General features: G+C 40.3%; 6 protein-coding genes across 14 annotated transcripts; 5 read left to right on the plus strand and 1 right to left on the minus strand.

Moving 5' to 3' along the window:
* The first annotated feature begins 10,018 nt into the window (after window positions 1-10,018).
* Window positions 10,019-25,767, plus strand: LOC127438775 (myotubularin-related protein 8-like). 2 transcript variants are annotated; one of them, XM_051694626.1, is made up of 14 exons: window positions 10,019-10,155; window positions 12,357-12,479; window positions 13,664-13,826; window positions 14,267-14,424; window positions 15,398-15,526; window positions 16,063-16,197; window positions 19,885-20,017; window positions 20,172-20,281; window positions 20,674-20,799; window positions 22,867-22,916; window positions 23,244-23,444; window positions 23,654-23,782; window positions 24,119-24,245; window positions 24,323-25,767. In XM_051694626.1, exons 1-14 carry the CDS (start codon window positions 10,132-10,134, stop codon window positions 24,614-24,616), a joined length of 1,902 nt encoding a protein of 633 aa, XP_051550586.1. In that variant the 5' UTR covers window positions 10,019-10,131; the 3' UTR covers window positions 24,617-25,767. The 2 variants fall into 2 exon arrangements, with proteins under 2 accessions (XP_051550586.1, XP_051550593.1); XM_051694633.1 differs by lacking the exon at window positions 12,357-12,479 and having other exon boundaries at window positions 10,030-10,155.
* Window positions 25,768-26,620: 853 nt separating this feature from the next.
* Window positions 26,621-31,842, plus strand: LOC127438915 (ankyrin repeat and SOCS box protein 12-like). The gene is made up of 4 exons (XM_051694823.1): window positions 26,621-26,737; window positions 29,904-30,100; window positions 30,209-30,781; window positions 30,950-31,842. The coding sequence occupies exons 2-4, from the start codon at window positions 29,911-29,913 to the stop codon at window positions 31,102-31,104; spliced, it is 918 nt and encodes a 305-aa protein (XP_051550783.1). The 5' UTR covers window positions 26,621-26,737; window positions 29,904-29,910; the 3' UTR covers window positions 31,105-31,842.
* A 325-nt stretch (window positions 31,843-32,167) lies between these two features.
* Window positions 32,168-40,925, plus strand: LOC127438734 (APC membrane recruitment protein 1-like). The gene is made up of 2 exons (XM_051694559.1): window positions 32,168-32,265; window positions 34,345-40,925. Exon 2 carries the CDS (start codon window positions 34,457-34,459, stop codon window positions 37,292-37,294), a length of 2,838 nt encoding a protein of 945 aa, XP_051550519.1. The 5' UTR covers window positions 32,168-32,265; window positions 34,345-34,456; the 3' UTR covers window positions 37,295-40,925.
* Window positions 40,926-60,101: 19,176 nt separating this feature from the next.
* On the plus strand, window positions 60,102-102,137 carry LOC127438815 (rho guanine nucleotide exchange factor 9-like). Of its 3 annotated transcripts, none has more exons than XM_051694692.1 (11): window positions 60,102-60,273; window positions 79,836-80,015; window positions 80,748-80,831; window positions 88,790-89,005; window positions 90,393-90,572; window positions 90,675-90,907; window positions 93,320-93,449; window positions 93,883-94,014; window positions 94,535-94,778; window positions 95,179-95,247; window positions 100,602-102,137. In XM_051694692.1, exons 1-11 carry the CDS (start codon window positions 60,265-60,267, stop codon window positions 100,772-100,774), a joined length of 1,650 nt encoding a protein of 549 aa, XP_051550652.1. In that variant the 5' UTR covers window positions 60,102-60,264; the 3' UTR covers window positions 100,775-102,137. The 3 variants fall into 3 exon arrangements, with proteins under 3 accessions (XP_051550652.1, XP_051550668.1, XP_051550659.1); XM_051694708.1 differs by lacking the exon at window positions 100,602-102,137 and adding an exon at window positions 96,451-99,463; XM_051694699.1 differs by lacking the exon at window positions 80,748-80,831.
* Window positions 102,138-102,270: 133 nt separating this feature from the next.
* On the minus strand, window positions 102,271-152,238 carry LOC127438811 (GRB2-associated-binding protein 3-like). The gene is made up of 10 exons (XM_051694678.1): window positions 151,489-152,238; window positions 138,130-138,433; window positions 118,277-118,481; window positions 116,001-116,404; window positions 113,691-113,749; window positions 113,279-113,510; window positions 111,625-111,715; window positions 111,183-111,267; window positions 105,408-105,497; window positions 102,271-104,823 (listed from the first exon to the last, which is right to left on the minus strand). Exons 1-10 carry the CDS (start codon window positions 151,558-151,560, stop codon window positions 104,707-104,709), a joined length of 1,659 nt encoding a protein of 552 aa, XP_051550638.1. The 5' UTR covers window positions 151,561-152,238; the 3' UTR covers window positions 102,271-104,706.
* Window positions 152,239-152,555: 317 nt separating this feature from the next.
* On the plus strand, window positions 152,556-201,689 carry LOC127438697 (SWI/SNF-related matrix-associated actin-dependent regulator of chromatin subfamily A member 5). 6 transcript variants are annotated; one of them, XM_051694493.1, is made up of 25 exons: window positions 152,556-152,721; window positions 154,830-154,913; window positions 156,222-156,388; window positions 156,528-156,628; window positions 157,240-157,340; window positions 158,226-158,405; window positions 158,961-159,116; window positions 159,270-159,401; window positions 159,586-159,654; window positions 159,905-160,014; window positions 161,560-161,786; window positions 172,374-172,495; window positions 174,960-175,112; window positions 175,258-175,390; window positions 180,481-180,626; window positions 181,174-181,302; window positions 191,096-191,206; window positions 193,819-193,932; window positions 195,464-195,586; window positions 195,675-195,807; window positions 195,947-196,065; window positions 196,356-196,430; window positions 196,541-196,678; window positions 198,900-199,010; window positions 201,009-201,689. In XM_051694493.1, the coding sequence occupies exons 1-25, from the start codon at window positions 152,665-152,667 to the stop codon at window positions 201,066-201,068; spliced, it is 3,051 nt and encodes a 1,016-aa protein (XP_051550453.1). In that variant the 5' UTR covers window positions 152,556-152,664; the 3' UTR covers window positions 201,069-201,689. The 6 variants fall into 6 exon arrangements, with proteins under 6 accessions (XP_051550453.1, XP_051550462.1, XP_051550443.1 ...); XM_051694483.1 differs by lacking the exon at window positions 152,556-152,721 and adding an exon at window positions 152,756-153,038; XM_051694502.1 differs by lacking the exons at window positions 152,556-152,721; window positions 195,675-195,807; window positions 195,947-196,065 and adding an exon at window positions 152,750-153,038.
* Window positions 201,690-288,358: the final 86,669 nt, after the last annotated feature.

Consider the following 288,358-nt stretch of genomic DNA (forward strand, 5'->3'; position numbering starts at 1 on the left):
TTACATGTCACAGCGCTAGACGGACGACCCCTGGGCTCCGGCAAGATTCAGCAGATAACTCAACCCATTCATCTCCAAGTTGGACTCTTTCATCATGAGGAAATTCAGTTCCTGGTCACTCACTCTCCAAAAAACCCGATTGTTCTTGGCTTACCATGGCTGAGACTTCACAACCCTGAGATTTCCTGGAGAGATGGACAAATTACTCGTTAGAGTACCTCCTGTTTCCAGTCTTGCCTCAATCTCCCTGAACCCATCTCTCTCCCTCCGGTATGTACCACGACTATCCTCCCAGAAAAGGAGATGTCGACCCTGCCACAATGTTATTCGGATCTCCGGGAGGCATTCAGTAAAGCTAAAGCTACCCAACTTCCTCCTCACCATTCCTGTGACTGTGCTATTGACCTTTTGCCAGGCTCCTCTCCTCCACTTGGTCGAATGTACCCCTTATCTGAGCCAGAGACTAAAGCTATGGAAGAATACATAGCAGAAACCCTAGAGGACCCTCCACCTCTCCAGCTTCGGCGGCTTTCTTCTTCGTAGGAAAGAAGGACGGGGGTCTTCATCCATGCATTGACTATCGAGGCCTGAACTCTGTCACCATCAAGTATCACTACCCCCTTCCTCTGATACCACCTACACTAGAGCAGTTAAGAAACGCCAAAATCTACACTAAGCTGGATCTTTGTGATGCCTACAATTTGATCCGCATCCGGGAGGGGGCTGAATGGAAAACGGCCTTCTCTACACACACTGGCCTCTATGAATATCAGGTGATGCCTTTTGGACTTTCCAATAGTCCTTCTACATCGATGACATCCTTATATTCTCGTCTTCCCTCGATGAACACATTCAACATGTCAGAGTGGTACTCAACCGTCTTATTCAACATCAGCTTTACGCCAAGATGGAGAAATGTAAGTTCCACCAGTCCACCATCTCCTTCCTGGGGTATATCATCTCACCTGAGGGGGTTGCCATGGACTCTTCCAAAGTACAAGCGGTACTGCAGTGGCCCTTACCGATGTCTATTAAGGAACTACAATGTTTCCTCGGCTTTGTCAAATTCTACCGATGTTTCATTCGAGGTTTCAGCTCCGTAGCTGCCCCACTCACCTCTCTGCTCTGTGGTAAAGCTCAAAAATTAAACTGGACACCTTCTGCCCGTCAAGCCTTTGATGATCTCAAGCGTTGCTTCACTACTGCCCCTATTCTCCATTATCCTGATCCCTCTGGACCCTTCATGCTAGAAGTATATGCTTCTGACTCTGGAGTAGGTGCGGTACTCTCCCAGCGACAAGGATCTCCTGCTAAACTCCATCCCTGTGCATTCTACTCACGCAAGTTATCTTCGGCCGAGAGGAACTACAATGTCAGCAATTGAGAACTCTTGGCCATGAAAATGGCTTTCGAGGAGTGGAGACACTGGCTAGAGGGAGCTCACCATCCATTTCTGGTGATTACGGATCATTGTAACCTAGAATATATTCAATCGGCCAAGCACCTAAATCCTGGCCAAACCCGATGGTCTCTCTTCTTCTCCAGATTCGATTTTACCATCACCTTTCGACCTGGGTCTAAGAACACCAAGGCCGACGCTCTGTCCCACATTTATGATTCCTCCAGTGACAAAAACCTGTGACTTCCATCATCCCACCTATTCTCATTGTTGCTCCCGTACAGTGGGATATCATGGCTGATATTACCCAAGCTCAGAACCAAGAACCCACTCCCGCTGACTGCCCTCCTGGCAAAGTCTTTGTCCCCAGTTCCTTATGGAACAGGGTTCTTCAGTGGGTTCAGGACTCGGCCTGCTCGGGACATCCAGGTGCTCAAGCTACATGCAGGTTAGTGCAAAACCAGTTTTGGTGGGAAAACCTAGCCACTGAAGTAGCTGACTATGTTAAAAACTGCAATGTGTGTGCCACCACTAAATCTCTTTGACAGCTCCCGTCTGGTCTCCTTCAGCCTCTTCCTGCCCCTCGACATCCTTGTTCCCATATCGCAGTGGACTTTGTCACGGATCTACCCAACTCGCAGGGTTTCACTACCATCCTAACCGTGGTGGATCGATTCTCTAAAGCCTGTAGAGTCATCCCTCTGCCCAAACTTCCTTCGTCCATGGAATGTGCAGAGAGCCTGTTTCATTACGTCTTCCGCCTTTATGGCCTTCCTGAGGACATTGTCTCCGTCCGTGGTCCCCAGTTCACCTCCCGAGTCTGGTCCGCATTCTTCAAATTACTCAACATCAACATGAGTCTAACATCTGGTTATCACCCTTAATCTACTGGTCAAGTCGAACAGCTAAACCAGGACCTGGATAAATTCTTCCGAGCCTACTGTCAAGTCAACCAACACGACTGGAACCGTTTTCTACCCTGGGCTGAATATGCTCAGAACTCTCTGTTCAAACCTGCCACTGGAACCACACTGTTCAAATGCATCTTAGGGTTTCAACCACCACTCTTTCCCTGGTCCGGGGAACCTTCCAATGTTCCCGCTGTCGACGACTGGATGCAATGCAGGGAGGCTATCTGGGACCAAGCTCATGTCCACCTACTACATGCCATTCGTCGACAAAGTGAACAAGCCAATCTCCATCGCCGCCCAGGTCCCAACTATGCTCCTGGACAATGGGTCTGGCTATCAACCCGAGATCTTCATCTAGGACTCCCATGCAAGAAACTAAGTCCCAGGTATGTTGGCCTTTTCAAAATTCTCCGTCAAATTAACCCTGTATCATTTAAACTTCAGCTCCCTGCTAACTACCATATTTCCCCTACATTTAATGTTTCCCTGCTCAAACCTGTGGCACCTCCGAGAAAGGAAGGTTCTCAAGACCCTCAGAGACCCCTTCCATTCCTCATTGATGGAAAAGAAACCTTTCGGGTACACAAGCTCCTGGACTCTCGACGCCGGGGTCAGACACTTCAATATTTGGTGGACTGGGAAGGCTACGGTCCAAAGGAACGTTCCTGGACTAATTCTGAGGACATTCTGGACCCTAATCTCATCACTGAGTTTCACCACAATTTCCCTCATCGACCCGCTCCTGGAGGTCGAGGTAGACCCCGACGTAGACAACCTCCTCACATCAGGAGCCGTCTCTGTTACACCGCAGCGCCTGCCATTTCCCCCGAACGCCACCAGAGGTCGCCATCACCTGAGCTTTAACATTTCACGAACTACATTTCCCATAATCCTCCAGTCAGACTGATTATTCTTCTACCTGTATCACATTTAACCCTGTCTATTTAAGTTCCCAATTTCCATGCATTCAACGCGAAGACTTGTTTGCCTAGTCAACAATTCTGAGCATTATTGCTATCATTGATTACCCTGTGTTTGAGTCCTGCCTGTTCTCCGAATTCCCCAGTCTTCTTGTGAGTGTTTTAGATTTACTGCCTGTTTATTGGATTACCCCTCTGCCTAACGGACTTAATTTGTTTGCCTTTCTGGACTGCCTATCTGTGTACCGATCCCTTGCCTGCCTTTGTTTTTACTCTTTATTTTCTTATTAAACTGCACATGGATCTTAACACTACTGCCCCGGCGTCTTCACTACAATGCCAGTCAGAACCCAATTTTTTATATATTTGTCCCCCGAATTTATAACTTCCCCATCACCCAAAATACAAAGTCTGGGGCAATGTAAAATTTGAGTGTCCAGAATGTCACAAATAATTCTGAACCTTTAACCAAAAATCCTGGATCTTAACACATCCCCAAAAAACATGGATAGTGTCTTTAACTTCTGATTGGCATTGCCAGCAGGTGGGTGTGTCTTTAAGACCAAACCTATATAATCTAGAAAGGGTCCAGTAAAATCTTTGTAAAATCTTAAATTGCATAAGGCGAACCCTTGCATCTCTAGATGCAGACTTGACATTTTTCAGAATCTTAGTCCACACTCCATCTTCCAATACCACGTTCAAATGTTTCTCCCGTAATCTCTTAATAGAAGTTAAAACTCCATCCCCCAGACTCTGAATCAGCAGGGAGTAATACATTGATGCCTCATGACCTTTTCCAAAAGCAGTAATCACCTCTCCATATCTGCCATTTTAGGGGGGGTGTGTGCCACTCTCAAAAACAGTACAGAGCATGTGGCGCAGCTGTAAATACCTATAAAACTGAGATCTGGGAATCCCAAAATGATGACCCAAATTCTCAAAAGATCTCAACACTCTCATACAGGTCGCCGAGTGTAGTAACCCCCCTCACAATCCACTCTGACCAACAGAAAGGGGACTTGTGGATACATAATTTTGGGTTAAGCCATATGCTCGAGGCGACATTTAAATAAATGTCCGAATTGAATACTCTGGCCACTCTTGTCCAAATCATGTGGAAATGTGAGATAACGGGGTGTGACTTAACTTCTCCGGTTAGTTTGATAGAAATGCTTTGCAATAGTGAAATAGGGGCAAGAACTTCCTGTTCAATAGAAAACCAGGGAGGGGCTCTTTCAGGTGGAAGCAACCAGTGAGCCAGATGCCTGAGACCGAACACATAATAATAAAACAAATTCTTTGGTAGGCCTAGCCCACCTTTGTCAATCGGCCTATGTGATTTGTTGAAATGTAGTCTGGGACGTTTACCATTCCAAATGAAGGCAAATGATACCATTCGCTATGTTATCAAATTGCTTGAAACAAGAGAGGGGGACATCTACAGGGAGAGATTGTAGCAGGTAGTTGAATTTTGGAATACAGTTCATTTTAATAACATTAACCTTCCCAATCATAGATAAATGTAATGAAGCCCATATGTCCACATCGCTCAAAAATCTTTAAATTAAAGGGTCAAAATTAACTCTAACTAAATCAGACAAATTTGTTGGGAATAAAATACCCAAATACTTAATGCCCTGTTTGGGCCACTGGAAGGCACCCGGCTGGAAGGCTGTTACCGGGCAGTACGCTGTAAGAGCCAAAGCTTCGGATTTAGACCAACTGACTTTATATCCTGAGAGCTTGGAAAAGGAATTAATAATTCTGTGGAGGCAAGGCATAGATCTAGTGGGGTCAGAGACAAGTAATAAAATATCATTTGCGTAAAGCAAAAGCTTATGCGCCACTCCTCCCGCCATCACCCCTGGAAAATCATCCTCCTTTCTTATCGCGGCTGCTAATGGTTCCAGAGCAAGACAGCACAATAATGGGGAAAGAGAGCAACCCTGTCGAGTGCCCCTATCCAGAGAAAAATTATCTGAAATTAATCCATTTGTTTGTACCGCTGCTACAGGGTGTATATAAAGTAACTTAATCCATCCAATAAAAGTACTCCCGAACCCATTAATTTCCAAAATCTTAAAAAGATAATCCAATTCTACCATATCAAATGCCTTTTCGGCGTCAAGTGAGATGGCAGTGACCGGAGACTGATCATTCGCTACTGACCACATGATATTAATGAAACGCCTAATGTTATCAGAAGAGCTACGGCCCCGAATAAACCCCACCTGACCTATATATATAAGAGATGTCATAACTTTACTTAATCGGTTAGCCAAAATTTTTGACAATTTTTTTTACATCTAGCTGGATCAGGGAAATTAGATGGTAACTTTTACACTCGCTTGAATATTTGTCCTTTTTAAGAATCAGACTGATCCAGGCTTGTGTCATGGTTGGCGGAAGCTTTCCGTTCTTTAATGATTCTGTATAAACTTCTAACAAATGTGGAGCCAATTCTGTAGCATAAGATCTGAAAAATTCAGCGGCAAAACCATCTGGCCCCGTAGCATTGCCTGTAGGTAAGGCCTTAATTACCTCATCAATCTCTTCCAAGGTTATCTCAGAATCAAGAGAGTTTTTTTGCTCAGTTGTCAATTTAGTTAGTTCTAATGGTTCCACAAAGTTTCTAATATCCTCATCAGTAGACGAAGACGTGGAACTATAGAGATCAAGATAGATTTCTTTAAAAACATTATTAATATCAATGGCCGTGGTAAAAATTTAACCTCCAGCAGAATTCACTGAGGGAATGGTAGAAAAAGACTCTCTCTGTTTTATATATCTAGCCAAAAGCTTCCCTGCTTTGTCCCCCGATTCAAAGTATAACTGTCTTGCCCTAAATAACCAAAACTCCACTTTCCACGACAAAATAGTGTTATATCTGTATTTCAAACGTGTCAATTCTCTGAGGCCATCAGACGACATTCGGCGCTTCACCTCTGCCTCAGCACTTTTAATATTCCCTTCCAATTCCACTAGTTCTCGTGCTTTGGATTTTTTGATGAATGAGGCATACTGTATGATCCGACCCTTAAGAACAGCCTTAAGTGCCTCCCAAGCCATGCCCACAGAGGATACTGAGGACCAGTTGGTCTCCATATAGACATTGATTTCAGTCTTTAACATTTGTTGGAAATCAGGATTTTGCAAAAGGGATACATTAAAGTGGCAACTATATAATCTCTTTTTCTCCATATTTTGCAACACCTCCAAACAAACCAGGGCGTGATCCGAGACCAAAATGTTTCCAATTGAGCAATTGACAACAAATGAAATTAGGGATTTAAATATAAAAAAAAAAAATCTATTCTAGAATAAATTTTATGAACTGATGAAAAAAATGTATAATCCCTACTAGATGGGTTCAAGAGTCTCCAAATATCTGTAAGACCAAGATTTGTACACATCCTATGAAGCATCAGTGTTGCTCTAGGGGGCTTACACACTTTTGCTTCACTATGATCAAGGACTGAGTCCATCAAAAGATTAAAGTCTCCTCCCAATATTATATCATGAGGGGTGCCAGTGGCTTGCAACATCCCTTCAAGATCTATAAAAAAAACCCTGATCATCAGCGTTAGGTGAGTAAATATTAGCCAAATTCAACCTTTGCCCCTGAACTTCTCCTAAAACAATAATTACTCTTCCTATTTTATCTTTAATCTGTTTGAGAAATTTGAATTGTAGATGTTTATTTATCAGTATAATGACTCCCTTGCTCTTACTTGAGCCAGCACTAAAGAAAACATGTCCACCCCATATCTTCCCAAATGTTTTAGCTTCCTGCAGAGAAAGGTGCGTTTCTTGAAGGAACACTATACCATATTTCTTACGTTTAAGAAAATAAATAACTTTCCTTCTTTTTATGGGGTGCCCCAACCCATTCACATTCCATGTGGAGAGAGATAACCCATTTATACTAACATTTTACATTTTGATATAAAATAAAAAATAGATTGTGTGTCAAAAAAAAAAAAAAATTATAAAGACCACATTCCAACAATAGTGCAACAATCAAACCCGAACTTCCCCCAGAACCAAACAAACAGAAAAAAGAAAAACGTGCGCATTAACCCCGTGCAGGACAGCGCCAACTGGTGTCCATCCCTCTAAACTCAAACAGTCCATGCACGCCTTTGCCAACGTTGCCGTTGGATTGCTCAAGTCCGGTGTTTCTATACAAATTTTGTGAGACAGAGTTACACAACAAAAGATAATTTATAAAACAAACTCCAGCCAATAGGCAGAATAAGCTCAAAGAACGTGCAGATTCATCCACAAAACAGTCCTGAAGGAGTGTTACTCCACAAAACAAACTCCAGCCGCTAGGTGGAACCAGCACAAAAAGAAACAAAAAAGGCACTCAGTTTCCTTGAACAGTCAAGTGAATGTTCAGTGAGTCGGTCCATTCAGCAACAACGTCAGTACCACAAAATAACTTATTCACTCCATTTACTTTATGAAGGACGTCGCTTGCTGGGGACATGTGAATGTTTTACGGCCATCCTTAGCATCTATTCTCAATTTGGCCGGGAACATCAGTGCAAAAGCGACCTTCCAAGAGTTTCTTACATTCCTTGAATCGATCACGTTTCTCTTGTCGAATTCGCAATGTCTGGGAACATGAAAATGTTGTGGTTCTTCCAAAAAAGCCTTCCTTTACTCCTTGCCTCGCATAACACAAATTCTTTATCGGATGATCTCAGACATTTGTCTCCCTCAGCGGACTGCTGAGCCGGAACCCTGTAAGCTCGCTCGATTTCCAGCTTATGGCCTGTTATGTCAAGCAGATCCGAAAAGAGCCCGTCCAGGAATTTCACCATATCCTGACCCTCTTCGGCTTCAGGAATTCTGACGATTCGGACATTATTCCACTGGCTACGGTTCTCCATGTCCTCCAATTTCTCCCAGACACGCTCCAAATGCACCTTGGTCGCTAGTGGATTAGCAGCTAATTCCCTCTCCGATGACTCCAGATAAACGATCCATTTCCCACTCTTGTAACCACCTCAGAGAACTTCGTCTCCATGGCAGTGATCGATCGACTTATTACAGCAAGATCTTCCTGGTCAGCAACGACGTTCATCAGCACTGCCGACATTTTCAACATTTCTTGCCGAATTTCCCTCATTTCTCTGACCAAATCGACTCCCAGTCTTGGGGCCTTCAGCTTGAGCACGTAAGGGGTATCAGCTTGAGCACGTAAGTGTCTTTTAATGTCTCCAGAGCCTGAGGTTTTTGAATTCTTTGACATATTGTCCTCCTAGACCAGTTATGGAACAGAGTGTATCGAATCTCACCGGTTTATAGTGTTAAAACTAGCAAAGTGCGCAGAGCTCACCGTTCATACGTCCGAACCTCGCATGGTGTCACGTGACTCCAGAAAAAAGTCATTTTTGATCAAATCTAGACAGGCCTCATTTCCAGCAACCATCACTCCAACACCTTATCTTTTAGTAATCATGCTAAATTGCTAATTTGGTACTAGAAAATCACCTGCCATTATATCAAACACAGTTGAAAGCTATTTGGTTCATTAAATGAAGCTTAACATTGTCTTTGTGTTTGTTTTTGAGTTGCCACAGTATGCAATAGACTGGCATGTCTTAAGGTCAATATTAGGTCAAAAATGGCAAAAAAGAAACAGCTTTCTCTAGAAACTCATCAGTCATCATTGTTTTGAGGAATGAAGGCTATACAATGCTTGAAATTGCCAAAAAAAACTGATGAATTCATACAAGGTTTACACTACAGTCTTCAAAGACAAAGGACAATTGGCTCTAACAAGGACAGAAAGAGATGTGGAAGGCCCAGATGTACAACTAAACAAGAGGATAAGTACATCAGAGTCTCTAGTTTGAGAAATAGACACCTCACATATCCTCAGCTGAGAGCTTCATTGAATTCTACCCGCTCAACCAGTTTCATGTACAACAGTAAAGAGAAGACTCAGGGGTGCAGGCCTTATGGGAAGAATAGCAAAGAAAAAGACACTTTTGAAACAGAAAAACAAAAAGAAATGGTTAGAGTGGGCAAAGAAACACAGACATTGGACAACAGATAATTGGAAAAAAGTGTTATGGATCTTAACCCCATTGAGCTTTTGTGGTATCAGCTAGACTGTAAGGTGCAAGACAGCCACATCTATGGCAAGTGCTACAGGAAGCGTGGGGTGAAATGTCACCTGAGTATCTGGACAAACTGACAGCTAAAATGCCAAGGATCTGCAAAGCTGTCATTGCTGCACGTGGAGGATTTTTTGACGAGAACTCTTTGAAGTAGTTTAAGAAGTTCTGAATTTGTTTTTTATTTTTTTAAATTGTAATAGTAATTTTTCACTTTATTAATGTCCTGACTATACATTGTTATCAGTTGAATGCCACTTTGGTGAATAAAAGTACCAATTTCTTTCCATAAGAGCAAAATCTGTACATTATTCCAAACTTTTGACCGCCAGTGTAAGTTTCTAAATAGTTTCAAAACAATCTTGCATTAATACAACGGTAAAATTTAATACCAATTTTTTACAGTTTAAAATGTAAAATGTTGAGGGTTATTGTACTGTTCAACCATGTATATTTTTTTCTTTCATACTAAAAAATGCAGACTTTACTAACTGTGCTTTTTTAATTGCAGAACATTTACAAAGTAAAAAGAAAAAATATCAAGTCGTCAGGGAAATAAAATTAAAATAAACGATTTAGAGAAACAGTAAAACAAGTAAACGACCAAAATCACCTCACGTTTTGGAGTCTCGCGATATTTGGTCCAGTGATCGTAGTCCTCGTACCAGAGAGGAGCGTAGTAACATAGTACAATTTCCTGTAAAACATGATAACTGTATATGCAACGAAAGTTTAACTTGGACAGATGGTGATAACCGAGCGAGAAGATGGAGCACATAATAACGCCAAAGGTAGGGCTTTTTCAAAAAGTTTGCAGAGTTTGTGCCAGACTCTCAAAGATAGATTTGATGGGCAATTCCAAACTCTAGAAAAGTGTGCACACATGCAGGAGGCAGCGTTTAAATGTATTATGTGTCGGATAAAGCCAGTCGGAGCAGTCAGGTTTTAATATGTCTTCACTTTGTGGACTCTTAAATTCATATTCAGAAATGTTGAGAAATTCATGTTTAGTTCTGCTCACACAGTCATCTCACAAGAGTGAGGCTGAATTGAGTTCAATAATACTTTAGGGTTCACGACAAAAACATGAATATTTATCTAAAAATCTACATCGACGTTTTGAACCTGACAAAAAGTGGAGGACTTTTATAAAGCCTGGCCAAATATGAGACAGGCTATTAGCCTACCTGTGTAGTGTGTATGAAATATGATTACCCTGTCACATAACGCTATAAAGATATACGATAGCTGCAAACAACGTTAAAGAGGGGTGAATGTTACTGATTTTGGTATTGTGTGTGTGGTGTGTGTGTGTGTGTGTGTGTGTGTGTGTGTGTGTGTGTGAGTGAGTGAGTGAGTGATGCAGAAGGGTCATCTCTGAGAATGTGTGTGCGCCTGTGTGTGATGCATAGAGGGGTCAACTTTGAGGATGTAGGATTTTGAATCAGCAATTCTGCAGATACACTGGACCAGACCGGCTCTGTCCACTCAAGGACACCCATTGATGATACCCAAGGGTTATGAATTTGAGCATCAAACTGATCTAAATTCAACCTAATCTACCGTGGTCCGTGGTCAGGCCTGCGTTTAGTATCATGCAGAAAAACAGAATTTCGCATTCAGCTATGTAATCCTGTTAACATCATGATCTCTTCTCGTGCTTCCTTATGTTTTAAAGGGATAGTTCACCACAAAAGGAAAATTGTCTAATAAATTACTCACCATGCCATCCCAGATGTTTATGACTTACTTTCTTCAGCAGAACACAGATGAAGATTTTAAGAAGAATATCTCAGCTCTGTAGGTCCACACAATGGAAGTGAATAGTGGCCAGAAGTTTGAATCTCCAAAAATCACAGAAAGCCAGCATAAAAGTAATCTATAAGACTCCAGTGGTTTTAAAGCTATATCTTCTGAAGTGATATGATAGGTGTGGGTGAGAAACAGATCACTACTTAAGTCCTTATTTACTATAAATCTCCACTTTCACTTTCACATTCTTCTTTTTTTGGCGATTCGTATTCTTTGTGCATACCACCACCTATTGGTTGAGGCCGGTCAGAGGTGGAGATTTATAGTAAAAAATAACTTAAATTAGCAATATGATAGGTTTGGGTGAGAAACAGATCAATACTCAAGTCCTTTTTTATCTACAAATATCCACTTTCATTTCCACATTCTTTTGTTTTTTGTGATTTGTATTCTCTGTGCATATTACCAGCTACTGGTTGGGGCTGGTCAAAGGTGGAGATTTATAGTAAAAAAAAAAAAAAAAGCCTAAAACACACCTATCATATCGCTTCAGAAGATATGGATTTAACCACTGGAGTCTTATAGATTACTTTTATGCTGGCTTTATGTGATTTTTGGAGATTCAAAGTTCTGGCCACCTTTGCATGGTATGGATCTACAGAGCTGCGATATTCTTCTAAAAATCTTAATTTGTGTCCTGCTGAAGAAAGTAAGTCACACATCTGGGATGGCATGAGGGTGAGTAAATGATGAGAGAATTTACATTTTTTAGTGAACTATCCCTTTATGAATCCTAAAGAACTGACAAGATTGTAGCATAGTTCATAGAGTGAGAATAAAAGAATCTCAGACTTTTAAACAAGCAGAATGCGTTGGACTTTGACTCTAGCAAAAACTCATCTTTAGTGCTGACGTAGCATCATCTGTCATAATGATGTTTCATTGCTTGTTACTCAGTAACCAAAAAGACAAAAGTGCAGAGACACAGGCTGTACTGTCACTGGAATAACAGGATGTGCTGACAGTGTTTTAAGTTTAGTCTTAAGAGGTTCTGTAGGATTGTGTTACACATGGCCTGGATGATGGGTTCTGCTCCCTGAGGGTGCACAAACATCCAAACCCACAGACTTTATTGTGTCAGATTAACCCCTGCAGTCTTTTACTAGTGCTTTCTTTGTTAATCGAAGACAATTGAGCCAAATGTCACTGCACTAATGCAATTCTCATTGGAATTTTGCAGGTGGAGTATGTGAAACTACAGAACAGGTACCCAAAAAAGAAGTCTCCACTTGGAACTCTTTACCTGACTGCTACTCACCTTATCTATGTGGAACAAACCAACAACACGCGCGAAGAAACATGGGTAATGTAGGCGAATGGAAATGGATGGCATGATTATGCAGCTGCAAATCTAGCTGTTGGTATAACCAACGAGAACATAATGGATCACAATATGTCAAGGTCTTCCACTTATAGCTATAATTTGTTTAGTATCCTAGCTTAATTTGCAGACTTAACTGTAAGGCGTTTTGTAGGTTGATTTCAGCTAAAAGTGTAAGACTGGCTCTGTGGCACTATTGAAACATTGCTCTGTTTGTTTGAGCGGCCCATCTAACCTGACACAGAAACATTGGCTCAACCAGTGGTGTCTGTTTGTAAAACCAAAGTGAGGCATGGAGAAGTTTTCTGGAATTGTTAAAAAATTTATTTATTTATTTATTTTTATTTTTTTTGCAATTCTGTTCGGTGATGCTAGTAGCACAGAAATTGCTCACTTCAGCCTTAAAGGAATAGTTCACCCAAAGCTGAACATTCTCTCATCATTTACTCACCCTCATGCCATCCCAAATGTGTATGACTTTCTTTTGCAGAACACAAACAAAGATTTTTAGAAGAATATCTTTGCTCGATTTTGGGTGAGAACAGATCAAAACATAACCCCTTTTTCACTATAAATGTTGACATCAGCTGTCTCCTTGGTGATCATGATTGCAATCTAGTGCTTTGGGCATGCGTCAAGCACTTGGAAGTGTAATCGAGTTTGAAATCATGATTGTGCCTAGAGACTGCAATGACAAGATGTACATTGAAAAAGGAATTATATTTTGGTCTGTTCTCACCCAAAACTGATTAGATTAGTTCAGAAAACATGGATTAAACCATGGGAGTCTCATGGATTACTTTTAATTGCCTTTATGTGCTTTTTGGAGCTTCAAAATTTTGGTCACACATTGGTCTTTTTGGTCTTTTGCATTTGATGGGCCAACAGAGCTGAGATATTCTTCTAAAAATCTTCAATTGGGTTCTGCAGAAGAAAGAAAGTCATACACATCTGGGATGGTATGAGGGTTGGTAAATGATGAGAGAATTTTCATTTTTAGGTAAACTGTTCCTTTAAATAACATACCTGGAAAGACTTGCTGTAAACCTTCATTCTTTCATTAAATGGCATCATTGTAACATATATGTCATCTGTTGTTGGGTCTGTTAGTACACATCTAGATACATCTGATAACAGTGGTTGTATCAAACCTGTGTGTTTCAAAGGTGCTACATCATCACATTGCATCTGTAGAGAAGCTTCCACTAACCTCATCCGGATGTCCACTCCTGATCCGCTGTAAAACCTTCCAGCAGCTTCATCTGATGTTTCAAAGAGAGAGAGAGTGTCAGGATGTCTACCAGTCACTGCTGCACCTCTCTCAACCAGGTACACACAAACTGATAATTTACTGTGTTGGTGAATAAAGTGTTCAGGAGAATCAAAGCTTTGTTTTTTTTATTTTTTTTTTATTGAATGGCGATAACAATTCTATTACAGACAGATTTGAGCAATTGTTAGCATTTACTCACTCTCATCTTGTTCTGAACCCATCTGACTGACTTTCTTCTGTAATACCAAAGTACTGTAAATGTTACACAGAATGACTGCCTCGGTCATCATTAATTTTTTATTGCATCTTTCTTCCTTACAATGAAAGTGAATGGTGACTGAGGCTGTCATTTCGCCTAACATCTTACTCTCTGTCTATCCCACTGATCATCCTGTTATTTTTATATTGAAAAATTCAGTTAGATATCTGCAGAGCGACACCATTGCATACCTGTATGCCCACAGATTTAAATAACTGTGCTTTTGTGTCATTTCAGTCAAAGAGGAGGAATTGTATGCGTTTCTCTATAATCCGCACCAAAGCCAGGAGGACAGGCTGCGGGGTTGGGAACTCATCGATGTGGCGAATGATTTCATCAGGATGGGCCTCTCCAATGAATACTGGGAGATCAGCCACCTCAACAGGAACTATGAGGTAGCATCTTTCTGTGACACGACAAATTTGTAAACAAACTTCCTGTTTAGAACCATTTCACAACAGCCAAAATCTTAAAGAAATAGTTTCAGATGCCTCAGTCACCCTCCACTTTCATTGTATCGTAAAAAGATGCAGTGATCTGGAATGGTGACTTAGATTAACCCTAATTAATTAATCCCTAGCATCTCTTTTTGTATTCTACGGAAGGTCATAAGGTTTGAAACGACATGAGGATGAGTAATAACAGAATTTTGATTTTTGGTGAACTGTCCCTTTAAAAAAAATGTCCTTGATATTTTAACATATAAGACGTCATTGTACTATGAAAACATACTGTACGTTTCAGAACTCAAAACTTACTCCTCACTGCAAAAAGAGCATTTGTTGAAACCAAGCTGCCAAAATGACTGGTTCTCTACTTCCTCCACATTGTGATGTCACACTGTGGTAGGCATTTGCATTTGACCGCCTCCACAACAACACATCAACACCTATTTTACCTTATTACTTCCGTAGCCCCGCCCAGCAGCAGTGAGCAGTGAGATGGCAATGAGAGAGCAGATCAGTCATTAGCAGAGAGCCAATCAGAACAGTGGGCGTTTACTGTCAAGTCTTAAAGGAGAAGCAGCACCAAAACCAAGCGTTTCTGACAGAGGGTCAGAAAGAGGGTGGAAAATTATCATATTTTACAAATGTATGACTATTTTTTTATTTAATTTTTTTGCAAAAAACTTTACCAATATTATAAGTGAACCTCAAGGAACATACACGTATTAAAATAATATAAAAGGCATGTCATGACCCCTTTAAATCAACTAACGATCATGAAAAACATGGTTAATAAAAATGTTTTAATAAGACACAAAAAGGCACATTTTTTTTATTTGAAGAGCTGCTTGGTTTTTATTTGTATGTTTCTTGGCATTTCCATGGGTCTTTTTTATTTTTATTTTCTTTGTCTTTTACACAGATCTGTAGCACTTATCCATCTGTCCTAGGACTCCCCAAAAGTGTCAACCTGGCTATTGTAACAGGCAGTGCCAAATTTAGGAGCCGAGGCAGACTGCCTGCTCTGTCTTACTATCACAAAGATACAAAGGTATACACACACAGAAGAAAAATGTTGATAATATAAATAAGTGTTTTATTCAGTATTGCAAAGTATTAATAAAAATAGCTAAATCGAAATAAAATTGAGTATTTCATGAATATTTCTGGGTGCTATGTATTTATTGTGCTTTTTAGCCTATTGCCTTGATCTTAGAAACATTTTATAACAAACTCTATTAGGATCAACTGTAAGCGAGTCATGTCTTGTGTGTTTTGAGTGAGAGGTCCGTATGTGATGCAAGTGATTGATTGTTTGAGAGTTGCTGCTTATGTATTGTATAGCGTTCCAAATCAGTTACTTATGAGATTCCATTTTAGTTATGCTGCTTTAAATGGTAGCTGTGTATGTAGATCATAGGCTGAAAGGCTGCTCACTAGGTTTTGGAACAGAGGTAATTTCACACAGTCTGACAATTAACTACATATTGTTATGATGGATACATTTAGCAGTAGATTTTTGCATGAATGTAAATGAGCTGTGTGCTTAAGGCTAACATTTGTTTTTTTGCATCTCTTATTACTCAGGCTGCGATCTGTCGCTGCAGTCAGCCATTGTCTGGTCTGAACTCTCGCTGCGTGGAAGATGAGCAGATGCTTCAGGCCATCAGCCAAGCGAACCCCAACTGCCCTTTTATATATGTAGTGGACACACGGCCTAAGGTGCGACCTTTAACCTTAACCTTTCTATATACATAAGAGGACACAAGTCTAGGGTGGATGAAAATGTTCGTCCTTAAACTTTCAACCCTAACTGCTCTGTAGTAGACGCATGGGGATGGTGGGATCTGTAATCTTTCATCTTTGACATCTGAATCCAACTACTCTTCTATTTGTGTAGTTTGTGTACAACTACAGGATCTGATACCTTAACCATGAAATTCAAGTCATAAAGGTCTGTCTGTACTTAGCACAGTGCAGTTATGCACTATACTGTACACTGTAGTCCATACTTGTTGTCTATATATTGTTTGTGTTCACTAACTATTGTGAATATTGTATACCAGTGTTTCCCAACCTTTTTGTCTAAGGTACCCCCACTGCCACATCAGTAACACTCAAGTACCCCTTGATTGACACCAATATTACATTATATTTTACTGTATATCATTAAGCAAGATCATGGATATTATTATTTTATACTGTGGTTGAAAAACAGACTCACCAAGTAACTCATTACTGAGTTACCATGCAGTTGTATGTAATTTGAGAAAAATGCTTAATAATTACTGTTATTACAATTTGCTGAATGTATAAAAGCTTTAGCTTTACAAAATAAATCATAAGATTGATTTGACAGCCCAAATATTTTAAATGTAAATCATTATTTCTGTTTTATTGGTTTAAACCCCTTAAACTCTGGTGCTTTTTATGGCTGCCACCTGCAATTTTTCACCAAATTTAAAAGCTCACCTTACACAGAAACAGTGGACAAATTGCAAATATCTGGTCTCGTTTTATAGAAAACATTTTATATTTTAAACTAAAAAAAGATTCAAATAATTAATAAATAATATTATTATGTATGGTTAGTATATGTTTATAATCTTAAATCTTAAAAGAAAGAAAAAAAAAAGGAAAAAAAATCTGTTTTTTCTGTTGTCCTAAATTTATAAGTATCAAATTCTGGTTCTGTTTGCTCAATCTCCCTGCAAAAAGTTTTATTTCATTCCACTAGATGGCAGTGAGTACTTGGAATTTTTTTTTTCTCTATCACCTTCCATCACAATATGCAGATTTGAATCCATCACATGGTGCTCTAATGCAGAAAAGCACTCAGACCATAGACATCCAGTCCATTTTGAATTGCAAGCATGTTCCCCACTGTTATGTTTCGTTGAATATCCCGGCCTCTGAATGGATTAGAAACTCAATCCAGGGGTCGTTGGAAAGCTGAGAACATTTCATCATCAATAGTTGAGAACCTATTTTGCAGATGATTTGTTTATCATGCTTTTTCTGCTGGACTGCAAATTTTGTTCTGGACATCTGAGATATACAGTTGAAATCCGAAGTTTACATACACCTTAGCCAAATACATTTCAACTCAGTTTTTCACAATTCATGATGTTTAAATGTAGAAAACATTCCCTGTCTTAAGTCAGTTAGGATCACTACTTTATTTTAAGAATGTGAAATGTAAGAATAATAGTAGAGAATGATTTATTTCAGCTTTTATTACTTTCATCACATTCCCAGTAGGTCAGAAGTTTACATGCACTTTGTTAGTATTTGGTAGCATTGCCTTTAAATTGTTTAACTTGGATCAAACGTTTTGGGTAGCCTTCCACTAGCTTCTCACCATAAGTTGCTGGAATTGTGGCCCATTTCTCCAGACAGAAGTGGTGTAACTGAGTCTGGTTTTTAGGCCTCCTTGCTCGCACATGCTTTTTCAGTTCTGCCTACAAATTTTCTATCTGATTGAGGTCAGGGCTTTGTGATGACCACTCCAATACCTTGACTTTGTTGTCCTTAAGCCATTTTGCCACAACTTTGATGGTATGCTTGGGGTTATTGTCCACTTGGAAGACCCATTTGTGACCCAGCTTTTACTTCTTGACTGATGTCTTGAGATGTTGCTTCAATATATCCATATGATTTTCTTTCCTCATGATGCCATCTATTTTGTGAAGCGCACCAGTCCCTCCTGCAGCAAAGTACTCCCAGAACATGATGCATGCTTCACGGTTGGGATGGTGTTCTTTGGCTTGCAAGCTTCACCCTTTTTCTTCCAAACATAACAATGGTCATTATGGCCAAATAGTTCAATTTTTCTTTAAAAAAGTAAGATCTTTGTCCCCATGTGCACTTGCAAACTGTAGTCTGGATTTTTTGTGGCGGTTTTGGAGCAGTGGCTTCTTCCTTGCTGAGCAGCCTTTCAGGTTATGTCTATATAGGACTCGTTTTACTGTGGATATAGATACTTGTCTACCTGTTTCCTCCAGCATCTTCACAAGGTCCTTTGCTGTTGTTCTGGGATTGATTCGCACTTTTCGCACCAAACTATGTTCATCTCCAGGAGACAGAATGCATCTCCTTCTTGAGCGGTATGATGGCTGCATGGTCCCATGGTGTTTATACTTGCGTACTATTGTTTGTACAGATGAACGTGGTACCTTCAGGTGTTTGGAAATTGCTCCCAAGGATGATCCAGACGTGGAGGTCCACACATTTTTTTTCTGAGGTCTTGGCTGATTTCTTTTGATTTTACCATGATGTCAAGCAAAGAGGCACTGAGTTTGAAGGTAGGCATTAAAATACATCCACAGATACACCTCCAATTCAGTACACCTCCTATCAGAAGCTAATTGTCTAAAGGCTTGACATAATTTTCTGGAATTTTCCAAGCTGCTTAAAGGCACAGTTAACTTAGTGTTTGTAAACTTCTGACCCACTGGAATTGTGATATAGTCAATTAAAAGTGAAACAATCTGTCTGTAAACAATTGTTGGAAAAATTACTCATATCATGCACAAAGTAGATGTCCTAAACGACTTGCCAAAACTATAGTTTGCTAATATTAAATCTGTGGAGTGGCTAACAAATTTGTTTTAATGTCTTCAACCTATGTGTATGTAAACTTCAGACTACAGCTGTATAACATTTGATTGTTTATCCAAACGTGCTCACAGACAAGTAAAAAATGGCTCATTTTGATGAAAACAGCCTAAGTAAAAGCTGATATGGTGTTTGTGGCTACTTGGGGCTTACAGAAGCAGTGATCGAAGCAGACATGAGACATTTAACTTTGTTGTCTTACAGAGATCATATTTCACTTTGCGATTCTTTTGATAATCATTTGAACTGCACATACAGTCACATTCCTGTGAATGAGAGCTTTAATTTGATATATGACTTACCTGTTTAATTTCTATGTGAAAAACGTTTATATGCATACTCGTATTCCGACATCACCTCTAGGTGCCACTCATTTGCGACGCAAAGTTTTTAAGGCTTTTTTATTTTATGTAACAAATGCAAAAATAATGGTATTCTAAAAAAAGTACTGATTCTAAGCTTTCAAATGGTGCCACATTTGAGTGACTTATGTATCCAGGGACTTTTACAATTCAAGCGTAAACTTATCACATTCTTCTGACTCCGCCATATAGTTTAAGAGGTTCAAAGCAATATTGGAATTGCTCCACTGTGTATTTACCTCCCTGGTTGTGAATCACTGGTGTAAAAACTGTTCTGTTTATTGTTGTCTGTGTTTCACTAATGTAACTGGAGAAACAACAATTCATTCCTTTTCCTGTTCTGTATAACAGCAATGACAATAAACCTTGACTTGACCTGACCTTCTGGAGATCCAGCTATGCATGTGACATTTATATGTGTCTTTGTCAGTTAAATGCAATGGCTAACCGTGCAGCTGGTAAAGGCTATGAAAATGAGGGCAACTACTCCAGTGTCAGATTCCACTTCCAAGGGATTGAAAACATCCACGTCATGAGAAGCAGCCTGCAGAAACTGCTGGAGGGTGAGAGGACACACTTTTTAAGTAGGATTTGAAGAATGAGCTGTACATAAGCTGATGAATGATTGTAACTTTGTGCTCAGGTGTGAGTGTTGGTTGCACCTTTTTATTTTTGTACTATGTGAGGTTATGTTTGGTTGTGTCTATGTGCTTCCAGTGTGTTCTCTGAAGTCCCCATCCATGAGTGACTATCTGACAGGGCTGGAGAACTCGGGCTGGCTGAGGCACATCAAATCTGTGATGGATGCGGGTGTGTTCCTCGCCAAGGTACTGATTTCCATCCCGTTACTGCATAGGAGAGACACAGAGACTGGTTATCATGAGTTATAACTGATATTCTCTGCTCAATAGTTTTGTATTCATACTTTGAAAAAACGTGGGGATGAAGTTGGCATAATCTGAGAAAACCCTTTGGAGACATCCTCATTTGGAAAAACGGTTCATAATTATATATATATATATATATATATATATATATATATATATATATATATATATGTATATGTGTGCTTTTTGCATTATTCTACAAGTGCACAAAGTTTGCTTTTAGGGGTAGTGTTAGGATTTGCTTATAGTAATTGTAAATAGCTTAATATAAAAACAGTGGAAGTCTATGGTATGTCTTGTATTTAGCTGAACGTGTTAACTGTGTGTTATAGGCTGTTTCTGAGGAGAGGGCAAGTGTGTTAGTGCATTGTTCAGATGGTTGGGACAGAACCACGCAGGTATGCTCTCTGGCTTGCATTCTGCTGGACCCATACTACAGAACCCTCAAAGGATTCCTGGTAATGACCCTGTAACCTATAACACAATACTCCAACTTAAAGTGCACACTCACATTTACGTCAGTGTTAGACAGGTCATGGGCTCACAAATATAGTCACCAAATATTCCTATTTAATTTGGAATTTTTCATATAATTTAAATGGTCAAATTTTTTAAGTCCTGTATCCTCCTCCACGTTTCCATTATTCTGATAATAAAATATACAAGCTACAGCTTTGCCTTTAATTCATTAACAATTAGGGCTGTGAATTGATAAATTTTTTTTTTGACTAATTAATTGCAGTTTTCGGAGATTAATCGCAATTATGGTGCATGGTATATAAAAACAAACTAAAATATTAAAATATAATCATAAATACATTTATTTTTTACCTTGTCTCAAAGAACTAGCAAGAAATTGGTTTATCATCGTTTATTTTTATTATTTATTTAAAATTTAAGATGTTCTGGTGATAATTCGACAAATTTTTACAGGTATTAATCTTTCATTCAAGTATATCAGTGGACATGCTGTAATATAAAGTTGGGCAAAATCTATCATTTTCAAGTGTTATTGGCAAGATAAACTTAAGTGAACATTATTAGACACTATACATTCAGATATAAAACAAATTGAATGTTGAAGTTTAATTTGCTAAAGTTTAAAATCTCAAAACTGTTATTTTATTTGTCTGCTGATCGCGTGGTTTCACTTTTGACACTAGTTTAGATGAGCATTCTCGGGCTTGCCTGTATCACTCCAACACCTTACTCACCACTTGCGAGAGAAGTCTCCATTCGCCGTATAGTAAATCCTCTCCTGTGTACATTATGCCCGGGACATGTGTCACGTGTAATGAGAAAGTGTGCACTGCTCTGCACAATCAGTTTCTGTGCTATGATGTACAGTCTAGTCAAGCATGTGGGGACCTGGGTAGCTCAGCAAGTATTGACGCTGACTACCACCCCTGGAGTCGCGAGTTCGAATCCAGGACGTGCTGAGTGACTCCAGCCAGGTCTTCTAAGCAGCCAATTTGGCTCGGTTGCTAGGGAGGGTAGAGTCACATGGGGTAACCTTCTTGTGGTCACGATTAGTGGTTCTCACTCTCAATGGGGCGTGTGGTAAATTGTGCATGGATCGCGGAGAATAGCATGAGTCTCCACATGCTGAGAGTCTCCGCGGTGTCATGCACAGGGAGCCACATGATAAGATGCGCAGATTGACTGTCTCAGAAACGAGGCAACTGAGACTTGTCCTCCGCCACCCGGATTGAGGTGAGTAACCATTAGGACCTAGTAAGTAGTTGGAATCGGGCATGCCAAATTGGGGAGAAAAGAGGATAAAAAAAATAAAAAAAGCATGTACCTCCTGGAAATTTATATATGCCAATTTTAGCCACAGGAAGTGGGAAAAAAAAAACAAAAAAAAATGGATGCTGCATTAATTGCTGCATTAATTGCGTTATATATATATGAAAATTCTCTCAACATTTACTCACCCTCATCCCATCCCAGATGTGGATGACCTTCTTTCTTCAGAAGAAAACAAACAAAGAAAAATATCTCATCTCTGTAGGTCCATACAATGCAAGGGAATGGTGACCAAAACTTTGAAGCTCCAAAAAGCACATAAATGTAGAATAAAAGTAATCCATACGACTCCAGTGGTTAAATTAATGTCTTCTATAGCAATGCGATCGAATTGCTTGAGAAACAGAAGTCCTTTTCACTTTAATTGTTTACTTCCGGTCGCTCTCCAATGCACGTCCATGAGGAGATCCAGTCCACGCTACCTCTTGATAACCACTTTTATTCTGCCTTTGTGTGCTTTTTGGTCACCATTCCCTTGCATTGTATGGACCTACAGAGCTGAGATACTTTTCTAAAAATCTTTGTTTTCTTCTGAAGAAAGTCATACACATCTAGAATTGCTTGAGGGTAAGTAAATGAGAATTTTTATTTTGGGGTGAACTAACCCTTAAATCACAGAAATGCTAACATGCTAAATTTCTCAGATCTATTAATATTTGTTCTTTAATCAAATGTAGAAGTATTTTTCAGACATTTTGTTATTTTTACTTTTACAGGTTTTGATAGAAAAGGATTGGATCTCTTTTGGTCATAAATTCAGTCACAGGTATGAATCTTTACTGCCATTGGATCTCTTAATAATGGTACTTAACCCTCAAAATAACATAACAGCTTTTAATAACAGTAAATAAACAAAGCATTAAACATATTCAAAAGTTTAAATTAATGTTCCCATTTAACTTGACCTAAAATATCTGACAATTATCTTTTGATGCAATTTTTCTGTCCATCATAAAAGCCATTATAATGATGTTAGTTGCTTAAAAATATGGAAGACTTTACAAATAGTGATGAGTGACTCTAATCACTGTTGCTGATGCCAGGTCAAATGTCAGCAGTTTACTGTTACATTATTTTTCATTTGTTGCTTTAGGTGTGGCCATCTGGACAACGATCCAAAGGAAGTGTCTCCCGTGTTTACTCAGTTCCTGGAGAGTGTGTGGCAGCTATCAGAACAGTTCCCCTGCACGTTTGAGTTCAACGAAAGTTACCTCATAGAAATCCACAACCAGGTCTATGCCTGCCAGTACGGAAACTTTATCGGCAATTGTCAGAAAGAGAGGCTGGAAATGAAGTGAGGAAAAACTTCAAGCACACACACATTTAGAAATGACAATCATCTATTTAAGTAAAGTCAACATGAAATGTGCATGCTTCACCATTAAAAGCGAATGTTATTCATTGGCAATGAAATTGTTACCCACACTCTCTTTAAGTTTGTTTAATTCCAATTATATATATAAATATAAATACATTGCTTCAATGTTCTGTGTGGGATTTTAGGTTGCATGAAAAGACCTTTTCCTTGTGGCCGCACCTTCTGGAGAACCAGCATCAGTATCGAAACCCCTTGTACCGGCATTCATTAAAGAGCACAGTTCTTAGACCCAGCACTTTACCACTGCACTTCAAGTACGGATCAATTCTCAAACACATACACAGATAAACCAGCTTTGGCACTATTTTGTAGCTTGAACAAATGGGCGTGAATTGACACATTTACACTATACTGTACACAAAAACAATGCAGTGTACAATTAAAGGATGACAAGTTCCACAGCGGTGCAATGAACTTTTTCAATTTGTGTCAAATACTGCAAGTGAGACCGGAATAATTAGATTATATAATGTGTGGTGTTTACTGATTAGTGCTACACCAAAAGCAGCAAAGAACTGTTAATAACAGATGATCAACACAAAGTGTTAATGAAGAGATATGTTCAATGTGTATATGTGTTTGTGTCCCAGGTTCTGGTGTGGGATGTATAACCACTATGACAAAGGCATGCACCCAAGACAGTCTGTTCTAGAACAGCTACTGTCCCTCACTCAGAAGCAGGTAGAAGGAGAGAGGTCCATGACTGATCTCCAAAGAGTAAGTTGGGTTGTGGGTGTTGTAGTTTTTGCTGGTGTGTAAAGAAATTTGACATTTATGCTGTCATCCATTTACAGCAGCTGGCAGTTGCCGATGGGGTTATCCCTGATCTATCTGGACCAATGAACACACCTGCAGAAAAGCACAGCGAAAGTGAGAGGACACCCACCACTCCTGTTATCCAATCCAGCAGAAGCTGCACTCCTTTGACTAATGGTGCTGCGGAGGAGGTGGGGCCAGATTCAGAACATTGCAAAGAGAAAGAAGGGGTGGAGCCAGCAGCCACCAAACATGATCTGACCTCTTCAAAGGACAAACCTGTTTCTGTGGAAACCGAACATTCCAAAGAGGAGGTGCAGGAATCCTCTTGAGTCTCCATAGAAACAGAACAGACATTTTAACTGAAAACCCCAAAGAACAAATGTCCAGAGTATTAGGTAGTCTCATACAGCACTGTCACCAAAGCAGAGGCCTCTATATAGGACCAAAACTAAAAAGAATAAGAGCTAAAATGAAACAAACAGCTGCTGCTCACCACACAACAATTTGCGATTTGTCTGTTGTTAGAGCTTTTAAGCAGTAGGCACATAATTTTGCCTTATATTTGTTCACTTGAACATTCATGAAACGTTGGATCAGTTCTTGAATTTGGGTTTGTTTTCTAGTGTGTAAGGCATTCAGATGGACTGTTTGAGTCAAAGCCATATGTTTTGACTATACACTTATGTGATTAGAAATCACCTTATTAGTAGACCTTGTTTTTGCTTAAATGCAATTCTGATCAAATCCAACCTTTCTCCCTATTGTGTGCCATAGACTGCCCATTTCAGTTGGATGTGTTTTTTTTTTTATATGTCTGTTTTAATTTCACTGTTCAGATAAAAATGTAATAATTTTCTTAACAATTTTTTTTTTTTTTTTTTTTTTTTACATGTGCATTTGAAGAGTTTGAACCCTGATGCTAATTGATTCAGACACATGAGCAGCTGATCTGAAATTTAGGTAGAACACTCTAAAAGAAATGGATCAAATTGACTCACTATATGCACCATATGCACTATATGCCTGTACTGAAAAAAGGGAAACAGCATGCTTACTGAGTGCTGCAAATTGAATGCACTTTGCTAGACTAGATAGTACTTTTGACCAAGCTTTTGATTACATAGTTCTATATTTTTGCAGAATACGTTTTCTTTTAAAGCCTTTTTTAATAAAGGACTGAATGTGTAATGGAAATGTAGTATTGACATTGAGCCCCAACTGCTATGAGTCTCAAGAGTGTTGCACATTCTCTAAAAATGATTTTGGTTTTGTGTGAACTGCAAGATCAACACAAATTTAAAATGCATCCTTCATGAGAAGTCATATGGTGATTTGTTTCATTTATTTATTTTTTTATTGATTAAATGCAACCCAATAGTGCAAAGGGAAATTAAATTGAGCCAGGGGAGATGTTACCACTGAAAAGTACTGAAATGATGCCAATCTGTGGATACGTTACATATTAATATATATATATATATATATATATATATATATATATATATATATATATATATATATATATAAAACATTTTTTTTTTTTTTTTGCTTTTGTTTGTGTCAAATTTTATACACTTGTTCTGACTGTGCACTGTTTTGTACCACTCTTCTGCTTTACAGCATTGAATTTGAATGGAGGTTTTCATTAAAGAAATATACCTTTAAGTAGAGCTATGCATTATATTTTGGTAGCATTACCTTTACATTATGAAACACTGAACCCAATCTTAACACACAATTTAAACTTAATCCAACCTACACTGTTTACAGGTTTGTCACTCAGAGGAAGCATAGGTCTCTACGGAACAATAATGGGCGTTTTTCAATCTGTGGGTGTTTTCAAATCGGGATGGGCGATTTTCAGCTATCCAATGAAAGTAGGGAATCTCAATATAGTAATCAGTGGGCGTGTCCAAACAGGATGGACGCTTCTAAACTATCCAATGAAAGTAGGGGATCTCAAAGTAATAATCAGTGGGCGTGTCCAAACAGGATGGACTCTCTGAATACCCAATGAAAGTAGAGATTCTCACTGCAGTAAGCAAATCGTGTAAAGCGTTTGAAAAACGCCCACTGATTGGAAACGCCTATTTTTGTTCTGCAGAGACACACATCTGTAGATTTCTGCAGAACAGTAATGGGTGTTTTCAAATCTGTGGGCGTTTTCAAACCGTGATGGGCGTTTCTAAAATATTCAATGAAAGTAGTGAATCTCAGTGTAGAAATCAGTGGGCGTTTTCAAACCAGGATGGGCGCTTCTAAACTAACCACTGAAAGTAGGGAATCTCAACGATTTGAAAACACCCACTGATTGGGAAAAGCCCATTACTGTTCTGCAGAGCTATAAGTCTCATTAAAGCCCAGTGAAGTGAGTAGGCGCACAGCGCCCCTTCTGGCCGCTCGCAGAACATCTTTCGCTCCTGACTATTCGAGTGGTCGTCTGTCTTGGGGTGAGTGTTCTTGACCCAAAAATACACTTTAAATAAATGTTATGTGCTCTTATTCTATGTTTTTATTTATTTGTATCGCTAAAATGTGTGTTTGTTAGAAAGCAGCGCGATGAGAGCGAGTCTCCGCTCCAGTTCTGCTTTATTTACAAATACTGGAGTTAAGTCCTTCAACCTATAATAGCTGTAGAGTCATTTTTCTTATATATGATATATCTTTATTAGCTGGCGTTATTCAATCATTAAATATACTGAGTCTAGGTTTACTGTTATTTGTGGGCTTTAACTCGTTTCTTAGCCGACTAGCTAGCAGCGCTTGCTAGTGCATTGAAGCTATAAAATAAAAGGCATAACTTTAATAAAATTAAACATTCTTTCAAGCTCGTTTTGAAATCTGCTACATAGGTTTGTCACATACAATCATAATTCTCTCTATAATCTTAATAATATGAATTTCCTCATATTAGGGTTTGTTATTGTGGAGTAGTGAACTGAAAGTGCATCATTCTTCATTTAATGAAAAAGTAACTGCAACTCATCGTGGACACACTGTGGCTGTGTGTCAAAAACCTAGTGAGTTGCCTACATAGACTTAGCATTTTTGGCATTAAAGTTACAGAGAATTATTAACAAACTTTTCAAAGTCATATAGTTAATAATTAGGCAAATGCTAATACTACTACCGTTCCATTGTAAGATTCCCATGTCTATCTTGCTCCTTATCAAACTCTTAGTATTATGTCCCTTTACAGTAAGTCAAAATCCTCTCACTAGTAAACCTGACTGCTGATGATCAGAACACTTTCACACTCTCTGACCTGGTGCCTTGAGATTGTAATAGTATTGTCTATATGTTAATATGCTAAATACACAACTCATGTAAAATAATGTATATAACTACTTATATATATGTAAACTAATATTAATTTTAGTTTTACTTAAAATATGCTTTACTTGCAAACACAAAGTTATTCAGTACTTTCCTTGAGGCACAGTGTGCACTGTGTAAGATCTTTTGCTATATATTTTCATCACATGTTTCACCTGCTTGCTTGATGGTGTTTTGAACCCAGCTTTGCCAAGAAACACTCCCTTTAGCAGCCTCCCTCCGCTCTTTCTCTTTCATCTTTTTTGTGAAAGTGTGGTACTGTAAACAGTGTGCAGCACACAATTTGAACATGTACAATATGCACAATATAATGTGGTGCCTGATATGCTGACCTGGTATTATTTAACATTATGCAGTTAAATTCCAAGGTTACTTAAGTGTTATCACTTTTATAGGATATAAAAGGACTGATGGCTTTATATAAGTTCGTATACTTTAATACACCGTAAATTGTAGAAAACAGCTTGCTTCATGTATTCAGTTTAAGGCTCACTTCATTCTTTATCATATACTGTATATTATAACTTTATGATTTAGCTGTTCAGCAATTGTAGTAATTGGACAGACCACATTTAAGTTTGAATAACAACAAAAAGAAAGAAAAGTATAATTGTTTTAGGAACTTGAGTTAGCTCTGTGATCTGATTGTTCACCTTATGAACTAATGCACATTTTTAACTAGGGATGCACCGATACTACTTTTTCTTTTCCGATCCAATTCCGATATCGGAAATCTCAGTATCGGCCGACACCGATCCCAAGCTGATACCAGTGTTGTTGTTTTTTTTTTTTGCATAATCAGTTTAGAATATCTTTACATTATTGTGTGGAACTAATTGGGAGTACTCTTTAATATGTAAAGAAACACAAACCTCTAACTACACATTATTTATAAATGTATAGCTTATTAAGAAACACTTTATTTTTAACTAGTATACTAGATAATGTAGCAGCAAAATTAACAGTAATTCCAGTCTTCAAGTCTTCAGTAGAAAAGAAACCAGTGTTTTATTTTTGCCTTTTTCTTTTTTTTTTTTTTTTTTCCAAAAGTGTTTCTACTTGCATCTGGACTTTAAAAGATTCAGATCTCTCTTTTGTTCAATTTAGTTATAAGATATCAGCTCACTTTTCATTCACAAATTTATTTTTTGCAACCCATTCAACTTAAATATTGTTATAAATTGTAAACAAATACTAATGATGACAATAATAATAATAATAAGAATAATAAATTGTTGTTATTATTATTGACTTTTAAATACAACCGTAATATATTTAAATTGTGCACTTTTTAAACCCTTATGCTTTTATTTTGACATTCTAAAATCTCCAGGAAGTCCTGTATGTGTCTGTTTGTAGGAAAGTTCACAGTAGTTTAATTTGATTCTTATTCAGATTCTGGTAAAATGCACCTCCGGTGCCGTTCTAAATGCATATTATAAGTGAACCAAGCTATTGAGCATCTACATCTGAGATGCTGTTCTTGAGTAGTGCTCAAATACTTCGCACCGCTGTGAAGGCTAAAAATAGCCACGAGTACATCACCAGCCTGTGCCTGAGTTTGTGTCAGAGCAGCACCATTCACTAACGTGCTGGCGCTGCGCATACTATATATTTACTTATTAAACACAGCCTTTTGTGATTCACAGAGCATCTTCAGGTGGCTTTGAATAAAATGCACGAGTCATATGAACTGCTTTAATGGTGTTTTTATGCTGCTTTTATGTCATTTTTGGAGCTTGACATTAACGAACATGACTAACACACAGTATCGGATTTGGATCGGCTCGTCGGACCGATACCCGATCCGTCTAAAAGCTTCAGTATCGGAGCCGATACCGATCCAGGTATCGGATCGGTCCATCCCTATTTATAATGCATTTGGGCCCGCTCAAGCAATGCCAATACTAATTAATGAGCATTTTTGATGTTTCTCGACCCGCTCAAGTGTCAAGCGCCCCTCCCCTGTTACTCCTGATCTGCTGCCTTGCAAAACAAGAGACGCAACGGAACAGTCGAAGACTGTCATCTAGCGCATGTTTACATAAAAAAACAATAAAAAAAAATTACGCAGAGAGTGTTTTACTATTCATCATGTCTTAATCGCTTTGACGCTGTGGATAAAAAGCGTCTGCAAAGTGAATATTTGCAAATATAATTTCTTTCTCCAGAGGGGCACCTCAGCTCAGGAGGGCAAAGGGGCAGGCTTGGGCCGCTGAGCCACTCCGATGTGCAAGTCCCTGATGTGCATACACTTTACTATATCTTTTTCTTCTGCAGCGCTCCTATGCTCCAGCTGCGGCCGGTGGAGGAGGATGAATCAGCTGCTGAAAATTTGGAGTTGAACCAAGCTGTGGCTGATGAAGACCACTTCCTGTTGGCTGAGCTGCTGTCACAAGAACGCTACAGGAAGTGCATTAACCAGCAGAGTGGTTGGGGCATCCCAGGTACCCCGTTACGCATGGCAGCATCTAAAGGTACAAGTAATGTCCCTATATGTACCCTCTAATGTCCTTCTGCAGATTTCTTCAGACTTTATTGTCTGCGGTAAAACAGTGCAGCTGTTTTTTTTTTTTTTCATGCAGGTCACCTGAAGTGCCTGCAGTTGCTCCTGGCACATGGGGCAGAGGTGGACCGTCTGGATGTGAAGGCCCAGACTCGTCTGCACACAGCAGTAAAAAGAGGTTACTTGAGCTGTGTGCTCGCCCTGCTCCGTGCTGGGGCTAACCCTAATGGAAGTCACTTGAACAACAGCTCACCTGTGCTCACCGCCGCTCGGGAGGGAGATCCAGAGATCCTCCGCCAGCTTCTTCAGCATGGGGCAGAGGTCAATGCGAGGTCTAAGGTGACATTGTGGGCTTCAGGGGTTGCGGTGTGCAGCGGACCACTATACCTGTCAGCCATATATGGACACCTGGACTGCTTTAAAATGTTACTGTTGTACGGGGCGGATCCGAACTATAACAGTCCGGAAGAGAAGGTAATCGGCAAGGCCACGCAGCAGAAGACAGTCCTGGAATTGTGCTTGAGACACGGCTGTGGCGTCGAATATATTCAGCTGCTCTTAGACTTTGGGGCCAATGTCTACCTGCCTACTCTCATTATAGAGAAGAGCACCAAACAGAATGAAGCTGTTGAACTACTGCTGAGAGAGCGAGGTGAGAAAAAGGGAATGTGAGATGAGGAGGGAAGAATATAATTTGTGTTTGAAATTCTTCAATCTCAGCCTGATGATTTTGCAGGATGGCATGTGTATGTTGTAAATATGCTGTGAATTGTTTTTTAAAATTCTCCTTACCTTGTTTTCCTCCCTCTCTTTCTCACAGGGTGTCCAAAGCCTTTGGTGTCTCAGTGTAGGTTGGCCATCCGTAGACACCTGATACAGGTGAACAGGATTCAGTCTATAGGTGCCCTTGAGATTCCACCCAGGCTCATCAACTATCTCAAATACAAGCCAATTAACAGCGCACTGGTTCACTGACAAGCCAGTGCACACTAAGCTGTGCCTTTTGTAAAGGACAGACTGAAGACATGTGATTTGACGCACTGCTAACAGCCCCAGTTTACGTCAACGAAGTGTATTAAACTGGAACACCTTCATGCATTAATTTGCTTGAATGCCGTTCAAATTAGACCGCAATGTGTAACCGTATCTAGAGTGTTGTCATAAATTAGAGTTTAGCCTTTAAAATATTATTTTATTATTTTTCATTCTAAATTCAACCATTGTAAAATGAGTTTTTTACATGCTCAATTGATTTTGTAGATCACATACTGTGATGAACATGGAGCTTTTATCACATCATGCCATAACCTGATGTATTTTGATAACAGTAACAGCATGATGAAATATAAACTTCTTGTTAACTCTCTTATTAATCGTAATATATTTAATCTCTGCTGTGATGTATTTGTCTCTGTAAATACCTATGTGGAGCAGATGTGCTCTTTCAACAGCTTTTCATAAAACCAGCAAGGTGATGGAACAAAATGGAGTTCGTTCTCTTCCTTCTGCAGGTAAAAGGTTTGAGTTTCTTCATAATGAGCATGTTTCCCAGAGCAACAGCAAGATATAGTAATCAACAAAATGTGGTACCTTGCTAGTTCAGAAATGATATACACATTATTTTCTACAGGGGTATTTTGTTTAAATGACAAAGTTTAAATTATGTGCAACATCTGGCTTTGTGCAAAAAAAAAAAAAACAATTTCTTCATAAAATTGAACTGCAGAACTTTACTATATTTGCCGTGGTATGTTTTATATTTATTCTCAACAAAATCTACATTTTTGGGGGAATTTGAGGTGCATACATAATTTCTGCCACAGTTATTGTTATTTCAATCCATAAACTATGATTATTGTATTTTATGTATTGTTGTAGTGTAGAAAATTTGAAAGCACTTTCATTTAGATGAATGGATTAATAATTCTAATTGATAACTTTTAATTGACACGTTGGAACAAATAATACCAGTCCAGTGCCATACTACTACATTTCCCAAAATGCACGTGGGAAGGAAACTCCGCCAGCCGCTCCAGCGCTCAATGATCAAATGAATCAGTCAAGAGAGCTCCTGCAGCGCTGCTCGAGGAGAGAGCGGATCACTGCACGTTTGGTCAGAAAAGATGATAAAATAATGTAAGTCTCGCATATGTTAACACTTCCGTGTATTATTTTGTGTTTATTCGAAACGGGCGTGAATGAGCTCACGGAAACCGCTGTATCCGCATGTCAGTTACATAAATGTGTGTGAAGAAACTGGTTAGCGTCAGCGCTAGTGCGCGTTCAGGCGCAGTGATGGTGTCCAGATGGGAACACAGCGTGCAGCCTGTTGATATGTTATTTTTTATAATTGGTAGTAGGCCCAATACAACACTGGGTCCAGTTGGTCCTCTGGTTCTTGTTTGTTTTAAATGCATGAAATGTGTCTGTGTTTTCATTTGTTTATGCTGTACATATATGAGTGAATGATCAGGCCCGTAGCGTTCCGTCAGCTTTTGTTTTGATCGCAGATCTAACCATGCGGAGCTAACGCGTTTGTGTTTACGCAAATAACTCAACACTTCGCTGTCACATTGAGTTGTTGTTGTTGTAAATGATCCTTTTTGCTTCAGTATTTATATGAAAACGCAGGACAAACTCTGAGTCTGTCACGATCTGTTGCAAGATGCACACCAGTTTCCAAGGAAACTACCTAAATAAAGACTGTAAGCGTACAGGGCTGCGTTTCCCGTAAGCTTAGTAGATCGTAGAAACCATGGGCGCCAATGGTCTCTACGATCAACTACAGCTTGCGATGCTTTTGGGAAACGCAGCCCAGGGCGTGTGTTTAATGAAGTCCTGAGCACGTTAAGTATTTTCATTCTAACCTGTGATCGTGTTGTACCAACAACTTATGCTCTTATAAATTGACACTATAAAATAGCAGGATGTCTCTACACAGTCGAGTTAAGCATGCTCTGTGCCTGCTCAAAATTCAATGTAAAGACGCAAAAGCCGGACTACTGTAAATTGCGCATGCTCTGACCCACCACAGCCCCTAGTATCAAAGGCAGTTCTGATGCTGCTTTGGTTATGTGTAAATGAAATGCAGCATCAGTAGCCTTAAAGGTGCACTGCATAGAAACTTTGTTAATGTCATCTTGGACTTACAGTGACAACTAGTGGGCTGGATGCAGCATAATTCAAAATCAATAGTTTTCAGTTACAGATACCATTGTTGAAATTCGCTATTCACAATCAGCCATGATTAATCGAAGAGTGATAGTGTGCAATATCAAGCTGGTTATGTGATTCTAAAATGGCAGCCCCCATGAGGGCACCCCTCCACCATGTAGAATAAAACAGCTTTTAGAACGTTACTGATATGACTAGTCCTAATCTCATGTGAGTGGTCATGACTTTATGCATACGTTTCTAAATTACAATTCTTTTCTTTAAGAGTAAAACTTTTTAATGGGGAAAATGAGTGCATCTTTTAACTTTGTTGTTGTAATGATAGAGAATATACATCATAATTTAGTCTCATATTTAAAATTATAACTTCATATTTTCATTAATTGCATATTTCTATACTCATAATTTATATTTAAAAAAATCATCTCTTTACATTATTGATACATTTGTAACTGCTGTGTAAATGCATTAATGCCTGCTCTGAGAAGCATTAAACAGTGTGTAAATACAACTAAATGCCACTTGTGTCACCTTTGCAGTGTAAAGATGGCTTAAGAGGTGTTTAAGGTATCTACCAAATGAAACTTATGTTATGTGTGTCATTTATAAAACTGATATTTCCGGTCCTAGATGCTATTTGGTCAGTACAATGTTCTAGCCTGGTTCCAGCCATGCTGAACTGCACAAATAGTAACAACTATGGTGTGAAACACCTGTGCACTGTGCATATCACTATGCAGCACACGCAGAATAATTGTGTTATTGTTTACATGTTAGGGTACATGCTTTTATATGTTTTGTTTACATGTTCTGTCTGATAGTGGAAGGATTACACTTAATTGATTTAATTGATATAAATAAATATATTTGAATAAATTTGTCCATATTATGTAATAACCATATTCTAAGAGCAATGCAAGGCACTCAAGGATGTGCCAAGCAATGTCATTATTACATTCACAATATATCACAGCCTTTCATTCTTTTTTGCATTCTTTTTTGTTGTTTCTAATGGTGTCCTAATTTCTGTTTCTTTCACAGGTGTAACATGTCTGATAAACACGGTCCCAGTCAGTTCCAACCTGCCCTACAGGGTGGATTATTTACGACAAACATGCTCCATTAGCCACAGTCCACAGACACATCTGTCACCATGGAGACTTCCACAGGAAGTGAGGCTGTTGGTGCAACAGGGGGGCAACAATCAGACTCTGTTTCCCATGATGCTCCACAACCTCAGTCACCACCTTCAGTGAAAATACGCAAGACTGGTTTCAAGTTTTTTGGTGTTCGAAAGAGCTTCTGTGTCCTGCCAAGCTTTTTTGGTGGCCGTGGCAGAAGTCAAGGAAAGGGCTCATCCAAAACAGGCGTAACAAAAAGCCAAACATATGATGGGGTGAGCAGAGCATGCTGGGAAGATCTGGAAAGAGGCAGCGCTGAAGTGGCCTCAGGGGACTTCGAGTTCTGCAGCTCTAGTGACCCTTTGAAAACACAGGAGGATCACGGGAAGTCCCAATCACTTCCGCGGCAGCGAAGAGGCCTTCGGGGTTTCTTTAGCAGCATAAGAAGACACAGAAAGAGCAAAAATGTTGAACTGGAAAAGCATGAGACACTTGAAATGTCCTTAAGCCTCTGTGCCAGAACAGTGCCTGGTGCCCTGTTGAGCATCAGTGATAGTAGCGATAACTATGGCGACAGTCAGGGCGAAAAGTTGGTACCAGATGTGCCTAACCAAACTGCAGGCAGTGGGTGTGTAATGTCATTGGCCGCCACTGCCGTTGAATGTACAAAAGATGTAACTTTAGTGCCTGAGAAAAGCAGAGGAGAGATGGATAAAAGAAAGCAAGTAGAAGAAGAGGAGAATTGGAAAGAGAAGCAAAACGAGAGGCAGAAAGGAATGACTACATATCATCAACCTTTGCCTGCTGAGTCTGAACTAGACCATTTGGCTGAGCAGAATATGGACATACCAGATAGGGAGCTGCCTGCTGTATCCTGCTCATCTGACAGTGTGAACTTAATGTTTGGTGATGTTTCATCATTGAAGAGCTTTGATTCGCTGACAGGTTGTGGAGACATCATTGCAGACCAGGATGATGTCAGCGTTGCGGAAAGCACAGTGTCTGGTGAGAGAGGCGGCCGAAATGCTGGAAAGCGGAGCTCGTGTTTTGTCACGTATCAAGGTGGAGGGGAGGAGATGGCAACACCTGGAGAGATGGAAGGAGATTACTTACAGAGCTTATGGGAATCAGAAGCTAGTAATGAAGTTTGCTACGTCACCTCAGACAGGGGCTCAGACAGCCCTTCGCTCACTCCTGATCAGCAAATCAGCTCCATTCGTGCAAACATCATCAGCAGCCCATTGGATGTCACAGAAACGGCCCTGAGCCCCACTAACCTTTTGAGCCCTCAGAGTGATCGTCAAGAGTCTGTACCGAACAGCGACGAGGGATACTATGACTCCACCACACCAGGAATGGAGGAGGAGAATAGAGATCGTCCACATCAGGAAAGGCTTCCACGGGACAGCTACAGTGGCGATGCCCTTTATGAACTTTTTGAGCCTGACGATCGCCTGCTCAGCCCTACTATTCCTCCTGCAACCTTGCAGGGTAATAAGAGTCCAACCAACCCTCTGTACGCCCTGGCATCCACTGCCATAGAGACAGGTGCTATGGAGACAGAGGAGGAGCGTCTGAGCAAGATTCAGCATGCCCTTCTGTGCTGTGAGCTTCAGAATCTCAGAAGCCCATCCAAAGACCAGCTTCTGTTCCATGATGACTGCTTCTATGATGATTCAGGTCCTACCACAGGCAATGGTAAGACGGCTTTAGAGGAAGTTATTAATCAGCGCTATCCTCGATCACCACCAAGATCCCAGGCAGAACCAGTGAAAGAACCAGTGCCTCAAAGCAGGGGTCAGATCCAGGGTAGTCCATTGTTTGCACCCCATGCTGATTCAGGGCTTAGCCCAAATGTCCCAAATGTTCCAGAGCTACCCAGATTGAATAAATCCAAGGATCAAAGCGCCTTTCTGCCTACCAGAGGCTGCAGCCAATCCCAGGAAGAGCTGATGGTCTGTTTTTCCCAAGCATTGGTAGATTTTACAAAGAACGCCCGGCTTTACCATAACTCCACAGAGAGTCTCGATGGCTCTGAGTCAAGTTCTCCTTTTGGCTCAAGTCTGAACGCCCTGCCTGCCATTGTCACATTCGATGTGGTCGACATGGAGAATGAGGGTGAATGTGAGCAGCAGACCGAGCTTGTTGAGGAAGAGGAATCCCCTTATGAGCCCTGTGAAGATGATGGCTGTTACCTGCAGCAGGATGCCTTTGCCGAGTGTGACCAGCATACCATTGATGCCTACGAACAGAGTCTGTTGCTTAGTAACGTATGGGGCATCACCAGCCTTCCACGGCACCTCAGTTTGGGTCGGCCATATCCCCCAGTCCCTGCCCCATTAGCACTAAATCGACGCAGTCGCTCTCTTGATACGGACAGTCTGGAGTTTCAGACTAGTGAGATTTACACCTATGACTCAAAGCATAGGACTGGAGAATGCAGTGACATGGCGTTATCACGCCAACCCCACAGGGTAACTGTGGATGGATTGAGGCGGGGTTGTGGGCGGGACTTTGACTCTGCCCAGCAAAGGAGTTCCTCATCTCAGCAAGAGCTGAATTTGCCACATGTGAGCCAATCCGTTATTAGACCTTCACATCTCCCTTTACAGAGAAACTGTCGTAATCGTAACCTTGCTGGCGTCTCCAGAGAGGATGGTGAGGGGGAGATATTGTTTGGTGGAGGGGATGCGCTTTACCCCTGCAGTTACCCCCCAACAAGCACGCAATGGAAGAATCGACCTGTTGGGGTCACTCAGGGTGTGCCCCACCTTTGCTCTGACCAGTCCGCTGATCTGAGAGAAATTACAATAAAGAACAGGAGTGGGGAGAGTGAGGGGACTTTACCACTAGACCCCCCCAAACCATAAATAACATACAAATAACTCTTCTGCTCAAAATAAAAAAAATAATGCAGTTAGAAAATTCTCGTCACTAAAGACGATGCTGGATGTTTACTGACACTGAATTTTATCACACACTTGCACCATACACTCTCACTGTAGGTACTGTTACTGCTGGATAAGCTATGGTATTCCTTTGTGATGTACTGTGTATTGTTTTAAGCTGCATTTTAGCTTCTGTGAGTTTAAGAGGAAGTGTTTACCTGCTGTCTATATATTGAAACCATATTGCTTTGCATATGTTGCCAGTGACCCAGGTATTGCCAGGTATTTTTTTCGGTATGTTTTAATTATGTTTGTAAAAAGACCACAATCCTATGAATGAATTATTTTAGCACAAGAATGAAAAAAATTTCATTCATTAGAATACTGAGGAGGACCTATTTAAAGGTATAGTTCACCCAGAAATGAAATTTCAGTCATTATTTACTTATACTTATGTTGTTCCAAACCTCTATGTCTTAATTGCTCCGTTGGAACGCAGAAGCAGATATTAGGCAGTGTGTTAGTCTCAGTCACCTTCATAGCATTTTTTTCATACAATGAAAGTGAATGGTGACTGAGACGGTCATTCTGCCTAACTTCTACTTTTGTGTTCTATGGAAGAAAGTCATAAGGGTTACTGAATGATGACAGAATTTCCATTTTTGGATGAACTATAAAGACCTGGGTATACTTTATTTGTCTGCATTCTGGATCGGATCGTGCCCGGTCGACCGGGTTGACTTTCAAAGTATACTTTTTTTCACCTTTTTACAAACACATTCGACAGATGCACACTACGACTGCTTTGTGATAATCTTTTAAAGACAGTCAATGACAGGCGCATATGCCAATGATGCATATAGACGAGCACTATCTGCTAACCTAGAAAATCAGGGCCCCATGCGGACAGTCTGTGCAGACTGTGCTGCTGACGAAATTTACATCACTTCAGACAGTACGTTTTCCGATCAGCAAACGGATAACTGATGTATACTTTGGCTTTATCTTTAAAACATCAAACTTTTTTCTTAAGCAATAGATTTTTTCTTGCAATTGGAAAGATGCTCTGTTACAAGATTTTAATGTTTACATCTTGGTCTCTTTTATGATGCTAGTCACACATTTGTTTTCTTATTTAATATTGCCTTTTTTTTTTTGTCATATCACAGACAAACACTACAATCTATCAAGTCACAGTATTTGGTGGCATGGCCAAACATTTTTACCCAAACCCCCAGTAATCATGTGTCGACTATTTACATAAGACTTGGACAGGACAGCAGAGACATTAAAGGGATAGTTCACCCAAAAATGAAAATTCTGTCATCATTTACTTGCATGCTGTTTAAAACCTGACATGACATTTTTCTTTGGTGGAACACAAAAGGAGATTTTTTGGAAGAATTTTAGCCTCAGTCACCATTCACTTTTGTTGTATGGAGAATAAAATGCATTGACAGTAATTGTGACTGAAGTTAACATTCTGCCTAACATCTCCTTTTGTGTTTCACGGAAGAAAGGAAGTCATAAGGGCTTGAAACAACATGAGGGTGAGTGAATGATGACAGAATTTTCATTTTTGGGCAAATTAACCATTTAAGGTTTTGTGTTCCTCCAATTTGAATTATTTGGGGGTCAATTTGCTGAAATATTTAGCCATTGTTTCATTTCCTTTTTTTTGCTGCTAAACAGTATGTGTTTAGTTGGATGTTCAGTTGAAGTCAGAAGTTTACATACGTTTACATGGTTGAAGTCATTTAAACTAATTTTTTAACCACTCCACAGATTTCATATTAGCAAACTATAGTTTTGGCAAGTCGTTTGAACATCTACTTTGTGCATGATATGAGTAATTTTTCCAACAGTTGTTTACAGACAGAATGTTTAACATTTAATTGAATATATCACAAATCCAGAGGGTCAGAAGTTACATACACTGTTAACTGTGCCTTTAAGCAGCTTGGAATATTCCAGAAAAAGATGTCAAGCCTTTAGGCAATTAGCTTTTGATAGGCTAATTTGAGTCAGTTGGAGGTGTACATGTAGATGTATTTTAAGGCCCACCTTCAAACTCAGTGCCTCTTTGCTTGACATCATGGGAAAATCAAAAGAAATCAGCCAGTAGCTCAGAAAAAAAACTGTGGACCTCCACTAGTTTGGTTCGTCCTTGGAAGCAATTTCCAAAGGCCTGAAGGTACCACGCTCATCTGTACAAACAATAGTACGCAAGTATAAACGGCATGGGACCATGCAGCCATCATACCGCTCAGGAAGGAGACGCATTCTGTCTCCTAGAGATGAACGTAGTTTAATGCAAAAAGTGCAAATCAATCCCAGAACAACAGCAAAGGACCTTGTGAAGATGCTGGAGGAAACGGGTAGACAAGTATCTATATCCACAGTAAAACGAGTCCTATATCAAAATAATCTGAAAGGCTGCTCAGCAGGGAATAGGCCACTGCTTCAAAACCACCATAAAAAAGCCAGACTACAGTTTGCAAGTGCACATGGGGACAAAAATTGAACTGTTTGGCCATAATGACTATCGTTATGTTTGGAAGAAAAAGGGTGAGGCTTGCAAACCGAAGAACACCATCCCAACTGTGAAGCATGGGGGTGGTAGCATCATGTTGTGGGGGTGCTTTGCTGCAGGAGGGACTGGTGCACTTCACAAAATAGATGGCATCATGAGGAAGGAAAATTATGTGGATATATTGAAGCAACATCTCAAGACATCAGCCAGGAAGTTAAAGCTGGGTCACAAATGGGTCTTCCAAATGGACAGTGACCCCAAGCATACCTCCAAAGTTGTGGCAAAATGGTTTAAGGACAACAAAGTCAAGGTATTGGAGTAGCCATCACAAAGCCCTGACCTCAGTCCGGTAGACAATTTGTGGGCAGAACTGAAAACCTGACTCAGTTACACCAATTCTGTCAGGAGGAATGGGCCAAAATTCCAGCAACTTATTGTGAGAAGCTTGTGGAAGGCTACCCAAAACGTTTGACCCAAGTTAAACAATTGAAAGGCACTGCTACCAAATACTAACAAAGTGTATTTAAACTTCTGACCCACTGGGAATGTGATGAAAGAAATAAAAGCTGAAATAAATAATTCTCTCTACTATTATTCTGACATTTCAGATTCTTAAAATAAAGGAGTGATCCTAATGGACCTTAGACAGGGAATGTTTTATGATTAAATGTGAGGAATTGTGAGTTTAAATGTATTTGGCTAAGGTGTATGTAAATTTCTGACTTCAGCTGTATGTAATGTACTCCAGTTATCAGCTATATACTGATATTTGCATATCCAGATACATTTCAGCATACAGTCTGTCAAGTCTGGCTCAATGTCTTCAGTAAATGTGATCTGTGTAGATTATAATCAAAGGGTACTATCTTGAGTCCTTTTATTGTTAATGTCAGAAAGCCTTTAATGATGATAAGTGATTGTTTTTCATTGTTGTACTTGAGTCATGATTATCTATCATCATCAGAATGCCAAAGTCAGCATTACGCACTTACCATTTTTAGTCAGTGTTTATATTTAGTTCTTAAGAATGAAACAATCTTTGGGAATCCCTGCAATTAAATCAGTGTTTGTTTGTTTTTATAGTTGACTATTCCAGTTCTTTTTCTTATGATGTTTTTGTATTTGGTAAATTTGTGATTGAAAATGAATGTCCAGACCCAGACATTTTTACTGACATGAATGAAATAACCAAAAGCATAGGAAGCAAATGCTTTTTTATCTTTTGAAAATTCTTATGTATATACACACGCAAAGAATGTTTGAATATGTCTCACTAGCCTACATTTTATTTTTATTTTTTTTTTTTTTTAAATACTTGAAAACAGGATTAAAACACATATCAACCGGATTATACCCCTTACACAATCTCGTCCCACACACTGTAGTCAAGTAGGCACATTCACACACAGGATGCAACTTTGACTCAATCATTACTTTACTGGAAATAAACCCTGAGAGATCAGTATTGCAAGTTTGTGAGTTCTTTTTTCTTTTCTTGAGTACCATCCGAAGTGGGGTTGTGTGTAATTCGGTGACTGATTTTTGCCAAGTAGGGTGTGTTCCTAGATCAAAATCATGGCACCACATTTTTAACCATTCAGATTTTAGTGATAGGGAAAGGGTTAGAGTTATATGTGTGAGAGAAATTTAGTTTTAAATGATGGGGATGAGTAATGGAAGACATCTGACCACAGTAGGACTGTGTGTGTGACCATGCTGTCCCCATCTCTCTCATAGACTAACTGGTGGAATTTAATGCAGTCTGTTTCTGCTTATGTAGAGAAAGAGTAACAGGCCAAAGAAGATTCATCTGCAATTCTTTCTCAGATGCAGTACTAACAGGAAAGACAGAATCAGTGCATTTTCTGAATTTGGTTGAAAGTGTCTCGCTCATATATTTCTCTGAGCTATATGGCATTGCCTAATTAGCAGTGCTAATGCTCTGTTTGATTGACAGGTGGTCTACGCTCTGAAGTCAAGGAGGCTCCAGTTGTCATGGAAACTGTCTCAAGCTGTCGCCGCTGCAAGTCTCACCGTTAAGAGAAGCGAAGAACAGATTAAGTGCAGGCAATTCGTGACTGACGGCAATTTATGTATCAGATTGTCTTTATGCCACCACTCCCCTCTCTTTTCTCTTTTATGTTATACTTGTCAGTATACACATGCTTCACAAATGAATGATTCAGCGATCACTTGTATGCACACGTCTCTGTAAACCAGTGTTTCCCAACATTTATTCTGCCACGGCACACTTTTTACGACTAAAAAATTCTACGGCACACCACTATCCCACATAGGCTAACCATCGTCAATATTTTTCCTTTTCAAGAACTTGTCTATGTTTTCTGTCCATCTTAGTGAACGTGTTTACTTATTACTAGCGTGTTTGAAATTCGGATATGCAAGTCACATAGGTAGGCTACGCAGTGTGAGGTCACAGGTGGCAAGAGCGCTAAATGGGTAATGAAAAAACAACAAATTTGCTTCTTTTCTAATTTGTAGATTTGTTCTTGCAATGCCACAACAAATTACAGGGATGCAAACTCATGAGGGGCGAAAAAGGTAAGACAATCACTGGTCCACGAAAAAAAGGTTCTGGGGATATACCAGTTCCAGCTATTTTTGTGATTAAAGTTTATTCAAGTTTTCAATTGTGCAGAATTAGCTGCAAAATAAAGAGTATTTTGGTGAGGCTTGCTTCTGTTTCACAAATGTGTTCAATTTTAACTGATTAGTTCTGTGACCCCTTCTGGAAACGTCACTAGGTGGCGACAAATGAGCGTGTTATGTGCTATGAGTGAGTCAGTGAATCATTTTGAGTCGTTCATGACCGAAATCTACCAAGACACTTTATGGTGTTTAAGCATTAAAAGAACAAAGAAGATCTATAGCCTTCCTTCAGTCTGAGCATTATTTTTCACCCAAAAAGACAACAATAATAGTCTAATTATAGTGAGTTTCAGTAACGTCCTTACCTTCTCCTTTATTAAAACTTGCATGGCTACAAATCTACTGACTTCAGTATAAGAATTATAAACACAAAGCAGATCTATGGTATCATTTTCCTGCAGTAGCCTATTTAAACTGCTGAGCATGGCTTTTATCAGAAAGACAATAATAGACAAATAATAGTAATTTTGAGTTTCAATAATGTTCTTTCATCATTGTAAAGCACATTTCACATGAGTTGAGTCGAGGCGTCAACGCTCCGTTCAACACCAGCATCAAGCGCTGCATTGCCCTCCACATGATGATTTGCAGAAAGCATCGCAGAAGGGCGATTTTACGAGTTTGCCATATAAAAAAGCGGGAGTTGTGCACAATAAACATTGAAAACATGAATTTGGAAGAGAGAAAAAAAGTTTTGATAGCAGAAAGTAAAAAAAGGACTCGTGTATGTTTAGGTCTAAGTGTTTTCTTGGTGAATTTAAATTAGTTCAATAACTGGGGTCTCTGATATTCATAAACGATAAGGTAATATTTAATTAAAATATCTCATTCAATGTCTCTTCACAAATTTGGACAGTTTTTAAATATTTCTTGTTGCTTAGTACTCTCAAAGACATTATTGTTGAAGCAAAAACGTGTGTGTGAAAAACACTGGTGTGAAGTAGCGTCACTTCATAAACTTCAATGAAAGACCCTTAACACGTATAAATATCAGTCACTTTTGCACATTAATCACTGCTCTTCACAATCACAAAAGTGACCGATTATGGTTTCAAAATGGTGAATTTCTCCGAAAGGTTAGGAGTTTGGATCCCTGAAATTATTATTTTTTTCATGCATTTATTTATTTTGTGTAATTTGATAATTTTCCATGGCACACCTGACAGTCTTTCACATCTGCCTTAGTGTGGTACCATGTGTGGAGAGGCCTGAAAGACATTACTAACTTCAAGACACCATCCCTCAACCCTGTAGGGAACCAACAACTGGCTGATGACTTGAATGGGTTTTACTGTAGATTTGAGTCTACAGTACTACTCAACCTGCACATAAGATCTGTAAAGAGGAGGTGTGCCGTGTCTTTTGGAAACAAAAGACAAGGAAATTACAGGGCCCATATGGTGTTTCATCCACTTGTCTAAAATCCTGTGCTGACTATCTGGCCCCCATCTTCACACAGATCTTCAACAGATCACTGGAGCAGTGTGAAGTTCCCTGCTGCTTCAAACACTCCACTATCATCCCTGTCCCAAAGAAACCCAAGATCAAAGGACTTAATGACTGCAAACCCACTATGACTACAATTCATTAGAGAGACTGGTGTTGGTCCACCTGAAGGACATCACTGAACCCTTTCTAAATCCCCTTCAATTTGCTTATAGAGCAAACAGGTCTGTGGATGATGCAGTCAACATGGGATTGCATTATATCTGGACAGACCAGAGACATCTGCAAGGTTCCTTTTTGTGGACTTCAGTTTGGCTTTCAACACCATCATCACAGCTCTCCTATGGAATAAATTAACCCAGCTCTCTGTTCCCACATCTGTCAGTGGATCACCAGCTTTCTGACGGACAGGCAGCAGCTAGTGAGACTGGGGAAATTCACTTCTAGCACATGTATGATCAGCACTGGTGCCCTCCAGGGATGCGTGCTCTCCCCACTACTCTTCTGCCTGTATACCAACAACTGCACTGCCAAGGACCCCTCTGTCAAGCTCCTGAAGTTTGCAGATGACGCTACTGTCATCTGCCTCATCCAAGATCACAACGAGTCTGCATACAGAAGGGAGGTTGAATGGCTGGCTCACTGGTGCAGTCATAACAACCTGTAGCTCAACACACTCAAAACAGTGGAGGTGACATTCTAAACAGCACTGTGGCAGCAGTGGAGTCATTCAGGTTCCTGGGCACTACCATCTCACAGGTCCTGAAGTGGGAGACCCAGCAGAGGTTGTACTTCCTTTGCCAATTGAGGAAGTTCAACCTGCCACAGGCGCTACTAATCCAGTTCTATTCAGCAGTCATTAAGTCTGTCCTCTGCACTTCAATAACTGTCTGGTTTGGTTCAGTTACAAAATCGGACATCAGAAGACTACAAAGGACATTTCGGACTGCTGAGTGGATTATTGGTTGCCCCTTGCCCTCCCTTCAAGAACTGTACACTTCCTGAGTGAGGAAAAGGGCTGGTAAAATCACTTTGGACCCCACTCACCCAGCCCATTACCTTTTTGAACTGTTGCCTTCTGGCCGACTCTACAGAGCACTGAGCACCAGAACTGTCAGGCACAAAAACAGTTTTTTCCCTCAGGCTATCCATCTCATGAACAGTTAAAACTATACTATAATTATGTGCAATACACAGCCTAGTCAGTTATATTATTTAACATTTCCTACCTCTTCTGCATTACATTCCCTTGCACTGTATATAACAGATTTGTATTTGTACATACTATATGTATATTTTTGTCTTATTGTGTATTTCTAAAAATACTTATATTTCTATTTGCTTTTTATTTTTATTTTTTTATTATTATTATTATTTTATCATCTCTGTCTTGTTGTTGTATTTTTTATGCACTGGAAGCTTCTGTCACCAAGAATAATTCCTTGTATGTGGAAGCATACTCTTTCTGATTCTGATGTGTTGACATTTAATTAGAGAGTGTAAAATTCCAATGTGTCCATCCACATTGTGCATAGAATCTCTGTACAAAGCGCTTTCTTGTCTTGTCTTTTGCTCCATCAATCATTAAATTAATTTGGACTCCAGTAAATTTACTGGCGAGGTTTACACATGTAAAAAGCTTTCTGAAGGTCTTAAATATTAGATTTTAAAACTGCTAGGACATTGTAATATAGTAATAACTTTGAAAAACAAATATGCCAAACAAATGCAGCCTCAGCTCGGGCGTATTGAGCTCCCATCTGTCCTGTGCTATTCCGCCACTCCGCTAGGGGGCACTCTCATTATAAAATTTTGCTGTACAACTGGCATATTAATTAAATTGTTCCTCTTGTGTTCTGGTTTGGATATGAGGGTGACTAAATAGTGACAGAATTTTCATTGTTTTTAATTTAGTTTTGTTTAATAATGTGTGTGTAGGCTAATTCTACTGAAAAACATGAACGTACGAAACCTTAGTAATGTAGGTGAATTACTGTGTTGAAAGCAATTTGCTGACGTAGATGAACAACAGAAAGTCAAAATTAAAAATACTTGCTTTCAATTAAAGGCCCCTTTCCTTGTCATAGCTGAACATCACACAGGCTTTGAAGCCTATTGACTTTAACTGAGTCTATCAAGCTCTTCCAGCCTGGATCCTTCCCTTCTGTTTAGTTCCCTCATCCTGACCTCAACCAATCAGCGTTCAGCATTCCATTGCATCACAGCAGGATGCATACACAGGGTTGCTGAGCAACGGCAATATTTCATTACAGAGGGTAAAGCCGCATTATTCAGAGTTTATTTATTGCCTACTCAGCGCTTCGAAACATTCATTTTTGATTGTCATGTTGACATTATCACCAGTTTGTCTGAATTGAACAATTGGCTAGTTTACTGAATGCTCGCTCAACACCAAGTGAAAATTGTGGGGCTATATTAAAGGTCTGTTGCTTGAGGTCCACTAGTTTTGGCTTAAGATCAGAACTGTACTGCTGCCAAATTTAAATGTGACCTATTTCTATGGCTTGTGTGTGCAAGATGATGATTCTTTCACTGGCACGGAGGGCAGAGTACTGTGATGTGTCTCTGTACTCAGAAGAGAGGGTTATTACGTAAGCTTTCAGTCTCTTTCTCCCATAACAACCTTGGCACTCATCCCAGACGGCATGCACACACATGGGTATTGGTGGGTTTGTAGGGCCAATCTTGTACTGTTGCTATTATTGCAATTGTCTACCTTAGTGGTCTTCCTTTTCCCCTTCATCCTGGAACACAAAAGCACAAATTAGTGCAGAGAAAGACACATATAGAGATACTTTTTTTTTTTTTTTTGGTACTGTAGTAATACCAGGTTTTTTGGACATGTATTATGGTAATACAATGGTATTCTTTGATATGCCATGTATAATATCATGTAAATACCTTGGTACATGAATATTCAGTTCCAACGTTTCAAAGTACCATGGTATTACCTTCTGATAGCATCACTGCACCATTGTACCACCACCGTACTTTTTTAACTGATGTACTGTCCTGCTATTTAATAGAACCTATGTTTTATTCCAGGACATGTACTGTTCTGTACTTTGTTAGGAGTAAAAATCACTCTCTTTTTAAATTTATTTTTATCATGCTAATGCTGAATTCCAGACCTGCACAAATGTCATGAACCTGGAGCTCAAAACTTCAGAACCTAATTTTATCTAATGATATAGGACAGAATTTCGCTTGTGTATTCCTCACAATAAAAGCAAATAAAGCATCATGTTTTATTTACTTAGTTTGCTCTTTCCCCAGCTGATTTATTCATGACTCAAAACACATACGCCACAAAATACACTATTCTGCTGTCGCTAATCGGAATACTGCACTGAAACTTCAGTACAGCAGATGAAGACGGTGTGTGTGTGGACGGGTTTGGGTGGGTTACGAGGACATTTTTTTAGGTTACAAACTGGTAATTACAAGGGTATTATGCTATAAATGTGGTTTATGAGGACATTTCTAGTGTCCCCATAATTAAAATCACTTAGAAAATATACTAAACTGTTTTTTTGAAAATGTAAATATGCAGAAAGTTTTTTGTGAGGGGTAGGTTTAGGGGATAGAATCTATAGTTCTTACAGTATAAAAATTAATTATGTCTCTGGAGAGTCCTCATAAGGATAGCCGCACCAACATGTGTGTGTGGGTGTGTAAGATGCCTAAAGGTTAAAACTGCATGAGCAGAAGAGGGCACATTGTCTCAAAAGATTTTTTACTTTTACACACTTTATTCTCTCTCTCTCTCCAATTCTGCTTTATTGGCATGACAGTTTTCTAACAGTATTAAGAAAGCATAACAAAGTTGTTTCTGTATAGATTTTTAAATAAATATAAAAAGAAATGCAATAATACAATAAGTAAAAGTGAAAAAAGAAGAGGGAAACATGTAAATATTATATATTACATAGGGGAAAAAAAGAAAAGAGACACAAAATGACTTAAGAATTTCTTATATTGTGAATGGCAGACACATATTTAGCAGCTTGTGTGGTTATGTTGTCATCTTCTCCAAGTACATATGTGAGTTTCTCTGTATCAGAGAGTTTATTGAATGAATGATGAAAGGTTTCAAATTGGTTAAAGAATGTTTCTCTGACAGTCTGGTACTTTGGGCAAATGTCAGGTGTGGTTGCTGAGATGAGACAGGAGATGTAGGATCTATTTACAGGCTTTAATAAAAATGACAGCGAAACAACAAATGGGAACTCAAAAACAACAAACAAGAACTGACAAAGGAGGAACTAAACTAGAGGGTATTTATACATACAAGGTCTAATGAGGGAATGGAAAACAGGTGAGAACAATAAGGAACAGATGGCAGTGATGAGGGCAGTGCATAGTAGGTAACGTAGTCCAGGGGAAACACTTCAAAATAAGAGTCCTATGAAACACAAGGGAGACAGACTGCGACATAACCCCCCCCCCTTTAAGGGGCGACTTCTGGTGCCCCAAACATGGCTGAGGAGGGCAGGAAGATGACCAGTGGCCAGGGAGGAGACCCCAGGGTAAGGATTGGGTCCAGAGGCCTGGGGGGCGGTCACAGGGCCGTGACTGGGTCAGGAGGCCTGGGAGGCGGCCACAGGGCCGGGACTGGGTCAGGAGGCCTGGGGGGCGGCCACAGGGCCAGGAAAGGGTTGGGAGGCCTGGGGGGCAGCCACAGTGCCGGGACTGGGTCGGGAGGCCTGGGGGGTGGCCACAGGGCCGGGACTGGGTCGGGAGGCCTGGGGGGGCGGGCAGAGCCATGGGAGACTCGATGAAGGCAGGTGGAGCCGGGAGAGACTCGAGGGGCGGAGCCATGGAAGGTGGAGCTGTGGGAGGCTTGAGGAGAGCTGGCAGCGACTGGGGAATGACCTCCGTGGTCGTGAGCACAGGAAGCGACTGGGGAACAACCTCCATGGTCGTGAGCACGGGAAGTGACTGGGGAACAACCTCCATGGTCATGAGCACCGGCAGCGACTGGGGAACAACCTCTGTGGTCATGAGTACGGGCAGTGACTGGGGAACAACCTCCGTGGTTGTAAGCATGGGCAGCGACTGGGGAAAAACCTCCGTGATCGTGATCACGGGCAGTGACTGGGGAACAACCTCCGTGGTTGTGAGCACGGACAGCGACTGGGGAACAACCTCCGTGGTCGTGAGCACAGGCAGTGACTGGGGAACAACCTCAGTGGTCGTGAGCATGGGCAGCGACTGGGGAGAAGGTGTCCTTTTCCTTCTTTTCCAGACAACTGGGAGCATAGTTATGGGAGTGGGCGAGGCCACAGGTATTGGCTCTGGGTCGGTTGAGGCTACAGGCGTGGGTGCTGGCTCGTTGGCCGTGGAGCAAGGAGCCATGGAAGGCTTGGAGCAAGGAGCCGCGGAAGGCTTGGGGCAAGGAGCCGAAGATGCAGGTTTTGGCCCAGGTTTCCCACCATAATCCACTGTGAAAGGGGAACTGCATAGTTCCAGAGCCTTCTCAACATATTCACAGAGTGTCCAGTGAGGATCAGCCGGAGGCATCAATTCCTTCAGTGCACTATTCAGACTGGTCTGGAAGAAAACCACCAGAGAGCGGTCTGGATAGTGCACTAAATTCGCTAGTTCTAAGAACTCACAGACGTGATCCTCAACTGGACGGTCCCCTTGTTTGAGAAGCAGAATTCGGACAGCCGCTAGATCCATGTTTGGTCAGTTCTTCTGTCAGGCGTTGTTGCTGAGATGAGACAGGAGATGTAGGATCTATTTGCAGGCTTTAATATAAATGATGACAGCGAAACAACAAATGGGAACTCAAAACAACAACAAACAAGAACTGACAAAGGAGGAACTAAACTAGAGGGTATTTATACATACAAGGCCTAATGAGGGAATGGAAAACAGGTGAGAACAATAAGAACAGATGGCAGTGATGAGGGCAGTGCATACTGGGTAACGTAGTCCGGGGGAAACACTTCAAAATAAGAGTCCTATGAAACACGAGGGAGACAGACTGTGACAGCAAATAAAAAGGAAGTGTATCTCATCTTCTATTTGGTTTGTATCACACTGTCTTGTGTGGACCTGTTATGTCTTTCTCAATCTATCTCTAGATCATGGTCACTTAGTCTATATTTAGACAGAATCTTTCTTTCTTTAAATTATTTAATTGGTAAGTAATTTGTGAATTTGGTAGTTCTCTTTAGGGCTGAATAGCACTGAAGTTTGTCGTAGAGTTCAAATTCAGTTTTTAATGTTTCATCGTGATCATGTTTTAGGTTTTTGTAAATTTCTTTAACAATAAGTTTAGATTTGTAATTGGAGTGGATATCAAATTTGTTTCAGAGCGAGAATATTCAGAGGGTGTGATACAGCAGGGGTTTCATTGGCGAGGAGGGCTTTATATTTGATAGATTCTGGATCAGACAGTTTGAGGTAATGCCAGAATTGTACGACTCTTTTCTGAATTTCAATGCTTAAGGGGTACAGACCTAATTCAGCCCTACAGGCACTATTTGACGTGCTTCTATGTACACCTAAAATATTTTTTGCAAATTCCAGTTGCATTTTTTCTATTGACGTTTTATCCCAATGGTGACATTTTGTCATAGGTCCTCATATTTCACATCCATATAGTAGTATTGGTTTTATTATAGAATTATATAATCACTCTGTAAGTGAACTGGAATCGGTTTCCCTGAGATCTGGTCTTCTTCTGGAACAGCATAACTCTGGTTTTATCCAGGTTGACTGAGAGTGCCCAGTCATGACAATATTGTTCCAGCAGGGTGAGGCTCTGCTGAAGCCCCTCTGCTGTAAGTGACAGCAGCAGAAGATCATCTGCATACAGCAGACACTTCACTACAGTGTCATGTAGAGTGAGGCCAGGGAAGCTGGACCGCTCCAGAGCTTCTGCAAGATCGTTTATATAGATGTTAAATAGAGTCAGACTCAGACTGCAACCCTGTCTCAATTCACAACCCTGCTGGAAGAATACACTTCTCTGATTTCCCATTTTTACTGCACATTTACGTTTTTTTACCAATGCTGATTTGTAGGAGTTTGTAAATTAAACCAACCTGCCAAATTGAGTCAAATGCTTTTTAAATCTACAAAGCATGCAAATATTTTCCTGTTTGGTCTTGATGTTTTTGTCTATTAGGGTATAGAGAGAGTAGATGTGATCTGATGTGCATTGGTTAAAGCCAATTTGTGATTTATGTAGGATTTTGTGTTATGTAAGGAATGTTAGTATACCAGTATTTATTATACTGCAGAATAACATCCCTAGGGCACTGCCCACACAAATACTGTGATAATTATTGGGGTCAAATATATCTCCTTTTTTGTATATAGGAATGATCAGTCCTTCAGACCAAATCGCAGGGAAGATGCCAGACCATAAAACCAAATTAAATAATTTGACTAGAGCTTGAATGTTGTTGTGGCTGCTGTATTTAAGAATTTCATTACTAATGCCGTCTTGTCCAGATGCTTTCTTAATATGTTCTGTCAGAGCGATAGCAAGACAAACAGACCCAAGAGCAGAGGAACAGTTCAAAGGATTTATTTACAATAAATAGAAGTAGTCACTGAGTTGTGGATGTCGAGGATCCCAGCACCGGCTGCAGCAGCAGGAAGAGATCTCTGAGAAGAGCATGCATGTCTGCGCAAAGGGCAATCCATGAAGAGTGTGTTCGTAGAATGAGTGTGTGCATTGTGGAAGTCCGGAATAGATTTATGGAATCCTCCATTGAAGCTAAGGGAGGTGCAGAACAACACCCAGCAGGGTAGGGCGATCTAGCTCCCGACACGCGGGCAAAGACGAGGTATCCTCCTTGGAAACCCAGCTGACACAAAGCAAACTGGAAGGCAACCACACACCCGACATGCAGGCAACCAACAGATACACAAGACAGGCCCAACTAGACAGAGAGAGTGAGGTTAGTTACTTCAACAATCTAGCAAAGATACTGAGAACACGAAGGGCTTAAGAACGGAGAGAATTAGAGGGGAACCAGGTGTTGCTCGGCACGCTAATTAGTGGCATGATCAGCGTTCCCCTGGGGACAATCAATGTTCCCATGGAAACACTGATCATGCATGCTGGCCACGCCTGCGAAACATTAGGGAGAGAAAATAACAAAACATACAAAACAAACCGACAAACTCACCAGAGCCGTGACATGTTCTTTTATTTCTGACAGCGTTATATATGTATCCAAAGGGTTTTGATAGTTTTTTATTGTTTTCATGAAATCTTCAAGTTTTCCCTTTATATTTTTTTTGGGACTGTTTGAGGTCTGTTGGTTAAATGTTTTGATATAGCTTTTTAAAGTAAGATTTCCAAAGTTTGGCATTTTGGAGTGATGTTTCAGATTTGGATCTGAAATTTTTGATACAGGCTCCAAAATGTGTTTTGGTCTATTGATTGATCAATTTAATTAATTTTAACTTTAAAATAGTTCTCTCTTTTGTTGCATATGAGTCTTTTGTACTTTTTCAGGCAGTTTGAGTAAGTGAACCTTGTCATATGATTGGCTGGTTCTTTATGTTTTTTTGTTGGCAAGTTGTCTTAGTTCTTTTTCATTATCGAACTAGACAGCATTTTTTTTATTTTTTTTTATTTGTCTTAAGTTTGTTTGGTTGTCTAGTGTTAGATAAAATGGCCAATTTTTCAAATATGTATTTAATTTGGTCTGTTGCTGAATTTATTCCATTTACCTCTGGGGGGAAATTAGTAGACATGAAATCATCTAACATATGGAATATTATAGAGTTGTTCATGTTATCTTTGAGTTTTTCAATGTTTGATTGGTTCCATTTGAGTTTGATTTTCAAAGGAAATAATTGTTCATATTCTTGAGGAGGAGTCTTGGTCCATTCGTTTGATTGTTTTAAGAAGAGCACTGTTTGACAGTGATCAGAAACTGAGAGTTGAGGTCTGACTGTAAATGCATTGATGAAGTTTGGATTAATGTCTGTAATTGAATAATCAACCACACTAGCCCCCAATGTGGAGCAGTACGTAAATCTACCGAGCGAATCTCCTCTAATTCTACAATTTATGATGTAAAGCCCCAAACCTTTACACAGCTTTAACATCTGCTTTCCATTTGTGTTGACTAAACTGTCATAGCTGTTTCTTGGACTTATAATTGATGTTGACTGAGATATGATGTTGTCATATATGTGAATATCATCTACTATATTTATATAATCAATTTCTCTCCCAATTCTTGCGTTTAGGTCACCACATATCAGGACATTTCCTCTGGACTGAAAGTGTAAGATATCTTCAGCTCTCTGCAGCTCTAGAAAGTATTCTTCTTGGTAATATAGAGAGTCATGTTGTCTTTGTGCCATATTAATATTCCACCTGAAACACAGTCACATTTAATTTGAGATTTCTTTAATGAAAGGATAGTAATTTCACTGTATCCTTTCGGGCAATGTAAAGTTTCATTACTGTGACACCGTGTCTCAAGAAATATGGAGATATCTATATCTTTAACACTACTTTATAAGTGTTGGTCTACAGTCTTGTTACCAAATGTAGAAGAGTGCAGGCCTTGTGTATTCCAACAACTGATTTGAAATGATTTCATGGATAAGGCTGATATTTTATAATGTGTGTATATACATATGTATACAGTATGACTCTTGTACATTATGTCACCAGTTTAGAACAGATGATGTTGAGTAGATGTCTTATCTGGTTGAGTTCTGCCGCTGCAGGGTTTTATGGCTGTTGAACCGCTACTGCATAACTCTGGTGTTGTCCTGGAGCTCTTATGATTGTGTTTCGTCTGGTCTGGATTGGAGGAGAAGGACTTCCTGGTGGCAGGGAGCTTCTCTTGACAGTTGGGTTGCTGGTGTTTCTTGTATTTAGGGCTGTGCTTTTCAGTACACTTGCAAAGAGTTTCACTCCTTGTTTGTTAAGGTGTACATGATCATGCATATGATGAGGTCGTATGTCCTTATGGTGGGCCAGATTGACATTTGGAAGCAGTGCACATCCTCTGGACAGTTCTGCATTGTTTCCATGAATGACATGGTTTGGCACATCACTGCATGGTAGTAGTGTGGATAGAGTAATTTCTGGGAATCGTTGCATGGCTCTGATGGTCTGATGTGCTTCTCTGTGGTTGTCTGTAGCCATACTGTGGGTTTTGTCTCCTAGATCTGTTGAGGGGTGAAGCTCTTCCATCGCCGGTGATTGTTCTAGCTGCAGATTCTTTTAATATTGAAACAGAATTGAGCTGTTCTTTCAGGTCATAGATAAGTTCATCTTTGGTCAGAAGTTCTCACTTCAAGACTGACAGTTCCTCCTGCATTTCTTTCTTAATCTCTGTTTGTTGACTTCCTACTGTTGATCTTACTGTCCTCAAATCTTCTTTAGTTTGCTGAAGTTGTGGAGAGTTGTGACTTGTGTCATCTGATCTTTGTTTCTCTGTAAGTCTTCAATCTCTTGTCTTAAATTCATCATGTCAGTTGTAAGCTTCTGCATGTGGTTTTCTTTCAGGTGGGACATTATTAATTCTTTCAGTTCCACAACTTCTATCTCCAGGAGTGAGACATTTTCTTTCATTTTTGACATTGGAGATTGAGTCAAAGATGCTGCTGTTGTCATCGTGTTTTGGATGTCTTTTACGTGAGAAGAGCTGGTATTTGGATCTTTGTGGTCATCTTGTATGGGAGTTGCATTAGACAGTGCCTGTTTTTTAATCGTTTTACAAAATCTCCCGTAAATGCTTTGAGAGCAGCCTCCGATCCCTGGACCATGACAGTGTCATACTGATATGTTCAAAATTAAAAATCTCATTTCATTATTCCTTTCAATGTCTTCAAATAACAGGATCTGTCGGCCTTTGCAGATGCCTCTCTTGGTGATGAAGTTGAAGTGTTGGCAGAAAGCTGTGTGCCATAAAGGGCTGTTTTCAGTGTAAAATAACAGGTTGGTCATGACACATTCATTATAGTCAGCAAAGAGTGTGTCAGGGTTTTTCTTCATCTGCTTCTGCTTGTGAAGCTGTTTGGAATGTTCCGAGCACTTCTGAGTGTAAATAAAAGGGGTGGGGCAAACATGCTGCAGTGGCCATAGCTGATTTTAGAATGTAAACAATCAACTAAAAAAAAAAAAAAAGATTAAATAAACCCCAAATCCACTTCCACTGGCACTGTATCTAATTGTGTCTAAAATGTTTTCTTTCTGTTCTTCTTTTTAGAGAAATATGAATTAACACTGTCTGCTCCTTTTGAAATGAAGATCTTTGACTGTTTCTTCTCTTCTCAGTTTTTCTTCATTTGTTGTTGTTGTCTGTCTGGATGAGTGTTGTTAAGGTGTTGTTTGTCTTTTCCTTCTTTGAAACTCCTCTTTATTCTGTGTTCTGCCCTTTAGAGATGTTCACCCTGTGACTTGCATTCAGACTCCAGTCTGAGAGGGTATCAGTGAAAACAAAAACTGTTTTCTGTGTAAAATAAGCAAAAACTTTGTCTTAGATGTTTGTTTGGACATGTTTTGCCTTGATTTTCCTTGTTTGTAAATGATATCTTGATTATTTATCTGGAGCTTATCTAAAGAAGACTTTGCAGTACTGCTGGAACTCCATCTCTCTCTGTTACACACACACACACACATATATAAGCTCCCCAAACATCGAGTTCATTAGTGACAGTCCTGCTCTCACTAAACATTCTGTCCTGACTTCGTTTTAAGCTATGAATACACTCCTTATGTATGCAAGAGCTACATCATAGAAAACCTCTGGACACACATTGTGAGTTTGTGGAATGGGGTGGGAGGGTGTTAGTATTTGTGACACCCCAGAATGCTAGTTATATCATCTCTCCTGCTTTATTGCATAATATAGTAAAAAAAATATATATATGTGAAAGTCACCCAGAAAGACTCAGCCTCCAAAAACACAGCACAGCACCTCTGAACATGAACAAAACATGATTTTATCAGCTAACATGTGGCAATTTTGATAACAATTAACAATCCTAAAATCAAACAGTCTGGCACTGACCATGTTTATCAGTCTTCCTCTCCTGTGGAAATCAATATCTTCTACAAAATGCTGTGAATCAAGTAACACATATAAGAAATATTCCAGGTTCAATACAAGTTAAGCTCAATCGACAGGATTTATGGCATTATGTTGATTGCCACAAAAATTAATTTCGACTCGTCCCTACCTTTCTTTAAAAACAGCAAAAATTGAGGTTACAATGAGGCTCTTACAATGGAATTGAATGGGGCCAATTTTGGAGGGTTTAAGGGCAGAAATGTGAAGCTTATAGTTTTATAAAAACACTTACAATAATTATTCTATTAAAACATGTGTATTATTTGAGTTGTAAAGTTGTTTCAATTGTAATTTTTACAGTAATTTTAGGGTTTGTTGACATTACATAATCATGGCAACGAAGTTGTAAAATTGGCTATAACTTTACACAGAAAAGGTTAGTAAGTGATTTTTATTACACTAAAATCATGCCTATATGCATAATGTTTGTCTTGTGGCTGTACTTTTGAAACAGTGAGTATTTTAAAGTGTACGAATTGGCCCCATTTACTTCCATTATAAGTGCCTCACTATAACCTCAATTTTTGCCTTTTTCAAGGAAAAGGAGGGGCAAGTCAAAATACATTTTTGTGGTAATGCCACAAAAGCTGTCAATTGAGCTTAACTTGTATTGAACCCAGAATATTCCTTTAACTCCTTTTTTGGGGTTAAATGTATTATTTATTTATTTATTTATTTATTTGCAAAGATTAATTTTCAAAGAGACTATATATATATATATATATATATATATATATATATATATATATATATATATATATATATAAAACAAGATCATCAACCACAACAGGTCTTCTGTACAGCATCATATTTTAAAAGTAATTACAAACATTAATTAATGTATTGTACCTATAAAAATAGCCTAAATTTAAGAGGTGAGACATGTGATGGCTGATTCTGTAAGGCTGCCTTGAAACGATGTGTGTTGTGAAAAGTGCTATATAAATAAAAATGACGACTTGATTTGATACATGTTTAAAGGAAGACCCTTAAATATCCTTTAAATAGATTTTTCAGGACAATGCAAGTAAAAGTTGGTAAAATAACAGGCTACGTTAAAATTGTAAAGGACAAACACAAAAAGACGCAATACAGTACTTTATTAAACAAAATAATATGCTGTGATAACAACAATTACAATAATCCAAGTTACTTTTTGATTTTTTTATATTAACATTTTATTGATTCACAAAACAGGATTGAAGAAACTGAACACACAAATACACATAAAAAAAAAAAAAAAAAATACAGACAAGAGGAAACACTTAAGAATAGATAAAAAAATATCTACAAATCTCCCTCCACTGCCCCTCCCCGAGAAACCTCCAAAACACATTTTATTAAACACATCCATGCTACCTAGCCTTATATACGACATTCCCTCATATGCCACCACCTGCCCATCTTTGTGTGCCACTCTTGAAACGAGGGCGCTCCAGCCGACCTCCATCCCCTAAGAATAATTTGTCTGCCAATCATAACATTGGCTAGGACCCAATCTTTTATGTATTTATCCCCTATATTAATGAATGCCCCATCGCCTAAAATACAGAGTCTGAGGCTAAATGAAATTTGAGTTCCCAATATGTCACACATAAAACTGAACCCTCAACCAAAATTCTTGTATCTTAACACACCACCAAAAAACATGGGTTGTGTCCCCATCTTCTGATTGGCATCGCCAGCAGGTGGGCGTGTCTTTAAGACCAAGCCTATACAATCTAGAGGGGGTCAAATAGAATCTATGTAAAATCTTAAATTGCATAAGGTGCACCCTTGCATCTCTAGATGTAGACTTGACGTTTTTTAGAATCCTAGCCCACACTCCCTCCTCCAATACCAAGTTTAAATCTTTCTCCCATAATCAATTGGGCATTCCAAATTGGGAGAAAAAGGGGATAAAAAAATAAATAAAAATACAAATAAAAAACAGGATTATAAAGACCACATTCCAACATTAGTGTAACAATCAAACCCTGAACATTCCTTAAAAAAAAAAAAAAACAGAAAAAAGAAAAATGTGCGCATTAACCCCACGCACGACAGCACCAACTGGCATCCATCCCTCCAAACTCAAACAGTCCATGCACTCCTATGAGAACCTCTGCGACAAATGCCGTCGGATTGCTCAAGTCCGGTGTTTCTATACACATTCTGTGAGACAGAATTACACAGCAAAAGATAATCTATAAAACAAACTCCAGTCAATAGGCAGAATAAACATAGGAACATCATTTAAAAACACTATCTGAGCAAAAATGTAGGCATTGCTGTAACTGGGGTAATGAATGGTGGTTCTGAATCGTTATATCAAGGGAATTTTCAAATAAATAAATACTCAAAACTAATGAATATTTGTAAACTTTATACACTTTACTGGCAAACCACTGTACTAAACACTTTGTCAGTCCGAAGAGTAAACAAGATATCCCCCTATTCGATTTAATAAATCATGACATTAACAGAAAATGTATCCAACCAGTTAGCAAGAAAAAAACTTTACCAAACAAACAGATAACTTCAGCCGTGTAAACATCCATGCTCGAATGTTGCTGGTTGGAAACTTACTGAGATGACGTAAGACTGACCCAACTTCTGCGTAGAGACCGCAGTGTTGGGTGTAATGTGATTACAAAATAGTTGCTGTAATCTAACTACGTTTAAAAGTCAAAAGTAGTGTAAACATTTTTATTATCAGATTACAATTGCTTGTATTCAATTATCAATTAAGTTTTTGTTCATGTTGTCTTGCACTTACACTGAATCCAAGGACATGGATGCACCATCATTCAAATGCAATAGCTTTCAGTTAAAGATGCAGTTGTAGAAAATCACTTTTTAGTTAGCCATGAATAATTGAATCCACGAGTGAAAGCGTCCAATAACAGGGTAGATACTGAGATTAAATGAGTAGTATTATTCAGCTGGTCATGTGATCATAACATGGCAGTCCCCATGAGGGGACCCTCTCCATGTAGAATAAAACTGCTTTTACAATGTTACTGATAAGACTGGAGTCTTCATCTCATTCGAGTTATCATTATTATATAAATATGTTTCAAAATTGCAATTGATTTCTTTAGAAGTTAAATTATTTTAATGAGGAAAAATTACTAAGTACACCTTAAAGTACATTACTTAGTCTGTTTGTATGATTTCAAATGCATGCTGTATACATTGCATCTGATGGCTGAGGGAAATCTGGTACAGTGGATCTCTTCTCACCCATAAGATCAATGTTTTCAGTATCATACTGTATTAGCTTGCACATGATGTTTAAATGATAATAATGTGGTGAAAAATGAATGATGTCTCTGAAAATAAATTACATGTAGAAAACCAGAGACAGGTAGCCAATACAGAAAGAAAGAAAAGACTATATTTGGTCTGTACAATGCATAATTCAAAGGATAAAAAAGGATTTAGATTTTCTGATTCTGAAGCATCTGACAAGTGGTGCTTAGAAATACAGATTCACAGAACACCTGCCATTTGAATATGTTTTGCTTTGGCCAGGGACAATACAATGTTGCTCTATTCTATTAAAGTGTTTGTTTTTTGTAGCTGTTTTGTGTCTAATGATTTTCAATGGGAAGATTGAGGTGGAACACTTTTGTTATTGCTATCTTTCTGCTGGGCTGTATATTTTGTCAGCTTGGGTTAAACAGATATTGTTTGTACTGCCTGCATGCCTCCGAATGATGTAAAATAGTATGCACTTGTGCATGTGTTTTCTTTGTTTTTGCTTATTGGACATTTTCTTTGCAGTACTTAGAAGATGATGTGAGTCCCCAAGAGCAAATAGCTCACCATTATTTTGCATCCTCTGTTTTTTTGTTTTTTTTTAAATATATGATTATGTAATGTTTGTAGCCTCCTCAATAGCAGAGTGAACCCCTTCTTTTGACTGATGGTTGGCTCCTCCGTTTGTGTGTGTATGTGTGTGCAGTAAGCGCCGCCCCTGCTTCAGCTCTAGAGGCGAGAGAGAGAGAGAGAGAGAGAGAGAGAGAGAGAGAGAGAGAGAGAGAGAGAGAGAGAGAGACGCAGGCTCTTATCACGCCGTGAGAACAGAACAGTGCCGAACCGGACGCGTGTTTCTCTTCCATACACCGCGCGTTGCTCACGGGGGCGCGGATCCAGGGGCGCAGCTGGCGTCGGGGGCTCGAACCTGCGGAAAGGACACGAATCCAGGACCGGGACTGACCCTGAGGATGATGAAGGTGAGTGTGAAGCTGATGCTTCTGTGAGCGCCATTCTTCAGGCTTACAGACGGTCTCTGTTAGCGGCCAGAAAAAAAGAGAGGGGGGGGGGGGGGTAGTAAAGTCTTTTTTTTCTTCTTTTTCTTTTTTTTTTGTGATGGTGAATAGAGGTCGCGCTTAACGCGAAAGCGCGATAGTGAAATTCATTAAACGCACCAGGTTGCGTTGCTTTAAATGGATGCTCCCCTCACATCGCAACCCGTCCGCCCGCGCGGAGAGACTCACACCGTTCCAGTGCTATGGAAACGGGAGAGAACTAGCTAGCGCGCTGAAGAGGGGGATACCCAGCATCTCAGCGCCGCCTCCAGCATATCAATGACGTTGGTTTATTTTGCGCTCTCCTAAATGTGTCACGGCGTTCGTTAGTTTGACGTTAATTCACCTTATAAGAAACTGTTCACCTTTAATTTAAGTGTCATGTGCGCGCGCGCGTGTACGAGTGTGTAAAATTCGTTGTTTTCTGCGGTGCGCTGCTCGCTCGCCTCCATCGTTTCGTAGTAAATTCGCGGTTTTCTCATCTATCGATTAAGAACGACCGGAGCGCACCGGCATTCTGTAGTGAAGTACCGGAGCGCGCGTGCGTGCTTCATTTATTTTGCAGACATGATCGGTGGTGCGCAGTTTACCCGTTATGTCAAACAAGTGCGTGTATTTCGTGGACGAGACCTACACTTTAGGCCTCTGTCAAGCGTTTGAGAGAATAAAAACGTAAAAGCTGAGAAGGGATGCGATTACGTTTCAGGGGTGCCATAACGGTGGGGCTCGCGCACAACTCTCTCGCGGCCTTGTGCAGCGGCCAAAATGCGCGAATGGCCAACGAGCACGTGATAGGATAGATTCGTGTATTTTGTTTCCTTTTAAAACAGTAGGGTTTGGCTGAGGTGTGTCCATGAACGCATCTCCCTTTGGGCTGAGCTGATTACACTGAGTAGAGCTCAGGAAGACCACATTCAGAGATGCTCTGATGATCACAGGTGCCTGACGACAGGGGACACCAAGTCTTCCTATCCTGAGTACTCGCTGTGCCTCTCACTTCTTTCATTTCCTATGCACCATTCTACAGTTTTGCCTGACTATATGTTTGGCCATTTTTAGAGAAGCCACAAAAGATTTAGTGACCTGTAATCAACTTACTGACTATGAAGGAAGCTAGGAGAATTTGTGGGCTTATGGATGTATTGTTAGATCAAAAATATCCAGGCGGCTGCACCTGAATGCTCATAAATTGAGGCCGTGCCTTACTCCACACCCCATCTAACCAAGGATCAGCCTGTAAACAATTACATTTATATAGCAGACACTTTAAGACACTTTAGACTTACTAATGAGTAATAATAGCAATTAATCTTAAAGAGGTGGCTATGCAAAGCTTCAGAGTACAAGTTGTGCACTGAGTGAAGTTGCTTTTGTGACTTTCCTTACGGTTTATTTTAAACTTATCACAAATGCCTCATGTGCAGGTAGAGATGTTAGACTGTAGTGAGTGAAAGCCCATTAGAATTCAGTCATCCACTTCTGTAATATGTTTATCCGTAACTGAACCACCCCTAGATCAGAAGCATTTGGTTCCTCTCATTCAAGATGACTGTGGAATCAATGCCATCAGCTAAAACATGAATCAGCTGAATTAAAAGTGAATAAGCCACTTGAACTCATGTTGCCCAGCTCATCAGTCTTTGGTGTTTCGTGTGTTCACGCTGGAAGCACATTATTTGCAGATCTGGGGTTTTGTTGTGCGTTGGAGCAGAATGGGTTGGATGCATCCCACTGAAGTGCAGAAATCGTTGACTCTGTCTCTATGAGGAAACAATATTAGTCGTGGAAACTTCAGTGATGGTGTGACGCCTTCATCAAGCTTGTGCCATCAAAAGCCACTTTTTTTGGTTTCTGTCAGCCAACTAGCATGCAGTTACTAACAATATATTACTCAATGCATATAGCTTTTGTTGTAAGAAGTGGCAAGGTTGATGAAATTGCTTTAAATGAATGAAAATATAAAGTTTTGCAGTACCAACAACCCTGTTAATGCTTCATTAGCTGCTCTGTTTTTCTTTAAAGCAAAGTAAATTTTGTGTGTGGCTGTAATTAGTATGTGACAAGAAGCCTTTAAAGAGAAAGTTCACCCAAAATTAAAATTCTGTCATAATTTACTCATCGTTATGTCGTTTTTAAACCCATATGACTTATTTTCTTCCGTAGAACAAAAAGTGAGATATTAGGCAGAATGTATGGAAAAATACATTCAAATAGATGCAATGAAAGTGAATGGTGAATAACACTAACATTCTGTCTAACATCTCCTTTTGTGTTTCATGGAAGAAAGAAAGTTATACTAGTTTGGAACAACAGGAGTAAATAATGAAAGAATTTTCATTTTTGGATGAACTATCCCTTTAACCCACCAAACGTATTCAAGAATGTTTATGTTCTGTATTTCTTCTTCCTTTTAATAATGTTTAAAAAAACACCAGACAGAAAATTTTAACAGATTGTCATGTGGAAAGAGGTTATGTACACACGTTGCAATTATGCCTTGAAACATCAGTTAGCACCGATGTGGGATGTTGAACACGGACTGTCATTCCGTATTGCCAGGGAATTTCCATATGCATTAGCATGTACGCCACTGTCTGCAGCCATTCTCTCCCAACAGGTCTGATGCATCTGTGCACGGTGATGTTGACTTGTGAAGGGACATCTGGGAAATGGACTGCTAGAGTTTCTGTTTGGACTTAGAAAATAGTCTTGAAAATGAAATGATATCGGTGGACTTGTGTTATATGCTCTTGAAATGTGTGTACTGTTTGTGTGATGTTTTGTTGAGTCTGCATTGTTTTGTTGGCAAAATCTTTAAAACAGAAGGTTACAGATTCACTTTGCAATTTGCATACTACTCTCAAGACATGAGCAAAATCTAATCCTTTCCTCTGCAGCCATCTTAAAAAGCGCTAGAATTAGCTTGGAAACTCTAGAACTCTTATATAAATAGTGATTCTGGAATGAGTGGTCACCTGAATGGTGATGTATTGTGTTCTGGATTGTATGGAGGACATTTTAATGATTCTGATCTGATGGTGCATGCTTAGGTTTTCCAACAGTGTAAAATACAAAGAAAAAGCATCGCTTACTCACTTAATGTGCATCCTTTGCTATTCATTGTGTTACTAGAAAAGCTTCATGACTTTGTCAGGAAGTAAAACATAGAAAAAAGAAGGTTTCGGGGGCCTGGGTAGCTCAGCGAGTAAAGACACTGACTACCACCCCTGGAGTCGCGAGTTTGAATCTAGGGCGTGCTGAGTGACTCCAGCCAGGTCTCCTAAGTAACCAAATTGGCCCAGTTGCTAGGGAGGGATCGTGGTCGCTTTAATGTGGTTCTTGTTCTCGGTGGGGCGCGTGGTGAGTTGTGCGTGGATGCCGCAGAGAATAGCGTGAAGCCTCCACACGTGATACGTCTCCACGGTAACGCACTCAACAAGCCACATGATAAGATGCGCCGATTGACAGTCTCAGACGTGGAGGCAACTGAGAGTCGTCCTCCGCCACCCGGATTGAGGCAAGTCACTATGCCACCACAAGGACTTAGAGTGCATTGGGAATTGGGCATTCCAAATTGGGGACAAAAAGGGGAGAAAATCAAGAAAAATTTTCACATGTTCATTGTGTACCCATTTTCTCTGAAAGCAAAAGAAAAAATTATGTTACTATTATGTTTCCATGACGTTCCAATCCAAAAGAGGAAAATAATAGAAATGGATTATGGCAGTCAGTAGTGGGAAATATGCCAAATTTACCATCTTTCCCTCAGCAGCTGTATTTAAAACTATATTGCAGCAGTGGTGACTAGTTTTTTTTTATTTTATTTTTTTATTAATGCCAAGATAATAGAATACAAAGAATAATGTTATCACAGTCTGTGAAAAGGTTCCATTATGATTTCCCAAACTCATAAGTAGGAACTTGAAGTCTCCATCCCTTCTCAGCATTCCCTTATGGAGAGGAGCGATTCAAAATCAACAAACATACAATTCTGAAACTTATATGCATATGTTGATGCATCCAACATATCCAACCGTCCAACTGTCATCCAACCATCGTTAAAACAGTTATGAATTCACTTTATATATTACTCCTTTACATCCGAATTTACAGTACATTCAAATCCCATCCTTTGCAGCCAACTTAAATCACACTAGATTCAGTTCTGAATATCTTATATAAATAGCCATTCTGGAACATGTGGTCATCTGAGTGGTGATGTGATCAGGACTGTATGTAGGTTCCAATAGTTCTGATCTCAGATTTTGACGTGGGTTCTGGCCGTTTACATCAGCACAGTAGTTTCAGGACTTTTCCACAGATCTGGTATACCTTCACATGGAGAGACATGTGCATCCAAAAATATGACTACGTAAGTGCGGGAAAGAGCGGGAAAACCAAGAGAATGGCCAGATTTAGAAACACTGCACTGGGAGCGTAGGCTGGGAATCCACCCACCCACACACACATGCACAGTGACTTGATTTAGGCTGTATCACACACACACGCGCGAACACATATATCTTTTGCATCTTTCATGTCTGAAAGGCTTTTGTGCTTTTGCTCCAGTTGTTTGTTTTAGTAACCGTGTGGGCAGGCAATGCTGCATGGGTTTCAAGCATTTATAATCTAAATTTAGACCTCAAGAAAGTGCAAAATGTTTTATCACGATGATTCATATGAGAATGTAGAGGGAATAACAAGCTTAAGCAGCATCATACCGCTAAGCAGCTCAGACTCCAATAGTTCCTTAAAAAGTTCGGTTCATAATGTTATTTCACTGTCTGTACAGCTCATTTTGTTTCTTTTATTATCTCTATTTGCAAGATATTTTGAGAATTAATGGATATATGAGTTTGAGTGTGCATGTGTGGTTATGAGAGCTTTCTTATCCATAGCGAAGCAGTCTATTTTAATACATTCACTATTTCTCTCTCTCTCTCCACGTGTTTCTCCAGTTCCCTATCCTAGACTCCTAGCCCACTGTACTCCGATTACATAATCGTCCTCCCGAGTCAGGTGTGTGTGCGTGTGTGTCTATGGTGAGGCAGCATCCTCTGGTCTCTTAGATGGTCTGTTTTCTTTTTTCCCCTCTCATTGGAGAAGAATGCTGTGGTGGAGTTCTCTCAATTATAGGGCTGTATTGTCTGTAGCACAGCAGTGAAGATACTGAATGAACAAAACACTTCATTTGTCTTGCACCTTTCTGTCTAGACATTTTAAGCTCTTTATTTGTTGAACAAAACTCAGTAGAGCCACCTAGAGTTTGTAGAGGCACCTGGATGGAGAGATGGCAGACAGTGGAGATTTGAGTGCTGGCCTAAAGCAGATGTTCTGATGGGTGAGGTGGAGATATTACATTATTGGACATGGAGGCCTGTTACAGGTCTGTGACGAGGAGGAGGGCGTGGCCAGGCCGAGAGGATTCACGCCGGTGCTGGGTTGCCCAATCAGCCGGAGAGAGATAAAAGGAGGAGCCTAGGACACAAGAGAGAGAGAGAGAGAGAGAGAGAGAGAGAGAGTGTCCCAGGGCATGCTGAGTGACTCCAGCCAGGTCTCCTTAGCAACCAAATTGGCCCGATTGCTAGAATCACATGGGGTAACCTCCTCGTGGTCGCTATAATGTGGTTTGTTCTCGGTGGGGTGCGTGGTGAGTTAAGCGTGGATGCCACGGTGGATGGCGTGAAGCCTCCACACGCGCTATGTCTCCGTGGCAACGCGCTCAACAAGCCACGTGATAAGATGCACAGGTTGACGATCTCAGACGTGGAGGCAACTGGGAATCACTACACGACGACAAGGACTTAAAGCACACTGGGAATTGTGCATTCCAAATTGGGAGAAAAAAAAGGTCCAAATGGATCATTTGGGCTAGAAGCTAGGGTGAATGCTCCTACCGTGGAATGATCGTATTTATGAAATGAACATGCATAAACAGCACCACAATGTCATAATTGCAAGTGGCATACTCTGTATGTTCCTTGAGCCCCAACTTTCTGATTTGGGCGACGTGTCAATTAAAAAATGATGGTGGAGTGGAAGCTAATTTTAATTGTGAATGTTGACTGTACAATAGCATTAAAGCATGCAATAAATTACTACTCATTTAACTAGTTTATGAGGCAACACACTTGCAGACAAAATTACTTGTTCTATCATTTTTTTGTGGCAGTGTAAGAACAATAAAATACATAACTTTTTGTAATTTTTGTCTTTTGCTCTTCATTTTGTTACACTATCACTAAAAAGGTTCCTATCTGTGTCAAAAAGTAAAAGGGAGAACAAATCAGGAAATTACCCAACATATCAGTTTTATTTTGACCAAAATCACTTCACTGTAGTTACTACTAAAAAGACCAGTTTAACCAGCATGCAATTCCCATGCTGTTCTAAGCTGGATAGTGTTGGTATGGTGCTGGCCTAGCTGGTGGACCAGCTTAGCCATGCTTTCACCAGCAAAATGTAGATGTTGAAGCTAATTAAGCAGTTGGGTTGCTAGTCCATGCAATGCTGGACATTTCAGCAGGGAAGCAGGAACTTCCCCGAAGGAATAATGTAAATCTGTCTATAATTAACTTGCATCTATCTTAGGCTTAATTGAGAACATTAGCTGATTCATCACTTCAGAAGCGATCTACCTGAAATCTCAGGTTTGCAGGTATGACATGAAGTGTAAAATATATCCAAAGCTGGAGTGACCATATCATTCTGGGCAGAGGAGATCTAGGTCAGCTCGAACTCTTGAGAGTCAGATGAGCATATTTGGTTACCTCTATGGAATACGAAATGCCATAAGACCAAGGGTTGGTCCTGTCTGTTTGAAAGTTGGGGTCGTTTCTCAGGGGTCTACAGAAGCCTCATTATTTTAAGTAATACAGAGTGGACTAAAATGGACACCAGATGTGAACAAAACAAGACCTAGTTTGGAGGGTGGGTTTATGCAGGTCTTTTCTTTGCACCAAAGAGCCAAATTGTGATTTTAAGCCCAAAGTATAGTCAGATGCGAACAATGAGCGGCCGCGTACAGGACACTTGAAGCAAATCTCATCATCAGCATAGTGCTTGAGCACTGAACGCGTGCAACCCGATTTTTCTAACCACGTGTCTTTAAACTCGCAGAATGCACATGCTCCTGGAATTATTTGCACTAATTATTGGATCCACAAGGTGGAAACACTCACATTTGAGCCGTTGCTATTACGAAGAAGTGCTAGAAAAAGTTATAATCACCGGTAAATATCAGGAGACAGAAGGTAAAAACATCAACAGTGGATGTGCACATCAAGAACACATGTTTGAGGAGGTCAGAAGATACCTGCATTTGTATAACTTAAGTCTGAAAGACTGTAAAGACATCTTTATGGGTCTAAACTCCTGGAGAGAAAAAGTCTGGTGTTCCATGGCACTCGTAGCATGCATGCGCCAACTGCCTGTGTATGTGTGCACAATCATATGGAATATAGTTTGACAGGCTCGCGTTCAACTATACGCAGACTTTGGTAGACGAAGTACACTTCGGAGAAACTTGCTCTATCATTTTAGGTTTAGGAGCTTTACGGCCTTATTGTGTCAAACATTCTGCAAAGGTCCCATGCAGGTTTTTGGTTGCCCTGCACCCTGTACCTGAGGGTATAGCAGTGTTTATACAGTATAGTTCTTAATCAGTGGCGTAACTTGGATCTTACAGGCCCCTGTGCAAAGCACCTGTCGGCCCCCAACCGACAGTGTCCCCCTCGCTGATTTCATCGCCCATGGTCATTTTAATAGTTGCCTTTCGGCCCTCCCTCATGAGTCCCCCTCTCACCCCAGGCCCCAGTGCGGCTGCACACCCAGCAGTGCCTAGTTAAGCCACTGTTCTTAATGTTCATGTCAATCATTTCCATGTCAGCTCTGGTCAAATATCAATTTTACGGAAAACTCAATGAATTGGGTCAAAAGTTTAACAGATTCACACTCAATTAACCAGTGAGACATGATCAATTTAATGAGTGTGAGGTTTGGCTGTTGGCTAAAGGACAGGAGTGTTGTGGATGTGTGCACCAAGGCATTCACATAGAGAAAGGGTGACTGAGCAAGAGAGAAAGAGGAAGAATGTTCCTGGGTACAGTTCATTCATGCAAGAATAAAGGCAAAAGAAATTAAGAGATGCCAGATAAGCAAGCTTATACACACACACATTTGTTTTTCAATCATGGTGGGGACTTCTGCTTTTTTTGTTTTTAGACTGAGCTAATGATATCCTAACCGTACACCTAAACCCAACCCTCACAGTTTTCAATAAGACTTTATTTTGTATATTTATTACGCAGTTTTCCTTGTGGATACCTTTGGCTTGTCCCAACAATGTTGGTGATTACAGGTTTTATCTTACTATAGGCAAAACCTGACCCACACACATAGACTTGGACCTTTAATGCTAGTGTTACTGTGCTGCTGTTTTGTCTGTTAATGAGCAAATAGCCTCTTTTTGGCTCTTAGAAATACTCTTTCATCCTGCTAAGTTTATCCCCATCTAATCTGAAAATCTCAGGGGCTGTTGCATCATTTAATGTGTGTGTGTGTGATGTATAATAATTTCTGTGTGTGTTTCATTGCCTACAACTCTGATACACGAAGTGCCACCTTGTCTCAGCTGTAATGTCTCACATGAGAATAAGCTGCAGATGAATTGTGATGTTTATGACTTGTACATGATCCTCATCAGCTGTTCTTTCTCTGTTCTAGAGTGATCTGATGGTAGCTGGGACAGGATTGCAGCTTTTCCAATGCAGTTTTTCTGACTAATTTGCATAATCCTACTGCTTACTGTTGCCTTCAGAGAGAGAGAGAGAGAGAGAGAGAGAGGGAAAGAAAAAAGAGAAAGAGAAGAACATTGCAACACTGAGAGAGAGAAAGAGAGAGACATTTCTAAACTCACTAAATCATACTCAGACATAATCAGACTCAACAGCATCACTTCCTGAAATCCTAAAAATATTCCTTTGTTATCACATTGGCACATCTGTTCAACAGGACAAACACACACACACTCTCTACCCGTGCACATATTCCCACTTGCAGTGTCAGAAATGAACTTTCTTTTACTTTTTATTTTATTATTTTTTTATTAAGAGGCAATATTCGGCCCCTGAAATTTCTTAGTAAGGAGATATTTTTTTATACCTTTATGAGGATATTTGTTCTCTAACCATAGAAAACCTTTATTTATATGAAATATGAAAACGTAATTGATTAACTGAAACAAATTCTCAATTTGATCAGTTATGGTTGTTACTTATAAAATCAAATTAACAATAAATACATGCTATCTCTCAATAATTCACAAGATATCATAACACAATAAATGCGCTGCTAGAATACATTTTAAATAATTGGTTGGTCACAATGTTAGATTAGGCAGGTCTCTCCTGTCTTAAAGGCACAATAGATCGACCAGTATTTGTTGAAGTTTTGTTGGTGGACAACAACATCACTATGCTGGTTCACCAGCTAGACCAACACCAAATGAGCACTAACCAACATAAACCAGCCTAGATCAGCATTGGAACTGCATGCTTATTAAGCAGCAGGGAAACTCAAGGGGCTTTCACACTGACCGTGATTTGTCATGGCACAGCAAACGCACATAATTATTTTTCAATGCGAGTTGGCCATTTGAGGCGATTAAAGGTGATATGAGTGACAGCGACTCTTGGTGATGCAACAAAGTGATGTGACAGTGTTTCGCTTCATGCACATAAGCAGCCACACAATGCGGTGCAGACATGTGAGCTGCGTTCAGATATATAGTTAGATTTTGCAGTCGAGTAGACCTGCCTACTAGAAACCAACAGTATGACAATTTGCCTACCTCCAGCAATTAAATTCAGCTATTATATTCACTTAACAGAGCCGGTGACACAGATACAGTCACTGTGTCCCATTAGAAACATGTGCAGGACACAGCTAATGGGTCTACACACACACAAAGATACACATAGCCTCTGGTATTGATTCTGTAAAGAAGATAAGAGGAGCAGTGATGGTGGAGTGATAATACAAACCCTTAAAGTCTTGTGTGTATATGTATGTGAAAACACACACTTGTCTGTTTGTGTTAAGTAATTCAGAGCACTCTACACTTGAACAACAGACTTCAATGATGGAGTCCAGTTATCAGATCAAAGGAAACCTCTCTCATTTACCTGGATTGTGTAGCGACACTAAGATAACAACTTACCTAGTATGGAGCAAATGTAGTTGCTTATATAAATCCAAAAGACTTTGCTCTTCTGCTTCAAATTAACACATTTTGGGTTTTCTTTTTAATGCTTTAAAAAAAATTCTACGGAGTTGCCTCATAGAGAGATAGAGATAGAGGAAAGGAGAGCACAAGAGAAAGAGAGCACAGAATTGTGGGGATGAAATCTTGGAGCTGATTATGTATGAATGTTCCTGTGTAGAGAATTACTCTGCCATCATCTTGAGTCACTGTCATAGGCAATGTGAAAGTCAGCAGGAAGCAAAACTATAACGTAGCAAATCTTTACTCAAGCATGGAAGACATGGTTACTCATGCATTGCTTCTCTATAGCACTGTGACCTTGTATTTTGCTGTAGCACAGGGGTGTCAAACATACGGCCTGTGGGCCGGATCTGGCCCATCAAGGAGTTATCTCCGACCCGTGGGATGATTTTCGGAAAAAATAAATAAGTAATGTTTGAAAACAGTCAGGTTGATTTGCATGTAACTTGGGTAAGTTGTATTCATACAATTATTTTATTAGCAACAGCAGAACAGATAAACATTTAAATTTGTGGTGTAGCATGTAGCTACGTTATAGCTTGCATGATCTGTGGATTTTCTTTTAATTACACAGGACATTCAGCGCTCGCAGAATCACGCGTATCAGCGAACGCCACACATGTCTGAGGGTGACACAAGTTCCATGGCCACACATTCCCACAGTGAAGTTTCTCTCACAGAAATAATGACAACATGGACAGGTCCAAGGATGAATATTAGATAATAACCATTGCATTGTTTCCGTCCCATTGAACTATTACTAATTTTAAGCAGGCTTCAGTTTCATGGTGTTTATGTTCGGTTTCAGATGATTTATTGAGGCTAAAGCTCCATCCAAAGAGCGAGCGGTTCTCTCTTTTTCTTGTAAATATTTTTGCTTGATTCCCTTCTACTAATTGTGTGTGTATTTGTGATGTAACCCCTGGTTAATGAAATTAGTAAATTCCATGTTTTTCCTTTTGTTCAGAGTAAAACACGCACCAACCCGCCAAATGTGGAGATTTTATGCGCAGTGGTGGGTTATTTCTGTGGCGGGCGACTTTTACAAATCTTGGAGTGGCATGTGACAAGAAATGCTGTCAGACACAAAGATGCGCGTTTGAAGAAACACAATTGATTATATTTTAAAGAACAGATGAAAGAATAAAGCCGTTGATGCACGTGTCTGATTCGCTGTGTATTCAGAGGTGCTGTGCCGCCCATAAGCGCAGCGCTTCTCATGGAACATGCGCATGCGAGTGCTCACTGATTCTGTTGTTTCAGTCATCTGAAAATAGTTTGCAACTGCAAGAACAGTGTCGTCTATGAGAACGCTGCAAATTATTTCAGACCATCGCAAGAGGTGCTCTAAGTTTAGTTTGCTCGATTTCCACAGAGCAGTTCGCATTGACACGCGTTGTGAATGCAACACTGCTTTATTTCAAACATTTGTGGCTGAATACCCATACAAAGCAAATGACATGCAGCGACATTAATGAACTGTCATATGTGACATCATAATTCACTACAGCTTCAGAAGTGGTGTTTTATATACCTTTATGAATAACCAAAGGAGTTGGTAAAAAAATCTAATTGGGCATTCACAGCCACTGTGGCTGGTGGGCAATTTTTTTTATATATATATTTTTACCCCAGTTTTAGCTATGAAAACAGCATCTTTCTATTTTCCTGCTCCAAATTAGTTTTTGCTCCACCGCTGAACTACCAGCATCACTAAAGAAATTATGTTTTACCCAAATTAGGAGATTGCAGTCTGAATTGAATGTGTGACATAAAAAAGCGTGCACCGTGAAATAACACCAAAACAGCGTGCCTTTCAATTGCGTTGTGTTCGCTGGCTGAACTCAACAACAAACACAGTGACTGGTTTAGTCCGATTCATGAATAAATGACTCTTATGAGCCGGTACTTTTAAAACAATGATTCACCAGCTCACGAGTTCTCGTTTTAAATCAGTTTGATGAATCCTTCAGTGAATGAATTTACTGAATTACTCGGAGGGGCTGCATGAATATGTGATTTTCTGCAAGTTGCTCTCAGTCATGTCGAAATGTTTTGTGTACAAAGTTGATAAAATATGATAATATATGATAACATTTTGTTAAAGTTCATTAATAATTGTAATACATCAAGCTATTTAAACAAAGTTAAAGAATATATATAAATGTTGGCACTGTCAAAAAATGGTCATCGCGACTCTATAAAGTATCAGCACTATGGAGCCACATGCTTTTTTTTATTTATTTTTTATTAACATTTTTTATTGATTCCAAGACAGACAAAAATAAATGTAACCACAAAATTATGCATTAGGAATCAACTTATAACCCTTTACAACCCCCCACCCCCCCCCCCCCCACCCTGCACAAATATAAAATAACTAAATATCCACATATAAACAGACACACAAATAGAAATACATAAGTACATAAAAAAAGACAAAGTTCAACATATAAGGAAAAAAAAAAAAAAAAATGGTCTCCCTCCACTGCCCCACACTAGGACCTCTCCAAATGAGACAAATAACTGCCCCATTTTGTGCCATAACTCGACAGGTTCCCCAGCTGTCTGGAAGTCATCTCCTCAAAAGCTGCCACTTTACCCAACTCGGTGCAACACTCACGAAATGAGGGTGCATCAGTTGACTTCCAACCCCTAAGGATTAGCTGTCTGCCAATCATCACGCTGGTTAGGACCCAGCTTTTCATATATTTATCTCCTATATTCAGGACCCCTCCATCACCCAAAATACAAAGTCTGGGGCAAAATGAAAACTGAGTGTCCAGTACGTCACACACAAAATGCTGGATCCTCAACCCAAATTCCTGAATCTTATTACAACCCCAAAAAACATGGGTTGTGTCCCCATCTTCTGACTGGCATCACCAGCAGGTGGGTGAGTCTGTAAGACCAAGCCTATACAATCTAGAGGGGGTCCAGTAGAACCGATGCAAAATCTTAAATTGCATCAGAAGGATCCTTGCATCTCTAGATGCAGACCTAATGCGTTTTAGGTTCCTAGCCCACTCTCCCTCCTCCAATACCAAGTTTAAATCTTTCTCCCATAATCTCTTGAGAGAAGATGAAGCTCCATCCCCCAGACTCTGAATTAACTGGGAGTAATACACAGAAGTTCATGACCTTTCCCATAAGCAGTAATCACCATTTACAAAGTATCTGCCGCTTTAGGGGGGTGTACACCACTCCCAAAAACAGTACAGAGCAGGTGGCGCAGCTTTAAAAACCTAAAGAACTGGGATCTAGGAATCTTAAAATGTTGAACCAAATTATCAAAAGATCTCAGTACTCCACTCTCCTATAGGTCACAGAGTGTAGTAACCCCCCTCCCAATCCACTCTGAACAACAGAAAGGGGACTTTCTGCCTCGATATGCTCAAGGCAACATTTAAATAAATGTCCGAATTAAACACTCTGGACACTTTAGTCCAAACCACGTGCAAATGCGAAATAATGGGGTGTGACTTAACTTCTCCGGTTAGTTTGATCGAAAGGCTTTGCCATGGCGAAATAGGGGCAAGAACTTCTTGTTCAATAAGAAACCAGGGAGGGGCTCTCTTAGGTGGAAGCGACCACTGAGCCAAATGTCTGAGACCGAATGCATAACAATAAAACAAAATCTTGGGTAGGCCTAACCCACCTTTGTCAATTGGCCTATGTAACCTATTGAAATTGAACCTGGCACGCTTACCATTCCAAATGAAGGACTTCGCTATGCTTTCAAATTGCTTGAAATAAGAGAGGGGGACATCTATAGGGAGAGACTGTAACATTTAAAACCACCATTTTAATTACATTAACCTTCCCAATCATCGATAAGTGTAATGAAGCCCACCTGTCCACATCATTCGAAAACCTTTTTATTAAGGGATCAAAATTATCTCTGACTAAATCAGACAAATTTGCTGGGAATAAAATTCCCAAATACTTAATGCCCTGTTTGGGCCACTGGAAGGCGCCTGGTTGGAAGGCCATTACTGGACAGTATGCTGTCAAAGCCAAAGCTTCGGATTTAGACCAATTGACTTTGTATCCTGAGAACTTGGAAAAGGAATTAATAATTCTGTGGAGGTAAGGCATAGATCTAGTGGGGTTGGAGACGAATAATAAAATATCATCTGCGTAAAGCAGAAGCTTATGCGCCACACCTCCCGCAATCACCACTGGAAAATCATCCTCCTTTCTTGTCGCAGCTGCTAATGGTTCCAGGACAAGACAGAACAATAATGGAGAAAGACGGCAACCCTGCCGAGTGCCCCTATTCAGAGTAAAATAATCTGAAATTAATCCATTTGTTTGTACCGCTGCTACAGGGTGTTTATAAAGTAACTTAATCCAACCAATAAATGTACTCCCGAACCCATACATTTCCAAAATCTTAAAAAGATAATCCCATTCTACCATATCAAACGCCTTTTCGGCGTCAAGTGAGATGGCAGCGACCGGAGACTGATCATTCGCCACTGACCACATAATATTGATGTTATCAGAAGAGCTGCGGCCCCGAATAATCTATATGTAGATCTATATGTATAAGAGATGTCATAACTTTACTTAATCAGTTAGCCAGGATTTTTGACAAAATATTTACATCTAGTTGGATCAGGGAGATTGGACGGTAACTTTTACACTCACTTGGATCTTTGTCCTTTTTAAGAATCAGACTGATCCAGGCTTGTGTCATGGTTGGAGGAAGCTTTCCATTCTTTAATGATTCAGTATAAACTTCTAACAAAAGTGGAGCCAGTTCTGTAGCATAGGATATAAAATATTCTGCTGCAAAACCATCTGGCCCCGGAGCCTTGCCAGTAGGTAGGGACTTAATTACCTCGTCAAGCTCCTCCAAGGTTATCTCAGAATCAAGAGTGTTTTTTTGCTCAGTCTTCAGTTTGGGAAGATCTAATGGTTCCACAAAGTTTCTAATATCTTCATCAGTAGACGAAGACGTGGAACTATAAAGATCAAGATAGAATTCTTTAAAGGCATTATTAATATCAATGGCTGAGGACCAGTCGGTCTCCATATAAACACTGATTTCAGTCTTTAACATTTGTTGGAAATCAGGATTTTGCAAAAGGCATACATTAAGGTGACAACTATATGATTTCTTTTTCTCTATATGTGGCAACACCTCTAAACTCACCAGGGCATAAATCCGAGACTAAAATGTTCCCAATTGACAACAACAGATGAAATGAGGGATTTGGATATAAATCTATTCTAGAATAAATCTTATGGACTGATGAAAAAAATGTATAGTCTCTACCTGATGGGTTCAAATGTCTCCAAATATCTGTAAGACCAAGATTTTTACACATCCTGTGAAGCATCAGTGTTGCTCTAGGGGGCTTGCACCTTTTGCTTCACTATGATCAAGGACTGAGTCCATCAAAAGATTAAAGTCTCCTCCCAAAATTATATCATGAGGGGTGCCAGCAGCTTGCAACATCCCTTCAAGATCTATAAAAAAGCCCTTATCATCAACGTTAGGTGCGTAAATATTAGCCAAAGTCAGACTTTGCCCCTGAATATCTGCTAAAACAATAATGACTCTTCCTAATTTATCATTAAACTATTTGAGACATTTGAATTGTAAATGTTTATTTACCAATATAATGACTCCCTTGCTCTTACTTGAGCCAACACTAAAGAAAACATGTCCACCCCATATCTTCCCAAATTTTTCAGCTTCCTGCGGGGAAAGATGCGGTTCTTGAAGAAACGCTATATCATATTTCTTACGTTTAAGATAAGAAATAACCTTCCTTCTTTTTATGGGGTGCCCCAACCCATTCACATTCCATGTGGAGAGAGACAATCCACTCATATTAAGATTTGACATTTTGATATAGTAGAAAAAATAAATTGTGTGCCAAAAACAAAATTATGAAGACCACATTTCAACATTAATGCAACAATAAAACCCCAAACTTACCCCCGAACAAACTAAACAGAAAAAAGAAAAATGCGCACATTAACCCCGCGCACGAAAGCGCCAGTCCCTTTAAACTCAAAGAGTCCACGTACGCCTACGAGAGCCCCCGTGACAACTTTGCCATCGGAATGCTCAATTTTCCTCACAATTTTGTAAGGCAAAATTACATAACATCAAATATTTTGTAAAACAAACCCCAGCCAATAGGCAGAATAAAAACAAAGAACGTGTAGACTCATTCACAGAACTGTCTCAAAGGTGTGTTCCTTCACAAAACAAATTCCAGCCGATATAAAGCCGTTCAGTTTCCTCGGTCAGACAAACAAATCTTCAGTGAGCCAGCTGATGAGTGCAGCAGATGACATAATCATTCCAATGTTGCATGAAAATACTCCACAAATCATACTCCAGCCAACAGGAGGCATAAGCACAAAGAACTGACAGATACATCCATAACTGTCCATAGTGGTTTTACTCGTTGGGACAGCGCACACTTGACGACAAGCTGTCTAGATTTCAAGCTGTTTTCAAAACCGTCATAGTGTCTGGGACTAGTCTCAGCATGTCGCAGGAGTGCGCACACAATAAGACCGTTTGTTGTGAGATCCAAGACTTCTCGTCGCAGACCAGTCGCCGACTCAAAACATAAAAGGAGATGAGCTTGAGTCGTGTAGTGTCCACAAGGCATTATGCCCCTAGTCCAGTGCTATATCCAGTTGTCATACTTAAGTAAAAGTAAAGATACCTTTATAGAAAATTTACATAAGTTAAAGTAGTGCAAGAGAAAAATACTTAAGTAAAAGTATTAAAGTAACTGATATTACATTTACTTAAGTATCAAGAGTACAAGTAAATCGCATAAATTACAGAATAGCTAATTAAACCCATGGTAACTTATTTGATTGGCGTGCCATAATGGAATTTATATCAGGAGGAGTTAACTCAAGAACTGCTCTGACCAATCAGTCAGTGAGTAAATGCACTCAACTCTGTGCAAAATAACAAATTAAACAACATGCGAAAATCAAGCAAATTGGTGACTGTACAGTTTAGATTTCATGCATTTCGTGCTATTGATGAAGAATAAAGCTTGCCAGAAAATAAAACTCATTTAGCTAGTTTATATGAGGTGACAGGCTTGTGCACCAAAATAACATTGCCCAACAGTATGGTATAAGGCCATTCAAGAATGATAAAATAAGACACATCTAATGTACATGTCGTTGCATTGGTCCTAAAAAAGCTTCCTGCTTTTTCAGAAAGTGAAAAAAAATAATAATTGCAAAACAGACCCATTCTGTCCAAGGAGGACTTGAACGCGGTCTAAACCACAACATAACTGAAATAGTGTTTATATTGGCTGTGTTAAACATACATCGATCAGCCACAACATTAAAACCACTTGCCTAATATTGTATAGGTCCCCCTCGTGCCACCAAAACAGCACCAACCCGCATCTCAGAATAGCATTCTGAGATGCTATTCTTCTCACTACAATTGTACAGAGCGGTTATCTGAGTTACCGTAGACTTTATCAGTTCTAACCAGTCTGGCCATTCTCTGTTGACCTCTCTCATCAACAAGGCGTTTCCATCCGCAGAACTGCCGCTCACTGGATGTTTTTTGTTTTTGGCACCATTCGGAGTAATTCTAGAGACTGTTGTGTGTGAAAATTTTGAATCTAAAATCTAGAATTTACTCCGAATGGTGCCAAAAACAAAAAAAAAATGGAATGGTTTTGATGGAAACGCCTTGTTGATGAGAGAGGTCAACAGAGAATGGCCGGACTTGTTCGAACTGACAAAGTCTATGGTAACAGACAACCGCTCTGTACAATTGTGGTGAGAAGAACAGCATCTTATAATACTATTCTGAGATGAGGGTTGGCGCTGTTTTGGCGACATGAGGGGGGCCTACACAATATTAGGCAGTTGGTTTTAATATTGTGGCTGATCGGTGTATGTGGATAAGATACATGATTGAGAAAAAGAAGTCCATAAAAATTGGAACTTTGAAGGAGGGACTTGAGTCATATTTAGTGACCAGAACAGAGACTGGTTGGCTGGGCTCTTTTCATTTGGGCCAATAAAAAAACACCCAGAACACCCTAGCAACTGCATAGCAATGTGCTACAAACACAGAAAACAACTTGGCAACAGCATAGTAACAACCTGGTAACCAACATAACACCCTAGCAACCACATATTGTAGCATTGCTCTAAAAAACACAGAAGAGCACCTTGACGACTGCATAGCATGCCCCAGCAACCATCTAGAACACCCCAGTAACCACATACTGTAGTATCAATGTGCTAAAATGCTAAGTGAAAACTTTAGCAACCACCCAGTACACCCTATAGTTTATACAATAAATATTGTTAGACATTTTCATGAATTCTGGTAATTATTTATACACATTACACCTTGGTTAAATGTAAAAGGTAAATGCATTTGATCGATATTCATATGAACAGGTCTCCTGGAAAGGTTTGAGACTGATAGCACATTATTTCACAGGTTTCATAATGTTTAAGCCTAAACATATCAAATTAATTAGTCAAAAACAGATTCAAACTTACATGAGCAATTTCTTGTCTTCCCCAGTGGAGACAGATGGAACACTAAAATAAAACTGATCCATTCTAAGGTTAAAATGTCCTTTCTGTTTTAAAATAAAAAAACTTGGCATATATCCAGATGTACTTTCGGCATTTTAAAGAGAAGATTCAGGTGTCTGGATCACAGTAGTGGAGTGATGATATATGGTCCTGACAGAGTGTATCAGATCGTGGTCATCTGCTGTATCCTTCGCTATATAGTGCTCAGAACCTGCACGCAAAATTGACTGCGTTCAGAACAGACTTTGTGGGCACGTTTGTGCCGTGGCCAGATCTGCATAATTCCAAAATGGGCGCTAAACTATCACAGACAGCATGTGCAAATAAACAGCGCTTTTAGTGGCCGCAATTCATTCTTAGTGAATTCGCACTTGAGAGTGTGAGTGTGAATATAGCCACAGTGCTGAACTCACCAAAATCATAGCACAAACAAAAATGGTGGTAACAAGTTATTCTACATGTTGCCACAGAACATGTTTTTATCCACTTTTTTTTTTAGACCAGAGATGTGAAGCAAAGCCAATGACAAGACAGGGCAAGCCAAATGAGATGCAGCATTATGGCTGCCTCAAAATCTCAGAAGTCCTGTCAGTTTTGTTCCTGTATCCTGTGTCTTCTGTCTCTTCTCTAGTTGGTCAGTGGGGGCTCTGTAGTGAATGCCGAGGCAGTATGGGACCATGTGACCATGGCTGACCGAGAGCTGGCCTTCAAGGCAGGCGATGTCATCAAGGTGTTGGACGCCTCCAATAAGGACTGGTGGTGGGGTCAAATCGATGACGAGGAGGGCTGGTTTCCTGCCAGCTTCGTAAGGGTGAGTCCTTCTCCAACTTTAACATTTGTTTTAACATTTACCTGTCTTAATGACCCCCTGTTTAACAAACACCTGCCCAATACACTGACCTGTCAAACATACATCTGCCCAGACTTACCTGTATAACACACACCTGCAGAACCACACGTGTTTAACACAGCTGTTTTCATATCAAATGAATTGCAGTTTGATAAAGCTATTTAAATGACATGATTAAGACATGAGACATACTGGGCTGGCGAATATTAGAGAATATTAATGACAAAAAATGGATTTTTTAGCCACGGATATTTAGTTGGCACATTTTGGTAATTTACAGTTTAATTATACAATAATAAAACATTGATTTTCTGTTAAAGGAATAGTTCACCCAAAAGTTTTAATTATTTTACTCACATTCATGTTGTTCGAAATCTGTATGACTTCTTTTCCTTCTTGAAACACAAAAGAAGTTGTTAGGCAGTTATGTTAGTCTTAATCACCATTCACTTTCATTGTATCTTTTTTCCATGCAATGAAAGTGAATGGTGACCTAGGCTGTCATTCTGCCTAACATCTCCTTTTGTGTTCTATAAAAGAAAGAAAATCATCCAAGTTTGGAACAACAAAATGTTCATTTTGTGGTGAGCTCTCCCTTTAAAAACACCTTAGTCAGAAGAGTTCACATTCTTCCCTTTAACCTCCAGCTTAAAACCAAACTCTTCTTTGTGTTAATGTTGTTGTTTCTCTAAGGTGGAGTCCCACCCCCCTCAAACCAAACAGCTTTTTTATATCAACCCTGTCGCTGCATCACGCCTCACAAACGCCACGGCTAAGGTGCGTTTTTTTCAAAACCACTGCTTACCGTTTGACCGTTGAATGCATTTCATCGCTTACTGCTCACATGTTGTCGCTTTGGTTCCAACGTTTCGTTCTCGCCACAGTCGCTAAGCTTCGCTTCCATGGCAACTTATCTTCATGCCGATGACAGTGTGGGTCTGTCTGAAAATACTGAAATAAGATTTTGTCAATGTAATGACAAAATTTTTACATCTTTGAAATGGAATGAGAAAAACTATCAATATTTCCCCCTTTTCTGACAGTATTTGTTGACATCTTGTCCTTTTTCATACTGTGATTTGAACAGATGTTGGTCTGAACTTACACATATTATGTATATATAGTATAACCCTAACCAATCACAACAGTAATGGAATATAAATAGCCAGTTACCTCAGTCATTCCAGGCAGCAACTCTCCCAGCATCCCTTTTTAACTCCAACTTTTCTCTCCATAGTTTATCCAGTTTTTAGTCTATTGTTTATCCAGAGTCCCAAATTAACTCGTCAAATGCCAAATGCTAGTAAAATTGGCAATGGCAAGTAAATAAATGACCATTTGGAGTTACTTTATTAGGAACTGTAACAAAATATGTAGATTAAAATGTAAGAATAGTCTATTGTCTGACTCTTGCTGTTTTTTCTATCTGACCTAAGTGACGTAAGGGATACATATTAAAGACATACAAATGCTCTAAGAAAAAAAAAATTCATCTGTCAAAACTTGCCCATCTACTGACGATTTATACCTCAGAAGAATATTTATCATCAGAATTTTATCAAAAATGCATAAAGTTTTTTGTTTCCCCAGAACTTCATGTTGCAACACATTCTATATGTGGATTGTGGAATATTATTTGTATTAAGTGTGAAAAAAAAATTAAGAAAGAAATACGAGAAAACAAAAACACGATGGGTCTTTATGTTTTTGTGAAAGGTGCTGTTTTGCTGCAGTACTGTTTAATTATGTGAATAGCACAATTACCTGTGCTGTTTGTCTCAAATATACAACAAAACAACTAAATTTGGAAAAAGTTAATTTTGAATCCTGTTTATATCCATTTGCATGCGCTGAATCTGGAAACCCTTCCATTACAGACAGCAAGACAAACCTATCTTCCCTAATCCACGTCCCTCTTATATAGTATTTGAACAGCTGTATGTATTTTTAAGCCTTACCTTTTCAGTGATCCTTTAAAACCCAGAGTCAATTTCATGGGCAAAATGCATTAAAATTATACAAATAAACTAAAGTGGGCATGCATGCATGTTGCTAAATTATTAATGGTGTGTGAGCACAGTCATGCTTGCTAAAATGCATACACACACATATGCCACTAGCTATCTGAAGGGTGATTTCCCTGCACACTAATGATTAGATACTGTTATCATATTGTTAAAGGAACAGTTCACCCAAAAAGGAAAATTCCCTCATCATTTACTCACCCTCATGCCATCCCAGATGTATATGACTTTCTTCTGCTGAACTCAAAGATTTTTAGAGGAATATTAATCTTTGAAGGTCCATACAATGAAATTGAATGGGTACCAAAATTTTGAAGGTCCAAAAGCACATAAAGGCATCATAAAAGTAATCCATAAGGCTCCAGTGGTTTAATCCATGTCTTCAGAAGTGATATAATAAGTGTGGGTGAGAAACAGATAAATATTATGTCCTTTTTTAATATCAATTTCCACTTTCACTTTCACATTCTTCTTTTGTTTTTGGCGATTCGCATTCTTTGTTCCTTATCGAGAATTTATAGCTAAAGAGGACTTAAATATTGATCTGTTTTTGACCCACACATATCATATTGCTTCTGAAGACATTGATTTAACCACTGGAGTCGTATGGATTACTTTTATGCTGCCTTTATGTGTTTTTTGGTGCTTCAAGATTTTGGTACCCATTCACTTTCATTGTAAGGACTTACAGAGCTGAAATATTCTTATAAAAATCTATTTACATTTTTGGGTGAACTGTCCCTTTAACAATGCTTCTGGTTTGAAAGTCCACTGCAGTTGTGGCCAGTGTGGCCATCAGTTTGTTCTCTTGGAGAAATCTGACTCTTAGTGCTGAAATATGAACATAGACCCTTTTAGTGGGGGTCACGGGTTAAAGGATAAAAGGAGGTGTAGGATAGAGATGTGCTTATAAAAGGAGGAGTGTGTTGGTAGAGGTGGAATGCTTTTTAATGGGATTTTATATAACTTGGTCTTATCTTATCTTGGTACGTATAGCTTCCTAAGTGCATTTCTCAGTTCCCGTCTTTTGCATTTTTCTCTCTCTCTCTCTCTCTCCTCTAACAGTCATCTATCCCCCTTTCTCCCTGACCACACACTCACTGGCTGGTTGTGTAAGCCGCTCTCTCGGGCATGACAGGTGTGAGAAAATCTCTTCTCTGTACAGAGAATATCACCTGTGTCCACAAAGATAGGTACATATTATATACCCACTATATCAATCTGTACAACACGGCCTGTATTCTGACCCTTTGGGCATCTCTTACGCAACCCTGAGAAAGGACAAGAAGGAATAGACAGAAAGAGTGAGTATGAGAGAGAGAGAGAGCACAGTGGGTTCTGAAGGTGTTATGTCACACCAGTTGGTGGCGCTGGCCCGCAGGTCTGGCGTCTCTCTCCTGCTGAGACCTGGAGCTCTTGTGTCATCAGAAATCATTGCTCGCTGTTTACTCACAGTCCACATGCATGACACAAACTGTGCCTGCACAGGAAACACAGCAACATACAGTGGAAATGAGTGTTGTTAAATTCATCTTACATCATGGTGTTATATGACATCATCCAAATAATCTAAATTATCGCTGTCCAAACTGCAGGTCCAACCATGTGGAGTTATAGAGCCCAAATTCTGATGTACTAAGATCTAAAACATTTGAAATGTGTCACATTTTCTCTTCAATGTGACATATTCCAAGTAAAATAAGATTTCTTGATTTTATCCAGGGAATTGATTGAATCATGAAAAGTGGTTTCTATATGAAAAATGGTTGGAGGGGAGGGGTTATATTTACATTTATTCATTTGGCAGATGCTTTTATCCAAAGCAACTTACAAAAAGAGGAAGAATACAACAGAAGCGTTTCATCTTAAGGAGACAGTAGTATGAAAAGTGCTGCATTACTAAGTTTCAATTGCATCTGAAAAATACTATCCAAGATAGAGATTAGAGTGCAACAAAAATAATATGTTTATTATTATTATTATTATTATTATTATTATTATTATTATGAGTGTATGGTCCAGTGCTCATTGAAATAGTAAGCATGCAAGATGACGTCACCCAAAAATGGAAAATTGTTTCAAAGGTGGAGCAAGTTATTACGTTTTGACAAAAGATTACAGAAGATTTTTCTTCGGAATAATGTGCACTGATGAAGCATGCACCACAAAACCAGGAATGTGCATTAAGAAAATAAATAGTGTCAAGTTTAGGGATGGGAATCATAAGGAATTTGACGAATTCCTCTTAACAATTCCGGATCCTTAACGGTTCCATTAACGATTCTTTTAGTACTGTTGACTTCAATATTTAAAAATAAGAAATTCAATTCTTATTGGTTTTAGGGCCCTCAGCAGCCTGTTTCCAAACGATGAAATAAGTTCATAATTCAGCAGAACTGATTCTTGCAAAAGGTGTGTTTACACAGACTTTTTATTTAAGATATTTTATTAATGATATTAATTAAATTAATTCCCTCTAACGTGACTGGCTGATAATTTCTTCATTTGAAATGAGTTCTATAATTTAGGTTTCATAATTGAGTGTAGGCATTGATAAATCACGTTCAGTTGATAATGCATGGTCAATACTAATGCTTTTAAACCTAGGTGCATACACAATACAATGGGAAAAAAATAGAAAAAGCCTGCACACAGTCGTAAGGTCCATTTATTTATTTATTTATTTATTTATTTATGTTTTATGGACCCGGTTCTGAATAAGTAGGCCTACCGGTTTTTGGTTACCAACCCTAGTCAATTTTGATTTAATGTTGACTTGAAAATATGCTTATTTTCCAACATTCAAGCTTTTAAATTGTTTTTGTTCACTGGAAAGTCAGTTTGAAAATGTGATGATTCACAAAGATGATCCCTGTTTACGAAGCTTGGAAAGTATTTTACTTGATCTAGTTATGTGTTGGACTTTGTGACCGTTGGCTAATTCTAAACTTTCCTCATATCTAGAAATGGTACGGTTAATCTGGCCATCTGAGGCTTAAAATTACTCTGATGTAATCAATTACTAATAGTGTAAAGACACACACACAAGCTGTACCCAAGTAAAAGAGATGGAGAAATGTTGTATTTATGTAACCTACAAAGGTCAGTGTGATCTGTGGTGTGAGATGCTGACACCTTTACACAGTATGCTCTGTTCTGCTGTGTCTTGTGTTTCTCTTCACTGTTCACTGAAGTTGAGTCGTGAAGCATAAAATGAGACGTCACTTTTCATTAGAGGAGAGAAGAGAAGAACAGACAAAAAAAAACCAAAAAAATAAACCAGATTGCTCTGGGAGGAGAGGGTGAGAGAGGAAGGGAGAGACATGGCGAGAGGGGCTAAAATAGATTGGACAGAAGGAGGAAGGAAAGAGAAGATGGAAGTGTGTGTGTTTGTGTGTGTGTGTGTGTGTGGGCAGGTTTAAGTGGTTTACGAGGACTTTTTTTAGGTTACAAACTGGTAATTACAAGGGTATTATGCTATAACTGTGGTTTATGAGGACATTTCTTGTGTCCCCGTAATTCAAATCGCTTAAAAAACATACTAAACAATGTTTTATTTAATGTAAAAATGCAGAATATTTTTTGTGAGGTTTAGGTTTAGGGGTAGGGTTAGGGGAGAGAATCTATAGTTTGTACAGTATAAAAATAATTATGTCTATGGAGAGTCCTCATAATGATAGCTGCACCAACGTGTGTGTGTGTGTTTGTGCGCCCAGGTGTGCGTGTGTGTGCAACGTCTGCGTCATCAATGTTCTTGTAATTCCTCAATTTCATGAAACAAGACAGCTGTAGCCACACACACACACACACACACACACACACACACTGTTGTATACTTGGACAGCAGGATCACAAACTAAGACTTGCTTTTGATGAGGATGAGGAAGGACAGCTAGCCCAAGGCTAATGCACTGAAAAGTTCTACCAAGGCAAAGATTTCTAGGTATACAAGTATAGTTTGAGATTGTAATTAGATCTTCATCTAAGAAACTCAACCTTCAAGAGAGTAAACATCATATCTATGACTCTCTTTAGAGCTGGATACACAAAGGGAGGGAGAGACAGAGAGAGAGGACATGGTTTCAGGCTGAAAAGAATCTGTCTATTTATGAGAATCTATTTTTAATTATGTCATTTTTATTTGGGGTGACATCGGTTCAGATCAGCAAAAGTATGCGTGTGTGTACATATTTAGTTATAGTTTGGGGACAATGTCATCCCCAAAAGTGAATTAAATCTGACAAAACCTCCCTTTCGGGACATTTGGGGTAGAGTTGGGAATCGAGAACTGTTCCATTTTTTTTCGGAACCATATGATTTTCTTAAATTTCGGTTCTGTTAATGGTTCTCGAACATGCAGTTTTTGGAATGTTCAATGGAACACTGTAATAAAAGACTAACAGTATTTGCAGCAGTGGTATTCTGTGGCAGGGCTGCGCCTCTACTGAATCTACAGCGTGAAACAGCCAGCGTGACCAATGTATTCTGATTCCCGAACAAATGACTCTTATGAGCCGGTTCCTTTGAATCTACATTGCACAACATACAGCACTACCAAAGTTGTCCGATTTCCAAATTAATGACTCTGATGAGCCGGTTCTTTTGACTCTACAGCACGCAACATACAGCTCTACAACATAGTCTGATTCCCGAATAAAAGACTCCTATGAGCTGGCTCATTTAAGTGAATCAAAAACACTTACACATCAGTTGAAGCGGTTACAGAATAATCTTATTTCAGTCATGACAACTCTCGGAAAGATTTAACATGTTAATGTGGGTGACATATTGATAGGATATTGGTCTTGGCCTGCTGCTGAAGAGCAAGTACGGAGAATTGCTACTGCTAGAAAATAAACAAACATACTGAGTTAAGCATACGGACATGCTGCTGCTGTACAATTAGACAAAACGCAAGACATACTGCTTTGAGTCAGAGCTGTAGCCTAGTGGGCTGTGCTCATGACATGTGGTGCTGATGCTTCGTGGGTGACCCGAGTTCAAGTCCCGGCTCGTGAGGTCCTTTCCCGATTCTATTCCCACTCTTCTCCCTCTCATTTCCTGTCACCTCTCTACTTTCCCTATTCCAGTAAAAATCCAAAAGACCATAAAATAAAAAAAAAGACATGTTGCTCTGAGCTTGTATGAATATGCTGTTGCTGCACAAATAAGCATAAAATACAATCCCCATGTAGCAGATCTAGACAAGTGAAGCTGGAGTGGAGGTGGGTTTCAGAGGAAAAAACCCTCACAGCATGCAGCAATGACACTGGTTTGTCTGCAAAACTGAGCAATATAATTGTTAGACAAAGAGAGAGACTCGGGTTGATTGGCTACCCGATTACATGTCAAAGCAGCAATCAGCTTATCCAATGCAAGCCAATTGGCTCAATATATGTCACATGTGAGCGAGCAGATTGGCTAACAGATAACAAGCTCAGCTTGTGCCAGTCAGAGTTTCATGGCTGAATTTTGGTCATTGATGCGCAATGAATGACTTTCGTTACATGTTATTTCATATATGAAATAACAAATGAAATAAGAACTGTTACTGTTTTATGTAATGGAAAGCTTGTGAGACTTCTATTGGGCAGCGCAATTACAGACTTGGTTGCTCGTATGGTAATGTGTAGTTAAAGATACACAAAAGTTTAGTTGTAATCAGTGGAATTTAAAAAAAGAATGAACAAATAAATGTAAAATGTTATCACATTTATTTGTTTGTTTAGAATTTCTAATGAATATATTGGTAGGATCAATAATTGGATTGCATTAAAGCTTCTAAAAAAATCTGTGTAACCACAACCTTTACAAGAATTGTATTTAACTCATCTGTTCTGTCAAAATCTGAAATTAGCTCATCATTTGGCAACTGGCTGCTGAGGGTAGTAAATGTAATTAAAGTTGTAAATAATTCTTCTGCTAAAGTACTAAAAGAATTGTTAATGCAATCGTTAAGGAACCGGAATCATTAAGAGGGATCAGAACTGGAATCGTTAAGTTCCTAGCTATTCCCATCCTTAATCGGGGACAGATGCAAACACTGTTAAAATTATAATTCACTATTAAGGAATTCCACCATTTAAATAGCTAAGTGAGTGTGTGTGAATCTTGTATTAGATATACATGCGGGCTAGTCTGTGTGTGAGATCGAGAGGGAGAAAGAAAAGGGTGAGAGAGTTTGTGTGTGCATGTGTGTTCACATTAGTTGCCTCACCTGGGAAAGCAAGCGATACGTTACATAATCAGGACAAATAAAATCACATCAGGTTCTCTCAACCAAACATACACGCATTTCTGTGTTCCTAACTGTGCACATCTGTATCTTCCTCCTTCTATTCCCCTCTCCTGGCTTGTTTGTATGTGTTTGCTTCTTGGCAGCTGTGTAACAGGTCCAAATGAAGATTAATTTATCTCATTATGAAAACAGATTTTGTAAGTGTTCATAGTAATGCCTCTGTAATGGTGAAATGCATTTCAAACTAGTGGCACCAGAGGGCGCCATTATTGTGAAACTTTTTTTTTCCAGATCCCTGTAACTTCAACCCTGAAGCTTTTAAACCCTTTATGAAAGCAATCATACAAGCTGTTAACTCAGGATGCTCTGAGCCGAATGCTAATCGAATGAGAGCACAATTATTGTGATTACTTTAATTGATAATAACAGGGCTTGTGGATCAAGTCATCTTTGTCTTACTGTGTGTGTTGTAGTTATGGGTAAATCAGGAGGAAAACACAGTGGTCGAGACTGCCGAATGCTCCAGCGAGGTGCAGAACGGCCATGCGGAGGCCAGTCCGAACCCTAGCACTGATTGCCTGTGTCTGGGCCAGCCCACCCAGAACCGGGACCAGATGAGAGCCAATGTCATCAATGAGATCATGAGCACAGAACGACATTTCATCAAACACCTGAAGGATATCTGTGAGGTAATAACACACACACAGTGTAAGAAATGCGGAAGAAGTAAACTGCTGTCTGATAAAGCTGTTTAAATTGCATAAATTTCACAAGAAACATACAGACCTGGCGAGAAATTATTAAAGGCAAAGAAATCATTTTTTATGATTTGCCCTTAGAGCTCTCACGAAAATTAGATAAGGCGTTTCACGAAAATAGAGCCCAAATTATTTATGAAATCTTGGGCCCTATTTTAAGAGTGCTAGCACTAAGCGCAGCGCTATGCCATAAGTCATAAGTGCAAAGTTAGTGGGCATAGCCATGAAGTTTTAATATTTTTGTGCAAGCATGTGCTAAGTCTAGGCACAAGTGGGTTTGGCAAAATCGCAGCGCTACACACTAATGGGCTGGTTCAATTGCAATTTATTTCTTAGGTTCTTCTCCGGTTATTGAACCATCTGCATCCTATGTAGTACGTTCTCTCAAGCACCAGCAATATAAACAAAGACAGCACATTCATAAGAAATTGGTAGTGTAAATGGACTGTATGCAATGAATTAATATAATAGAAATATGGACACACTTCTTTTAAATGCTTAGAAAATGTTATTCTCGTCAGGATTTAGATGTGTGCTCTGTTAAATTATAGGGAATGTAAATATTATTAATAATACTCACTCAAACTTCTTCCACCGGCACCTTTTGCAGTGATTTAAAAATCACTCCATGACAACAGGTGGAAAATACCAATACAAGTTAGATCATAAATACAACTGTAAATATAAACTAATGATCTATAGATAGTTTAACACAAATCTCATTAATGTTTGTTTCATAAGATGGCTACAGCTCTGATCGTCAGGGACATAATTTGATGTTCCACAATATTTTCAGAGTTTGGACATTAACTTTATTACCACCTGCTGGTGGAATCTCAAAACTGCAAATGTAGGAACTGAATTTAGACTTTATGCTGAAAACAGACCTGTTTTTGAAACGTCTTAGCGCAATTACCTATTTCTCAGGAAAATAGCAAATTGCACTTTGCGGAACTTCATTAACATACAGAACACCCGCAGTCTGCATGCATACACCTATAGATAGCGCAAACACTCCCACCCATGGGCAAAGCGCTTTTCGCTGGCACGAAAATTGCACTTAGAATTAGCACTCTCATGAAAATTGGATAAGATGCAATGCACAGTCGTTGCGCTTTGTGCTAAGTTTTGCGTACTCACGAAAATAGAGCTCCTAATATATTTTCCATCACTACACCATTCTCATGATTTGACTGGGCCACCATAAAGTCTCTTTGCCATTGCTCACAACACTAAAGTCACAGCCTAAACCCAAAATTATATATCCCAAAGCTTCCATGAAATTAGTTATTTGAATACACATTTGTGTGTATTTCAGGGGTATCTGCGTCAGTGTAAAAAGAGAAGAGACATGTTTAATGACGATCAGCTGAAGGTGATCTTTGGGAATATCGAAGACATTTACAGATTCCAGTTGAGCTTCGTCAGAGACCTGGAGAAACAGTTTAACACGGAAGAACCTCATCTTAGTGAGATCGGACCCTGCTTTTTGGAACACGTATGTATGATCATAAACAAATGTACAAATACAGAAAAACACACATACGTACACACAGAATGAAGGAGAAAACTGAATTTGTAATTTTTTGTCTGTTTACAGCAAGATGGATTCTGGATTTACTCGGAATATTGTAACAACCACGTTGATGCCTGCATGGAGCTCACACGTCTCATGCGAGATGCAAGATACCAGCACTTCTTTGAAGCATGCCGATTAGTTCAGCAGATGATTGACATCGCCATTGATGGCTACCTGCTTACACCAGTCCAGAAAATCTGCAAATACCCTCTACAGCTAGCAGAGTTACTGAAATACACAGTACAAGAACACAGGTACACAGGCTATGTTCCAATCACCCCAAAGTCCCTGGGGAAGTGGACTTCACAGGGTATTTTGCCATCTTAAGTGAGATTCCAAATAGTTGGAAGCCTGTGTACTTGGTCCAAAAGACACTGCAAATAACATAGGGAACAAGTGCTCATCTATATACAGAATCTCTTCACAGTAAGTGGACAGGGAAATTTACCCACCAGTTATTGAGCACTACTACTAAAGTTTGGCTAAAATAAACGCAGCCACGGCTCGTGCATTTTAAGTCTAGGCCTTCAGTGTGATTCATGCCATTAAGAAAACACAATTTCACAATGAATAAGACACCATATGCCTATTATACATTATGTGGCAGTCAACTAATAATACCAATTGACATTTTAAAAACATGTCCACGCACGAAAGCCAGAACCAAGGAGGTCTAATACCAAGAAAAAGCTCTCTAATAATACTTGCGATTTAAATTTTGCTTGCAATAAATTTTGTTTCGTCAGGGTACACAGTTACTTTTCAAAACTTGATCCGACACTGAATGCTCAAGCAGCCTAATTTACACTTAGAAAACTCCTGATGTTGTTATAACAATGCAAAAAGCACTTACCAATGTGCTTGAAGTGAAAGTCAGTCCTCCTTTCCTATTTAATGAATCAGTCGCAATCATACAGAACATATTAGGTTTTTAAATCCATAAGGATCTCTTTCTCAACGACAATACCAGCAGTGATGACAGCCGACTCATCAGCAAGATCTCGTGCTCTTCGCTTTCAAATTACATACATCACTTAAAGCATGATTGCGTCACTCAAGGCCAGCTAGAAGGCCTGGACTGGGACATATCCTAAAGACCACACCCACCAAGAATAAATAAATCAATCTGATTGGCTGATGAATCTGACAATCTGACTTTAGATGCCTATTCGCTGCAGTGTTGAGGGATTCTGCAGAAATTCTGAAGGCCTGACGGGGTGGAGCTCAGACTCACACGCTGCTTCAGCTAAGGAGCATGGCTTCGGGCATGTGATTTGTGAAACAGTTGTCACACTTTGCTTATAAGCATCGAGGAATAAATTCTGATTGGATAAACTTTTTGTTTTTTTCTATTCGTTTGTTGATGAATTAGGAGTGGAAAGCGAAAATATATAGGCAAAAAGGTCAATGAGAAAGAAAGGATGAAAAAATATTTATATTTTAGGCATGTTACGCCAGCAGAGAAGGCTTTGCTGGCCCTGAGAAATTACCACTGAATAAACGTGGTGCAACCATTACAATGTTAAGAAAACAAATACATATTATAAATGAACCAAATCACTTTTCTTTTCATTTTAAACATTGTAACAGTCAGTATCTCTAAATGTAGGGGTTTCAAGTATCACACGTTATATTATTTATATTAGTTTAAATGGTAATACTTTATTTAAGGGTCCACAATAATGCAATAGTTATGCATGAATAAAAAAGTAAGATCTATCATATATCAAGTTTACTAAACAATAATAAGCCAGTAATTAAGGCTTATTAGTATTGGCTTTACAAAGCTGTTGCAAATAAATAATACTAAAATCTTCTTTTAAAGACAACTTTACTCCCTATTCTAAAGTGAAAGTTTAACCTACTCAAGTTATTGGTTTATTTTGCATTTGTAAGGTGGTATTCAAGTTTATTTAAAAATATTAAGAATGTAACTATGACAAATTAGTATTTTGTTTACTAAATTGCTACTAATGAATTGCTAAAATCTTAAAAGAAAGACAATTAAACTCCTTGTTCCAAAGTGAATCATTCACTTAAACAAGTTATTAATTTGGGTGACATAATTTGGTGTTTACAGGATTTGCAGTAAACGTAAAAATTTTCATAGAATTTTATTGTAATTATAACGTGTAAAATAAACCAATAACTTCCACTTTAAAATAAGGGTTCAAGTTGACTTTAATAGACATTTTTAGTATATTTTTAGTTACAGCTTTGAAAAGCCAATACTAATTAGCCTAAGTTACTGCATGTATTGTATTAATACACTTAGAAGCTTTATAGACATTTATATGTATACATTTATGATAATTTACAGGATATGACTGATACAGAAACAGTATATGATGTAATCATACCCAAAACATAACCCTGGTCAGTGTGTAGGGAGCAGTGAACACAACATAGGGACCCTGTAAATCAGAATGCAGCTCCAGAAACACACACACTTTAGTTGCCAGAGTTACACAAACATGGATAAGCACACGCCAGGTGCATCATACTGAAATACTCAGTGTGTGGGGCGAATGCCACAAAATATACAGTATGATGGTGTAAATGACAAATTCTGAAATGCCAAAGCATGAATTATCTGCTTTCCACCTATAACAGTTTTCTCTATTCTCTTCCTCCCTTTGTTTCTCTCTATTTCTATGTTCTCTCAGTGATTATCGGTATGTGGCTGCTGCGCTAGCGGTAATGAGAAATGTCACTCAGCAAATCAACGAACGTAAACGAAGGCTTGAGAACATTGACAAAATCGCCCAATGGCAGGCCTCCGTACTGGACTGGGAGGTGTGTAGTTGGCATTTTGAGACAAAGGGCACTTCCTAAATACCACCCTCATTTCCTTAGTATCCTTCTCCAACTATACTCTTTGCCACATGGACCTTTGGGTATTAGTCCATTGTTTGCAATAGTGTGGGCTTGGCAAATTGGTGCATTGAGGGCGCAGAGCAACAGCAAATGGGGCAGTTGTGAGTGCCCTCCTTTATAATAAAATGACAAATTAGACATCCTACTGCAAGTCCACATCAAATGCATTCTTTTCGAAAAGGGCCAAAGCCAGCTGAAAAAAAAAAAAAAGAATTGGTAAATATGTAATAAGTCGATAGGTTATACTGTATAGTTGATGCATTCATCTAAGTCTGGATGGTATCATACTTCTGTTAAGATTATTAATTGTTATTACCTGTGTGTGTGTGTGTGTGTGTGTGTGTGTGCGCAGGGTGAGGATATTCTGGACAGGAGCTCAGAGCTTGTGTACACTGGGGAGATGTCCTGGATATATCAACCATATGGCCGCAGCCAAACCAGAATCTTCTTCCTGTTTGATCATCAGATGGTCCTGTGCAAGAAGGTGAGAGAAAAAGTGAGGAAGAGAAGTTGGGAATATCACTGTAAAGTACCATGTTTTAACTTGGGTGTGGAAATAAAAAGAAGGGAACAGTTAAAAAATGTATGTCTCTGAAGACGGATGGAAGGATAGATTAGATAGATAGACAGACAGACAGACAGACCCCTCACCCTATCCCACACTGTGTGTGTACGGGTGTGAAAGTTTGTAGGGTGTCTTTATATTTGTGTGTCTTTTGATCATGGCCAATCAGACTTGCTGTCACATGGAATACAACCTCCTGGTGTAACATCGTTTTAAGTGTGTTGCGCTTTGTGTGTCGTAAGATGAGAGGAAAGATGGGCGGGGGGATGAGGGGAAAAAAGTGATGTTTTAGAGGTAGTTCAAGGCAGCAAAGGTTGTACATTGGAACAGAATAATTAAAAAGTCTGGCTTCATTCTATCAATAATTTGATTGGATCATCAGTACAAGGCTCATTTAGTGACTATAAACAAACTAATAAAGTCTCTCCACATTCTGCAGGATCTCATTCGCCGTGATATTCTCTACTACAAGGGCCGGATCGAAATGGATCGATATGAGGTCATCGATGCAATCGATGGCCGAGATGATGATTTTAACGTCAGCGTGAAGAACGCTTTCAAACTGGCCAATAGAGACACAGATGAGATCCATCTGTTCCTGCCCAAAAAGCTAGAGGAGAAAATCCGTTGGCTTCGGGCATTTCAAGAGGAAAGAAAGATGGTCCAGGAAGATGAGAAGATTGGTGAGAACTTTTACATCACAAATGATTCTATTACACAGGCCAACGAACAGTGTAATGACACTGCAGAATTCCATTTTTAAAGGAATCATTCCCCCCAAAATGAAAATTTCTCACACTCATGTTGTTTTAAACCCATATGACTTTCTTTCTTTTCTGGAAAACAAAAGGAGATGTTAAGAAGAATGTTAGGGACTGACAGCCTCAGTCATCATTCACTTTCATTATTTGGAAAAAAAGAGCAGCGTCAAAATTATTCAACATTTCTCTTCTTAAGTCCCACGGAAGAAAGTAATAAAGGTTTGGAATGACAGGGTGAATTAAGTCTTTAATAACACAGTGTGCTTTTAGTTGTTATAACTCGATTTCAGAACTTAATGTAAAAATATTTTTGTCTGTTTAGGGTTTGAAATCTCTCAGTATCAGAAGAGGCAAGCAGCTCTGACTGTTAGGAGAGTCACCAAACAGAAAGGTATGATATTGTGAAGCCTGTTGCCACATAACAAATCACTTTGATTACAGGTGCAAAATAAGAGATGATAATGTACGGTCATTATCACAAAATAAACCTGAGACTTGTATAACCCTAGAGGGGTTTATTTTGAGATAATGACAGACTGACTATGCATTATCTGGCATACATGCACATGAAATATTGATTTTAGTTTAAATTATTTTATTGTGTGAGAAGAAAGGGACCAAGAGGCAGAGACATCAAATAAACAAAGCTATGTAGTCATCACTTGCATAGCAGAAAGGCCCCGGCACACTCTTGGCGATATGCTTCTTTGTTCTTCACGTCAGAATAAAAAAAAGCTCAAAACAGCTGAGCAACGTAATACTGTTTGCAAACATTGAGACACTGGCCATGCTACTGTGGGAGGCGTTTAGAGGAGCATTTAAAAATGAGGTTGATTATGACTACATGTAAAACATCAACTAATATGACATTAAAATGTGTTATCAATGACTCCATGCCTCATTCTATGAGTAGAATTTACACAAGGTCAGCAAGGAAGCTGTTAAACTACTCAATGATGATTTGAAGTAATATACTGTATATCCAGTAGATAATGTGTAATTTATGGTGGCCCAGGGGTGCACAACACAACAAAATTAGCAAAGCAAATAAAAACTGAAAACAAAAAAATAAAATAAGCCACAACACAAAGATTTTAAGACACAACACAATGAAATTAAGATACAACACAAAGAAATTAAGCCACAACAAAATGAAAGTAAGCCACAACACAAGGAAATTAAGCCACAACACAATGCAATTATCAAAAACACAATTATCAGAAAAGAAGGCTTAATTTTATTGTGTTGTGGCTTATTTCCATTGTGTTATGGCTTTTCTATTGCATTGTGGCTTAATTTAGTTGTGTTGTGGTTTATTTCCATTGTGTGTGGCTTCATTATGTTGTGCTGTGGCTTTTCCATTGCGTTGTGACTACATTTTGTTGTGTTTGGTTAGTGCCCGACCGATATATCAGTTGGCCGATATTATTATCGATATTAGCCTTTCACCGATATTTCGGTATCGGTGTATATTTTACTGATATGCGGCAATATGAAAACTTTTTTTCAGAACATATAATGCAGAAAACAATGCTTTAGAATTGGTGTCATTACATTTGTCCAGCAGAGCATGCTCCGACTTTATTGTTTACAGAGCTGACGGGGGCTCTGCAGACAGGGTGGAGTTAAACTGTGTGTCGGTAAGTTGCTAACTAGTTTGTGAAATACATACTAGAAAGTTAATAAACAATGACCGTATCATTTTCCCTTCTCAATATTACTAATATAATGTTAACTCTGTCCCTGACAACTATGTCACTCATGTCTGTTTGCTGTTAGCCAGCTATAGTTTGTCAGTGCAGTCAGTAATGTAGCAGATTGAAAGGTAAACATCAGAGCATTTTTTTGCAGCTCAGCAGACAAGGATTGTGTCTGTTGAGTGTTGATTTCACACTATGTCATTACCTATTTGGTGAGACACAATGCTGGAAAGTAAAATAAACAACGTCTGTCTTTTACTCTCCATGACAACGAGCTTATAGCTAACTAGCTAATCACGTAGCTACTTTCATTGTTGCAGCTGAGTGGAAGCTAATGATTAAACATGTATTCACCAAACAGTTTTGTTCAGGATTCACAGTTTGGTGCCCCCTTCAACCGAACAATTCCAGTCGTTACATTCACAAAATGTAATATTTCAAAGTCTGTGTGGCAGGGCGGAGGGCTGATTAGCCTGAGAGGGATAAAGGCTGACCGGAGACAGCAGTGCGACAGAGAGAGAGTTACGGACAGCTGTCCGACACCTGTGTCTGTTTGTCTTTTTGGTTCAGTTTCTCATTAAATATTATTTATATTGTCAAGCCGGTTCTCGCCTCCTCCTTTCCATTGATGTGTTACACTGGTGCTGAAACTCGGGAAGGAGGAGGATGCGCCGTAGTAGAGTCCTCGCCACTACCATCAACCCAAATGGAGCAGCCATGGCCATCCGCCGGGGGACGGTGGAGCACGGCTGCCTGAAAGCGGAGGAACGGCCGCCGACCGCGGGGGAGGAGGGGCTTCTAACTGACCGCCTGGAGCAGTCAGGGCCGCTACCAGGGGCGGAGGAGACCCCTACCAGCTGCTGAAACAGGGAGCAGGGAGGGGCTCCTGGCCGACCACCTGGAGTGGGAGAACCGCTGCCAGGGGAGGGGGAGACCCCTTCCGTCCACCAAAAATGCGGCGGGGCGTTCCGTCCGCCAGGGGCCAGAGGACTGCCTCCGATCCGTCCAGGGAGGCGCGGCTGTCATCCACCAGAGGGTGGAGGAGTGGCCGAGGACCAGGCAAGGCATATCGGAGAATCGGCAAGTACATTTTTTTTCTCTCTCTCTCTCCCGCTGCTGCTTCGTGTTGGCCTTTTCCCTCTCTTTTTAAATGTTTTTGTTAATTTGGCACGATTGCCATTACGGAGTGTAGGTGGCAAATTTTTTTTTTGTTTCCCTCCCCTTGTCCCCTCCCCTGATCCAGGTAGACGGGGATGACCTGCCGGCAGACGGGCGGAAGGCACGCCCCCCCCCCCACCCCCCAGGAAAGGGGGTGGGGGGATGTACGTCATGCCGGGGGCTCCCCGGCCTGAGAGAATGGGGGAGGAATGTGGCAGGGCGGAGGGCAGGGCTGGGTCGTGCTTCTACACACCCGGCCCCTAATAAGGCTGATTAGCCCGAGAGGGATGTCCGACACCTGTGTGTGTTTGTCTTTTTGGTTCAGTTTCTCATTAAATATTATATATTGTCAAGCCGGTTCTTGCCTCCTCCTTTCCATTGATGTGTTACATTCTGGTTTTCCACTGTTGAAAGTTTCCCCTGAACTTGTATAGCAGAATATGGTAGAACACCGCTGCTTATCTTATCTAGAATTTGTTGACAATGTATTATAATAATAATGTCAAATATACTTTGATAAAAATATTTGTTTAAGAAAGCAGCCTTCTGGGGGACCTGGGTAGCTCAGTGGTAAAATACACTGGCTACCACCCCTGGAGTTCGCTAGCTCGCTAGTTCGAATCCCAGGGTGTGCTGAGTGATTCCAGCCAGGTCTCCTAAGCAACCAAATTGGCCTGGTTGCCAGGGAGGGTAGAGTCACATGGGGTAAAACTCCTCATGGTCACTATAGTGTGGTTTGTTCTCAGTGGGGCACGTGGTGAATTGAGTGTGGATGGCGTGAAGCCTCTACACGTGCTATGTCTCCGTTGTAACACACTCAACATGCCACATCTTAAGATGCAAGGGTTGACGGTCTCAGACACAGAGGCAACTGGGATTCATCCTCCACCATTTCATGGTCATTTCAAATTGGGAGAAAAAGGAAAAAAAGGAAAGCAGGCTTCTGAATACCTTTGCATAGTCATATCAGTGCAAAATTGGTGAAAAATCCACATAGAAAATGTCTGTTTTCATTCTAGCTCAAAAATTAACTATATTGGCCACCCTATCGGTAATCGGTGAATTGTCCCTCTCTAAAATCGATATCGGTATCAGTCTCATATCGGTCAGGCTCTAGTTGTGGTTACACTTTGTTGAGTTGTGGTCTGATTTTGTTGTGTTGTTGTTTAATTTCATTATGTTGTGGCTGAATTTCATTGTGTTGTGGTTTAATTTTGTTGTGTCGTGGTGTAATGTTGTTGAGTTGTGGTTACATTTCATTGTGTTGTGATTTAATTTTGTTGTGTTGTGGCTTACTTTCTTTGTGCTGTGGTTTAGTTCCATTGAGTTTTCTGCTTTTATTTGCTTTACTGATTTTGTCTGGGCCACTGTAGTAATTTGTAATGTTAACTTTTTGCATTCACGCTTTACTCGGCCATAACATGTGCTGATTACACTGTGTAATTGTCATTTATAATGAAACTGATACTACTGTATAGACAGGTGTATAAAAGTGTTAACGGGCAGAATACAGACAAAAGAATGATGATAAAAGAGGCATATCTTATTTTGGGCACATGAGTGAACCAGCATATCAAACAACAGAGTGAATGGGTACTTAAGAGTATTTAAGTAGATTTGATTCCTTTTGAAGACTAGGTAATCGAAAAAAATTGCATGACATGTTCTTAGAATATGTCTCTACTTGAACAATTGTACAGATGTAGGTAAATTTGCACCAGTTCACAAAAAACTCAGCACACCGATGTGTTCATGTTGACTTGACTGATCTTAACTGATTGAACAGGAATTAGCTGTCTGCCTCAAAGTAGGTGGAGCTCCAGGTCACACAGATCGATGATGTGGACCAATGGCAGGAAGGTGGTAAGCAGAAGTTTTCCTGAAAGTTTATGCTGGACAGCTGTCACAAACCACTGAAACAAATAAAAAAACAACTCCGTTTGGTCTTCGATTTCGTATGAAGTGTGCCGAGGCCTTAATGGTCAATCATTCAGGTTAGCGGTTGTTATACAAAAATATTTGACCACAGAATGCCATGCACAATTGACCAATCAGAATCAAGTATTACAGAGGCTTATAATAATCATTAATATTAATGGGTCCTGTAGCATATCCCATCCGAATGATGGCCACAAATGGTTTTGATTATTTATTGGCAGTTCAGCAGATCCATCAAAAGCCTACAGCATATCACAATATCACTCATAAATAACTAAAAGTTGTTTTCAAATGTACTAACCTTGTGCATCCTCAGGTTGCAGAAAAAAACTTTTTGGGAAATATTAACCAACGTGCTGATGGATTTACTCTGCAATTAAAGGAATAGTTCACCCCAAAAATGAAAATTCTGTCATCATTTACCCAAACTCATGTAATTCGAAACTTGTATGACTTTTTTTATTTCTGTGGAACACAAAAGGAGATTTTTAAAAGAATATTAGCCTCAATCACCATTTACTTTCATTGAAAAGAAAAAAAATGCAATGATACTGAATGGTGACTAACATCTGCAGAGTAGGAAGAAAGTCATACGGATTTGGAACAACATGAGGTAAGTGAATGATGGAAGAATTTTCATTTATGGGTGAACTATTAGTTTAAATCACAAACACACTTCAAAATAAGAGTCCTGTCACTGTAAAAAGTGGCAACATGCAATTGTCACTTTAAAGATAAATTACTACTTCATCTATCACTTAAAAATGGCTTTTGTTGGTGTAACCTAATGTATTCAGGTTGACTTAGTTATGTTAAATTATATTTTTTAATGAACAAAGCCACTTTATTTACATGTTACCACATGAAGCACTTTTTTTAGCTTACCTGACAAAACGTGTGCATTAGCAGTTGTCTGTATTAATCTTTGCATGTTTCACTTTTGTGACAGGTGTGGGTCGGTCAGTCCCCCCAGCGTATCCGCCTCCTTTGGACCCCATGAACCCCGGGCAGTATCTCCTCCCTGACGGTTATGGACAGGCCGACGGATATGAATATGAGCCCAAACGCAGCACATCCCCCTTCTGGCAGAACTTCAGTCGGTTAGCTCCCTTTAAAAAATAGAACACACATCCACCAGGGGTCGGAGACACTGGCCTCTGTATATCTGGAAAAGCACTATTCTACTTAAGATATATCCTGCAGACTTTAGGAGGACCAACATGACACACAAACTACAGGAGAGAGGATGAACCTCGCTTTTACCAGGGGTTTACCATGCAAATTTGTTTTACTGGGGTTACAGGGACACCTTGCCGGGCTGGTTGCACTGAATTCTGCACACTACATATTGTAATTCACTACATTTAAAAACATACATACACACACACACACACACACACACACACACACACACACACACTCGTACGAACACACAGGGAAACCACATTTTATCACTCTCCTCTTTGAGAGGTTTTAAATTATGATGTAAGGAAAGTCTCTTACAGTCTCTTTTTTTCTCTACAAACAAATCGATGGAAAGAATTTTCACCTTTTAAAGCACTAAACCACCCTAATGACTCTGCTCTCTAGCGCTGCCCTGGTGTTCCTCCGTGCACTGTGACTATTCGGGGCATTCTCTCTCACCCAATCTCTCTTTTTCTCTCATACTCCACATTATCTTGTGTTTTTTAACAGTTCAAGCCTGGTCAAACCTGAAGTTCTATTTTTCCTGGACAATTTTTTCTTGGATGGATCCTGGTTTGTTTTGCATGAAATTCCACACAGTTCATTGCAGGTATTTTTATTTGTGTAATTCTATTCGTACGGGTCGAAGTCTCAAAGAACTGTGTATCACACTCTGCAAAATGTCACGCAAGTTGCTTACACAGGAAATATGGATATCTCGACAAAGCAGCGTTGAAATTCAGAGAAACCTAGACAAGAAAATATTGGCAAAACAACAGTATGTGAAGAGTCTTCAGAATCAATCAAGCTTCAAGTCATTTTGGTTTGCTGGAGCTTTCAGAGCCCCGATAAAACTACAGTTTGCTTATCTCAGCTTTAAAGACCAGAAAAACCCATAAGAGGAACTGTTCTCCGCTCAACAGTCCTGTCGGACTGTAGACCTTGTAGCTTGTTTACGTCAGAGCTTTGATAATCCTGAGGTCTCAGTCTTTACCCTCACCACTGTTTCCTCTCTCTCATCATCAGCGCAATCTGACATCAAACCAGGAAACCTGATCAGTTGTTTACTGATAATGTGAAAACCTCTAAGCCCTGTCTTAATTTTAATCCTCCAAATGTCTGTTTTTATGAACAGAATGGATGATCCATGGAACAGGATGAACTTAATCATGCTGATCATCTTCTGAGTGACGTGCCAATTCATCTCGAACATGCCAAAATAGTCTGGTTGCCAAATTTTCCTCTAACAGGTGCATTGATATGTGCGAATGCCAACCCCATGAGCTGGTACCCCACCATGTGACTTCTCAGGCGAAAATTAAATCAGTGAAATTTGGTTATCGCTGCTAGGATTAGCATGACATAGCGTTACCGTTTTCTTTTTGTTGTTTTTGATGATCTATTTACAGTATATATATATATATATATATATATATATATATATATATATATATATATATATATAGATATATATATATATATTCCCACATGAAGGGGACTTGTGGAACATTTTATTTATGGTATATTCAGGTTTTGTCTGATAACTTTCAAAAGATAGTATTTAGTCCAATCACAATATTTAAAGTATTGCTATAAAACATTATTTATTATATTATAGTGTGATTCTTTTCATTTTTTTCCATCTTGATCCTCTTTCTATATTTTAGAGTTTCTGCTGGAGTGTTAAAGACCCTGTAGGGCATCAAAAATAAACATAAGAGGACAGTATGGAAGAAATATGCCACACATGTGTATGAAGTGCCACATATTATTATGTTACAAAGAAAAATATCGGTTAAATATTTTTGATTTGGTGATCTGATTGAAATAAGAACATTATATCATTATTTCATAATAAACTTCATTATGGATACAACAGAGTTGAACTGAATACATGCTTCATCTGGTCTTATTTGGTGCCTTCTGATTACAAAACACAGTGATGTTGGTTGCATTTTGATCATAGTCAAGGTTGCATCCTTAAATCCTACACCTACACCCACCCCTTATCTAACCATAGTATTAGGGAGTCATTGGTTCCTATCCATAAAGGCCACCCCTAAACCTATCGGTAAACATAAACATACTAGGGAGTCAGAAATCGAAAAACAACACCAGATGAATTGTCACTGGAGTGAGGAATTTAAGCCTTTATACATTCTGATTAATTAACATACAGTATATATAAAAGATGTGTGCTGTTTTTTATTCCGTATTTTCCCGTCTTTCAGAGAAAAAAATAGTTTAAAGAAGAGTCTCACTGAGTTTTTAAATTATTGAGTTTATTCAGCTGAATTGTTTTAAAGTGGTTTGTGTTCAAAATGCATCACAATAATTTACCTGCTAATGGATAGACATCCATTTATTCACACAGGTCAGTAAGGTCTCTAAATTTCAGAAACACACACACACACACACACACACTGTTTTGCTCGCACTCATTCACTCTTTCACTCTCACTCATGTATTTCATTACTTCATGAGACATAAAGCATACACTGAATAATATAAGAATTGGCGGGAAACGGATGATGTCACAGTGATTGTTTCCCATGAAATCTTTGTGCTCTTGTCAGTATGACAAAGGTAACATTTGACCACCATAAAAATGACATAACAGTGTCATTAGCATAGCATGACATGGCACTAGAATTCTACAACCCCAAATACATTCGTAATGCCTCATAAAAGTGAACCAGCCTAAGTCAACAGGAAAAACGCATAACCCTGTTAGGTCAATAATATGACAGTAGTCTTACATTAAACATTCAATATTCACTCAACATTCAATCTTAAAAAAGGAAAAGGCAGATCTATCCAGGCAGAGTTCCCTTCTACAAAAAAAGCTACTTCCTTCAAAGTTCTGATGTCTTGATTCTTGAATCTTTGTTCCAGTGTGCAATCACAGTGAGTGGTTCCAGTGGTCTACAGTGGTCCGACTCTCATGAAACATATTGTAATAGTACGAGTTCACGTTAAACGTGTTTGAAACCAGTGAAAGAGACACATACATTGTTTGTGACACTTTTCATGATTGTGCATGTCATTAATATGTAACATTCATAATATCTACATAAAACTTCATAACACCTTTGAAAATGTTTTTCTGAATTTATGAAGAGCCTATGTGACATCTGTGTCACATATATCAGTGATGTAAAACAGTGTGCCGTTATATTCAGGGAATTATTTCAAAATAGATGTCCCAGAAAGTACCATAAAAATTGCTCTGTACTGTTTTTAGTTTTCCAATTTGAGCAAATAATCCCTAATGAACAATCAGTTAATAAATTATTTGTGTTATAAATAGTCTCAGATGGAGTGTGAGTAAATTTGTGCTTTGGTAAGCAAATTTAAGCTTCGGTGAAAATGTGTTCATGTACGATTCATACTCTCAGCACTGTTTGGCTTTCATTCTCCATTCAGATTTAAAAAGACTACATACTACAAAATGTTAGTTGTAGAATCAGGTATCGTGCTAAATACTACCCCCATTTAGCCTGATATCATATCATAAAGCTAACGGATTAGCCTGATAGATTGGCATGCCTTTAACCGATTAGCCTGCAAACCTTTCATACAGTATGCGGCTTTCTTAGCAAACCTTCATAGTGAGCTTTTTATTAAGGCATTACAAATGGGGTCCAAGAGGGTTAGGATTTTGGCAGAGGGTCTTTTATTCTGGAATAATTTCCTGAATAATCTGACATTTTTTTTTCTGAAGGTTTCATATCCAACCCCTTTCTGGGTAGTATTACATTCTTTTCACAGCCGTGTAATGACCAAAGTGTACCTGAAATTGTAGGTGATGAGTACAAGTCAAGTTTTGAATCATGTAATAATTTAAATTGATCCCCCCCCAAAAGGCTTTAGGCTTTTGACTGACGAACATCCTTCCACTCCATCTTGGTGCTCTGCAAAGCCTGTGTCTTCTTCTCGTCTACCTGTACATAATCCACCCTGTACCCATCTGCCAGCAACAGCTTCTGAAAACAAATAAAACCATACCAACAAACCATCACAACATGAATTAACATGGCAGAGTGGTATCAGAGAAAATAAGCGTACTGCAGGAAGCGTGCAGGCAGATTTATGCCATGTCATGTTTAGAGCTGAGTGGTGAAGCAAAAGTGAGAGGGGCAGGAAATGTTGAGTCATTGTTTTCGCTGCCTGAAAGACTTGTTTTAAAAGAGCCACAGAACCCCTGAAGATCACAACAGAAACAAGCACACTCAAAGCCCCATGCATACTAAACAAAAGAGCAGTGCAGTATGAAGAGAGTGTGTAATGGAATCATGATGGCTAATTTGGATCACTGCAATAAGTACAACGCCATGTATTTTGGACATGGTTCCATGATAATACCATAATGTTTGGATGTGTGACATGGTAAGACCATGCTATTCTTTTAAGTACCCTCATAATATCATCTTAATACCATGGTATTTGAATATGGTAATCATAATACCATAGCATACAGTGGAGCTTTATTATTTTTACAAATAAGGTTATCAATATAATATGAGTGAAAACTGTTTGACCTCTTTTTTTTTCAGTGTTTACCACTAACCTTTTGGACAGGTGAGGGGGAGGCAGAGTTGAAGTCAAGTGACAGGTAATCTAGCTTGGAACACCTCATCCAGGGAGTAGGACCAGGGTCCTGAACAAACATGCACACACACACTTGCATGTTAATACACAAATATACAGTAGCCACAGTACACCAATGACACAAGGTGATACCATTCACACATAGGTGCACACTTTGTAAGTGATATTTTGCTGATTTTCTGAGATGAATGCTGTTTTGCATAATAAGGTGAGTAGATGGTATGCTGCTTTCCTAAAGTATTCTCACATTGCACCGTGAGAATAAAATCTAATACACTTTTTAATATGAAATATACTGTGCATTTTATCCATAAGTGAAAGTGTCCAATAACAGAACAGTTAGTGAGATTAAGTGAGTAGTGTTTGGCTTGTCATGTGATCCCAACATGGCAGCCCCCATAAGGGGACCCTCTCTATGTACTGTAAAATAAAACAGCTTTAACTAGGCAGCTGATATTACTGTACTGGTGTGTTCATCACATGAGAGTGCTCATGATTTTATATAGATGTTTCAAAATTACTCTTCATTTCTTTATTAGTAAAACTATTAGAAAAAATTCTGAGTACACCATAAAGCAATAAGCCACAAGAGGCTGTGCATTACATTAATTTTACAACAGTTAAGATGTGTTCTTTGGCACGACCTGAAGTGGATTTTACCTTACCTGTAGTAAAATCACTGTAACACATACAGTAGACTCGAGTGGATTATTGCTTTTATAAAACTGCAGCCATAGTACTATGATAAAAGACACCAATGTTCATTAAACAGTTAAATTGACAATTGATAATAATAGGAATAAACAATTCTTCCAACAAATAATATATTTTGCTGTACATACTGTACATAATGTGCGGTTACAGGTGTAGCTTTATAGTAATTTTATAATGATTTAGAACTCAGCTCATCCAATCAGAATTTAGAATTGAAAATAACAAATTTTATAATTTAAGATTTACACCTAAAGTAATGTATAGTACTTTTACTTCATAAAATGAAGACTCCAGTCATGTCAGTGGCCTAGAAGTTGGACTGCTGCAATGTTGAGATCACATGACTAGCAGAATATTACTCACTTTATCTCAGTAAAGCCTGTTTTATTGGACATTTTCGGTTGTGGAATTAATTATAGAATAAGTTCACCCAAAAATGAAAATTCTCTCATCATTTACTCACCCTCATGCCATGTCTATGACTTCCTTCTGCTGAACACAAGTGCATTTTTTTTTAAGAATATCTCATCTCTGTAGATCCATTCAATGCAAGTCAACAGGGTCCAAAACTTTAAAAACTCAAGTATTCACAGCGCTTCACTTTTTCCACATTTTGTTATGTTACAGCCTTATTCCAAAATGGATTAAATTAATTATTTTCCTCAAAATTCTACAAACAATACCCCATAATGACAATGTGAAAGAAGTTTGTTTGAAATCTTTGATCCTCCGAGCTTTTTTCACACACCGCCTGGTATATGTATGGCTATTGCCATACCAGGCGGAGATGCAGCCAGTCAGGATGCTCTCTACAGTGCAGGTGTAGAACCGTGTGAGGATGTGGCGGTTAATTTCCAAACTTCCTCAGCCGTCTCAGGAAGAAGAGGCGCTGATGAGCCTTCTTCACAACGACTTCAGTGTGGATAGACCATGTGAGTTCCTCAGTGATGTGGACACCCAGGAACTTGAAGCTGCTGACTCTCTCTACTGGTGCTCCATTGATGGTGATGGGACTGTGTTCTCTGTCTTTTCTTCTGAAGTCCACCACAAGCTCCTTTGTCTTACTGACGTTGAGGGAGAGGTTGTGCTCCTGACACCAGTGTGTCAGAGTGTGCACCTCCTCTCTGTAGGCTGTTTCATCATTGTCAGTGATCAGACCTACCACCGTCGTGTCATCAGCAAACTTAATGATGGCATTGGAGCTATGTGTTGCCACACAGTCATGTGTGTACAAGGAATACAAGAGTGGGCTGAGAACACAGCCCTGTGGGGCTCCAGTGTTGAGGGTCAGTGATGAGGAGATGTTGCTGCCTATTCTAACCACCTGGCGTCTGCTTGACAGGAAGTCCAGGATCCAGCTGCGCAGCGAGCTGTTTAAGCCCAGAGCCTGGAGTTTCTCATCTAACTTGGAGGGCACTATGGTGTTGAATGCTGAGCTGTAGTCTACAAACAACATTCTCACATAAGTGTTCTTTTTTTCCAGGTGGGAGAAAGCAGTGTGTATTGTAGATGCAATGGCATCATCAGTAGAGCGGTTGTTGTGGTAAGCAAACTGCAATGGGTCTAGAGAGAGAGGCAGCACAGAGCAGATGTAATCTCTGATTAGTCTCTCAAAGCATTTGCTGATGATGGGGGTCAGAGCAACAGGACGGCAGTCATTTAAGCAGGTTATTTTTGATTGCTTTGGAACAGGCACAATGGTGGATGTTTTAAAGCATGTGGGGACTACAGACAAAGAGAGGGAAAGGTTGAAAATGTCTGTAAAAACACCAGCCAGCTGGTTCGCGCACGCTCTGATGACGTGGCCCGGAATGCCGTCCGGGCCCGCGGCTTTGCGGATATTCACCCGTCGGAAGGATCGGGTTACATCCGCTACAGAGATGGAGAGTGAACTAACCTCTGTAGCTTCGGCCACGAGAGCTCTCTCCACGAGGGCGGTGTTATTTCCCTCAAAAGGAGCATAAAAAGTATTTAGCTCATCCGGGAGGGAGGCAGCGGTGTTCATCAAGTCCGTGATGATGTTAATTCCCTGCCACATGCTTCTAGAGTTGGTGGTGTTAAACTGTCCTTCAATCTTGTTCCTGTACTGGCGTTTTGCTGTTCGGAGGGCATAACTGGCTTGTTTATTCTCCTCCGAGTTCCCAGAATTAAAAGCGGAGGTCCGCACATTAAGTGCCGCGCGAACATCGCTATTTATCCATGGCTTCTGGTTCGGATAGATCCGTGTTGTTCTGGTTGGAACGACGTCCTCCACGCACTTTCTGATGAAATCCATTATGCTATCAGCGTAAAGCTCGATGTCGTCATCAGAAGCGGACCGGAACATCTCCCAGTCCGTGTTATCAAAATAGTCTTGTAGCATAGAGTCTGATTGGTCCAACCAGCACTGGATCATTCTGAGGGTGGGTGCTTCCTGTTTCAGTTTCTGCCTGTAAGACAGAAGCAGAATGGAAGAGTGGTCCGATTTGTCAAATGGTGGGCGGGGGAGGGATTTGTAGCCATCCCGGAAGGGAGAGTAGCAATGGTCCAAAACCCGGTCCCCTCGTGTGTTGAAACTAATGTGCTTTTGGTATTTGGTGCGACTGATTTGAGATTGGCTTTATTAAAGTCCCCGGTCACAATGAACGCGGCCTCAGGGTGCGCAGTTTCCTGCTCACTTATACTCCCATACAGTTCCTTGAGTGCCCGGTCTGTGTCGGCTTGTGGCGAGATGTACACAGCAGTGATAATGACTGCTGTGAATTCCCTCGGTAGCCAGAATGGTCGACACAGAAACACGAGAAATTCCAGATCAGGAGAGCAGAAAGACTTGATAGAATGTACGTTCCTCTGATCACACCAGGATTTGTTGATCATAAAACATACACCACCACCTCTGCTTTTACCTGAGAGGTCTTTCGCTCTGTCTGCTCGATGCACGGAGAACCCCGCGGGTTCAATAGCTGAGTCTGGAATCTCCGCAGACATCCAAGTTTCCGTAAGGCAGATAATGCAGCAGTCCCTCGTCTCTTGTTGGAAAGAGATCCGCGCTTTCAGCTCACAGAGCTTGTTATCCAGAGACTGAACATTTGCCAGTAGAATACTGGGTAGCGGGGGTCGATTTGTGCGGCGTCTTACTCTGATGAGAACGCCGGCTCTGTTTCCCCTTTTCCTCCTGCGTTTCCATGTCCGGACTGCCCAGACAAAGGGCTCCGCTTGCGTGTTTGTTAACAGCGGGTCGGCATTGAGGAATTTGAAGTCTGGTTTACGGTGTGAAATTGCTGAACCAATGTCCAAAAGTGTTTGTCTGTCGTAGACAATAAGGCAGACAACATCCAAGACAAAAAACATAAGAATTGTAAACAAAACAAACAAAACACTACCATGTTGTGTCGGAGCTCGCAAGGCAGTAGCCATACTCGACGCCATCTTGAGTCAATCGGGTTCAAGTCTGGGCTCTGGCTGGGCCACTCAAGGACATTCACAGAGTTGTCCCGGAGCCACTCCTTTGTTATCTTGGCTGTGTGCTTAGGGTCGTTGTCCTGTTGGAAGATGAACCTTCGCCCCAGTCTGAAGTCCAGAGTGCTCTGGAGCAGGTTTTCATCAAGGATGTCTCTGTACATTGCTGCATTCATCTTTCCCTTGATCCTGACTAGTCTCCCAGTTCCTGCCACTGAAAAACATCCCCACAGCATGATGCTGCCACCACCATGCTTCACTGTAGCGATGGTATTGGCCAGGTGATGAGCGGTGCTTGGTTTCCTCCAGACATGACGCTTGCCATTCAGGCCAAAGAGTTCAGTCTTTGTTTCTCATGGTCTGAGAGTCCTTCGGGTGCCTTTTTGCAAACTCCAGGCGGGCTGTCATGTGCCTTTTACTGAGGAGTGGCTTCCGTCTGGCCACTCTACCATACAGGCCTGATTGGTGGAGTGCTGCAGAGATGGTTGTTCTTCTGGAAGGTTCTCCTCTCTCCACAGAGAAATGCTGGAGCTCTGTCAGAGTGACCATCAGGTTCTTGGTCACCACCCTGACTAAGGCCCTTCTCCCCCGATCGCTCAGTTTGGCCGGGCGGCCAGCTCCAGGAAGAGTCCTGGTGGTTCCAAACTTCTTCCATTTACGGATGATGGAGGCCACTGTGCTCATTGGGACCTTCAATGTTGCAGAAATTTTTCTGTACCCTTCCCCAGATCTGTGCCTCGATACAATCCTGTCTCGGAGGTCTACAGACAATTCCTTGGACTTCATTGCTTGGTTTGTGCTCTGACATGCACTGTTAACTGTGGGACCTTAGACAGGTGTGTGCCTTTCCAAATCATGTCCAATCAACTGAATTTACCACAGGTGGACTTCAATCAAGTTGTAGAAACATCTCAAGGATGATCAGTGGAAACAGGATGCACCTGAGTTCAATTTTGAGTGTGATGGCAAAGGCTGTGAATACTTATGTCCATGTGATTTTGTTCGTTTTTTATTTTTAATATATTTGTAAAGATTTCAAACAAACTTCTTTCACGTTGTCATTATGGGGTATTGTTTGTAGAATTTTGAGGAAATTAATGAACTTAATCAATTTTGGAATAAGGCTGTAACATAACAAAATGTGGAAAAAGTGAAGCGCTGTGAATACTTTCCGGATGCACTGTAAAGGCAGCGTAAAAGTAATCCATAAAACTCCAGTGGTTAATCCATATCTTCAAAAGCCTGGACCATGTTGACTTGCATTGTATGGACCTACAGAGCTGAGATATTCTTCTAGAAATCATGAGAAGAAAGAACGTCATACACATCTGGGATGGCATGAGGGTGAGTAAATGATGAAAGAGTTTTCATTTTTGGGTGAACTACTCCTTTAATGATGGTTAAAAGAAATACACTTGCAAAAAGTTAATTTCTATAATGGAGAGGTATCGAAAACCTTTGCATTTGCATATTACTGCATACATGCTGATAGGTCTCAGTAGAAATTCCAAGACCACTGTTGGCCAGCGTACCTCTTTTATTATTAATAAGCGAGGATGAGTTAAAAAGGAAGTCATGTTACCGTCAGTGTTATGCTCCCTTCCTGTTCTGGGCCATTTAAACCCCACCCCCACCGCCTGTCCAAAGGTACACACTGAAGTGATGTGCTAAAAACAAAACAACAAAAACCGACACAAAAACGTCAACATTCAAATACAGGTATACGAACATGGAGACGTGCATCAAATACACATATACAACATTATGGGCATAACATGCATAAGCATCACAAACATTTAAACGAGAAAACACTTGTGTTGAAGGGGTTGTGAAGGGAGGAAAGGCTGATCAAGTGACACAGGAAAGAGGAGAGTCAAGGCTGATTTTAAGACACGAAGACAGAAATGAAAAGAGAATGAAAGAGACAGTAGTGGTTCAGAAGAGGAGTAGAGTGCAGAAAATCACTTTCAGGTCTTTGGTTGTTTTATTGAGTGTTTCATAGTTTAATGTTGAGCACATCTCACCTGGGTTCTGTCATGGTGCGTGTGAGGGGGACATGGAATGGACATTCAGAGATTGTGGACAAGCCTCGCAGGTCTAAGGGTGGCGGCCTTGCTGTGGGGCCAAGCAGAATGCAGAATACTCAAACTCTCTTTATCTCCTTCCTCTTATTCACACAGACACACACACACGTCAAAGCTTGACTAAGACATGTGGGTTCTATGTGTGATCATGGCATCACCCTCCTCTCTAACGTTTTATTTAAACTCTGCTCTATTTCATCCTCCTCAAATTCATTTTCTACATGCGCCACTAGGTCTTTTTTATCTGTCCTCTCATAATATCACGTTGATCGCTTCTCTATTTTATTCTGTCTGACGTAGCTAACATCTCTAATTTTATTCCAGTAAATGAATAAAGTTGCTGAGTTACAACAGTTGCCGCTAATGCAATACACAATGTCAATATCACATCGCTCTCTTGATGAACAAGTTGAAAAGCTTAGTTTCTGAACACTATTAAATGAACCCAAAACTATGACATTAAATCCTGTTTTTAAGCTACATTTGTGTCATTGGCAATACATTTGTGGTATGTGGCAAAAGGTGTTATATTTGTAGAGTTTACACTCTTGGCAGGGGCCTTTTTTTTCGACAAGGCAAGGTTGGCAGTGCCTCTGCAATAAAATTTGAATGAGAAACTAATTGACAGCACAAAAAAAATAAAAAATAAAAATGTTTTTACGAAATATGAGATCAATTAGTATGAAAAACAGACTGTCCAAAACAGTCCAACCACAACACCAGTGGATAACGTTCAGAGGGAGGCAGTGTCTGTTTTGCCTCCCTTGAGCTCACTGCATTCTCATTGAGCTCCTAAAGCTGCGAATGTGAGGTGGGTAATGGTGGAATACAGGTGAAAAGTCACGTGTGAGGAGGCAGTGCCTCAGTGTTGTGATTGGCTGAGTCAATGGGATACTGTCCGCCTATCGTGTTGACACTGGTGAGAATGGATGAACTAATTACAGAATTTTTCTGTTTTTTTTTTTTTTTTATCTTACCCACTCAGACATTCTACCATTCTACCACTCAAGTCAGATTAGGAATGAATTGAAAATGAAATTGAAATGACTTGAAATGATCTGTGTTTTTCACCTGAACAACAGCTAGTAATAAAAAAGAAAAGATACTCAAAATATACTTAAGTAAAAACATTTTTTTTTTTAATATGCTTGATTTGACTTTATCTGACATGGTTTTATTAAACAGTGTTTTAATATAAACATACAAAAATACTATGGTATTTATTGACTGTTGAAAGTGCCAAGTGTAAGATAAATGGTTCTCTGTTTGCCTTTAATCCGGAAAACATGAAAAACAATTTGACTAATAAAACCCAAACACACAGAGGGAACTTCCTCATTTTAAAAGTCCATCACACGCCACTGACTCTAAGAATGGTTTAAAATGTAGTCTGAGGGGTATAAATCCTATTTTCCATGTAAATAATTTCTTCGAATGTTACACATAACAGCTATGTCACGCACGCTGTGGAGCGCTAATACTACGAACACATAGCCTCTGGCTAAACTACATTGGGACTGTTTTTAATACCATGTGCTCTGAATGTAAATTACACTGGTATTTAAATAATTTGTTTTCATTAGAAAACATTTACCCCGCCTTCTGGGTTTCAGGTTGCGGTCGACTGGAGGGGGCTCGATGTCGGGATTCGAAGGCGAGGGTTGCTCTGCTTTGCCGCTGGTCAGTTGGGAGATAGGCAGAGTGGAGGGGCTCATGGGTATGTAGCCGTCTGAAGCAATATCAGAGCAGCTGATTGGTGGAGAGGCCATGGGCACATATGAAACCTCATAGTGGCTTTCAGTGACTGCAGTATTCAGAAATATTGGCTAGTGAGAGAGAGAGAGAGAGAGAGAGAGAGAGAGAGAGAGAGAGAGAGAGAAGACAAACAATACATTATGTTTCATCTGGTTTTTGCTACTGAATATTCAAACTAGATGTTTACTTAGGGCATCAGTTAAACTTTCTCCAGGTTCATTTGACTATTTTATATTTGAATATTTCTTTACCAGGTTGAGGCTTAGACGTTTCTTCCAGTTTCTTCCAGCATTATCAAACTCTCCTGCAACTATCAAAGTTAGAAAAGAGGCATGAAAAGAGAGCCATAAAGACACATTATGGAAAAATTATAATGATAATAAGGGCAAATGCAATTAAGACTTTTACATGTTTTAATGTCAAGGTACACTTACTTATAATTTGCATGTAAAAATGTATTGCTATTTTATCTTTTAGCAGTAAATCTGACATAAACATGTCCAGGTCACAATTCATCCAAAATCACATTATTTTACATAAATAACATTTAGCCTATAGCCTTTCAGGGCCATTAAGATATTTTGGGGGATTTGGACATTATTTTTGAGCACATTATATAACAGTACAAACTACTGTAAGGCAAACAAATTCTACCATGAAGTATAAATATTTTAAAATTAAATAACTGATCATAAATATACATGAGAATCGGTGGTGATGGTGGGTAATTGTCTTAGATTTGTCACAATGCAAAAAATCTTAATGGTCCTAAAAATAGGCTCCATTTTCTTTTAGCAAATTATAATTATTTCTTATTTATTTCTTTTGATTTTGGGGTGAAATAAGACCTGGTAATGTTCTTGACAAGTATTACTTGTGTGTGTGTGTGTGTGTGTGCGTGCGCAAAGCTCAATGAGAATACAGGTGCATCTCAATAAATTAGAATGTCGTGGAAAAGTTCATTTATTTCAGTAATTCAACTCAAATTGTGAAACTCGTGTATTAAATAAATTCAATGCACACAGACTGAAGTAGTTTAAGTCTTTGGTTCTTTTAATTGTGATGATTTTGGCTCACATTTAACAAAAACCCACCAATTCACCATCTCAAAAAATTAGAATATGGTGACATGCCAATCAGCTAATCAACTCAAAACACCTGCAAAGGTTTCCTGAGCCTTCCAAATGGTCTCTCAGTTTGGTTCACTAGGCTACACAATCATGGGGAAGACTGCTGATCTGACAGTTGTCCAGAAGACAATCATTAACACCCTTCACATGGAGGGTAAGCCACAAACATTCATTGCCAAAGAAGCTGGCTGTTCACAGAGTGCTGTATCCAAGCATGTTAACAGAAAGTTGAGTGGAAGGAAAAAGTGTGGAAGAAAAAGATGCACAACCAACCGAGAAAACCGCAGCCTTATGAGGATTGTCAAGCAAAATTGATTCAAGAATTTGGGTGAACTTCACAAGGAATGGACTGAGGCTGGGGTCAAGGCATCAAGAGCCACCACACACAGACGTGTCAAGGAATTTGGCTACAGTTGTCGTATTCCTCTTGTTAAACCACTCCTGAACCACAGACAACGTCAGAGGCGTCTTACCTGGGCTAAGGAGAAGAAGAACTGGACTGTTGCCCAGTGGTCCAAAGTCCTCTTTTCAGATGAGAGCAAGTTTTGTATTTCATTTGGAAACCAAGGTCCTAGAGTCTGGAGGAAGGGTGGAGAAGCTCATAGCCCAAGTTGCTTGAAGTCCAGTGTTAAGTTTCCACAGTCTGTGATGATTTGGGGTGCAATGTCATCTGCTGGTGTTGGTCCATTGTGTTTTTTGAAAACCGAAGTCACTGCACCCGTTTACCAAGAAATTTTGGAGCACTTCATGCTTCCTTCTGCTGAAAGATGCTAATTTCATTTTCCAGCAGGATTTGGCACCTGCCCACACTGCCAAAAGCACCAAAAGTTGGTTAAATGACCATGGTGTTGGTGTGCTTGACTGGCCAGCAAACTCACCAGACCTGAACCCCATAGAGAATCTATGGGGTATTGTCAAGAGGAAAATGAGAAACAAGAGACCAAAAAATGCAGATGAGCTGAAGGCCACTGTCAAAGAAACCTGAGCTTCCATACCACCTCAGCAGTGCCACAAACTGATCACCTCCATGCCACGCCGAATTGAGGCAGTAATTAAAGCAAAAGGAGCCCCTACCAAGTATTGAGTACATATACAGTAAATGAACATACTTTCCAGAAGGCCAACAATTCACTAAAAATGTTTTTTTTATTGGTCTTATGATGTATTCTAATTTTTTGAGATAGAGACTGGTGAGATTGGTGGGTTTTTGTTAAATGTGAGCCAAAATCATCACAATTAAAAGAACCAAAGACTTAAACTACTTCAGTCTGTGTGCACTGAATTTATTTAATACACGAGTTTCACAATTTGAGTTGAATTACTGAAATAAATGAACTTTTCCACGACATTCTAATTTATTGAGATGCACCTGTATGTGTTGTGTGCATTTGTTAGCACAGCTATGTGTTTGTATGTATGTATGCTGCTCACCTCTCCAAAAATGTTCTGTTCCCGATAGTGATGTCCTTCGAGGGTTGAGAACAGGCTGAACCTGGTTACGCCCAGTATCGTCATTGCTGTGGGGATCAGACAGGTGTGTGGGTTTGGGTGGGAGGGGAGGAGGTGTCTGTGGCTCTGATGTCACACAGAAGGGCCGGTCAAATCTGAATACGTCAGGTGGCTGCCGTAGAGAGATGGGAGAGGAGAGACAGGAGGAGAGAGAAGAGGAAAGAGAGAGCGGGCCACAGGGGGCACTGAAGGGATGCTCGGATGCCCCGCCCAAAAGGAACAGGGAAGGGGAGGAGTCAATATGTGGGGTTGGGCTAAACACATCCTCTGTGTACTCAGATGAGCTCTGCTCAAAGGAGCGTTCTGAGTTAGAGGCACTATCACACCTAGGAAAGGAAAAGGACACAGATACAGTAAACACATAAGGAATAAGGATATACACACAAACATATATCGTTATTTCACATATTACAACTTCGTTGTCATGACAACATAATGCCCGGTAAGCAATTTTATCACACTAAAATCATGTAGACAAAAATTTTATCACATTAAAATCATACAAACCTGTATGTTTGTGTCTTGTGACCGTCAATATTATTTTCATTGCTAATCAACAGGTAACACTTTACAATAAGGTTCCATTTGCTAACTTCATGAACAAACAACTAACTATATATTTTTTACAGCATTAATTAATCTCTGTTAATGTTAGTTGATAAAAGCACAATTGTTCATAGTTAGTTCATAGTGCATTAACTAAAGTTAACAAATACAACTTTTGATTTAAAAAATGTATTAGTATATGTTGAACTTAACATTAACTAAGATTAATAAATGCTTAAAAAGCATTGTTCATTGTTAGTTTATGTTAACTAATGTTGTTAACTAATGTTAACAAATAGAACTTTATTGTAAAGTGTTACCATGTTTTTATTATTACTATTAAGATTTGCTCAAGTGTCTGAAGTTATTGGTAAGGTCTGGTTTACATTTCACTGTTTTTTTTCTTCTCCCCCTTTTCTCCCCAATTTGGAATGCCCAATTTCCAGAGCACTCTCTAAATCCTCGTGGTGGCGTAGTGACTCGCCTCAATCCAGGTGTTGGAGGACAAATCTCAGTTGCCTCTGCGTCTGAGACAGTCAATCCGCGCATCTTATCACGTGGCTTGTTGAGCGCGTTACCGTGGAGACGTAACGCGTGTGGAGACCCATGCTATTCTCCGCGCCATCCACGCACCCCACCGAACGCATGAACCACACATTATAGCGACCACGAGGAGGTTACCCCATGTGACTCTACCCTCCCTAGCAACTGGGCCAATTTGGTTGCTTAGGAGACCTGGCTGAAGTCACTCAGCACGCCCTGGATTCAAACTCGCGACTCCAGGCGTGGTAGTCAGCGTCGGTACTTGCTGAGCTACCCAGGCCTCTACAATTCACTGTTTTAAAGTGAACATGAAATCAAAATTGACCCTATTGCCTTTTTTTAAATACACAATCCAGGTATTTCAGTGTGAATAATTGTGCATGATTCCAAACAATGTTTCCAAAAAAAAAAATCTTAATCTTTGATGTCACCAAGCACTCTCCCCTCCAAAGACTAGTCATGTCAAGACCACTTATTTGATCCAATCAATTACAGATGGATAAAAGGTTGCCAAACATTATTTACTCATTGAATACCCGTTTCAATGATGTCACACTACCATTTACGTAATGTTATGATATTCTGGACTTTGTTTTGAATTACATATTTGACGTTTAAAGATTATATTTAAGGTAAGTTATGTAGATCAGGAATGCAATCTTTTTTCAATTTTCAATTAATTCTAAGACTTAGAAAGCAGATTTCCAGGAAAAAAAATTTAACAAAGAAACCGGCTCTGTTACACCATTAATCAACTAGAAACCGCCTTAAAGACACCTTAGTATTCATAACATTAGTGGTACATAGCATTAGAAATCATGGTGGGCTTTTACAAAATCATTAAGTCCCTACTTTACATGCATGTCCCATAAGATTTTATTCAAATCTTATCACAGTGTGTTATGGTGCAATGACCAAGATCAAAAGATTTCACTGAAGCGAGAAGTGTGAGAGATTTTCTGTTCTCATTCTCTGTCATTTATTAAATCAGATTAAAGGAAAAGCAGATAGCCTACTGCTCTATGTAATGAATCTTATTTCCTTGCTGAGATTAACAAGTAATTGTTATTTGTATAATGTGTAATCATAAGAATTGGGGTGGGCCTTGCCTGACTATGCTCTTTGTGCCCGTCTCACACTGAGAGAGGAAGAGGTAGTCAAGTGGAGGGCTGATCTCTGATTCACTGGGCCTGTCGAGGACAGCGTGGTTGTCGACAGGAACTGTGACTTGATTGGCCACAAGAGAAACATGAGGAGAGAGGGCTGGAGAGGGCTGCTGGGAAGAGGGTGTGTGATTAAGACTGTCCATTGATTCTATCAAAGAGAGAGAGAGAGAGAGAGAGAGAGAGAGAGAGAGATTTGCTTTGATATCTTGATTTATTTGTACATTTTATATTTTACATGTTATGAAGAAAACATACAAAAAGAGATAAATAACCATACTTCATACGTGAAAGGGTAGTTTACCCAAAAATGAAAGTTCTGTCATAATTTAATCACCCTCGTGCTGTTCCAAACCCGTATGACTTTCTTTTTTTCCTTGGAACACAAAAGGAGACCTCAAGGTGTGGTCACACTAAACTTCACACTCCATTCGCACCCATTCAAACGCATCTGAACCTGGGAGGCCAGAAACGCAAGCTCATGCAAAGAAATTTCGTACAACGCGGCGTATCAAAGGTTCAAGCTTGATGAACTCTGAATCGTGAATTCGTACAACGAGAGGACGCGTGACCAATAGAAGATCGAAATGTCACACCCTTGCCTCTTGGCTCAATACAAAGAATACATATTTTAAAGCTGTGTGTTTTATTGTTGCAAGAAAGTGAGTAGACAATATATTTTTAATTTGTTTTATAAAATATTATTTGTCATTTGTAATGTATTATTTCCATACACCAGAAGCCCTCCTGCGTGACATCATATCCTGGTTCGTTGTGTTGTCTGAAAAAAATTGTATGCTCAAAGCCTAGTGTGACCACCCCTCCAGTCACCATTCACTTTCATTGCATCTTTTTTTTTTTTTTCCAAACAATGAAAGTGAATGGTAACTGAGAATAACATTGTGCCTCCTGTCCTTTTGTGTTTCATGGAAGAAAGAAAGTCATTCATGTTTGGAATAACATGAGGGTAAGTAAATGAATCTTCATTTTTGGGTGTCTTAAGTCTCTAAGCACCATTGCTTGTAATTGCCAGAAGATGGCAGGCCAATTCACCCTCTTCCAGCCCCCTCACCTACCGCAACACACACATACACAAACACACACACACACATCTCTTTTTCTCTTCCTGTTTAGACTCAACATTGCCTTAGTAGTGGGCAGAGGTTTCTAAACCTCTCAGTCCCACAGATGACTGAAGCATGTGAGGCTCACTTTACATGTGCTACAAACACATGACATGTTGCTTGATTTTTTTTGTGTAATCATTTTATTTATTTTTTAATAGCAAGCAAAAAAAAATAAATAAATAAAAAATAAAATTGGAACTTGGAACTACTGAAATTAAATCATGTAGAAAACTTTCTTTGTGGGAGTTTTCAGGGTCATATCTACTACAGTCAGTGACCTAAAAAGTATCTGGATACCTAAGCCACACTTAAATACTGTACATATAAATGTCTTTGCATTCAATATAAAATATCAAACCAACTGGCATTTGTTTTGAAATATTTTGTTGTTGTTGTTATTAACAGTTTTTACTGATTTTATCCACAAGACAGACAAACACAACATAAAATATGGAATCAATTATATACATTAAACCCCTCCCCCCGAACATAATTTGTCTGTCAACCATAACTACGGCCAAGACCCAACTTTTTAAGTTACTACCCCAAAATTAATGACCGCCCCATCACCAAAGATGCAGAGTCTGGAGCAAAATCAAAATTTAGGTCCCAACACGTCACACATAAATCTCTGAACCCTCAACCAAAATTCTTGGATCTTAACACATCCCCAAAAAACATGGGTTGTATCCCCGTCTTCTGATTGGCATCGCCAGCAGGTGGGTGTGTCTTTAAGACCAAGCCTATACAATGGGGGGGGTCCAATAGAATTGATACAAAATCTTATATTGCATCAGATGCACCCTTGAATCTCTAGATGTAGACTTGATGTTTTTTAGAATCCTAGCACACACTCCCTCCTCCAATACCAAGTTTAAATCTTTCTCCCATAATCTCTTGAGAGAAGTTGAAGTTCTGTCCCCCAGACTCTGAATTAGCAGGGAGTAATACACTGATGCCTCATGACCTTTTCCAAAAGCAGTAATCAACACTTCTAGAGTATCTGCCGATTTAGGGGGGTGTATGCTATTCCCAAATATAGTACAGAGCAGGTGGCGCAGCTGTAAATACCTAAAAAACTGAGATCTGGGAATCCTGAAATGTTGAACCATATTTTCAAAAGATCTCAACACTCCACTCTCATATAGGTCACTGAGCTTATTAACCTCACTCACAATCCACTCTGACCAGCAGAAAGGGGACTTATTAATACATAATTTTGGGTTCAGCCATATGCTCGAAGCAACATTTAAATAAATGTTCGGAAATATATATTTTTTAAAACATTTCACAAAGAGTTTGTTAGGTTTCAAATTATTGAACGATAGACATTAGACAAAAAGTGTTTGGACACTTTCTGGGCCCAGATTCATGAAACGTTCTTAAGAAGAAATTTCTTCTTAAATTGCTTTTTATTTTTCTTAAAATCTAACTTTAGGAAAAAGTTAGGAATATTCTGTATTTCCAGAAAAAAAATTCTTAAGAAAGTTCTTATCTTTTTTCTTATAATTGTTCTTAAGAAAAAAAACTTAAGAAGAATTCAAATTCTCAGAAGAAATGTTCTTAAAACTCATAGTAAATAAAATCTTTAAGTTAGAATAAGCTCAGGTAAGATGTTTAATTAATTTACTGGGTTGTTTCAAATGTGACACACTCTAACATATTGAGTCGGAAGTCGCAATGGGCCGTTTATGTAAAAATGTGACTTTAGACCAAAACATGGTTTTTACTGTTTTGTGTTTCATGTTATTTTTTTTTTTCAGCTTTCAAAAAGTCAATTTTATCACAAAAAAAAAAAAAAAATTGTTTTGAAGCTTCTTAATGTGGTGACCAATCATGCTAGTCAGTTCAAAAGGATGCGCTGCATAGCGCTCTCTCTCCGTGATATTTAGAGTCCACAGTAACATAATAATGACATCATTAAAAAGAATTTTACTTTAGTGAATAAACTCAAAATGTGTTTCTGGGTCAAAGTGACTCAAAATGATCGAGAGGTTCACAAATATTAAGCATTACAACATATTAGCTACATTTTATAGTACTATTACAACATTTTACTTTTATAATCTAGCATACTTTTAGGCAGATGTACAAGGCAACCTCATGAGCTGGATAGTATAATCAGACAATGTCAAAGCTTGTCATTTTATTCTTAAGAACAAAAAAATGGAATGTTCTTAAAATATTTAGGAACTTCTTAAGAATTTTTCAAGAATTGCACTTAGGAACATTCTTACTACTCTCAAGTTGAGCTCAGTCGGCAGCATTTGTGGCATAATGTTGATTACCACAAAAATGAATTTTGACTCGTTTCTCTTTTTCTTAAAAAAAAAAAAAAAGCAAAATCGAGGTTACAGTGAGGCACTTTCAATGGAAGTGAATGGGGAAAATGAAAGTGAATGTGGCCAATTTTTGGAGGGTTTAAACTCTTTATACTTTAAGCTCATAATTTTATAAAAGCTCATTAATTCTTCTATACAACTCATGTGTTATTTGAGCTGTAAAGTTGTTTAAATCTTAATTTTTACAGTCATTTTAGGGTTTTAGGGTTTGTTGACGTTACATCTTCATGGTAACAAAGTTGTAAAATTGGCTATAACTTTACACAGAAAATGTTTGTTGCATATCCTTTATGTCTTGTGGCTACACTTTTGAAACAGTGAGTATTTTAACATTCAAAAATTGGCCACCATTCACTTCCATTGTAAGTGCCTCACTGTAACATAGATTTTTGCTTTTTTTAAAGAAAAGGAGGGATGAGTCAAAATTGATTTTTGTGGTAATCAACATTATGCCACAAATGCTTTCGACTGCGCTTTGCTATAAATATTCAAAATAATTTAAATTGCCTATAAACTGAGGTTGCCTCAGTTTGTTGACTCATGGCTATAATTCTGATATCAGACTCCGACCTGCTGGTGCTTGAAAGGACTTGTGAGTAATGTGGAGGTAATGTTGTGTGTAAACAGCAGTAGATAACCAACTTTTAAGCAAGCTGTTTCAAGTAGGCTAATCTGAGAAGAATCGTGTGGGCTCAGCCAAATTTGCTTCTTTGCTCTGCTGCAAGGATCAGCTTAGACCAGCACAAATTTTAAGCTGGTTTATGCAGATTAGTGCTGGTCTAACTGGTGAACCAGCATAGCCATGTTGCTCACCAGCAAAGACTGCTGGTCATTTAGTTTGTTCTTTAAGATGAAGTTGGTTGACCAAGGGAGGCTTGTTGGTTAGGCTAGTTGAGGAGCCTGGCAGAGACACTAGCATACCAGCATTCAAAACACAACATACGCTGGTGACTGATGCCTGCTATTGGGTACCTGACATTTAAAAACTGACAAACAGTTTCCTGGCTGAGGGTTTTCATTTGAGAGATATCAGGCCTGGGGTTGTATTCATTTTTGGACTCTATTTACTGAAAACATAGATAAGCCATAACAGTGTGTAACATGTTTTGAAGAGTGCAACGTTTTGTGAACGCCTTCTTACATTCAACTGCAGTGAGAAACCTTTATTATTATGTACAGCAACAGTACAACTGCAATCTAAGGTTGCTATGTGTGACAAATTATTAGCCCTCTCCGTGAAGGAGGAAGCGAAGACCAGGTAAACTGTACAACGTAAATCTGTATTTTTCCACTTTTCAGTGTAACACAAAACAGTTTGCTTTTCAGCACAACAATTGAACACACAGATCAACATGACTGCATGCGTCTCTCTCTCTCCCCCCTCCGGCGGTCTAGACTGCCCTTTTATCCCTCTCCAGCTCTCACTGCAACACAAAACAACTGTTAGAGATAATTCCACACAGGTGTCAATCCTTACCGTTCTTCATCTCCCGGCCTCATTCTCCACAGATGTTGTTCGGCCATGCCCCCATCACCACACACCCCCATCGCCCAAGCCGGGGAGCCATTCGGCCTGTCACTTACTCCCCGAGAGGAAATCTGCAACAGCCATCTGCGTCCCCGGCCTGTGGACCTCCTCGAATTTAAAAGGCTTGAAAACTAGATACCAACAGGTGATCCACGCATTGGCATCCTTCATGCAATGGAGCCACTGGAGCGGGGCATGGTCTGAACAGAGGGTGAAAGCACGCCCCAACAGAAAGTATCGGAGGGTGAGGATTGCCCACTTGATGGCCAAACACTCATTCTCAATTGTGCTGTACTTAGTCTCTCTCAGCGAGAGCTTACAACTAATGTACAGTGTGGACCTCCCCCTCCACCATCTGGGACAGTACCACTCCCACCCCCCGTCTGTTGTGTCCATCTGCAAGATAAAAGGGAGAGTGCAGTCAGGAGAGTGCAATAATGGCCTGCCGCAAAGTGCAACCTTCACCCATGTGAATGCCTGCTGACACGGCTCTGTCCACTAGACCAGATCTGGTGCCCCCTTTTTAGTCAGATCAGTCAGTGGGCTGGTGACGGTCGAATAGTTAAGCACAAACTTACGATAATAGCCAGCCAGCCCCAGGAACTGTCTCACCTCATTATTGGTCTTAGGTCTCGGGCAGGCTGCAATCACTGCAGTCTTATCAATTTGGTGCTGCACCTGCCCATTACCCAATTGCACACTTCTTTGGGTTTGCCGTGAGTCCCGCCCATCTCAACAACCTCAGGACAGCCCTCAGATGCTGCAGGTGCCGCTGCCAATCATTACTGAAAATGATGATATCAATGAGATAGGTGGCGGTGTAAGCAGCGTGCGGTCTGAGGATTCTGTCCATGAGCCACTGAAATGTAGCCAGGGCCCCAAACAAACCGAATGGAAGCGTCATGAATTGGTGTAATCCGAATGGTGTGGAAAATGCCATCTTTTCACTGGACATGGGAGTTAAGGGGATCTGCCAATATACCTTTGTCAAATCCAGTGTTAAATAAAATTGAGCCATGCCTAACCGATCAAGGAGCTCATCAATCCGAGGCATTGGATATGCATCAAACTTAGACACCACATTCACTTTTCTATAATCCATACAGAACCGGACTGAGCCATTGCTCTTAGGAACCAGAACCAACGGGCTGGCCCAGTCACTGTGGGATTCTTCTATTATCCCAATATCCAGCATGGCCTTTAATTCTTCCCGAACCACTTCTTTTTTGTGCTTGGGTAATCGGTAGGGACGACTACGTACCACTACCCCTGGGGTTGTTTTGATATGGTGCTCTATGAGATTCGTATGACCGGGAAGAGGCGAGAACATGTTGGAGAATTCTCCTTGCAACCTGGCAACCTCCGGGAGTTGGGATGGTGACCGGGGTGACTCAATCGGTGGCTTTTAAGTTCACCTCCGGTCTGAGCTCCTCCCTCTCCGGAACCACCATCTCCAAAGTCACGGGGACCGACTCTCAGTTTTAAGAGATTGAGGTGGTAAATCTTACGTGCTCCGCCTCTATCCGTTCGTTTCACCTCATAATCGATTTCCCCAACTCGCCGTGTGACCTCAAAGGGTCCTTGCCACTTGGCAAGTAATTTAGAGCTTGATGTGGGGAGCAATACAAGGACTTTATCTCCCGGTGTAAATTCCTGTAGTCGAATACCCCTATTATACAGCCAGTTTGACATTCTTGTGCCTGGAGCAAATTCTCCTGTGTTAATTGTCCCAGTGTGTGGAGTTTAGCATGACATAAACGTAGTGCCCTGATCAGTGAGTATTTCTTTCGAAATCCCCACTCAGGAGATAATTCTGAAGAGTGCCTCCGCAACACTTCATGCTGAAATGTTGCACAGAGGCACTGCTTCCGAATATTGTGTTGCGTAGTCCACCAGAACCAACACAAACCGATGCCTGTGTGCCGTCTGTTCTAATGGCCTGATGAGGTCCATACCAATTCTTTTTAAGGGGACCTCAATCAACAGAAGGGGGTGCAATGGTGCTCTTGGGGTGGCCGGCGGATTCACCAGCTGTCATTCACGGCATGCCGCACACCACCTGGGAACATCCCTGTGAATGCCTGGCCAATAGAAATGGGCCATTAGATGGTTCAGTGTTTTTTCCTGCTCTAAGTGACCCGCCATCGGATTATAATGAGCCGTCTGGAATAATATTTCCTGATGGCCCTTAGGTACTAACAACTGGGTTGTATCCTCCTTTGTCTGAGTGTCCTGCGTCACTCGATACAACCCATCCTTGATAATCGAAAAATACAGATATGCGAGTAAAATATCTGACTGGAGGCATTGACCATCAATCACTTTCACTTGGTCAAAGCCATGCCTAAGGGTCTCGTCTCACGTCTGCTCCAGAGGGAAATCCCCTGCAGGGAATCCTCTAAGAGCTGGGGAAGCCGAGACTTCCTCCTCCCTTACGTCCTCCTGATGTGGAGCTGACATAGACAGCCCTAGCACCGCCTCCCCAGCCAGCGAATCACACACCACACACCAATACGCTTTGTTGCAGGACCCATCCACACATATTCCCCTTAATAAAGTAGTAAATGCACACACCTTACCTTCACCCGTTGGCCTGTATCCAAAGCCTCGGATTGAACCAAACTTTGGTGAATGGAGGTTTGATTAAAACCTGAATCCACCAAGGCTTGGCATGTACCCCCCTTAATACTCACAGGTATCCGGTATGCTCCTGCTCGATCGAGGGCGGCCTGTGGCACATCGGAGATCAGGACCAATGTCTCCACCTCCATCGTGGGGCATCGGTCCTGGAAGTGCCCAGGTTCCCCGCAGCTCCAGCAGACCCAGACTTTCTGCCCACCCCTGCAGCAGCAGAGTCACCAGCCTGTGGGGGAGAGCAGAGAGGGTTAGGGCAAACCAATGGGTTGAACGGTCCATGGGACCGGGGAACCGTTTTTGGGGACATGATTCCCTATTTCCGGGGAACCGGAACAGGATGGTGGGAAGGAGAGGGGGATGGAGGAAAGAGAGAGGGAGAGAGAGATAAGAAGGCCCCCGAATACTTCACCATATGGTCCTCAGCTAGCTGGACCGCCCCATCCAGTGACCGGGTGATGAACTGTTCCAGTACCACGTCGCAATCTTCAGCCAGCAGCAACCTTCGGCAGGTGTCACAGAGCGAATGTGAATGGGCGGCCAAGCTTTCCGAGCGTCAGCGAGCAGAAGTGTTGACATTGATGCGCTGGGCTTTGGCCGACCCATTGCAGGATGGCTTGCTTCAGATCTTCGTACACCAAGAGGTTGGACGCAGGTAGTTGGTGGGCCGCGAGCTGGGCTACCCCGGACAACAGTGGCATGAGGCGGGCAGCCCAATGAGTGCTGGACCAGTTCCATGCTCCCACCGTCTGTTCGACGAGCTCAAGAAACGCCTCCAGGTCGTCATAAGGTCCCATCTTCATCAGCGTGACGTGTGGTATGGCCATAGGTGGGTCCAGGGTCGTGGCTGAAGACCCCTCCTGGTGTACCAAGCTCCGTAACACCTGCTGGTCCTCTACTTGAGCCTGAAAGAGCACCTGGAACTGCTGCTCCTTTTCCATATGCAGCTCAAGCAGAGACTGATGTTGGGCTTGGTGGATGCTAGCTAGGGTCTTGAATACTTCGGCCAGTGGCGAGGACTCCATGACGGCGTTTTCATCCTCCTAATTTCCGGGTTTCGGCACCACTGTGATAAGTCTCTTGCTCTCTTGTGAAGGAGGAAGCGGGAGATGTGAGTCTTTATTTTTACACACATTTCAGTGTAACACAAAATAATGCTTTTCAGCCGTATACTGCACACTCACACAACTTTATGCATCTCTCTCTCTCTCCTCCGGTGGTCTGGACTGCCCTTTTATCCCTTTCCAGCTCTCACTGCAACACAAAACAGCTGTTAGAGATAATTTCCCACAGGTGTCAATCCTTACAACTCTTCCTCTCCCGGCCTCGCTCTCCACAGACGTGGCTCGGCCACGGCCCCATCATCACAGTAACCCTTAAAAAAGCCAACATGATCACATGAGAGGTCAGCATGTTGATTCCGATACTTCTGGTACCCCAGGAACATCTGCAATATGCAGACTTATTGACAACTGGCATCTCCTATCAAACATATTTGTATCGGCTCCCGCATGTGTACCTTCCCCTGTGGCAACCGGATGCGTGTCACGTCAGCAGTGTGGGAGACCTGGGTTTGGATACAGTGTTAAAACCAGAAGTAAAAGCGTTCACATAATCAGTGAGGAGCCCAATTCGGAGCCCTGATTCCCCTACCATTTAAAATTCAAAAAGATGGTTAGGTTTAGGTCTGGGATTTGGGTTAAAACATGCATTCATCTTCAATGTATTACAGATTGTACAGCTAAAAACAACTCACTTCAAAACTTGCTTTTGGCACCCCTCCGAGGAGATTACACCCAAAAAATGGAGCTCAAACGTGCATGTATGCCAAATCGCACTTACCGCTTTGGCCGCTTTAGTTTTTCGAATTTCAGTAAGCAGAGACTGATTTAAGCTAAAGAAAAGTCAACCTACTGTTTCCAATTTCACTGTGAGATCAGTCTGAATTTAAAAGTAACTGTAATCTGATTATGCACATTACATAATGCAATATAATAAACCAATTACAGGAAATCTGATTACATAATACAGATTACATGTAATCCATTACTACAAAGCAGTACGTGGAGGAGGAGAGCATGGACAAGCATGCTGATCTGTATATACACGCTTTGCCTTTCTCAATCTGCCTTTCCCAGCTTAGTGGCGTGCAACCGTCTAATGTGTTTTGTATTAAACATGCCATGTGTGTCTGAAACCCTCCCTGCCGCTGTATCCCTCATCTTTCTGTTATCTTGCCAAGTAATGTGGAACTTGTGGTTTCTCTCTCTCTCTCTTTCTCTCTCTCTCTGTTTGGTACATCACAATAATAATGTAAAAGAGATAGTTCACCCCAAAATGAAAATTCTGTCATCATTTACCCTCATGTTGCTCCAAACTAATATGACTTATTTTAGGCAGAATGTTAGAGACTAACAGCCTGTCAGCATTCACTTTCTTTGCATATTTTCCACACAATGAAAGTGAATGTCACTCTACCTTACATCTCCTTTTATTTACACTTGGTCACTTCGTTTTTACTAATCGGATTGCTATCTGATTAAATAAGCACATTCCATTTACACTTGGCCACATCAATGTGTCTCCGCCAAATGGATATAAATCCGATCTTCAATTCCCGCGCTGTATGAAAATAAAAAGTTTACTTACATGATTATGCTAATGCTGGGCAGGGAATTTTATTGAGTTATTTGATTCCAAGTGACTTTGAACAGTGCACTTGTGTCTGTGCATGTGTGTGCGGTGTGTTTTATTTTTCCCCTTGGGGCTTGTCGTAGGTAAGATGCCTCATGTGCGTCAGCTGTGCCAGAGTTTAGTTTCATTTTTGTCAGCGATCTGCATCCAAAAAATGAAGAAAAAAGTTCTGTCTCTCCTACAACTTGCATCAGTTTCTTAATTTGTAATTTTGTATTGCGCCACACGAGCCCTATGCAAATACTAGGTAACAGCTGTTATATTTTGCATTTTCCCTATGCTGACGTACCGCTGTCATGGTTCTGGTAAGCCCGCAGGTTTGTTTTGTTATTTTATCTCCCTCGTGTTTCGTAGGTGCGCGCGACTGGCATGATTAGTGTTTCCATGGGAACGTTCATTGTTCTCAGGGTGGCGCCGATCATGCCACTAATTAGCTTGTTGAGCAACACCTGTTCCAGCCTGATTTCACTCCCTACATATGCCCTCATGTTTCTCTGTTTCTTTGCCAGATTGTTATACTAAGTTGAGTACTAACCTCACTCTCCTTGTTTAGCTGGTCCTGCCTTGTCACTCTGTTGGTTGCCTGCATTGTTCGGGTTGTGGTTTGCCTTCCAGTCTTCGCTGAGTTCAGCCTGGTGGTCCACAAAGGAATTCCGGTCTATGCCCACGTGCCGGGGATCTACACTTCTGCTGTTGCTCACATTGTTCACTGGATATCTCTCTCATAGCCTAGCTTCTACGGAGGATTCTGGCAAGTTTCTCCTGACTTCCATGACACACACACTCCACTGACGAACACACTACTCTCTAATCTGCGTGGTGGTGCATTACTGACTTTGTTCATAAATATTTTGGAAATGTTACCTCTGCTCCTGGGTCATTCTGTCAAGCCCCTACACGTTACAACCACTGTTTGGGCAGAGTAAGGTATGTATATGCATATGTGGCTTGAACAGCCAGATGCATTTACACTTGACTGAGTTTTGTCTGGAATATATCTCAAACCTCCGGAGGTGGTTTGAGTGATCGGATTTATATCCATCTTGAATCTGTCTTTGAGGGCATTTACACTTGTTTTTTTTCATGATCGGATAGCAAAGTGTAAGTAATCCCTTTGTGTTCCATGGAAAAAAGAGAGGGTTTGGAATGACATTTTTTTTTTTGTCATTCCAAGAATGTTTGGAGGGTTTGGTGAGTAAATGATGACAGGCCTATCCCTTTAACTGTTAACCTTATTCCTGTGTCTCATAATAATTATCAGAATAGCTTTCATAAAATAATAAACTTTAAAACATGTTAATTAACTAATTTTCTTGCTCTAATAGCAGTCATCTGCACTGTGAGTGATACTAGCTGTTTGCTGTGCTGCTCCATTCAAAGATATGGGATGGTAAGTGCTGCCTGCTTAAAAGGCTGTCTTCGGCATGACTGACGTGGGTGCGTGCGTACTGAATGTCTGTCTGAACACTCCTCTGTGACGCAGCTGTTGCTCTGCAGACTACTGGAATGAGAGGAACAGAGATGGAGGAATGGAACAGAATATTAAAATAAGACCTCGCCTAAATGACAGCATCTCTTTCTCTCTCTTGGATTCTATCTGCATCTCTCAGTCTCTGCATCTCTCTCTTGAGAAAAATCCTGTGTTTGATTATTTCCCTGTCTGAGTTTATTCATTCTAAAACTGCAGTTTGAGTAATTAGAATTTTTAGGTTATTTGAGATATCTGGTGCGGTGAAAGGGAAGATCGTGGGCTCTTTTTAGGCGTCATTTTCCGATCAAGGGTTTGTTCTGTTATAGCTTATCTGTAGCACTTTTCTTTCTCATAAGCCCATGCTCATACACATTATGTATTTATTCATGCTATGGTTACTGCAGAGGGAGACGGTGAAATAAATTAGATTTTGTCTTTTAAACTAGCATTTAAAATTTTAAACCGTTCGCTCATGTCGCAAAAGATGCACGGCTCCTTTAAGACTCCTTTAAGACTTCAGCAGCACTGTTATGGCTTCATGGAGTGTGGGGAATACTGGCATAGTGTTGTAAGACAACAAACTTGATTCAGCAGTTAAGAACGATGCAGTGGGATAGGTTTGGCAAATATGAAAAGTTTGTGTACTGTATTAATGGCGTTTCACATGTGACAAGGCAAAGGGAAAACAGCGCAAGCTGTGTAACAGTCCTTATTATTGTTTATGGCAGCAGCTTTTCAGTCTCTGCCAGTCATAGGCATTTCAGTAATAACGCGTTACAAGATGTGGTGTAATTCAGACATCTTTATTAAATACCTCCCGATAAACGGCATTAACAATAGTAGCACCTATCATGGCGGCTTATGACTAGCAAGGGCCCCGGGGCCAATTTTCATTTAGGGCCCCCCCGGAACAATTATCTTTTAGATTGAATTATCTTTTAAAGCTGAGATCCATGCAATCCATTTTCAGTTTTTTTAAGTCTCTTTTACATAGCCACGGGAAATAGGGGTGCTGGGGGTGGGTCGGCGTTGCAGCACCCCCTGTTCCCTATCTGTCACTCACTCGACGTTGTGTCGATGTAGTGACACTAGGGGTCACTCTTGGGAACCCGAAACACCTCTGATCTTTGAAAAAAAGGCCAATGAGAATTGGCGAGTGGAATTTGCATGCCACTCCCCCAGACATACGGGTATAAAAGGAGCTGGTATGCAACCACTCATTCAGATTTTCTCTTTGGAGCCGAGCGGTTGCATTCAATGCACTGAATACAATACCTCTAGAAAAACTCACCTCGCTAAAGACTGCTGGATTTGACGGCGCATTTCAGCAGCTTCTCCCCCTCTGTGCCTGTGCAGTGCAGAGAACGCCCCTGGGCGCTTCGGCAGAGCAAAAAAAGAGTATATTCTGAAAAGAGTATATTTTCCATTCATAAAAGAGCGGCACACACGGAACGTCTTTTAAAAGATGCCCTTCCATTTGTGTGTTATTCCTGGTTGCGGTCGCTATCTCTCCGTTTCCGATGGCCACGATCGCTGTCTTACGTATCTGGGCACTGCCCACACGGAGACATCGTTCGTGGATGGATCATGTCCTCATTGCGAGAACATGACCATAGCAACGTTGCGGTCGTGGCTTGCATTCGTAAGAAAGCAAGCCACCCCAGCGGATCCCTGCCTCGGTCCTTCTACCTACGGATATGAGGCCGTGCCGGTTAGCAGTGGGGACCTCAATGGGACCACCTCCACCAGGTATCCCCCCACACACCTCCCATTCCCCAGCACGCTCGCTTGCCCCGATCGCGTGCTCGGACAAGATCGCCGGCTCGTCTCAGGGCGGGTTCGACATCCTGTCCCTGGGCGCCCAGCTGTGGCACGAATACCTCCACACATGATGAGTGCCAATGGACCTAGGGTGGAAACACCACCCTCAGGTGGTCCAGCTGATTTGGAGTCGATTCGGTCAAGCACAGGTAGACCTGTTTGCTTCCCGGGAATCCTCCCACTGCCCGCTTTGGTACGCCCTGACCGAGGCACCTCTTGGTATAGACGCGTTGGCACACAGCTGGCCCCCTGGACTACGCAAGTATGCATTTCCCCCAGTAAGCCTACTTGCACAGACCCTGTGCAAGGTCAGGGAGGATGGGGAGCAGGTCATCCCAATAGCACCCTACTGGCCCACCCAGACATGGTTCTCAGATCTCACGCTCCTCGTGACAGCCCCCCCCCCGGCGAGTTCCCCTGAGGAAGGACCTTCTTTCTCAGGGACGGGGCACCATCTGGCACCCGCAACCAGACCTCTGGAATCTCCACGTCTGGCCCTTGGATGGGACGTGGAGGACTTAAGTGGCCTAACGCCCCAGTGATAGACACGATCACTCAGGCTAGGGCTCCCTCCACAAGGTGCCTGTATGCCTTGAAGTGGTATCTGTTCACTAAGTGGTGTTCTTCCTGACAGGAAGACCCCCAGAGATGCGCAGGCGAATCGGTGCTTTCCTTCCTGCAGTACAGGTTGGAGGGACGGCTGTCCCCCTCCACCTTGAAGGTGTATGTAGCCGCTATTTCGGCTCATCACGATGCAGTAGATGGTAAGTACTTGGGGAAGCACGACTTGATCATCAGGTTCCTGAGAGGCGCTAGGAGGTTGAACCCCTCTAGACCGTGCCTCGTTCCCCCGTGGGACCTCTCTGTAGTCCTTCAGGGTCTACAGGGAGCTCCCTTTGAGCCCTTGGAGTCAGCTGAGCTTAAGGCACTCTCTTTCAAGACTGCCCTCCTGACTGCACTCACTTCCATCAAGAGGGTAGGGGAACTGCAAGCATTCTCTGTCAGCGAATCATGCCTGGAATTCAGTCCGGGTTACTCTCACGTGATCCTGAGACCCCGACTGGGCTATGTGCCCAAGGTTCCCACGACCCCTTTTAGGGATCAGGTGGTGAACCTGCAAGCGCTGCCCCAGGAGGAGGCAGACCCAGCCTTGGCATTGCTGTGTCCGGTGCGAGCTTTACGCATATATTCGGATCGCACGCAGAGCTTTAGAAACTCCGAGCTGCTCTTTGTCTGCTTTGGTGGACAGCGGAAAGGAAGTGCTATCTCCAAACAGAGGATTGCCCACTGGGTCATTGACACCATCGCTATGGCATATCAAGCTCAGGACGTGCCACCCCATGCGGGGTTACGAGCCCACTCTACCAAGAGTGTGGTGGCCTCCTGGGCCCTGGCCGGTGGCGCCTCTTTGGCAGACATCTGCAGAGCAGCAGGCTGGGCAACACCCAACACCTTTGCGAGGTTCTACAATCTCCGGGTTGAGTCGGTTTCGTCCCGTGTAGTGGCAGGCACAAGCAGGTAAGTTCCAGGACAGCTGGCCGGGTGTACCGCTTGCGCATAGCGCCTTTCCCCTCCCTCCAGGGGAAGACGTGCTCTCTTGACTCCCAGTAGTGTTCACAGACTGTGATCCCTGGATGACTTTCCTCCTTAGCCCTGTGGCAGTCGAGTTTGCGGAGAAACTCGCTGCCGGCTCAGTAAGTGTGCTGGTAAGGCCCTGTACTGAGGTAGGTGCTCCGCATGCGGTGGTTCCCCATAGGTAACCTTCCGATTTAACTTCCGTAAAATCGTTTCCCTCTTGGTAAACTACGTCTTCCTTGAGCAGAGGGCCCTCCGGTCGCCATGCTTGTAGAAACTCCTCCCCCCTTGGGTAGGACCTACCCTGCGACTCTCCACATGACATACTTCCGACAAGACTCGGTAAGACCATGTGATGTATTTCCACTTGAAGTACCCCCCCCTTTTGGGTGGGGTGTGGTCTCCGCGGTGTCTTCCCCTTGGGAGTGACACCCCCCAGACGTAGACACTTAGGGCTCCCAGTCAGTTAACAAATTCCACTCTTTTTGGGGAGAAAAGAGATGGAAAAGAGGCCTCAGCTGGGCCAGCCTGTCCCTATTTGTTGAGCAGTTGACTTGTTCCTGAAGGACTGTTCGACGCTCATATAGAGCGTTGGGGGAGGTTACGTGACGGCCTGGTGCGCTGGCTACGAGGCACACAGCAGTCTGCCGGTCACACACAGCCACTTCATGTAACACAGTTCAGCTAGTTGTGGCGTTTTGTATAGGGACCCCTAGTGTCACTACATCGACACAACGTCGAGTGAGTGACAGATAGGGAACGTCCTGGTTATTTTCGTAACCTCCGTTCCCTGGTGGAGGGAATGAGACGTTGTGTCCCTCTTGCCACAGTGCTGAACTACCCGCTGAAATGGCCGGGACCTGGTCTCGGCTCCTCAGCACAAAACCTGAATGAGTGGTTTCATACCAGCTCCTTTTATACCCGTATGTCCAGGGGAGTGGCATGAAAATTCCACTCACCAATTCTCATTGGCCTTTTTTTCAAAGATCAGAGGTGTTTCAGGCTCCCAAGAGTGACCCCTAGTGTCACTACATCGACACAACATCTCGTTCCCTCCAGCAGGGAACGGAGGTTACGAAAGTAACCAGGACGTTAAGTGCTGTCAAACTGTTGTATTCTGTGTTAATCTCGTTAACGAAAGTAATGACGAAATGTTAAGGGGTATTTTTATTATTTCCACAAAAATCAGTTCCTACTGCCTTGCTCTTTTAATACCCATTCTGTTATTTACAGTCAGAATAATTCATACACACAGCACGGATGTGGTAAAGAAACCGCTCAACTGTTCGCTGAACAGCCACTGTTCTTAAATAGACAGTACTATTTTAGCGTTTGTTATACATATCAATGTAAACTCAATGTAAATACTTGTAAATACTACAAATTATGCATACAAAAAACTAAACAAAAAACAAGCATGTAACAAAAGGTGTAAATGTGCATATATTTAAAGGGGCAATAATACATTATGAAATATTTTAACATCATTAAACACTTTAAATATTGAAGAATTTAATCAAATAAGCTCTTACAGCATCTATGCATGGATTTGGTGAAACTTGGCAAAGAGTTCAGGCAGCTCTGGCTTGCGCTGCCATATCTTTTCTAACTCATCAGCGTTCCATTCAGAAGTGATCATCCCTATACTCTATTTATAACCTATTTAAAACTATTTAAAACTTTGAGACAAGGTTTTGTCAAACCAACATTCTTTTTGTCTCTACAAACTTTATGTATCTAGTTGAATCTGTACTTTTGTACCACACAAAATAAAATTTCAAAATCTTATTTTTCCTAACCACTCAAGCCAAGTTATTTTTTGTAATGTAGGGCAAACATGCAGTTATAGTGATGAATAGTATATAGTTTGTGTATCTTAAGAGGACACCCTGGGCTTTTCAGAGATGCCAAATGTTTCGGAGATTGGCCATGACTTCCTCTCCTTGCTCTATAGAAATGCATGACATTACAATTTAGCACCACAAAAGCAATATGATTTTGTTTAATCATTTATCATGTTTTTGTACACCAAACACTATAATGATGTTTAAAAAAAAGTTCAATTGTAAAACCTTTTATAGTAAGATTCCATTATAATAACAAACCATGAGATATGTGTAAAAACAATCTAAATAATCTAAATCTAAATATCTAAATAATGACAGTGCAAGCTGTATATGTAAAATAAATCACACTTCAAATTTATCTTTAAAAATTATATGTCAGTATTTTAAAAGTGTTTTTATTGCGGTGTACATGAATGGAATGGAATGATGATTGAGAGATATACCTCAAAAGCCTGTTGTATCAACACGATTTGGCTATAAAATAATACAACTTTAAGTGAGCACATGTTGCTTCAATTCAATAATACTAATTTTGAAATATCAGTAAAAATATAATCGTTATTGTTCATTTTACTTTATCAAAATCAGCAAAGATTTCACATCAAAAAGATGAGTGCATCAAAATGTGAAGATATATTATTAGGTCTACTACTTCCAGAAGAGCATGAAAACTTTCACCAAGAGGCAGTAAAGATATAGTACACAGCATATAACAGGTTTTTCAGCTAAGTTTTAATCATGCTGATGATGTAGAGGCTCTAGAATGTCATGTATCAAATGTGATGCAAGCGGCTTTATAGGGTTAAAGAGTTGCTCAAAAAATGTAAATTAGAAACAGTTAGGCAAAAGGGTTCTATAAGAAGTCTGAGGGCCCTCATAGTCACAGGGGCCTATTGAGGGGGCCTTGTATAAGCTGTTGGGCCCACATATTCAAGCTTATACTAAATATTTGTTTTCAAAGTGGATGGGCCGCGAGACCTTCCAGCCCAGGGCCCTCCCGGTCCACGTTGGTCCGGTCCGTAATTCACCTATGGCACCTGTAAATTCCAGAAACAAGCACTCTTTCTCTGCTTTCCTTTCAACTCTTGCCCTTAATGAGAGAGCGTGTGTTCCCCTCATTAAAGTTCAAGCAGCAATAAGTGAAAAATGAACTACAGCTAAATGAAAAGGCAGGGAAGGAATTTATAAATATACAAAATACAATATTAAGATACCATAATATAATTTATTAAATATTATGCAAAAATGAAATAGAAATAAAATAAGTTAATAATAAGAATTATATGAAATAATGACAAGGAATCAATAACCAAATATGTCACATTAAGTTGAATTGCATCTATGGGTTATCAGTTAGTCTTCAGTTTGACACTAAGCTTCATTTTATATAGGGCTATCTACCTTAATATAGAGAATATTTTGTTAGCCTATACTTGTTTTAAAGTCTTATTAAAAAAGCGTTTTTAATAAGACTTTTATACTAATTTGTCAGCAAAAACTAGGCAAAGTAAAATTACTGGGATGAGGAAAATTCTATTAATAGTGACAGTGTGCAGAAAGCTTACATACAGACAGTTATGACAGATCCTGATAAAAGGTGAAATGATCGGTATTGGCAGATCAGGTGACAAGAAGATCAGTGATCGGTATCGGCTGTAAAACCATTGCACCATGGCTCCAATAATGTGAAATATATAACTCCCTGTATCCCTTGATGTTAGTGCATCACCTGAACTTATCTCATCACTTGTCTCGCATCACTCATCACTGCTCAGGTATGAATGAGGTGATTTTCCATAACATCCGTGCCAGTGTTTTAATGGAGCTCTTGTCTCAGCTGTACTTGTGTATTACTATAACTAGATTTGTGAGCAGATGTTCATGTATTTATATTTTTTCAAACCATCTTTTTTAATGATTTTTTTTTTTTTGTCACTTTTATTGGACTGGAAATAATGGAGAAAAGAGGGGGTAATGGAATCGAGAAATGGCACAAGCCTGACTCAGGCCATGTACACACTAATCTGTTTAAGTTTGAAACCTCCGTTTTCAGTTTCTTAACATCATCGGTTTCCAAAGTATGTGGTTATGGAGTGTTTTTGAAAGTCTCAATTTTCGGTGAGGGAAAGCGCAGTTCCAGTGTGGATGAGAGGCATAAACGTAGCGAAATCAATGCATTTTCATATGAAAATGGATTTGTATGGATGTGGCCCCAAACTTAAACCATCTGCATGAGCAGCATGGCTCAACGTGTCATAGAATGTACACAAACCACTAGGATAGTGGTTCTAAACTGGATTTGCTTCGGGATGCAGACTTTAAATTGAACATATCTGGCTAGTTTCTACCAAATTACAAATTAATTTGCTGCAAAATATTGCAGAATTAGACTGGACACACAGCATTTGGTGTCAACAACAAGATACAGGAAGTGTTTTCTCCACCCTTTTAAAAGTTGATAAGCATATTTGTTTTGCTATCTTAACTATGCATGATTATATGGTTAGTTGCACTTTATTATTTATATTTACTGTAACATTGTTTTTTCCCTTGTGTGATGCAACCCTATCTGAACAGACAACTGTAACCCATTTTTGGGTCACAACCCACCACTTAAGAACCAATTTACTAGAACAGGGGCTCTGACAACACCATGTTAGTCCCAGTAATTGGACAGCATCTGTCCAGTAAATGAATGTAATAATATATGACATACTGTAAACATACTGTATCTAACAGCTTCATTCAGGAACTTCTCACCTGTACATCTATTCAGTCCTCCAAATGTACAAATCTGTCCAATACTCTGAACCCAGATGTTCATCTCCTCTGCCGTTTTGGCCAGTAGGTAAAAGGTGCGTTTGGTGGTCTTCACCACAAACAGGTGCTGATTCTGGTACTGACGTTTTGTGAGCTGCACCTCTGCCTCAATGGTGACCTCACACTCCTGAAGGTCAATAGTTCTGATTGGTTTACGGGAATTCTTGCTGCGGTAATATTCCAAAACGTCAGGATTTCCACTCATCCGACCCCTCCGGAGAACAAACCATCGCTTCCGCCATAACTGAGAGACAGAGACAGATTGATAGGGAAACAGAATTAGATTAGCTTTGTGGCGCTGGGCAGGTAAAGACACTCACACTGATTAGCACTGAAGTTAAAATGTCTTCTTTGATCTTTGGGTCTAGTCTTGTTTTCTAACTACAGACAACTACGTTTTTGTTTCTGAAAAAGAGTGCTCTCTCTCTCTCATCATCTACATATATCCATTTAGGGTCAAACTACAGTTTTGCACAAGAACCTGTATAAGTTCAAGTTTCAGTTCAGGTTTGTAATTAATTATAAATTAAATGTATAAAAATGAATGTGTGCTTTAATTTTAACCAAAGTTCCTTTTAAGATATATATAAATTATTTTATATTTTTAATTCAAACTTTATAAGCATGTAATTCTGGTTCTGTTTGCTCTATCTCCCTGTAAGAATCTTATTTCACACCACTAGATTAGGGTTTCTCAACCACTGGGTCGCGACCCAAAAGTGGGTTGCGGATCATTGTATGCTGTGTTGCGAGATCTTTTCTGTCATGAGTACAAATGACCAATTAGAAGGATAGAACTGTACATTTGCAATGTTTGGGGCAACAGTGACCTCTATTGTCGAATCGTTTTAATATCTCCAGGTTTATGTAAATGACATTAATCATTATATACGAATCGTTCTTTTTGGACAAGGTCTCTTTAGGTAGTGTTGCATGCGCTAGCTCCATGCATTACTGTGCTAGTCTGAATGCAATCCAATCTCTGGACATCATCATTTCAGAGCAGCAGTACCAAGTAGGGTTGCCACCCGTCCCATAAAATACGCTTCTTTAAAGATGAAATGATGCGTCCAGTACCGAATCAATACAGGATGCGATTTGTCCCATATTTAAGCTGGTCCGATGGTGTCACAGTTAAATCATTCAAGATCATTAATTGAACATTGATATTCATTGGAAATTGTGCCTATGGTGGATAAGGGACCGTCTGAAAAGTCCTCACATTGTACTAAAACATGCTAAAACTGTGGCAGGTGTGGTAAGGGACCGTATGAAAACTTCAGCCAGTAGCACCAAAATTTCAAATATTGGGCTTTAGATATTAGGCCGCTATATCATAAGCAAATAACATAATGTCACGAATGCCACCTCTTAAAATCCTCTTGTCTGCCACCGGAGGTCTCTCTCACCTGAGTATTAGCAATTGGACTACAAATCCCAGAACCCACATACCTGGACTGATTGCACACACACCTGTTCCCCATTTCACGGACTATTTAAGCACTGAGCAAGCTAGGCTCAGTGCAAAGTCTTGTTTTGTTATGGCTACATTTCTGAGTGTTTCTACCATAATTGCTGCCTGCCTTCTGACCCAGCCTTATCTGGATATTGAAGTTGTCTTTCTGCTGCCTGCCCTGACCTTCTGCCTGTTATGACCATGATTACTGCTCTGTCTACATTGCTATTGTTATTCTCTGTATTTCAACCCATGCCTGTTTGTATTCTGATTCTGCTGTTGTTTAATAAACCGCACATGGATCTTAATCCCAGTTTGTCCGAGTCATCGTTACACATAACTAGATTAAGTACCTATTAATCTATTTGCCCCCCCCACCCTCCCCTTTACTGCCATGCAAAAAAAAGTGGGTTGCAGTGGGCAAAAGCTTGAGAAACCCTGCATTAGATGACAGCAAGTATACTAGAAAAATATTTTTTCCTCAATCACCTTCCATCACAATATACAGATCTGAAATGTAGGTGGAGCTCTAATGCAGCTGAGTCAAATATCTCGACTGATGAGTTGACTAGAAACTCCATCCAGGTGTCGTTGGAAAGCTGAAATCTTGTGCTTTGCTATGATGTATCACATTTCATCATCAATTGTTCAGTACATATTCTGTAGATAATTTGTTTATTATGGTTTTTCTGCATATTTTGTTTTGAACTTCTGAGACATAACATTGGATTTTTTACCCAAGCAATCTCACAAACAAGTAAAAAATAGCTCTTTTGTAAGAAAACAGCCTATGGTAAGAGTTCATATAGAGTTTATGGGGCTGACAGAAGCAGTGATCGAAGCAGACATGAAAAGTTTGTCTTTGATGTCTTACAGAGATCATATTTCACTTTCAGAGGTGTGTAGAGTATCCAAAAACTGTACTCAAGTAAAAGTACAATTACTTGAAAAAATTATTACTCAAGTAGAATTATGTTAATTATGTAAATTATTTGAGAAAGAGTAAAAAGGTATCCAATTAAAAGAATACTAAAGTAGCGAGTAACTAGTTACTTTCATATGTAACATAATGGATGTTTACTCCCCATTATTCCATTACACATTTAACATGTGTACAATAATAATAATAATAATAATAATAATAATAATAATGTAATAATAATTATCATCATTCACCCTCATGTTGTTCAAAACCTGTATGACTTTCTTCAATGCAACACAATTAATGAGATGTCAAACAGAATGTTATCCTCAGTCACCATTTACTTTCACTGCATGTTTTTTTCCTCCATATTTTAAAATTAAATCGTGACTGAGACTGTCAGTCTCTAACATTATGTCTAATATATTTTGGGTTCCACAAAATACAGAAAGTCACACAGGTTTGGAATAACATGAGGGTGGGGAAATGATGACAGAACATTAATTTATGGCTGAACTATCACTTTATGGACACTTGTCAGATTTGGACGAATCTGTCAATTAGAAAAGAAGTTTGGAAACCAGTTTCTAGTAATTATTACGGTGAAAAACGTGAACAATATTCCACAGACCCAATCATATATAATGCTGAATAAAACAAAGCAAGATCATGCTTTATTAATGGCTACCTCTGCTATTTCAGAGCTTTTTAAAGTTCTGTATGGATTCTTAGTTCAGTGTAGTTACAGTATTTTCAATGTAGAAAGAATTTAGATAATTAGTTCTGTATAGTAAGAGTAAACTGCACCTTATCTCTGTATTGGAAGTGTGTTAGGCTTATTTAAGTTCAGAGCTTGTTCTCTGTTGTCCATAAGAAATACACGTCGCATCTGTCAAATGCAAAGTTGCTGTGCAGTAAAAGGCATTTACACAATGCGGATGTTTACATGGATTTATACAGTAGGAACTGATATATTTCAGCACTGATATAAAAATGTATACTTTGAAATTGATGTCAAAGGAGCCCATAGTTACAGAATCACCCTGAAAATGACCATCACCACAACACAGACAAGCTCACGTTCTCACAATCGCCAAAACTCACCGCAACGAGTTTTCTTAAGCTTTCAAATGGTACTGTATTTTTCAGGCTAATCCAGCTAATGAGCATGCATGTTCTAGACCAGGGTTAGGTAACGTCAGGCCTCAGGGCCATATAAAGCCAATGAGACCATTTTACCCGGACTGCTAAGCCATTTGAGGAATAATCTGAAAAGCAAAAAAATGGCCTTGATTCCATTAATTGTAAAATAATAATTATAATAATAATAATTATAATGATTCAAAATAATTTTAAATAATAACAACGCAAAAAATAGTATAATACAAAGACCTTTTTAACTTTTTTTCTTGGTGTGTGAGCATGTAACAGAATGCGTATGTCAATTTCAACCCACAGTCAGACATTGCAAGCAATTGCATGGCCAGTGAATCATTTTGTAAATACTCTAATGGCCCTTAATAGGAAAAAGGTTCCCCACCCCTGTTCTAGAAAAATGTTATCAAAAAGGCAATTGACTCTTTTAACTGAAAGGCGGGACTTTCCTAAAGCCATTGGCATTAGGCATTGCAATTTCTCCCATTAATTTTTCTATTGAGTGGTCTGTCTCATCCCCATTTTATGTCTCTGAATTTAATACAACTGATTTTGTGCATGTGTGCACACACTCCATCTTTGAGTCAGCAGAAATATTGTAAAACAACGCCTGTGAAAATCCGTGCATGAGTCTATTCAAGAGAATTAGCGATTTCAGGTACAGGTTGGGTTTGCTCTTAAAATTTGATGATACTGGTTGGGTAGTGACACGGGGTGTTGATAGTGGGCAGGAATCGGTCCATGAACAAACTCAATATAACCTAAGGGCTTTTAACCTAACTGTTTTCTAAGGAAAGTGAACACTGAGAATATAACAAACAGAAAAAGCATGGATATTACAGATAAACATCTGTCTGAAATGGATTGACTCACAGATAACTTCCGTCTAAATTGGAAAAGGAATGACTACAGGGGTGTAGGTTCCAGGGGGATGGGGGAGGTAACCCCCAATAATCAAAACAAGCAAGTACGACCCCCCAATATTTATACCATGATCAATGGAAACATGTAAATTCTTCATACTGTAAGCCCCCCAATGTTCAAGCCAAATCTATGCCCTTGAATGACTATAAGACATGTGCAGTCCAAGACGACTTACTGTACAAACTCACTTCTCAAGAAACACATACAGAAAACATGAATCTCTCAGAGCAAAAACAGGTTACACATATGGTTACAGAATGTTTAATCAACACTTCAACACCAAGTCAATCAGTATAAATCCCCTGGCTTCATCAGTGACTAGAAACCCAGTTTCAGCACTGTAATCAGAGCTCAAATATGGTCATTAGTTGTATTATGTTGTTATAATATTAAGAGGTTATTAGGTTATTATGACATCATGGGATAATTGGGTTATTATTAGCTTATGAGGTTAATTCAAGCCTTTTATTATATTATAGGTCATTATTCAATTATTTTATATTATGTATTATTTTAAGTAGGTTACTTTCCCAGCACTGTACAAGCTGTGCCTGCCTCAGGTTCTGGACAAATTTATAAAAAAATATTTTAAAGAATTCTCCTAAGCATGTGACTCTCCATTTTCACTTATTACCAAAACAAAAGAAATGCTTTTCTTAGCAAAGAGAAAGGCAGGAAAGAGATAAAGAGAGAGAGAGAGAGAGAGAGAGAGAGAGAGAGAGAGAGAGAGAGAGAAAGCAGCTTCCATCCAGTCCCAAGTTTACTCATAGTTTCCCTCTCCTTCTTTCTTTCTCTTTTTTTTTTTATCACAGTTTGTAGTCTTGTACATGATTTATGACGCAATGCAAGAGAGACATTAGTGAGATGAACAAGAGTAGGAAAGCCACCTAACCATCAGATAGACCAAACACCTGATTTTCCTTAAACAAACACCTGCTGTCATTTAGGTTTTCCAATAATTCCCATTTATTAGAATATGTAACTGCAGTAAAGGAACAGAAGGTTCTTAATTTTTTATGTTCTTGAGTTTGTGATATTCATTCCTGAATATTCAAGAACCAAAGCACATCTTGTTATACTAACGTACGACTTTGAGTGGCTTATTGCTTTCATAAAACAATGGCAATAAGACAAAAGGGCACCGCACTGATGTTCAATAAAAAGTTAGATTTATTATTATTAATTATTATTAATAATAAAGGAAATAAAAAAATAAATTAAAACAAATTTCTGCCACCAAGTAACATAGTTCATTTTCATAGCTGTAGGTGTTTGTAGATGCCAAGTATTTGCCGAGCTATTTCTACCTAATCTGACCCTTAAAATGTATAATGCTGGTGTAATCTAATGTTCTGAGTTGACTCGGCTTCACCCAACTTAAAAAAACAAGTACATTTAGATGTTACGACATGGAGCAAATTTTTTGGTTAACATTTGGTTGGTTAACTAAAACATTTTACAACACCTTCGAACGCAGTTTATGATTGAGAGTCAGAGCTATCCATTTAGTTTAGTTTTGCTTCTGTCTGTTACATCATTCACTTCTCTCTTGTTTCAAGCTGAAGTTTCTTTGTTGAATTGGTTGCTGTTTTCTCTCTGTAGTTGTGACCATGATTTCACCAATGCAGTCATCCATTACACCCGATGATAAATATGTCTCAAAGAAGCCTCAAGCATCTAATTAATCTTTTTAACAGACAGCAAAGTGTCATTAAGGTTTCAGAAGTCCATAGTTCTGATTGCTTCAGTATGTTTTTTCATGTAAAAGCTATAAAACAACATTGTATTCTTAGAGCAATATTTAATAAAAGGTCACACTGTCCCACTCGAATCATGAGGAAAACCCTGGCTTCCTCTCTAGAGATCATTTTTCCAGATGTAAAAACTGATCTCAACAAATGCATTGTGAGTAAGAAAGCCACAGAGATTGCAGGCTTACTGCTCCTCTGGCGTCACAAGCCACACTTACTTCCTTTTCTCAGAGACCCAGACCAAGTGCTGAGTCCTGTCAGCCTTATTAAGCAAGACTCAAAACTTCTCCATTTACTTTGGTAATGTACCAGATGATTTTTATCCAAAGTGACTTACTGTACAGTATTCTTACATCAATGACAATCCCAATGGAGCAACCTGTAACTCTCCAGTTCTCTCCAATGGCAAACTTGCTTATGAACAACTTTTACTCAGTCCAGCCAAAGCCTTCACCTATTTAGATGAAGATACTAGTGACCAAAGAGAATCAAATTTGGTAGTTATTACCAGGCTCACACAGAAGTTTCGCCAGCAGATCTCAACTGAATTGATCACTCGTCTCTTGAGTGTATGTTTATTAAATATTTTAGCTAACTTGATTATGCTTTCAGCAGTGAATAATAGTGAAGTACTCTCAGCTCCATTTTACCACATTTTACCATGTTTAAATTAATCTATTAACTCCAAATTTCCTCCCAAAATCAGTGTAGAAAATGCAAAAAAAGTCTCCTGATTCTGAATGGGCCTGAATGGGTTACCAGTGTACACACACATAGACAGGAACAACATGGATTGACGCACGGAAGACATCCCTGGTTCTTAAATATCGAGGACTTTAACTCATTTAAATGACAGTCACAATCACAGTCCTTTCATCCCTCATCATTGTGTTCCACGGATAAAAAAAGTCTGGTTTGGAACGACTTGAGGGTGAGTAACGATGATATAATTTTTATTTATGGGAGAACTATTCCTTTAACGTTGCACCTGCAAATCAGTATCACTATTTTATTTATTTCCCTATATTATTTATTCTATTTTACTTCTTTTTGGATATTTTAAAAAGTATATAATAAAATGCTTTATTTTTGTACCACAGCTGAAAGTTACAGTGCAATTTTCTGCTATTTAACAAAACTGTTAAAACTGAAAGAGCGCATGTAGTTTTCATTGTATTTTTTAAATAACACACTTCTCATTATTCATCAAAAGAGTGAAATGAAGCTAAAAGGAAATGCAGTTAATGTTTTTAAAGCAGTTTTTTTATATATATAATTTTTTTTAAAATATGATTTATTTTCATTATTATGTAAGTCAGATTTTGAGTTTCCTTATCAGATTTTTTTTTGACCAACGAAAATCTGAGAACCACTGGATTATTCTGATATAATGTCTGAACATTTTCATATATAGGCTACTGTTTGTGTGTGTGTATGTTGTGTGTGTTTTGTACCATGCTTAAAATATCTGACACTACAGGTCACTAATAAAAATACACTTTACAGTTAAAGGGGGGATATGACCACAAATGTTTCCTAAAAAGTAATCACAGCTCATTAATATTGCAAGTGACAGAGAACATAAATGTAGAACTGGGTGTTTTAGAGGATATTATTATTATATATTTTTTGAAAAGCCCAGTTTGCTGAAATCCTGCTAACAGAAGCTTTCTGGTCTGAAATATTTGGTACATGCAAAAAAGAAAGCTGACAAAAGTGGTTTCAGATTTTCTGAACCCTCAGCAATATTTCAACTAATAAGGTTTCAACCGAAAAAAGCCAAAAAAAATTGTTGAGTATTAGTCACAAGGTCTGCTTTACTCTCATCCTTACAATTAACTGAACCTGTAGACACTTTCTTGTTTAAAACGGGGTTCAACGTAAATGTAGAGTGACAGAGCACAAACCAGCAGATGTTGCTTAAAAACTGTTTATCTCGAGCATTTCTATCATCGTGACTGAGACTAATGTGTGACAGGTTGCATGTAAATTTCAGTGAACCGCATACGTTACTCTGAACGGTTTTTCTGCAGAATTGTTCATCGTGACCACACGTTATTCTGAGCATGCTCACTGCGGCAGGGTCAAGGCATGACCTCAATTTACCTCTGTCTCTATTCTTTCTTTTGGAACAGTTACATTTTCTTCCTCTTATGCATGTGCTTGTGAGTCTGTTCTGGTCAAAGAGAGGAACTAGAGCTATGTTTTCCCAGAACTCTTCACAGAAGGGAAGTCTGAAACTGGCCCAAAGTTTGCTGACAAGCAAACATCAACCTGTTCTGTTTATATGCATGTTGTGCATATGTAAACTGTGTTCATGTTTCTGAAGCAAAAGTGTGCGTGAGAGTGTAGGTAGAGTTATCTGTGGCTGCACATGTTTGTTTGGTCCATATTAGTTCCTCTCAGAAGGAGAAGCAGACAACAAAAACGGACTGCCTATACAGCATGTGTGAATCTGTGCAAAAGTTCAACGTGTTTTCTCTAAACAAACAACAAAGAGTGTATATCCACTGATGTTTTTCCAGAATGGTGCAAAGGAGTTATGATAAGTCTTTGGATTTGTGTTCGAAGGCTATGTGTGTTTGGAAGTACTGTATACTGAAAAAATATTAAAGGGATAGTTCACTCAAAAATTAAAATTCTCTCATAATTTACTCACCCTCATGCCATCCCAGATGTGTATGACTTTCTTTCTTCTGCAGAACACAAATGAAGATTTGTAGAAAACAGAATCTCAGCTCAGTAGGTCCATTCAATGCATGTGAATAGTGACCAGAAGTTTGACTCACCAGAAATCACATAAATCCAGCATAAAGGTAATCCACATGACTCCAAAGGTTTAATCCATGTCTTCTGAAGGGATATGAGAGGTGCAAGTGGGAAACATATCAATATTGAAGTCTTTTTGTCCTATAAATCTCCACCAGTAATTGTGATATCCATGAAGAATGCAATTACCAAAAAAACAAAAGAAGAAGAATGTGGAAGTGAAAATGGAGATTTAGAGAGTAAAAAAGGACATACATATTGATCTGTTTCTCACCCTCACCTATCATATCACTTCTGACAACATGAATTAAACCACTGGAGTCTAATGGATTACTTTTATGCTGACTTTGTGATTTTTGGGGATTCAAAGTTCTGGTCACCATTCACTTGAATTGTGAGGACCTACAGAGCTGAAATATTCTTCTGCCAATAGACATACACATCTGGGATGGCATGAGGTGAGTATGTTGGTGCAGCTATCCTTATGAGGACTCTCCATGATATTTATACTCTACAAACTATAGATTCTATCCCCTAACCCTAAACTTACCCCTAAACCTAACCCTCACAAAAAACTTTCTGCATTTTTACATAAAAAAAATAAATAAAAAAAAACATAGTTTAATATGTTTTTTAAGTGATTTGAATTATGGGGACACTAGAAATGTCCTCATAAACCACATTTATAGCATAATACCCTTGTAATTACCAGTTTGTAACCTAAAAAAAAGTTTCCTCGTAAACCACCCAAACCCACCCACCACCCACACACACACACACACACACACACACATATTTAAATACACAGTAACTCACAGAAACACACATGCACACATAAAAATAGAAACTGACCCACCTTAACACATCTGAAAGTATACACTGGCGGCCAGAGGTTTGTAATAATGTACAGATTTTGCTGTTTCGGAAGGAAATTGGAACTTTAATTCACCAAACTGGCATTCAACTGATCACAAAGTATAGTCAGGACATTACTGATGTAAAAAACAGCACCATCACTATTTGAAAAAAGTCATTTTTGATCAAATCTAGACAGGCCCCATTTCCAGCAGCCATCACTCCATCACCTTATCCATGAGTAATCATGCTAAATTGCTAATTTGGTACTACAAAATCACTTGCCATTATATCAAACACTGCTGAAAGCTATTTGGTTCATTAAATGAAGCTTAACATTGTCTTTGTGTTTGTTTTTGAGTTGCCACAGTATGCAATAGACTGGCATGTCTTAAGGTCAATATTAGGTCAAAAATGGCAAAAAAGAAACTTGTCTCTAGAAACTCGTCAGTCAATCATTGTTTTGAGGAATGAAGGCTATACAATGCTTGAAATTGCCAAAAAACTGAAGATTTCATACAAAGGTGTAGAAGTAGTCTTCAAAGACAAAGGACAACTGGCCAGAAGGACGGAAACAGATGTGGAAGGCCCAGGTACAACTAAACAAGAGGATAAGTACAGAGAAACAGATGTCTCACATGTCCTCAGCTTTCAGCTTCATTGAATTCTACCCGCTCAACACCAGTTTCATGTACAACAGTAAAGAGAAGACTCAGTTGTGCAGGCCTTATGGGAAGAATTACAAAGAAAAAGCCACTTTTGAAACAGAAAAACAAAAAGAAAAGTTTAGAGTGGGCAAAGAAACACAGACATTGGACAACAGATAATTAGCTTTTGTGGGATCAGCTAGACTATAAAGTGCGTGAGAAGTGCCCGACAAGACAGCCACAACTATGGCAAGTGCTACAGGAAGTGTGGTGTGAAATGTCACCTGAGTATCTGGACAAACTGACAGCTAGAATGCCAAGGATCTGCAAAGCTTTCATTGCTGCACGTGGAGGAGTTTTTGATGAGAAATCTTTTAAGTAGTTTAAGAAGTTCTGAAATCTTTTTTCAAATTGTAATAGTAATTTTTCACGTTATTAATGTCCTGACTATACATTGTTATCTGATGAATACCACTTTGGTGAATAAAAGTACCAATTTCTTTCCATAAGAGCAAAATCTGTACATTATTCCAAACTTTTGGCTGCCAGTGTTTATAAACTAAATATTATTTGGTATTAATATGCATAATCTGATTGCAAGATTCTTCTTCAATAAAGGTGTGTATTTTTTATATATATATATATATATATATATATATGATTATCTGCACATGGGTTCTGTTTGTGTGTATGAACAGTACGTGTATCGGTGGGTTTTCCCATAACAGAACATTGTTTTGCCATCACTTTCATTTAAACCATGGGACTATACTACACCACCCAGTACTTCCTCATTTCACTGAAAATACATAGACAAACAAAGGAAGAATAAAAGAAAGAGAGAGTATCTTTCTCTCTAGGCAAAAGAGAGAAAGAAAAAAAAACACTGGTTGCACTCCTCCCCACTGTCTCATATTTTACTATCAGATGAAGCCACAAACCAGAGAGATGAAAAGCGAGAGAGAGAGAGAGTCGAGGGAGAGTCGAGAGAGAGAGAGAGAGAGAGAGAGAGAGAGAGAGAGAGAGTCTGTATGTACTGTATGTTAACAATGCTTTGACAATATAAAGCTGTTTTACTATGCCAATAAAGCTGCTTGAATCTGATTCTGAGAGAGAAAGAGAGTATCCTTGTATTTCATGTGATGTATTTCCCAAAAGGCCCTTGAGCTATTTACTATCAAACCCCTATAAGCGCAAACACAGACAGTGACCCATCGCTCTCAGACTGCAGATGCACTTGTTTGCACATGTCCACTCATTCTTTGTACACCTCCTAATATAATTCATCTAATTTTTGCCTGTGTGGTCTCAGGGCAGGGCCCTTCTTAACTTCCTGGCACAGTGACACTGGTGTCAGACTGACACTTCCAAAACATGTCTTATGACTGATGGTCCTCCCTGTCCTTCCTCCTCTCAACCAAACAATGAGACCTCCACTTCTATGCAGAGACAAATGTAGATTGTCTATGTGTCTATGTCTGTGTAGTGTATGTGTGTGTATTTAGAGTTGTATAAAGCAACTTTTGAATATTAGTTTGCACTTGCTTTTGGAAAGGGCAATTTTACATTTTCTATTACATGTATTAACAAGCAAAATATGTAAATATTGCATGTAACCAACTAGTCATAAAGGAAGCTCAAAAGATTGTTGTCACATGACCTCAAATTATTTGAGAAACTAATTGGTTAACACATTATACAGCACAGTTAAAAACAGTACAAAAAGGACACAGTTAGGAGGAATACTATTTCATTTTTTAAACTGTTCCTGTTTTAATGTAATCTCTCTCTCTCTCTCTCTCTCTCTCTCTCTCTCTCTCTATATATATATATATATACAGTAAATGTCTGAAGACAGATTCAGAGACAAGGCCATTATCACAATAGCACAACAAAACAAAAAGCCAACACAGGTGACAGCACAGGCCAACTGCTCATTGTAACATCAGTAAGATGCAGGCAAACTGTTCACTGTAGTATTTTGTCTGACACAGACGATGAAATTGTGCCAAGTGAAGCCCAGCTCTGGACACTCAGCAGCATTTTATACATCAGTGCTGAGCACAGAGAAAACACTGTGTTTGAGCACAGTTCAGCACAACAAAAATACCAAAAACAAAACAAGAATAATGAAAACACCAAGAACACAGCAACAGCCAGAGAATACATGTTTACATGAAAATGAGGAAGACAGATCAAACGCAGAGGTACAACACGGGGAAAAGAGTATGTGCTGCTGTGCATTTCAGCAACAGACAAATACCAGAGACCGCAGTTATATGACAAAGCACAATGCTCCGACTCAAAAACAAATAGAGATGTATTTTCAGCATGAAAGAGAAACATGGAGGGAGCTTTGTAAGCAATCCAGCACAGGTGAATTGCCTTGTCACAAAATGCACTGAATGTGACACAGGCAAGACTAGGAAACACAAAACAGCAGAACCATGTGCAAAACGGCACACAAATGCATTAATGAGTAAAGCATCATCACGTTACAAAAAACTAAAGTCCATAGGCAACAGAGATTAAAATGCAAAAGGTGCCTTAAGCATAGCATAGTCAAATAGCATAAAACACAGAGATGGAGAGAAGCACAGAGAACCCAAGTGTAAGCAATACAGAACAGAAGCACACAGAGTATGCAGCTGTAGCGTTTTCTAAAATCATGCAGCACAGACATGCAATGAACTCTGTTTTATAAAAGCACAGAGAACATCCAGCACTGAACTGACAGTGGATCATCATAACTGCAGTACCTGCTTTCTAATGCTGAATACATAACACACACATAGACAGACAGACAGGATTTTTACTCACAAATCTATTTAGCTTCTTCTCCGGAGGGGATTTTATAAGCCATCCTGTGCATACCACATCGCCTGCGCTCATAGCTGCCTCTCTGTGTGTGCGCCTGTGCGCGTGTCCGTTGCTGATTGCAGACTGAGAGGAAGGCTGAGAGAATCCTGTGTACACCCCTCAAACACAGGATCGATCAGAGAGAGAGAGAGAGAGAGAGAGAGAGAGAGAGAGAGAGAGAGAGAGAGAGAGAGAAGGAGGAACAAACAGAGGGTGGGAGGAGAGATTGTGTGTTTTTGTATGTTATCTTAGAAAAGACATGTATGTACAAGCAAATCCGTGTGTGTGTAATCTGGGTGGAGAAGAAAAGATGTTCCTCCCTCCACTATGTTGTAACAGACTAGCACATGACCGTGTGTGTGTGTGTGTGTGTGTGTGTGTGTGTGTGTGTGTGTGGCAACCCAAGGTCAGTTTGGAAAATGCTGTGAGGGGAATTGAACTGGTTCACTAGGCCATCTGTTGTTGGAGCCTAGAGAGACTTAAGGGAGAGGGGGGAAATTCAGAGACAAAGAGATTTATTCTTGTATATTTCATCTTAACACGGCTATGTTATGTATGTCACCATAACCTGTCCTACAAATATTTTTCAGGTTTAAAGGAAGTAGCAGGTTGTACTGCACAAGGAAATGTTGTGGTGTTTGTGCGCCCTCTAGTGCCCAATATTATTTAAAAAACAACACAACGAACGACACAAATACTTCAAGCGTTAAATCCAGATTTGGAAGGAACACACTATTGGTAACCAAGGGCATTTAGTTTAAAACTAGACATTATACAAAATATTAAAATATTTACGTCTTTAAATTTATTTTATATCTCTACCTACTTTGTGTCTCAATGTGTTGTGTGTAAAATATGAGGCAATTTGGTATCATGTCTCACGCTGCTGTTGAGAAAGCTTGGCAGTTTGTTTACTCCTCTGTTTTTGAGCTTTAATATCGCGAGAGTTCGTACGACATGCTTAACAGCCCGTCTGAGCGCTTTACTATCGCGATATTGTGATAGCCTTGAAAGGGGCGTGTGCGCGGCGCGCGCCGTGACTATTCAGTTCTGTCATGACGCATATGCCAAATGTATGCGTTATAACTTACTGTCTGCTCACCAATAACTCATGAAAAGCTCCATGCATTAACCAGCATGTCTGACGAAGAGCTACCGTCCACTTCTCGGGAGGCGCACGCGGAGACGGAGGAGGTAAAGAAAAAAGATAGCAGAAGAGACAGAGTACATATTCTGTTTGCAGACGGACATGAAAAACAGGACGCAGAAGTTTGCAGTTCATCTGCGTTTGGGGGTGAACCGAACATGGTGGGAAGGCGGAGTTCCCTTCACATCTGCAGAGCTGTAGATGTCTGTTACTCTGTGTTTTGAGGTCCTGTTGTTTTTATATGTCGAACAGAAAGATTTGCATGTGTTTCGTCTGTGGATGGCGCAGAATCTGGCGCATAACTCGTGCAGGCGCTGACGGGACGCAGGAAAATCTCTCTGCTCCACATCAACTACTACCTGCTGTAGGCACTGTCTGACGTTAATAAACACACACATACTCACAGTTTGTGAGATGAAATGCCTCTAATGTCATGATGGCTTTATTTGGGCTCAGATAAGCATGTTTGTGTCCGTAATAATTATGATTATGATGGTTATTATGATAATGTTTGAATCTTACTGTATATTATTATGACCAGTTCAGGGCTTATAAACATTTAAGTAAAATGTTATTGACTTTCAAGTATTAAGAAATTGTTGCGTATTTAAGAAATATGTAATTACACATAAGCATTGTAATTATTATAGGAATTAATTATGATAACGTAACATCATAGCATCTTCAAAAAAAGTTACCATGGCTGCCATAGCTTCCTCCAAAATATCACAGTTACTACAGTTATTGTAACTGAAGCGAAACAATGGAAGCTTGGGATTAGCGACCACTGTCATAATTGCCAATACGATAGTAATTATGATATTTTTATGGTGACTATGGCACTTCTTTGTAAGGCACGGACACTATAATGTAATGTTTTCAACCGGGTAATTACAGTGCTTTATGGCGGGGATTTTGATTCAGCCCAGCGAGTCGAGACTTTAAATCCGTTCATCATAAAGATTCGTTCAGTCACCTTTGCTACAGTTACATCTTTAAGCCAGTAGGTGGCGACAAATGAGCGTCTTTATGTGTTATGTGAGTCATTGAATCACTGATTCAACTGATTCACTAAAAAACACATTCACTTAAACAATTAATCCAAAACACAGATTAAATAACAGTAAAACAAATGTCCACAGTGTGCTGTATGTACCAAGGTGCAAGCATAGCAAATGGCAGTTTAAATCCTGTGATTTAACACTTTTGACTTTTCCCGCTGTAAAGAGTAAACAATGACCAGCCAAACCACAGTGCAAAGCCATGTGTTCCATTCTTGCATGAAAACAAGTACCGCTTGATTTACATTGATTGTGTTGGGTATTGAACCACAGATTAGCGTAATGTGCTTTATGAAACTGTCACACTGAATTCAGTAAGCTAAGGTCTTTATATTTTATGTATTGTTATATGTATGTTATGTGTATAGTGTGCATAACCTTAGTTCAGTCATGACAACTCTCGAAAAGATTTTTGCATGTTAAAGTGGGTATGACATATTGATAGAATATTTGTTTTGGCGGATTAGATCTGCAACGCTGCTCCTGCAGAGCAAGTACGCAGACTTGCTACTACTAGAACATACACAGACATACTGAATTAAGCATCTGCACAATTAGAAAAACACAAGACATGCTGCATCAAGTTTTAAATACAATCATGTAGCAGATCTAGACCGGTGGAGCTGGGGAGGTGGTGGGTTTCAGAGAAAACTCTTGCAGCACGCTGCAGTGAAACCATCTACTTGCAAACTGAGTGAATTTAAATGTTAGGCAAAGAGAAAGGACGCAAGTTGATTGGCTTCCTGATTACAGGTCAAAGGACCTCTCAGCTTTCACCATGTGAGCTGGTTGGATTGACATATCACACGAGCGAGATGATTGGCTAACAGATAACAAGTTCAAAGAACTTATCAGCTTGCACCATTGAGAGTTACATGCTTCAACTTAGTCATTTATATTATTGAAGTAGTTTGTGTCAAAGGTGTGTTGTTAGCACTTGTACTGAAGTTACCAGAACATGTGAGATGCAGCATATGGCTTTATAAGTTTCATTCAAGTGGCTTAGGCTATATATATATGCATGTATATAGGAGGTATTTGAAAGCATTTGTCTGCATGTGTTTTTTATCTGATTAGTGTATGTGTACTTCTAGGAGGACCCACCATTTCTCCTGGGCCCTCCTCCTAAAGCAGCTGTGAAGGAGAGCCTGGTGGACCCCGAGTATGAGGAGAAAAGAGTGAGTGTACATTATGTTTAGTTCAAAAAGATCTATAAATACATTGAGCTGTTTCCCACAGGTGAGGCTGAGGTTTGCAATACAGACCAGTGTGACCTCACCATGAGTTTTGGTCAAGCAGCTGAGGTTCAGAGGTGATATTCTTTAATCTACAAAGGTGTTATTCAAAGATGGGGTCTTTCAGGAACTATTGCTGCATTGTTTTGATTTTTGTTTCATCACACTATCTTTATATGGTTAAAGGGATAGTTCACCCAAAAATGAAAAATTTCTCTTCATTTACTCACCCTCATGCCATCCCAGATGTGTATGACTTTCGTTCTTCTGCAGAATACAAACCAAGAATTTTAGAAGAATGTTTCAGCTCTGTATTTCCTTACAATGCAAGTGAATGGTGATCAGACCTTTGTAGCTCCATAAATTACATAAAACAAACATAAAAGTAATCCATATTACTCCAGTGGTTAAATCTATATTTCAGAAGTGATATGATAGGTGTGGGTGAGAAACAGAACAATATTTAAGTTATTTTTTTACTCTAAATCTCCACTTTAAAATTCACTTTCAGATGTGAAAATGAAACTAAACAGGCACCACATGTGACATTCAAATGTAAAGGTGAAAGTGAACATGGAGATATAGAGTAATAAAATAACTAAAAATTGATCTGTTTCTTACCCAGACCTGTTATATCGCTTCTGAAGATATGGATTTAACCACTGGAGTCATGGAATGCTTTTATGTTTCCTTTATGTGATTTTTGGAGCTACAAAGATCTGATCCCTATTTACTTGCATTGTATGGACCTACAGAGCTGAGATATACTTCTAAAAATCTTTGTTTGTTTATTGCAGAAGAAAGAAAGTCATACACATCTGGGATGGCACGAGGGTGAGTAAATGAAACAAGAATTTTAATTTTTGTGTTAACTATTCCTTTAATATATTTGTGTTTACATTTTAACTACAACATATTCTCTCTTTTTGCCAACAGTTGTAGTAGAGAGAGTTAGGGTTTAAGACTACAGTAGGTCACTAGATCACTTCAGACAGAATCTTAAATTTTCCTATGAAAATAAATAACGTAAAATAGATCTGTCAATTTTAAAACGTAATTAAAATAAAATTCAAGTGTTTTCCCACCTTATTAACAGGGTAGTTAGTAAGGTACTACTAAGGTAAAAGTATGTTATACCTAAGTTTACCTAAGTTTTTGCACAACTAATTGTGGAGTTAAAATAGTTTTTAATTCAGCTTAAAGTTTTCACATCTCAGTTTACTCAAAAAACATTCTCTCTCTCAACTATAGAAAACAGACCGTGCAAACAGGTTTGAGTTCCTGTTGAAGCAGACTGAGCTGTTCGCTCATTTCATTCAGCCTGCCAGCCAAAAATCGCCCACCTCACCCCTGAAGGTGAAGGTGGGGAGACCCCGAATCAAACAGGATGAAAAGCAGAACCTGCTGTCTGTTGGAGAGTGAGTCAGTGCACACATACATGCACACTCACACATTCACATGCATCAGTTTAGTGATTAGTTCTTAAGCTGTTGGTCAGACACGGGTCATTATGGTGATTGGTGTGATTTATTTCTGGCCGGTGGTTGTGTGTTTCAGTAACCGCCATCGTCGAACAGAGCAGGAGGAAGATGAGGAATTGTTATCTGAGAGCAGGAAGGCTGCTAATGTTCTTGTTCGATTTGAGGAGTCCCCCTCATGTATGAATCAATGCTTAATGATTTTATAAACAGTCACTGTGTTTCTCTGTTTAATAGAGTGGTTGTTTATCAGAGTCTCCGTTTTAAAGGGAAAGTTCAAACAGAAATGATCATTCTGTCATAATTTACTCACCCTAATGTTGTTTAAAACCCTTATTTGTTTTTCTGTTTTCTGTGGAACACAAAAGGAGGTAGGTAAGCCTCAGTCACCATTCATTTTCGTTGCACCTTTTTAACCATACAATGAAAGTGAATAGTGACTGAGGCTGTCAGCTCTTAACATTTTTAACATCCTTTTGTGTTCCCTCAATTAAAAAAGTCATAGATGAGGTGAGTAAATGATGACAGAATTTTCATTTTTGCTGAAATGCACAAACACAAACTGTTAATAATATTTTTACAAATTGTTTATTTAAAGAGTGTAATGTCTGCTAATTTCTGAAATTATACTAAATTTGATGTGTAAGCACCTCTTCCAGCACTTCCACTTCCAAATTCTCGGAATTAAATTATTATAGTTCATTCACCTATCTGATCAATGTCTAAACAAAGGGCCATCAGTAATGATCAGATAATACTGATTGATTATTGGTGTTTTGTTCCATTGCTAGATGTTAAGAATGGAGCACTGAGAGATTATCAGATCAGAGGCCTGAACTGGATGATTTCTCTGTATGAGAACGGCATCAATGGCATCCTGGCTGATGAAATGGTATCATCTCTCATTTATCACTCTCTTATGTTTAACACCACATTTGAGAACATTAAGGTAATGTGTGCCTGGCATCAACAACTATTTTACGAATTCACTGGTTTATATAATCTTGGAATGCATTAAGGTAAACGGATTTGCCGTGCTGTCCATAATGGAGGGGCTCGAGCATGGGACTGGGCTTGAGCTCTGAGATCCCCCCCAGACTATCTGACTAAAGCAAGAAATATAAAGACAGTTTTAAATAATAATTGGTATAGGTGTTATAAAAGATGAATGTGGACATGGGGAGCTGGAGGGATTGGCAGGCCTAGATGAACAAGCTCCACCCAAATGTAAGTTTTGAACTTAATATAAATATAACTACACTTATGGCAGTAGTACTTAAAGCTGAAGTGTCATCAATTGCTAAAATAATGGTTTTCAAACACTTTCAACATCTTCTATTAGTTGGGAAAATCTATGGTCCCGCCCTGAACTCATGCCATTGGTTGATCCAATGTTTGGTTGGTCTGGATGCTCCAAAAAACAGAGCAATGATTTGATAGCTCCACAGTTTTTACTTTTTGTGGGACTCAGCCTATGAACGGCTTACAAGTGCCTATGCATAATAAGATGGCGTAAGAGAAAGTATATTTTAACACTGGAAAAAATTACAAACATCACCTTTAAAAGTAACTGTGTGAGGTACTGTAATTCTTAGTGGAACCCTTACAGCTTCAGAAATAGTTAATTGAATATTAGTCATTGCAGAACCACATAAACTCATGACAATGAATAATTGCTCTGGCATTTATTTTTCAAAGATTCAAATGAGACTTTTCTGAATCTGTCTTGTTGATGTCTTATACAACTCATTGGATTTGTGTGTTCTGATTGGCTCAGGGTTTGGGTAAGACTCTGCAGACAATCGCATTGCTAGGCTACCTGAAACACTACAGGAACATTCCGGGCCCCCACATGGTCCTAGTGCCCAAATCTACCCTGCATAACTGGATGAATGAATTCAAGCGCTGGGTGCCCACCCTGAAGGCCGTCTGTCTCATCGGGGATAAGGATGAAAGAGTAAGGCGGCTTATGCCCCACTGTTTATCTTTATTTTCTCTTTCTCCCCACTTCCATCCTAACAGTAGGTCCTACTTAATTCTTGTGTGATAATTAATCAGTTCTAGTTAGTGTACATATTTATCTTTAGTTAGGGGACAAAATCGTCCCCAAAAGTGAACATAATCTGACAAATCCTAATTTTGGGGATATTTAGGGCTCAAACTAAAAGATTGATTTAGAAATAAGGCAAATAATGTTCTCTTTTAGGGATAGGGGCAGGGTTTGTCTATATTAATTAGAATAAGCTTATCATATAAAAACAATGAAAATCTATGGTGTGTAACCTGAAATCACCTACAGTATATTGTGGGGTCCCAACAGTTTCCATGAGGAAAACAGCTTAATAAACATACTAAATAATGCCTTAATGTAAATCCAAAAATGCATGTGAGAGTTAGGTTTAAGGTTAAGGGATAGAGAATATCATTAGCTCAGTATGAAAACAATAGAAGTCAATAAAAATTTACCACCATGATAGGAAAACAAACATATTTGTGTGTGTGTGTGTTTTAGGCTGCATTCATACGTGATGTGATGATGCCTGGTGAATGGGACGTGTGTGTGACTTCATACGAGATGGTAATCCGGGAGAAATCAGTCTTTAAGAAGTTTAACTGGCGGTATCTGGTTATCGATGAGGCCCATCGCATCAAAAACGAGAAATCAAAGGTATCGAAACCCAGTTGAACAACTGAGACCAAATTATTGCAAGAGTGACTAAAAGCAGAGAAATCTGCCTTATAAAACCTTTGAGTTGATTTAATGATCTGACACAGGGAAGTGTGACTCTCTGTCTTTTATCTCTCTCTCTCTGGCTGTCAGTTATCAGAGATTGTGCGTGAGTTTAAGACGACCAATCGTCTCCTGTTGACTGGTACACCCCTGCAGAATAATCTACATGAGCTCTGGTCGCTTTTGAACTTTCTGCTGCCAGATGTGTTTAACTCTGCCAGTGTGAGTCATACTTTTTTTAAATATTGCATTCTGTTTTATCTTTCACTCATACATACATTATTTTGCTTTGTTTGTGTCATGCATGTAACCAAAACAACTAGCAAACCTATCTTAAATGTAGTCAAAATTGTACAGATGAGTCAGTGGTAATAACAGTGTCCTCTTTATGTCTGTGAAATTTCAGGATTTTGATTCATGGTTCGATACAAACAACTGTCTGGGTGACCAAAAGCTAGTTGAAAGACTTCATGCTGTAAGTCTCTCTCTCTCACTCAGTTTAAATTTAATTTCAAAGTACAGTACTTTATTAGCATGACTGAATTACTTATATTACCATAGCATCAGTACACACAATGAAAACAGTGACAAAAAAATAAGTAAAGTAATGGTAATAAAAATAGCAGTTGATATACAAGGATTATTTAGGGTTGTTCAGCATTGAGGTTGCTGTTTTTGATGAAGATGATGTAGACACCCAAGCTGTTAAATGGCTTTTTTTTAAGGTTCTGCGTCCGTTCCTGCTGCGTCGTATCAAAGCGGAGGTGGAGAGGAGTCTTCCTCCTAAGAAAGAGGTGAAGATTTACCTGGGCCTCAGTAAAATGCAGAGAGAATGGTAAGATCACACCCTTGAACAGAAGACACAGAGACATATGGAGTTTGTGAGAGATTGGTGAACAGTTTTTCTTGTGAAAAATGTTTGAAGGTGTGGGTAGAATTAGGGTCGCAAAATTCCGGGAATTTTCAAAGTTGGAAACTTTCCATGGGAATTAATGGGAATATATGGGAATTAACGGGAATATATGGGAATTAACGGGAATTAATTGGAATGAACTGGAAATTTGCAAAATTGCAAGTTAGCCTATAATAGGGAACTTAAATGTAGTTGAAAAAAAAAACATCTTGCAGCATAATCTTGGTTAAAACAACCAGATTTAATGCAAATTCAGTTGAATTTCTACCCTGCGCATTCCTCAATCACATGCACACAGCACACTACTTACTGCAGGCTACTTACTACAGCAGGACTATTGAAGCCACACTATTGTATCTGAGCCCAAGGACTACATCCAGTCAAGTAAGTTTTGATGATATTACTAGGGTAAATATATTTGATCTATGATATTAAAGTTTAACTAGCAAATACTAAATCAAAATGTGTTTATACAGTAGCTAGCTAGCCAGTAAATCAGATATGCTAAATGTAAGCTAGCTAACACCATTTCATTGACAATTTAAGAGGCTAGCTATCATGGTGCTAGCTAACTCAACTGTGATGCTGTTTCTTCTGCCTTCTGCTAGCCAGATTTCTGTTCTCATACAAGAACATAGGTGATAGTTTGATTTAGCATGCTGATTGAGGAGTGTTCATCTATTCATCTAGCCTATTTCTATTCATTTGTCCAGCATCAATTGTAAAATATTTTTACCATTCCAGAATATTACATTTGTTTAGCTAACTATTTATATATCTGTGCATGACATTGCATTAGTGTTTTTTACAAGCTTTTTTCTAATCTTATTCTACAGAACAATGCCACGTGCGCCATCTGATGTGTGGATACATTTCACCTCAGTCGATGTAGAAGGAAAGGCTGTGTACATTTGCAAATACTGTGCAAAGACCTATGTTACGAATGCCACAAAATGCAGCAGCATATAGCCAAGTGCCCAAAGTTTTTTCCAATATTTCCAAAATTCCCCAGCTTCACTTCCCATGGAAAGTTTCTGGAAAGTTTCCGGAAATTTACTGGAAATTTTCCGGACCTTTGCAACTCTAGGTAGAATGCAGATTATTCACTCACCCAAAAAATGTGAATTGTCAAATTCATACTAAAGATTCAGCAGACACTATAATTAATTGTGTTTGTCTGTGTTCACACAAGTTTGTGTGGGTTTGAATTTGATTTAAGTAAGCCATCTGGTTTGATACATACTTTGGGTGGTGATTCATAGTGATGTGTGTACCGTGTGGTGAAATGAATCGAAAAAACAAATATTCTTGCACATTTCCCAGGGTAATGAATTCATATGTTTGGAATGATTACAAATCAGAGAATAAAGCAGTGACCAGCTATTGGCAATGCATATCCCAGACCAGGTGACTGTCTAAAGGCCAGTGAATGGAAGTGAATGAGGTTGTTTCCTGTTGTTTTGACAGGTACACACGTATCCTGATGAAGGATATTGATATTTTGAACTCTGCAGGGAAGATGGACAAGATGCGGCTTTTGAATATTCTGATGCAGCTCCGGAAATGCTGCAACCATCCATATCTGTTTGACGGGGCGGAGCCTGGTCCCCCGTACACCACTGACACACACCTGGCCACTAACAGTGGCAAGATGGTCGCGCTGGATAAACTTCTGCCTAAAGTGCAAGAGCAAGGTGGGTAGTGTTTTTCTATCGGGGTGGGCGATATGAACAAAATCTTAAATCACAACATGAGTATTTTTATACCACGATAACGATATACATATGTCACGATTTAGTAAATGTAATGCCTAATTTTGGAAAATCCAGTCAGTGAATTAAATACTTTATAAATGAAAACTATACTTATATAATTTTCTCTTTATTTGAACCTTGACAAAGTAAAAAAAAAAAAAAAAAAAACACTTTCTAATCAACATTACCATATTGCTCAATTTCAGATGATGCCACATTTTAGTCTGATATGTTGTTGACCAATATTATTATTATTATTATTATTATTATTATAAACTTTCATCAAGAAACTCCAGATCTTATAAAAAAAATGAAACAAAGAAATGAATAATTAATAAGTAAAAAGTACCCAACGTAAATAACAGTTCTTGCAGAAAATATCCAAAATTATGTAAACACTTCTTGCAGAAAATAAATATCAAATAAAAATAAACACTTCTTTAAAAATAAACACTTTCACTTGCAAAAATTAATAGAAATTAATGAATGCAGAGCGCATTTTTTGGCTTTCATAATATTCTTTAGTGTGCTTCATTTGACGAGGTAAAACAGATAACTTGTATTACCAAGATTGATTATCGTCGCGCGACATAGTTTGCAGATAATATTATTCTGCTCTGTGTTGGCTTTTGTGAATCAACACCACAGATGTCGCATCTGTTTTAATAACAAACTCCTTTTAATTTTCTTGATGTTTCTATCGATCATATCAGCAATAATTAATCAAATAATGATAAAATGATGAAGTAGTACAGATGCCTGGTGTTGTCAAGCGCACTTTCGGCATGTTAAAGGGATAGTTCACCCAAAAATGAAAATTCTGTTATCATTTACTCACCCTCATGCCATCCCAGATGTGTATGACTTTCTTTCTTCTGCAGAACACAAATGAAGATTTTTAGAAGAATATTTCAGCTCTGTAAGTGAATGGTGGCCAGAACTCTGAAGGTCCAAATATCACACAAAGGGAGCATAAAAGGATACCATAAGACTCCAGTGGTTTAGTCAATGTCTTCTGAAGCGATCAAATCGGTTTTGTGTGAGAACAGACCAAAATATATCTGCTTTTTCACGTTTTTCATCTTGCCATTGCAGTGTCTAGACACGATCATGATTTCAAGCTTTATTACACTTCTCAGTGCTTGACGCATATGCAGAGTGCAAGATGGAGCTATAGGAAGTGTAATCAAGCTTGAAATCACTATCGCCAAGGAGACTGCTGTCAAGATTTATAGTGAAAAAGGAGTAATATTTTGTTCTGTTCTCACCCAAAACTAACTGGATTGCTTCAAAAGACATCGATAAAACCACTGAGTCAGATGGATTACTTTTATGATGCCTTTATGTGATACTTGGACCTTCAGAGTTCTGGCCACCATTCACCTGCATTTTATGGACATACAGTGCGGAGGAGATATCCTTCTAAAAATTTTCTTTTGTGTTCTGCAGTAGAAAGAAAGTCATACACATCTGGGATAGCATGAGGGTAAGTAAATGATGAGAGAATTTAAATTTTTGGCCAACTATCCCTTTAAAGAGATGATCCAGGTGTCTGGATAACAGTGATGCTGCACAGCAGAGAGTGTCAGATCAGGGTGGTCTGCTGCATCTTCCGCTATATCTGTCTTTAGAGTCGAGATGACATGGATAGATGACATGAAGCGATGGTTCGAGGTGAGTTATGTTGATATAATTAACTATGAGTTGCTATGACAACTGCACAAGATGAGCCTGAAGTTCATTTTTACTCCAAATAACATTTAAATTGTTTTTGTTCTCTATCTGGATCGCTCGTTTTAGTACTTTTTACATTGCTTCTTGAGACCAGAAACAGAAAACAGGCAATTAAAATCATAATGGCATCGCCCAGTGGTTGCTCAGGAAAACTGTGGATATCACTCAGAATTGCCCTGCAAGATCGGAATTGCGTGTGCAAATTTCTTTCAGCAACATGTTTATGGGTGCGTTTGCGCCATTGCCTGATTTGCATAATTCCTTTAGTGAATTATCAGAGCGTGCAAATAACATGGCGCTTTTACCGGCCACAATTCATTCCATTCTCAGTCTCATGCGAAGCCCTGCCCACTAATAAATACGCTTACGACGCACCCATGGATATTTACATATTGCAATATACACAATATAGCAAACTCTCTATTGATTGACACTTTATATTGTCACCACAATATACAGTATATCGTCATATCACCCAGCCCTATGTCACACAAAAATAAAAATTCTGTCATTATGTCATTTACATTGCCCTCATATTGTTGCAAACCCACTTTCTTCCTAAGAAAGAAATGAAGATGTTAAGGCCTGTTCACACCAAATCTGTGATGATTTTGCGAGATGAACCTCTGACAGATGTCTGTTCACACCGAGTCCAAATTGCTGAACTTTGCTGCAATTTTTAATGCCATGACAATACAGGCACAGTGATGTACATATGAAATAATGTACATTAAGAAAAAAAAAACATAAGCAGACTTTCAAAAACAAAACGGGCTTGTGTTTGCAGTACAAAGGGTTCATGAACTGCAACTATTTATTTTGAATTATATAATTAATATCAGCTGCATGTATGCCGGTGTTTTCCAGTTGATTAGCACCACCAACACGCTGGATTGAGCAGCTGCAGCGACTGACAAAATTATCTCATTGGTCAGCCAATTTTCATCGCAGTCCGAAGACAAAAAAAATCAGAACACTTTCCGTAAAAAAAGCTTTGGATTGTCAGCGGACTGTTTGTCGGACCTGATGTGCATAACGCCATAGGATTGCATTGTTACCATACAAAACTTGTTCGGAACGAACATTCGTACCGAAAATACGGACTTGGTGTGAACAGGCCTTTAGGCAGAATGTTAGTCTTAGTTACCATTAATTTTCATTGCATCTTGTTGCAATACGATGAAAGTTAATGGTGATTGAGGCTAACAATCTGCTTAACATCTCCTTTGGTGTTCTTCAAAAGAAAGAAAGGTTAACAGGTTTTGAACAACATGAGAAAATGATAGCAGAACTTACATTTTTTGGTGAACTATCCCTTCAGGGTTCCCACCCTTTTCAAGGCACAATTTTCCAGGACATTTCCAGGACATTTTATGCACCCAACAAGTGTAAGCAAAAACACATGCTTCCATTTAAATCAAGCTTTTATTTTGGCTTTTATTCTGTTGTTTTTGACGGTAGTTTCTCACCACCAGATAAGCAGTTTGCTCCATGGCCCAGTTTAATTATTAATCCCCGTAAAGCTATGATTCAATTTAATAACTACATAGTCTGTATGTGCTGTGCTCTTCAGAGTTCTCTCTGTCTATGTCATCTCACACGCACAAGACTGCATGTGATAATCATGATGAGGTGTTTTCAGTGTATGAGCGGCTCTACACATTCATATTGTAGTTTGCATCATTTGCAGATTATTTATTTATTTAATTAAATCAGATAGTTTAATTATCACACTTGGACATATCACAATTTTAATTTGATTAATTGTACATTAAAACATTCATTTTCGTCCAAATATGTCATATTCCACAACATTCTGCATTTTATTGTAAATGCCATTTTTACGACTAGATTCCATGTTTTTTGCATACTACATGTGGTAACCGCGGTATAAACTGACTCAGATCTTTGAATTATTGAAAATTAATTCACATCCCGAGGTATTAAGGTCGAATCACCATGCTGCCAACCCAGTGTGAATTAATTTTTATCATCGTTGTCTAAAGTTTATAACTCACAGGGATGCAAACTAATGAGGGGCAAAAAAGTTGAGACAATCACTGATCCACGAACATGTTTTCCGGGTTTTTTTTTTTTTTTAAAGAATAAGCTAAAAGCACCAACTTAAGCTATTTTAATGATTCAAGTATAGCAAATTATCTGCACAATTGTGCTGCAAATATAAACGGTATTTTGGTGTTGCTTGCTTCTGTTTCACAAATTTGTTCAGTTTAAGTAATTGACTAATTTAGTGACTACTTCTGGAGATGCCACTAGGTGGTGACAAATGAGCACCTTATGTGCTAGTAGTGAGCCATTGAATCATTTTGATTCTGCCAAGAGACTTTATAGTATTTAAGCATAATAAGAACAAAGCAGATCTATAGTTTGCCTTCAGTTTGTGAACTGCTGAGAGTGACTTTACATCCAAAAAGACATCAGTAACAGTCTAACAGTATTAATGAGTATCAATTACGTCTTTACCTTCTCCTTTCTTGAAATTTGCATGACAAATCTACTGACTTCAGTAGAATGGGAGGCGTGCACAATAAACATTGAAAACATGTATTTGGAAGAGAAAAAAATTTAAATTGCTTTGATTGCAGAAAATAAAAAGAGGACTCGTTTATGTTTAGGTCTTAGGGTTTTTTTTTTGTTTTGGTGTTTTTTTTTGTTAAATGTAAATACTGTAGTTCAATAACTGGGGTTTCTGGATACTTGGAAATGATAAGGTAATAATTAATGAAACTAAATTATGAGACGTTCAATATCTCTTCATAAATTTGGACAGTTTTTAAATATTTCTTGTAGCTTTGTACTCTCAAAAAGACTTCATTTGTGTGAGGCAAAAACATTACACTATGAAACACTATGGCATCCGATTTAGCTCAAAATTATGACTTTGCATCACGCACTCATCTCACTTAACGTGTCACTCAACATCTTGATTTTTTAAAGGTTCTACCATTTATTCCATTAAATTCAACACGCAGACGAGACGTGACACAGACATGACATAAACCATGTCTAGGAAGACGTCACACGTCAATCACATGTAGCAGTGGAGTGATTTGTGTTCAGTTTCGCTAACACGTATTGCAACATGGTATGTAACACAGCTCAGTGAAATGTGTCAGCGTCTGTCCCAATAACCTTCCTTCACTCACTCGTCTCAATGAATGTGACGTCTGCGTCTGCCAATTTTTTTTACATTTTTTTTTTTAAGCATGTAACTATTCCTGTTATCCCTATGTGTTATGTATTTTTCTTGGCAAACTTATGCGGAGAACTAATAAATATAAGAAATAAAATATAAGAATTTATTGCATCACACTCTTTTGTTTATCTACTGGATGGCAAGATTGAATTATACTATATTGTCTGTATAATGCTGTATAACTAGAATGAGAGAAGAGATACTTAAATTTAAATACTCTACCAAATATAAAATATAAATAAATGGATAATAGCAAAATATAAATGTGATCAAAGATAGAAAATATATAAAATGTATTACCTATTAATTTGCACCACATACTAATATATTATTATTATAATAAAATATACTTACATTGACAGTCATTTGTTTTGATGCATGCAACTTAGTTTAGATTTACACGCATTTTAACCAAAGCAACTTACAAATGAGGAAAACAATATAAGGGTCCGTTTGCATCAAACAGATAACCCCTGAAGTATTTCAAAGTCAAGATAAATATACAAACCTGTTCCCTTCAAGTCCAAATGCTTCACTGTCTCATCAGGGCATAAATGTCCATATTGGCTTCTGACATTGAAAAAAAGTGAAACAATTTGAAACACTTATAAAAAGACCAAGAATAATGATACGATTTCATCATAAAACATAAGCCTTGATTGACTTTCTGTCGATTTTATCCCTGTCATGATCAAAATGTTAATTTAACATTATAGCCCCCAATACCATCTGTTAAGAAATGAAAGTAATACATATTTTAGTGGGCTGAAAAAATTATGAAAATGTACATGAACTAGTTTACAGACTTTAGGTGTAGGTTCTTAATAACACATTAACTAAGTTAAGTACAATATCTGAGTCCGTTCAGCAAAACACTTATATAATTCTGTCTGATTTTACAAGAACTAGAGTTATTAGCCTTATCAATATGTATTAATGTGATAGATCTATTTTTTAACCATTTAATGCACAGCTTATGAAACAATCTAACAGTGAAGTACACACTTGTAGCTCTTTCAAATTTGTCAACAACATGTAAAGTTTTTTTTTTTTTTTTTTACTACAAACAACATTACATACTTTTAATGAGGGCATTTTTACAAAACAATACAATGTTTTACTCAATAGGCAGACTCCGATCCGGATCCAGACGAGATCTAAATCTTTGCTAGTAATCTGACACCTGGCTAAGTGATTGTGTAAGCATACATGTATACGCGCAGAGTGGGAATAAAACACTAGAGATAAATATTTTCATGCATTAATAACATGCATATTACATACATTATATATTCCTGCTCCTTGCATGTTGCCTCTCTCCCCGCTGTAGACTTGAAGCGCAGCATAAAGCCTGATTTACTGTACACACAATTTGCAGGTGCTGTTATATTAACAACTGTAGAGGAAACACCGCTACAGGTACTGGCATCTTTCGCTTAAACACACTGCAGAAAACAAAAATGAAGCAACGTGAAACTGTCTTCATCTGTCTGATATGTGATTCAGACAGTTCAGCTAGGCCAGGTTTGTGTCAGGACAAGTTAAGATGGCGCCTTTATATTATAATGTTTTTTTTTGTTTTTTTTTAAGTCTAAATTTAGCTTTATTAATCAGCATGTTATGACCCTCACATTATAAACATAATAATACATTTGTGTATAACGGATAATAAAGGAATAAACATTTTAAGATGCTTGGCAGGGGTTGATTGGTGTGCAAGTAGACAATCATTAAAGATAATATACTGTGCAATGATTAGACCTACAATAGATTATGGCAGCATATACACTACCGGTCAAAAGTTTTGAAACACTTACTCATTCTTTATTATAATTTTTTTTTTTTTACATTTTAGAATAATAGTAAAGTCATCAAAACTAATGAATAACAAAAATGGAACTATGGGAATTATGTTGTGACTAAACAAATTCCAAAATAATTCAAAACTGTGTTATATTTTAGCATCTTCAAAGTAGTCACCTTTTGCCTAGAATTTGCAGACATGTACTCTTGACATTTTCTTAACCAACTTCTTGAGGTATCACCCTGGGATCCTTTTTAAACATTATTGAAGGCGTTATCTATGTTGGGCACTTATTGGCTGCTTTTCTTTATTATTTGGTCCAAGTCATAAATGTAAAAAAAAAATAAAAAATTATTTTTGTTTTTATTAAATTTTAGTTTTATAATGAAATAAATTAATATGGTGAAACAATTATATTTTTGTCTACAAAACTAATTTCAAACATTTAAGCATACGCCTTCATTTCAAAAGATTTTTAAGATCATGAGAAACATTTCAATCAAGTGTTTCAAAACTTTTGACCGGTAGTGTAGCTCAGCTATGTTAAGGAAAATTTATGTCATACAATCACAAGTTTTGAGAAAAAGTTGTTTTGCATTTAGATACATTAGATATTAGCATAAATATAAGTCCTACTGTGGTAACACCTGTAACAACACCTTGGCTATTCCCAATGCCAATATTTGATCATAGTTGCTTGGTAAAATAAATGGAAAGGAAATACTTATTTCAAAGGAAATAATTGTGAAACATAATTTGGACCAGGAATATTTCAACAGTATTCAAATATATACAGATGGCTCAAACAACCCTGGCTCTGGACATAAGGCTGCAGCTGTTTATATTCCTCATTTTAAATCTTACATTGTAAAAATATTATCAAATCATTTTTCAGTCTGTGTATACAACTGAAATGACAACAAATATAATTGCTCTTCAGTGAGTGGAAGAAATCCATCCTATGGATGTAGTGGTGTGTTCTGATTCATATAAAGCTTTAGTAAGTTTAAACAGTGAAATCAATGTCCTGGCAAGACATCAGACTTGGCGTAGATTTCTCAAACGCAATAAAGGAGGTGCAGAAAACCTGTTCATTCAGACGAGCGAGTGAAACGGCAGATGCAGACGTTGTGTTAACGAGACACAGACGTCATGTTCATGCAGACGAGTGAGTGAAGCGAGGTGAAGGCACACGCAGACGTCACATAAGGGAAACACAGATGTCGTGCTAAAGACACGCAGAGCTCACGTTCAGTGAGACGAGTGCGTGTTGCAAAGTCATAAATTTGTCCCCAAAGGGACGCCATATTCAGCAGCACTGACGTGAGTCATGTGAAAGCCCCTCAACCTGTATAAACATCAGTCACTTTTATGCATTAATAGTTCTTCCACCCTTTTCTCTCCATGATGAACAAGGTAGACTCACTTGCTGATGCTGAAGTAAACAAACAACATGCCCCTCTCATTCAGTCGGTCGGTACATGTAACAGGTCATTCCATTTGTTTATGAATGAGAAGTTTCACGAGTGTCACATCTCACTGTGCAGGCGCCAAGCGCGCGATTGGCTGTAGCTGTAACCAATCAAGCGATCTGCCTCGGTTGGACCACGATTGCCAAGCACACGATTGGACACTGCTGTAATCAATCACGAGAGGTGTAAGTGCCCTTAACCGTTAACATTGTTTCAAAATGCGCAGCTGCTGGCAGTGACAAAATGATACAGATTTGTGTATTTGACTCCTATGGACTCTATGCACGGAATGTAGCCTGCGTATTTCCGGTCAAATCTCAGGGGGTATCATATCCAGCAAACACAAAAGTATCAAGAGTTGTAGCAAACTACTATTCTTTCTAAAAATAAAGTGATTTTTCACAGTAAATGTGATTTTATTTAGTAAAAGTATAAAAAGTATCTCAGTAATGAGCTCCAAAAGTGTAAATAAATACGATCTGAAGTTTGCAGAATGGCCGAGCGCTTCTATACTGTTGTGTAAGGCTTCCTCTGTTTGCAAAGTATTTACATCCAGCATTTGTACAGTGATTTATAAGTGAGAAATACAGCAACATATGCAATTCGTGATCACAAACTATCATCTACAAGTCGACAGTGTGGGACAGTTGCTCCGTTGCTCAGCTGAGGTTATAGCGCCATCCGCAGGGCGACGAAACATCACTGAGAACACTGCACAGTACTGATTTTTTTGTAAATTATTATATTTTCCCTCTAGTCAAAGCATGAGATTACACATGAGCACTACTGAGAAAAAAAAAATTACAGTTGAGGATTAATTCATTTTTATTCATAATCTTTAATATCACATCACAATATTCATAAATAAAAGTAATGATACAATAGCACAATTGGTAACACTTTACAATAAGGTTATTTGTTAATATTAGTTAACAAAATTAGGTAACATGAATTAACAATGAACAATACTTTTACAGCATTTATTAATCTAAGTTAATTTCAACATACTAATAGATTTTAAAAATCAGAAGATGTTGTACATGTTAACACTATGAACTAACATGAACTAACAATGAACAATTCTATTTTTATTAACTAATACTGACAAAGATTAATAAATACTGTAAAAATACTGTATATTGTTAATTGTTTGATCGTGATACCCAATACATGAAATCATGTTAACGAATGGAACCTTATTGTAAAGTGTTAACACACAATTTAAAGTAATCTATATTTAGGCTATTGTGTCAGATTACTGAGTCATTGTTAACTTTCCTTTTTTGCAAATAAAAGAAAAAAGGAGAATAAAATGTTCTTTTCTCATAAGCATTCGTCCATCATCAGGGCTCTCTTCAATTTGGCAGATCCCTGCACACGCACATGAGAAATCTCTCAGAAACAGGACACATTTTTTATTAACGTTAATTATACTGAAAGTGAAAATTATATTATACTGCATAAATAGAATACAATAAACTAATATTGACCACTGTTAGACAAATTGTATGGTTAAAGTCACTATGTTAAGAAATATATGATCATTCACTCCAGCATTTGCTGTGAAGCTGGAGTATCATCAATTGTAATATTATATTAATTTATAATATCACAGGGCTATACTTTATCTAGCAAAATTAATCAAAATAATTATGTGTAATACAGTCAGAAACAGGGACCTTGCTAAGCCAGTGCTGGTCTATGGCTTGTGAATATTCACCCTCACTGTGGTTGATAACTTAAAATACACGTTGTTAAACCCCTTCTTCCTTTTACTGGATGGAGCAACAGCTCTGTGTCTCAGTGTGCGATGGATATTGTCCAATGTCAAATGCAGAGTCTTGTGTAAATAATGCTTGTGAAAAGTAATTTTCCCCCGAGTCGTCTCAACAGCATTAATCAGTGTAGAAAGAAATAGTTTCCGGCGCTGCGTCGGAAGTAAGTGTGCCCCCTGAGGCAAAATGGTAAAGTGATCATGCAGTTCATTCTGAGTCCCGATCGTTTTTTGTACATGTAACGGAAACCTTGCTAGCAACACAGTCAAAATGTTTTATTAAACTGGAATACTTTCCAGGACATTTAGGTATTTTTTTACATTTTCCATGACTTTTCTATGACTGGAAAACTGCATTGCAAAATTTCAAGTTTTTTTTTGGATGCGTGGGAACCCTGCCCTTTAATTGCTTTGTGTGTGTAGAGCAGATATTTTGTATTATGCATTTACATTGGAATTCAGATTCATGTTTTAATGCATGCATGTCTGTATGTGTGTGTGTGTGTGTGTGTGTGTGTGTGTATAGGTTCCAGAGTGTTAATATTCAGCCAGATGACACGTATGTTGGATATTCTGGAAGATTACTGTATGTGGAAAGGGTACGAGTACTGCAGACTGGATGGCAACACTCCTCATGAGGCCAGAGAGGTATACACACCAATACATACACATACACTGGACAGTGAGCCCCAAAAATGTTTGGACACTTAAAGAAATAGTTCTAAATAGCACTTAAAAAAGTCTGTCACCAGTGAATCACCTGCAAGTTGTTTCCGACCTATGTGACTTTCTTCTTTTTTTCCCCCCATAGTACACAAAAGGAGATGTTAGACAGAATCACAGCCTCAGTCACCATTTACTTTCATTGTATGGAAAAAATATGCAATTAAAGTGAATGGTAACTGAGACTAACACACTGCCGAAAATGTCTTTTTGTGTTCCACATAAGAATTTTTTTTTTTAAATACAGGTTTGGAACAACACGAGGGTGAGTAAATGCTGATAGAATTTTCATTTTGGGTGAACTGCCCTTTTAAACTATACATTGTATTTTAATCATTTTAAACCGAACAAACCTCTTTTTGTGAAATTTTGGAAAACTGTAATTGCACTCAAACATACACATATCTGTTAAAAAGAAAAGCACAGTTGAGCAAAAGGCAGAAATAAACATATTCACCATGAGGAAGACAGGAAATCAGCAGGCTTTGTAAAATTTGAGACATATACAAGATACTTCTCATGGAATCTCAGCAGAGTTAAAAAAAAAAAAAAAGATACTGATTAACCAACCTGGTAGTCATGGAAATCACTGATCAGTACTGGGGTGAATGTGAATTCTGCTGGTAACATGGGGATGTGAGACACACACATGCAAATATTATATTATATGTAGTCATAGACCAATTTTTGGCCAATTTGAGATTATGGGCCAATAACAGACCAATAATTGTGCCGGCTTGGCCGAATAACAGAAGTGTTAGCTCCATCATGTATTCATTCCAAAATCAACCGACAGCGGATAATTAAAATTTTCTGTTTTAAATGTTTGTGTGTTTTTCAGTAAATATTGAGTAAATATATATATTTTTAAGTGCTCTCTAGATATTGGCATTGGTATCAGAATAGTTGGTATAAAGGATTAAAAAATAAATACACTATATTGCCAAAAGTATTCGCTCACCCATCCAAATAATTGAATTCAGGTGTTCCAATCACTTCCATGGCCACAGGTGTATAAAATGAAGCACCTAGGCATGCAGACTGCTTCTACAAACATTTGTGAAAGAATGGGCCGCTCTCAGGAGCTCAGTGAATTCCAGCGTGGTACTGTGATAGGATGCCACCTGTGCAACAAGTCCAGTCATGAAATTTCCTCGCTACTAAATATTCCACAGTCAACTGTCAGTGGTATTATAACAAAGTGGAAGCGATTGGGAATGACAGCAACTCAGCCACGAAGTGGTAGGCCACGTAAAATGACAGAGCGGGGTCAGCGGATGCTGAGGCGCATAGTGCGCAGAGGTCGCCAACTTTCTGCAGAGTCAATCGCTACAGACCTCCAAAGTTCACGTGGCCTTCAGATTAGCTCAAGAACAGTGCGTAGAGAGCTTCATGGAATGGGTTTCCATGGCCGAGCAGCTGCATCCAAGCCATACATCACCAAGTGCAATGCAAAGCGTCGGATGCAGTGGTGTAAAGCACGCCGCCACTGGACTCTAGAGCAGTGGAGACGCTTTCTCTGGAGTGACGAATCACGCTTCTCCATCTGGCTATCTGATGGACGAGTCTGGGTTTGGCGGTTGCCAGGAGAACGGTACTTGTCTGACTGCATTGTGCCGACTGTGAAGTTTGGTGGAGGGGGATTATGGTGTGGGGTTGTTTTTCAGGAGCTGGGCTTGGCCCCTTAGTTCCAGTGAAAGGAAATCTGAATGCTTCAGCATACCAAGAGATTTTGGACAATTCCATGCTCCCAACTTTGTGGGAACAGTTTGGGGATGGCCCCTTCCTGTTCTAACATGACTGCACACCAGTGCACAAAGCAAGGTCCATAAAGACATGGATGAGCGAGTTTGGTGTGGAAGAACTTGACTGGCCTGCACAGAGTCCTGACCTCAACCCGATAGAGCACCTTTGGGATGAATTAGAGCGAAGACTGCGAGCCAGGCCTTCTCGTCCAACATCAGTGTCTGACCTCACAAATGCGCTTCTGGAAGAATGGTCAAAAATTCCCATAAACACACTCCTAAACCTTGTGGAAAGCCTTCCCAGAAGAGTTGAAGCTGTTATAGCTGCAAAGGGTGGGCCAACGTCATATTAAACCCTATGGATTAAGAATGGGATGTCACTTAAGTTCATATGCGTCTAAAGGCAGGTGAGCGAATACTTTTGGCAATATAGTGTATATTTAGGTCTAAAATGTATGAAAATTAATAAACATATACCCTAATGGGTCATTTATTTAATATTTGGTCTTCTTTAGGGATGATATGAAATACAATTATAGCCTACATGGTATGTTTAAAAACATAACATTACAAAGCATATTTATTTTTTCTCTCTTGTCTGATTCTCTTTCTGCTGTCCTTCTCTCTCTGTTGTTGTGCATTAGCAAGCCATAGATGCTTTCAATGCCCCAAACAGTAGTAAGTTTATCTTCATGCTGAGCACACGGGCAGGTGGGCTGGGGATTAATTTGGCTACAGCTGATGTGGTGATTCTCTACGACTCAGACTGGAACCCACAGGTGGACCTGCAGGCCATGGTAAGAAACACACACACAAACCCACAAATCTGTGTTCAATAAAGTTTATGATTGTGAGCCTCTGAGAGATGGCCGCTTTGTTTATGGAAGGTTGTGTTTAGGTTTATATGGGTATTGTTTTGCTGCTGCATTTGTTATATTTCAGGACCGTGCTCATCGTATCGGGCAAAGGAAGCCAGTTAAAGTATTCAGGCTGATCACAGAAAACACGGTGGAAGAGAGAATCGTGGAGAGAGCGGAGATGAAACTACGCCTGGACTCCATAGTCATTCAGCAGGGTACATACACAGACTAATACATAATACATACACACAGTTTCCGGTTCAAGTCTGATAAGTTTGCATAGTCTTGCATAACCAAGTATAAGCAGGCAAAAAGGGAAATTCTCTCATCATTTACTCACTCTCATGCCATCCCAGATGTGTATGACTTTCTTTCTTCTGCAGAACGTCTCGGTTACTGTTGTAACCTCCGTTCCCTGATGGAGGGAACGAGATGTTGTGTCGATGTAGTGACTCTAGGAGTCACCCTTGGGAGCCCCAAACACCTTTGAAATTGAGAAAAGGCCAATGAGAATAGACGAGTGGAATTTGCATGCCACTCCCCCGGACATACGGGTATAAAAGGAGCCAGCTTGCAACCACTCATTCAGGTTTGTGCTGAGGAGCCGAGACAGAGTCCCGGCCATTTCAGCAGGTAGTTCAGTGTTGTGGCAAGAGGGATACAATGTCTCGTTCCCTCCATCAGGGAAAGGAGGTTACAACAGTAACCAAGACATCCCTATCTGTCACTCACTCGATGTTGTGTAGATGTAGTGACACTAGGGGTCCCTGTACAAAATGCCACAACCAGCTGAACTGTGTTACGTGGACTGGCGGTGCAGGTGCAGGCAGGCCACTGCGTGCCTAGTAGCAAGTGCACTCGGCCCCCACGTAACCTTCCCAATGCCCCACGAACGTCGCATGGTCCCTCGTACCCAAAAAGGGGGGGGGGTGGGACAAGACGTACTTACAGTGGGAACAGGCTGCGCCAGCCACTTCGGCCTTTTCTTTTTCTCCCACAAAAATAAAAAAAATCATTCAGCTGGGGCCAGATGTATTCACATCGAGGAAGGTGTTCTTTGTCCCATGTGGGAAAAGACACCGCGGAGACCACATCCTGCCCGAAGGGGAGGTTAACATGTGGAGAATATGTCACATGGACTTACCAACCGGAAGTACCACATGTGTAAAGAAGCCCCCGCAGTAGGTCCTACCCGGCCAACTGCCCGCATACTTACCTGTTCATGCCTGCCAACACACGGGACGAAACTGGCTCAACCCGGAGATTATAAAATCTCGCAAAGGTATTGGGTGTCGCCCAGCCCGCTGCTCTAAAGATGTCTGCTAGAGAGGTGCCATTCGCCAAGGCCCAGGAGAATGTCACACTCCCAGTGGGCAATCCTCTGTTTGGAGACAGTCTTACCCTTCTGCTGTCCCCCAAAACTGACAAAAAGCTGCTCAGAGCATCTAAAGCTCTCAGTGCGGTCCAAGTAGATACGCAAAGCGCATACTGGACACAGCAACAACAAGGCTGGGTCTGCCTCCTCCCGGGGCATCGCTTGCAGGCTCACCACCTGGTCCCTAAAAGGGGTAGTGGGAACCTTGGGCACATAGCCCGGCCAGGGTCTCAAGACCACGTGAGAGTATGCCGGACCAAACTCTAGGCATGTATCGCAGACAGAGAACGCCTGCAGGTCCCCAGCCCTCTTGATGGAAGTGAGCGCAGTCAGGAGGGCCATCTTCAATGAGAGGGCCTTTAGCTTGACTGACTCCAGAGGCTCAAACGGGGCTCTCTGCAGGCCCAGCAGGACCACGGAGAGATCCCACGAGGGAACGAGGCACGGTCTAGGTGGATTCAACCTCCTAGCGCCTCTAAGAAACCTGATGATCAGGTCGTGCTTCCCCAAGGACTTACCGTCCACCGCATCGTGGTGTGCCGATATAGCGGCCACATACACCTTCAAGGTGGAGGGGGAAAGCTGCCCCTCCAACCTCTCCTGCAGGAAGGAAAGCACCGACCCAACTGTGCATCTCTGGGGGTCTTCACCTCGGGACACCAATTCGCGAACAGACGCCACTTCAAGGCATGCAGCTGCCTCGTAGAGGGAGCCCTGGCCTGAGTGATAGTGTCTACCACCGCCGGTGGTAGCCCACTTAGGTCTTCCGCGTCCTGTCCAGGGGCCAGACGTGGAGATTCCAGAAGTCTGGGCGCGGGTGCCAAATCATGCCCTGTCCCTGAGAAAGGAGGTCCTTCCTCAGGGAAACTCGCCAGGGAGGGGCTGTCGTGAGGAGCGTGAGCTCTGAGAATCAAGTCTGGGTGGGCCAGTACGGTGCCACTAACATGACCTGTTCCTCATCCTCCCTGACCTTGCTCAAAGTCTGTGCAAGCAGGCTCACTGGAGGAAACGCATACTAGCGCAGACCCCGGGGCCAGCAGTGTGCCAGCGCGTCTGTGCCGAGGGGGGCCTCAGCCAGGGATTACCACAGTGGGCAGTGGGAGGACCCGGGAAGCAAACAGGTCTACCTGTGCTTCACCGAATTGACTCCAAATCAGCTGAACCACCTGGGGGTGGAGTCTCCACTCTCCCCTGAGTGTCATTTGCCATGACAGCGTGTCCGCTGCACGGTTGAGTTCACCGGGGATGTGAGTGGCCCGCAACGACTTCAGTCACTGTTGACTCCAAAGGAGGAGACGGCGGGTGAGTTGCGACATGCGAATGACTGATATGCCCGGCCCTCGAAAGCGAACCGAAGAAACGGTCTGTGTCGAGACAAAACCAAGAACAATCTTGATGCCGGACGCATGACAGAATGTGCTTCTGTGTCAGCATCTTGAACGGGAGTCTGTGCAGGGCCCGATTCAGCGCTCACAGTCCAAGATTGGCCTCAATCCACCACCTTTGGTACGATGAAGTAGGGGCTGTAGATCCCCTTCTTGATCTCGGCTGGAGTGATAGGCTCTATCACGTCCTTCTGTAGAAGGACTGTGATTTCTGCATGCTGGACAGCAGCATCCTCGCCTCCTACCTTGGTGAAACGGACGCCATTGAACCTGGGTGGGCGCCTGGCAAACTGAATCACGTAGCTGAGTCGGATCGTCCTGGCCAGCCAACGTGACGGGTTGGAGAATGCTAGCCATGCCTCCAAACTCTGAGCAAGGGGCACCAAGGGGACAATCGCATTTGATGTACCCGCGGATGGGGCCTCGCGGCGGGGCGGAGCAGGAACTGCCACGTCGAGGAGCCTCGCATTCCGAACCCATGGCTGTGCTGAGAAAAATGCTAAAGCACATACCTACCTCCGCATACCCACCACAGGACTGGTCAGTGACGGAGAGGAGGCTAAGCATCCTTGTGGCCGTAACAACCGCCTGAGCGTGGGTATGTGTGTGACGCAGCTGGGTGCGCAAAGGCGGGGAAACCGCGTTCGTAGCGCCCCGGCTGCGAATGTTCGATATATGGCGGTCGTGACATGCATCACTCCCGGGTCAGGACTACCCTCGTGCAGCTCTTTCAATGCCTTGGCCTGGTGAACTTGCAGGAGGGCCATGGCATGCAGGGTGGAGGCGGCCTGTCCAGCGGCACTGTAAGCCTTGGCTGTCAGGGACGATGTAGACTTACAGGCCTTGGACGGGAGTCTCGGGCGATTCCGCCAGGTGGCAGCGTTTTGCGGGCACAAGCAACCGCCTTGTCCACCTGAGGAATCTCCATGTACCCCCTGTCCGCCCTACCGTCAAGGGTAGTGAGAGCGGAGGAACTCAGAGGCAGGGTCCGGGCAGTGAAAGGTGCCTTTCACGACTTTGTGAGTTCCTCATGCACCTCCGGGAAGAATGGAACTGGGTTGGGGCACGGCTGTGAGTGGCGCTCCGAGCCCAGGAACCAGTCATCAAGCCACGAGGACTCAGGGCAGGGTGGAGGGTTCCACTCGAGCCCGATGCTCACGGCAGCCCGGGCAAGCATGGCCGCCAGCTCCGCGTCGGCCTCAGACTGGGTGACCACACCTGAAGGTGGGAACCCAGCCGAGTCCTCCACGTCCGACCATACCAGCCTGCTCTCCGATGCTGCGATCGAGAGCTCATCCTGCTCCCGAGCCCATACACGTGAGGGAGTGATCGTGGCCGTCAGAGACGGAGAGATAGTGACCGCATCCAGGAACTACACACAGACGGAATCTTTAAAAAGACGCTTTCCGTCAGTGCTCACTCTTTTAGAGGAAATACTCTTTCAGTATATGCTCTTTTAGTGTAGCTGCCGAAGCACCCAGGGGCGTTCTCTGCACTTATCCGTGCAAGAGGGGGAGAACCCGCTGCAATGTGCTGTATATCCAGCAGTGTACAACACTTTGTTGAGGTGAATGGACGGGAGTTGAATTCATCGACACCGCTTGGCTCCGATGAACAAATCTGAATGAGTGGTTGCAAGCCGGTTCCTTTTTTACCTGTATGTCTTGGGGAGTGGCATGCAAATTCCACTTACCAATTCTCATTGGCCTTTTCTCAAATATCTCAAATATATGTGTTTGGGGCACCCAAGGTTGACTCCTAGTGTCACTGACTAATTGACAGGTGAGTGACAGATAGGGAACACAAATTAAGATTTGTAGAAGAATATCTCAGCTGTGTAGGTCCATACAATGCAAGTGAATGGGTGCCAACATTTTGATGCTCTAAAAAGGACATAAAGGCAGCATAAAAAGCAATCCATATGACTCCAGTGGTTAAATCCATATCTTCAGAAGTGGTATGATAGGTGTGGGTGAGAAACAGATCAATATTTAAGTAAATTGTTGCCCAGTAGGGGGCGATATGCATGAAGAATGTGAGTTACCAAAAACACAAGAAGAAGAATGTAAAAGTGAAGTTTAGAGTGGAGACTGACTGAGCAGGGAGGAGAATTTATAGTAAAAGTTGACTTAAATATTTATCTGTTTCTCACCCACACCCATCAAATCGCTTCTGAATACATTGATTTAACCACTGGAGTCATATGGATTACTTTTATGCTGACTTAAGTGATTTTTGGAGCTTCAAAATTTTGACACCCATCCACTTATGGACCAAAAGAGCTGAGATATTCTTCTAAAAATCTTCATTTGTGTTCTGCTGAAGAAAGAAGTTCACACAGCTGGGATGGCATGAGGGTGAGTAAATGATAAGAGAATTTTCATTTTTTGGTGGAAATTTCCCTTTAACTGCTCTATGCACTAATGTCAGTTTATAAACCATTACTCGTATAAACAGTATTCAGTATTATTTGAAATATAGGTTATATAGTTTTTGTGTCAGTACTTTGACGTATGATAAGCTGTGTTTTACATTCTGTTCAAAGGACGATTGATCGACCAGCAGAATAAACTGGGAAAAGACGAAATGCTGCAAATGATACGACATGGAGCAACACATGTGTTCGCCTCTAAAGACAGCGAACTCACAGATGAAGATATCGACACCATTTTGGAGAGAGGCGCCAAGAAGGTGAACGGACACATACACAAACACATACAGACAAATACACGCACTGTTCTAGACAGAGAAGAATAAAGTTGGATAGCTTTTATTGGAACATTTGGTAATAGAGATTTATGTTGTGTATGAATATGCATAATTCCCTACTACAGTACATAGTATGCCAAAAACAGTATGCATGTGGAGTAGAATTTCCGAATCCTCAGTATTCGTAAAAGAGTAAGTGAGAAATACCCTGATGACCTACTATTTCCAGCGAAATTTTGAAGTGCGCATCTCAGCTGAGGAGATGCTACGTTTAAAATGCTGGATTTAAAAAAACAGCGGAGAACCGCAAGTCAGGAGGGTCTTTTCAAATGTAAATGCTATACCTATACCTGCATACCTAAAGAACGTACTGTTTTACAAGCCTTGAAATGTGTTTTTCATCAAATGCAGTACATACTTTAGGACACAGCTTTAGTTTTGGAACCAAAACTAATTGTGAACGAGCTTTTTATGCTGCTGCAATCAACTTGATTCCCTACAACCCTGTTTGATTGCTTTTTACTCTCAGACGGCCGAGATGAACGAGCGCATGAAGACACTGGGAGAGAGCTCGCTGAGAAACTTCACGATGGACACAGGCAGCACAGAGACCAGCCTTTATAACTTTGAGGGAGAGGATTACAGAGAGAAACAGAAAGTAAGTGCCTGTTTGAAATTGATTTGGTTTTATAGTTGTATATAAAAAAGTTGGATCAATACCAGAATTTTGACTTCAGTAGGATACCAGCCTCTGGTACCTCAGTATGTATACTAAATCAATAAATTAGGCAACAAATAAACAGCCTCAGGTGGCTGATGACATGGAACTAGGGCTGTCAATAGATTAAGTAATTCAGTGTCAGTAATTATTAATAATTTAATAATTGACCCTTTGCTAAGCTCCACCCCACTTGGTTACCGTTGCTCGCTCCAACAAGCTTTAAAGAAGTCCCCATAGGAATGAATGAGAGATTGGAGTGAACAGCGCAGTTTTTGCCAAAATATCCTCATAAATGGAACTGATAATATTCTTACGTGGGCTGGAATGAAGAGTGACGTTTTATAGCATATTTATCAGAATTTGGTTGAATTACACATCTGTTTGATTGAAAACTGTGGAGACTGTGAATCAGAATTGAGGCATACGATTATCACACAGTCACTTGAAAAGACAAAAGTGACATTTTATAGCGATTACACATCTGATAACATTAGTGTAGGTGAACAGAACTGCTTATAACGTCTCATAACACACTGATGCTGGGAACTCTTGATTTACTATCGCCTTTACGAAGACCTGAATCAATACATAAATTAATTAATGTTATTATCTTTAATTTACCTTGGAGCAAATGTATTTGTCCTTGCTAATGTTAAACATGTTCTTACGGGAATGAGGGCTGACACAGTTTTTGCTCTTATTCTTATTTTATGCTCTTATTGTTATTTATTTAATGATTTTGAAAAATCTCTGGGTACCTCATTATTACAAGTGACCCAGCAACAGCATTTTTTTTATATACACCGATCAGCCACAACATTAAAACTACCTGCCTAATATTGTGTAGGTCCCCCTTATGCCACCAAAACAGCGCCAACCCGCATCTCAGAATAGCATTCTGAGATGCTATTCTTCTCACCACAATTGTACAGAACAGTTATCTGAGTTACCGTAGACTTTGTCAGTTCGAACCAGTCTGGCCATTCTCTGTTGACCTCTCTCATCAACAAGGTGTTTCCATCTGCCAGGGCTCGACAATAAGGACTGCCCGATGGCCCGGGGCCAGTGAGAGAGAGATTCGGACCAGTTGCTAGAACTGTCACTTGCCCGATCAGGCCAGTGCTGCATTTATAACATTAGTGCAAGAAAACAACAAGCGAGAGAGCACAAAAATTACACGCCATGAACAAAGTCTTCTAACCGACGAGCAAGCGCAATTCTATTTAGCTTGCAAAGATGAGCAAGCGCATAATATACTGGACGCGCCAAGGCACAGTCGCTTGCAGAGACCGAGTGCACTCTCCTAGCACTGTCCTCGCTCTTTTACAAGTGTCTTAGCAGCAGCTATTACCAATGTGTAGAAAATAGAAGAGAAAAAAACCCCACTTAATGAATTTCGTAGTGGGATTGCACGTCTTGCGCAACATTTTAAGTATCCCCGCACATTCTGTGTTCACAGTGCGTGAAATCCCACATTTTCTGTTTTTACATGTTGGTGAAAAGCAGTAATCCACACATTGCAACACAAGAAATCAACAGTTTCTTTCTATAGGACTGAAAATCCATGTCTCTCCGTGCATGTCTCATCATCATCTCTCCGTGCAGCGTAGACTGTTTAATGTGCATGCACTCTCGTAAAGGGACAGAGTGCTAGTTACCTATCTGTCACTCACTCGACGTTGTGTCGATGTAGTGACACTAGGGGTCACTCTTGGGAGCCCGAGACACCTCTGGTCTTTGATAAAAGGCCAATGAAAATTGGCGAGTGGTATTTGCATACCACTCCCCTGGACATACGGGTATAAAAGGAGCTGGTATGCAACCACTCATTCAGATTTTCTCTTCGGAGCCGAACGGACGATGTTTACTGAGCTGACTGTTCATTCACCTCTGCTGGATCTGACGGCGCATTTCAGGGGCTTCTCCCTCCTCTGCACTGGTGCACTGCAGAGAATGTCCCTGGGTGGTTCGGCAGAAAAAAGAGAGTATATTTTTCTAAAAGAGTATATTTCTCTAAAAGAGCGGCACACACGGAACATCTTTTTGAAGATGCATCTTTTTAAAGATGCCTTTCCGATTGTGAGTTATTCCTGGTTGCGGTCGTTACCTCTCAACTTCTGACAGTCACGATCGCTGTCTTTCGTGTCTGGGCGCGACCCACGCGGAGACAGCATTTGTGGATGCATCATGTTCTCACTGCGAGAACATGACCATGGCAACGTTGCGGTTCGTAAGAAAGAAGGCCACCCCAGCGTCTCCCCTCCTCGGTCCTTCTACCTATGGGTATAAAACCAGCGCGGCTAGCACTGGGGGCGATTTGGGGACCCCGATGGGACCACCTCCGCCGGGTATCCCCCCACGGACCTCCCATTACCCAGCACGCTCGTCTGCCCCGATCGGGCTTCCGGATGAGTCCACCGGCTCGTCTTACGGCGTGTTCGACCTCTTGTTTGGAGCCCGCAAAGCTGATGAGCTCTCGAGCGGGCTCGTCCAGTCGGACGCAGAAGCCTCAGCTGGGCTCCCCATCTCGGGTGCGGTTGCCCAGTCACAGGCTGATGCAGAAATGACGGACATGCTTTCCCGGGCAGCAGCGAGCGTCGGGCTAGAGTGGAACCCTCCGCTCTCCCCTGAACCCTCGCGGCTTGATGATTGGTTCCTGGGCTCGCGGCACCGCTCAAAGCAGCCACACCTCACTCCAGTTCCTTTCTTCCCGGAATTGCATGAGGAGCTGACAAGATCGTGGGAGGCACCTTTTACTGCCCGGTCCCGATCTTTCAGCTCCCCCGCCCTCACTACCCTCAATGGCGGGGCGGCCAGGGGCTATTCGGCCATTCCCCCGGTGGATAAGGCGCTCGTGGTGCACCTATGCCCGCAGAGCGCCGCCACCTGGCGCGGACGCCCAAAGCTCCAGTCCAAAGCCTGTAGGTTCACGTCGTCCCAGACGGCCAAAGCCTACAGTGCCGCTGGACAAGCCGCCTCCGCCCTGCATGGCTCTCCTGCAAGTCCACCAAGCCAAGGTGCTGAAAGAACTGCACGAGGGTAGTTCCGCCCCAGATTTGATGCAGGAGCTGCACTCGGGGAACGACCTCGCTCTCCGGGCGGGCAATGTCCACCTTAGTGGTCCAGGAGTGCCACCTTTGGCTCAACCTGGTTGAGATGGGTGAGGCCGACAAGGCACGGTTCCTCGCTGCCCCCATTTCCCAGGTTGGCCTATTCAGCGACACCGTCGAGGACTTTGCCCAGCAGTTCTCGATGGTGAAGCAGCAGACGGAGGCTATCCGGCACATCCTGCCCCGGTGCGGCTCAAGATCTCGCACTGCTTGTCGCCAAGGGCATCCCCCTGTGGTGACTGCACCGGCTCCGCCGCAGCCCGGCCCCAGCGTGGAGCCCACCACAGGAAGCAGACGCCACCCGTCTCACGGCCGGCCGCCAAGAACCCTCGCAAGGCTTCGAAGCACCCATGAGACGGGTGACCCAGGGACGACGAAACCCACCTTGGAGCTGGTAAGCAGACCACTCCATCCCCCGGTGGAGGGCCGGGAGGAGAATATTTTGTTGCTTTTTCATTTAATTTCGCCACATGCCCAAGTGGCAGCGGTACCCAACAGTTCAGCAAAAGAGCGGTTTCCTCGTTCCCTGGGTCATGTACCCGGTGTGCACGGCTGTCATCATGACCACCGTCCACCTTTCCATCCTTGCAGGTTTGGCGCTCCAGCGGTGGTCTCCCCGCCCCTGCACGCTCAGCTGTGGCACAAATCCATCCCCGATGTGACAGTCTCCACGGGTCACGAGGACAGGCCTCTTCCTCCCCCGTCCCAGGCTGTTCTGAGGGTGGTCACAAGGAGCCAGGTAAGTGCTTTGATGTCTCTGAACTCAGCACGGCCACCTCGAGCTCCGCCCCGCCGCGAGGCCCCACCTGCCGGTATGTCCGACGAGATTGTCCCCTTGGTCCCCCTCACTCGGAGCTTGGATGCTTGGCTTGCGCTTTCCAATCCATCGCGATGGCTGATCCGGACCGTCCGACTCAGCTACGCGATTCTGTTCGCCAGGCGTCCGCCCAGGTTCAGCAGCATCCACTTCACCTCGGTGAAGGGCGAGAATGCTGCTACCTTTCGTGCGGAGATCGCTACCCTCCTATGGAAGGATGCGATAGAGCCTGTCCCTCCGGCCGAGATGAAGAAGAGGTTTTACAGCCCCTACTTCATTGTACCGAAAAAAGGCGATGGGTTTCGGCCAATCTTGGACCTGCGAGTACTGAACCGGGCTTTACACAGACTCCCGTTCAAGATGCTGATGCAAAAACGCATTCTGGTGAGCATCCGGCATCAAGATTGGTTCGCGGCGGTAGACCTGAAGGACGTTTACTTCCATGTCTCGATTCTACCTTGACACAGACCCTTCCTGCCGTTTGCATTCAAGGGTCGGGCATATCAGTACAAGGTCCTCCCTTTCGGTCTGTCCTTGTCCCCTCGCATCTTCATTAAGGTCGCAGAGGCAGCTCTTGCCCCGTTAAGGGAAGTGGGCATTCGCATTCTCAACTATCTTGATGATTGGCTAATCCTAGCCCACTCTCGGGATATGCTGTGGGCACACAGGGACCTGGTGCTCTCGCACCTCAGCCGACTAGGTCTTCGGGTCAACTGGGAAAAGAACAAGCTCCTCCCAGTTCAGAGCATCTCTTTTCTCCGTTTGGAGTTGGACTCAGTCTCATTGATGGCGCACCTCACAAATGAGCGCGCACAGTCGGTGCTGATCTGTTTGAAGGCGTTCAAACAGAAAACAGCGGTTCCAATGAAACTCTTTCAGAGGCTCCTGGGGCATATGGCATCCTCAGCGGTGGCCGCTCAGGTTTTACATATGAGACCGCTTCAGCACTGGCTTCAGACTCAAGTCCCGAGATGGGCATGGCGCCACGGGACACATTGCGTGGCCATCACACCGATCTGTCACCACCTCTTCAGCCCTTGGACCGACCTCACATTTCTACGGGCAGGCGTTCCCCTAGAGCAGGTCTCCAGGTGCGTTGTGTTTATGACAGACACTTCCAAAACAGGCTGGGGCGCTGTATACAATGGGCACGCAGCCGCCAGCTTATGGACGGGCCCGCGGCTGCGTTGGCACATCAACTGCCTCGAGTTGCTGGCAATTCTGCTCGCCCTGCGGAGGTTCCGGCCATTGATCCAGGGCAAGCACTTGTTAGTTCGGACAGACAACACGGCAGCGGTAGCATATGTCAACCATCAAGGCGGTCTGTACTCCCGTTGTATGTCACAACTCGTCCACCGTCTCCTCTGGAGTCAGCAGCACCTCAAATCGCTGTGAGCCACTCATAACCCGGGCGACCTCAACACTGCAGCGGACACGCTGTCACGGCAGGTTACCCTCAAGGGAGAGTGGAGACTCCACCCTCAGGTGGTCCAGCTGATTTGGAGTCGATTCGGACAGGCACAGGTGACCAGTTCGCCTCCCAAGAATCCTCCCACTGCTCGCTCTGGTACGCCCTGACCAAGGCACCTCTCGGTATAGACGCATTGGCACACAGCTGGCCCCCTGGACTTTGCAAATATGCATTTGCCCCAGTGAGCCTACTTGCACAGACCCTGTGCAAGTTCAGGGAGGACGAGGAGCAGGTCATCCTGGTAGCACCCTACTGGCCCACCCAGACGTGGTTCTCGGACCTCACGCTCCTCGCAACAGCCCCTCCCCTGAGGAAGGACCTTCTTTCTCAGGGACGGGGCACCATCTGGCACCCGCGACAAGACATCTGGAATCTCCATGGCTGGCCCCTGGACGGGACGCGTAAGACCTAAGCGGTCTACCACCCTCGTTCCCTCATGGGACCTCTCTGTAGTTCTTCAGGGTCTACAGAGAGCCCCCTTTGAGCCTTTGCAGTCAGCTGAGTTTAAGGCACTCTCCTTGAAGACTGCCCTCCTGACTGCGCTCACTTCCATCAAGAGGGTAGGAGACCTGCAAGCGTTCTCTGTCAGCGAAACGTGCCTGGAGTTTGGTCCAGGCTACTCTCATGTGATCCTGAGACCCCGACCGGGCTATGTGCCCAAGGTTCCCACGACCCCTTTTAGGGGCCAGGTGGTGAACCTTCAAGCGCTGCCCCAGGAGGAGGCAGACCCAGCCCTGACGTCGCTGTGTCCGGTGCGCGCTTTACGCATCTATTTGGATCGTACGCAGAGCTTTAGAGTCTCTGAGCAGCTCTTTGTCTGCTTTGGTGGACAGCAAAAAGGAAGCGCTGTCTCCCAAGCAGAGGATCGCCCACTGGCTCATTGACGCCATAACTATGGCATATCACGCCCAGGACGTGCCGCCCCCAGTAGGGCTACGAGCCCATTCTACCAGGGGTGTAGCGGCCTCCTGGGCCTTGACCAGGGGCACCTCTCTAACAGACATTTGCAGAGCAGCGGGCTGGGCAACACCCAACACCTTGCGAGGTACTACAACCTCTGGGTGGAACCGGTTTCGTCCCGTGTAGTGGCACGCACAAGCAGGTAAGTCCGGGACAGCCGGCCGGGTGTATTGCTTGCGCATAGTGCCTTTCACCTCGCCTGAGCTGAAGACGTGTGCCGTTAACTCCCAGTAGTGTTCACAAACTGTGTTCCCTGGTTGATTTCCTCCAAGCCCTGTGGCAGACGAGTTTTTGGAGAGACTCGCTGCCGGCCCAGTTCACGTGTTAACTAAAGCCCTGTACTGGGGTAGGTGCTGCGCATGTGGCGGTTCCCCGTAGGTAACCCCATGCGACGGATATCTTCCGCTAATTCGTTTCCCTGTTGGCAAACTGCGTCTTCCTTGGGCAGAGCCCCCTCTGCCACAGTCTCCGTGTTTGTAGTAACTCCTCCCTCGTTGGGTAGGATCTACCATGAGACTTCTCCACATGGCATACTCCTGACATAGCTCGGCAAAACCATGTGACGTATTTCCACTTAAATATCACCCCTCCTCTCTGGGTGAGGTGTGGTCTCCGCGGTGTCCTCCCCTTGGGAGGGACACCCCCCCGACTAGACCTGGACTAGACCGTCTCTATCTTTTGGGTAGTCGACTTGTCCCAAAGGGCCATTCGACACTCATAACAGTGTTGGGGGAGGTTACATGTTGGCCTGGTGTGCTGGATACGAGGCACACAGTGGCCAGTTGTGGCGTTTTTGTGTGGGGACCCCTAGTGTCACTACATCGACACAACGTCAAGTGAGTGACAGATAGGGAACGTCCTGGTTACTTGTGTACACTCCATTCCCTGATGGAGGGAACGAGACGTTGTGTCCCTCCTGCCACAACGCTGAACTACCCGCTGAAATGGCCGGGACCTTGTCTCGGCTCCTCAGCATAAAACCTGAATGAGTGGTTGCATACCAGCTCACCAATTTTCATTCAAAGAGGTTATGCAAGTAACCAGGACGTTTTATTTCCACTGAAAAAAACAAAACACATTTTCTCTTATTAATTTGCCTTTGGAGATGAAGTGCCAAATGAGACGTAATAAACTTTGTTAAACCCCAGTTATACACGTGTCTGGAAATCAAAAGCTGCGCAGTATCCAAAATGTAAGTATAGATTTAATTAGGTTTGTTTCAAAACGTAAACATTCATTCAACATAATAATAGCGTTTGATATGAAAAGAAGCAAAATCACTATGGCTATTAGGCTATTATTATCAGAGCTGTTCAGCTGCAGGGTGAAGATGAATATTCAAAACCTTCTACTTCATATCATCCTCATGAAACACCAGTTACATTTCTCATTTCTGGACCATACAGGTATTTTTGTTTTTGTGCTTTGTGCATCAGTCTGTGTTGGTCTTTAGGTTGTCTGATTTTATGTTATATACACATTCTTAATTCACAGATTAGGCCTAATATCTCCCTAATGTATATTACACTTCACAACTGATTTGGTAGGAAGTCTCTTCTCAGGGATTCGTATGTTTATTACATTCAGACAATAATCACATCTTTAACTCAGTGATTAAATCTTTGATCCTGTGTGTGAATACACTACACAAAGCCAAAAGTTGTATGACTACATGACTAAACGGGTGACCGAAAGCCCATCATCTCCTCCACAGAACTCTTCACTTAAAAACTCATGTGTAAATGGCAGTATGGCTGAGGTTAATATGATGTATTTATGAATTTATATCTGTAAAGTGCTTATATGGCATTACATAAGGCATAAATCATATCTTGCAAATTATAAATGTGATTCAATTTTGTGGGACATTGCCTTAAAAACATAAAATATGTAAAAAATATTTATCTTCGGACACATTTTTAAAGCCATGATGGTAAAAACAGCTATTTATCATTTTTGTGTTGGGGCCAGTGAAAATTTTGGCAGGGCCAGTAAAAATCTGAAGCACTGGCCCAACCGGGCCAGTAGAAAAAATCCTTAGCGTTGAGCCCTGATCTGCAGAACTGCCGCTCACTGGATGTGTTTTGTTTTTGGCACCATTCGGAGTAAAGTCTAGAGACTACTGTGCGTGAAAATCCCAGGAGATCAGCAGTTACAGAAATAATCAAACCAGCCCATCTGGCACCAACAATCATGCCATGCTCCAAATCACTGAGATCAAATTTTTTCCCCATTCTGATGGTTGATGTGAACATTAACTGAAGCTCCTGACCCACATCTGCATGATTTTATGCACTGCACTGCTGCCACACGATTGGATGATTAGATAATCGTGTGGATGATTGTTGGTGCCAGACGGGCTGGTTTGAGTATTTCTGTAACTGCTGATCTCCTGGGATTTTCACATACAACAGTCTCTAGAATTTACTCATAATGGTGCCAAAAACAAAAAACATCCAGTGAGTGGCAGTTCTGCGGACGGAAATGCCTTGTTGATGAGAGAGGTCAACAGAGAATGGCCAGACTCTGTACAATTGTGGTGAGAAGATTAGCATCTCAGAATGCTATTTTGAAACGCGGGTTGGTGCTGTTTTGGTGGCACAAGGGGGACCTATACAATATTAGGCAGGTGATTTTAATGTTGTGGCTGATCGGTGTATATGTATTTTTTTGGATAACTTCTTTCAAATTACACTTAAAACAACTCAAACACACATCAATCCCATAGACTCTCATTGGAAAAAAGCAAGCGCTTGTCAGAGAAATGGCTGACGGCAACAGTTGCCAAGATAGGATTGGTCAGAAATGCTTTTAAGGCAGGGCTTAGTGAAGGGTCAATTAATAAATCTATTTTTTTGTAGTGAATCTCATTTAACCTTAAAGGTGCTGTAAGCGATTTTAGCGTTCTGAAGCTTTCACGTGTCTGAGCCGTTGAATTGGCCACACCCCCTCATTCCAAAACCCCGCCCTCCAAAGATAATTTTGAGATCAAAACCGAGTAAAAGAGCAGCATTGTTTGTTCCTGTGGCTGTCAAATTAAACAGTGGCCCAATAGCACCCTCAGCGTACAAACATTATGAATCGTAGCCTCTATGATCCGCTTCAAAGACAACACTAGAATGAGCAAAATGATTGACAGGTGAAAAGCTGAACTGAAAATTGCAAAATGATGATATTGTACTTAAGTAAGTTTTGGGTACCTGGGTACTTTTTAGTACTATATACCATAATGGTGCTCTAAAGAGAGAATATATCTGTGCATTTGTGTCTGTTTTAAAGCCATGCTCTTGCCTATGTCACAGACCGAGAAAGGTTATTTGAGGGTCTGTGCCTGGAGTGTGTTTTAAAGTGCTCTCTCTATATTTTGTACAGCTAAGTATGATCGAATGGATTGAGCCTCCTAAGAGAGAGAGGAAAGCCAATTATGCTGTAGATGCTTACTTCAGAGAGGCACTGCGAGTCAGTGAACCAAGAGCCCCCAAGGTAGTACACACATAGACACAAATTTTTTGTCAGCACTACTCATTGCATAACAATACTCTAATACAAGGAGAGTGTATACAGCACATTCTGCTACACAATAAATAATGCACTTGGATCACTGTTTCCATCAAACTGACAGCTGAACTGGAGTAATTTTTCAGATGTTGGAGTAACTCAGCAGAAGGGTGCTGTATCATCAGTTATTGGGGGTAGTGTGATGGATAAAGAGTTAGGCTTGAAACACAAAGGTTACAGGTTCAAACGCTAACTCAGGAAATTACCTCAATAACTGAACATTCTTCTTCCTCCTGTTCTGTCACTGCTGTGCCCTTGAGAGAGACACTTAACCCTAGATTGTTCCAGAGGGAGTGATTGAGCGAATAGTGCAATGTAAGTCTTAAAAAAACATCAATAAGGGTAAAAAGCAACTGCTAAATAGAGGATAAATGGGTTATTCATCTTCTTGAATGGGGAAAGCTGGCACCTAGCACAAGACACTTTCATCCAACCACTTGATCTATAGGCAGTTTAATCCAAAGTCATATACAGTATTCATTAAACAAAATTTAAATCAGGTAAGGGCAACCTAGGAAGTAGGCACACATGCATGCGAGTACAAACAAAATGTGGAATATAATATTTTAAAGCTAATTATATATAGTTAATTTTGCATGAAAACCACTTCTTGCAATAGTCCTTTGTAGTCATGCAGTATTTTGTAATATTGCTGCACTATCCTGAAAAAAATTAATTCTGCAAATGTGATGGAAGTTGTGATGGAAACAAGTAAAGGCAGCAAAATAATTACAGCTTGGAACAAAGAAAACTCTTGTAACGAATATCATCAAATCAAATTGAAAATCCAATTAATGTTTTGATTAAAGTGCAGTTTCGACTTATATCACTCATGAGACCTGCCCATGTGAACCGACTGAGGATTCATACTGGATAAGGAAGCGTCAACCAGGAATGTTTTGTCATCATACACCAGTGGCGTATCCAGGACATTTTTACTGGGGTGGCCAAGATGGGGCACAGACCTAGTGTGTAAATATCGCATTGCTTTGCTTCAACATCTACACATGTAGAATAAATGAATTCTTAAACTCATGTTAGCATTCACTGAATTGTTTGTATTCAATATCAGACTGTTGTTTTGACATTTGACAGTTTTCTATTCCTGTTCTATTTCAACCTATTACAGTTTCTGGGAATCACTGGTTATTTTAACATAACATCCATTTTTAAATCAGTAATTGTTTAGGAAAAGTCAGTTACACGTTTTTAAGAGCTATTCTCATTGTAGAGAATTAATCTGCGTATAACATCAGGTATAGTGTATAATCATAAAAAGATACAAGTACAGGTGATAACTGATTGAGGCACAGTTCAATCAATCATTCAATCAATTATTCATTCATTTATTAGCTATAACTGCACTGTCCAGCAGAAATATTGTTAAATTGGGTACAAATCAGTGTGTGAAATTGGCTACGAGGGCTTATAGGTGTCTGTCTGGAAACCCCAAAATTGCAGACTGAGCTCTGAATACAGTAAAAAAACAAAACTCTATTTACAGTGTCTACTCAGGTTTATTTTCCACATGTTCTGATAGCTTCAATTACTTTGAATATTACCAAATAAAATAGTTAGTCAAATCATTTGCAGCATTTAAGTGCAAATTGCCCTGCCTCTGCATATTTAAAATATCAAATAAGGTATAAAAACTTTGAAGATTTTATTGGTCTGACTGACCAATAATACACATGAAGAGCTCATAAATAACTCATGTAAAGATTTAAAGTACAGTCACAGCACAAACCCTTCCATTTCACACAGGTTAGCCATATATATAACTTTAGCTATTGAACATATACATCTGTAAAACTCTTTACACACCTCCATCATTAAATCAGAAAACATGGCATTTCATATTTCATGTCAATATAAAGAGAACAAACATGTTGAATGTGGTGTAGGGTCTAGCTTACTCTTTAACCTAGCTACTGTAACAATGAACATTTTTTTTCACATTCACATGGAAATTCGGGATAAATTAAACATTAGATTAGATGAACATACCTCTCAAATAACAGCTTTCTTTTTGACCACAAATCGACGTCGTCAACTCATTGGAAGTTAGAGGTAGACGCTAGCTCGTGTCAGCTTCGTGCTTCTGAACAACCATTATACTCCAGACCTGGCGCCTGCTGCCCGCGACCTGCGGCACCTGCCTGGCCACCCGCGGCCTGCCCCTCCCCCCACTGATCAAAGATCAGCTCACACAGCTTCAGTCCCACCACTACTATAATGGTCAGAAATATAAAACTGACCCTGGGTCAGTGTGGCTCTAAATCAACAAATGACCCGATATGTCATCTTTGATTGACAGGTGTTTCTATTGGTTCTTGTGTTGATGAACTACCAATCAGCTCTGGGGTGGCCACAGAGTGGCCAATGAGATTTCAGGGGTGGCCCAGGCAACCACAGGCCACCCCCTAAAATCGCCACTGTTATACACACTTCAAATATCCCACAGAAAGTAATGTGTAAATTTGCACATTATTGAAATCATGCAGAGAGTTGAGATTGTGAGTGTGTGTGTCATCCAGGCTCCTCGGCCTCCTAAGCAGCCCAATATCCAGGACTTTCAGTTCTTTCCTCCACGTCTCTTTGAGCTGTTAGAGATGGAGATTCTCTACTACAGAAAAACCATTGGATACAAGGTGAGCACCTCATGCAGTGTAGATGTTTGTGTTTGATGTGAGTATTTTTTAAGCTCTGAAATGCAACACAGGGATGAATTCACTAAACAGTTGCGCCACTTTTGCGTGTGGTAATTCAGCAGCAAACCTATGTCTTATTCACTAACCACCCTAAATGTAGAGACATTTAAATAAGTTAGCTAAATGTAAGTTAGCTAAATGTAGATAAATTTAGATAAGTTAAATACTCAAGTGCAGTGCAAATTTTCAGAGCTGATTGTGCTTTCTAAAAGGATAAGTTCACCCAAAAATTAAAATTCTCTCATCATTTACTCACCCTCATACCATCCCAGATGTGTATGACTTTCTTTCTTCTGCAGAACACAAATTAATATTTTAGAAGAATATTTCATCTCAATATTTTCATCTCTATAGGTCAATGCAAGTGACTGAGTGCCAAAATGTTGATGCTCCAAAAAGCACATAAAGACATCATAAAAGTAATCCATACGACTCAGTGTTTTAAACCATATCTTCAGAAGTAATATGATAGGTGTGGGTGTGAAACAGATCAATATTTAAGTTCTTTTTTACTAGAAATGCCCAATAGGGGGCGATATACATGAAGATTGTGAAAGATAAAGTGGAGGTTGACTGAGCAGGGAAAATTGCTTCTGAAGACATGGATTTAACCACTGAAGTCTTATGGATATACTTAAATGCTGACTTATGTAATTTTTGGAGATTCAAAATTTTTGCACCCATTCACTTGCATAGTATGGACCAAATAAGCTGAGAAATTTTTCAAAATCTTCATTTGAGTTCAGCAGATGAAAGAAAGTCATACACATCTGAGACAGCATGAGGGTGAGTAATTGATGAGAGAATTTTCATTTTTGGGTGAACTTTTCCTTTTAGAAGGCACAATCAGCTCTGAAAAATTCAGCTGCGCTTGAGTATTTAAATTAATTGACATTCCTTTCCACGCAAACACACCTCCTTTCTACGTAAATTAGATTCATTTTTAGGTTGCGTTTCGTTCATCGCGCTTTTACCGCTACATGAAATCGGGCAGTAAAATGAATTTTATTTAAAAGAAATGTTTTGTACATTTCTATCAATCATATCAACAGTAATTCATCAAATAGGGATCAAATGATGGAGAAGAGCGTTATAACCTGGCATATATATCTAGATATGCGGTGATGTCGGCATATTAAAGAGATGATTCAGGTGCCTGCATCACAGTGACGCTGTACAGTCCTGGAAGAGAGTGTTAGATCATGTCAAATAATACTATGTAGTGCTCAAAATCTGCCCGCAAGATTGAAATTTCACGTGCAAATTGCGTTCTGCAGCGATTTTGTGGGTGCGTTTGCGCTAAACCAGCGCAGACAAAGTGTGCAATTAACCGGCACTTTTACTGGGCACTCTTCATTCATAGTGAATTCCTCAGAAAATCTTAAACTTTGTCTCTTTGTAGATGATCTACTCTAGTGTTTGCTTTTCAGTGCATCTAGTTGAAATTGGTGTGTTTGTGTGTAAATGGTAGGTGCCACGGAATCCAGATATCCCGAATTCAGTGCAGGTCCAGAAAGAGGAACAGGCAAAGATAAACAAGGCTGAGCCCCTCTCAGCTGAAGAAACTGAGGAAAAAGAGAAACTACTCACACAAGTACAGTGTCACTCTCTCACACATTCATACACACATTCTAAATGTGCTAATTTCAGAGCAGTGCAGCAGCAGTTTGTTTTGTTAACAGGGTTTCACAAACTGGAACAAACGTGATTTCAATCAGTTTATTAAAGCGAATGAGAAGTACGGTCGTGATGACATCGACAACATCGCCAGAGAGGTGGAGGGCAAGACCCCCGAAGAGGTCATGGAGTACTCAGGTACAAGACAAATGTCTCACACAATTTTTACACCTGAATCAACTACTTACAAACCTCAAAATCAATTGCGCACACAAACCTCACATCAGTATACTGTACTACACACAACTTACACTGTGTGTTTGTTGTGTAATTGTAGCCGTGTTTTGGGAACGCTGTAACGAGCTGCAGGATATTGAGAAGATCATGGCTCAGATAGAGCGAGGGGAAGCTCGCATCCAGAGACGCATCAGCATCAAGAAAGCCCTGGACGCCAAGGTTGTAGTAATAGTGATTTAAAATCAGAATCTTCAGGTTCCAGGAGTTCCTAGAATGTGAACAGAATGGCATTCAATTACAGTGTTGAAAAGCAAGATTGTCTTTTATAGCTGCTGAATTATAATTGTGTGGTTGTTGTAGTATTTCTTGCTTCTCATGATTTGCGCCCTCAGTATTTATGCAGTTAAGTCAAATGCTTCATCAAAGTAACATTTCAGAGAAAATTGTATTTTTGATGGAATAATAATTACTCAATATTTCTGTTTGATTGTGTTTTTGTGTACTTGTAGATAGCGCGTTACAAGGCTCCGTTTCACCAGCTTCGCATTCAGTATGGCACAAACAAAGGAAAGAACTACACAGAGGTGTGTGTGTGTCTGTAGCAGAGAGAGAATTATTGTGTGTTATTAGTGTATCCAAGCACATAGATTAAAAGAAATGGACACTTTTCCGATCTCTGTGTGTTTGCATACAGGAGGAGGACAGGTTTCTGATCTGCATGCTTCATAAGATGGGTTTTGATAAAGAATATGTGTATGAAGAACTTCGGCAGTGTGTACGGAATGCCCCACAGTTCAGATTTGACTGGTTCATCAAGTCCAGGACTGCCATGGTGAGTGCACAAAACAATTCATAAATGATGTTCTAATTCTAAAAAATAGCTAAAAGGTTTCTTTTAGGGGGAGGGTTAAGGCCTTGATATACTTCCGGAGAAGTTCTTGTTCATTCTTCGCTCAGGGGTAAAAAGAAGTTTGAAACAGCCAAGCAACGGTAAACTGTTTACGAACTTTCGGACACCTTCGGACACCACCCACATCACACTGGGGGCGGTGTTTTGGAGGGGCATTTAAATATGCAATGCGCTATCTTGACAACAACAACACACAACAATAAGCAAGGTCTAATTTACAATCAATTAGATTACCTTTTAGCTTACTGTTTACACAAACATCTGTTTAAAACATGATGGAAGCTAGCTCTGACTTGCTACAGCGAACTAGTTAGCCAAAGCTATATCACTGATTGGATAACATTAGCTTACCTTTTCAAAAAATGCCATGTTGGACAGTTTTTCGATGCCGAACAAAAGGTTTGTGCCAGGACATCTCCAAGAACAGCCTAGGTACTACGGTGCACGACACTGCATCTCCACTCTTGCCCTTCTTCCTTTTCATTGCTTTTCCAAATTTGTCTTGGATGTTTCTCCATGTTGCTTTGCATAATGCCGGGTCATCAACACCAAGCTTCATCGCAATTTCCTTCCAAGAGTTCCAGGCCATTTCTGAATCTTTAAAGTCTCTACGTGAATGATCGGAAATATGTGGGTGGGTACTGTGTCTGACCTCGACAGACTGGATCAGTGAAATGAACCGGAAAAGATGTTTGCGTCAAAGTAGGTCCCCAGTCACACCCACCTATTACATCATCATCTTGGACCAATGGTAGTAAGAAGGTGTTTAGCAGCCGGTATGAAATTTTCCTCAAAGTTCGCCCAAGCGAGCTGTTGCAAACCCTCGAAATGAATTAAAAAAAAAAAAAAACCTTTGTTTTAGCCAGATTTTGTTCTAAATTATGTCACACCTGTTCGTTCTTCGATTTCGTTTGAAGTATATTGGGGCCTTTAGGCTGTAGAATTTAGAATTAGCTGTATATAAAACCTTTAGAAGTATATAGAATGTCCTCATTTAGACAGTAAATGTCCTCGTTTAAAATGTACTGTAAATGTTTTACAGTAAATGTCCTTATTTAAAAGTAAACGTGTGTGTGTTTGAGGGAATATGTGCAGGTGGTGCATTTCAGAAAAATGTCCCTAGAACAATAGAAAAACCTAATCAAACCACCTTTTAGGGATGTCTAAAAGGAAAAGGAAAAAAGATTAATAAAGAAACTATTTAATTATTAATCATAAGAACTAATTAATTCTTTATTGAATTAATTTGTTAGGGACTAATAAATGAACTAATTTTAGGGTTAGGATTAGTGTATAATTATTATTAGCTTATTTTGGGTGATGCTCACAAAACATGTCAAGAAAATATCCTGGACTTACTTAGCCCCAAATCCATAAAGAAAAAAAAAAAAATGAAATCATATTTTGCATAAAGAAAATGAGGCCTACATTTAGGACCATTAAGATTTTTTGCATGGTGACATTACTTTCAGTATCTTTAAGCACATTAAACCCCCCAATTCTCATTACCAGAATGTGTCCAGATGTTTTACTTTTACTATTCCCATTGTTTTCATTTATGATTCTCATTACCTTAACACAGTAATTGTTTTACTGTATTAGAGTAAGAAAAAATGCTGTTCTACAATGATTTTTTAAATGAAGATCAGCGAAAATGAAAGGCAGTACCAAGGGAGTACTACTTTGATGTACGTATACTTTAAATACGTTGCAATTTAAATAAATAAAATTTTCCATGTCGCAATGTCAAAAAAATAAAAATAAAATGCCGCAATGTCAAAAATCGTAATGGCCCTAAAATAGGCTTCATTTTTTTTATTATTTATTTATTTATTTAGATTTTGGGGGTAAAATAGGACCAGGACATTTTATTGACAGGTTTTGTGAAAATCACCCTATTAGATGCGATTGGGAATTCCCTATAAGAACATATTAACATGGTTGTGTGTGCATCTCTCACACACAAATGCAAAATCTTAGCTACTTACACAGGAAACTTTTGTCAAAGTGTGTGGGTGCAGATTCTGTGTGGTGTGTGACAGAAATTGTGAGCATATCGGATCTGCTTTAAAACTGTTTCTCTTATTCTGAGATGATGAAACGTGTCACAGTTTCCATCCATGTGTTTTGTCTGCTCTTCTAGGAGCTGCAGCGGCGCTGTAACACACTCATTTCTCTTATTGAGAAAGAGAACATGGAGATAGAGGAGAAAGAGCGAGCTGAGAAAAAGAGAAGAACACCCAAAGGACAATCAGTAATACCTCCTGTCTTCTTTCATTGCACTCCGTCTGTTGTTGTTGTGCTCTGTAGTCTGTGCATCCCCAGAGACAGTCTCTCTAGTACAGAATCACGCTTGAAAAAATGAACAGGAAAATCATTCAAATGATCACATACACGATTCCCTCAGAGTCTTGTCCACAGTAAAGTATAGTATCTATAGTATATACTATAGTATATACTAGTATAGTTTCTATCCATCTATCCATCCATCCGAAGTGACAGTCCAACAGTGACAGCAGCAGATGAAGTTTTAGAGGGAGGCAGCATCTCTTGCCTCCCTTCAGCTCATTGCAATTCTCATTGAGGTTGCATTGTGTAAATGAGATGGGGTTACCCACCGTTGCTGTGATTGGCTGATTGCGCTGTCAATACGTTATTGTCTGCCTATCATGTTCGCAACCGGTCCTTACAGTGCATCCGGAAAGTATTCACAGCGCTTCACTTTTTCCACATTTTGTTATGTTACAGCCTTATTCCAAAATGGATTAAATTCATTATTTTCCTCAAAATTCTACAAACAATACCCCATAATGACAATGTGAAAGAAGTTTGTTTGAAATCTTTGCAAATTTATTAAAAATAAAAAATTAAAAAAAATCACATGTACTTAAGTATTCACAGCCTTTGCCATGACACTCAAAATTGAGCTCAGGTGCATCCTGTTTCCACTGATCATCCTTCTCTGCAGCACTCCACCAATCAGGCCTGTATGGTAGAGTGGCCAGAAGGAAGCCACTCCTCAGTAAAAGGCACATGACAGCCCGCCTGGAGTTTGCCAAAAGGCACCTGAAGGACTCTCAGACCATGAGAAACAAAGATTGAACTCTTTATCCTGAATGGCAAGCGTCATGTCTGGAAGAAACCAGGCACCGCTCATCACCTGGCCAATACCATCCCTACAGTGAAGCATGGTGGTGGCAGCATCATGCTGTGTGGATGTTTTTCAGTGGCAGGAACTGGGAGACTAGTCAGGATCGAGGGAAAGATGAATGCAGCAATGTACAGAGACATCCTTGATGAAAACCTGCTCCAGAGCGCTCTGGACCTCAGACTGGGGCGAAGATTCATCTTCCAACAGGACAATGACCCTAAGCACACAGCCAAGATAACAAAGGAGTGGCTCCGGGACAACTCTGTGAATGTCCTTGAGTGGCCCAGCCAGAGCCCAGACTTGAACCCGATTGAAAATCTCTGGAGAGATCTGAAAATGGCTGTGCACCGATGCTCCCTATCCAACCTCATGGAGCTTGAGAGGTCCTGCAAAGAAGAATGGGAGAAACTGCCCAAAAACAGGTGTGCCAAGCTTGTAGCATCATACTCAAAAAGACTTGAGACTTGACAAAGTATTGAGCAAAGGCTGTGAATACTTATGTACATGTGATTTTTGTTTTGTTTTTTATTTTTAATAAATTTGCAAAGATTTCAAACAAACTTCTTTCACGTTGTCATTATGGGGTATTGTATGTAGAATTTTGAGTAAAATAATGAATTTAATCCATTTTGGAATAAGGCTGTAACATAACAAAATGTGGAAAAAGTGAAGCGCTGTGAATACTTTCCGGATGCACTGTAAATCAGCCTGAATGGGTCAGATTGGTGGAAATGGATGGACTAATTGTAGTTAAAACCTCACCCAATTTCAATCACAATTAAATTGAAATTAAGTTTGAAACTAACTGAGTGAGCCATTTTTAGTGACCATTTAGATCAGTTTAATTAAAGCTGCATCTCTGTGCCTGTAACCTTCATGAAACCAAGAATTTGTTGACTATTGGTCTAAAATGAAGGTGACTATAAATAAAAAGTAAACAAGAGTTAGTAGTAACAAATAAAAGCTGTGTGCAATATGATTGTTACTGTATTATTGCAATTATTTTTTTTTTTTTTAAATGTAATGCATAAACTTGATAAGACTTTGATGTGACTTGGTTGTCTACCTTCTAATCTTGCTGTTTCTTTCATTTTGTCACAGGCTCACAAGCGTAAAGCGGAAGCATCTTCTGAAAGGAAAGAGAAGAAATCTCGATCCTGATTTGTCTGCCCTTGGCTCTTCGCTCCGTTACGAAGCACTACAATAATCAAACGCGTCTCTACAGCATTTTAGCCGTTCTGCAGTTATCTGTCATATCTGTGACTCAACAACAGTTTCTTAAAATAAACGTGTGAATTATAGCAAAAACAAAAGCTGTTTGGAACGTATAAAACATTTAATTACCGTTTTAAATCTTATCCTACAGGCTGCATATGTTTTGGCAGCTACAAAATGTATTGCTGGGGCATGTTTTTTTTTTTTTTTTTTTTTTTTCAGAATTTGTTCAAAATGTTCCTTGTTCATGTCGCATTGAAATTTATTTAGCATGCAAAAAAGGGCATCTCTGTAGTCTGTTCTTATCTTTTTTGTGTATTTTATAAATGAAGAGCTCTTTGCCTGAGACTTTGTTACTGTATGTTTGAGGTCTCTGTGATTTGCACCTTAATCCTTGTGATCTGTAGCTTTGCACATCCAGTCTTCTTAAGCTCTTTTCTACATTCATGTGCCACTTAATTTTGCATTTTATCTATTTTACACATTCTTGTTTAAACTTGTACCCTTTTATGATCTTGATATGTACAAGTCCAGTATTATTATTAAAAAACAAAACAAAAAACTAAATCAGTTGGTTCATTTACACCTTTTGTTTGCATAATGGAGAGGGAAAAAAATTTCCCCGATGGCACTTTTACTTTACTAACTTTGCATTTGTGTCAGTGGAATTCCATACAGTATTTGTCGAGTGTTGCATCACAGCATTTGTACTTTTAGTGTGGACAAATATTTTGGAACGACAGTGTAGGACTTGATTTGAAAATAGTCAAGGGCATAACCAGACTAATGGGTTGAAAAGAAATACCACTAAGCTATACAAATTAGGCTAAATTCCTGTGTACAAATACTAAGAAGTGATACTGATGAATGTCCAGGATCTAATGCTGTCTTAGAAATAACTAAACTTACATAAGTAAAGTATTATCAGCAAAATGTACTTAAAGAATCAAAAGTAAAAGTTGTGTAAAAGTACTCATTGTGCAGTAAAATGGTCCCCGACAGTGTGTTACTATTATAGCCTATATGATACTTTTGGAATAATATCACTGCTGCATAAATGTTGAATTTTACTGCTGTAGGTGTTTAAGGTTGAGCTAATTTTAACTACTTTATATACTGTTGGGTAGTTTAATCTACAGAAATGCATCATATTCTATGAGATCACCATATGTTTATGAAAACTTGTAACCCGAAAATTAACTAGTAACTAAAGCTGTCAGACAAATGTAGTGGAGTAAAAAGTACAATATTTGCCTCTGTGATATAGTGGAGTAGAAGTATAAAGTTGCATGGAATGGAAATACTCAAGTTATTTATGGTCAAATTGCTTGTAGTTGCTGTTGTGGTTAATATTTTCTACTAACACTGTAACCTACTTTAGGTTATGTAGTGTTAGCATTATTACATTTATGGTATTTTAAAGGTGGCCTCGAGTGTGCTAGAATGGGGCATTAGGGCAAAAAGCAAAGGCCATCCTTTCAGAATGTGCTCACCCCCATAACTCAGACTTTTAAGTTGTTACCATCTGGTCTATGTTTTAATGCCCGGGTGGCCATGAACACAAGTTGCCATCAGGGCCCTAAATGCTACTGTTTGAGGAGATAAATGCTTCCAGTAGTTAGTACTAGTGATGATGATGATGATTAGGGCTGGGAAATAACAGAGAGAAAAAAAAATCCATATGAAATCATTTCATTTGAATCAACTTGAATCTTAATATCCCAAGATTGATCTTCTAATCAATCCCGTTTTTCAGTGAATGTGTGAAGAATTTCAGTTAACGTTATTTCTAGCATGCCTACAGTCCTGCAGATGTCTCTAGTTTGCCTTGTGCTGATTTTCAGCTGAACTACTACGGAAACACAGTTCAACAAATTTAACCTTTTGACATGATGATGATGATTATGATGATGCAGTGACAATCATGTTTTGGTGTTTAGGTGGTGACTACATATCCGATTGCATCGTTCATAGCCTACACTCTAATGTTGCATCTTCTTGTCCCTTGCTCATTATCTCTCCCACTGTGGTGTGGCTGGGATATGTTGTCATTTTTGGTGTTGTGTTTTTGATTAAGTAGGGAAAATTTGAACCAGGGGCTTAAAATCTGCAAACCCAGAGAATCAGCTTTGTTTTTTTTGTTTTTTAATAATCAACCCCCCTACCATTCACCACACAGTCCTCCAAAAAATTTGCACGATGGACTGACTTCAGTGATAAATATTAATTCCATTAGTTTCACACAATAAAAGAACAAAGTGTTTTGCAAATGCACTTCATCAGGTTCATTGTGTGTGTGCGGTCCTTTCCTATGGATGTGAATCCTGAGAAGGTTTCATTCTTAATGTTTTCACTTTTTTCTTGCTATGACCAGCACCTCCCACTTTTGTGCATGAGTGCTCTCTAACTGAATTAATGTAATCTTGCCGGTCCTAAGCCCGGATGTGAAAGGAGGAGGGTTGGGCGTCAGGCTAGCAACCCGTCCCCGTAAAATATCCAGCCTGCTATGGAAACGACAAGAGAAAATACACTGAGTTCAACTGAACGCAGGAATTTGGATTCATGTAATATGACGGCAGTGGAGGAAACTCATCGTGGTGTCCAATACCTGATGATGGATATGACATTCACTGCAAGAAAGATTACCTGGATTGGAATCTGGAATGTTTGTACGCTTCATCAAAGTGGCCGCCTGAAGCAGCTACTCAAGGAATTTGATAGATATCGGCTGGACCTGCTAGGCGTCAGTGAAGTCCAATGGAAGGGAAATGGGGAGATGACCAGTGATGGAAAGAAGATTCTGTACTCCGGTAATGAGGACGCGCACATCTGCGGGGTTGGGTTGGTCTTCGGAGAAGAAGCGGTACACGCCTTAGTTAGATGGAAGCCAATCAACAATCGAATCATCATGGCCCATTTTGTATCAGCCCACGTTCAAACAACTCATCCAGATTTACGCCCCAACTGAAGAAGCAGACAAAGCCGAAAAGGATGAATTCTGTGATGTGCTGCAAGCCATGATGGGCGAGATGCCAAAACACATCCTCAAGCTTGTCATCGGGGACATGAACGGCCAGTTCTGCCATGAACGCCAAGGCTTTGAAGAGATCATTGGCCCTTTCACATCTTTGGAACAACTGTTGGATAATGGGGTTGGTCTCCTTCTGCGAGTACAATGACCTCTGCGTCGGGAATACCTTCTTCTAGCATAAGTCCATCCATGAGAAGACATGGCACTCACCGGACGGACGCACACTCAAGGAGATCGACCATGTGTGCATTAGCCGCTGGTGGAGGACGGCCCTGCAGGACGCCAGAGTATTCCGAGTGGGCGATGTGGGGTCGGACCACTACCTGGTCTGTATATACCATGGACGAAGACCCGGGACCGTCCGACTGTTCGCCATCGATAAGCTTAAAAACCGGGACATTGCAGCTGCCTCTGCCCTTCAGCTTTGAAACTGGTTCGAGGCCCTGGGTGATACAACGGAGGTGGAGTCACAATGGCATGGCTTCAAGGAGACGGTGGCAGCCTGCATGCAGGAAGTGATCGGTTGGTGAAGGGGGAAGCAAAAGGAAGAATGGATACAAGATAGGTCATGGACCTTGATCGACCAGAGAAGGAAGGTGAAGCAGAAGTGTAATCAGGCCAAGAATCCTGATGACATGGCAGCGATGGCACAGGTATATGCCGAACTGGATCGGGCCGTAAAACAGAGTTGCAGGTGCGATAATAAAGACTGGCTGGAGAAGAAGAGCAGAGAAGCCAAAGAAGCTGCTGATCAAAATGACATCCGTGCCTTATACCGGACTGTCAAGGACATCTCGGGTACCTGGAAGACCTCGTCCGTTCCAATCAAGAACAAGAATGGCAACATGGTCCTCACCATGGAAGAACAGGACGCATGTTGGGTCAAGCATTTCCGAGAGATGATAAATCAGCCACACCAGCAAAACACTTACGATTTTGGACAAGAAGGAGTGCAAGAAAAGCAGCAGGTAGAAGATGGTGACATCACGGCACAGGAAGTTTGAATGGCCATCAAAATACAAAAGTCAAACAAGGCCGCCGGCTTGGACAAAATCCAGGTGGCGCTCCTGAAACACGGTGACCCAACCATGCTGATCAAGCTAATGAATCTATTCAGTGTGTGTTGGCGAGTGCAAACCATCCCCGAAGACTGGCAGAAAGGCATCATTGTCAAGTTGGCGAAGAAAGGGAATGCTACAGAATGCACGAACTGGTGAGGCATCACCCTGCTCTCGGTACCAGGTAAAGTCTTAAGAAAAATCCTTCTACGCCGAATACAAGTAGCTGCCAACCAGCACCTACGAGAAGAACAGGCAGGCTTTCGGCGAGGGCGGTCATGCTGTGATAAAATGTTCTCATTGAGAAACATCACTGAGCAATGTGTGGATTTCAAGCGGCCCCTGTCAATCAATTTCATCTTGCATCTGTACGGCATCCCGAGGAAGTTCATCGCAGCCTTCCAGTCCCTGTAGCACCATTCCAGCTTCTGCGTTAAGACGGACATGGGCCACACTGAGATTTTCGCCATCAAGTCTGCCATTAGGCAGGGATGCATCTTGTCACCCTTCTTATTCCTGATGGCCCTTGACTTAGTCATGAGGAAGGCCCTGACGGGGCCAAGTGCGGGCATAAATTGGGATGGACAGAGCCGCCTAACCGACCTCAACTTTGTGGATGATATCGCCCTGCTTGCAGAGGATAGGCACCATCTTCAGGAGCAAACATCAAGCCTGTACCAAGAGGCGGCCAAAGTCGGATTGCAGATTAGCGCTGAGAAGTCCAAGGTCATGTATGTTGGCGTTCGAGCCGGCTTGCCAAAGATCCGTGTCGATGGGCATGATCTTGACGAGGTTGAAAAGTTCACATACATCAGCAGCGTCATTGGACGGGATGGAGGCACAGACACAGACGTCAAATTCCGGATTGGCAAGGCCTCGGCAGTCTTCCAACAAATGCGCAATATATGGTCATCTGCGTACCTCTTGCTTAACATCAAGCTTCGCCAATATGCATCCATCATCCTGCCAATGGCGACCTATGCCGCAGAAATGTGGAAAATGTCGGCCAGTACTACCCGGAAGGTGAATGTCTTTCACTAGCGTTGCCTGAGACAGAGACTTCATATTCGATACCTTGACCACATTACCAACGAGGAGGTCCTGTGTCGAAGCAAGCATCCAAGCCTCAGTACGATCATTGCACGTCATCGCCTACGACTAGCCGGACATGTTATCTGCATGGACGACAGCCACATCCCCAAGAAGGCGTTTCTATGGGTTCCACATGGGGGGCGGCGCAGTAGAAGCCAACCACGACTGACCTGGCACTGGACTTTCATCAATGACCTTAAAGCCCTCAATGTATCCTGGGACAAAGTCGAAGACCTCGCCACTGATCGCACCCTCTGGAGAACTCTCGTTGGTCAATATGCTCCTTAGTGTGGGTGGAAAAGAAGAAGAAGAAGACAGTTGTATTTGTATGTATGTGCAAATGACTAACATCTGGCAGATGAGATGGAGGGAGAAGGCGAGGAAGAGGCATCAGTGGGTCCCAGAGACCATAGAAGAGGCCGTGGCAGAGGTCAGAGCAGGCAGGCAGCCAAAGTGTTTGATGTTCTTTAAGTCCAGCTTGAACGAATGCAAAGTACACGAGAATTTGTTCAAACTATTTCAAACTTTTATGTAATCAGAAATTATCACATTTTCACAGTCTTATACCTTTTGAAATGTTTTATGTTTTTGGGGGTAGGAAAACTGCAAAGACACCAACTCATTATTTAACCATTTGTATCACCTTGGAGCATTGTGGACTGATTGAATTTGTGGAATGATTTGGACACTCACACCAATTGGATTGCACATACTGAAAATCCATAGGCAAAATTGTGTTGATTACTGAGTGACTGACACTGCCTATCTGGGAGACCACGAACAGGCAAGCATCAAATTTTTAAACTCCCTGCACCCTTGATTTCCCCATGTTTTTCCCCTTCTGCCATAACTGTTGCATTTTCATAGTTAACCATTTATCCATTTAAATAATTCTGTGCAATATGCCACATTTTGCAATTGTGACTAGTCTTTGTGTTCATTGAGTTGGCTGTCTAAAAGCTATGTACGTTGACAATACTGTATCATAACCACATCAACTGTATTATTTACTTCTACTTGTGTATTCATGGAAAGTGGAGAATGGATAGAATGGACAAGGATTTTAAACTAAATTGCCATTTCAAAATGTATAGTAAATATGTTTTGTAAAATAGATGCAAGATCTGCAAATGTAAAAATAACCTCCCTGCATAGTGCATCTTTAATAAATAATGCAAATAAGAACACATTATTGAGGCATTAGCCTTCTCATAACCTCTTTACATTCCCAACATTGTTGTTACCTCTGGGCATCCTGAAAACCATGGCCAATAGATCCCCACAGGCAACAAGCATAAATCCGGTTCCTTTGTTTATTCTTTGCATTTGTTATTTTTGTAAATATTATGCAAGTCAGTAGCTTCAAACCTCATGATTTAGTGATTAATCCAATCATTCTTGCCAATAATAATCTATAATCTATAATCAATTGTTGTTATAGTTGCTATACATCCTCAGTGTTGTAGCAAAATAAAGGATTATTTAGACAATTATACACTTACACCACAAGGTGGCCTAATACTGTCTTTGTAAAGCTTATGATAAAAATTTGCATTAAAAAAAGTGTCAAGATGATTCTTCATGTCACATCTTCTATGAAAATTAAAGTATACTTGTGAAGAGCATGTGTGAGAGTAATTGTGTACTGTTTGTTTACTGACTGCTATTTGTGGCTCATGAAAATGTGGCTTTGGGTATGAACTATCTGTCAACTGATCATATGTTTCAGTTATTTAAATCAGGCATGTTGTGTCACTAGCAACAGTGACATTGTTTTAGTTATTAGACTTTGGAAAACAAGGGCGGGGACCATACATGCTGAACTGGAACACTTTCATAGAAAAATCTCCTTCTACAAAAGAACTTTAAAATGATCACATAAGCATGCCAGCCCAGTAGGTGGTGATAAAACTTTGTCAAACACCACAGAAGACATTTGTGAGCATGGGCATTGATGTATGGGATCAAAATCCCGTCAAAAGTATTGCGGTCGCAGACCCAAAAATAATACACTTGAATCAAAATTATAAACGTGAATCAAAAAATAATAAGTGCAGATAAAAAAATAATAAGCGTAAAAAAAAAAAAAAAAAGCACAGATCAAAATAATAAGCGCAGATCAAAATAATTAGCACAGTTCAAAAAATAACAAGCATGAATCAAAAATATATAAACACATTTAAAATATGCTGCAAAAAAACCAACAGAAAAATTAAAGCAAAGCATTAAGAATTGCAAACAAAATCATGTTTTCCTTGGTTATATTAGTTTTCTGTGCTCTCTGAAAATTTTGCTCATATTTAAAAAAAAAAATTCCGCTTACGCTGTATTTTTCTTTGCTTTTGTTTCCAAGTTCTGTGCTTGGTTTTCCAAAACTTGAGCAAAATTGTCAGAGAGCACAAAAAACAGTAATATAACCAAGTCTGCTGACTTTTTTTGCTTTTTTTTTTTTTTTTTTTGCAGCATATTTTAAATGTGTTTATATATTTTTGATTCATGCTTGTTATTTTTTTTTTTTATCTGCACCAATTATTTTGATTCACACTTATTATTTTGATTCCCGCTTATTATTTTTGGATCCGCGACTGCAATACTTTTGATGGGATTTTGATCCCATAATTGATGGGTGTCTTTTTGAGTGGTGAATACAACACAGCATAGTGAAAACGGGGTTTTTAAAAAAAATCTAAACAGTTGTAAAAGCTGAGGCTCTTGTGGTTCCAATAAGCCCATTTTCATCAGGTCATAATTATTTTTTGGTAAAAGATTGCCAATTTGAAGTTATAGCCTTAAACCTATTTATCCCCTTTCCATGTAAGCTAGCATGGCATTGTTATCTTCTATCAATATACCTCTATCTTCACTCTCTACTATTAAAACTAAGCCCACTAATGAAAGGCTGACTGTTGGCAAGCAACTATACTGACATGGAGGCTAGCTTGCTATAACCAATCAACCAGGTTGCTATAACATTGCTGGGTTATTTGGTGATAACTGGCAAAATAATGTTACTGCAGGAGACACATCGCATACGTCACGTAGCTTCTCCCGTAGCTTCTCACACCCATTTTCTGATGATAGGGGTGATGACGAGAGTGTCACGCTTCTTCTCTAATGTCATTGGTCACGGTGCCAGTTCATGGCTAGGTAAGCGACGATCGACACTACTGGCTGCTTAGTTAGCAAAGTATTGTCATCTTTCACACCCCATACATGACTGTAGAGAACTGCTCAATGCAGAGAAAATGAGCGACTCGGTAAGAAGCGCGCCGCAACCCATTTCAGTTCACCATAATCATATAAAACTTTTTATTTTAAATAAAACACATTTTTCTAACTATATTTATAACAGGAATATGATGATTATCTTGCATGTGAGCTATTTTACATGCGACAAAATGCAGTTTCTATTTATTTGCAAACTGTTCTTATATTCCTGCAGTTTTGATTGGGTGGACCAGCCGTCAATCTGTGTGGACTAGTGCCAATCTGGCCCTTATGTGGCCCTGTGCCTGGATGCAATTTACCGTCATCCATTGGAAACTTGCTATCCACAGTTTTTCTGAGCAACCACTGTGCGTAGCCATCATGATTCTTATTGACTGTTTTGTATTTCTGGTCTCGAGACGCCAAGTAAAAACTGCCAAAATGAGCAATCCAGAGAAGAACAATAACCATTTAAGTGTTACTTGGTGTAAAAATTAATTTCAGTTTCAAATTGTGCCATTGTTGGCTGTCATAACAACTCAGAATAATTAATTATATCAATGTAACTTATCTCTGACCATCGCTTCCATGTCATCTAAACACTCAGGTGAGGCACTGTCTATAAAAAAATGGTAATCTCGACTCTGTGATTTTTACAAATGTAATACCTTAAACATTACATTACCCGCAAAGAATATACGCTGATGCGAGTGAAAACACTGGAGACCGGAACCTGAAAACAGTTGAATGGTGGAACACCTCTGCATTCAGAGGGGCCTCTGTTGAGGGGGTGCCCGAAACCACCAGAGCTAGGAGCAGAGGGGCTCAGGGGGCGGCTGTATTTTTCTCATGTCGCCACATGGGGGTGCTGTTGTGCTTTCTGTCTGGCTGGCCTGGACCAGTCTGTCCTCTCTTCTGCTGTTTTATGTAAAAGACACACATACACCTTCACACTTGCTGTCACACACTCCGACAATGTGAGTACAGACACTCCGGTTGTCTTAAAGGCATGAAGAAACATCTGAATGAGCAGAGATGAGCTGCTGGTCTGACGCAGGATTCACTTCATTGGCTCCGGTGACATCCGTTTCTGTACCACACCGATGACATCTTATTTAAACACAAAGACAGACAACAAGACAAAACCCTGTACTGTCAGGGGGGAGCTTTTGTTCGACAGCATTAAACAACACAAATGCACTCTCTCTCTTTCTTTTTTTCTCCTACACTCTCTTGCTGGCTCATCATCTCTTTTTATTAAAAAAGGGGTTTGAAAATGTAATTTGCTGTTGTGTGTGTGTGAATGTGTGTTTCAATGACACATATAGGGTTTACACAGCCAGGACACACTCGCACACAGTCATTAGTACCCAAATGTGACCCACGGTGACAGAACTGCAGTCACACTCTTGCATTCTGCTTCCTGCTCACTGGCCCAGAAATCCAATCTCCCCCATCATCCATCTCCATATGTGTATGCGTAGCTGTGTGTGTGTGTATGTGAATGCAGGTGTTAATGTGTTTTTGTGCCTTATCTCAGTCAACCAAACACAGAACAGAAAAAAATATGAGGCTCAGAGAGGGGAGGGGGTACATTGAAATGTGAAATCTAATATATTTAGTTTCACTGGGGACATGAACAGGCAAAATTGTGAATATGAACAAAATGTCTTCATTTTAACGCAGACTTGAGAGAACTTTAGACTAATGAAATTAAATATGCTCCGAAGTTCAGCAGAGACTGATTACCACAAAATTCTAATTTTGTAATGAAGTCTAGCAGCCCCATACTGTCAAAAGCTGTCTCTCTTTACTGACTGAGGTTAATTTGACTTAGAGCTACAGTTTATTAGCTATTAAAAGTATGAAAATAAAATTCGCAAACATAAATTAAGATGTTCTTGGAAAATTATGCTTTTTTTTTATATGATCATTTTATCCCATGGCATACCACGTTTGAGATCAATGATACCAAACATTACTGGTAAATGTCAGATTAGTTATCGTATGACTTCAGAAGACTTGAAATATAGTGCACAAGTCACATGATCTACGATGAAGAGAATCATACAGATTTGGAACGCAAGTAAATTATGATTTTATATTTTAATTTTTATTAATATTTGATTTGTAACTATTTCTTTGAAGCATGGGCATTGATTATTGCCCAAAAAGGGTGATGACTTTTTCTCAGTTTCTTAAAACATGGCCTATCTAATTATGATGGGTCCTAAAGATCCAGTCACATTTACCTTTGCACTGTAAAATTCCACGAGCGTAATACAGTCACCTCAGTGGCAATCCGTGCGACCGTGAATTTTGCGCATTGGAGCTCCGGTGGCGGAGAAGAGTTAAAGTTTGGTGAAATCTGACAGGTGAATTCACAGCATTGACCAATAGGAAGTTGCTTGGTTTGGCAGTGATCTGTGTGGGTGGTGCTTCGTTCACAGCTACACTGAATATTCACAATGGACAAGGATATCAGTTTAGCGGCAAGTTTCTTTTTTAATTTCAATCTCACAGAGTATAAAGTGCAGTATTAACAAGAAGAGACTGGAGGAACAAACGCGCTCAATGTCCGCCCACGCCCTTTTCGCTAGCAGAATTTCGCAATGCAAAGGCAAATGTGATCGTGCCTTAAAGGGATAGTTATTTTCATTTTTTGGGTGAACTATCCCTTTAAGTCCCTGGTCGTAATTATGTTAGGAATAATTGATGACGGGCCGTTGAATTGTTGAAAAATAATGCACACCGGAGGTGGTAATGTGGTCACGATGCACAGTGGAGTAACCATTACACCTCAAATGTGCATTATTTTTAAACAATTCAACGGGCCAGAGTCAATTGTTCTGCTTATACCATGGTTACCACACCTTAAGACATTGTTCAGGGTTTTATCTCAAGACATTTTCTGGTTTTCGTCCCTGAAACGCTCTTATGTGAGGAACTACTTTCAATCGCCACAAATTCAGCATCTTGCTTTGATACAGCTGAAGCCTTTGTTGCTTAAAAACATCACTTTAGAACTAGCAACAGAGGATTGTGAGGCTCGTGCTGCTTTTACTCGAGGACTTACTGGATAATGAGGTAGTGTATTTGTGCGTGTGTGTTTGTGTATGTGTGAGTTTGTGTTTGAGGTATAGAAAGAAACTCAGAAAATTAGAAAGATTGCTTCTGAGATTACCATTTTTTGTTGCAGCTCTCGTCAGAAGTAACATTGCTTCAAAATCACCAAGATGTAAGTTTAAGCACTTCTCAGCAGCAGCGAGTGTCACCATATTTCCGCTGCAAACCGTAACAACTTTTCTGTTTCCCACAGATATTTCAGATAATATAGAAACTGTCGTATTGTGTGCATGCAAATTGTGTGCCTGCATGTGGTGTGTGAGGGGCCATTTACACGACAAATTTTTCAACTAAAAACTGAAAATTTTTTATGCATTTTGGCTGTTCGTTTACACGACAACGGCGTTTTGGGGCCTGAAAACACAAACTTTTGAAAGCGGGTTTCAAAGTGCACGTTTTTGAAAACAATGCCGTTATCGTCTCCGTGTAAACATACAAAAACGCGAATTTGTGAAAACTATGATGTCATGCGCACGCGTATTACGTGTTATATAAAGAATGATGGATTGATAGGCATCAATTTGAGATGTATAATTATCAATATGAATACTGGTGTCTGTGCAAATAACAATAATCAACAATTTATTCATTTGGAGTGTTTTGTATGGAGTGTGAACATTGTACAGTAGGCAGAACCTGCAATTTGAAAATCTTGAAATTAATGTATGGATTCAGATGGGAAAAATGTATTTGTATTTGAAATGTTATTTATTTATTTACTTAATTTTATTTGATGTACCTTTACCATGCAATTCATTCACTCACCGCTTATTTATAGCCTATAGACAGAGATGTGATACCATGTACAGTATTCAATGATATGCTTAGAATATGAAAACATGAGGCAGTGAAAATGCATGTTAGATCCAGTGTACACAAGACCTCTCTTTCCGTCAGAAGATATCCATATATCAGAGTTCTGTCTGATATCCAAAACCAGTCAACATCAACAGCTTGTTATGTTAACTTACTCTCCTACCAGCCCAAGAGTCAGCAGGGGGAATACAGAAAAAGGCAGGAGATAAAGTGATGGTAAAAATGAGCAGAGTTTATTGAATAATCTAGTTCAGTCTATAGGCATGCGTGCGAGTACTTCAAAACAATGCATGAGACATTCAAAACTACAATGGCGGACTACTAGACTGTGTTTGTCCTGCTCAAGATTTTGAGTTTATTGACGCTTCTCCAGCAAAGTAATTGTAGTAATAAAGCAACGTCATCGTATCGTCCATACAAAATTGCTCGATTTCTTTACAAAGTAACATCGCCAACTACTGGCCTGGCATGCATAATACAGCATTTTTAGTCGTTTTCGCAGATCCGTGTGAACGGGGATCATTTTGACAACGTTGTCGTCTGTACACGAGACTTTTCAAAAATGCAAAGGAAAAACATTTCCGTTTTTAGTACACTGTTGTCGTGTAAACGTACCCTGAGTGTGCGAGCGAGAGACAGGGGGAGGGGTAGCGCAGTGCTTTCCACTATTGCTATGTGAGGCTGATTAGGGTGAAATAAATTGAAACATAAAAGTTTCACATATTAAAAGTTATTTTGGATAATTGAAACTGTTGTATTGCTCAAGTCGCGGGGGTGCAGCTCTGTTTGTTGGTTGCGACACGAATCTCAGTGTGTGTGTGTGTGTGTATGTGTGTGTGTGCATACGTGTGCGTCTGTATGTGAGTGAGCGCTTGTAAGTGCGGGGAAGACGAGGGAGAGCGAGGGCTCTTTTTAATCAAATCTGAAATAAATGTATGATATTTTAGACACTGTTTGACGTTCTTAACCAATTGACTTTAACCAATGTCTTTGTTTTAATTGGTTATTTTGTTGTGGTAGCCTGTAGGGCTCTTTGAAATAACTGAAATAATTTGGCGAAGTGATATGGAACCGTTATGCGGTCAAGACCTGGAACTACTTCATAGCCGTGCATTTACTTCAAAAAATATTTGCACACCTTAGAACGTCCGTGAACCAATCAGAATCAAGCATTCAACAGACCCGTGGGATAAGTGGTTTTTATACCATGGCACCAAATGCCATGGGGTGACATTCTTTTCAAACCTCTGACCACTGCATTCAAGCCTACAGCCACTAGGGAGAGTTATTCAAATTCCCCACACCCAATTCCGCCTTTTCCCAAGTATTCATTATACAAGTGTTAGTTGTTTCGTGTTAGTTGTTTCGTCTGTAAAAACATCCTAAAATCAGCCATTCATGTTGAATGTTTTTCTGAAAATAAGTTTTCATTCTGTGATACACTTAATGTGAAAGGACCTTGAAACACCAGTGTTAACAGCTTGTGCTAATTGGCTTGAAGTAATTTGTTTATCCAGCTGAACAAATGACACACGGACGTGCCACAGGGACACAGCGTCTCTCCGAGTAGAACGGCAGGATTGAATGCAGTTTTTAGTTTGTTACCATGGATGCAGCTTTGCCTGATTGACAGTGTATAAAACAAACTTTGTTATAAATCATTTTCTTTGACTCACTTTCTGTGAAACATTTCCTAAGAATCGTTTGGTGTGAATCACTTCTGTGAATCATTTCTTGAGAATCGGTTGTTCGACATGTACTTTGTAGGCTTGTCTGTTCCTGCATGAATGATCAATAAATCAGCAGTGCTGCAGTGAGAGAGAGAGAGAGACATGCAATCTCTAGACATGCAAGATAAGGCCATGAGAGGAACACTGGTGTATTGGACCCCCTAGAATTATGAGCCAATGAAATTTTGGTTAGATCTTGAGCCATCATTACACTGCAAAGGAATCTGCATCTAATACCCGTTTCACATCGCAAGCTTGAGCGAGACATGAGCATAGTGTCAGCTTAACTACAGCATAACTGCAGATGCAGACTCGACAGGGCTTTCACATTGGAAGCGTTTTTATAGCGTCACAGCAGCGGCTCTATACAGAAAAATACTGTGATTTCTGTGTTACTGAGGTGAGTATTTATTTTAATAAATACCTTAACTTATAAAATGGTTATCAGGAGTGGGTCATTGATAAGTATTACAAACTTGATAGTCGTGAAATCTTATTTACATGAGAAGGACCACATTTGCATCTAAAAGGTAAACAGTAGAGCACTTTGTGCTTCTCCACCTCCACAATCAGTCTTGTATCATCCATTGTTGAACAATGTCACGGTCTGTCATGTGCATGTGTTTACAGTTGAAAGCAATCTCGGCTGTGATTGGGTATTGCTGAAGCCTATAGACCTGTTCTGTGTTTAATAGTACATAAAATACAGTTTTTTGTCTCATATTTTCAGGCTCATAAATTGTAGTTTACTGTAGTTTTAAATTATAAACCTTACTTCTGATTATTTGGTTTAAATAGTTAAATCTCCTGGAATTTCTTTTTTTCTTTTCATTTGTTTTTCAGATGTGCTCTGATTCATACAGTATAAAGACACACTAGACTACTAATATATGCTTATTCTGTGCTTTGTGTATTTTTTGTGTCAAATCACAAATTCATTTTATCCATTAACAGTGCAAGGCCACTTTAATTGAGCGCGAGTGGCGCTGGGTGGGCGCCAGCTGCACTGCAGCGTACATTATGCCCTAACGCGCTGCTGATGCTTCTGATGTGAATGCTGTAACCTGTTAACGGGGCAGTGAAAAAAATACGTTCTGCTCACACGCTGATCATGCTTGCGATGTGAAACGGGCGTTAAGTGGCTTATAAACACGAAAACTTGGGTTTATACCAGTGTCGGGCATTTTTAGAAAATGAATAGAAAATAGAATAGGCTAATTCACTAAAATGCCTCCAGATTTTAAATAACTGGGGATTTTTGCCCTGATTTCTGACCCTGGTATTGACTTCTTAATGTGGCTTCAACGGCGCGGATTGGGATAATGTTTTACTGGGAAATTCAGGATTCTTGCGAATCACTGGACACTCACCGAGCACTTTATTAGTGTAACAGGAGCCAGCTGGTACTGACGCTAGGGTCTGTAGCCTTTAGCCTCCTCGTTAGCGTGCCCGCCTCCCATGCCGGCTGACACCGGTTCGAGTGCCGCTCGGAGCAGTTCGAGCAGGACCGGTTACATTGGGAACACCACTACACCTACTTATTCATGCAATTATCTAATCAGCCAATCGTGAGGCAGCAGTGCAATGCATAAAATAATGCAGATACGGGTCAGAAGCTTCTGTTAATATTCACATCAACCATCAGAATGGGGAAAAAATGTGATCTCAGTGATTTCGACCGTGGCATGTTTGTTGGTGCCAGACGGGCTGGTTTGAATATTTCTGTAACTGCTGATCTCCTGGGATTTTCACGCACAACAGTCTCTAGAGTTTACTCAGAATGGTGCCAAAAACAAAAAACATCCAGTGAGTGGCAGTTCTGCGGACAGAAATGCCTTGTTGATGAGAGAGGTCCAACGGAGGATGGCCAGACTGATTCAAGCTGACAGAAAGGCTACGGTAACTCAGATTACCCCTCTGTACAATTGAAGTGAGCAGAATAGCGTCTCAGATTGCACAACATGTCGAAACTTGAGGCAGATGGGCTACAACAGCAGAAGAACCATGTCAGGCATTTTATTAGGACCTTAGTGTTCCTAATAAAGCGCTCGGTGAGTGTAGGTTTCATCATAGATATCTATTATCTATATTATCAAAGTGGAAAAACATGTTACTTAGGTAACTGGCACAGTTAGGGACTTGTAGGCAAGCTCAATGACATTGTAGCTGCATTTCGGCACATCTGCTGACACACATCTACATAAACTTGTAATTCTTTTGATGTGCTGTTTTCTGCACCACACTCTGGGGCTGTTTACACCGAATGCACTTTTTGTCTGTCTGCACTGTTTTTCAATTGCTTTTCTAGTGTAAACATGCGCTACATGGACGTCTTTGACCACTGCCCCACATCTTGCTGTTTTTTCAGCATTTCATGCAGGAGCTTTGCATTTTTCGCTGCGGAAGTTAAAAAGAACTTCAACTGTTAAAAATGCATCTTGAGACCCCAGTGTTCTGCTATATTTGTGGCATGTGTGTAGTGTTTTTTTGGGGGTTTTTTTAGCACAATTTGGTGTGAACGGCCCCTTTCTCTTTATTTGATCCAACATCTTTAAGTGATGACGAAGAGGGGCATGTGAAACAGTCAGGAATGAAGCATAATTTTTTTATTTCAAAATTAAATATATTTTACAATGGTAATATAGTATTTTAAAGGGGATTTACTAGTTTAATTGGCTATTTTTAATTTGTAATTTATTTATCATAATGTGCAGCAGATTGCTAGTGGTTAGCTGGCCCATCGGGAAAAGTCCCACCCCTTCGGATGGCCAATCCAACCCTGGGCATACATGTATTTATTACACTGGAATCTCAGTCGCGAATGTATAGCATGCTCGAATGTTGAATGTTTATTCTTGTGTGGCAGAAAACGTCATCGTAAATTTCATGACCTCCATTCCCTGATGGAGGGAACGAGACGTTGTGTTGATGTAGTGACACTAGGGGTCACTCTTGGGAGCCCGAAACACCTCTGATCTTTGAAAAAAGGCCAATGAGAATTGGCGAGTGGAATTTGCATGCCACTCTCCCGGACATACGGGTATAGAAGGAGCTGGTATGCAACCACTCATTCAGGTTTTGTGCTGAGGAGCCGAGACCAGGTCCCTGCCATTTCAGTGGGTAGTTCAGCGTTGTGGCAAGAGGGACACAACGTCTCGTTCCCTCCATCAGGGAACGGAGATTACGAAAGTAACCATGACATTCCCTCTCTGTCACTCACTCGACGTTGTGTCAATGTAGTGACATTAGGGTTCCCTAGGGTTCCGCCGCTGGAGTGCCAACCCTGCCAAAAAGGAACGGTAGTCGTGATGACGGCCATGCACACCAGACATGTGACCCAGGAAACAAGGAAACTGCTCTTTTGCTGAACCTTTGTGTACCGCAGCCTCTGGGGTATGCAGCGAAAAAGGAAACAAAAGATTCTCCTCCCTGCTGTCCACCGGGGGATGGAGTGGTCTGTGCACCAGCTCCGAAGAGATGGGTCTCCTTGCCCCTGGGTCGCCCATCTCAGGGGCACTTTGAAGCCTTCCTCGGGTTCTTGGCAGCTGGCCGTGAGATGGGGGGCGTCTGCTTCCTGCGATGGGCTGCACGCTGGGGCCGGGTCACGGGGGCGGGCTGTGGTGGAGGTGCAGGGAGACGACCTTGGCGACAAGCAGATGGGGTGCAGGATCTTGAGTCGCGCTGGGGCAGGATGTGCTTTATAGCCTCCGTCTGCTTCTTCACCATCGAGAACTGCTGTGCAAAGTCCTCGACGGTGTCGCCAAACAGGCCAACCTGGGAGATGGGGGCGTCAAGGAACCGTGCCTTGCCCGAGAGGCCGCGCTTCATCGCCCGGAGAGCGAGGTCGGTCGCCAAGCGCAGTTCCTGGATCAATCCCGTTTCCTCCTGAAGGAGGAAGCCCAGCCGAAGCCTCAGCGTCAGACGGGACGAGCCCGCTCTCCGATGCTGCACTCGATAACTCATCACCTTCTGGGGCACCAAACGAGATGTCGAACCCACCCTGAGATGAGCCGGCGATCTCGTCCAAGCACGCGATCGGGGCAAGTGAACGTGCTGGGAAATGGGAGGTCCGTGGGGGGATACCCAGCGGAGGTGGTCCCATTGAGATCCCCAAATTGCCCCCAGTGCTAACCGGCACGGCCTCATACCCGTAGGTAGAAGAACCGAGGCGGGGAGCCGCTAGGGTGGCTTGCTTTCTTATGAGTGCAAGCTGTGACTGCAACGTTGCCATGGTCATGTTCTCGCAATAAGGACATGATCCATCCATGAACGATGTCTCCACGTGGGCAGCGCCCAGACACATAAGACAGCGATCGTGGCCGTCGGAAGCGGAGAGATAGCGACCGCAACCAGGAATAACACACAAACGGAATGGCATCTTTAAAAAAACATTCCGTGTGTGCCGCTCTTTTATGAATGGAAAATATACTCTTTTTCATAATATACTCTTTTTTGCTCTGCCGAAGCGCCCAGGGGTGTTCTCTGCACTGTACAGGCACAGAGGGGGAGAAGCCACTGAAATGCGCTGTCAAATCCAGCAGTCTTTAGCGAGGTGAGTTTTTTCTTTCTTCTAGAGGTATTGTATTCAGTGCACTGAATGCAACCGCTCGGCTCCGAAGAGAAAATCTGAATGAGTGGTTGCATACCAGCTCATTTATACCCGTATGTCCGGGGGAGTGGCATGCAAATTCCACTCACCAATTCTCATTGGCCTTTTTTCAAAGATCAGAGGTGTTTCGGGCTCCCAAGAGTGACCCCTAGTGTCACTACATTGACACAACGTCGAGTGAGTGACAGATAGGGAACAAGATGTGCGCTGATTAACAATGGCAAAGTTTGTAGACTGACTGATTTAAACGTTTTAAATGACAAAAATCAAGAAAGATTACAAGAAATAACCTTAGTAGAACATAAAAATGCAAAATAATGCACAAACATATACATATAGAAAACATTTTAAAAAAATGGCTAGATGTTTTGTGTGAGTCCCACAGATTTGGGGTTCTTTCTTCCTTCCTTTCTTCTCGTCTTTCTTTGTGTATCGTGTAAAAATGGCTTTTTGCTTGTCCATTTAATTTGTTCAATAGTTCAGCCTCAATACAGGAAATGCCATGGTTCTCTTACCACCCACATGCAGCACTGTTCTTAGTCACTACCCTTGTCCACCTGCCTAAGAGCAGCCTTGTGGTTTCTCTGATAATGTTTAGGCTGAACAGCTGGTCCCAGATCAGAGCACCACATCACTCTGCTGGACATTTCATCAAGAGAGACCACAATGAGTCAGAAAAATCAAAGGCTTCTCTGCTTTTAGAGTACAATGTCATTTATTTTATATAAAAACAGTGCAGCCTCCTGTTGCATGGATGTGAGACAGAAAAACAGAGTGAAATCTGTAAACAGCAAGAGTTGATAAGGGGGCTCTGGGCTGACCTGATCATGTGTGACCCCCTGTTGGCCGCATCAGAGGTTCCCATGGCGACCGAGTGTCTGTAAACTGAGTTCTGCTTTCACAGTTGATGGCTCTCTCTCTCTCTCTCTCTCTCTTGTAATGTCATACCTTAAACGGGGATGACTAGTTACTTTAGTTAATTAATTTAACGTATGCTTGCATGCACAGGAGGTCTTTACCATAGATTGCAAAGTGATTGCATTTTTAAATGAGTGTGTGTTCATGAGTGTGTGTGTGTGTGTGCTTGCCCACAGACTTTGTTAATCCCTGATCGTGAGATGGCAGAGAATATGCTGGATTTCTTAGGGCTGTCTTTGTTGCCTGTCGATAAATAATGTCAAAACTCTCTCGCACATGTATGCACACACACACACACACACACACACACACACATGTTGGTGCAGCTATCATTATGAGGACTCTCCACAGACATAATGATTTTTATACTTTACGAACTATAGATTCTATCCCCTATTCTATACGCTACCCCTAAACCTAACCCTAACAAAAAAAACGTTCTGCATTTTTACATTTTCAATAAAACATCATTTAGTATGATTTTTAAGTTATTTGAATTATGGGGACACTAGAATTGTCCTCATAAACCACATTTATAGCATAATACCCTTGTAATTACCAGTTTGTAACCTTAAAAAAAAGTTCTCGTAAACCATTTAAACCTGCCCCCCCCCCCCCACACACACACACAGTTTGTAAACTTAACTCCCTATTAACATTCTGTATCCAGTGTGGACAAAATGTCATTTTCTGTTCATAAATGTCCCATGTCTCTATTGCACATAAATGCAGGAACATTCTCTTGATACTCTGTGGCACAAAAAGCCCTTGCTAGCCAAATGGAAATATATGTTAATGTCTGCATGCAATTAGGTGAGAAAAAGATTAAAATAGAGAGAGAAATTGAGTAGGTCTGGAAATATGGATCACTTAATGTGTGTATGCATTGCAATTAGAATAGAGAGACAGAGAGGGAAAGAAAGGGACAGAGTGAAAGAGGGAGAGAAAGTTCTGAAAACACGGCTCACTTCCTCTGTCTCTCATTAACATTAAGTGATTTTGTGTATAAAATCTCCATGTGAACAAAAGGGATGAGGGGCAGAACCAGTGGACGTGAAATTCTCACTAAATCCCATAAAGCATTTATTTAGCTCTTCCTGCCCTCAGCATTTCTTTCGTAACCAGACTACATTACGTCTCATCCTTGTCTCGGGCCCTTCCAATGAAGCCACTCCTTATGCTGGCTTTCTGCAGTATCGCTGTACTAAGGGTTGGGAGGGTTACTTTTGAAATGTATTCCACTACAGATTACAGAATACATGCTGTAAAATGTAATTTGTAACATTTTCCATTACATTACTCAAGGTCAGTAACGTATTCTAAATACTTTGGATTACTTCTTCAGCACTGGTAGATTTTTTTCACTTGTTTTGACTATAAAAACTCTGCCAGTACAGTAAGACAAAATACATATGTTAAAAATACATTCTCTGAAAAACATAAATATCTTATGCAGTGTTGTTTCTAAAACAAGATAAATCTAACTGATCTTGTTTTAAGGATTTTTAGATATTTTTACTGGAAAACAATTCAAAATGTATTATCAAGAATACGATTTTTGCCCTAATATCAAAGGTCTTACTAGAAAAAAAAAGAAATTATGATCCAACGTGAATTTTCTTGATTAAAAAAAAATATGGTCGTGCCTGGTAACATGTGCATGTAAAATGGCTAGAAATTGCATTTTAGCTTAGCATAAAGCTGACAATTTACACAAGGTTTATTTCTATTCCTTCTACTCCAAACTAAGTTCAAACTTACTTCTCTGTCTGCTCGTATGAATGTAACACATCATAAGAAAGTGTTTTACCACTGCTCAAATGCTCTTTGGATTGCATCATTTATATGTATAAATATTAAATGAAACAAATGACAATAAAATGCAAAGTATTCTCTTCAGTAATCAAAATACTTTTTGAATGTAACTGTATTCTAATTACCAATGATTTCAATCGTAACTGTAGTGGAATACAGTTACATATATTTTGTATTTTAAATACGTAATCCCGTTACATGTATTCCGTTACTCCCCAACCCTGGCTGTACTACCTGCCCTTCCCAAGAAACTACCTGTAAAATCACACAGCATTATTGCATTACACCAGGCTTAAAGTCCCTTCATTGGCTCTTTGTAAATTTTCACATTTCTGTTACTGGTATTCGGGTCCCTTTATGGTTTTGCAGCTAAATCCATATCTAATAAGCTTGTGAAGTTTGTGCCAAACAGGTCTCTATGGTCTTCTAACACTGTTCCAATAGTCAGTACTAAGACCTATATGAATGCACAATCCTCACCAATGCCTGCTAGTTCTCCAAGACCCTTGATGCATTTAAAATTTAAACACATACCTTTTGGCAAAGAGTTTGCCTAATTTTGCTTATCCTACTAAAAAAAATAGCATGACTATCCTTGTGTTGGGCCTCATGTATTCAGATAGAAGACAAAGGCAGGCCTAACACAGTCGTAAAAACCTAACTCAGGCCCCCACATACCAAGTCGTAAATCTTACTGATAAAAACCGCGCCAAAATCAAACAAAGGGAGTCCAAAACAGACTGCAAATCCCATGAAGCCTTGCTCACTAAAGGATCGAACTCTCAGCTCCTATTGGATGAGGCACACAACAGAACGTCCCTCAACCATGACATCATCAGGAGTAGAAATACCTCTGAAATGCTTCCGTGATTTGCTTCCAGCAACTTTGCCCGCCCTGCATAGATGCAGCTCATCGCTGCTCTCAGGTGCAGTCTCGTGGCACAAGGAAGTAACATCTGACTTGAAACTGTGGCCATACAATCTCCATCTCGCTGGACGAGTTGAGATTACTCTGTGTTCAACCGAACACTCTAACGGATCCGAAGGAGAACGCTGTGAAATCTGCATCTTCATCCGTTTGCCTGCAGAAGTGAAGAGATTAAAGATTTCTCTTCCATCTTCAATCAAGTCGACATTTCTGATTTTTCCGCCAGCCCGCCGAGAATCAGCAGCTGTACTGCCCACTGACAGAGCGAGGAAACGGCCTCCTGTCATCACCCAAGCCTCGAGGAACCGAGTCTGAGTTAAAGGACGGATGAACACACATTCCACCTGCATCCTCATGCGATTCAAGTAAGAGGTTTACATCTGGGCAGAGATAGAATATTATAGTGTGTTATTCTTGTGTTTCAAGGTTTTGCTTGTACAGTTTACGGACCGCCATGTCTGCTCATTATTAATACTCAGGGTATTAATTATCACAAATTTGATTTGCTGTATTGTGGTCCAACCAAATTGGACTGTTGTGCATTTTCGCCATCACGGGTGAGACCGGCAAACTGAGTTTATCCATTAAAAAATCAAAGAACGCAGGACTGTTTACGAGCCGTCCACTGCGTCTCTGAGTGATAAACTAACAGCTGATTTCTCTCCCACGATCGCGAAATCGGCTTTGGAGCCGTCACTTAATTTTCTCTCTCTCTCTCTCTCTCTCGTACTAACCACACACACACACACACACACACGACCCCTCACAAACATTCTGGTACACATTTTTTTTGGCTCGTAGATAGCTTCGTGATAAAGCTCAGCTTTGTCCCTAAGCTATCGTACAAGTGGATACACAGGGTACCTGGTAGACGCCATTGACTGGTTTCTCTCTGCCCACATTCGCGGCCATATTCCCTGGCCGGAAGTCTCGCGTGACATACTCTCCACGAGAGTCACGTCCGCCATTTTGTGCGCGTCCCTCCTTACACACACACACACACACACTCGCTCTCACACACACACACACACACACACACACTCATGTGTTATAGGATTATTTTGATTTCCATATCTAATCATATCACTGTTTAGTTTGTAGTTGTAAGTCGGAAGTTTATTGACTGCATTGTATTAATTATTAATTGATATTACTGCATAAATAAATTTTGTTTATATTACAAAGAGAAATGTTTTGGTTTGTTTTGCATACACCTGTGTCATGCTGACCGGATGTCAGTGCTCGGATTCAAGCCTTCATTCATTGTTTTTTCCCGAAAATCGATAATTTTCGGATGTCGATTTTCCTAAGAAAACAATCTAATATTGAGACTGTTATACTATCTGGTTATTAGTCCCTGATTCCAGGGTGGTGCTCCGTCAATGTTAATCCTTATTAATATTCTAGTGATTTTTGATAATTGATAATTATCTTTGATGGTTGTTGAATTTGAATGATCAGTAAGCTAATGTCAATTTTAATGAATGTTTCATCGATGTTAACAATTAGCGATTATCTTTGATAATTGTTGATTGTTAGGATTAGAAAAAGCTAACATTGATTCTCATCAATGTTCTATTGATTTTAATAATGAATAATTATCTTTGATAATTATTCATTATTGCTAATAACCAAACCCGCTCCTAAACTTAGCGCACTACATTTACTGGAGCCCCATATGAGGTTTTAATGAGTTAGATTCAATTAATTAATTTAAATATTAATTCATAACTAAATAAATAATTATTAATTATTTCTGATAGTAACACTGATCTAAACAACCAGTTAAGCCCTACACTTAGATACAGTTTTTGAATAGCTTTGGTGCTATTATCACAATGACAAAGTAGTACTAATAAGTACAAAGCTCCAAACTGATCATATATGTAAAACAGGTAGTCGCTCATTCAAAACCGGCTATTGTGCTTTAATTGAACATGTAAAAATGTCCTTTTAGACAATTACAATGTTAAAGCATATGTTTAACATGTAACGAGAACATTTGGGCCATATATGAAACCTGTCAAAAACTGTCAAAACGTAAACTTATTGGGGGCCATGCGAGAAGCAGACGTGTGAGCAACTGGCTCTGCGCACTTTGCTAGTTTTTAAATTATTTTCATGTTTAATTCCATGAGATTTGATACACCCAGTTACATATTTGCTCTTTGAGGTAAACATGGCAAAAAAGTCCAAATCCTCAGACTCTGGAGACATTAAAAGACACTTACGTACTCTAGCTGAAACCTCTGGTGGGCCTGCGGACCTGGGACTAAATTTGGACGGCACCTTGGGAGAAGAAATTTAGCGTCAACTGTCCAACATCTCAGTGATGCTGATGAAGGTTGTTGTTCACGTGGAGGATCTCGCTGTAATACGTCGATCGATTACAGCAATGGAAACAAAATTCTCTGAGTTGGTCACAAGAGTGGCAGAAGTTGAAAGACGGATCGATTATCTTGAGTCTTCGGAAAGGGAATTATCCGCTAATCCGCCCACGTCAAAAACAGATTTGGAATCCATTTTGGAAAAATTGGAAGATCTCGAAAATAGGAAATGAAGGAACAATATACGAATTGTTGGAATTCCTAAGTATGAAGAGGGCAGAGATATGGTGAAATTCCTGGATGAGCTCTTCCCGAGTCTGCTCGACATAACAGGCAATAAACTGGAAATTGAGCGAGCTCACAGAGTCCCGGCTCACAGATCTGCTGAGGGAGACAAGCCCAGACCAATTCTGGCCAAATTTCTGAGATCATCCGATAAAGATCTTGTGTTACGTGAGGTGAGGAGCAATGGAAAGCTTTCTTGGAAGAATCACAATATTTTCTTTTTCCCGGACTTTGCGAATTCGACAAGAGAGAAATGCGATCAGTTCAAGGAATGTAAGAAACAATTACATCAACGGAAGATTGCTTTTGCATTGATTTTTCCGGCCAGACTGAGAATAGAAATGAAGGATGGTTGCAGGGTATTTATGTGCCACAAGCAAGCACTGTCTTTTATAAAAACAATGGGTGAGTAAGCCATTTGGGGTTTTTCATGTAGCTCCAGAGTGGATTAACTCGCGGTACTTACTCTGGCTGTCTAAGGAAGCTGGGTGCCATTTTTGTTTCTTTTTGCGTTGGCTCCGTCTAGCGGATGGAGTTTGTTTTGTGGAATGACTCCTTCAAGAAACGTTTGCATGGACGGATAATCGCTTTTACACTGATGTTCCCGGCCAGATTGAGAATGGATACTAAGAACGACTGCAAAATATCTTCATGCCTACACAAGGATGTCTTTTATAAAGTTGACGGAGTAAGTCATGGCATATTTTTTTATGCAGCCTCCGAGTTAATTTGACTCACTCAATACACACTTGACCATTCGAGAAACTGGGGCGCCTGTTCTGTTTTTTCGTGCTGGTTCTGCCTAGCGGCTGGAGCTTTTTTTGTTGAATAACACTCCTTCAGGACAGTTGTCGTTGATTCTGTTCGTTCTTTGTGCTTATGCCTCCTGTTGGCTGGAGTTTGTTTTTGTGGAATATTTTTAAGGGACATTAGAATGATTTCGTCATCTGCTGCACTCATAACAGCCGGCTCTCTGAACAATTATTTGTCTGTCTGAGGAAACTGAATGGCATTATATCAGCTGGAATTTGTTTTGTGGAGGAACACACCTTCGAGTCAGTTCTGTGAATTAATCTATATGTTCTTTGTGTTTATTCTGCCTATTGGCTGGGGTCTGTTAATTTTGCCTTATAAAATTTGTGCAGAAGCACTGGACATGAGCAATCTGATGGCAAAGATGTCACGGGGACTCTCGTATGTGTACATGGACCTTTTTTTGTTTAGAGGGATTGACAGTGTAAAATACAGTGTAAAAGTTACCGTCCAATTTCCCTGATCCAGCTAGATGTAAAAATTTTGTCAAACATTTTGGCTAACCAGTTAAGTAAAGTTATGACATCTCTTATACATATAGATCAGGTGGGGTTTATTCGGGGCCGTAGCTCTTCTGATAACATTAGGTGTTTCATCAATATCATGTGGTCAGTAGCGAATGATCAGACTCCAGTCGCTGCCATCTCACTTGATGTCGAAAAGGCGTTTGATATGGTAGAATGGGATTATATTTTTAAGATTTTGGAAATTAATGGGTTCGGGAGTACTTTTATTGGATGATTAAGTTACTTTATAGACACCCTGTAACAGCGGTACAAACAAATGGATTAATTTCAGATTATTTTACTCTGAATAGGGGCGCTCGGCAGGGTTGCCCTCTTTCCCCATTATTGTTCTGTCTTGCCCTGGAACCATTAGCAGCCGTGATAAGAAAGGAGGAGGATTTTTCAGGGGTGATGGTGGGAGGTATGGCGCATAAGCATATGCTTTACGCAGATGATGTTTTATTATTTGTCTCTGACCCTACTAGATCTATGCCTTGCCTCCACAGAATTATTCATTCCTTTTCCAAGCTCTAAGGATACAAAGTCAATTGGTCTAAATCCAAAGCTTTAGCTCTGACAGTGTACTGCCAATTAACGGCCTTCCAGCCCGGTGCCTTCCAGTGGCCCAAACAGGGCATTAAGTATTTGGATATTTTATTCCCAGCAAAATTGAGTTAATTTTGACCCTTTAATTAAAAGATTTTCGAGTGATGTGGGCAGATGGGTTTCATTACATTTATCGATGATTGGGAAGGTTAATGTTATTAAAATGAACTGTATCCAAAATTTAACTAACTGCTACAGTCACTCCCTATAGATGTCCCCCTCTCTTATTTCAAGCAATTTGATAACATAGCGAAGTCCTTCATTTGGAATGGTAAACGTCCCAGACTACATTTCAACAAATTACATAGGCCGATTGACAAAGGTGGGCTAGGCCTACCCAAGATTTTGTTTTATTATTATGCATTCGGTCTCAGGCATTTGGCTCATTGGTTGCTTCCACCTGAAAGAGCCCCTTCCTGGTTTTAGCCCCTATTTCACCATTGCAAAGCATTTCTATCAAACTAACCGGAGAAGTTAAGTCACACCCCGTTATCTCACATTTGCACATGATTTGGACAAGAGTGGCCAGAGTATTCAATTTGGACATTTATTTAAATGTTGCCTCGAGCATATGGCTTAACCCAAAATTATGTATAAACAAATCCCCTTTCTGTTGGTCAGAGTGGATTGTGAGGGGGTTGCTACACTCGGCGACATGTATGAGAGTGGAGTGTTGAGATCTTTTGAGAATTTGGGTCATCATTTTGGGATTCCCAGATTTCAGTTTTATAGGTATTTACAACTGCGCCACATGCTCTGTACTATTTTTGGGAGTAGCATGCACCCCCCCTAAAATGGCAGATACTTTGGGAGAAGTGATTACTGCTTTTGGGAAAGGTCATGAGGCATCAGTGTATTACTCCCTGCTGATTCAGAGTCTGGGGGATGGAGCTTTAACTTCTATTAAGAGATTATGGGAGAAAGATTTGAAATTGGTATTGGAGGATGGAGTGTGGACTTAGATTCTGAAAAATGTCAAGTCTGCATCTAGAGATGCAAGGGTTCGCCTTATGCAATTTAAGATTTTACAAAGATTTTATTGGACCCCCTCTAGATTATATATGCTTGGTCTTAAAGACACACCCACCTGCTGGCGATGCCAATCAGAAGTTGGAGACACAACCCATGTTTTTTGGGGATGCGTTAAGATCCAAGATTTTTGGTTAAAGGTTCAGAATTATTTGTGTGACATTCTGCACACTCAAATTCTTCTTTGCCCCAGACTTTGCATTTTGGGTGATGGGGAAGTTATAAATTCAGGGGACAAATATATAAAAAAATTGGGTTCTGACTGGCGTGATGATTAGCAGACAAATTATTTTAAGGGGTTGGAAGTCAGACGGAGCACCACCATTTCCGGAGTTGTGTGCGGAGATGGGGAGGGTGGCGGCTTTTGAGAAGATGATAGATGGAAGGCTGGGGCTGGAGGACTTATTTTTCAGGAAGTGGGGTAGGTATCTGGTGGTTTTGGGGGACTCTAGTGGAAGGGATGAGGAGAGAGATGTTTAGTTTAATTATGCATGTTTATTGTATATATATATATATATATATATATATATATATATATATATATATATATATATATATTTATTTATTTGTATTTATTTTTTTATTGTTTGTGTGTGTGTGTGTGTGTGTGTATTATTTTATGTGACCACAGGGGTGTTCTGTGGGGTTGGTGTTTGGGGAGGGATATTAATGAGGGTTAAAAGTTAAATGTTGATTCGGTGTGTATATGCTCTGTTGTGTTTTTTTTTTTCTTTGAATCAATAAAAAAAACCCCCAAAAAAACCCCCAAAAACTTAAACTTATTTAACCCCAAATAAATAAGATATATTAAGTTATATTTTGCATAAAAACAATGAAGGCTACATTTAGGAGCATTAAGAGGTTTTTGCAACGTGACATTATTTTCTGGACACATATGCACATTGTACCCCCTTCCGGATTTTTTTTTCACTACTTCCATTTTCAGCGATGGTTCTCGTAATGGTAACACAGTCATGTTTTACCGAATTGCATTAAAAAATGCTGTTGTTCAACGATTTTTTAATTTTTAAATCTGCAAAAATGAAAAACATTGCCAAGCTGAGTACTACTATGATGTATAAATACTTAACAATTTATTTTTTTTAACAATGCGGTAATGAGAATATCATAATGATTAGGGCTGAACAATTTGGACATAAAATCAAATTACAATTTATTTAGAAAAATATTGTGATTGCGATATGAACTATAATATGATAAACATTAAAGAAAAAAACCTGTAAATGATTCCTCTTATCCACAATTGGAAATATTGCTCTGAAAAGGGTGTTCCCACTTGAGCCCTCTTAAAAAGAACTGAGCTAAATAAATAAAAAAAAACTAACTAAAAAAAAAAGTGAAACAAGAGGGAAATTTTTTTTTGCATGGCTGTAATGAGAATTGGGGGTAAAATATGCATGGAAGTCATAAAAGGAATCTCACAATGTAAAAAATCATAATGGGCTTCATTTTTTAAAAATATGCAAAATATAATTTCTTTCGTTTCTGATGATTTTGGAGTAAAATGGGTCCAAGACATTTTCCTGACAGGTTTTGTGAAAATCATACATTAGGTTTAATCTCCAAAACAAAATAAATGATGTAACAATAAGCAATTTTATCAGTAAGATAATTCCTCAACAAATAATACAAGATACATGTTTCAATTTTCCCAAGAGGAGTTGAATGACAATACTGACATTACAGTACTGTAATGTACAGTTGTCATCACAGTACACATACACTTAAAGAACCGAAACATACTGAAATGAAATCCATAATGCCTGTAATATTTATCCAGTGTGTTAACAAAAGATGTGATCAGTAAATATATTAAACTACCATGATGTTTTCGGTCAATAGAACAGAGTATAATGTCAATACAGTAAATAAGACTGTAAGAATTTTGTAAGTTCTTAAACTAATGTATGCAGTAATGACATTTACTTGCACAAAATGTATCTACATTTAAGATAAATATTATGTGTCGAAAATACTACTTATTTTAGTTAAAACAGCTAAATTTTACTGAGTAAATTCAACACATTCTAATCATGTTAATTCTACCTAATTGTAATATGTACATTTGTCCTACGTTAATTTAACTCTGTATTCTTCAATTTCAGTACATAGTCCAACTGTAGCTGAACATTAAAGGATTAGTTCACCCAAAAATGATACTTCTCATCACTTACTCACCCTCGTGCCATCCCAGATGTGTATGACCGTCTTTCTTTGGCAGAACACAAACAAAGATTTTTGGAAGGATATTTCAGCTCTGTAGGTCCATAAAATGCAAGTGAATGGGTGCCAAATTTTTGAAGCTCCAAAAAGCACATATAACCATCATAAAAGTAATCCATAGAACTCCAGTAGATTAATTTATGTCTTCTGAAGTGAAACACTAGGTGTGTGTAAGGAATAGATAAATATGTAAACCTTTTTTTTTCAAATTCACGAGGGTCAAATACACGCTGCCTCTCGCATGACGTAAGCACGTTGGCAAATTCACATGAGAACTGATGTGTGAAATATGAAAAAATACAGAAGTGCAGTGTTGTTTACAACAAAAGAGCATAGATATTCATACAAAGATGCCACATTTGGCTGGTTTGGATACGTCAACTGTGGTGCCATCTTGGAACGGTCAACAAGGAGAGCTGTTTAAATCGGTTTGAATGCAAGTGAATGGAAGAGATGCCTCAGACTGTGCTCCTTTCTCAGACCGCTGCATAAACTGCTTTTGTGTGAAAAAAAGTATCATGGTCCAAACGAACAGCTGCTAATAAGGCATCTACGTATAAATATCTATGCAGAGGAGGCCTTTACGCTTACATCAAGCAGGAGGCAATTTTAACTCCACCCTCATCAGCGAGCTGGTGGAAGCAAACATTTTTATTAAAAAAAGTTTTTAATATTGATCTATTTCTTACGCACACCTAGCGATTCGCTTCAGAAAACATTAATTAACCCACTGGGGTCATATAGATTACTTTTATGATTGCATTTTATGGACCTACAGAGCTGAAATTTTCTTCCAAAAATCTTTGTTTGTGTTCTGCTGAAGAAAGACAGTTATACACATCTGGGATGGCATGAGAATGAGTAAATTATGAGCGAATTTTCATTTTTGGGTGAACTATCCCTTTAAGGGAACATTGTTGTCAATTACCTTCATTCAAATACTATTAAAGCTATAGTATTTCCTTTTTTTCACTGACTACATGTTCAATTAAGGAGATACAGTGTGGAGACTCAGTTAGAAGGAACACTAATCTCCATGATGGCCATTTCAACTAAAACACCTTAACTGAACACAAAACAGCATGGATAACACTTAACAAAACTGTAAATATTGTTAAACAGTGATGAGAAATGTTTGGTTATCCTGGTTCAAACATGCAATCAAACATAATCAAACTAGTTGAAAATCTATACCAAAAGGTTAACTGATAAACCACAAAATCAGTTAAATTAAATGATATAAATGTATTACAATTAATTAGAAGAGAAGCAAATTACAAGTTTGACATTATTCTGAAAAAGGTACTATGTGATTTTGTATACTAAGTCAATTGAAAATATGAAATATGTAGAGTTCCTATAGCTCTGCTGGTAAAGCATAACACCAAGGTCATCACGGATTCCCAAGGAACACATAAAATGATAAAATGTATACCTTGAATGCACTGTAAAAGCACCAGCCAAATGCATAAAAAATAAAATACAAATAAAAAACGGGCAGAATGTAAAGCACAGCTCCTGCTTGCACAAACTTAGCACCACAAGGACAACACGCTCCCTTTCTTTTACAGTGCAATAACCCTTTTGGACACATCCCCTCTCCAGTTTTTTGCTCACTTTTATGTAAGTTCACTTTTTATTTAAAATAAACCACCTCTCCACCTAGTGTAATATGCACTTTGTCTGTCGTTGGTCACCCAAGAGCAAGACTAGCTTAAACAACCAGCTTCACCTGAAAGACCATAACTGATTAGTCATTTAATTTTGCAGGTAAACAGGAACCTACCAGCACCAAATCGGTCTTAAAGGGATAGTTCACCCCAAAATTAAAATGGTTTAATTATTTACTTACTCTCATATTGTTCCAAACCCATATGACTTTCTTTTCTCTGTGGCAGTTTTGGCCCATCAGAGGAGGCAAGGGAGGCTGAGCCTAACAACAACAATTAAATTAACACTTTTAACAGTTGTTAAATCAGTTTATTTGGGCTGTTGATTTAACACGTTAATTCAGTGTGATTATGTAAACAATAATGCTGTGGCATGGGGGGCATGGTCATGTGTCGGTCTGCGGGAGAGAGAGAGCGGTAAGGCTCGTCTCCTGGTTCATAAATATCTCTAACACCTGTCTCTCATTATAGTGATGGTGGAGGGAGACTTAAAAGGCATACCAGACTCCCCTGAGGCATGTCCGAGTGGGTCCAGTGCCACCACCCGGCATCGTTGGAGGAAGCCGTCCAGCTGGCAGAGGACTACATGGCGGCGTTCCCAGCGAAGCAGCTTCTCTCTCTTCTCTCTCTTCTCTCTCTCCACCCCCTGTGACTCATGTTCCCTCCCCTCCCTCCCGTTCCCCTCACTCCCGCCCAGTTCCAGCTCCTCGGAGGTGGGGAGCCCTGCAAAATCCCGCCCCCTGTCCAGAGGACCCTTCCCCTTCTCTGTCTCTCCTACCCTCCAGGTTGGCGAGACAGCCCCCACGAGTGCAGAAGGAAGACCTGGGCCGGTCTGCTGGAGCTGCGGGGAAACTGGACATAGCCACGAGTGGTGTCCAGTTGTGGAGGTGGGGATACTGGTCCGGATCCCCAATGCTCCACAGGCTGCCCTCTATCGGACAGGGGTGTATCGGATACCGGAAAGAGTAAAAGGGGATACACATCAAGCTTTGGTTCTCAAACCTCGATGGGAAACACTCTTCCAGGCGGCTCACTATAATCCAATGGCTGGCCACTTAGTTCACGAAAAGACTTTGAACTGTATAATGGCCCGTTTCTTTTGGCCGGGCATTCACGGGGATGTTCACAAGTGGTGTGCGGTGTGCCGTGAATGTCAGTTGGTAAATCCACCGGCCACCCCAAAAGCGCCATTGCGCCCATTGCCATTGATCGAGATCCCCTTCAAGAGAATTGGCATGGATCTCATCAGGCCATTAGAACAGACTGCATGTGGACATCGCTTTGTATTAGTCAAACCTACCACCTCAACCTCCTCAAACCATGGAGGGAGGCAGTACCTGTAGCCTTGGCGACGGTAGTTCCGGAGAGGGTGGAGCTCGGGCCGGAGGTATTTCCCAAATCAAGTTCCCTATCTGTCACTCACTTGACGTTGGTGTCGATGTAGTGACACTAGGGGTCACTCTTGGGAGCCCGAGACAACTCTGGTCTTTGATAAAAGGCCAATGAAAATTGGCGAGTGGTATTTGCATGCCACTCCCCCGAACATACGGGTATAAAAGGAGCTGGTATGCAACCACTCATTCAGATTTTCTCTTCGGAGCCGAACGGTCATGCTCACTGAGCTGAATACTATTGTTCATTCACCTCTGCTGGATCTGACGGCGCATTTCAGTGGCTTCTCCCTCCTCTGCACTGGTGCACTGCAAAGAACACCCCTGGGCGCTTCGGCAGAAAAACTAGAGAGTATATTTTCTGAAAGAGCATTTTTCCCCTCTAAAAGAGTATATATTTCTCTAAAAGAGCACACACGCAGAACGTCTTTTTAAAGACGCGTCTTTTTAAAGATGCTTTTCCGATTGTGTGTTATTCCTCTCGCCTTCTAACGGTCACGATCACTGTCTTTCGTGTCTGGGCACTGCTCACGCGGAGACAGCGTTCGTGGATGGTCATGTTCTCATTGAGAGAATATGTCCATGGCAACGTTGCGGTCACGGCTCGCCTTCGTAAGAAAGCGAGCCACCCCAGAGGCTCCCGCCTCGGTCCTTTTACCCACGGGTTTGAGGCCAGCGCGGCTAGCACTGGGGGCGATTTGGGGACCCCAATGGGACCGCCTCTGCCGGGTATCCCCCCACGGACCTCCCATTCCTCAGCACGCTCGTCTGCCCCGATCGGGCTTCCGGGTGAGTCCGCCGGCTCGTTTCAGGGCGAGGTCGACCTCTTATTCAGAGCCCGCGAAAGTGATGAGCTCTTGAGCGCAGCATCGGAGAGCGGGCTCGTCCAGTCGGAAGCCTCAGCTGGGCTCCTCCCTTTGGGGTCGATCGCCCAGTCACAGGCTGACGCGGAGATGACGACATGCTTTCCCGGGCAGCTGCGAGCGTCGGTTAGAGTGGATTTCACCGCTCTTCCCTGAACCCTCACGGCTCGGTGATTGATTCCTGGGCTCGCGGCGCCGCTCAAAGCCACGCCCCGCCCCGTTCCTTTCTTCCCGGAAGTGCATGAAGAGCTGACAAGGTCGCGGGAGGCACTTTTTACTGCCCGGTCCCGATCTTTTCAGCTTCCCCGCTCTCACTACCCTCGATGGTGGGGTGGCCAAGGGTTATTCGGCAATCCCCTGGTGGATAAAGGCGCTCGCGGTGCACCTATGCCCGCAGAGCGCCACCACCTGGCGCGGGTGCCCAAAGCCCCAGTCCAAGGCCTGTAGGTTTATGTCGTCTCTGACGGCCAAGGCCTACGGTGCCGCTGGACAAGCCGCCTCCGCCCTGCACGCCATGGCTCTCCTGCAAGTCCGCCAAGGCGCTAAAGGAATTGCACGAGGGTAGTTCCGCCCCGGGATTGATGCAGGAACTGTGCTCGGCGACCGAGGTCATGGCGGGGTCTCTCGGGCGGACGATGGCCACACTAATGGTCCAGGAGCGCCACCTTTGGCTCAACCTGGTCATGATGGGTGAGGCCGACAAGACACGGTTCCTTGCTGTCCCCATTTCCCAGGCGGGCCTATTCGGCGACACTGTCGAGGACTTTGCCCAGCAGTTCTCGATGGTAGAGCAGTAGATGGATGCTAGCCGGCATATCCTGCCCCGGCGCGGCTCAAGATCCCGCACCCCATCTACTCATCGCCAAGGGCGTCCCCCTGCGGTGACTGCACCGGCTCCGCCGCAACCCGCCCCTTCGGCCTGGCCCCGGCGTGGAGCCCACCGCAGGAAGCAGACACCACCCGTCTCGCGGCCGCCCAGAACTCGTGAAAGGCTTCAAAGCGCCCTTGAGACGGGTGACCCAGGGACAACGAAACCCACTGCTCTGGAGCTGGTAAGCAGATCTTCATCTTTTTGTTACCTTTTGCATTTAATTGCGCTGCATGCCCAAGTGGCTGCAGTACTCAAGAGCTCAGCAAGAGTGGTTTCCTTGTTCCCTGGGTCACCTACCCGGTGTGTACGGCTGGCATCACGACCACCGTCCACCACTCCATTTGGCAGGTTGGTGCTCCAGCGGCGGTCTCCCGAGCTGTGGCACAAATCCGCCCCCGATGTGACAGTCTCCACGGGTCACGAGGACAGGCCTCTTCCTCCCCCATCCCAGGCTGTTCCAGGGGTGGTCACAAGGAGCCAGGTAAGTGCTTCGATGTCCTCGGACTCAGCACGGCCACGACGTGGTGTGGCACCTCGAGCTCCGCCCCGCCGCGAGGCCCCACCTGCCGGTACATCCGATGACGTTGTCCCTTTGGTCCCCCTTGCGCGGAACTTGGACGCAATGCTTGCGCCTTCCAGTCCGTCACGAGGGCTGGTCCGGACCGTCCGACTCGGCTGCGTGATTCACTTCGCCGGGCATCCGCCCAGGTTCAGCGGTGTCCACTTCACCTTGGTGAAAGATGAAAACACTGCTACCTTGCGCGGAGATTGCTACCCTCCTACGGGAGGACGCGATAGAACCTGTCCCTCCAGCCGAGATGAAGAAAGGGTTTTACAGCCCCTACTTCATTGTACCGAAAAAAGGCGGTGGGTTGCGGCCAATCTTGGACCTGCAAGTACTGAACCGGGCTTTACACAGACTCCTGTTCAAGATGCTGACGCAAAGACGCATTCTAGCGAGCGTCCGGCATCAAGATTGGTTCGCGGCGGTAGACCCGTAGGATGCGTACTTTCACGTCTCGATCCTTTCTCGACACAGACCCTTCCTGCGGTTCGCGTTCGAGGGTCAGGCGTATCAGTACAAGTCCTCCCTTTCGGCCTGTCCCTGTCTCCTCACGTCTTTACGAAGATCGCAGAGGCTGCCCTTGCCCCGTTAAGGGAGGTGGGCATTCGCATTCTCAACTATCTTGATGATTGGCTAATCCTAGCCCACTCTCGGGATATGCTGTGGGCACACAGGGACCTGGTGCTCTCGCACCTCAGCCGACTAGGTCTTCGGGTCAACTGGGAAAAGAACAAGCTCCTCCCGGTTCAGAGCATCTCTTTTCTCCGTTTGGAGTTGGACTCAGTCTCCTTGACGGCGCACCTTACGAACGAGTGCGCCCAGTCGGTGCTGGCTTGTTTGAAGGCAATCAAACAGAAAACAGCGGTTCCACTGAAACTTTTTCAGAGGCTCCTGGGGCATATGGCATCCTCGGCGGTGGCCACCCTCTCGGGTTGATGCATATGAGGCCGCTTCAGCACTGGCTCCAGACTCGAGTCCCGAAATGGGCATGGCGCCACGGGACACACTGCGTGGCCATTACTTCAGTCTGTCACCGTCTTTTCAGCCCTTGGACCGACCTCTCGTTTCTACGAACAGGTGTTCCCCTAGAACTGGTCTCCAGGCGCGTCGTGGTCATGACAGACACCTCCAAAACGGGCTGGGGCGCTGTTGGCAACGGGCACGCAGCTGCCGGCCTCTGGACGGGTCCGTGGCTGCGTTGGCACATCAACTGCCTCGAGTTACTGGCAATTCTGCTCGACCTGCGGAGGTTCTGGCCGTTGATCCAGGGCAAGCACATGCTAGTTCGGACAGACAGCACGGTAGCGGTAGCATATGTCAACCGCCAAGGCGGTCTGCACTCCTGCTGTATGTCACAACTCGCCCGCCGTCTCCTCCAACGGAGTCAGCAGCACCTCAAGTCGCTGCAAGCCACTCACATCCCGGTCAACCTCAACACTTCGGCGGACGCGCCGTCACAACAGGTTACCCTCAAGGGAGAGTGGAGACTCCACCTTCAGGTGGTCCAGCTGATTTGGAGTCGATTTGACAGGCACAGGTGCACCTGTTCGCCTCCCAAGAATCCCCCCCCACTGCCCGCTCTGGTATGCCCTGACCGAGGCCTTCCTCGGCATAGACACGCTGGCACACAGCTGGTCCCCTGGCATTCGCAAATATGCGTTTTTCCCCCAGTGAGCCTGCTTGCACAGACCCTGTGCAAGGTCAGGGAGGACGAGGAGAAGGTTGTCCTGCTAAGCACCCTACTAGCCCGCCCAGATGTGGTGCTCGGACCTCACGCTCCTCGCGACAGCTCCCCCCGGGCAAATTCCCCTGAGGAAGGACCTTCTTTCTCAGGAAAGGGGCACCATCCGGCACCCACGCCCAGACCTCTGGAATCTCCATGTCTGGCCCCTGGACGGGACGCGGAAGACCTAAGCTGTCTCCCACCTGCGATGGTAGACACGTTCACTCAGGCTAGGGCTCCCTCTACGAGGCGCCTGTATGCCTTTTAAGTGGCGTCTGTTCACTAAGTGGTGTTCTTCCCGTCGGGAAGACCCCCAGAGATGCGCAGTCAGATCAGTGCTTTCCTTCCTGCAAGAGAGGTTGGAAGGGAGGCTGTCCCCTTCCACCTTGAAGGTGTACGTTGCTGCCATAGCAGCACACCACGACGCAGTCGACGGTAAGTCCTTAGGGAAGCATGATCTGATCATCAGGTTCCTAAGAGGCGCCAGGAGGCTGAATCCCTCCAGGCCGTGCCTCGTTCCCTCATCGGACCTCTGTAGTTTTTCAGGGTCTACAGAGAGCCCCCTTTGAGCTTTGCAGTCAGCCGAGCTTAAGGCACTCTCCTTGAAGACTACCCTCCTGACTGCTCTCACTTCCATCAAGAGGGTAGGTGACCTGCAAGCATTCTCTGTCAGCGAAACATGCCTGGAGTTCGGTCCGGGCTATTCTCACATGATCCTGAGACCCCGACCGGGCTATGTGCCCAAGGTTCCCGCCACTCCTTTTAGGGACCAGGTGGTGAACCTGCAAGCGCTGCCCCAGGAGGAGGCAGACCCAGCCCTGTCGTTGCTGTGTCCGGTGCACGCTTTACGCATCTATTTGGATCGCACGCAGAACTTTAGAGTCTCTGAGCAGCTCTTTGTCTGCTTTGGTGCACAGTGGAAAGGAAACGCTGTCTCCAAGCAGAGGATCGCCCACTGGCTCATTGACGCCATAACTATGGCATATCTCGCCCAAAACATGCCGCCCCTGGTAGGGCTACGAGCCCATTCTACCCGTGGTGTAGCGGCTTCTTGGGCCCTGGCCAGAGGTGCCTCTCTAACAGACATTTGCAGAGCAGCGGGCTGGGCAACACCCAAAACCTTTGCAAGGTTCTACAACCTCGGGGTGGAACCGGTTTCATCCCAGGTAGTGGCACGCAACACAAGCGGATAGGCCCGGCATAGCTGGCCGGGTGTATCGCTTGCACATAGCGCCTTCCACCTCCTTTTGAGCTGAAGACGTGCGCTGTTAATTCCCAGTAGTGTTCACAAAAGTTGTTCCCTGGTTGACTTCCTCCGAGCCCTGTGGCAGTCAAGTTTTCGGAGAGACTCGCTGCCGGCCCAGTACACGCGCTAACTAAGAGCCCGGTTCTGGGCTAGGTGCTACGCATGTGGCGGTTCCCTGTAAGGCTAACCCCATGTGATCTATGTCTTCCGCTAATTCGTTTTCCTGCTGGCAAACTGCGTCTTCCTTGGGCAGAGTCCCTCTGCCCCTTTCTCCATGTTGTAGTAACTCCTCCCCCATTGGGCAGGATCTACCTTGAAGGCTCTCCACATGGTTGGAAAGACCAAGTGATGTATTCTTCCACTTAAATATCCCCCCCTCTCTTGAGGCGAGGTGTGGTCTCCGCGGTGTCCTCCCCTTGGGAGGGACACCCCCTGACTAGACCTGGCGGCCCAGTCGGATAATCTCCCTTCTTTTTTAGGGAGTGGAAAAAGAGAAGGGGAAAGAGGCCACGACTGGGTTAAGCCTGTCTCTATCTCTGGGTAGTCGACTTGTCCCCAAAAAGGGCCGTTCGACACTCATAACTATGTTGGGGGAGGTTACGTGTCGACCTGGTGTGCTGGCTATGAGGCACACAGCAAGTCTGCCCACCACACACCGCCAGTTCACGTAACACAGTTCAGCCTTGTGGCGTTTTGTATAGGGACCCCTAGTGTCACTACATCGACACCAACGTCGAGTGAGTGACAGATAGGGAACGTCATGGTTACTGGTGTAACCTCCGTTCCCTGATGGAGGGAACGAGACGTTGGTCCCTCCTGCCACAACGCTGAACTACCCGCTGAAATGGCCGGACCTTATATCGGCTCCTCAGCGTAAAACCTGAATGAGTGGTTGCATACCAGCTCCTTTTATACCCGTATGTTCGGAGGAGTGGCATGCAAATACCACTCGCCAATTTTCATTGGCCTTTTATCAAAGACCAGAGGTGTCTCGGGCTCCCAAGAGTGACCCCTAGTGTCACTACATCGACACCAACATCTCGTTCCCTCCATCAGGGAACGGAGGTTACACCAGTAACCATGACGATCATTCACCCCGGTCCCTTGCGGAGACCACCTCTCGCTGTCGCAGCTTACAGATATTGCCAGGTTGCTAGCAAAGTTTGCGGACGTGTTTTCACCCCTACCCAGTCACACGAACCTCATAGAGCACCATACTGAGACCACCCCAGGGGGTGTTTGTAGCCACCCCTATCGTCTTCCTGAACACAAGAAAAAGATTGTTCAGGAAGAATTAGAGGCAATGCTTGAAATGGGCGTAACACAAGAGTCACACAGCGATTGGGCCAGCCCAGTAGTTTTGGAACCAAGCGATGGCTCGGTCTGCTTCTGTATTGACTACTGGAAAGTGAATGTGGTGTCCACACTTGACGTTTATCGAATGCCGCGAATTGAAAAGTTACTCGATCGGTTGGGCGCGGCTCGACACTGGACTTAATGAAGGGTTATTGGCAGAACCCTTTAATGCCAATGTCCCGAGAAAAGATGGCTTTTTCCATAACGTTCGGCCAACCCGAAGAAGTGCGCATTTGGGCAGGTGGAAGTTAGGTATCTGGGGTTCCACTTAGGTCACAGGCAGGTGTGTTCACAGGTTGACAAAACCGCAGCGATCGCAGCCTGCCCGGCGCCCAAGACCAAAAAGGGGGTACGGCAGTTTTTGGGGCTGTCTGGATACTACTGAAGGTTTGTACCTAGTTATTCTAGTTACTAAAAAGGGGGCTCCCGATCCGGTCCAGTGGACAGAGTCATGCCAACAGGCCTTCCTTAAGGTAAAGTCCGCACTGCGTGGGGGGCCGCTTTTACATGCACCTGATTTCTCTCTCCCCTTTATTTTGCAGACTGATGCATCTGACAGTGGGCTAGGCGCAGTGCTCTCGCAGGAGGTGGGTGGGGAGGAACGGCCAGTGCTATTTATTAGTCGCAAGCTCTCCTTCAGGGAGACAAAATATAATACCATCGAGAAGGAGTGTCTTGTGATTAAGTTTGCTGTTCTGACCCTCCGCTACTTCCTGCTGGGGTGAGCCTTCGCCCTCTGTTCCGATCACGCTCTTCTGCAGTGGCTCCACCATATGAAGGATACTAACGCATGGATCACCCGTTGGTATCTGGCTCTCCAGCCCTTTAAATTCAAGGTGGTCCACAGATCGGGGGCACAGATGGTTGTGGCTGACTTTCTCTCCAGAAATGGGGGATGAGTAGGCAGGCCGGATGTTGCCCCGGCCTGAGTCAGCGGTGGGGGCATGTGGCATGGGGGGCATGGTCATGTGTCGGTCTGCGGGAGAGAGAGAGAGCGGTAAGGCTCGTCTCCTGGTTCATAAATATCTCTAACACCTGTCTCTCATTATAGTGATGGTGGAGGGAGACTTAAAAGGCATACCAGAGCATCAGAGAGGAGAGAGAATGACCAGAAAGCACAACAGTCAGAGTGCCTGAGAGTGTGCTACATTTTTATTACCTTTATGTTTATAACGACGGTTACCGTCATGTGTGTGAAAAACTGAAAATTAAAGAGCTAACCTTGAACCTTCTTTGTTCTCTCCTGACTCCTCCATTGCCCCGAACTAAGGACATTTCCACAAATGCATTAATCATGTCCCCGGACGCAATTAATTACGCAATTATTCATGTCCCCAGACTGTAATAAGGAATAGTCCTACCATCAGAGCAATTCAAGCTTAAAGTACCAACTGTTTTCTCCAGGGGGCAGTAAGCGAAACTCCAGCTGTATAGGCAACAGGCAGCTGTACAGAGAACAAACCACACTTAGCCACATCAGACAGCACAAGATGAGAACACGTTCTTGCACAGCTTGATGGAGTGCAAATCCGAACGCAGGGATCTCAAGACATGTTTTTCTAAGTTTCAAACTACGTTAGACTTGACACGGCGACCTAAAACAATATGTTTATGAAGCGAAACAACCAAAGTGAGATGCTTCAAAAGTGTCCATCTGATGCATGTGTACATTGATGTGTCCTTAGAAAATCCCTTATAATAGATCTTTGACAGATTGACAAATTCAATTGCAAAATGCATTGCTGTGAACTGTAGGCCAACGACTAGCTATTTTTAAATAATATGGAAGTAAACAATAAACTGGATTCTAAAGCAAATTTTTGTATTGTCTTATCAATGCTTTACTTGTCTGCCCCAATAATGTATTGCATTTTAATTATTTTAATTATTATTTTTTATAATATATATATATATATATATATGAATCTAAATGAATACCAGAGGAGGCATACAGCTGCTATATAGCCTCCTCTCATTAGTAAACTGACCAATTCAAATAATGCAATGTCACTTGCTTCCATCCAAAAAGCACCAAAAAAGGACAAATGGAGGCTAAATAAAATTTCAGAGGAACTTTCCAAGGATCAAAGGTAACCTTTCAAGCCAATCAGCTTTCAGTATTAGGTTAGCACGTCAATCCTGCTTGTGGTTAATGCAACGTGACAGGTAAGGTATAGGACTTTAAAATGTAATCAAAATATAGATGAAATCCAAATTGTTGAAGGACTTTAAAACAGGACTGAACAGCAGGATCATACATACTGTATATCATACATACAGTACATGACTCAATGAAGGAGCAGAGGATGGAGTTGCTGTACACATAGGTGAGCAGATGTTAGATTGAATGGGACCTTTAATTCATCTATATATGTTCGTATTGATCATCTGTAAATTGACAATTTTAGGTTGGTGAATGGAAAGATTATAACGCATTGTTAACGCATCAACTATTTTAAGATATCAGGGAGAGATCATCTTTTCACAAGAGCATAATTATTAGCAAAAACTATATTTATATACTGTAAAATTAATGTAATGAATGTAATGAAATTGAATTGTGACCGAGGCTGTCAGTCCTTAACATTCTGCCTAACATCTCCTTTTGTGTTCCACGGGGGGAAAATCATAAGGGTTTGGAACGACAAGAAGATGAGTAAATGATGACAGCATTCTAATTTTTTGGTGAACTTGTCCCACACCTCATTGTTTTCAAAAAGAGAGGGTCTTTTTTTCTTTCTCCATACTATAGCCCCTGAACTCTATGATGATATGACAGTACTGCAATCTGGTTTGGAGTTGACAGAAAGAGTGGAACCTTCTGGATCAATTACAAGTAAAGAGTGGCTGAGGCTAACATTCTGTCAGACATCTCCTTTTGGTGTGGAACAACATGATGGTGTGTAAATGATGACAGAATTTCCATTTTTGTTTGAACTTTCCCTGTAACAAGTATAAACAAGCCTAGTTCAGCATAGAAATTTGTACTAGTCTAAACTGTTCTTTTCAGAAGGTCCAGTTTTACTTCTTGTTTCTTTTTTATACTTACAGTATTCACTCATATAGTTATCTATTATGTATCTACCAGCACATCATACTGCACTTTCTGTACAAAAGGTACAACATAAATAAAATCTGAACTGAATTGAGCTGAATTTGTAGCCCCTCAATCTCCATGCCCAGTGGACAGCAGCAGCAAACTCATCAGGGAAAAATACCCAGCCTCGATGCTTTTCCCTTTCTTCTCATCTGAATAAAGATTAATCTGATCTACAGAGCTCACATCTCCCTCATGCGCTTTCGACCAGTGTGGCACAGCCAAGCTCATCATTTCTCATCCCTTCATCTGCAGCCTCTGACGTTCTGTCAGCCAGCCCCTCTGCTGACACGAGTCTGTCTGCACACACACACGCACGCACGCACGCACGCACGCACCTTACATTCCCTGCTCTGGGAGTCATCTCGGGTTACTTGCCTACTCTTACTGCAGTCTTTTCCCTTTCTCTATATTTTCTGTCGCCTTATGGTGTGGGAATTTAAATGTTTCTCATTTCTGATTGGTTCTGTTTGTGGAAAGCGATATGGGCTATTTGTTGTCTATATCCACCCATGCAAAGCACTGTAGACTTTTTTTTATTTTATTTGTGCTGACAAGCACAACATACGAGATCTCCCCTATGATCAACATAAAAAGAAACCTTTACAGGTCTCTTAGGAAAGGTCTAAATGTATAGGCCTGTGTGTTATGAGTGAAAACATGCTTTAAAATAGCATTTTAGATCCTATAAATTTTCCCTCATCTCTTGCAAACTCTCTCATGATGGTTGCATGCCCAATAAATGGCAGCATATCTTAAATGTTCACTTTGGTCAATAGAGCCAACAGTGGAGTTATGGGTACAAAGTTTCACTCAATCACAGTTTTCAGTTAAAGAAATAGTATACCTAAAATGAAAATTCTGTCATCATTTACTCACCCTCATGACTTTCTTCTTTCTTGGAGCTCCTGTGAAACTGTCACAAGTTGACACTTTTGCATCCTTTTTGAAGCTTGAAAGTGGAATTCACTGCCATTGTATTGAAAAGCGGGACTGGAATATTTTTCAAAAATGTTCTTCTTTTTTTTTGCAGAGAGAAAGTCATAGGGTTTGGAATGACATGAGAGTGAGTAAATGATGACATAATGTTCATTTTTGGGTGAAGTATTCCTTTGACTTGACTAGTATCTATGTGAGACACAAAAGGAGATGTTAGGTCTCAGTCACTATTCACTTTTATTGCATCATTTTTCTCAATACAATGAAATTTAATTGTGACTTAGGCTGTCAGTCCCTAACATTCTGCCAACATCTCCTATTGTGTTCCACGGAAGAAAGAAAGTCATAAGGGTTTGGAACGATAAGAAGGTGAGTAAATGATGACAGCATTCTCATTTTTTGGTGAACTTCTCCCACATCTCATCGCTTTCAAAAAGAGAGTGTATTTTTTTATGTCTCCATGACTCTGATACTATCTTCGATTTTATGACAGTACTGTAATCTGGTTTGGGGTTGACCAAAATAGTGGAACCTTCTCCAGAAACTGAGTACAACTGATTTTCTGTCAAAGAGTCATCAGACTGTGTGAATAATACAGACAGCGAGTAAACCATATTCTTCAATACAAGTTTGTTTTGAGAAACAAATCTAGAAATATTAAATTCCCTATAGAATATATACTGAACTGTTACTGTAAGAATGTACATGGTAGATTTTCTGCTAGGTGGAAGATGACACCATGTAATCAGCAAAGCATTTAGTTTAAACATAATTATGAATGTGGAAACATCAATCACCTCCCTATCCAAAAACAAAAACACACCTGCATGAACACTCGCACAAAAACACACACTCAGCTCAGTGAGTTAGAAAAGAGAATAGATTAACTCTCCCCACTCCCAGAGTTTAGTTAAAGTTGAACATTCTTCCGTATCGACTAAGAGATTAAGCTCACTTCCACCCGCCCACCTCCCCATGGGGTGTTACCATGGAGATACAAATGTGGGAAAAAGGCTGTTGCTATCCCACAATTCCAAACATCTCTATGGGGCAATAGATCAAACTGAAAAGGACTTTTTCTTTCTTTCTCTCTCTCTCTGTGACTTTCCTTTGTTAACCCTTAGCAGGCTCCCTGCTGAGGTTGGATCTTTTAAAACTCAGTACTAAAGATTTACAAAGTGCCTCTCTGTTGGAGAACATTTAGACCAGCAGGAGTTGTAATCATACAACCATCCAAACAATTCATTATCAAACCCTAGAGCCTAACCCTGAACCAAATGTCGATCTCGCTAAACATTCCCGCATGCCAAATGCCAAGAAAAATGTCTTTAACTGTCTAGTAACTACATTTTTCGCAATAGTCAAATACAACTTCTACCAGTACTACTGTTGGCAATAATAATATAGGAAAGATGTGTTTATTTAAACAGCACATTTTATGCACAATGGTAAGTCAAAGTACTTTAAGCATGAAAAAGAAAAATACTGACAAATAAAAGTCAATTTAGTCAAAATAGCAATACAGTAACAATAGCAGTTCAATAATAATAATAAATATAGCTGCAAGCAGCGATGACAGGCCCAAGCACCATGGGTCCATTTCCACCCAGTGGCTTTTGGAAAACAATGCATGATGGACACATGCATTTTGTCGAGGAAAGCAAGACAAGTGTCTCAAAAACACATGAATATAACAAGAAAAGAATAATTACGTTTAATATGTTGCCATGGCAACACGATTTAAGATATCAAGAATACCTTCACAGTTTTACATCAGCATTGTCCTGACATTATTCTAAAGAATTTTGAAGTATTCAAAAGTTCAGGGCCTGCAATTTTCAAAAAATGCACATTCAATACAAAATGGCTGACTTCCTGTAGGGCAGATCTAATGACTCTAATTTGTTGTCCGGCTTGATGAGACCAACATATGTAGCAAGTCTGGTGACTGTAAAAGAAACTGACCCCACCACATTTGTCAAAAAGTGGCACTACAGAACTACCCAGCCACGCCCATGTGTTAACTTTTGCCCAGGCCTAATGGCCGACAACTCTGATGTGTGTGCAAAATATCATGAAAATTCAAGCATGCCAAGTACCTCAAAAACACGTGAATATACATAAAAAGGAATAATGACGTTTAATGTATTACCATGGCAACACTATTTAAGATATCAAGAATCCCTTTAGAATGTTAAATCTGCACTGTCTTGACATTATTCTAAAAACAATTCAGGTAAACATAAGAGGGATATTTCAAAGTCTACTAAAAGTGCCAAAAGTCCTTTCACCAGTTGGTGGCGCTACGACCATGACCCACAATAGCCACATCAATGTGATCAGCCCATAAGGCCAAACATACGGATCAATTTTGATGTAAATCACACGATGTATGCAGAAGATATGAGACACTTCCTGTTTCACATTTTTTGACATTACTTTATCGTGTTGCCATGGCAACACCATTCGATATATCAAAATCCATTTGCAATTTAGCATTGAAAATGTCTTGGCATGATGTCACCCAAATTTGGTACCTGTAACATGAATCCACTAAGAGGAGTATTTCAAATTCCAGAGCATGCATTTTTCAAACAATAGAAAATGGCCGATATCCTGTTGGGTAGAGCTTATGACTGTCAGTGTGAAAGTTGTCTGTCTTGATCTATATATGTACAAAATTTGGTAACTGTAGCTCAAAAGGGATGTGCTACAGAGCCCCCTGAGCATGCCCATCTTCTAGGTGGTGCTACAGAGCCCCCTCTACACGCCCATGTATGAACTTTTTCCAAACTCTAATGGCTGACATCTCTGACGCGTGTGCAATTCTTTTTGTTTTTGAGTATACTAAGTGCCCCAAAAGCCCCTGAAACATTGAAAAAATAATAATAATGAAAATAAATATAGCTGCAAGCAGCGATTAACGGGGTTCAAGCCTTTGAGGTCCTTTAAGCACATATGTAACAGATATTAAATATGAAATAGACAGCTTGTTTGCAACTGAAACAATGTTAAAGTGCCTACATTTTGAGAAACATAGGGTGAGGTAGCACACAGATATGGTAGCACCACCCAGGTACTAAAAAATGTTATATGTCCTCAGAATGACCCCATACATAAGTGTCTAAAATTTTGTGAAAATATCTCATTCCGTTCAAGAGTTATAACTGTAAATGTAGCTTTGCAATGATGATTTGAAAAGTAACATTTTCTTTTGATAATATTATTAATGGGACTCCAGAGAATCTTTCTTCACTGGTTTGGTTCCGATTGGGTGAACGGCCTAGGACTAGTTCAAATAGCTGCTAAAAGTTGATTTTGTTGATGGCGGCCATGTTTTTCAATGCACAATGTTTTTGTTTGTCCTTAGAATGACCCCATATATATGTGTCCAAAATTTGGTGACAATATCTGATTCCGTTTAGAGAATCTTTCTGCACTGGTTTGGTTCCGATAGGTTGAACGGCCTAGGACTAGCTTGAAAAAGTAGTTTTTTTAAATAATCTCAAGTATTTATTGAATGTTTTGTTTCACACAAATGACACTTGAGGCAAAGTTATTAAGAATGAGGAGATCTACAATATGGTATGAATAACATGTTTCTTTGTGAAACACAGTGGAATATACAATGATTTACACGCATTTTAAATGTGATAGCGCCATTTTTTTCCCCACATTTTGCACATACCTCTTGGGCCAAGAGACAAATAGTCCTACCAGGTTTCAATCTGATCAGTCTTATTTAACCCTATATAAATACTGCTGAAAGCTGATTGGTCGATGGCGGCCATGTTTTTCAAGATATGTGACTGTCCTTATAGACATTGATGGCACCTTGGACAATAGACACTTCATGCAAAATGTCAAGTTGATTGAACCAACGGTTCCATAGTTGGAGCCATTTTAATTTTTTTTACTTATAGCACCACCAAGAGGCAGAGGCGTGCAATTTCTTTGTGTGTCCTTAGAATGACCCCATAAATAATTGTACCACATTTGGTGATAATATCTCAATCTCTTCAAAAGTTAAAACCATTTTGTAAAGTGGCCACATCCACTATGTACAGTTGAAGTCAGAAGTTTACATACACCTTAGCCAAATACATTTAAACTCAGTTTTTCACAATTCCTGACATTTAATCGTAGAAAACATTCCCTGTCTTAGGTCAGTTAGGATCACTACTTTATTTTAAGAATTTTAAATGTCAGAAAACAGTAGATAGAATTATTTATTTCCGCTTCTTCATCACATTGCCAGTGGGTCAGAAGTTTACATACACTTTGTTAGTATTTGGTAGCATTGCCTTTCAATTGTTTAACTTGGGTAAAACCTTTTGGGTAGTCTTCCACAAGCTTCTCACAATAAATTGCTGGAATTCTGGCCCATTCCTCCAGACAGAACTGGTGTAACTAAGTCAGGTTTGTAGGCCTCCTTGCTCGCACATGCTTTTTCAGTTCTGCCCACAAATTTTCTGTCAGATTGTGATCAGGGCTTTATGATGGCCACTCCAATACCTTGACTTTGTTGTCCTTAAGCCATATTGCCACAACTTTGGAGGTATGCTTGGGGTCATTGTCCATTTGGAAGACCCATTTGCGACCAAGCTTTAACTTCTTGGCTGATGTCTTGAGATGTTGCTTCAATATATCCACATAATTTTCCTTCCCATGATGCCATCTATTTTGTGAAGTGCACCAGTCCCTCCTGCAGCAAAGGACCTCCACAACATGATGCTGCCACCCCCATGCTTCATGGTTGGGATGGTGTTCTTCAGCTTGCAAGCCTCACCCTTTTTCCTCCAAACATAACGATGGTCATTATGGCCAAACAGTTCAATTTTTGTTTCATCAGACCAGAGGATGTTTCTCCAAAAAGTACGATCTTTGTCCTCATGTGCACTTGCAAACTGTAGTCTGGCTTTTTTATGGTGGTTTTGGAGCATTGGCTTCTCCCTTGCTGAGCAGCCTTTCAGGTTATGTGGATATAGGACTCGTATTACTGTGGATATAGATACTTATTTACCTGTTTCCTCCATCATCTTCACAAAGTCCTTTGCTGTTGTTCTGGGATTGATTTGCACTTTTCACACCAAACTACTTTCATCTCTAGGAGACAGAATTATTCTCCTTCCTGAGCGGTATGATGGCTGTGTGGTCCCATGGTGTTTATACTTGCGTACTATTGTTTAAACAGATGAATATGGTACCTTCAGGCATTTGGAAATTGTTCCCAAGGATGAACCAGACTTGTGGAGGTCCACAATTTTTTTTCTGAGGTTTTGGTTGATTTCTTTTGATTTTACCATGATGTCAAGAAAAGAGGCACTGAGTTTGAAGGTAGGCCTTAAAATAAATCCAGAGGTACACCTACAATTCAGTACACCTCCTATCAGAAGCTAATTGGCTAATTGACATCATTTTCTGGAATTTTCCAAACTGCTTAAAGGCACAGTTAACTTAGTGTGTGTAAACTTTTGACCCACTGGAATTGTGATATAGTCAATTAAAAGTGAAATAATCTGTCCGTAAACACTTGTTGGAAAAATTACTTGTGTCATGCACAAAGTAGGTGTCCTAAACGACTTGCCAAAACTATAGTTTGTTAATATGAAATCTGTGGAGTGATTAAAAAAGTGAGTTTTAATGACTTCAACCTAAGTGTATGCAAACTTCTGAGTTCAACTGTACGTTTTGGCATACCGTTTGACGATAAATAAAAATGTCAAAATTCCTTTAATAACTTTTCATATTGGGACTGTGCTGAATCTTTCTGCACTTGTTTGGTTCCGAACAGGTGAACGGCCTAGGACGAGTTCATTTTTAATTTTTTCAAAATAGCGGGAAAACGAAGGGGTAGAGCCAAAAACGGCTGGATCTTATGACATTTAAGACAACTCTAGCCCTTACGGTTCAAGAGTTATGGCCCAAAATGTGATTTTTTGTTTTGTTCACTTTAGCGCCACCTATGGGCCGATTGGGCCGATTCAATGCGTACGGCGAGCCAGCAAGAGTACTTCCATTTCTGAAAATTTCAAGTCTATAGGCCTTACGGTTTGGTCTGCACAATCAGTTTTAGGGCAGAAAAATAATAATAATAAATATATTGTCACTATTGTTGGGGGCCAAGCACATATGGTGATGACTAAAATAATCACATTTTACAGAAAAGATCCTGTGGATGCTGTGGACAGCTATTTTGGTGTGACATTTCACCTGCTTTGAGCACAGTTGCAAAAATAGGATTTTCTTAAGTTATAGTGCCCCCTAGCATAAAAAATGAATGAAACTTGGCATGTTACCTCAGAATGTTCTCTGTGAATGTCCATGTGTACAAATTTTGTCAAGTTTGAAAATTGCACTCACAAGATACAGGCTAATTAGTCATTATAGGCCACGCCCAAAACATATTTGCTTATATCTTTGGAACGATTCAACACATCAAAATTCTTTTGATAACATTTTGTCAGGAGGGTCTGTAGATGATTTATTCCAAGTTTTGTGAGAATCGGGCAAATAGCCTAGGACGAGTTTGATAAAGTATGTTTTTTGCATAAATCGAAATTGTAAAAAACGTTTCTTGCACAAATGGAAAATAATTATGCCCCATATCATTGTGGGGCACTGGTGGATTCAGAGAAGCTACAAATTTGTATTGTAGCCTATACGGTTCCAGAGGTATGAGCAAAAATGTGAATTAGCTAATTATACTGCCACCATGTGGCCGAATGAACAAAATTTTATATGCGGCTTCGAGTTGACACCCTGCTTGTATATAGTAATTTCCATAACCCTTGGCCATTCCCAATACGAGTTATAAGGTGCTGAAATTTGATGGCCATTTTTATTTATTTGTCAAATCAATTTTTAAAAATATGTTAGCATTTGAACCAAAGAAGATGCATATTTAATTTGAACTTTGTCGCTCAAATAGCTGCAAAGTTATGACAGTTTTTTTTAGTTGTAACACCCCCTAGGGGCGAAATTGTATGAAACTTTGCTCACATCTTCTAAACATCCTGTTGACTATGTGCACCGAGTTTGGTTACATTTGGAGTTTGCGATGAGTAGATATTGATAAATTACTCAAATCACATTAAACCGAAGGAATTGTATCTTGAATATCTTCGGAACGATTTGATATATCAAAATTCATTGATACGTTTTTGTCAGGAGCGTCTGTAGATGATGTATACCAAACTGCATGCCGATCGGACTAACGGTCTAGGAGGAGTTTGAAAAAGTAGGTTTTTAATTTTTTTTTAAATGCCTTATTGACAGAATTGAAATCAGATATATACAGTTTTTAGGGCTTGACTCAAGGAATCAGAAGAAAAAATAATTTCGGCTCTAGCCCTTTACGTTTACAGAGATATGAGCCAAAACGTAAAAGTGTTTATTATAGCGCCACCTAGGGTCAGATGGGCGTGCGTGTGTGCACCTGAGTAGTGAGGGGGATTTGGGATCATCCAGCCAAGTTTGGTGTCTCCACAACTTACGGTCTCTGACGCCCAGGCGCTTTTAGGGCAGATAAAAAAGAAGAAAAAGAAGAAAATCAGTACAATTACAATAGGGTTCCAGCAGCTTTGCTGCTTGTCCCCCTAAATATTGCAGCAAGCAGCAATTATCTGGGTCCTAGCAGGTTTGGGAACCATAACAGTCCAATTTGAAAGAATAGATACTGTGCATGTTGTACATACACTGTGAATGAGTTTTCGGTAACCAATGTGTAGACACAATTTGCAGTTCAAAACTTCCACAAGTATTTATCTTAAGCACTTTTTTTTAGATAAATATGTATTTCTATAATAAACATATGTTGCCCTCTAACTCATAAAACTATGTTATTTTGTGAGCTGTTGTGTTTAACATCTAATGTGCAATGTTTGTTGGGTGCAGACTGGGTTTGGGGAGTCAGGGGCTTGATAGGGGTAATATACAGTTGTGCTCAAAAGTTTGCATACCTGGCAGAAATTGTGAAATTTTGCCATTGATTTTGAAAATATGACTGACCATGCAAAAAAAACTGTCTGTTATTTAAGGATAGTGATCATATGAAGCCATTTAACATAACATAGTTGTTTGGCTCCTTTTTAAATCATAATGATAACAGAAATCACCCAAATGGCCCTGATCAAAAGTTTACATACCCTTGAATGTTTGGCCTTGTTACAAACACACAAGGTGACACACACAGGTTTAAATGGCAATTAAAAGTTAATTTCCCACACCTGTGGCTTTTTAAATTGCAATTAGTGTCTGTGTACAAATAGTCAATGAGTTTGTTAGCTCTCATGTGGATGCACTGAGCAGGCTAGATACTGAGCCATGGGGAGCAGAAAAGAACTGTCAAAAGACCCGCGTAACAAGGTAATGGAACTTTATAAAGATGGAAAAGGATATAAAAAGATATCCAAAGCCTTGAAAATGCCAGTCAGTACTGTTCAATCACTTATTAAGAAGTGGAAAATTCAGGGATCTCTTGATACCAAGCCAAGGTCAGGTAGACCAAGAAAGATTCAGGATACAAAGAAAAACCCACAGGAAACCTCAGGAGAAATACAGGCTGCTCTGGAAAAAGACGGTGTGGTTGTTTCAAGGAGCACAATACGACGATACTTGAACAAAAATGAGCTGCATGGTCGAGTTGCCAGAAAGAAGCCTTTACTGCGCCAGTGCCACAAAAACGCCCGGTTACAATATGCCCAACAACACCTTGACATGCCTCATAGCTTCTGGTACACTGTAATTTGGTCACAACCATAAGCATTATGTTTGGAGAGGGGTCAACAAGGCCTATAGTGAAAAAAATTCCATCTCCACTGTGAAGCATGGTGGTGACTCACTGATGTTTTGGGGGTGTGTGAGCTCTAAAGGCATGGGAAATCTTGTGAAAATTGATGGCAAGATGAATGCAGCATATCATCGAGCCACTTTGGGGAGATCTCAAACGTGCGGTTCATGCAAGACGACCAAAGACTTTGCATGACCTGGAGGCATTTTGCCAAGACCAATGGGCAGCTATACCACCTGCAAGAATTTGGGGCCTCATAGACAACTATTACAAAAGACTGCACGCTGTCATTGACTCTACAGGGGGCAATATATAGTATTAAGAACTAAGGGTATGCAGACATTTGAACAGGGGTCATTTCATTTTTTTCTTTGTTGCCATGTTTTGTTTTATGATTGTGCCATTCTGTTATAACCTACAGTTGAATATGAATCCCATAAGAAATAAAATAAATGTGTTTTGCCTGCTCACTTATGTTTTCTTTAAAAATGGTACCAATTCTCCAAGGGTATGCAAACTTTTGAGCACAACTGATTCTTTATTAAAATTTGTATAAATGTACTTAGATACTCCAGTAGAAAATGTAGGCTCCATAAATTGAGCAATAGAGAATTTAGCATCATAAGCATTGTTTTATGGAAATCAATGTAGATATAGTATACATATTGATATAATCACTGCATATAGCTCTCTTCTAGGTATTACCTCACAATATTGCAAATGTTGGAAAACTTTGAAAAACAAAAAAGGAAACATACATCAGATTAAGGAGAACATAATGAAATGTTGATTGTTGCAGAATGCTTACATGTTATGTGAGCCTGCAAAAATGATTTTACTTATATAATACAATTTACACAAATTATAATACAGTAATACGACAGTGCAACAATACAACACAGAACAAATAGTCATATTATTGCAGACGTGTTAGAAAGAGTACATTAAACTAGGCTTAGCCTACTACTGACTCCACTGAAGGTTTAGACATATAGCCTGGTGTGACATGATTTACTATGTACATTACCTTGATTATGAAAGTACTACAAAACCTTTAAGGGGCATAACAGAGTGTAATGGGTTTGGCTGTTTGATTTTAAAATTTAAAGTGTTTCTTTTAGACAATTTAAAAAAAAATTAAGAAAAAAGATGAGGTGTAGTATTAAGTGAGGTCTGATAGTAAATATTTAAATAAAGTTTAATTTACTGAATGTATGAATGACAAAATATATTGACATTTTCTATCCACATTATTTACACCCAAAAACATATTGGCTTTTATATATAAATTAAATATACACCAATCAGCCACAACATTAAAACCACCTGCCTAATATTGTGTAGGTCCCCCTCATGCTGCCAAAACAGCAGCAATAGCATTCTGAGATGCTATTCTTCTCACCACAATTGTACAGAGCGGTTATCTGAGTTAACATAGACTTTGTCAGTTCGAACCAGTCTGGCCATTCTCTGTTGATCTCTCTCATCAAAAACCTTCCATCCGCAGAACTGCGGCTCACTCTGTGTTTTTTGTTTTTGTCACCATTCTGAGTAAATTCTAGAGACTGTTGTGCTTGAAAATCCCAGGAGATCAGCAGTTACAGAAATACTCAAACCAGCCCGTCTGGCACCAACAATGATCCATGCAATTATCTAATAAGCCAATCGTGTGGCAGCAGTGCAGTTCATAAAACACGGGTCACAGAGCTTCAGTTAATGTTCACATCAACCATCAGAATGGGGAAAAATGTGATCTCAGTTATTTGGATGTGGCATGATTGTTGATGCCAGATGGGCTGGTTTGAGTATTTTTGTAACTGCTGATCTGCTGGGATTTTCACACACAACATTCTCTAGAATTTACTCAGAATTGTGCCAAAAACAAAAAACATCCAGTGAGCAGCAGTTCTGTGGACGGAAATGCCTTGTTGATGAGAGAGGTCAACAGAGAATGGCCAGACTGGTTCGAACTGACAAAGTCTATGTTAACTCAGATAACCGTTCTGTACAATTGTGGTGAGAAGAATAGCATCTCAGAATGCAATTCTGAGATGTGGGTTGGTGCTGTTTTGGTGGCACGAGGGGGACCTACACAATATTAGGCAGGTGGTTTTAATATTGTGGCTGATCGGTGTCTTTCTGTCTGTCTGTCTGTCTGTCTGTCTGTCTGTCTATCTACCTATCTATCTATGTATCTATCTATGTCAAAATCTGTTAAATTTACAGTGAAAAATTGGCAGTTGTCATTCCCAGAATGTTCCCATAAATATAAAAAAACATTTTTTTTTTTTTTACAATATTTTATATCAAGTAAAAAAAATAAACATTTTCTTGTTAAATATAATACCATATTTCACTTCATATGGTAAATTAACCAGTTAACCAATTAAAATTTTTTACTGTAGTAATTTTCCTTTTTTTCCCCTTTTTTTCATTAAAAATATGAACATTTATTTCTCTAAAATGAAAAAGTATTCGCAGAGCTTCATAACGATTCCATGCCTAAAATTTAATTTCAGGAGAATTAGGCTGAAGGTGAATTTGTAGGTAAGTCTGAAGGTAATATGTTATGGATGCAGCTGTTTGTGGCAGTCTGGAATTGATACTGTGTCAGTGGATGAAATCTTATTGGACGCTTGTCATTTTGACTGTGGTGTGGTAACGGTAAATGTGGTTTAGCAGTAAACCACAGCAGGGGTCACAGCAGAGCCTACAGCTGAACTCTCACGTGATTTGAGAAGTCTGCTGGGGCCCTCTGGGGTTCTCTGGTTGTTCAATAAGAGGTTCAACCTCCATGTGAAGAGATCTTACCCCATCAGTTTTTCTGTACTTCTGCATTTTAATACTGGCTGTTTGTTTCTTCATTTCTTTAAATTAGATCAATAAGAATGGCAAAGCAATAACTGGTTCTTAATGTCAGTCAATAATATCCCCCCTTCCCCCTTACTTCTTAGTGTGTATTTCAGTGTGAGAAATTTGCTCATTCACACACACTTATACTGTTTATAGGACAAGAGGCAGAGAAATTTGTCAGAACGTGTGGTCACACTGATGCAACACTGACTCAATGGGAGCTAATGATAGAGTTTAAACATTTTTGTAATCCCCCTCTCTCTCTTTGTCGCACACACATACACACACACACACACACACACACACAATGAATCAAGCGAAAATATTGCAAATGAAAATTGTACTGATAAAGACGTCAGAAGAACTAAGACTAATTAAATAAATGGTAATTAATGCAGACAAATGTTGCAGTAATATCCTGAGTATTTTCTTCTGGACATGTTCTGGTTGTTCTTTTATGTTTGTTTGTTTGATTTTATTTCTGCTGTGCGGTTTGTAAGCAACTGCACTTATGAAATCGCTGATATTGTGGTCCCCATGATGAAAACTGCCCTATAAACATACTAAATAATGTCTTAATGAAAATGTAAAAAACCCCAAAAAGGCCCCTCTGAAGGTTAGTTTTAATTTAAAACAATAGGAGTCAATTGAAAATCCCCACTACGATTGATAAACAAACGTGTGTGGTTGTTATACTTTACATTCATAATCCCTGGATTTTGATCAGGTCCTAAATTCTGCCCTCCCTTAACAATGAATCAGCTTTCTTTCAATGCTGTTTAAACATCTACTGTCCACATTCCCCTTTTTTCTCTCCCTCTATATTTCTTTTTCAAGCATCCACTTCGTCTCGATTCAATATGTTGAATAGTTGAACATGCTGCTGGAGGAGGCGGCTACATGTGAGAGAAAGACTAAAAAAAAAGGAACAGCTTCAGAAAGTGATAATGTCTATTCCTCACTCCCTCACCCCCTTCTCGTTCTGCTTTTTATTTCTCTTTCATTCCTATCTCAGATCCATCTCTGCACTGCTGGTCTGTACGCCAGTAAAGCTGAGATCCAGACTCCCACCCTCCCTCTTTCTGCTCTTTTAGCCCAGCTCCCTCACTCCCCACTGGGCTTGAGTTGTCAGAAATCCCCCTCTCTCCCCTGGATCTCCACTAAGCCTGGTTCTTACTTGCTCGCTCCCTCTAAGATCTGTCTTCTGGGAGAGCTGTACACCCTGCCTGCTCAGTGAAAATAGCACATACACACACACACACACACACACACACACACACACACACACTTACGCATAATAGCATGCAGATGCATGGACATACTTTCATGAAACCAACAAATTCAAAGTCTTTCTATCTCATATACCGATATATTTGCACCAATACACCCGCATGTATGAACACTCCTTCTCACACAAAACTCATTCACACTCTTTTTCTCTGTCTTTTACACATACACATATATCCACACACACAGAATGCAATCTGCATGTTCTTTCAGTGGGGGAAAATAGCCGTACTCACTGATGCTTAGTTTTTCCATTTTCCTGCTGTCACACAGACTGAATACAAACAAAACCTTCACCATTTGAACCTACAGAGCTCACATTAAAGGACCATCTTCCAGTAGGTTATCACTAAAAATGCTTCACATAAATAAAATGTGTTGTCCATCCACACAGTCCAAAATGTTCAAATATTAAGTCAAAGTGAATGCAGAGCTGGATATGACACTGTAACAATAGAAAAAATTTTTGTAATTGATTTAAACTTTAAAAGGTACTTTTGTATCTAAATCTAGTCAGGTTAATTCAGGCATATTAAATGATTTTTTTTTTTTTCATTCTGTCTGTCGGTCGGTCGGTCGGTCGGTCGGTCGGTCGGTCGGTCGGTCGGTCGGTCGGTCGGTCGGTCAGTCGGTCGGTCTGTCTGTCTGTCTGTCTATCTACCTATCTATCTATCTATCTATCTATCGCCATTCATGGTAATCAACATAATTATATAAAAACAAGAAAATTATACAGTATATTATAACAAACTTATAATATGGCATAAATAGATAATATTAATAATGTGTTAATATAAACACATGATGAGATTGTAAGTGGCAGAAACATTCTTCTCATGACTTTTCATGGGCTAAAAAGCAGCTTCAACACTCTATTCAACACAAGAACAATGCTTCGATTTGGCCTCCCCATGTAAAATGTTTTATATTATGTCACAGAAGGGTAATTTTATGAGGCTGCTAGGTAGCAAGACAGTGTAAACAGCGAAAACATGTATTTAAGCTTAGAAAAAAAAATCATGGCAATTGGTTTTATGTAGAAAGAAAAAAGGACTCGTTGTACGTGGCTTCACAAAACTTTACTGTCTCAGGATGCTCTTGGTGAATATAAATTAGTTCAAGATGACAGGTCAAGTTTCATTTCTGGCTGGATAACAAGTTTGACCTTCTCCTGGCCAAAGTTGGATCTTTTTTTTATTACTAAAGTGATGTGACATGTTGCAGTTACAAGGAAAGCATATCAAACAAACATAGGATGAAAGCAAACAAAGGATGAGAAAGTGTAAAAATAAATCAAACAAGAAGGTAAATATACAGTAGATGAATAGTAAGAAATTGTGAGGCATTTAAGATATAAAACATTTCTTGTTGCTTTGTACTCTAAAAGACATGGTGAAGAAAACTCACAAACTTAGGTGCAAAGTTGTACCTGTAATTGCAAAGACAGACATTGCATACTTCGCACTAAACAAATCAGTCCATTGGGCAATGTTGATGCAACGTTAAGTCATGTGAAAGGGCTAATTAAAATTTGGTGGTAGGCGGTGGTGCCTTTTACAACATCAAATAAAAAAAATAAATGTTGAAGATATCCTTGAATATGTTCTGTCTAACTCTTTAATGTTCATAGTTTTTTACAAGTAAAATTCAGCTGCTGCTGCATTTCTGATTACTCTTATGATTTGATTCAGCCAAAGTCAAAAAGTCAGCAAGTCGTCCTGTGCTTTTTATATATCAGCTTTTTGAGCTGCAACAAGTCTGTCGTTTTGTTATTCACTGACAATATACACTCACACATAGTGTATTAACTCTATGTCTTCATAAAATTTCATGGGAAGACAGACATACAATCCATCTACACTGCAAGTGCTGGACAAGTGATGCAACAATTGCAATCAATACAACTGTCAATACTGTGGTCACATAACGAGTACAGCGGCCAAGGCCAGCCATCCATCCATCCATCCATCCATCCATCCATCTATCCATCCATCCATCCTAAGCTTTTTAACCCTCCAGAATGCCTTGTCCTATAGACTTTTATGTGCACCCTTTTGAGTAGTGACATACTGTGATTAGTCTCTTTATTGTACACTGAAATAAATTCACTGATTATTTGGTGTTTTTCTAGACTGTGTCTGCATTAAGAAATTGTGTGATGGTAAATTTGTAATTTTAAGCCCAGTGGGGGATCGTCATCACGGTTGGCAGCATAAACAATTGGATGCCTCCGAAGCTCAAACCGAGATGATTATGTGAAGAAATTGTAATCAGCAATTGTTGAGTTATTACTAAGCAGCCATTGTGTGCCCACCTGTGGCACATGCATCCTTTTACAACTTAACCATCCAAACTCCATGTTCACTCTATCTCTGCATAGTTTATGTGCAGGGGGCGAGAGTGGCAGAGGGTGTACATTTTACATCCTCAGCAACATGCTAATGCTCTTGTCACCATTTGCAAAACCTAAATGACTGAAGGACATTTTATTGTCTTTCATTTATCTTTCAGGGGTTTCTGAGTGGTTTGGCTGTGTTTTGGGCATTTGCTGTATGTTGGCTTTCTCCCTCGGCAGATAGATTTCCCCCCAGGGAATTAAAGCTGCTTAAACACATACACGCGGGTCTCATTAACTTACAAATGTCTTAAGAGTTTTCTGGAGAATCAATTCATACCTGCAAACTCAGGACTTTCCTTTTGAAACAGGTCAGTTGTCTCAAACTCAGGAAACAAAGTTTTATTTTTGGTGCCCAATTACCTTCTTATTATTTTTATTTAAAAATAAATAAATACAAGTGAGTGGTGCTTGTCCGTACAAAACTTGCCACCACAATGCTAGGGTGTTGTGGGTAGTTGCCAGAGCATTGCTATGTGATTGCTAGGATGTTCTGGGGGGTTGCAAGTAGTGCCTTAAGCCCCGTTCACACTGTGAGCGATTTTGCGACAGGAGACCATTCATTTTCAATGAGAGCTGATGACTTTCAGCAAAGCCGTTGGTGACAAGATGTGGGCGTGTCAAGAGATGTGACAAAGTTGAGAAAAGTTTAACTTTATGCAAATTCATAGCGATATCGCACAGCGACTACCAAAGAGAGAAGACAGTGGAGCTCACGTCAACTGTCTCCTGTGATATAATGGAGCCGAGTGCAGGAAAGATGGAGTTGTTGTTGTCATCGATTTCACTGTTCTATATCGTTTGTCTGTAACCACATACTGTACATTAATATAATAAAACAATGATGCATGGAAAACCATATCAGAAATTGTAGGCATTCTGAGTGAGTTTAATTGATACATTGAAAAATTGTTCACTGGTATTATTGAGTACTGCTGCAGTTTATAGCACTTTCCCCTCCAGAATGCAATTTTTTAGCCGGATAATGTAGATTGGATGATGTACCAGAAACTGTCATCGTTGTAAGTTTCATTCATACATTAAATGATTGTTCGTCTTGTTCGTGATAAGATGCATTGAGCACAGCTGCAGTTTGTATAAAAAACACTCTCCCCAGCAGAATGTTTAATATTACAGGCAAAACAAATGGTTCCTAGTCAAATGAGAATGATATCTTAGTTTCACCAGCATCTGTGAATCCTGGAACTTAATAAGGAATATTCCGTGCAATTCAAGCTTGTAGTACCTTTTAAGCAAGGGGCAGTAAGTGAAACTCCAGCTGTATAGGAAATGCATAGCTGTTCAAAGAACAAACCACATTCAGGCTTGACAGCACAAGATGAGGACGTGTTCTTGCATTCAAACACAATTGGACAAAGCATAATTCCAAATGCAGGGAGCTCAAGACGTGCTTTTCTAACTTTCAAAATAAGTTTAACTTGACCTAAAAACACAGTGTTTATGACAGGATGCAACCAAAGTGAGACACTCGAAAAGCCCATAAAAAAGCCCTTGTAATAAATCTATCTCGGACAGATTGACAAATTCAGCTGCAAAATATTCAGTTGCAAAATAGATTGCTGTGTGCACTGTAGGCCAGTGATAGGCTTATGATAAATAATATGGAATTAAACAATACAATTTTTTATTGTCTTATCAGTGCTTTACTGGTCTGCCACAATAATGTAATGCATCCAGTATATTATATTTGTTATTATATAAAGATAATTATTTAATCAATATACATTAAACAATTGTTATTTGGGTGGCTTTCTCTGAAAATATTTATATAGTCAATTAATTAATCTGAATGTAATGTAATTAATTTGATTAAAATTTGTATTCAATTGACACCCTAATAATAAAAAAATCAAGTTTAATGGCACAGACTTTATCTATCACCCCCTTGAGTACTAAGGTCTGTTACCACCACAGTAATGCAAGAACACACGTTATGTAGTTTGTTCAACTGGATAAAACATTGGCAGTGCATTGGAAATGCACTCGCATCTGCATACGTGTACTTGAGTAAAATGTGTTTCTGGCCTTAAAGGGATAGTTCACCCAAAAATGAAAAGTCTTTCATCATTTACTCACCCTTATGCCATCCCAGATGTATATGACTGTCTTTCATCTGCTGAACTCAAATGAAGATTTTTAGAAGAATTTATCAGCTCTTTTTGCAGGTACAATGCAGGTGCCAAAATTTTGAAGCTCCAAAAATCACATAAGTCAGCATAAAAGTAATCCATAAAACTCCAGATGTTAAATCAATGTCTTCAGAAGTGATATGATAGGTGTGGATGAGAAACAGATCGATATGTAAGTCCTTTTTTACTGTAAATTCTCATCCCTGCTCAGTCAATCTCTACTTTCACATTCTTATTCTTGTGTTTTTGGTGATTCACATTCTTCATGCATATCACCCCCTTCTGGGCAGGGAGAAGAATTTCTAGCAAAAAAGGATTTAAATAATGATCTTTCTCACTCACACCTATCATATCACTTCTGAAGATTAAAACACTGGAGACTTATGGATTACTTTTTATGCCTTTATTTGCTTTTTGAAGCATCAACATTTTGGCACCTATTCACTTGCATTGTATGGACCTACAGAGCTGAAATATTCTTCTAAAAACCTTCATTTGTGTTCTGCAGATGAAAGAAAGTCATGTAAGAAAGAAAGAAGCAGAACTTTTTCTCCTGAATGAACTAAAGCATCCTTGGCAAACAAAGTCTACATTTATACTATGTGCTGTGTCATTTAAAAATGAGTTTGTTGAGGAAAATAAATAAATAAAGTAGTCATGTCCAAACAACTCCCATGATTAGTTTTAATCAATCATCAACACTCTTTAATTAGCCAAGTTCACATATGTCATTTCAGGCATGTGCACGAACAGCATAAATATCATCAAACAAACACCTTACTAGAACAAAAACGTCAGTGCATTTTGGGGCTGTGTATTGATATTCCGATTCAGTTGGATTCTGATTTCCAAGCTCTCGATTCGATTCTGGTTTTGATATCGATTTATAAGGATATTTCAATTATAATGTCCATTTTGCTTGCATATAAAAAAAAGAAATTCACTTCTTGCTAATATTGTTAAAACACTTTCCAAATAGGTACATTATAAAAATATGAATTTTACTTGTTATATTTTATCAGTTTTTCATAATTTTATTACATTTTAGCTTTTTGAAAAAGAACAAATCCATGTATTCAATCAATACTTATGATATTCTATTGCAAGTAAGATATTTTGTTACATGTTTATTGTTAACATGCATAATTGTTACTTTTTACAATATTTACATTGATTTGTTGAATGTGCTTCAAACCTGCAATGTGACTTTAAGAACACAGACTCTTCTGTTAAGAGCATATGTAAATGAGCGCTTATTAACGAGAAAGCACTTGAACGGCTTTACGTCATCCGTGCTATGCATGAAATTAATTAAATGTTAATTTGTTGTTGTTTTTGATTAACAACTGACTGTAAAGAACAGAAAGAGTTTTAAAAGAGACATATTTCAAAGACAAATGATTGTGTGGATCTCATCTTTGGACATGCAGAACGAGTCAAACCAAAATTTTCTCTCAATACACAGTGAAAGAATCTTGGTGATATTGATTTTCTGATGCATCGCAATCTTCATTTGAATGATGTCGATATTAAATCTTAAATCCCAGCTCGATTGAAGCACAACCCACTACTACAATGAGAGGACATCACTCGTATTTGCAACCAAATTTTGCGCTATGTGACTTAAAATGTCTATGATTAGTCACTGTCTGGTAAATGTTCAGATTTCACTCACCAGTAATTGTGTAGTATAGTTGTGATTCATAGCTAATTTTGTCATAATTTTTATGCAAAATAAAGAAACCTGTTTGCCCAGTAAATATAAATTAGCCTTTAGTAGGAGCACTAATAATAGTGATGCTTGCCTTAACAATAACCACAAATAAAGACATTGATTTGAAAGTCTATTATCTAGTCTATAAGTATGTATAAGTTTAAAGCTGAAGTGTGTAATTTCTGTGCAACCGAACGGAATTGCAAAAATAAACATTGTTTTCAAACACCGTTTCTAAACACTCCCCCCATCTACCATTAATCAAACAAACAGATGGTCCAGCCCCAAACTTACACCATTGACTCTATAGTCAGTGTTGTTGTGTCGGGCTGGACGGGTTGCTCAAATAAACAGTGCCATTTTTATAGTGCCACAGAGACACAATGTTTACAATTTTTTAGGAAATTAACCTATGAATGGCTTACTTATAGAGAAAGTATTGTAATGTAGAAAAAGTTACACAATTCAGCTTAAACTTTATTTTGTTTATAAAGAAACCACTTTAAAAACAAACTCAGAAACTGGTCACTGTACGTTATTGTGATGCAATACGTCCCACTCATTGGGCTGTGCTCAAGTGATTTTAATTAGCGGGGTAAGGATGCTTGTAAACAGCTTTGAATTTTAGAGCAGGTTGTGGCTTATGTACTGAGGTCTGGCTGACAGTGTGAGCAAAAACCACAACACAGCATCAATGTGCCTGATCAAGTGCAGAAAACTAAGTACAAACCCAATAATCTTTGTCCCTCTTTCTCCCTCTTTCTGTCCCTCACTCTCTCTCTCACTCTACAGGAGAGAAACAAAGAGTGAGGGTGAGGCAGAGAGGGATAGTTTCCCTGAAGGCTGGTTTATAATAGGGAATCCAGAGTAGAGAGGAGACATGGCTAATTTACCACAGAAACACCACTGACACCTTGATAAATGAGCCCCTATATACCTGAACTCTGTGTGTGGGGCGTTCACAGCACAAACGCTCATGCACACCCGAGTGTGAAGGGAGGGGTCGAACCCCCCCAATTCACCCCGCTGCTGCTGTTGCCAGGGGCAAATGGGGCCAAATACAAGAGTAACAGGGGTAAAAGATGGGCAATAAAAAGAGAAAAGTAGGATAAAAAATGAGAGGTTGGGGAAAGGTGACTGACGTGGAGAGCGAGATGGAGAGGGTGGGGAGCGAGGCAGCAGGCAGGGTCGTCACAGTGTATGCATGTCACTTTTTGTGTATGCGGCACACTCCACCCCTAAGAGCAAATGCATAAGCTTTATCATTACTGGAGGATTTCACCTGTCTTCTGTGATCTTTTCAGGATCCTCTATGAATTTATTATGCATCTGAGCAGAGACCTGGAAAAGCACAAATGAAAACATCCTTAAAGGGACAGTTCACCCAAAAAGGAAAATTCTGTCATTTACTCACCCTCATGTTGTTTCCAAGCAAATATGACATGATGTTAGGCAGAATATTAGTCTCAGTCACCATTCAATGCAAGTGAATGGTGACTGAGACTAACATTCTGCCTAACATCTCCTTTTTATGTTTCATGGAAGAAAAAAAATCATGGATTTGGACCACCAACATGATGGTGAGTAAATAATGGCAGAAGTTTCATTTTTGGATGAACTACATTTCTGCATTTAGCAGATGCTTTTATTCAAAGCAACTTACAGTGCACTTATTACAGGGACAATCCCCCCAGAGCAACCTGGAGTTAAGTGCCTTGCTCAAGGACACAATGGTGGTGGCTATGGGGATCGAACCCGCAACATTCTGATTACTAGTTATGTGCTTTAGCCCACTACGCTGCCACCACCACACAATCCCTTTAATATAATACAGCAGATTGAAAATATAATTAAATACATTTCAGTTTGAGGTGTGCTGATCATCTCTTTAGTGAGATATAATAGGAGACTCTCCCACAGCTCAAACTGTACAGAGAAAAGACAACATAATGTTCATCGCTTGTTGGAAGGCAATAATCACATCCCCATGACAACGCAAAAAAAAAAAGAAAAAAAAAAAGAGCGGGAAGAACGAGTCTATGATGATTCTGACGGACCATTTGGCAAGATTAAAAAAACAGGTCAGAAGATACTGTATCTTGCCAACACTCCAAATCTAAACAACTGTAGAAAGATTCGCAGTGACCTTTAGATGATAAGATGTTGGCTATTTGGAAGTGTCAGGATACATTATGAAATGTTACAGTATGTGTATGTGTGTATGCAGTGGAGAGTGTTCTGTATGTAGCTGTCATAAATTGTAATTTTTTAAAGCCGGATTTGCTGATACACTTTGACCAGCAAATGCTGTCTTACAGTCTAGGACCTTGTATGTGTATTTGCATTAACTTTATGCAAGTGTATGGAGTATATTCTGTATGTAGTTGTCATAAACTATGATGGTTTATAGTTTATATTGCTGTTGCATTGTGACATGAAAACTAAATGCTGTCTTACAGTCTAGGACTGTTTGTGTTTCTGTATATGTACATGTTAGATAATATTCTATGTTGTTGCCAATATTGTTTTAAAGTTTAAAGGAATAGTTCACCGGAAAATGAAAATTCAATCATCATTAAATCATCCTCATGTTGTTCCAAACCTATATAATGTTCTCTCTTCAGTGGAATACAACAGAAGACGTTAGAAAGCTGGCTTTTCCCATACAATGAAAGTGAAGGGGACTGGGCCTGTCAAGCTCAAAAAGGACAAAAAAGCATCATAAAAGTGGCCCATATGACTTGCACAAAAAATGTCAGATCTTCTGAAGCCATACAGTAGCCTTGTGTGAGGAACAGACTGAAATTTAAAGCTGCAGTGTGTAATTTTTGCACTTCTAGCAGCACCAAACGAAATTTCAAAAACACACTTTCGTCTTCTGTTGTTCATTACTTTCTTCTATGGTATTCAAAAGGAGATATTAGGCAGACTGATAGTTTCCATCACAATTCACTTTCATTGCATATTTCTTCCATACAATGAATGTGAATGGTGACTGTGGCTAACATTCTGTCTAATATTTCCTTTTGTGTTCCTCAGAAGAAAGCAATGCTTGGAGCATCATGAGGGTGGGTAAAGGATGACAGAATAAAAATGTTGGGGTAAACTATACCTTTAAATTTCTCCCTTCACAATAGTGGTCAAATCTCATTGTGTTTTCAGTGATGACAGAATTTTCCTTTTTTTGGGGTGAAATATGCATTATTTTAGATACACTGTGACCTATATACTGTCTTATAGTCTAGGTGTGTGTGTGTGTGTGTGTGTGTGTGTGTACTCTCTGTCTCCTGGGTATCCAGTGACAGCCAGTATCCCCGAAAGGCCCTGGTCTGTCACTACTACTGATCTAAAATGACAGCTGTCAATCATCATCACAAATAAACAAGCAGGAAAGGGGCACACAAACTGTTTTAGTTTGCTTTGAAGGCTAATTCTGTGTGACAATGTATTTGCTTAGCTATAACCAACCAAGTTGGAAGTTAGAGTGATAACGTCTTCTTTTAAAGAGATATTTTATTCTTTTCAAAAGGATTGTTCATTGAAAAATCTAAATTCTGTCATTATTTAATATCATGTTGTGTCAAAGCTGTATGACTTTCTTTTTTCCCCCGTGGAATACAAAAGGAGATTTTAGGCATATTGTTAGCCTCAGTAACTATTCATTTAAAGGGATAGTTCACCCAAAAATGAAAATTCTCTCATCATTTACTCACCCTTATGCCATCCCAGATGTGTTTGACTTTCTTCTGCAGAAAACAAGCGAAGATTTTTTGAAAAATATTTCAGCTCTATAGGTTCATACAACACAAGTGAATGGTGACCAGAACACAGAAGGTCCAAAAAGAACATAAAGACAGCCATAAAAAAGTAATCCATACGACTCCAGTGGTTAAATCCATGTCCTTAGAAGCGTGATTGGTGTGGGTGAGAAACAGATCAATATTTAAGTCCTTTTTTTTTTTGTTTAAGGGCATTTTCAGAACTGTAGACCGTTTGCTTTGTTCTGAAACGGGGACTAAATTGTTACAATGTTGCATTTTCTTCTTGGTTCGGTTCGCTTTCACAAGGCAACATTTCAAAACGGACCAAAACTATGTCAATAAAAGTCTCATGTGAGCAAGCTGTCCCCTTATTGGTCACTATGTTTGTACGCTGTTCCAGGATTAAGCTCATCCATTGATATAACAGTTAAAATTATAGGCCTGTAAAAAAATGTTCAACACTTACAAATTTTAGAGAATTTTCGAGCATCGCGAGTTAAAGGTTGTGCTCCAAATACAAATTATCTGTCACTCGGATGGATATGAGTTGTAAAGTTTCCGTCATGGTTATTTTTATCCATCATTAGATGCTTTTGCATTATTTCTCCACTGAAACTCACAGATCTCTCTCTCTTTCCCTCTCTCACACGTACACACAAACAAACAGCAAAGTAAAGCCATGTAAAAATGTTTTTTATTTGTCAAAATGTTGCTAACGCCATCCTACCCGTGTTCTGCCGCTATCCAAAAGAGAGAAACGATCGCACTAAAATTACCTCAGGAATTATAAAACAGCTCCTATTTTAAACATGCAATTATATCTAATATAGTTGCCAAAAGCTATATCCACGTTTTGATGATGATTACAGAGAAGTGCTGATCTACAGATGTCTTCTCCAAAGATCCCTCAGTTATGTTCATGGTTTTTATTAGGATATTGTTTGGTTCGTTTGTCTGTTGGGTCAGTTTGCATTCTCACCACAAGCAAACCACTATAGAGTTTGTTTGCAATCGGTCCGAGACAACCTCATTCAGGCTGTCTCGGACCGATTGTTTTAGTGTGGATCCAAGTGTGATTGCCGTGTTCATATATGCCTAAATGAACCAAACCAAGGGAGAAAACACACCAGGTTCCAAAACAAACGCTCTAAACGAGCCAGGAGTGAAAACGCCCCAAATCTCCACTTTCACTTCAATATTCTGGTGTGGAAGTGACTTTTTTGACCTTCTGGCCACCATTTACTTGCATTGTGAGAACCAACAAAGCTGAGATACTCTTCTTAAAATCTTTGTAAAATCTTTATTTGTGTTCTGCAGAAGACAGAAAGTCATGCACATCTGGGATGGCATGATGGTAAGCAAATGATAAGAGAAATTTCATTTTTGTGTGAACTATTCCTTTAATTGTGTGAAAAAGGCATGCATTGAAAATGAATGGTGACTGAGGTTGTCAGTTCCTAAAATTTCTGCATAACATCTCCTGTTGTGAACAACAGAATAAAGTCATACAGTTTCGTAACAACATGAGTGTAAGTAAATAATGACTGAATTTTCATTTAACTCTCCCTATAAATGCATGTAGACTGAAACACATGTACTGGCTAAGCAGCACAAAGGCATCAAACAGGCAGACCATAACAAAAAGAGCATGATGTACCAACTGGGCACTGCCATCCTGACAGTTAGGATACAATTTCAGCATATGTCCTTGTGTGTGTGCATGTTATTTACTAATTATGTTATGCATCATAGTGGATCCATCAGCTGAAGTGCTCATTAATGGGTCCAGTTGGTCCTGATGTGTCCCGTCCCCTAAGATCTGAACAGATTATCCCTACTATACCACCATAATCTGATCTGAACAGCTGCCTCTGGGCTCAGACCTGAAAACACACCAGCCAGTTACGAGAGAGAGAGAGAGAGAGAGAGAGAGAGAGAGAGAGAGAGAGAGAGAGAGAGAGAGAGAGAGAGAGAGAGAGAGAGACAGAAAGCGCTAGAGAGAGAGTTGGGAGGGTAAATTGTAGAAAAGATCAAAAACTGTAAGAGAAAAGCTCTAGTGGGGCCCTTTGCATGCAGTGACAGTACAAACGGCTGTGCCCTCGGGGCTGCTGTGATCGTGAACCTCTATCAGTAAATTACACTGTGAGGTCATGAATAAAATGTCTATAAAACTAAAGGGGTTCTGGATTTTTGTTGAAGTTCGTTCTGCCGCAGCCTCTGACAGAATTCAGCGCAACTGCACTTAAACTCTGCCAAGACTGATTTCACCTTACGACCGTGCTTTAATTTGTCTTGAAGCTTTCACCTTGTGCTGATAACTTGTCTAATTATTTCCCAAGAAGGCCCTAACGATGGCTTAGAGATACAACATATCCATATCACAAAAATACACTCCCATTCTGTCTCTCTCACACACGCAGACAAACGGACACAAAAACTCTCTGACTGCGATGAACTTCAGCCATTGGCTATGCTGATGGAACACAGGACTTGCCAAAACATTTCCTGCATAATTTATTTCGAGATTGTTAGATCTTCGTCCGTATTGATGTTGTATTCATAATATATGCTTTGAAAACGTCCTGACAGAACCACCCTGATTCAAAACAAAAGGTTCAAACTTCTCAGAAGGTATACAGAAAGCAAGAGTCTTACTGAATGAAGAAAAATGTGTCTTTCAGGGTTCACAATTTCTTTATTCAAAGCAAAATCAATCACTCCAGAGGATCAAAGCTTTATCGCACACCTGAATTTAATTTATTTTGGCACATACACACAAAGACAGCAGTGTAGATGTGCCTCTCATTTAGAATACACTTTTATCAAGAGGACAGTCCCCCTGAAGCAACCTAGTGTCTTGCTCAAGGGCACTGGCACCCTATGTGATGATTCTCATCCTCTGGACTACTCTCTATCCATCCGTCAGTCTGTCCTTCCATCCACCCAGCCATCCATCTCCCCCAAACCATAAGCATCACTTTCTATACCCCAGATGAAATAACTGGGCCTTTTACATCCTCATTCCAAACTTTGAGCTTTAACCAGAGAGCTTTTGAAATGTAACAGCAGGAATTCCACCACCCCAATTTTCAATGGTACATTGATAAAATGGGACTGGACTGTGAGGTGGAACAGTGCTTACAAAAGGGGAAAGCATCCCCTCTAAAACCAAATCAAAAAATGGTCACAACATTGTTATGAATACATGGGGCACTGTAATTGCATGTATAACAGGTTAGGCAGGTGCACCACCTGCCTGACAGACTGCAGTGAATAATGTGAGGTGCATTCAAAAACATGAAAACTACAGATGACTAGTGGGGATGCGTATTCTCTCCTGGCATCACATCCACTCCTTATGAATCTGCCCAGAAATGACAATATGTGGAGAAAACAAAGGTTTGGTACAACATGTGAGGTCTGTGCTATAGAAAGCTAAACACCTCAGTTTAAATCTGTCCTTTATTTAAGTTTTGAGCTTCAATGAACTATTGTCATTCTATGTAGTCCAGTTGCTGTGCTGTCACAGCAGTTATGGTGACTTCTTTTCTGAGTCACCCAATCCCGACTTCCAACACGCTCGTCAATCACAGGGACAGATGATGCAGGAATATGTCATTTTAATGTTAAATCCAGGCACAAAACAAAATAAGAAAATCCAGACTCAACTTGGTTAAAGTTAGATCCATAAAACTAAGAAATAATCCATTGCAGAGTGAAGCACAAGCAGTTAGATCACCTAACCGCCTCTCAAACTTATACTAAAGGAATGTTCTGGGTTCATTACAAGTTAAGCTCTATCAACAGCATTTGTGGCATTATGTTGACTACTACAAAAAATAGTTTTGACTCATCCTCCGTTTATGAAGAAAAACAATTGTGGTTAAAATGAGGCTCTTACAATGAAAGTGTAAGGGGGCCAGTCCATAAGCATTAAAATGCACACTTTTTAAAAAGTATAGCCACCAGACATAAACATTAAATGTTTTGACATGATTTTAGTGTGATAAATCGCTTACTAACCTTATCTGTTTAAAGTTCTATCCAATATTACAACTTTGTTGTCATGACAATATAATGCCTTTACATTTACATTTATGCATTTGGAATGTTTACATTTTAACAGTTTGTGTGTCGAACCGATGATTTTGGCATTGCTAGCCCCATGCTCTACCAGTTGAGCTACAGGAACCAGTAACCCTGTTACCCTGTAATCATGTATATTCTCTAAATCCCTGATTTTATCTTTATTTATTTGTTTTTACTTTTACCTATATTCTAGAGCTGCAGAGACTGGTAAAAATGAAAGAGTGCATAAATGCAAATAAATTGAAGACTCAGAGGCTCCAACAGTGGCCATAAAAACCTTTTCAATACGAGCTGTCTAGAGGGCTTTATTAAAAGTGATTGTGGGAGGTCAGCTGTGGCTGCAGCATTGACTAACCTGCCAGGTCCTGAATACAGTCAGAAAGTTCGATTCCACCACAACCCATGAACAGTTTGTTGTTGCCCCCAGTAAAGTCTCACTTTGACTCAATTTAGATCTCCACAGTATGGCGATCCAGGCCACATCTATGTAATATGTATGACCACTAGAGGGAGACTGAGAGGTGCAGAATGGAACACCCTTGAACACCTCATATTGTGCTCCTACTGTCCCAGTTTCAGTACCATGGACAGCAATTAGCTGTTGCAATTCAGCTGTTTTTTTGTTCAGTATAACGGAGAACTTTCCATCGCTCTGCTTCATTCTGTTCAGCACCATGGACAGCTCTCCATCACTCTAGCTTAATTCTTCACTAAGGGCCTCTTCCATTCCTGGCTATGACCATGAGAATGAGCGAATGGATTTTAAAGGAATAGTTCACCCAAAAATGATTATTCTCATAATTTACTCACCATTTTGCTGCCTCAAACTCATGTGACTATCTTTCTTCTGCAGAATACAAACAAAGATATTTTGATGGAGATTTGATGTGTATGTGTCCATACAATGCAAGTCAGTGGGGGGTTCAACACTTCTAAACTCCAAAAAGGACATGAAGGCAACATAGTTCATCCATACAACTCATGTGGTTTAATTCATGTCTTCTGAAGTGATATGACTGGTGTTGGGTGAGAACAGACCAAAATGTAACTTCTTCACTATAAATCTTACCATCTGCCATCTCCTAGACGCAATCATGATTTAAAGCTCAATTACACTGCCTTCGTTGTTTAACAGATGTGAGCTCTAGTTTTCGTGTGACATTTCCAAGTAAGAATTTTCTTAGGGCCCCTATATGCTCAGAAATGGGCCTGGATACAGTCAACAGGAATGCATATTTTTTTAACCCTACATCCTTACCCAAAACCCAACCCTAAACCAAACCATCAGTGGAGTACAAATTTAATCTTGGAGGGAAAATGCAACCTCCAAACAGAACTCATCATAGATTGGGTGAATGCGATAACTTCCTCGTTTCCATGGGACCAGAACAATATCAGAGGCTGTTCGCCCAATGCACTAACAGTAGTGCAATGGTAAACACATTTTAATTGATGCACATACAGTATGTCTTATGGTAGATGCCACTTGTCAGTAACTTGGCAGAATGGGGTCTATGTCAAGGTATCGGAATATTCAGTAGCACCATGTCAACTTCCCGTGTGATCATGTTGCAATAAAGTATGTTACAGCATAACTGTCCGTGTGCCAGTGGTTAAGTCTCTGTTGTGGAAAGGAGCTTCATCAGCTGATCTTGCAGCATTAGCAGAATAAATGTACCCCCTCAGATGGACTTGGGCAAAAGTTTCCCTGGATCCACACAAATCCTCCCAAGGGTGGTGGTGAAAAGTGTAAAAAGAGAGGTTGCATTCACGTGACAATGGCTGTTTTCTGACAAGCATCGCATTCACTGCAAAAACAACATGGACCCTAGACAACTGGAGAACCATCAATATTCTTTCCATACCAGATAACTTCTAGTTAACAAGTTGAAGAACCTTGAGAAATGTCAACAATCAGGCGATCTGAGCGATCAGACACTTCTCTTAGTGGGACAGCTGGATTACTTCTCATTATAACAATCTATGCTGAAAGAGAAATGCAAAGTGATATAAAGGACTAGCTTACAATCTTCCTTTTGAATGTAGCTTCAAGTCTTTGGTGTCCATGCAGTCTGGAAGCTAAAGCTTAGTCACTAAACTGTTCCTGAAACCTATTCCTTTGTTAGTTCTCAGAGTAACACAAGCCTAAAGGCCTTTTCACACCAAACGCGAACCTTCGGCGCGATTTCTCGCCGCTATTAAATTTTTTTACGGAAACAATGGATTCCTAATGTGCCCTTCACACCTGGAATGAACGTTTGTGACGAATCGCGTGCTGACAAAGCAAAGCTTTTTTTTTCGGTGAGTGTGCCAATTTTGTATTATTCGCCTGGCGAAGAAATGCTCCTACCAATAAAATTTGAGCTGTGAATCACGTGTCAGGAGATGCTGCAGTTACCAAAATCAGTGCAACTGGTGGCGCTAGAGCACAGAACGGTTTTTTGACGACCAACAATAAAAACAGACATGGAGTGTTTGTTGTCTTTGGTTTCTGAAAACAGTGAGTTAGATTAGAAACAGTGAGTTAGAACAGTGATAAGAGCCACCGTGATTACAAAAACCAGAACAAAAAAGAAGTGTTGTGGCAAAGAATTGCAGAGAAAATGGAAATCGATGGTGAGTTTTTTTTTATTATTATTGTTATAATTGTTAACAGCGTACTTTGTTTCCTGTTTTGTAAGCTTTTGTTGTTGTTGTGTACCGTCATCTTTACTGATGTGCAGTAGATGAAGTTAAAGCAAACTGGAAAAACCTGCGTGATACGTACATGAGGAGGAAGCGTGGAAGGAAGTTTATGAGGATGATGGAGTTCATTGTTGCATCTACAGAACCCAGAAGGTAGAATTTGTTTATGTTTGACTATTTTAGTTGTAAATATAATATAAACAGTAGTTAGCATCATAAAAACCTGCAGATCGCAATAACCGTAATTATAGCCTACATGTATAATGTACATGGCATGCAACTAAACAACACTACTTTAATCTTCCACCATTAAATTAGGAGAGAAACATATCACCTACATTTTAGAACAATTGTTTTTTAACATTTGGATTATATCTCACAATAAAATGACATGGATCAGAGGAAAGGAGGAAACTCTAGAAACAGAAGGAAAGTTTGAATTTTTGTTTATGTCATGGTCAGTCAGTGCATTATTTAACTGGTGTGCTATGTATTATTTTGCAGTGTTCACAGGAATATTGTGGAGCACCATGGTGAAGTGGATGACATGGATGAAGATAGTGACAGTGAACCAGCAAGCTCTAGTCCAGCAACATCTGTGCAAAGTCCAAAAGCAGTTGGGTCCAGGATCTCTTCAATTGCAAGGAAGAGAAAGTGGTCAGAGACACCAGACTTGCTGGAGAGGTACATGGAAGTTAAAGATCTCCAGGACAAAGAGTGAGATGAACACAGAGATCAACTGCAAGACAAAACGTATTTGTTTCTTCACAGCTTGGCACCTGCCTTGAAAAGATTGACTCCTTCAAAGCAATGTGCGATCAAACTGTAGTTCCACCAGATATTGTACGAGGCAGAGCATGGACAGCCCAGCTGTCCTTGTTTTCCCCAACAGTCTCCTGTATCTTACCAGTGAGCACCTCCACAGACACTCCCCTAATATGAGGGGCCTGCCAGCTCCTGGCAAGCACATTTGATGTAAAAGTGTCCTGAAAAGTGACCAAAAGGTATATACACATATAATATATATATATATATATATATATATATATATATATATATATATATATATATATATATTAGGGGTGTAACGGTTCGAATTTCTCACGGTTAGGTTTGTATCACGGTTTAAGGGTCATGGTTTTGGTACAGTTCAGTATTTTCTTTGTTAAAAAAAATAATAATATTACTGCCAAATCCAAAGAATAATCTATTTGGTAAACACAAACTGGTTTGCCCTTAAATAACAATCATTGTTTTACAACAGTAACCATAGCTTAACCATGGCATTTGTAGTAAAATCATAGTAACCACAATATAAACACGGTTACTGTTATGGTTACAATATATAGTAAAATCATGGTTACTATATAGAAACTACAGTATTACTGTTATAAAACCATAATTTCTGCTCAGAAAACCATGGTGACAGCAATCATGGTTACTACAATAGTACTATAGAAAAACTATGGGTAATTTTTGTCAGGGTCCTTAACTAAAAAAACACAAACATTTTCTCTAATTACTAAATCAACATTTTAACTTAATACCTGCACTAATACACTACATGCATCAACCTAAAGTGCACTTCAAACTCATCTCAACATATTCAATATTCGTAAGCTGTACATCACTATAAAAGGAATAACCTTGCTATTAGAATGCATACGAGAAGGGATGTTGTGATAATGCTGCTTGAGTATTTTAATCATAAATGGAAATCCCACATGAACACCCCAAGCACTTTAGGTGTTGTTTAATGTCTATCCGAATTAGCACTGAGTGCCCGCTTAAAAATGGAAGGAATGTGTGCAGTTTCGGCTCACTTGCGGCTCTTTCTTTCTCCAGGTGATATTGTTGTAAATGATTAATCATGTATCAATGTATTACTATAACGGCATCTTAATGCCATTAATAAAAGTGCATTATTGATGCTCATGATAGATTACAGCCGTGCAAGGAAACAGGAAGAACTTGCATGTGCGTTTTAAATAAACCCTCACGCGCATTATTGACATATATTACCAGTATGTCTGCATTTCTTTGCATACTCTAACCTTTTCTTTTTGTTTTTCTGTTTCAAAAGTGGCTTTTTCTTTGCAATTCTTCCCATAAGGCCTGCACACCTGAGTCTTCTTTTTACTGTTGTACATGAAACTGGTGTTGAGCAGGTAGAATTCAATGAAGCTGTCAGCTGAGGACATGTGAGGCGTCTATTTCTCAAACTAGAGTCTCTGATGTACTTATCGTCTTGTTTAGTTGTATCTGGACCTTCCACATCTCTTTCTGTCCTAGTTAGAGCCAGTTGTCCTTTGTCTTTGAAGACTGTAGTGTACACCTTTGTATGAAATCTTCAGTTTTTTTTTTTGGCAATTTCAAGCATTGTATAGCCTTCATTCCTCAAAACAATAATTGACCTTTTTTGCCATTTTTCACCTAATATTGACCTTAAGACATGCCAGTCTATTGCATACTGTGGCAACTCAAAAACAAACACAAAGACAATGTTAAGCTTCATTTAACGAACCAAATAGTTTTCAGCTGTGTTTGATATAATGGCAAGTGATTTTCTAGTACCAAATTAGCAATTTAGCATGATTTACTCAAGGTTAAGGTGTTGGAGTGATGGCTGCCTGTCTAGATTTGATAAAAAAAATGACTTTTTTCAAATAGTGATGGTGCAGTTTTTTACATCAGTAATACCCTGACTATACTTTGTGATTAGTTGAATGCCACTTTGGTAAATTAAAGAACAAATTTCCTTCCAAAACAGCAAAATCTGTACATTATTCCACACTTTTGGCCACCAGTATATATATATATATATATATATATATATATATATATATATATATATATATATATATATACATACACCAATCAGCCACTGCATCAAAACCACCTGCCTAATATTGTGTAGGTCCCCCTTGTGCCAAAACTGCACCAACCCACATCTCAGAATAGCATTCTGAAATGCTATTCTTCTCACCACAGTTGTACAGAGAGGTTATCTGAGATACCATAGACTTTGTCAGTTTGAACCAGTCTGGCCATTCTCTGTTGACCTGTCTCATCAACAAGGCATTTCTGTTCACAGAACTGCCGCTCACTGGATGTTTTTTGTTTTTGGCACCATTCAGAGTAAATTCTAGAGACTGTTGTGTGTGAAAATTCCAGGAGATCAGCAGTTACAGAAATACTCATACCAGCCCGTCTGGCACCAACAATCATCCATGCGATTATCTAATCAGTCAATCGTGTGGCAGCAGTGCAGTGCATAAAATCATGCATATGCGGGTCAGGAGCTTCAGTTAATGTTCACATCAACCATCAGAATGGGGAAAAAATGTGATCTCAGTGATTTGGACCATGGCACGATTGTTGGTGCCAGATGGGCTGGTTTGAATATTTCTGTAACTGCTCATCTCCTGGGATTTTCACGCACAACACCACAAATCGATTTAATACCCAATAATTCGTACAGCTTACGTAGTGTACGTGACATGAAAGTAGTGCTTTAATCAGTGAGGATTTCTTTTGAAATCCCCACTCGGGAGATGATTCTGAAGAGTGCCTCTGCAACACTATGTGCTGAAATGCTGCATAGAGGCATATATATATATATATTTACAAAGATATTTCTGAAGCTCCTACATTTGTTACTAAATTTGTTTCTACATTTGCACTACTGTATATTTGCTGTGATATTTATTTGCACTCTTTGCACTGCCGTTGCTGGAAGGTACAACTATGTACACTATATTGCCAAAAGTATTCGCTCACCTGCCTTTAGACGCATATGAACTTAAGTGACATCCCATTCTTAATCCATAGGGTTTCATATGACGTCGGCCCACCCTTTGCAGCTATAACAGCTTCAACTATTCTGGGAAGGCTTTCCACAAGTTTTAGGAGTGTGTTTATGGGAATTTTTGACCATTCTTCCAGAAGCGCATTTGTGAGGTCAGACACTGATGTTGGACGAGAAGGCCTGGCTCACAGTCTTCGCTCAAATTCATCCCAAAGGTGCTCTATCGGGTTGAGGTCAGGACTCTGTGCAGGCCAGTCAAGTTCTTCCACACCAAACTCGCTCACCCATGTCTTTATGGACCTTGCTTTGTGCACTGGTGTGCAGTCATGTTGGAACAGGAAAGGGCCATCCCCAAACTGTTCCCACAAAGTTGGGAGCATGGAATTGTCCAAAATCTCTTGGTATGCTAAAGCATTCAGAGTTCCTTTCACTGGAACTAAGGGGCCAAGCCCAGCTCCTGAAAAACAACCCGACACCATAATCCCTCCTCCACCAAACTTCACAGTTGGCACAATGCAGTCAGACAAATACCATTCTCCTGGCAACCGCCAAACCCAGACTCGTCCATCAGATTGCCAGATGGAGAAGCGTGATTCATCACTCCAGAGAACGCATCTCCACTGCTCTAGAGTCCAGTGGCGTGTGCTTTACACCACTGCATCCGACGCTTTGCATTGCACTTGGTGATGTATGGCTTGGATGCAGCTGCTCGGCCATGGAAACCCATTCCATGACGCTCTCTACGCACTGTTCTTGAGCTAATCTGAAGGCCACATGAACTTTGGAGGTCTGTAGCGATTGACTCTGCAGAAAGTTGGCGACCTCTGCGCACTATGCGCCTCAGCATCCGCTGACCCCGCTCTGTCATTTTACGTGGCCTACCACTTCGTGGCTGAGTTGCTGTCATTCCCAATCGCTTCCACTTTGTTATAATACCACTGACAGTTGACTGTGGAATATTTAGTAGAGAGGAAATTTCACGACTGGACTTGTTGCACAGGTGGCATCCTATTACAGTACCGTGCTGGAATTCACTGAGCTCCTGAGAGCGGCCCATTCTTTCACAAATGTTTGTAGAAGCAGTCTGCATGCCTAGGTGCTTCATTTTATACACCTGTGGCCATGGAAGTGATTGGAACACCTGAATTCATTTATTTGGATGGGTGAGCGAATACTTTTGGCAATATAGTGTATGTTTCCCATTTTCCCATTTGCTGTGATGTATATTTGCACTAATTGCACTACTGTAGCTTCCGTTCGCAGGAGGAGGTGCTACCATACTGGAATCCCATGGTCCCACATCTCTCATTTTACTTCATTCCAAGCAAAGATTATATTTTTCACAGTCCAACAACAGATTGTACAGACCTAACTTAGTTGGTCAGGTCTCTTGAAACGTTTTACCTTTGTTTTCACTTATGTACTGTACTTGACATTGTAATGCCTTGTTGCAATAAGTTTTCTTGCTTACATCTCTTGTTCTGTTTAATATTCCACCAATGTGCTTTCAACCCTGTTGATATTGCTTAGAACAGACATTGCTGGAGGCAGAGATAATTCTTCAATCTTATTTGGACACATATGTGCTTGTGTGCATTAGTGGAATAAATAGATGTTTGTGGTTGGTTGGTTGCGTGTGTATTTAAGATACAGATGGGCTCTTTAGTGGTGTGGCAGTCCGAATAAAGGTGTATGTTAAGAGGTTACTCCTTTAATTTATGTTTACATGCAACTCACACATGTGTATGGGAGTATGGCAAAGGCTGCTTTGAAGATGATTAAATCAGGAGATTCGTTTTTCCTGACAAACACTCTCTGACGGGCATACAAACAGGTTTGTGTCTATCAGTAAACAAATCATCTGTGCTATTCAACACATGCATCTGCGCACACACATTCACACACACCACCAGGGATTAAGAGATGGCAGAAACACTTAAATAGAACTGACAGGGGGCAAATGATTTTGACCCCCACCAAACACACACACGCACAGGAAGATCTGAAAATTTTACATGATCACACGACAAACACACAAATACAGAGTGTGTACATACGCAAACTTACAGATACACAGACAACAAAAAACACATTTGCCTCAGGCAAATTACTTGTATGACAATAATTTGAAAGGATAAACGTTTAAAGCGAGACATAAGCCCTGTTACAGGCTTTGACAAGTGTGTGCTTTTCAAACATATCTGCTTGAAAACAATATACGAAACAACGCAATTGGTATTCACTAGCCAGCCTCAAAGGAGCATTTTTCTACTTGAAATCTGAAGAGCTCTTCACCTTTGTTACCTACTTTGTTTATATATTGCACACTCAATTAAAGTTTAATTAACTCACCAAAACACAACTGAGTGCCCTTTTATCACTGCCCGCCACCCACTTTTCCTCTTCTCTCCTTCTTTCATGCTGTTTTCTTTCTTTCTTTTTGAGCCAAAAATGTTCCCTCCATCTCAGTCCTCCATCCTCCAGCCGGTCGGGTTAGCGGAGCTGGCATTAGGGATTGGACACATGGGGTGAAAGAGAAAGAGTTAGTGCTCAGCAGTCTTCTGGACCACTCAATACAAAATGTTCATCCAATCAGAGACCCTGCTTTTCCATTCAGGTCGTGCTTTAGTCGAACATTTCTTGCTATCAGATCCAAATCACATGTGATTCCACTTTATTTCCCCCTTAGACACATACACGTGAAGTTATAGCAATGCATTTCAAGGATGACGTGTGTTGAATAATGAATGTGTTGTTTTTTTAAACTTATCTCCAGCTTTCCTCTCCAGGTGACACAGTGAGTCTAATGTTACAAAGCCAAGGTTTAATCCCAGAATTAAAGCTTAATCCATTCTCTCACTGGCAGTTTACCTTCCATCATAAGAGAGAGAGAGAAGGGGAGAGAGAAATGATGAATGTGTAATGATAGATTTCTATGTATGCTGAATAATTTGCATCAGAGTAAATTAATGCTGGTCAAATGACAGATCACACCGACTTATACAAGGTTTGTGCACTATTTAGAATTTAATTGACAATGCTTTTAAAATTCTATTTAAATCCTGAATTTGAATTGAGGCAGCAAACAGGATGCAGAGGAGAACTAAAAGTACTGTAAGTGTTGTTCTTTATAATACATAAAAAAAATGTTTTATGAATTACCCATAAACATCATATTGACATATGGGATTTTTCTAGAAACATTCTATCAACATTTGAAATGCCACCCATAGAAATTTTTATTTTAAATAAATATTTAAAATGTAAAGCTGAAGTGTATAATTTCTGTGCCGTTAGCATCACCTAACAAACGTACAAAAATAAACAGATTTTAAACAGCTTTTTCGAACACTCCCCCGATCTGTTGTTTAACCATGTCCCACCACAAAATGTATGCCATTGGTCGAGCCAATGTTGCTGTTTCAGGCTGGACGGGCTGTTCAAAACAAACAGAGCGATTTTTATAGCGACAGAGAGATTGTTCACAGTTTTCAAAGATATCAACCTACAAATAGCTTACGTATAGACCCTGTTTCCACCTGGTATTAAGATGTGTCTCGGGTGATCCGATCACATGTGGTCTGGTGAGACATATCACTGTTTACACCTGGTAGCGTAAATGCGTCTCCTGTGACTCACTTGTGATCAGATTTTGAGGGGAGGGTCTCTGTTTCATGACGACATACATCATTCACTATGTCAGTGTATTACTGCATGACATTAAAGCACAACAATTTTAGAAAAGAAAGAAAGCATGAAAAAACGGCACTCCCAGATGCATCTGAAATTTAATCAAAGCATAAACGCCATGTTTTGAGCAGACTTTTTTTTTCTTTAGTGGATAACCTGTATTAAAGGAGCTTCAGATGTTTGTGCTTCTCATAAGTGTCCCTGCATATTGATATCAGACACACTGAAGAAGATCTGTGAAGCTCTCGTGTTTGGATATGTATTAGCTTTTTTTAATTTTCCGATTGGACTGTTATTTCCTTTTGAAGCCGCTTGTAACCGTAACAAGTCGCTCTTGTTTCAATGCAGCGGTTAATTGACAGGTGATGGGTGGTGCTTCACTGCTGATGCATATTACTATTTACACCTCAAATACGATGTGGTCACATGCATTTTTGACAACATTCGTATGTGTTTTTGTTTTTTTATCCGATCATGAAACGTTTTACATGCAGTTTAGACCTGTATTTAGCACTGATGACATGTTATTTAAAGTTACATTATAAAGTTAAAAAACGCGGAGGACATTTTTAATCATATTTTTATGTATATATATATATATATATATATATATATATATAGAGAGAGAGAGAGAGAGAGAGAGAGAGAGAGAGAGAGAGAGAGAGAGAGATAGATAGATAGATAGATAGATAGATAGATATGAGTTGAATATCTATTACTTTGTTTATAACATAATAAATGAGTGCCATATCATGCCGATTTCCTGCGCAACATAAGTTAGAGGTGCATAAGAAAATATTTGTTTAGCTTATGTATTATGTGTCATATGTGTAGCTCATTTGTGTCTCATAAAATTTCAGTGTGGAAGTAAAGAATCCTTTTCTATCATTTGTTACAGCATCTCTTTGATAAGTGAAAAATAAAACATCAAAATTTAACAAAATATTTTTTAAATGAAATTGAAATTTTTACACTATCTAGGCATTTTGTAGATTGATTTGTGATAGACATATGTGCCAGATATCTGACCCGAGACCCGAGAAATGCAATATGGATTGGCAAAACACCCATGCATTTAAGGTTTCATTGTTTAGAGAGTATTGGAACTTAGTTTCAAAATATGTCTAGTTAGACAAAAATGTATTCTATATACCAGAGAATAAATAGGCATATCTAAGTGAAAATTAATTTTGTAAATATGTTTTATCACAAAACTTCCATGTGATTGTTTTTTAATTCTTTGAAGTGCAATTCACTAAATCTCTCTTCTGAGGCCCCGAGCAACCCACCAACCCGGGGCCCCATTCTGAAAATTTTGCTTAAAAAAAAATGACATAAAATTGATTTTAAGTCATAATTTTAAATTCATCCTATCAGCTTTTGTACATTCCACATTTTTAATGAAATGAAATAAAAAAAATTATAGTTCAAGATTTTCCAGTTTTTTCGACAATACAGTGATAAAGAAAAGCAATATTTACCTACATATATTTTTACAAAACACTTTTTTTATTTTTTTATGAACAGAGTGTGCAAAACCTACTACTTCACTCACTAACATTTTGGAATTCAGTTGTTATTTATTATTATTATAACCTACCATTATTCATAGTTGTCCAGTTTTTTCTTATAATACAGTATGATACAGTATTATTATTATTATTACTTTGGGGATTTGTTGTATACAATATACAATGGTAATATATTTCTGTCTTTACTTTCACCTGGAGCTTATACTGTATTCTAATGCTGCAGTGTACTGTTCATCATGTTGCAAAAGGCTGTAGCCTATTTTATGTAAGCATCGTAGGCAACATTCGTAACAGTAACAGTAAACATACAAGGCATGGCAGCCCCTCAGCACACTAGAGCAGAAGAGGAAAAAAAACATTTATCAAGTGCTGAAACTTTGCTTGGTGCAGAATATTCTGGAATAATGTTAAACGTTGTAACAGTCACCTCTTTGCAACCTGAACTTGTTCGAAACATTAAATCTTTGTGACATCTGTGCTAAAAACAATCTAGACACAGCGCAACGAATGAAACAGAACACAGGAGTCTCGACGAGCGTTTTTGAGACCTGAAGTTATTTTTAATTTGACACAGAGTCTAAAAATGTGCCGGTCCTGCGTGAAACACTGAAGAAACAGCAAGACGCGGTGCAGCAGTCAAGGACGTTCGTCCAGCGCGTGTATACATAGGAAAACAATGGAAAAACAGAGCAGATGCACGCAAAAACACATTCGGTGCCCTAACTCATGGGCGAAACAAGTTCGGAAGTCCTGTATATTTTTTCATAAATTACAAACCCGAACCCAAAGTCCTACTTGAAAAATTGACACAAATCCGGCGTACCTCTAACGTGAATTGCTCTTAAAGCGCTGACAATAGCATATTCGCGTATGTACTCAGAACATAATGTCACCCCCTCAAGCAGTTTTTGTCTCCCCGATGTCTGGGGCCCCACGCGATTGCGTGGTCGTTAAAACTGCTACTGGGCGTAGCCAATTCAATTTAAATTCCAACTCATAAATCCTTGACTTGTTCAGATACACAAACACACCTCAAATGATGCGAATGGCATCATTTCAGCTGGTTTATCTCTGTGTGTATGTGTGAGTTTGAGTGGCTCTTTGTCCTTGCTGCTGCAGAAGACAGTACCAGCAGAGATCTATTTGTCCGATTAAGCCTGGACTTTAGGTAAACTCCATGCTAATGGTGATTCTGCTGCTCAAGTCCTAAGAGTTTGAGAGTGGTCTTTTGAGAGAGCGACTCATTCTGTCTGTGGGAGTTGAGCTTTGAGTTAAAAAACAGCATTAATGCAACACACACACACACACACACACATACACACACAAAGAGAGAGAGAGAAACTTTCTTCCATAAACTTCCACAGAACCAAACTTTGGCCATCTGTCGATCATAACAAATCCTAATTATTTAACTTTTCCTCTCAAAACTGCTCTCCCTCCCTCTCTATCTTGCTCTCCCTCCATCTGCTGGGTGAGAAACTGATGTCTATATACAACCGGTGAGCAAATATGTCTCTTTTCAGTTCAAACGACATGTGCTCATTCGACTCTTTATAGCTTTAAATACATACATATATATATATATATATATATATATATATATATATATATATATATATATATATATATATATATATATATATATCTTTATTTCTGTAAATGTGGCATGGTTCGATAGAAGATATTAATGCCCATCTGTATAAAATAATGTAAAATTATGGGGCTAATTTGCTGAAACTTGCTGAACACATGTTCTGAAAGACACACCTCATCACTACTCACTAACTCTGAATTTTATGCTGCAAAAGAAACTAGGCTTATTAGTTTTTAGCAACATGATTTGATGAATATTGTATATTTGATGTAGATGCTAGCATGCGTGTATTTTCAGCTACCTGTCCCGATAAATGCTGCTAATTTTATTTAGGAAAGTTTCTGCTAAAAACAAGCATCTTCTAAATATAAAATGTAGCAAAAATGGTGAGGTAAAAAAGCAAACACATGTACCGTCTTTGAAACTTAAACTACATTACCATGGGTTTTTATTTATTTTTATGTATAAAGCACTTTCAAAAAGTCAAAAACACATTTTGGGTTTATTTTTACTGTACAAACTAAAGTACAACTCATTTTTATGTGTCAATCAACAGCTTAACTTAGATTTGACCCAGAAAATTATTTTAAAGCAAAACTGTGTAATTTTTGTGACGCTAACGTCAACAGAATAGCAAAAATAATGATTGTTTTCAAGCATATTTCCCAAACACTCCCTTCTTTGCCACTGGTTGAGCAAACTGATAGTCCCGCCCCGTATTTATGCCTTTGGTTGAGCCAATGTTGTTACAGTGTGTCTGGCTGGTCTTGATAATCAAAAAAACAAAAACAGAGCAATGTTTTAAAAGTTCCACAGAGTCAGCATTTACTGTAGCCTACGCTTTTCAGGCAAATTAACCTACGAATGTCTTACTTATAGATATCTTGCATATTAAAATCTTAAGTGAAAGTACTTTAACATCGAAAAAATGTCAGCGTTAAGTGACAGTACACAGGTTCTTGGATCCACTCTTTATTGTACAAGTGCAGAAACATTGCAGTAAGACCAATCACCTGGAAAATAATCATCAACAAATATATATATACAAAATAAAAAGATCATTGATACACTATATTGCCAAAAGTATTCGCTCACCCATCCAAATAATTGAACTCAGGTGTTCCAATCACTTCCATGGCCACAGGTGTATAAAATGAAGCACCTAGGCATGCAGACTTCTTCTACAAACATTTGTGAAAGAATGGGCCACTCTCAGGAGCTCAGTGAATTCCAGCGTGGTACTGTGATAGGATGCCACCTGTGCAACAAGTCCAGTCGTGAAATTTCCTCGCTACTAAATATTCCACAGTCAACTGTCAGTGGTATTATAACAAAGTGGAAGCGACTGGGAATGACAGCAACTCCAAGGCCACGTAAAATGACAGAGCGGGGTCAGCGGATGCTGAGGCGCATAGTGCGCAGAGGTCGCCAACTTTCTGCAGAGTCAATCGCTACAGACCTCCAAAGTTCATGTGGCCTTCAGATTAGCTCAAGAACAGTGTGTAGAGAGCTTCATGGAATGGGTTTCCATGGCCGAGCAGCTGCATCCAAGCCATACATCACCAAGTGCAATGCAAAGCGTCGGATGCAGTGGTGTAAAGCACGCCTCCACTGGACTCTAGAGCAGTGGAGACACGTTCTCTGGAGTGACGAATCACGCTTCTCCATCTGGCAATCTGATGGACGAGTCTGGGTTTGGCGGTTGCCAGGAGAACGGTACTTGTCTGACTGCATTGTGCCAACTGTGAAGTTTGGTGGAGGGGGGATTATGGTGTGGGGTTGTTTTTCAGGAGCTGGGCTTGGCCCCTTAGTTCCAGTGAAAGGAACTCTGAATGCTTCAGCATACCAAGAGATTTTGGACAATTCCATGCTCCCAACTTTGTGGGAACAGTTTGGGGATGGCCCCTTCCTGTTCCAACATGACTGCGCACCAGTGCACAAAGCAAGGTCCATAAAGACATGGATGAGCGAGTTTGGTGTGGAAGAACTTGACTGGCCTGCACAGAGTCCTGACCTCAACCCGATAGAGCACCTTTGGGATGAATTAGAGCGAAGACTGCGAGCCAGGCCTTCTCGTCCAACATCAGTGTCTGACCTCACAAATGCACTTCTGGAAGAATGGTCAAAAATTCCCATAAACACGCTCCTAAACCTTGTGGAAAGCCTTCCCAGAAGAGTTGAAGCTGTTATAGCTGCAAAGGGTGGGCCGACGTCATATTAAACCCTATGGATTAAGAATGAGATGTCACTTAAGTTCATATGCGTCTAAAGGCAGATGAGCGAATACTTTTGGCAATATAGTGTATATATTCAAATAAAACTGACTTTAAAAAAGGCAGACTCCAGCCTTGTTGAAGAGGCTGCCATGGTTTAATCCCAACAAGTGTGTTTACATTGTAAAGCACTTGTGAACAAGAGGTTTGGGTGCAATAACCTATGGTCTTCGAAATTTAGACTTGACACTCATGTCCCCAGAAAGAGACTAAAATAAATGACTGGGTCTTTGATCTGGTGTGGAAAGTGACTATGATTTTCTGTATTTCATCTATGAACGAAAAAGAAGATAAAAGAAATCCATGTTTGAGAGGCTGTTTATCTCACACACGTACACGCTCGCATTCTCTCTCACTTCCTCTCAGCAGCTCATCACCCGAGCTTTGATTTCCCGCTGATACTGTGGATTTGTTTCCATGGTTACCAAAAACACTCAAACTGAGATACAGACAGTCGTTTGGATAAAAGCAAACAGTTGTCAGTACCCACCAGCCACATTGCGCATACTCGCACAAATATTCAGCTTTTTTAACACTATATTTGTTCAAATTTGTAACTGATGTGTGTTTACATGTCTCTACCCATAGGTGTGCGTGCATGTTCGTTTCCAAGTTTTAATCAATTTGTATGATTTTCATTTAAAGAAATCCCTTTTGATACATCTAGTTTTGGTTTTAATTGGAGCTGTAGTATTAGTATTAGTTTTAAACATTGTAAGAATTGTGTCAGTGTCCTTGGGGATCCGCAGAGTC

This window comes from Myxocyprinus asiaticus, chromosome 4 (assembly GCF_019703515.2).
Source record: "Myxocyprinus asiaticus isolate MX2 ecotype Aquarium Trade chromosome 4, UBuf_Myxa_2, whole genome shotgun sequence".
NCBI lineage: Eukaryota > Metazoa > Chordata > Actinopteri > Cypriniformes > Catostomidae > Myxocyprinus > Myxocyprinus asiaticus.

Bases quoted from the DNA above. Each gene is read 5' to 3' on its own strand.
- LOC127438811 (XM_051694678.1), bottom strand. From the start codon at position 151,560: ATGAGCGCAGGCGATGTGGTATGCACAGGATGGCTTATAAAATCCCCT. The intron at 138,434-151,488 runs GTGAGTAAAAAT...TCTGTCTCTCAG, and splicing joins AGAAGAAGCTAAATAGATTT to TTATGGCGGAAGCGATGGTT. The intron at 104,824-105,407 runs GTTAGTGGTAAA...ATTTGTTTTCAG, and splicing joins CCCCCTCACCTGTCCAAAAG to AAGCTGTTGCTGGCAGATGG.
- LOC127438775 (XM_051694626.1), top strand. From the start codon at position 10,132: ATGGAGCACATAATAACGCCAAAG. The intron at 13,827-14,266 runs GTACACACAAAC...GTGTCATTTCAG, and splicing joins GCTGCACCTCTCTCAACCAG to TCAAAGAGGAGGAATTGTAT. The intron at 23,783-24,118 runs GTACGGATCAAT...TTTGTGTCCCAG, and splicing joins ACTTTACCACTGCACTTCAA to GTTCTGGTGTGGGATGTATA.
- LOC127438915 (XM_051694823.1), top strand. From the start codon at position 29,911: ATGCTCCAGCTGCGGCCGGTGGAGGAGGATGAATCAGCTGCTGAAAAT. The intron at 30,101-30,208 runs GTACAAGTAATG...TTTTTCATGCAG, and splicing joins ACGCATGGCAGCATCTAAAG to GTCACCTGAAGTGCCTGCAG. The intron at 30,782-30,949 runs GTGAGAAAAAGG...TCTTTCTCACAG, and splicing joins ACTACTGCTGAGAGAGCGAG to GGTGTCCAAAGCCTTTGGTG.
- LOC127438697 (XM_051694483.1), top strand. From the start codon at position 152,916: ATGTCGAACAGAAAGATTTGCATGTGTTTCGTCTGTGGATGGCGCAGA. The intron at 158,406-158,960 runs GTAAGGCGGCTT...TGTGTGTTTTAG, and splicing joins TCGGGGATAAGGATGAAAGA to GCTGCATTCATACGTGATGT. The intron at 191,207-193,818 runs GTAGTACACACA...TGTGTCATCCAG, and splicing joins GTGAACCAAGAGCCCCCAAG to GCTCCTCGGCCTCCTAAGCA.
- LOC127438815 (XM_051694692.1), top strand. The intron at 89,006-90,392 runs GTAATAACACAC...TGTGTATTTCAG, and splicing joins ACCTGAAGGATATCTGTGAG to GGGTATCTGCGTCAGTGTAA. The intron at 94,015-94,534 runs GTGAGAGAAAAA...CACATTCTGCAG, and splicing joins AGATGGTCCTGTGCAAGAAG to GATCTCATTCGCCGTGATAT.
- LOC127438734 (XM_051694559.1), top strand. From the start codon at position 34,457: ATGGAGACTTCCACAGGAAGTGAGGCTGTTGGTGCAACAGGGGGGCAA.